The 263,919-nt window shown below is 43.8% G+C and overlaps 4 protein-coding genes across 10 annotated transcripts in view; 2 read left to right on the top strand and 2 right to left on the bottom strand.

Moving 5' to 3' along the window:
- Positions 1 to 14,342, bottom strand: part of LOC306924497 (receptor-type tyrosine-protein phosphatase U) — a 207,357-nt gene extending 193,015 nt beyond the window's left edge. For all 4 annotated transcript variants that reach the window (XM_079503017.1, XM_079503018.1, XM_079503019.1 and 1 more), the window contains exon 1: positions 13,810 to 14,342. In XM_079503017.1, the coding sequence (XP_079359143.1) occupies positions 13,810 to 13,879 (70 nt within the window). In that variant the 5' untranslated portion in view covers positions 13,880 to 14,342. The remainder of the gene's footprint in view (positions 1 to 13,809) is intronic.
- Positions 14,343 to 24,417: 10,075 nt separating this feature from the next.
- LOC306924495 (receptor-type tyrosine-protein phosphatase U-like) lies at positions 24,418 to 189,380 on the bottom strand. 4 transcript variants are annotated; one of them, XM_079503013.1, is made up of 31 exons: positions 189,062 to 189,380; positions 151,099 to 151,230; positions 118,497 to 118,768; positions 111,260 to 111,341; positions 107,032 to 107,147; positions 102,509 to 102,683; positions 91,272 to 91,565; positions 83,149 to 83,466; positions 80,786 to 80,895; positions 76,791 to 76,992; positions 74,063 to 74,165; positions 72,615 to 72,888; positions 67,619 to 67,655; positions 62,069 to 62,207; positions 60,764 to 60,793; positions 60,282 to 60,436; positions 59,433 to 59,620; positions 55,699 to 55,771; positions 54,593 to 54,669; positions 52,169 to 52,205; positions 49,452 to 49,549; positions 46,877 to 46,993; positions 43,542 to 43,696; positions 42,658 to 42,793; positions 41,209 to 41,358; positions 39,568 to 39,882; positions 37,541 to 37,666; positions 30,878 to 31,035; positions 27,031 to 27,166; positions 26,191 to 26,403; positions 24,418 to 25,483 (listed from the first exon to the last, which is right to left on the bottom strand). In XM_079503013.1, the coding sequence occupies exons 1-30, from the start codon at positions 189,132 to 189,134 to the stop codon at positions 26,341 to 26,343; spliced, it is 4,341 nt and encodes a 1,446-aa protein (XP_079359139.1). In that variant the 5' UTR covers positions 189,135 to 189,380; the 3' UTR covers positions 24,418 to 25,483; positions 26,191 to 26,340. The 4 variants fall into 4 exon arrangements, with proteins under 4 accessions (XP_079359139.1, XP_079359140.1, XP_079359141.1 ...); XM_079503014.1 differs by having other exon boundaries at positions 49,461 to 49,549; XM_079503015.1 differs by lacking the exon at positions 60,764 to 60,793.
- On the top strand, positions 166,171 to 168,676 carry LOC306924354 (uncharacterized protein; the record flags this gene model as incomplete). The annotated part of the gene is made up of 3 exons (XM_079502848.1): positions 166,171 to 166,362; positions 166,803 to 166,956; positions 168,141 to 168,676. The coding sequence occupies 3 exons, from the start codon at positions 166,171 to 166,173 to the stop codon at positions 168,674 to 168,676; spliced, it is 882 nt and encodes a 293-aa protein (XP_079358974.1).
- A 4,590-nt stretch (positions 189,381 to 193,970) lies between the features above and the next one.
- On the top strand, positions 193,971 to 195,116 carry LOC306924994 (proliferation-associated protein 2G4-like; the record flags this gene model as incomplete). The annotated part of the gene is made up of 1 exon (XM_079503674.1): positions 193,971 to 195,116. The coding sequence occupies one exon, from the start codon at positions 193,971 to 193,973 to the stop codon at positions 195,114 to 195,116; it is 1,146 nt and encodes a 381-aa protein (XP_079359800.1).
- Positions 195,117 to 263,919: the final 68,803 nt, after the last annotated feature.

The raw sequence follows: 263,919 nt of genomic DNA, 5'->3' as shown, positions 1-263,919 counted from the left end.
TTCTGTGTCTGGTCCAAAGCCGGAGCCACAGACAGGCTGATCTTAAATCCTTCAGCAGGAGCGTGTGGCGCCAGGCGACTCACTGGACTGGGATAAATCCTCAGTACTGTGGTCTCTCTGCTGAATGGGCCCTCGCACCATCCCCACCCCCAACTCCCAGAGAATGCATCTCCTAACGGTTAGGACCGTTAGGAGCCAATGCACGGCCAGTGGAGCGAGCAGCCGCCTCTCTGAAAGCTAAAAACCAAATACATGCATCTGCTGCGATGACAACTCTGAGCCAGAGGGCAGCTCCCCAAACCCACCAGCACCATGACCCGATCAAAGCAACTCCTCTCCCTCACTCTCTTCCTTTGCCTGTTCAGTATCAGCCGCCATCTTTCTGTTCTATTAATGAAAGTAGGGGAAAGAATTAAGAAGTAAAAAGTAAATGTCGGGCACGGTGGCACAGTTGGTAGTGCTGTCACCTCACAGCTAGAAGGTCCTGGGTTCGATTCCCGCTCGGGGCGCTGTGGGTGCTGGCGGCGTGTTTCCTCCTCCGCGTCATCAGTGCCCATACCCGAGGCGGGGTTGGCGAAAGGGCCTTTCTGTGTGGAGTTTACATGTTCTCCCCGTGTCCCCTAGGGTAGGTACCCTCACAAAAAACATACAGTAATCCTGGTCTCTAAACTGCCTCCCCCTGGCCAGCCGGGGCGCCTGATAGAGGGGAAAGGAACTGGTTGGAATAACGTGTTCCTTCCACACGCTACGTCCAACCAGGGAAACTCCCCCCTGTCAGGTGTAAAGGAGCAACTTGGACACTCAGGCATGAAGGAAGCACGAGTTCAAGTCCGTTGCTCTCCCCATGTCCCCCATATATGGGGACTAGGTTGGCGGAGGGTGTGTAGAGCCCAGAATCACATTAGATAATTGACACAGGGGTGAAAAATGGGTTACAAAATCGTGGGCTAAAAATGATAAAGTAAAAAAAAAAAAGTAAATGTCTGGAAGAGGGCGGCTGCATGTGGCTCGGCCAGTTGGTACACACTACACAGACCATGTATTCTTTGTGAACTACAAGGACCAACTCCCATTCTTGTCTCACATGTCTCTCCTCTCCGTCCTTGGCTTCCCGTCTCTCTAGTCCAACTCTCCTTTCTAAGAAATAAAGCATATAAATACCACAAAATAAACGTGCCTGGTAAAAAAATAAAATACCTGAAAGGAACATCTGTGCCCTGGCTTTTCCTAGTATTTCCTATGTAGACTGTCTGTAGTGGATAAAGTCCAGACAAACACATTCCTGTCTGCCTGCTGTTCTGGCAGAGTTGTTTCTGAGGTGAGGTGACTGAGTTAGCCTGCCGTGCTGTGCTCTCCCTCTGATGGGATTAGCTTCAGAAGGCTTGGCTGAGGAAAAGAACCCTTCATTACTTCTCCATAAGGTCAGACCAGCGCAAATATGGCTGTGTTACATCATGCTAAAATGGGTCAGTGTCAGTGACATTTAGCCTTCTCTAATTGTGGAGGGGTTTTTACACTGATATGAGGGATAAATATCACGGTTCGTTGAAAGACAGCGCAAATAAACAGTGTCTGATGTAACGTCTGTGTTTAGATGATGCCCTCTCTCTCCCCTATAGTCTTTGTGTAAGCCTTAGTATCTCGTGCCAAACCCATACTATCCATTTCATCAACATCATATTCCTGCAGCTTCGGAGAGCCTCCGTCGACAAGGCTCCCCAAGTGTATCTGCATTTCAGCTCGTTCACTCAGCTAATGAGAACAGTAATTAAATGCTTCCACACAAAAACACATCTACAAAATAGTATGCCTGCACACTTGCGGGTGAGAGACACGTGCACGTTTTTCCAGAGGTGATGGTGTAAGCAAACACTTCTAAAATGCCTCAGGGGGGAAATTCAGTGAGATGTTATACCATGCACTAATTAGGTGGAAACAAATTACGTAAGGTGGTGCAAGACGGTATAGACGGCATGCGGAACGCAAACAAATATATCTGGCAGCAGAGATTATCAGAGGCGTAGGACCCCAATGGAAACGAGCCAAAAGGCTTTCTTGGATTCATCCTTTTAGCATACCTTGAATTGTATAACATCCACTGCTCCTAATCGTTAGGATGGGTTAAATGCAGAGGACAAAGTTTGTGCAAATTAATGTACAAAACTACCTCCTCTCTCCTTTCCCCACACATCTCTGCATCAACAGGTTTCCATTGTCAGCTGTCTCTTGGTCACATGACGCCAGTGCTAAGCAGAGTAAAAGCCATATTAAACATCATTCAGCTGCTAATGCCTTTTTTCCTGTCCCCTGTGATCAGCCTACTTCCAGTCATAATCCCAGTCTAAGCTGGTTCATAATTAGCCCAGCTGACCCAACAGACAAAGCACAAGTCACAGACCTCAGAGCAGTCGGTCCCCGGCTGAAGATCTGTGTTCTACGGAGCCCTCTAGAGACAGAGGAGCTCCTGCATCCTACAGTAGGTCTGCTCCTGATCTCTGCAGTGCTATGTATTCATCAGCAGTAGGTCATAAGTGTGACCAACAAAAGCCAAAAGAAAAGCGACATAATTCACGTTGACGCAAAGGATTAAATAAATGGTAGAATGAGTTTTGTGAACATTTAGATAGTCAGGTGGGAGTAATGGGTGGGAGCACTATATAAATGGTGGGAGCGCTATACCGGTATAAATGCTCCATTACCATTTTATGCATGCGTCCATTCAGAATGCAAGCTACACAAATGCACGTCAAACTGGGGTTTCGCAGTAAGTTATGCTGCATTCACACTGGCAGATACAAAAGATACAAAGATACACTACATGTATTTAATATAGCTTTGTATCTTTAAGTAAATGAAAACACAAACGGGGTCTGTGGCTTCAGCCTGCTGTTGTACATGAAAGAAAGACCCATCAGGGCCTTGAGCTCCTCAAATGAGACGCTGTTGGCTGTTCCGGCATCCATCGTAAGACACCCATAATGTCTCCTAGAGTGATCACCTGCTCTCCTCTCCTGCCTTCCCATCCCCTCCCCACATCCTCTTTTCCCTCCCCTCTCCTCCCTTTCAGCTGGTTGGGCGGAGCCAGGCGGTGCAGCGAGGAACAAACAAAGTCTTTCAGACTGTTTGACGAGGCGTCTCTCAGGAACGCCAGGCAGCTGAGCAATCCTGCTGTCTGTCTGTCTGTCTGTCTGTCTGTCCATCTGTCTGTCTGTCTGTCAGGCCCGTTCATAGCCATACATGTGTCTTCTCACTTCTCAGTGAGAAGGATTTGGGTTCATTTAAAAGATCAATCTGCTGAAAAGTTAAAAACACCCTTTAAGTCAAGATGTGGCGGTGATGGATGTACTGTATGCGTCTGCCGTGGGCATGAATTACTGTAATAAGCAATATAAGGCTTTGGGTTGTACAGGTACCTGTTATTGAGGTGCACAATAACAGTGCAGCATTACCAATTGCAAGATAAATGACACTGTCTTCCTTCCTGAACAGTACTGCTACTTACTTTAATGCAAGAGGCAACATTGATAGCACCTCTTCAAAAACTTTAATACAAATCAATAAATAAAGGTTGTAACTGCAGCTGGCCGGTTAGGTTAGTGAGTTGAGACAATAACCACAATGTCACTGGTTTGATATATTCTGTGTTGAATGCTGTCGAAATAAAGTCAAACTGCTACAAATAATCAAATAAAGCCTGCTTTTTATGATGCATCAATTGTGTATGAGGGACAAAAAGGATGAGTGGATGTGGTGACAATGGGGTGAAAACAGTCAAGGCACGACAGATAACACTTTGTTTTCTCATTGTGATCACTAGTGAAACGGAGACGTTTCCAAGTGAAGGGAGTATGATCAGGTGGAAGTAGAACAATAATTCTGCTCTGACACGCCTCTCTGTGTTGGAGAAATCAATAGGCACTGCCTTTGTTCCATCTCACTTCAACACCTGAATCACAACCAAGTTCCTGAGGAGCTTCCAGCTGCCAGAATCTCTTCCAAAGTACAATACCAACATTATCACACAAAAGATCCTCATGTCAAACTATAGTCACTCATTCAGGTGACATCCTATACCACCGTTTCTCAACCAGTGGTCCACGGAGCACTAGTGGTCCATGAGATAATTACAGGTGGTCCATGGAAAGAGTATTAAAAAAATACCCCAAAATTAAATTAAATATCCTCTAACATTGAGAAGAATAATTCAACTCAAAACAAATACTTTAATTATCATAATAATCATAATTCATATTCAAAAATGTCACTTCAGGAACTGCCATTACCACATTAAACGAAAACAGAGTAACATTGCAATAAAGTCTAACTTCACGATGCGATAGCTCAAACTAAAAGCACACAGTGTCCTTGACAACATCCTTGATGACAAACACACTTTAATGTCCTCCTGATGATCAGAGAAACAGACACAGTTCTCACCAGAGGGATTGTGATGGCTGGAATGTACCCACAATGCACTGCACCATGCACTCTTCAAGTTGTCACACATACAAAATGTTACAGTCTCTCTCATTCATTGTTCTGATCTGGTGTCGTACAATAATGCACAGTGGATGAAAATGCCACCATGGTCTGTGGAACATCAATCCACTGTTTTCCAATCAGCGAGTTCAAGAGCTAGTGGTTTACTGCCAGCTGGCACCTGTGCCACCCCAGCTGTCACGACATGCTCCCATAACCCACCAGCAACAGCTGTCACAGCTGACTGTCACCCCTGCATGGCGCCACGGGCCATTCTGGGCAGCCAAAGATGAGAGCAAAAACAGGATGGGGCCTAGTATAGATCCCTGCGGGACTCCGATTAAGCAGTAGAGAAGACAAGGTTCACACTTGTGAGGGGATTTTGTTTGCTAGTACAAAGAACTCGAGTGGTCAGACCAGCTCTACCACCTCCCCTAAGTGATCCATCATCACACAAAGACAACTAAAGCCTGCATCCATTACACAAGCAGGGAGGAGGAAGAGAGGACCCGAGTGACCGTTTTGACTTTCCTGTGAATGTGTCGGTTTTGAGTTTCACTGGAGGTATCTCACACAATAGACACTATAAGGGCAGCTTCACAACCAACACTCTGAACCTGGGCACATGCTGTCCACAGCGCTCCGTCACGCGCAGCTGGGATCGCCCTAAAGAAGTGTGTTTAACCCATTTTGACCTGAGATCAGATTCTCGATTTTTCAAAAATAGCAGACCTACAAGCTCGTAGCGCGCCACTCGGTGGCGCGCTATGAGCTTGTAGATCTGCTATTTTTCAATAGCTAAAGCATAACATAATGCTAACACCAAAAGGGGTTCCCGCCCAAAATGGGTTAAAATTGTGTTGATGCCGACGGAGGGAACAGAAGTGAAACCTGGCCAACAGGGCGGCTAAATATAAAGTGCACAGGAGAGCCTTTCCTCTCCTCTGGGTAGAGGAACGAGGAGCAATGCTCCACACAGCATCAGTCTTCCAGACCCACTTTCTGCAGGCTGGAGGAGCTACAGAGACTGAAACGCCTGCATCTCTGTGTTCCCTTTGTTGGATCATACAGCTCTGTGTGTGTGTGTGTGTGTGTGTGTGTGTGTGTGTGTGTGTGTGTGTGTGTGTGTGTCTGCACGTGATTGCTGTTTAGACTAAAATGCAGCAGTTTCCCATTCGTCGCCTGCAGCCCTGGCTCTCGTCTGCGGCAGGCAATGAATTTCACATCAGTTATTCAGGTATATTTTTACGTTTGCATAATAACTATAATGGTGCTGTCATTTCAGGCCTGTCCATCAATGGAAAATTTAGTGAGCTGAATATAAACACAATTTATTGCAGCAGACAGAGCACCTAGCTAGCGCACACACACAAAGCCTTCTTATGGAAATCAGACTGTCAAGCTTAGACTTTGATGCTTCTCGGCAACCTGAACTTTCGTATTACTTTCACCTATGCAACAATTTATGAACTTGAAAAATATATAAATATGGACAGCCGGGATATATTATATATACACACATATATGTGTGTGTGTGTGTGTGTGTGTGTGTGTGTGTGTGTGTGTGTGTGTGTGTGTGGGGGGGAAGTGGTAGGCGAGGTCACTGTGTGTAAATGTGTCTCTTTCGTGAAGACTACATTTAACAAACAAGCTTGATTGACATTTGTAAATAGCTCGATACAAAAACTGCTACGAGGATAAAACCAGAAAAGCACTAAGGCTTCTCTACATCAGGTATAAAGTCAAACGAAAACGTGACAACCGCATGGAAAAAGGGGCAGAAGAACGCCGAGGCAGAGGCGCGGGGGGTGCGAGGCAGAGGCGCGGGGGGTGCGAGGCAGAGGCGCGGGGGGTGCGAGGCAGAGGCGCGGGGGGTGCGAGGCAGAGGCGCGGGGGGTGCGAGGCAGAGGCGCGGGGGGTGCAGTGCTAACAGGGTCATTGCGTCTCTTTCAGGGGACTGGTGGGAGTCACAGCGGCCATGCAGAGTCATAACAGCAGCCAAGGACCCTGTTAGCAGCAATGACAGGACTCAATCACTCACAACTACAGGAGAGGCCCCTGCAGGAGCCTTGTGCACCGTGAGATCATTATTCCTGTACTTACTCCTCATAAACAAGGATCAGTAATCACACACACACACACACACACACACACACACACACACACACACACACACACACACACACACACACACACACACACACACACACACACACACACACACACACACACACACACACACACACACACACACACACACACACACACACACACACACACACACACACACACACACACACACACACAATTGCTGACCAGATAGTGCAGCAACAACGTAAACCCGATTCCCTCTGGAGACCTGAGTTGCAATGTTGTTCCCGCTCTCTGAACCTCAGTGTCCTCTCTCTCTAGTCTACTGTTCTGTCTCTCTGAACCTCAGTGTCCTCTCTCTCTAGTCTACTGTTCTGTCTCTCTGAACCTCAGTGTCCTCTCTCTCTAGTCTACTGTTCTGTCCTCTCTCTCTAGTCTACTGTTCTGTCCTAATAAAGAACCTCTGAACCTCAGTGTCCTCTCTCTCTAGTCTACTGTTCTGTCCTAATAAAGTAAAAAACTGCTCCGGTGAATGTCAACGTGCTTATTCCCTACTTTGAATAATATTTCACTTAACTCTTTTCTAAGCAGGAGAATTAGTTATCTGATTCCCCACTTGTTGAACCATTCTAAGCAGGAACATTTGTTATCTGACTCCCCACGTGTTGGACCAATGGCAGGTCTTGATTCCTGACCCCTCGATAAAACACTTATAATGAAAGAGACCACGATAATGTGTGTCACATATAATTATCTCCCCTGGTCTGCCCAGCCCCCTCCCTCAGAATGGTTCCTTTCAGAGCTCTTTGTTAGCCTGTACAGAATCAGCCAGTGGACTCTGATATGATCAAAGACAGAGGGCCGACCTAAATGGCAGAGAAGACTCACAGATGAAACCTGTGCGCACGCACGCACGCACGCACGCACGCACGCACGCACGCACGCACGCACGCACGCACGCACGCACGCACGCACGCACACGCACCTTTCTGAAGAGCAAGTTGACCAGTCCCATCTCAAAATCCCTATACACTAAATCCCTATACAAATCCCTAGACGCCTACACATATTTAGCATCCCATGGTTTTGATAGAAAAGATGTGTATACACGTCCTTACCAAAAATTGTGTTAACATCTTGTAAAGTCACTATAGCAGGTTGTAATTTAAACATACGAGATTCAGAGTTGGAGACCTGAGAGAGAAATAACTCAAATTAAATTAGAATTGGAAAACATATCTCTGCATTAATTCTCGGGACCGATTGAAGTGTACTCGCGCGGATACGGATCGATGCAATGTGACAGCGTTGAATGAAGTGTATTCGGGTGCGGAAGAATAAAGGCCAAATGTGACAAATCACACCCGTGTGAAGTGAGTGGTGCAACTCTGTGTGGGGGTCCCCAGGGGGTCCCCGGAAGTTCCAGACCCACAGGACCACGACCCGAGTGCCGGCCCGTTTCGCCCCACGTCCGAAACGGTAGAGAAATGAGAGTTACCATGTGGGGGTGTCAGGGGACCCCGGGGAGTCCTCGGGGGGGTCTCCGGAACATCCAGACCCCCAGGAACGCGCCCAGGGGGGCGGGCCGAATCCGGCAAGCCGCCCCACGTCCGAAACGGTTGAGAAATGACAGAGTTATCGTGTGGGGGTCCCTCTACTGTACTGTACTGGCACACCCGAAATCATCATATATACAGTTAATATGTGCGTGTGCGTTTGTGTGTGTGTGTGTTTTAGGTTGCGCACAGGTGGTGAAAAACCGCCATGCTGTTTTCGTGCTCAGACCCACCCAGCCACCCACCCACATAACTAAGCGGGGACCAGGCAATCAAAACAGTTTGAATCTCCTCTAAGAAAATGTATTCTTCTCAGTTGCAATTTCTTGAGCTGCAAACCAAATGGAGATGTTCCACAGGAAAATAAAACTGGACAGACACAGTGGCCACAGACGTGCCCATTATAATGAGGAGCACAGATCATCAGGCTTGGCGTCCGACAGAATTCCTTAAACACACAGATGGATGTGTGTCATTTTCCAAGCTTGTGACATGTCTCAGCCAGCCAGGGAGGGGGGGGGGGGGGGGGGGGGGGGTGCTGGCTCTTCTCCACGTAGGCCCACATTACCATAGATCAGAGTGAGTGGAGAAAGTGAGGAGACAGACCACAGAGCAGGGAGCACTCCTCTCATAAGCTCCATGCTTAATCACACAAACGCAGGGTAGGAGAATGGACGGCGCCCACGAGCAAAGAAAAGTCCCGCCGTGACCTCGGCTGGAAACAAAACGTCCAGGCGATCCGTCTGGCTGAGTCGCTTTCTCTTTCTTCTCTCCCGGGTCCTCTTTCCCTCTGCGATCTTCCTCCATCCACAGTATTTCTCCTGTTTTCCATATTCTACCCAGGATCCCATCCCACATGTGAGTATTCAGGCCACAACCCCTCCTCATAACCGCAGCATAAATGTAAACTCCTCTGTGGCTTTGCGGCCGTCCACGGCCCACCAACAGCATTTAAACCTTAATTTTACATTTCACCATCATTTGCAAACGTGTCTCTGACGATTAAATATCTGGAATGCCTTCTTTCACCCACTCAGTTGAGCACTAATACAGTCAACACAAACAGTGCTAATGGAGTCTAGCCCTGTAACACCCAACGTGGCAATAATACAACATATTTTAATTAATTCATCAATTAATTAATTTTTTTCCTGTTCTTTTTTCACCTAAACATCATCATTGATGTTCATTGCAATGTCATTGGTCATGATATTTGCATATAAATATCCCCCCCAGAGGCTGAAATTCACACACATTAAAAATCTCTGGACTCTGGATTTTGAACCTATGACCTTTGACCCTGATAAAAGTAAGTAAAATAACTGTAATATATGTTTTTTTGTGATCATTAGAATGTCTAGAACATGTTTTATTTGTTATTGTGAAAGATATCCCCCAAATGTAAATTATTATTTATTATTATTATTTTAATAATGCATAAAGTAGTAGTAGGGTTGGAATATATCCGGGTGTTACAGGACTAGACAAGAACAAATGCATTGACTGCAAATAGGAGTGGACATTAATAATGTATTGTACAATCAGACTCTCAAATGAAACATTTGTTTGATGGCTACTCACATAGACACCCACTTAAATGGGTTCAAAAGGATTGTTTTAAACTAACTGCTTTCGATTATGATAACAATAGTTTGTGGGGTTTTTTTTTTTTTTTATCAAAAGTAACATAATTTGTCATGCTGCATTCTTCTTTTGATCTCCTGTGTTTCCGCCACTGGCTCTGTGCATGAATTAATGCATGATCCATGCATCTAAATGCTCTATACAAGCATTAATAGCTTTTACTGGGATATGGTTTCTTACATTTAAATGGAACTGGGAAATGAGATAGCCTTTGTGACACAGAAGGACAATTGGTCCATATCATAACTCGCTGACAACAGCATTCCACGGTAAGAGGCTAAGTGCGAGCAGCCGAGGACAGATGGTCAGCGACTATTCATCCTGTTCCTCTCAGACACAACAGGGCAGTGGAAGTTAAACCATGAAATATCACACAGAGATAGCAGATAGCCCACCCCAGGAAACAGTGGTCTTTCATGTCCTTGACACTTCAATGCTCGCTGCACAAATGGGATACTACCCCCCCACCCCATCAACCACACCGTGAGGTCACATCCAGGCAGTCAGCCGCACCACATATTTCATTTCCTCCATCAACTTTTATTTCCACAGAGCCAACAGGTCACCGCCAAGGCTGAAGCACATGAAACATAATCAGGAAAATATGGATTTGATGTGCAGAACTTGGGTACAGAAATGTCCCAGCTAGGCAGCTACCACCGTAGAGACACTGGGGTTCGAATCCTCCACGTCTCCTTGCCAAGGCCCAACGGGTGGGAAGCTAGCAGGCAAGGGTATTGAAAGGGTGACTGCACTAGCAACTACAAATGTCACAGGAAGCAGAACTGGGAGGAATAGTGTGGTTCCTGAATCCTAGTCTACACGTTACGTGTTACGTCCTCCTGGTGTCAGTCAGGTGAAAAGAAGAATCTGGTGACTTCACTACTCTACACCCTCCCCAAGATCAACCAGTAAGGGTCAGCTGTGACAAGGATTATACACATGGGAGGGAATTGGCATAATTAATTTGGGGGAAAACGGGGGACCATACATTGCAATGGATTAGGGCCAAAATACATTTCTGATCTTGTACTACTTGTACTGAGCCAACCAGAGCTCTCAGGTCATGTGGGACAGACAGGTCTACTTTCTGTCCCCAGCTTCAGAACTAGCGAAGAAGCAGAGTTCAGTTTTTATGCACCACATATCTGGAAAATTGCAGGTCTGCTACAACTCTCTGTTCTTTTAAATCAAAGATATTAAACAACCTTTCTGTTTGCACTTTGCAGCTGCCTTTTACTGAGCTTTTTAAAGCATTTCTCCTGTACTGTACTGTACTGCACTTATATTCATATTCTGGACTTTATTTGTTGCACCCTCTTCATTTTGTGCTGCGACTTGTTTTAATGTTTTATGTAAAGCACTTTGAATTGCCTTGTTGCTGAAATGTGCTTGCCTTCTTGCTATAAGTGATGTAAGCAGTGAGACACATGTAGAATCATGACATCACCAGAGCAGAGTACAGAGGAACCGCCACACTGAACAGAACAGGAACCACACACCAGCAAACAACTATTATTGGCTAATGGAAATGTAATAGGACAGACAGTGCAGATCGCAACACCCCAGTTAACAAACAAAATAGGCAACAGCATGTCAATTTATGTTGACGGTACCTGACAGATATGTGGTGAAGCGTTTCCGTGCCAATAAGCTCTTTTAATTACCTGTGTTCAATTGAATCCTTTCTACGTTTCAGTCCAATCCTCTTAATGATCTGCTTGGCTCACCTCTTGACAATACACTCACAGCTCCAATGACTTTGTTGTGTTTTTCACAATGTGTTGATGCATCACTGAACACTGAGTAAGCCTGTAGATGAGTACTAACAGCAAGAGATGCATGTGGAGATTTATAAACAAGAACGATTAAATACTGACACACATCAGCCTGGCCTTTGCTGCAGTATGATAAATGCTGCTTGTTATCAAATGCATGAGAGTTATAAATTACTGTACAGTATCATTGCCACAGTGTTATAAAATATTACAACAACTTTCACATTTACTGCCTTGGGACATACTCCATACAACAGCAGAGAGGTTTTTCTATTGGAAGTAGGCTGTACTTTTGATTCAAGTTTAGAAGAAGCTTTCCTTACTAAACAAGTAAAATATCAACCACATTAGTACAAGCCATTATACAACTTAGGCTATACTGTACACTGTACGTGTCAGGCTGTCAGCTCATTGTTTTATTATATTTGGCAGCTTGGGCCATGACCACAGGCTAGTGGTCAGAAGCTTGAGGATTATGGGGTTGTCCAAGTGTAAAGCAAAGCAGCTTGCAAAATACTGTTCAATCTCCTCCATTATAGGCAGTCGGTCTATTTGGAGGAGAAGGTGCTTTTTGTACCCATGATTTTTTCTTCTCCAATATGACTGACCAATGTTGGCTGTGAATAGGTTCATGTGCATGTGTTGCCTTATGTATCCAGTACATTTAGGGCTTGTTTGGACTCAAGCACACACTGAGACATGTGCCGAGTGTGTGGGATATCAGAAGCAACTGAAAAATACTTGTGCCCTTGATAATGTATTTTATAAATGTGGACTCTCAAATAAAGAAATTGTGTGTGTGTGTGTGTGTGTGTGTGTGTGTGTGTGTGTGTGTGTGTGTGTGTGTGTGTGTGTGTGTGTGTGTGTGTGTGTGTGTGTGTGTGTGTGTGTGTGTGTGTGTGTGTGTGTGTGTGAAACCGAGAGCCAAATACTGAATCACAAGGATTATCAACTAAATCTAGCTCAACGACACAGTGAAGACACATTATGCCTCTAAAAACAAAACCAATCTATTCCTGCTAAAGTCATCAGGGGTTAGGCCTACATGATATCTATGACACCTTTGGGAAATAGCTCAGTAAATATATATGTTCTAATTAAATCAATAATCAGTACAATCATTTTCTTGTTGGAAAGAAACTGAACTGAGCAGCAAAATGAGCAAGATATAAGCATCAAATCAAAATGTTGTCAACATAATATTTTACAAAAAAATGCCTAAAAGCAAATTGAAAGGTGGCCATATTCAATAGAATACCATGTCTGTTTTATACAGTTTTATCATGGGCACTCACCACTCACTGTACTCTCTCTACCCCCCCCCCCCTCTCCATCTCTCTCCATCTCTCTCCCTCTCAGCTTTCATTTCAAATTACAATTATAACTCATGAGACAAATCAATGAGACACAGGCATGCACCATAAAGAAAGAATGTTAATGATTCTATATTAATTCAAGTATATCTTCCACATCCTGCCCAAATCATCATGACTTTCCATTCAACTACTGTATATATACCTGACTTGTATATGGAAATATTATTTTTATATTTGGCCACATTATGTCTAGAAATATTAGACCTGATCGAGGCGCTCTCTCTCTCTCTCTCGAATATGAGAAGAAAATCCTGGTGCTTCGGACAGAATGCCTTTCTGCACAGCCGAGCCACGCTTATAAGTTCAATATTAAACACGCGATCCCAGTTCTCAAACATGATCTTAATTAGTGAACATACAAAATAGCCTATAGGTCTTTATCAATTTACAGTCATGGGGAGATCATATTATGCAGTTTTTCCTCATGTTTCCAATTAGGACTGGTCTGGACTGTCCACGGATATTGATTCGGGGATTAATTAATAGAGTGAAAAGTCAAATGGACGCTCCTTTCAGGGCGGGTTCACTATGAATGAAGCAGTTCATTTCTCTTTAAACAGGGCGGTTGAGCAACTTGAGGAAGAACTATAAAACGATGTGCAGTACCTCAGAGGAGTGGTGGAAGCTTAATATTAATACATAATACATACATGCAGGAAGAATATCTAAATAATATTACTGGACAATATTTGATTAAAGTTATTGTGGCCATGTGAATGTCACACACTATCCCAGTCTCCCATTATTCAACTGGAGTCATTCAAACAAAGTTACAATCCCCGTGACGCACAAAAAGAAAAAGAAAAGAACGCAAACTGCCTCTAATCAAGGCGCACAACTTCCCAGCTGCGCTCGTCATGGAGATAAACAGAGAAATGTTCTTACCTGTTGGTCCCTCGATCCCATCAGCGTAGATCTGAACGGTTAAAATCAACAGAAAGGCGCAGGTGTTCATTGTGCTGCTGTTGTTGTAATCCACGTTAAACGAGCAGAACAAATCATTTTCATAGACTCCCTCCAACGGCAAGGTATGACGCCGCGCACAAGTTACAGTCTAAAAAGTCCAGCGTGGTCCATGATATTCCTCCACATGTCTCACTGAATGTAGTTTGAGACAGAAACACTTTAAAGACACTATAGTACTGTATAGAGACAATGTAGAGAGACAGACAGAGCAGCGCTGCTCTGCTGCTGACTGACGTCAATGTAAACACTTCAGAGGAATTCTTTCCCGAGCTTTACTTTCCTTTCCCAACGGCACAGAGACACAATGTGAGACGGGCGCCCCCAAGTGGCCGTGACCAGAACAACAACGCTGACGTAGGTCAAAACCATATAGTCAAAACATAGTTTTGTAGACAATGTATTAGTCATTCTGCAATTAAATATGGAATATAAATCGGAATAAAGTGCAAGCTGAGCTGTGTTACATTGCAACTTAGAAGGAAGACTATCTTACTAGCTTCTCTCTCAGACTCCAGTGCAGCCCTAAGCACGCAGTCAAACTGCATAGTGGCTCAGCATGTACACAGGTTAGAGGTAGCAGCAGGAGTAGCCTATCAGTTCCACTGAAGAAAGAGGCATATCCAGACACACTCCAGTTCACATCCTCTATTACTGCATGCAAGGTAATCTCTTTAGTGTTCCACAGAGCTGGCACCCATCTATCTATCTGTCCATCAATAGAAGCAGCTTGGATCAGCTGTAGGCTACAATCTCCATGTCCTTGACACCCCCCCCCCCCCCCCAGCCTTTTTTTTTTCTTTATCTATTTTCCTATACGTTTTACCCCCTTTTTTCCTCCCAATTTAGTCATTATGCAATTTAATTTCTCCCCACTGTTGTTGCACACAACTGCTCACATGCCCATGAGGAGTGTGTCTGTTGGGGACAGAGTGTGTAACCGTGTCTGGCTGTCGATGACATCCACAGCGTGTCTTATTTACCAGGTTCCCCATGTTGACTTTGTGACAGCAACATGGATAACAACATTATGGTTATTTTGTCATGAATTGCTGGATACTAATCCATCACGTAGGCTGCTGTGAGGTGTCCTGTCATATTTGTCATGGCATGGAATGGGCCTATAGAGAGACTCATGATTCATGTTGAGACATGGTACTAAAGTGCTGCTGAGGTTGCTGCTGCTGCAGCATCTCTAACAGGGTGAGTCAAGGTAGTGTTGGGACATAGCTGGGCTGACATTAACAGCCATGGCTCCAGAAAGCACAATTGGATCAAGGTACCATTATGCAGACTGCACATCATTCATGTTGCTGTCCCACATGAACATTAAAGGTGCTGGATTCGATTAAAGTGGGAAGAAACAGACACAAGGTGCTGCAGGGAGACGCCCAATGCCTCCAACTGCAGCTTGCTTCCCAGTCCCTAATGTTGTTAGCTGACAATGACACATGATGAACCATGGATTATCCTGCAAATTATTGCATTTTGACCAAAGGAGCAAAGTGTCTGTCAGACTAGCACCTGTAATCACACCTGTTTGATGCATAAGACACATTTTGTGGGTGATAGTTGGGGGGCACACACTGGCAATTGATTTAATCTCGGTGTAATTTTATCTGAACTGATTCAACTGTGTGCTGCTATAGGTTACTTTGCTGGAAAGTTGACAAAACAAAAACCCTGCACAAGGCACGGGTGACGTCACGTGGTGACTGTCATGACTGGCTAATGGAAGATACTGTCCTCAATGGCGCTATGACATAGAGAAATATGTAATTATAGAAGTAAAGTGTAATCAAGGTGCATTAACAACATGAACCCTTAGCTTGCTAATGAGGATCCTGACTGATAATCATCTAAATTATAAGCTGTACCACAAATTGCCATTTACAATATTAGAACTGGACAATTTCATCCTGAAGTCAGCTTTTGTACTATTTGTACTTTTGACTATATTTTGGAAATTCTCACTGATACATACAGTAGGCTACATGCAGCTGTCTATCGGCTGCTTGTGTTCTCCTGCTGCTGCTGCTGCTGCTTTGCCTATTGGTCATACAAAAGTGTGAAAGCTACATTTGTTGAGTTTTTTGCCTGATGATGTGTGCTTGCTACCAATGCTAACGCTTTTTGTGGGACCAAGCCCGAAGTGACTTCTTGGTCCCTTATTGTATTTGTCTGTTTTTTTTCTCCTTCCGCCAAAAACAGCAGTTCTAGCTTAACCATGCAGTCGGTTATCGCAAAACTTGGCAATATGGTAGAGGGCTGTGCCAAACAGTGAGGATACGGAGCCCATGACCATTGGCCAAAGGGTGGCACTATAGCACTCAATTGAAAATGCAATCTTTGAACACGCATAGAAACCATCAGCAATACAACTTTGATACGTCTCCTCATGCCGAACAACTTTCGTGTTCTGACTTTTGACCTCTGACCTTTAGATCAGAAGATCACCCACTATTTTGAATTATAAATAATTTCTTCTGTCGGCACTCCAGGCCAAACCGTCGCTTAGACACAAAGCCCACAACCATGGTTGTGGTGCTACAGCGATCAATTGAAAATGCTAAATTTGAACATGCATATCTCATGAACCGTTTGACCGCGACCAATAAATACACATACAGTACACATACACATTCAATACACATATGCGTCTCCTCACAAGAAACAAATGTGGTATGGGGACCTATATGACCTGACTTTTAGATCTCCCACCATTTCGAATGATTTGAAAAACAGTTAAAATCTCTCTCCTCCAGGGATCTTTGATCAAAATGCACGAACATTTCCACACGTGAACTTTGGACCTAAACGGACAAAAATCGGGAGTACATTTTTTAAATGAAAAAATTAAGGTTTTATGAGCCAATGAAAATTGCACTTTTATGAAAATTCTTCTTCTGTCCCTAATACATATGCAGCATCACATTACGTTTATGAAACTTTACAGTATGCAGGATAATGAAACCAGTCTTACTCCAATTGGCCAAAGGGGGGCACTATAGCAATTAATTATATAGCAATTGTCACTTTGACCAGTAAGCTCCGCCCTCAAATTTTCCGCCATTTTGAGCAGTTTGAAAAATGCTTAAACCTGATTGTTCTTCACACAATGGCATTCTCTGAAATCCCAGTAGTATTTAAATGGGAGTGTTGGAAATAATATTTTACTCTAACTTTGAAATATTTATTTTAGCCCTTTGTCAGGATATCATTGTAAATAAAATAAATCTTGGTAATTGGTGCATTTGTAGCTTTACAATGTTCATTACATTCATCCATTCACATTACCAATGGCAGAGGAAACCATGCAAGGCACCAACCTGCTCATCGGGAACAGTTAGAGGTTCAGTGTTTTGCTCAAGGACACTTACTCACAGTAACAGAGGAGGAGGGGGAGGGGCGGGGTCGAACTGGGAACCTTTCGATTCCCACTGAGCCTGGCTCTTAATGACGTGCCTGGTTAAATAAAGGTTAAATAAAAATAAAAAACTTTGGAGGACTTTAAAAGTTGTCTTTGTCAAAGTCAATTAATGGCTACATGCAGAATCCCAGAGGCGATAGTATTTTTATTTATTTTTGTACCCTAGCTACCTGGTAGGTCGGTTGAAAAATATCTGTTTCATTGATGACCTGGATATAAAAGCAGATAAAACATTTCACGATTAAACCAAGTACACAACACAGTTCTGTTGTGTGGTTTTTTTCAGCAAATAATAGCAATAACAAAGAAATAACTAATAATAGCAACAATAATAAGTATAAGGTAAACTAAATAGTAATGTACATTAGTCATAGTGTGTGTTCACATTGATCAAAATAAAATTATACAAAATAAAATAAACCAGTAGACCAACTCCACAACAGAAAACATTGCCCACACTATCTATATATACAAGTGAGAAGTTGTACCCAACCCAGGAAAAGGGACCCAAAGTCACACACTGCATACATCACTGACACGTCACTGACACACTGCAACACACTACACTCACACGGCAGTCACGTCACACACTTACCCTCCGCGTCGTTCGGCCGCTATCTCCTCATATCGCGCCGAACGCCGCCCCTCAACACCAACCGCGGAACATCACTCATTGCACTGACACCAACGTTGCCTCCCTTCCACACCCACGCCGGCATTGTATCTCTTCACAACAAACAATATCTCCCCAAGCACCCACACCCCCGCACGCACACACTCACATGTTGCCAGGTCTATGAAAACAAGCCCAGAAAAAATGCCATTCAACACGCTACTTACAACTCGCTTACAATTTGCGGACCTGGCAACACTGCATCCCGTGATTCCCCTCTTTTCATTGGCTGCACCGCCAACATTGTTGCCACGTAGCGGTTGCCACGTCTATGTAAACAACACCGCAAACCCTGACTTCCTACAGCCTACAGCCTATACTTACACACACTACCACTCGCTTACAATACGTGGACCTGGCAACACTACATCACCCCTTCCCAATGGCTCACAACCCCACCACGTGACCCAGTGCCGGCCGGTCCATAGGGGGCGCTGGTGCGCCGCACCACCATGCACAACCCCTGAATAAAACGTGAATAAGAATGACGGAGAAACGAAATCTGCAGCCTGTAATTTATTTAAAATTAGCAATCCAGAAACGTCAATATTATATCATATAAGGAACCACTAACCAAAGGCAGTGATTCAAAGTTGTATTATGCTGCCACGTTGTATTATGCTGCCATGAAATGTCACATGTTGTTTACGTTGTGTGACGTTTCTGATTGGTTACTGAGTGTCACATGTTGCTGCGCGTTCATCTGGACTGGAGCCCTTGACTCTCAGCACTGAAGAGTAATGCATTGCTATGCGGTCCACATGTCTTCAATACAAACGATAGAAAGCCACTGGGTCGAAAAATGTGTGCGATCAATGTTATTCACACCACAAACCACTTGGGGGCAGCATAAACATCACAACACAGTTTGACATATAGTTTAACACACAGTCAACACAGACGCTAGAAAAACATGAATGATGAGCCACATGGAGCCAGGTAAAGATAATAATTAATTTTCATAATGGAACAACAACACAATGAAAAAATAGCCTCAATCTACATGGAAAATGCAGTGAAATTAGCCATGTTTGGCAATGCCATCTTTAATTTGTATTTTTAAAAGCCTTCCATTGAATGTGATGATACCTATAGTGCATGTTTTCTTGATATTTTCATAGCGCCCTCTCTAGGACAAAAGTCACCAGCCGCCACTGACGTGACCCACGTGTTTTTCGTGATACCTTTCACACTTCCGGAAACACTACCGGAAGTTACACAGTACACACACACACACGCGTGCACACACACACACACGCGTGCGCACACACACAGTGTACAGCCTGCCGGAAACCAAACGTAGAAGAAGAACAACAACACAGGTTCTACACTGATTCTAACTTGGACGGAGAGCACCGCGATTACATACACAGTTACAATAATGCAAACACGACTGTGTCGACACCTGACGTCGTACAATCAGGACGAACCGAGGCGCATATATGGATACGAACAACAACACTACACGCGCGCGCGCGCACGCGCTGCAGCACAAAACAGCTACATACAACGCGTGTCACTGTGGACTTCTGTATCTGTGGACTTCTGTATCGCAACGCGGGGCAACGCAACTCTGGGATGAGCGGGCCGAAGGCCCGCGAAATTCTAGTAGTATACATGATAAAAGGTACATAAGATTGTTGTAGAGCATCATTATTACTCTTAACCCTAGAACACTAAACACGATTAATTCTATTGTTGTAATTTTCATGTTGCTGATGTCTGAGGTGGATAGATCTTTCAGTACCTTCATGATGCTCAGTGACATCATAGAAGGTAGGTTTGTTTCCCTGCCCACATCCCTGTTTTTTTCTAAAGGCAGGTGTTCGATTTTTTTTTTCACTGGACCATTCTCACATGTCTTAGGAATGAGTGGACCAAAGGAGAAGTTCCCGACTTAATTTCTCTTTTTTTTTTTGAATATTTTAAAAATAATATGCACGCTTTTCACTGATTTTGCCCCCCCAAGATAGTCCCCTCCCCCCCATGAAATCTATATATTTTTTTGTGAAAAGTCATGATGAAATATTAAAGAAGAGTACCTCAAGGTGCCATGTATTTCTGTACTTCAATATATTTTGATGAGAAATATGTTTTATTTTTTTACATTGGGTAAAATATACCCGTGTTTAGTGGTGTAACAAAAATATGTTTAGTGTTCTAGGGTTAAGAAGGTTGGTATTTCAATAGGAAGTACAGTACTATATTATGACACATTTCAACCTTTAAAGACAGAGACGATAAAAGTCCATGTCTGTAGACTCTAGGATAGAAATTATAATCAAGAGGAAAGGCATCGATTTTGTTGCCAGGCAATCAATGCTTGCCATGGAACAAGACAACAAATTATAGCTTATTGTATTAGGTCCAATTAGGCTACATTGAAGATATTGAATTTTGTTTTATGTGTATGATAACAACATGTTATGTTATTGTAGGAGTTGCAACAGCAGTCATTGGATGTGGTACCAAGAAATGACCAAATTAACAGTGGTTCCACATGACCAGATTATAGTTGAACTGTTGAAGTTTAATAAGAACCAACACACTGTTTGATAATCATAAAATATACACTCATGTATGGTAAAGGTGATGATATTAACATTGAAATAGCATCTGAAAATATTTCCAGGCGACCTCTCTACTCACTATTAGAGGTGAAACTCAAAGCGCTACATCTGTCTCTCCCCTATGACTACTCCCACATTAACCCTTTATAGTCTTCTAGCCTCCTACAAATTACCCAAATATTCATTCTTAAAAAAATAGCCTAAATAAAAATAAAAATAAAATAAATTCCCAATCTAGTCCGACCTTATGTCAATTCCCCCATGCAGTCCCTGTAACTGGCAAACCCCTACTCATGCGGAGAACACGCTATCAGTCCCACTCACATCGCATCATGAAGAGACTTGACAAGTTGTTTCCCTGAGTGGAGGATTCAAACCCTAGTCTCCATGGTGATCGGAAGGAATATTACCCCTACGCCACCCAAACAGGGTGCATAGATCTCTGAGCTTGTGTGGAGCTTGCAAGCCCAAGATGAGAGAGGGCAGTGAGAAGAGCCAAGGCAATTGCATTATCAGTAAATCTGTTTTGATGATATGCAAATTGCCATGGGTTCAACCCGCTGGTGGGCAGCACTGAACAGATGAAGTACCTCAGCAACCTCTCAAAGCATTTGCTGACAATAAGCAAAGGGCAACAGGTCTCCTGTTGTTCAGAAATGCTACCTTGGAGTATTCTGGGACAGGCACAAAACTCGCGGACTCGTAGAAATGTGCAATTCTTGGGAATTGTAAGTGTGGTTGCACTTTCCCTCGATGATGATTATGTCTGATTGACCGACATGACGTCACAGAAAGTGTATACAGAATGTTTATCTTCTATCTAACTATAAATGCACCGAGTCTCTGTGTGTACGTCTGTACGTCTGTAATCCACGTAACTATGGAGAATCGTTAGCCCACCGACATCAAATTCGACACACGCGTTCCACCCCACCACAGGGAGTGCAGTGCCCGGTGTCGAGTCGGTCGGACCCACGGTTGTCCATAACCGCCCCAAAAAGGCCTCTGCCCGGGCTCTGGACCGGGCCCCTGACCAGGGTCCATATATGGAGCTGGCCTGTTCTGACCTCACAACACCATATTTAGGCATGTCTGACACAGAACTCCATACGCTGGCCTGTTCTGACATCCCAACACTCTGACATCATTCTGACATCGGGCATAAAAGGGACACAGACATCATATCTGGGTGGGGCATGCATTTCCACTCCGCCTCATTCCAAGTAGGCCAGTGCCCAACGGCACCGCCATAGAGGCCCCACGGGCACCTCTAGTCTAGAATAAAGTCAGGCAATAACTACAGTATAGTGTGCCTCTGGCAACCACACTAATTAGACATTATTAACTGCAACCATGACTACAGAGAACCACACAGGTCTGTAAACATGCAACATTTTTAACTTCTTCTAGCATAAGAAGGAACAGTGTTCAAGGTCAAGTATTTTGTTCTTCTTATCTCCAGATTTCAGAGGTTGTTGTGCCATCAAAGCCAACTCGCTGCTGTGAGAAGCACATTTTCTCTTTCTACTTTAATTCATTTTCCAGGCCTCCAAGACCCTGTATTGTATGTGTCAAAGATGAGCCTTATCTTTCCATTATCGCAAATAGATTAATTCTGAATGAATCGTGAAAGGTATTTTTGTGTGTGTGCGTGCCGCGTACACACGCGCGTGTGTGAATCCTTTCATTGGTGTGACAGAATACTGCATCCAAAGCAGAAGTGAGAGAAACATCTATAGAAAGCTGTCATTGTCAATGGCAATGAGTCTGGGGTTGTGTTTACCTGCCATGGGAGCCAGCTGACTGTCCTCCTGGAGGGTCAGCAGTCACAGATGAGGGGCTGGGTCCCCTGGGCAGCGCCCCCTGGAGGGAGACGGGAGCTGTTGATCAATAGCACAACAACAATGCTGCAACAGGTTTTGGTGGAAACAGTGTCATGCTGGTAGAAATCTATCAGTGCTTTAATCATCAGACACACACACACACACACACACACACACACACACACACACACACACACACACACACACACACACACGCAAGGGTGAAGAAGGAACATACTGAGCAAGTATAATGATTCACAGTTCTACCAAAGAACAAGTGCCAACATGAAAAGGCAGAGAGAGAGAGAGAGAGAGAGAGTCTCAGTGGTTTGCTAGCCTTATTAGCCTGCATGTTATTTGACCCTCCTGCCACAATGGCACTGCTTACTCACAGTCTCTGGAATGTTTTGGCAGGGTGTCCTTTACAGCTGTCACCCAGACGGTGATCAGTGTTGATAATGAGGTGTTTGTTTTATTTCTCTACCTGAGCATAACCCCTCCCAGAATGGATGGCCCTCTTCCAGTCCTTGATAGTGTCTTTCCCTGCCAGGTGAACAAACTGCTTGGGGCTGATAAGCTGCTCATTGAACTGTACTGTAGAGGAAGAATAGAGAAGCACATGGAGAAATAGTGCAACGCAGCAACTACACTCTGCTCCAGATAAACACCAACGCTTCTAACAGCTCTGGTGAATCCACACAGTCAACGGTGTGGAGATGAATGTGAATGACTTCAATGTAGGGATAATCACCTGGTTGGGTGAGAGAGGTTTATAGTTATGCTACAGAGACGTTATGAATGTGCAACTGGGTCTCTGAATAACTGGGTTTATTGCCAATGAATATATGAATGAATCCCCAATGAATATGGATATTAGGGCTGTCCTGGACTAAAGTAATTCTTGGACGTCCAATAGTCATTGGAATTTCTTGAATATATTTATATTTTGGTAGGTCTATATAATACCAAATGATGTATGTGTGCTCAGTAAAACAAATGTTTTACGGAGTGTACACATACAGCATTTGTCAACACTGTTGCGGATGTTCCTTTCTTCTCCTTGATGTTTGCTTTGATGCCTTGACATTCAGCACCTAAAGCGCCTAAATACAGGCAAAAGATGTGCACACAATCTTCTCTGTAAACAGAGAAGCAGTGATGCACTTGCAGCACCCAGGTCCACCGTCATACCTATATTACCTGTGCGAACTTGCGTTCAGATGGTAAGGGCACTTCCGGGTTGCATCATTGAAATCCACACCCCTCAGAGAGTGTGTGGGTGAAGTTTCAAGGCAATCCGACAAGCAGCAAGTAGAAAGGAAAACGATATGATTTGTAGATCAACCACAAAAAATGGGATCTAGACAGTCGATCCCATCCCCATAATTTGTAGGTCTAATTCCATCGACAGTCCCATCCCCATTAGGCCCATTTGTAGATCTAATTGCATTGACGGTCCCTTCCCCATGATTTGTAGGTCTAATTCCAACAACAGTCCCATGCCATTATCTGTAGATCTAAGTCCCATCCTGTTCACATTATTTGTAGATCACGTTGGTCTTTTCCACATGATTTGTAGATCAGATGGTAAATATGTATGACGCCTTATTCAGCGTTCTCAATAAGACATGAGACAATGCATCTGAGCCAGTCTTGCATCTTTTATTTTGGAGTGCCGCTTTTTCCACTTTGTTGGTTTATGAGTTAAGTTATATTTAAAGTTGAGCACCCACTGCCTTAAACAAGGGCAGTTTCCAGAGTTTCTTTCTTTACATGCATGACACCATGCCCTCTGTACATTTAATTTGGGTCCAAATGAAATATTTGTATAACATTTTTACATTTTTGGTCCTGCCCCAACATTCTTCAGGCGCGCAGGCTGAGAGGTGGCACATGTTTCTGAGGGGTCCTGCTCTGTTGGAGAAATGTGACGTCAGCCTAATTTAATTTTATATTAGAGGTTTTCCAACAAAGATTCATATTTTATTGTAATTATGTACCAAACCCATTTCAATAACACAACTACACTGATAACAATACATTTTATTTCTATGCATTTTTCAAAACACAAAGTTCTTCATACATAAGCAGACACACAGACACATTAGACCTTAAGTTTCATTTAAAAAGACACGCGCGCGCACGCGCGCGCGCACACACACACACACACACACACACACACACACACACACACACACACACGCACACGCACAATACTATATCTATATATGAATAAAAAAATTGTACGATAAAAAAAGAATATCTAAAAAAAATAAGTCTAACCTATAGCCTTCTGACCAGGTTAGATATAAATATACAGTAAATGTAGGCATACGTACCTGTACAATCTATCACCAATAATATGGGCATACATCTATCATGTACTGTATATATGTACAGAATATCAACAGTGAATAATAATGAAAGGCTGACATATGTAGTGTCAGCCAGCTACTGCTACACAGTGGGAATATGGTTAACTATGTACAGTGAATATAAGAAATATTCAATCCATCGACAGAGACATATTTACAACAGTTAAAGGACCACTTCACCCATTTTAAACCATATATTCATATAATTTTCCTCACTAATGCTGTACACAAATGACAAATGAGGCGCAGAGTGAGTACCTGAAATAGGATCTTATAATGAGCTTTAGGTCCAATTGTATCAAGACAAGCTTCAAAGTGTGTGAAGTGCTCCTTTAACATAAGCAGGCATCTAGTAGACACGTCAGTAGTTCATGAGCAAATGTGCCAGAATAAAGCAGGAGTCATTCATCCAAAACCAGAACACAGCGTAAGGGGGCTTGGTGGAGCTTCATGGCTAACGGCACAAAGGACTGACCAAGTCACTCAGTCTTGTGTCGATAAATGATGCATCATCATACAGGGGTGGGAGGGGTTCATCAGGGTAACTTGAAGTGAAAGAGGCCTTGCTGTGCCTTCTTCACCACAGGGCCTGTGTGCTCGTCCATGCAGGAGCTGTCCTCGGTGATGCGGGCGCAGAGGAACTTGAAGCTGCTGACTCAGCTGACCGGGTGATGTAGATGGAGTCCAGCTTCTCTCCTCTCTTCCTGCAGTCCATGGTTAGTGGACTACATCAAGAGAACAAAACAGAAATACCCATGTTTGAGCAACTGAGAAGCTCTTCTGGTAGTAAAATATATTTACATAGATTGTGTATTGCATTCATTCACCCGAGGAAACCATGCAAGGCACCTAACTGCTCATCGGGAGCAATTAGGGGTTCAGTGTCTTGCTCAAGGACACTTCAACACTAACTCTGGGGGAGCCCGGCCATGCGGCCACTCTACCCACTGCCATCCCTCTAATGAAAAAACATGATCAACTACATATACAGTTGCATGCTTCTCACCCTCAAACTGACGTGTGTCTGTGCACGGCATCACACACCCCTCTGAATCACTCCAGAGAACATGCAGACATCAGACATAATACATGACCCGACACCCCCCCCCCCCTAATTGTTTTTTAAAACAGTGTGTGTGTGTGTGTGTGTGTGTGTGTGTGTGTGTGTGTGTGTGTGTGTGTGTGTGTGTGTGTGTGTGTGTGTGTGTGTGTGTGTGCGCGTGCAGTATATACTTTATATGATGTCTGCTGTGTTATTTGATCTATGCTATGTTTTATGTTTCTTTCTGTTAAGTACTCTGTGACCCTGTTCATAAAAGGTGCTATACAAATAAAGCTTTATATATACAGTACGTAACACCAGGTCCTAATTGAACTCAGTAAGTAATGCAGTAAGTAGGCTAAAGTTAATTAACAAGTGTGGACTACTTACTGTTTTCTTTTATTTACAGTAGAGAATAATCCACTCATGGAGAGCTACCGAGAACAAGCTCCATGCTCCTGCAGTGCAGGCAGCATTCGCCTGAGAAGCATGGCCACTGAGAGTCCCAGACACAATCCACAGCCCACAGTAAACATGTTGCTAGCTCCCTTCAAAGCAGTCCAAGTACTCCAGGATGAAGTCGTAGCAAAATCGGTACTGGTCCTGAGGAAGAAAATCAAACAATAAAGATTGTACTATATAGTCGGAAAGCTGTGATTCAGGGTTTTCAAGCCAACACAGTCTGTTAGATGTTGAAATCTGTGAGGGGTCTAGACGTTTGGCAGTGTGCAATATCGTATTAAACATAATTAACAGGCTTTTTGCTCATTCATTTGTGGCCAAATCTGTGCCTGGCCAGACACATTTTCTTTGCATCCGTAACACCTCCTAGTGGTGTATTTCAGGGGTTCTCAACCCGTGGGTCGCGACCCCTCGGGGGGTCGCCAAATTATTTTAGGGGGTCCCCAAATTATTTAAAAAAAATAAAAAATTAAAATATTTTCACGATTTTTCAAAAATAGCAGATCTACAAGCTCGTAGCGCGCCACTCGGTGGCGTGCTATGAGCTTGTAGATCTGCTATTTTTCAATAGCTAAATTATAACAATGCTTAAAACACCAAAAGGGGTTCCCGCCCAAAATGGTTTAAGGTTATTGTAGCAGTCAATTTATATTGGGGGTCGGGAGGGGGCGGGGCGGGGGTCCCGAGACATTGCCAAAGCATTTCCGGGGGTCCCCGGCCAAAAACGTTGAGAACCCCTGGTGTATTTGAATGAAAGCCACCTCTTACCAGAGACTCCAGCATGTTGGGTTTGGAGTTGCGTAGCGTCTTGACAGCATAGAAGATGTCCACCATGTTCTGGTACTGGATCATCTCCAGCAGAATGGTGCAGGCACAGAAGGTCCCACTGCGGCCACTGCCGTTTCTGTGGGCAACAACACAATGGTCACAGGTCCGTTTGTCCATCCATGTTGACAATGCCATGGTGCACAATTATGCGGCGGTGCACATGTGGTTACATGAGCCACTTTCTTTCATCCTTAACCAAATTCAATTAATCTGAATCATATAAATGAGCTCTGATTTAAACATCTGATTTATGTCTTTACTCCACATCGAGTTGTTTCTGGCAACTTTATCAGGATAATAAATATAGGTCGATCCTACCCAGCGTCAGTTGGAACCAGTAAATTGCTGTGCCCAGCAATTTGTTGCTTAGAACCCTTTTCAAGGTGACAGTGACTACATTTTTTGAGCAGATAGCATATCATCTAACCGAAACACTCACAGGACAATCATGACGACATGAATTCTAACCATACCAACCACGAGAGAATGGAAAATATTTTTTCTTTCCCATGTCTATGACATACAGTATTCTGTTTATACAGGCTTTGAGAGATCAGCAAATGTTCACTTTGTGTTGAACTAGTCCTCTCTAGATGAACACAATCGCAGGTGTGAACGCTCAATAGGTACAATGTGCAACAACAATAATGCTAAACAACCATAACAATGGAAACTAGAAAAAGTGCCCTTCTGGGCACAGGTCTCCACCAGGAGGATAGGAGTGTGTGTGATGTTTGGCAAAATGTTTAGGAGTAATATAAACATGTTTTTTTGTTTCTTGCAACAATTTTCTTCATTTTGTTGAGGAAATGCAGAGCCAGATCACTCATAGCATCTCTGAGGATAGAATTCTGACAAAATCCAAATCCAACAGGCTCGTCTTGATCACATGACTACAGAGATCATGTGTACCGATTTGCGTGAGATTTGGATGAAATCTGTGCGACTAACATAAACAATGTGTTTTGCAGAAATCGGCCTCATGGTGGCGCTATAACCGGCAGATGTGGAGGGATGCAGGGAAAATGTTTTTCCATGGCCTCTAGGGAGTGCGTATACATAAGTTGTCGATGCAGTTATAGGTAAAAGCAGGAATTGGCCTGTTATAGCGCCACCCTGAGGCTGATTTGGGAAAGAAATAGTGGCATGTCGTCCTCGGCCTAGTGGAAATGTGCGTGTATAATTTGATAGAAATTGGACACTGTGTTTGTGATTTGTGGCATTTTGTTAGAAACGGACCAATCATGTGAGCTTTGGAAGCCAATCTTAGCCAATCAGGATGGAAGATGGGAAATTGTGCAGATCTGTGTTGATCACATGACTATGAAGATAGTGTATACCGAATTGTGTGATGTATGGATAAAATGTGAGTTATCTACAGAAATGTGTTTTGCCAAAATCGGCCTCATGGTGGCGCTATAACAGGCCGTTGAGGAATATTTGGGGCAGAGGTTCGTCGTTGGCATCCAGGGAGTGTGTGTGCACAATTTGGCATAAATCGGGCCAACGGTGCCGGAGATTAGCTGATAACGGACGGACGGAAGGACGGACGGACGGACGGAAGGAAGGACACACACACGGACGGAGTGCAAAACATACTCTCTCCCCATGCCTTCGGCCTGGTGGAGACAACAATAAGAGCTGTTTCATATCAGTAGGGGTGGCAGTAGGAGGTACAGTAGAGCCTGGTTCGAACCCCAGCTGTAATGTATACAGTAGAGTATGGATTTATCACAGATAAAACACAGTAACAACCGAGAATCACCCTCATGTTTTTTCACATGTTTCCAGGAATGAAATCAACACATTGTTGATCAAATATCCGTGCTTGTGTCTCCTACATCACTTGATACTGGTTCATATGGACACACTGTGTCTTCATAGAGAAATGGTCAAAGACGAAACGCTACAAGCAAGTGAAAAGTGAGAAACGGCCACATTATGCGACATCCTGCCAGAGGTATTGTCCAGGTTATCATAAATGAAAGGCCATAATCAATAAACCACTGCCACACTTCCTCTCTCCAGAGGTGAAGTCAGAGAAGGGCAGGGCAGACCCAGCAGCCAATAGCAGCAATATTAAGAACATCAATCGTCCTCAGTGCTTTGGCAGTGTAGGATTCACTGTGTCCAGAACCAAGGCTTTCTGTATGAAGACATCATTGATTTCATCTCCATAATCTCTGTCCCGGTTGTCGCGGCTAACGCCATGTGACAGTGCTGAGTGATGCTGGCAGACCAATTCTGCAGCATCTATTCATATTCATCAGGGGGCTCTGCTCCAACCAGGGGGCTTATGACAACAAGAGAGTAAAGTGGTAAGACACGCACGCAGGGTAACACAGGGGAAATCCTGGCCTGAATTACAGCAAATGTATGAATTAATCCTTACGTTATTATAAGATGAATGTTTATGGTTATTGTTGTAAAGCATTATGGCTACTTTATGAGTGCTTATAACTAAAATGAGTCCGTTATAAGCAGCTACTGTTGCATTATAAGAATGTTTATACTGCTTCATAGTGTTAGAACATGAATAAATATCTCAAGAACAGATTCCGTGCTGCGCTACCGAATCTGTCAGCAAGGCCATTCAGAATGTGTATAGACTGTTGATAGGGGGAATGAAAACACAGGCACACCACAGGAAGTGGAGGGCTGAGGCAGGGCCAAACGGGCCAACATCCTGTTATACACACTCTACTGGGTTCTGCCCCCAGAGGCAAATTCAAAGGCAAATTCAACAAACAGCAGAGGGTGCTGTTTTTTCTTTTTTTTGCCGATGGGTTCCCAGATTGGAACATGAATGAAGCATTCATCAGGTGTCTTACAGGAAGTGGACAGCTAGTTGAGCTTATAGGACTAGATAGTACAATCCCTTAGATAATCAGAACTTGGCATCGAGTGGGGAGGGGGTAAAAGCTTCACTGAGGTCATCAGGTGGGCACCCTCCTTCATAGGTGTTTCGTTGATAGGCCCACGACACCTCCAAAGGGCTCAATGGCGACACCTGGCGTCCCAGGTGTGCCCCCCTCAGCTTTTACCCCTCCATGTTCATTTTGCAGCCCAGTTGGGGTCCTTTCTCTTGATTCATAGCCAGCTGCTGCTTCGTTCGGCAGCCTCTGACAGCGACTTGACGGCTTTGCGGAACGCCTGTCCTCGCACTCCCATCCCCTTAAGAAGCTTGGTTGTGGAGGTGGCAACAAATCCTCTACACTCGACCTCAACCGGAAGTACCCTGGGCACGCCAGCCGCGTTGTTCTGCCTCGGCTGCTATTTCAGAGTACTTCAGTTGTTTGTGTTCGTATGCTTCACCAACCGCAGCTTCCCATGGTACAGTTAGTTCAACAATGAAAACAGACTTCTGGGCGGTTGACCACAAGACCAGGTCCGGCCTGAGGTTAGTTGTAATGATCTCAGGCGGGAAGACGAGTTACTTGTCTAGATCAACCAGCATCCTCCAGTCTCGGGCAGAGTCTAGGATGGTTGTTTCAACTCTTGCAGATGGCTTTGTTGGGGGTTGTCCTGCTCTTACAAAATGGGTGAGTGTCTGGGCATTGGTGGAGGGAGGGCATTGTTGGTAGCTCTCCTTCCTTCCAGGGTGATCGCCAGTTGTCTTAGTCATATACTTAATCAGTGTTATAAGTGGATTATAATGGATTGTAAGTATGTTTATAATGCATTATAATGTTTTGATACATTATAAGAACGTTATAATACATTATACAAATGTTTCTAATGCATTGTAAGAATGTTTCTAATGCATCACAGACACCAGGTGACTCACAGGCAGTGGACAACGGTGCGTCCCTCTCCACACTCCCTCTGCCACTTGTGCACTTGAGCCAGCAGGTTGAGGAAGGCCTTCTTGGAGTCGGGCACGTCACGGTACGCTGACCAGCGCTGGAACTGGAACTGGCACACGACCAGCTGGCCCTCCTGGAGCTGAGGAAGACAACACAGCTCATAAACAATAGCTGTGTGTGTGTGTGTGTGTGTGTGTGTGTGTGTGTGTGTGTGTGTGTGTGTGTGTGTGTGTGTGTGTGTGTGTGTGTGTGTGTGTACGCCTGGATGCCTGCACAATGCTGTTTGCATTCCACATTCCAGTGTCTCTGCATCCGTCAGCATACAGCTGCAAGTGCTTGCTGGGTGGACAAGTTTCTGTATGTGCCATTTAACACTTGTGTGTGTATGCGTGTGTGTGTGTGTGTGAGAGAGAGAGAGAGTGCGCAGAATAAAGCTACATCATCTTAGTGTGTGTGTCCGTGCGTGCGTGCGTGCGTGCGTGCGCGCGTGCGTGCGTGCGTGCGTGCGTGCGTGCGTGCACTGTCAGCAGTGTGACTCTTAGATTTATGGGTGTATTGCTGGGCAGGGGGCTGAGAGGTCCCGGTGTGCTCATACATAGCCACGCCCCCGGTGAACGTCAGCTCACACTTAAGGAGCAGTGGAACGTCGTTAGTCATGTATAAACTGGGCTGTAAAGACACCTGACGACACACAGAGGAATGTGAGCTACTATACAGGTGTGTATTTTACACCTCCATATAATGCTTACCATGCATTCCTCTTTTATTTGTATGACTTCATCACACACACAGGAAAACATGTGCTAGAGATAGAGAGCGAGATAGAGAGAGAGCGCAGAATAAAGCTACATCATCTTAGTTAGTGTGTGTGTGTGTGTGTGTGTGTGTGTGTGTGTGTGTGTGTGTGTGTGTGTGTGTGTGTGTGTGTGTGTGTGTGTGTGTGTGTGTGTGTGTGTGTGTGCCTGTGCCAGTGTAAGGAGAATGCCAAGGCCAGCTGGCAGGGGAGCTGAGGATGCCAGTCACAGTCAGCACAGGAGGGAGGGCTCTGTGGGCACCGCTGCCACCCTGCACTGGCATTCCTAAAGCACTCCACGGTGATCCCATCTGCGGGCGCTTCTTGTGTTCTTGTGCGAATTCATATTATATGCATGAGAAAAATCACTAAACCAACCTTTTTTAAGGCAAGAGGCAATGAGCACCTTTGAGGGTACATACCCCTCGCTACCGCATGCCACGCGCACACAAGTGTTTCTCCAACGAGAGGACAAACTGGACACTTCCATTTAGCGCTATTTTTCTTGCAGTGCCCCGTTTTGTTTTTGTTCATGATTTCTTACCAATTTTCCTCACGCCAGGTACTTCATTTAATTTAAATGTCCGTTATGGTTTTATGAACAAAAACAGCAGAGGCTCTGGGGAATAACTCCTCTGCTGAGAAATATGGCATGCATTCCAATCAAAGCCCCTCTTTAGTATGCCAACGGACGCATGAAAGGCAGGGAAGACGCCCATCGAAGGTAATGACAGGAGGAAATTGAAAAAAGGGAGTGAGACTGACCTTTACTGCATGCATGTCAATGTGCTTCTCTACTGTGTTTTCCCACCGTATGGGGAGTGGCTACGGTGTACATCTTCACCATTATAGGTGGCTTTATGGAAATCCCAGCAGTGCTGGTTCAATTTCCTGGCCTGGTGAATTCAAATATGTCCTTTGCAGCATGTATAATAGGGAGCTATGAATAAATTGTTTAATGTTCTGCCGACCTGCTCTTCAGGCTACAGTTTTGCAGTGTATTTATTTGACAACTTCCCTGACACTGCCACTGGCGGGACGCAACACGGGAGTGAGTAGTGCCGTGTGCATAAGAAAGTAGCTACAGTATAGAAGGACAGAGACAGAGGCACTGAGGCACGCTGTGTGTTGTAGCATGATAGCAAGTGAAGCCTACAGACAAAGAAGGCTCTTCGTTTGGAACTTGCTGGAGCGACCCAAATGCTGGCTGCTGTAAAGTCAGAAGCTCTTGAAGCGCGCATTTGTTACTCATCACCTGAGAGCACACAGCCCAGAAGTGCCTCCAGCCATCAAAAGTGCACAACAACACCGACTTGCAGGTTTCACATGAAAATGGTACACAGTACATTTGTCAACATTATGTTTAGAGTTATTCATCTGAAGGGTTCAAATGCTTAGCTACATTCAAGATTGCACAGCAACGTCCTGAATGTCAGTTTGACTCTGACACCTGCCCCACACAGATGTCTTCGGAATTCAGCTTTACAGAATACTGGTATACATAGAATCAAGGTTCAAGGTTCAACTTTATTGTCAACAATACCAGTTACAGGGTAAAAGGCACGTGAAATTCATTGTGCGTTAAAAGACCATACAACAGCTACAGTCTAGTGTCAAATAATCTGTATAAAGAACTAAGTGCAGGTTAAAACTAACATCTCTAAAGTACACAACTACTGAAAGTGCAAGATCACAGGTGCAAAAATGCAGAAAGCCTTAGACATATTGCCATATAGTCCGGGCCTTGTAGTGTTCAGTGTCTGTTCATGAGTCTGATGGCGGAGAAGAACGTGTTCCATAGTCTCTGTGTGCGGCTGGCGAGGCTGAGGAACCGGTTGCCTGGCCGTGGCCGCCTAGATGGCTCAAACAGGCTGTTGCTGGGATGATGCACATCTTCAACAATCCGTTTCGCCTTGGCCATGCATCGGCTTTCGTATATTCCCTGGAGGGAGGGAAGCTCACCTCCAATGATACGCTGGGCTGCTTTCACTACCCTCTGTAGTGCCTTCTGCTGGCGGACAGTGCAGCTCCCGTACCACACATTGGTTCCACCCGTTAGGATGCTCTCAATGGTGCAGTTATAGCACCTCAAGATACGGGGGCTGACCTTGAACTTTTTCAAGCATCGTAGGCAGTACAGGCGTTGTTGTGCCTTTTTTACCACATGAGTGGTGTGAGTAGCCCACTTAAGGTCCTCATCAATGTGTGTGCCAAGGAACTTGAACTCGCTGACGCGCTCCACTGCGACTCCATCTATATAGATTGGTGCGTGCTCGCTCCTCTGTCTCCTGAAGTCCACAATTAGCTCTTTCGTCTTTCCAGTGTTGAGAGCTAGGTTGTTTTCCCGACACCATAGTGCGAGTTTATTGACCTCGTCTCTGTAGGCCGTCTCGCTGGCATCTGTGATCATCCCCATGAGTGTGGTGTCATCGGCATACTTTATGATGGTGTTGCAGCCGTGCGTGGTGACACAGTCATGTGTGTATAAGTGTAAGAGTACAAGAGGGGGCTGAGCACACAGCCTTGGGGTGCACCAGTGTTGAGGGTCATTGGGTCGGATGTTATGTTCCCCATCCGCACCACTTGAGCACGGTTTGACAAGAAGTCCAGTATCCACCTGCACATGGTTGGGTGCAGGCCTAGGTCTCTGAGCTTCATGTCCAGTCTTGCAGGGACAATTGTGTTGAAGGCGGAGCTGAAGTCCACAAACAGCATTCGCACACATCTGTTGTTGCTCCCTCTCTTGTCCAAGTGAGTGAGGGCGGTGTGGAGAGCCATGGCCACTGCGTCATCCGTAGATCTGTTTTTCCGGTATGCAAACTGGCATGGATCCAGTGTAGCGGGCAGGACCGAGCAGATGTGATCTCTCACTAGCCTCTCAAAACACTTGCTGACAATTGGTGTTAAGGCAACAGGTCTCCAGTCATTGTAACATGATGTATTTGTACGCTTGGGTACCGGTACAATGGTGGACCTTTTGAAGCCAGCAGGAACCACAGCTTGGGAGAGGGAGAGATTGAATATGTCTGTGAACACACCAGCCAGCTGATGTGCACAGACTTTAAATAGTCTCTTCTCTGAGAGATGTGAGGCTCTTCAGTCCTTTTTGTCGATAAGGTTTCCAGCATAAGAGTAGTAGTGAGTGTGTATAAAACCTTTATCCGGTGTGACAGCAGATTTACTGAGAATGATTAATGGCATGAAATTCTCCTTTGAAAAGAGCTTTCTGCATTGTAATCTTCAGATAATTTAGCAATACGTAATGACATCTTTATCTTCTATTGAAGATAAACTACTGAAGAAATATATCATTGTCATTGACATCATCAACAATGTTTAGACCCATATCTAAATTAGCCTTTCTTGCCAAAGTACTAGAGAAAGTGCCTGTTATTTTCTTTCATGATTGTCCCCTGATTCTTTGAAAAGTTTCAGTCTAGTTTTCAAACTCATCACGGTTCAGAGACTGCACTTCTACACGTTTTGAATGGCATTGGTATGAATTCAGATGTGGGCTGTTGTTAGATCTCTCTGCTGCGTTTGATACAGCCGATTGAGTTCTCAAATTCTGCCCGAACCTGACCCTACCCGACCTGACATTTTCGGGCTGGACAGAGCCCGAAATGTATGCTAATTAATTAGTCGTGCCATGCCAGCCTCGGCTTCTGTGAAGAAAAAAATATATATATCTACTAGCGGCCTAATGGTAAGGCAGACGGAAATGGAAGTGGGTGTCTTGGATGCAGCTCAATGTGAACTTTACTAAGTTATCTAATTTGTCTAATTCCTAGCCCATGTTATTAAAGAAAAACAGGTGACAATGGCCAAAACTCAATCGAAAATCGGTGCTCGAAAATTAGCGAGTCAAAATGTTTTGGCCATTATTTTTGGAACGGAAAGTCCAATCTGCTCAATTAGCTCTTCGCTAAGTCCCACCCAAGCCCGTTGTTGGCCAATACCACGTTAGCGACGGTTACTAAGGTAGAAAACTGGTCACGCTTGCAATGCTGGTCAAAATGTTTAAGCAGTGTCAATAAATATATTTGCTGTACAGCATGTGTGGACCTCAGAAAGAGGGTTTGTTTTCTTACCTTGTTATGAGCAAACTAGTCCGTTCCATGAATTATTTCGCTCCGTTGTGCAGTTTAATAGTACATATTAGAAATAAAAATAGGCTCTCATTGACTTCCATTGTAACGGGGGAACAGCTCTCAAAGTCACTCTTTTAGAACACTAAGCTGATTCTGACCGTTTATGACATCAGGAAAACTCACTCACTTTTATTTTTAATAAAAAATGTCAACGTTGTCTTGTCTGTTTTTGTTTTGACTTCAGTGTTGCCACATTGTGTGAGAGAAATAAGCCAACCCACCTCCAAAAACGAGCCAACTCTTAAAGCCAAATCAAGAAAAACAAGCCAAAACAAACACAATAATATGACCATATATAATCATAATAAAAAGATTGTATGCATTTATCATTATAAATACTATGTAGGCCTATGTCTATGATAATTAATGTTTTGGTAATGTATTACATACACTAATTATTAGCCTTAAGCCAAAAGTAGCGGGAAATAAGCAGACCTGGCAACCCTGACAAGCTTGTGTGGAAAGAAGTTCCGGTTTGCCTACAAAACGATCTGATTGGTCCAAATCTGTACACACACTTCTGAAGTAGCCTCGGTCTCAGCCTTCCATCCAGGCCGTTGGATGTAAACAAATGTATTTGATCTCGTACACTTGTCGCAAACACCATACACAATTTTGGACGCGTTTGAGGGAGACACTTTAGGAGAAATGTCTGGGACTGCAGCTGGGTGCTCAAACAGCATGGAGACTTGTTTACAAACGAGAGTTGGGAACACCAGAACCGCTTCACTGTATATCTCCAACCAAAATAGTTACTTTATAAATCTATCAAAAGACGAAAAGTTTTCCTGATGTCATAAACTGTCAGAATCAGCTTTTGTTGTGTTCGCTTATGTGCTAACTGACTGACTTTGAGAGCCAGGTATTTGACCAGCATGCAAGCGTGACCAGTTTTCTACCTTAGTAACCGTCGCTAACGTGGTATTGGCCAACAACGGGCTTGGGTGGGACTTAGCGAAGAGTGAATTCAAAGCTTGTTGAATGCGTGACTTTGAGGACAGAAAGCGAATAATGACACCTCAGGTTTTGGGAGTTTTCAGGCCTAAAAGTATGGTAATTGTTCGGGCCGGGCCGAGCCTCGGACACGTCCAGTAGGGCCCAGTTAGGGCCGGGCCTTCATTTTCAGGCCCATTGAGAACTCTAACAGCTGATCATGACATATTAACACCTTGAGGGCTCGGGCCTATTTAATCCATTAATAAAATGTGCCCATCGTTTATAGCGCCCAGGCCACTTTTACCGGCGGACCGGAAGTTGTTGTGAATGTGTGTGTAGCAGCTAACAATAGCCACACCACTCTAGAGTCGATCGACAACAACGGGAGGTAAAAATAAATCAATCGCGACTAGCGACTGGACAGCGGAGGGCCGTCAAACACAGGATATTTTTTCATAATTAGACGGGAAGATTTTCGTTGTCGTCAGGTAAACAGGTGACTTGACGGTGATCTCCTCCAAGGTGTTAATTGATCGTGTAAAAAACGGTGTAGGTGAATGGGATCGTGCTAGACTGGTTTATGTCTTACCTGAGTGGCAGAACTTTCTCTGTATCAGTTGGGAATAATTATTCCAGCTATCGATTTAATTTGTGATTTAATTAAATTAAATTACGTTTTTGAATATTGAATCTTGGAGGTATGAAGTGCCACCGAATGTAATGGAAAGACTAAACCCTGAGCTGAAACATTTTGAACAACTCACCCTCGTGACATTCTTGACCCGAAACAGACGAGTGATGACATCCTCGTCCGCTGACATGGACAGAAACTCCACTTCCATGGGTCCATACTGCTGTAAGCCAGGCTCCGGCCAGTACTGGACACACGGCTGGAGAGAGAGAGAGATATGATACCAGAAGATAACACATACTGTATTGCCAGGAATTGCAGTAGACAAGCAGAAAAAGAAAATGTTGATATTCGGCCAACAGTTTCTTACAAGTCTCGTGTGGAGGAAGCTACATGTCCTACATCTTTAGGTCCCTTCATTTAAATTATTTGCTGGCCGGATCAGTTCTGTATGCATGAACGTGCATTAACGTCCATGTGCGTATTTTCCCAAACAGCTCTTACGCTTATCTCAAGAACACACGCAGATGATGTGTGTACGGTAAGTGTGTTTGTGTGTGTGAGTTATGAGTGGTTTTAGAATGATGCACACAGGTGCATTTTCTAAATGTGTGGCTGGTGAGCCAGTAGGATACAACAACACACAGAAGTGTGTGTGGGGAGGAATGAATTGGCATAACGATTAAACTGGGGAGAAAAGTGGTAAGAATCACAAAACAAAACACCAAGAGTGTCATCACAAGTGCACATGTCTTCTTTAAGTGTTTAAGCGAGGAAGCGAGGAGATGTGATAAGTGGTTGATTACACATTCTGCTGGTTTTAATGCTCAGTGCAAGGTTTTCTTTTGCATAGACGTACCCCGCATTTAGAAACTGGTGGTAATTACTGATACTGATGGGTGTTGAAAAGGAGGCAATTCATACCTAATCAAAACATAGGCTATTAATTCAGTCACCCAATAATTAGTCTCAGAAATCAAAGACAACCATGAACCTTCCACACCATGTTCCCACATGTGCCAGTTGCATAAGTAGTTACAGCCTTAGTAAACCAGACATGAATTCCATGCACCTTACCAGAGCACATCAATTCAGGCTATTTGTTTTAAGGAATATCAAGTTAAGCTCAGAGGGACAGACACAGACTGTATACTATAGCTTCCCAGGTGAGAAGGATTTGATGTTAGGCCAGAAAAGGCATGTAGGCTATAGCTCCAGAGGCCAGCATGTTCTGAGCCTTTGATGTATGTAAATCTGGCCCTGAGACGTTCCTAGAAACTCCAAACACTGACACCAGGGGAGAGATTTGCCAGGGGCACCCTAACAAATACAGAGAAACAAACATATCCATATTACGAGTTCACAACAGGATTTTGCAATACGTGACTAATTATGTGACTAACATGCATGAAGGTGGCATTTTGTTTCCCGTTAATTTCTGCTGCAGAGCCAATCAGATGAAGCTATGGTACACTGGTCAGCTTTGCCTTTGATGGAGTGTGTTCGTAATTTGTAATGTTTACAGTAACATGTCACTGCTTGTACCTGTAAACTGTATTTCAATATTATGCCCAATGGTGGACTTCAAAGTGTTTAAACCTGGATAATTTGATTTATCTTGATCGCTTCCAAAAAACAATAATTGATTAATACTTTGAAATATGTCTGTATCTAATGTCTGTCATCTTTTGGATTTGTTGTTTGTTTGTTTGTTTGTTGCTATTTTGTTGTTCTTGTAATCAGGGAGTCAGAGAGTTTGCACACGATGTTAAAGTCAACTAGGTGCAAATTCCCATTGACAGCCCATACATCCAAACAGAAAATGCCTATCTGATTGTATTAAATAACATCAAAGTCACCAACATTGCAGCTGTACGAAAAGCTTGAATTATCCTCGTTCTATCTGTAAAGTGTTTGCTTCATAAAAAAATACATGTAGACATGTTTATTTTTGTAAGTGTTGGAGCTTTGGAAGTGCTTATTGGATATCACTCACCACCTGTTTTGAATTTGCACATAATGCAGGAGGCAGCAGGACATTGCTTTACTGAAAACGAGCGCTTCCAAACTCTGATGGCAAGATGGCCGTGGTCTGCAAAAGGTCAATTATCCTTCCCTGACTAAATGAAGGTGAAATGTAATCACAACAAGAGAGCTCACCCAGGCTGAGTTGGACTGGTTGAGTTGGTTCAACATGACCACCGAGGTGCAGCCGTAGTCAAACACCAGCCTCCAGAAGTCGGACGTGGTGCCGGCGAGCGGGTGAGGCGTCACGATGAAGGCGGCGGGCCGGTGGAAGCTGTCGGTGAGCGCAGCGTTGATGTAGTTGTTGCTCTCGCCTTCGGTGGTGACCAGGAAGGCCAGCGCGCGGTCGGGAGGCAACACGTCCATGCTGCGGTTCTTCTCCCGGTTCCTGGGCAGCAGCGCGATGCTGCACTCTTCAACGTCCAGGTGAGGCGTCACCGAGTTCAGAGTCTGGGTTAAATGATGAGAGAAAAAAAGAACTAAAGTAAAAGTGGGTGAGGAGGAGGAGGAAGACAAGAGGAGAGAGGACGAGGAGAGAGGAGGGTGAGGACAACATCTGTAGGCTTTTAAATACGTAGGCCAGATAAACAACCCTAGTTAATTTTGTCACAACAGGATTCTGTAATAAGTGACTAGAATTATTAGTCCTATCTTTGAGATTTGGGGGGCGGCCATAGCTTAGTGGTTTGAGAAGCGCAGCAGAGATGCGTTCAGCAGCGCTAATGTCAGACGGGTGAATTTACAAAGACAAAATAAGCACACGTGACCTCTGTCTTTATGAAGAACAAACAGTCTGTAATCAGAGAAGCGTTTTTTCTCCTGAGACTGAGCAATAAATCAGGCATAATTCATATGGGGCATAAGATGAGAACATAATATGGAATTAAAATTCCACTGTTACTTTGAAATGCAAAACCCTGGATCAATGTGGCTGCTGTTGCCCTGTGGATCTAGTCTGGATGGAATAAAGTGTTGAGATTGCATTGCAGAGGGCAGACAGGGTAGGGGTAGAAGGTTTTGAGGTGATGCTAAGGTGCTGCTCTCTTTTTTGCACTAGGTATGTTGGCGTGTGTGTTATTTAGATAGTGTACGAGTCACTGTGCACCTCTATTGTCTTGTATTGTAATGTAATGTATTGTATTGTATTGATGAATGCTGCAGTGCGGCTCTTTTGTGTCCAAGACAAATTTCTCCCTCGGGAGACAAAATAAAGTGAACCTTGAATATATGAATATAATATTCTCCAAACGGCACATAATGAAGCATCATTATTGTATAAAGAAGGATGCCTCTGGTTGTGTGATGTCATCACCCCTCTATATTCCCTCTGTGCAAAACATTCAAAACATCTACATCCATACAGTACATCGATTCTACAGTATTCTTTATGATTTACTTCCACACAGTTTGCCGGTAATTGGCTTCAAATATGGATGTGTTTTTTTTTTACTTACAACAAAAAACACCATATATCACGAACGCAAAATCCAATCAACCCCAAATACATGTTGAGGGGACTCTAGTATAGAGTGTAACCCCAAAATATATTAGCTTTCACCCATTGGAGGCGCTACAAATGTGGAAAAGTTGCATTGTATGTCATTTTGGTGTGGTTGCATGGAGGTGTTGTTCTGACCTGGAACTCTTCTCATAACTAAGTTGAAATAATAATAATGTTTTAGTGTTATATGTTGTGTATGTTTTAGTGTTATAGATGAATTGTACATGTGTTAGTGTTACAGATATGTTGCATATATGTATTTAATGTGTTCTGACCTGGAACTCTTCTCGTAGCTGGGATGAGTTGCTCTGGGAGTCCACGCGCAGCATGTCCTTGTAGGTGAGGGCGAACTCGTTGACCAGGATGGACGTCTCTCCACACAGACAGGCCTCCAGGATGGCATCATGGATGAAGATGTACTGCTCCTGCAGGTCATCAACAACAGCACAGTTAACATGGAGAGGACATTAACTGAGTGTCTTACTCTGTGTACAGCCTGAGTTATACTCTGTAGTCCAACAGTATCGCTTCCACCACCTCTGTAAAACTGTGAGCACTGCAAACAGAATGGAAGACAGATACATAAAACAAGAGCAGAAGCAAAAAACTAGATACATAACAATGAATAATCAAAGTAAGGTGATGAATGGTGGAGAATGTTAATGCAACTTAATGTACTCAGAGATTTTCCCCAGAGGAATGTCTTTGCGTTGCTGAGTTATGACCCGTGGAAATTCGCCTGAGTTGGTGTATGAGGCAAGGTGAATTTTGCGCATTCACGATGCCCAGTTCGCCTAATTTATCTTTGCTTGTCTTTGCATTGACTTTGCATCTCGCTGCAGGGACAATATCATTGCCCCCTGTATGAACGCACCTTTAGATCCCCGAGAGTCAATACACAGTCAGTACGAGCAGCTGAATATACCTCTGTCTGGATCATGTTGATGGTGTGAATACTCTATAGCAGCTAAATGTACCTCTGTGTGGATCATGTTGATGTGAATAGACTCTATAGCAGCTGAATGTACCTCTGTGTGGATCATGTTGATGTGAATAGACTCTATAGCAGCTGAATGTACCTCTGTGTGGATCATGTTGATGTGAATAGACTCTATAGCAGCTGAATGTACCTCTGTCTGGATCATGTTGATGTGAATAGACTCTATAGCAGCTGAATGTACCTCTGTCTGGATCATGTTGATGTGAATAGACTCTATAGCAGCTGAATGTACCTCTGTGTGGATCATGTTGATGTGAATAGACTCTATAGCAGCTGAATGTACCTCTGTGTGGATCATGTTGATGTTGTGAATAGACTCTATAGCAGCTGAATGTACCACTGTGTGGATCATGTTGATGTGAATAGACTCTATAGCAGCTGAATGTACCTCTGTGTGGATCATGTTGATGTTGTGAATAGACTCTGAATGTACCTCTGTCTGGATCATGTTGATGTGAATAGACTCTATAGCAGCTGAATGTACCTCTGTCTGGATCATGTTGATGTTGTGAATAGACTCTATAGCAGCTGAATGTACCACTGTGTGGATCATGTTGATGTTGTGAATAGACTCTGAATGTACCTCTGTCTGGATCATGTTGATGTGAATAGACTCAGTTGAATATACCTCTGTCTGGATCATGTTGATGTGAATAGACTCTATAGCAGCTGAATGTACCTCTGTCTGGATCATGTTGATGTTGTGAATAGACTCTGAATGTACCTCTGTCTGGATCATGTTGATGCGTCGGGAGCACAGAGTTTTCACACAGTTGTAAATGTCCACCACGCCTTCACATTCAGCCATGTCCAACATGACGTCCAGCACGATGTAGCAACCGGTACGACCTGCCCCCACACTGACACACACACACACACACACACACACACACACACACACACACACACACACACAGACACAGACACACACACACACACACACACACACACACACACACACACACACACGTTTTGTTTTACTCATCAGAAATTTGTGACCTCGCTGTGTTAGTAACACAAGTAAGATGCGCGGACGTGGGAAGCGAAATCAGCTCGTACATTTCAATAACAACAATTAGAATAAATGACGTACTTTTTTTTAATGTTTTCTTTTTTTAAAGTTTTCTTTTGTGTGTGTGTGTGTGTGTGTGTGTGTGTGTTTGTGTGTTTTTCTATTAATCTTTGTAGGGCTATGGGTATGTGATGAACAAATTATAACCTCACACAATGGTGAATGCTTGGGTGATAATTTATATTAACGTATAGGTGATTTCCATACAATAATACAGGAGTGTGTATGTAATAATAATAATAATAATAATACAGCATATATCATTAGGTATGAATCAGTGATGCTCAAAAGTCTTTGAGAGAATTTACATCAGGCATGTCCTTGTGGGCCAAATAAAAAGTTTAATCTGAAAGAGGATGAGTCTGAAGTCAAGTCTGAGGTCACTGTGTGTGCGACTTATTTACGACCCGAGTCCCAAGTCTCAAACTCGAGTTCCCATCTCTGGTAAAGTTTGGGGCGGGCAGGAAGTGTAATGTCTGTTCTAACTGTTCTAACAGTGAACGTCCACAGGACAGTAAGTGTCATGAGCTGCTAACCTGCAGTGAACGACCACAGGACCAGCATCGGGAGGCGTAGAGGCTTTGACTCTCCGTATAAAGGCCAGCAGGCCTGTGGCGTGAAAGGGCACCCCGTGCTCTGGCCACGAGGTGAAGTGGAACTGACGCACTTCGTGCTTGGCTGAGTAGCCTCTCTGTCAAAACACACAAAGACAACAGGAATTAGCATTACATTGAGATTAGCCTCATAGCGTTTCCTCATGCCAGTTTACGTTCTCATTGAGTCATTTTGACAAAGCTTCTCATTATTTTGAGATTGTAACTCAGTATTTAAAATGAGTAAGTCATGCTTGAGAAAGTTTCTCAACATGATGTCTTAAGGTCCTTTCAGACGGGGAGCAAGTGACGCAGGTGTTGTCGCCTGGATCAACGACAGGTCTGCTCCAGGTCTGCTCATGCGGGATGCATATTGTAAAAAGAAAGCTCACCACAATCCAGGTCTAGTCGCCCGCGGGCGTGTGCACGAAACTAGCATGCAGTGCGACAATTTCACAGGACTGCCCCCATGAAAATACGCTTGCATAATCGGCCCTCAACTTCTCCGCACGTAACGAAAATAAATGCACGACCTCTCATTGAAAAATAATTACTAGGTGCGTCAGTCGCTCCCCGTCTGAAAAGGCCTTTAGAGGTGTTCTTGTTTGTTCATCACAATTGGTGGAAAGAGATGCTTTGGATGAAGGGGGAGGGCGCCCACACCCGGCCATGCACTACCAACGAACTCCGGGGAGCACTTCCAGGGGGACCTGCGCTCCGTGTATAGATGTTTGGTTTCCCAGGCAGCAGACCCAGCTTCAAATCCAGGTGTTTACACAGACTCACAGTCATTTACCACTCTGAGTGTAAATGAAATGTCAAAGTGGATGCAACGCAAAGATTTGAGGAAGAGAGAAATAAAAAACTAAAGTGAGGGAGAGGGGTGAAAACAAACTGTCAGCATCTGCCATATTTCTGCTGATTAGAATAACCAGCAGCATGCACCCAGTGAGAGCAGCTGTGATGGAATGATGATAATAGAGTGTTTGTGGCACTGTCACTACAGAGTGACTCTGAGCCATTTCAAAGAACAGCAGCATGAAGGAGCCCTTTGGGAGACTACAGGATGAGGACACTGGGAACAAACCAGTAGCGCTGGAGCATCTGCTCTCTCCAGCTATGTTGGAGAAGAGATGGAAGTGTTTTTAAGCAGCTACTCATGCTAATTCCTCTCAATGATGATTTATCCAGAGAGGCCCACGTTCTCATCGGTAATAAGTCCTGTCAGATTTTAAGCTGTTCTATAAATAGACCAAGTCACCCTGAGCTTCAAGGACGGAGTTCTCCGTTCAATCAATTAGTAACACCCAGCACTCAGGACGGAGATTGAGAAAAAGGACGGAGATTATTGATATCAAAACCGATCGCATCGCTCCACAGGGTGGGAGCGTATGTTGCGCAACATTCAATGTTATTTCCCCCCCCCCCCTTGATCTAAGTCCTCAACCTAAGTAACAGAGAAATATCACTTACTTTCAGGAATGGCAAAATGACAAAAGGAAATAAATAGATTTATAAGGGTTCAAACCTGAATGGCTGAAACTGTGCTTTATATTTTTAACTGTTTTTATTTTCTATTTCTATGCCAGTTCATTGCCTTTTTCTCCTTCTGTTGCTGTTTTGCAAATTCCTGTCAGATGGTACATGGTAGAGACGTGACATTTTCACCAGTGATTGGAAGTTATGGCATTCTAATTAAAGGTCAAAACTTTCACAAAGTCACAACTCCCACGCTGCGAGTCTAGTTTCTATGGAACCTGCCACAAGACATCCATATATCCTCACTCTACAATAACTACTAAAGTCTGACTCGATTCTCTACCACTCTCTCTGTCCTTGCTGCTGCAGTGCAGGTAAAGCTGCCAGACATCTTAATGGAGGCAGCAGGTAACCACCCGCTGTGTGTAAGTGGCTACCGTACTGCGAGGGCTCCACCTACGTCGTCTCATTATTGAGTGCCAGAGGCAGAGAATCAGAGACCTTGCAGGACATTTTAGTCAACTAAAGGACCAAGTGAAGTAAATTATTACTTCTTTATTGCAGTTGATGACAGCAATGATGTGATCAAAATTGTTAATTTTATGGAGCCATTGGACCAGTGCCAATGTAATGCTATTTTGTCTGGCACAGCCAACCTTGCCACACTGAAGTAGCTGTGCTCAAATGTTATTTCCAATTAGACTACGAGAAATTGGACAATTCATGAACAAGAAGGGAAGCCTGGGGCAGAGCTGACCCAGACAGTCTTGATAATCTTGAATTCTTGGACCATAACACTATGGACGCATGCACGGATTGCACACACATGCACAATCCATTGCGGACCCACAGCAAACACACACACACACACACGGTGACACACACTCCTTGAAGGAACGGAATAACAGTGCAATGTCTTCGCAAATAAAGAAAGGCAAAAAGCAACAGTGCACACAAACGTGCGCACGCACGCACGCACACACACACACACACACACACACACACACACACACACACACACACACACACACACACACACACACACACACACACACACACACACACACACACACACACACACACACACACACACACACACACACACACACACACACACACACACACACACACGCACACACACACACACACACTAAACATCCTTTTTGTCAAACCATCACTAAACATGGGTATATTTTACGCAATTCCATAAAACACACTTCTTATCACGAAGTGGTGAAAGCCAACCAGATTCGTCTGGAACCAGGCTATAACCAACCAGGGCCCAGTATTCAAATATGGGGCGGGACATTGCGAAAGAAAATCTAACACTGAGAGGGACAAGACTAATATCCACGCAGTGATAGTATCGCTACGCGAGGCTAGGGAAACAAACCTACCTTCTATGATGTCACTGAGCATCATGAAGGTAGGCCTACTGAAAGAGCCACCCACCTCAAACATCAGAAACATTATGAAAATTACAAATGCTATGCTCCAGCTACTGAGGAGAACCAAGCAAAACAGAGACATTTTGATGACCAGTTTTGGGGACAGAGGTTTGTCCATTTAAATGTAAGATTAGCTAAGTACTTATGTTGTGCTGATCTGTATTAATAATTGTATTTAGATAACCTGTAACCTCTAGTAACGTTTTTCAATTACATTCTCCTCCTCTGCGATACACACACTGCCCAGTTAGTCACGTAGTCTGTGCTCTCTATATGCATGAATACCAAACAGCTTAAGGATTTCACTCCAAATGTTCTATTGAATAGTTGGGGAGATTGGGGTTGACTTACCCTCTCCAAGGCAAAGGTACGGACTGTATATTCAGCCAGCGTCTCCGTCTTCAGTAGAGTAATCTGGATGTCACCGTACATCTCACTGTCATCTGGCCAGTATTTACAGCATTTCACCTGTTTAGACAAAGTATTACAGAACATTCTAACCATGCTGTAAATTACCCACTGTACAGTTAAAACACATTACAATTGGCTATGGCTAGCTTGTCATTTATGGCTTTGATGGACAGGGGGACAAAGGAGTGCTTCAGTTTGCACGGAATTCGTGAAAAAAGGTGTTGTAATTCTGATTTAAAAGGCAATTTCACAGAAGTAAACACATGAATGATTGTACAGAAAACAGCCTTTGAAAGTGCTTCATCTTCTGGTGGAAAGCACACGTCAGAACAGCTATAACAGATCTGAGAGCAGTGGAAAATGCTGTTGGAGGGGCAGCAAAACAACAAGCTGCCCTGCTGGTGATTTTTCATCCCAGAGGGCAAAGTAAAGCAAAGTACAACAGTCCCATAATGACATGGAGAACAGGAGCGCTGCAATGTGTTCCACTCACCTCACACACGAAGCACCTGGTGTTTTTCATTCAGGGGAAATGTTTTTTTATTAAAGTCCAGCTCCTATATGTTGTGTTTGTTCAGTAAGGTCGTGCCAATTGGATACAGAGCTGGTGTGTGCGTAAAATGGTGTCATTGATTTTAACCATCCACCTGGATAATGTGTTTCTATAGGGGGAAAGATGATGCGACTTTTACGTTTGAATGTTAGGCTTGTTTATGTGTGACAGATAATGACTGCTATAGTCAGGCTGTCTGTGGTCATTCTGTGCTAGTAATGCTCTGTGTCACTCCCTGTTTCTCTCCCCGTTTCTTCTCACATTTCACACTCTCCACTATACAATCCGAATAAAGACGGAAAAGCCCAAACAATATCTTTTAAAAATAAAAAGCTCTGTGTAGCTGCAGTGTAGCTGCTATTACAACCGTTGAAATCACAACATGATACGCAGCTTGCGGAGTTAGTTCAGTCAGATATACTCGAGGGGTTAATTCGCTGCATTACTACGTGGGTGTACTGTATACAGTGTTTGCAAGACCCACATGGGTGGGGTATTAAAGCTCGCCTAAGATTGCATTCTTCCTGCCTTCCTTCTGCATCTCTCCTTCTTCCTTCTCCTGGTTGTTCTTGTTGTTGTGGGATGTTTGCTCTCACCGCCACCCCAGCACCACCAGTGGGCTCTGCTATTGCTGTTCCCCATGGGGAGGGGTTGTTATTGTATATCTATCTCCCTGCTCTTAATGTTTAATGATGGCTGTATAATTGTGCCGAGCAGGGAGAAAATGTAGCAGAGCCGAACGCCAAGATAAAATATTATATGCGCACTTGTATTCTCATTATATAATAAATATTTGTTCAATCTATTTGTTCAATATATTTATGAAGATCTTCCAGTGCTTTTCAGTGCACCATGGCATAACAAGTGCTAGCTGTGTATTAAAGTCATGTATTATTTGTGACAATGATTACTACTTATCAAATACAGAATGCACTTACAATGATGTAACACTTCAAATGGAGCATAAACATAACACTAACCGTACTGCCCAGATAGCATCAGTGTGTGTTAAGGCATGCTGCTGAGTTGCTACAGTATATCTCACCCATCTCTGAAGTGATAATATGCCCTAATATACCATATAATACTTGTGGCTATGTGTGTTACTGCTGCCATTAGGAAATACATAGTGTTTGTGTACAAATTAGTTACTTAAACTCACTTGACCTGCATAGCAACAGTTGCTAAACTATTTGGATTGGCATTGGACAATCGCTTTTTGGGGTGGGATTTAGCAAAGGGCTAATTGCGCCTTTTGACGCCTATTTTCTTATGTACCTCCCCGCAGATGACGCCTTATCACACCTTTCTTAATATCAATTGATTACGGTGAACAATTGTGTCCTATGAGCTCATAACACCGGAGTGTTATGAGCTCATAGGACACAATTGTTCACCGGTGCGGTGAGAAAAAAACCCCCCAAAAATTAAAAATAAATAAAAATAACGGAAATGGAAAATCCGCTGGCTTATGCTGTCTATGGGGACTCCGATTTTAAAACGGTAATACCTCAGTATGCTTTGGGTGGATTAAATGACTCTCCACATCTAACCACATGTTACATAGCAGATTTTTACTTTCTGACTGGCAGTAGAAAGTAAAAAAAGCAGAATTGGCTTTCAAACTAAAGGTACTCACCGCTGAAAATGCATGTGCGGCGCTCTGAGCCCTCCACCAGATGCACGCTGCACTAAGGCCTCTGAGCCCTCCACCAGATGCACGCTGCACTAAGGCCACTGAGCCCTCCACCAGATGCACGCTGCACTAAGGCCTCTGAGCCCTCCACCAGATGCACGCTGCACTAAGGCCACTGAGCCCTCCACCAGATGCACGCTGCACTAAGGCCACTGAGCCCTCCACCAGATGCACGCTGCACTAAGGCCACTGCACGGTGACATTGGTGAATGAAGAATGTAAAGCTAACAGCAGCTCCGTCTAAAGGGAACAGTGATGTCACTCACCCTGCCTACCTCCACCAACTTGGTGATCATGACGATGCTGAAGCAGTTCTCCTGCCACACCATCCTCCAGAAATCCAACACCGTCTCCTGCTTGGGGCCTTGTGGAGGGAAGAAGAAACAGCCCCATCAGAGCTGCACTCTCAATGAAAACCACTTGTTGATGGTGCTGTTGTGTGTGGCCACCAGAGCATGACCGGCTATTATTACTTTTTGAGTGGTGTAAACCACTCCTACAACTGGCTTTGTTAGTCTGTCTGTCTGTCTGTCTGTCTGTCTGTCTGTCTGTCTGTCTGTCTGTCTGTGCGCAAAAAATGAGCATGGTTGCTACGGTCACCCAGTTCACCCGGGTGTGATTTCATTACGTCAGACATTACATCAGACCACAGCTGATCAGGCTATATAAGACCTTACACCACTCAGTTCACACGGGTGTGATTTTTTATTTACTTTTATTTTTTTAACGAAAAACAACCTGGTGTCACTATTTTTTGCTTGTCGTAGGCGAAAAAATAATAATCTACAAGCTCACAACTATGTTATTTTGCTTTCAAGTTGAATATACTCAAATATCAATTTTTTGTATAGCACATTTCACACAACCGAAAAGTGCTTCACAGTAGAAAAAGTAAACATGGTACATTTTTATCAAACAAATAAAGAAAAGAAAAACATAGCATGTATACAAGCAAGAGACATAAACAACAAGAATACATAACGATTAAGATCAGATAACATTAAATGTCAGAGAGAAATGTTGTGTTGAAATGTAAGAGTTTTAAGAAGGGACTTCAAAAAATGTATGGATTGAGCAGCTCTAATGTGGGGGAAGGCTATTCCATAGCTCTGGGGCCGCCACCCCAATAGAAACTTTAAAGGTATATTCAGTGATTTCACTTAATTCAAATCACTTCTTTTTTTGTTTTGTTGTGATAATCCTCCCTACTATAGAGTGTGCTGTGCTGACCATAAGGAGTTCCTCCCTGTCCCCAATTAACCCCTGGGGGTCAAAAAACCTTAGGTTTCGTTTTTGGATAGGTTGCTCAGCCTTCATCCAATCAGGATAGAGCGAGCGGGGTGTGTGTGCCTTGGTGTGTGCTGTTGGCCTGTCGCGTGTCCCCCCACTGTAGTACGTGCATGTGCACATCTTGTTACCGGGCCGAACCGGGAGGTTTTCCAAATCGCCCAAATCACTGAATGCTCCTTTAATAAAAAAATAAAAATTCTCCAAGAATGGGATCAGAGTCAGACACAAAAATGAGTCTGGCTCTATAGCATCATCATGACCCGAGTGACCTTGGTCAGATGACAAGACAGTGATCTGTGAAGATTGTACCATCAATGCACTGATTGGAGGATTCCAGGTAAGAGGCAGAGAAGGCGGTAAGGAGAGGATGGCCCCTACACACTGCAAGATATTTGCTCCGAATATGGTGTCGGGGAGCTTTTTTTGGCGCTCACCGACAAAATCCATCTGACGCAAGATCGGGCTTTGTTTGCAGACGTTTTGCTCGCACTGTGTGAAAGGCTCTGTGAGAAGATCTGGCGGCAATAAGATCGCTCGTCAATGCCTTCCTGAGCGTTTCAGAAATCTAGCAGGTTTGATATTTGGACATCATACAAGATGAACAGGGTTGCGACGGCACCCCGAGAAGGTATGTATTACAGCCAATGAGAGCGCAGGAAAGTCTGTCTGTCTGCATCTCACGGGACATCAAAACGAATTGGAATAAAAACAAATGTAGCCTATGTATCGGGTCTGGATCGCATCTCGGTGAACTCTTGCAGTGTGTGATCCTTTCTCTGTGAAAACCACAAAGATATAATGACAGCCGATTTCAAAAAGAGACTCCTGTATTGTGAAATAATATTAAATAATAGTTAATAATAAAAGATCTGATGACTCCCCGACGACTTTAAAAGTCCTACCATGTGTACGAGCCCTTAGGAAACAGTGGTTGCTGATGATGTGAATGAAGCCTCCATCAGTCAATTTCATGTGGAGATACCACTGGAACAATGAGCACCGAGGGAAACCATGCTCACAATTACACAACCACAGCTGAGCTCCTATAACTCAAATCTCTCTCTCTCTTTCTGTCTGTCTGTCTGTCTCTCTCCCTCCTAGCAGGTAGAGTTTATGAAAGATAATCGTTTGAGCAGCCCTTCAGCAACGTTTTGGCTGCAGACCCTGGCTTTGTGAGTTGCAGAGAGTGAACTGAAGACTTATTTTATTCCACGTCAAATTCCTGGACTCCTCACATCACAATGGTTTAGGAGTTATAATTAATGTGTTTAATTATTCATCTCTTCTTCATGATTAATTCAGTGACATCAATCACACAGCTGCCACTGGGCGGTGGTCACACATGCCATCACCTTTAGATTTGCAGGACGTGCGCTTTGGCTCAGGATGGAGAGCGAACAGATTTCTGATTTATTACTCACTTACAAAATCAAAAACTCTCACTCTCAAAGCATGAAAAATCAAAGACGCACTTAAAGACACGCACGCATGCGCACACGCACACACACGCGCACACACACACACACACACACACACACACACACACACACACACACACACACACACACACACACACACACACACACACACACACACACACACACACACACACACACACACACACACACACACACACACACACACACACACACACACACACACACACACACACACACCTTGCAGGGATACTCACCCTGAGTGGCGATGAAGTGGTTGGATCGATGGTAGCCCTGAAAAAGAGAAGAGGAATGAGGTGCTGAGTAAGACCATGTGATCGTGGCTCACAGCTGGAAGGGAGATCATGTCTGGACAGCCGTCCCGTCTCCTCTGGCTCCCCGTCCTCTAATGACCCACTACATACTTTAATGTCGTCTTTCTCCACAGCCACCATATTAACTTTACTCTGTATATGCAGTTAATTCCTCAGTATTCATATAATCAAAGGTAACCAAATGCCAATTAGAGCCAATATAAGCAGGTCATTAAGCAGGTAATTAATATGCCCACATGTTTATTTTAATAGAGTATGGATCTTTAGCTGCGTGTACATTATAATTCAAGATAGCGGGGAAAAAAGCATAACGTAAAAAGCAATTTCAGAAGCCCTATCTATTCGTAAAAAATGGCTGATTCTTCACAGAGCGTCAGTAACCAATAAAGAAATATACAATAGATACATCTTGAATGCACAGCGAAGCATTCTGAGATCTTTCATATATCAAAGGAGAGGACAGCCTTTGATATAGATGTCAGATCTGTCCTCATGATGAACACAGGATGTTCATGTGGAATGAGAGGGCACCACATGCAGCCTTGAGGGGAAAAAGGCAACAAGAGCACCTGAGGGAATGTGAGTCATGGGCAGTTTGTTTCACACTAAACCACAACTCCCAAGTCTTCCTCCTGAAAACAACACACTTCTTCTCTGACTTTGCAATATGAGCTCAACAGTCGTTCCAAAGATTTGGTACAATTGATTTGGAATCATTCCCAGGAGATTATTTTTGAGAGGACATTCAGGAATGCTAACATCATGAACCAGCTTCAGGCCAGGGAGGTCTCATCAAAGTGGGAGAAAAGGGCCTTATATTATGAGTGTCCTGGATTTCTGGAACTCTGTCAGAATAACCTCAGAAACAAAAACGCAACACACCAGATCTTAAAGCATGAACGATAATTGTTGCAACAATGAAGACAAGACTTACACTGTCAAAGCATAAGTGTGCACAAATGGACCCTCAATTAGCCCTTTGCCAAGTCCCTCCCCAACGCGTCCTTGTCCAATAGGCACGTTAGCAGCGAGGAGACGGCAAGCTGTCCTTCATTTCAGTAGCAAGAGCATCAAAGTGTCTTCTGAATCTAGTCAACAAGGCCTGCAGTAGGCTATGCACTGGACACATTTGCATGACATTATTTAAATAAACTAGAAATATGAGGATATGATAGAGGAGTTTACATGTTGCACGGTAAGACTACGGTCATTAGTATTATTGCCATCACCTGGGTGGGTCGTAACTTTCCCGACGAAAAGAAAACAAAACTATCAATAAAGGCAGAAAAAGCCAAAAAATATCTTTAAAAAAAAGTCATCCAGAAACATCCAGCTGATGATGATCCAGCATGCATGCATGCACGCACACTTGTCTTATATAAAGTTGCACCTCTGAATGGGACTTGGGCATGTACAAGGTTGCAGATGGTGGAATGGGGGACAGGAGACAAGGGACTAAAAGAAGGATGGAGGGGCAGGCAGAAAGAAGAGTGGTGAAGTACTTACTTCCCTGTTAATCCGAATCTACAGGGTCCAAGTGGAGGATGTGGACAGGGAGTTAAAAGAGAGACATACAGGCCAGTTAATGAGAGAGAGTAGATATAGACAGGTGGAGCGACAGGAGACTGTGTGTGTGTGTGTGTGCGTGCGTGCGTGCGTGCGTGCGTGCGTGCGTGCGTGCGTGCGTGCGTGCGTGCGTGTCGATGCCTGTGTGTGTGGGGTCAACCGTTATGTTCCCGAGTTTCTATGTTCCCTGGGTTCTATGAAATGTGTATATGACACACAGTCTGGCCAGTAGCCAAGTTGACATTGGAAAATATAAAATAGAGACCTTGAATGTCTTCACCTCTCCTTTGAACACCAAAACATTTCACAATGAAAAAAAAAAGAAAAACACTTTCCATTTAACGTCTGTTGAAAGAGTCACAAGCTGCTCAAAACATGCTCCTGGAGAGCAGGTTGGTGTCTCTGCCGTCGGTGTGTGATGGGTGTGTATCTGCCTCCCTATCTTCCAACTGCCCTTTTTTATTTTGGGGTGCTCAAACTGATGACTTAGAAGATCAGAGACAGATGCAGACTTAAAACAAATGATCAAATGTTGAACAATCTGCACTCAGAATAAAGTATTAGGGGATTTGAATGTGCTGCAGTAGTAGCGGTCATGAAACGGACGTGTTTCAGCCCCTCAGGCCTTTGACAGTTTCAACACATTAGACTCTGAACCTTATTTTGTGTGGATTGATTCGTTGATGCTTTGTAGCACCATGCCTGTCTGTGTCCATGCTGTAGAAGCACCTCAGTGGACTGTGACGATACAACTCTGATTGGTTGGTAGGTGAGACTTACGTCGATGTAGTTGGCGTTGATGTAGTCAGAGTTGGGGTCACCCAGGAGTGGGTGGAGCTTCACTCTGTGGCGGTCATCTGAGATGGTAGAAAAACAGCATAGGAATATTACAATAACAAAATCTAGACAAAAGGTTTAGTGTTACTGTAGCAGCATAAGAGGCCGTGTCCACAGAAAGGGCTTTGGATATCATGTCCAGAGGAATTATAAGGAGTGTTTTTTGAGTGTCAACACGTCTTCATAATTACACCCGTAGGAGGCCCAGGACATGTGGACACGTCTTTAGGTCCTTTTTAATTATATTAAACACTATTTTTTGACAGCGGCAGTTGCTAGGCAACGCCTTGCTCGTCCGTCCCGGAGCTGTTTTGCGTGCGCGCAGCCATTCACTTCCTTGTTTACGGCCGTCAAATCTTGCTATTATCTCTGAATCTACGGCGCTGTCCGTGGTTTTGATCAGAATGCCGATGTTCTGTCCTTATTTCTGACTTTCAGCATGCATCTCGTTTGGAATATTAATGCTTCTAAAGAGAGATCAGACTTATTAGCGTGAGGTAGTAATGCAACATTTCACCTCCCGGTTATGGGGGGAAATGGAAGGCGGGGCTTTATTTTGAAAATTTCCGGGGCATAAAAAGCGTTAACATGTGTCTTAACCGGCCACCCATGTCGGCGCCACGGGTGAGTCTTAACTGGCCACCCATGTCGGCGCCACGGGTGAGTCTTAACTGGCCACACATGTGTCTTGACCGCCAACGCATGTTGGACTGTTAGCACGTCGGACCAACGTATGCGCCCCAGCACAAACAGCCTAGCAGAAATAACAGTAAACATCGTGGTAATGATTCAAGGTCAGGTCATAAATGAGCTGGTTGTTAGACACAGCCAGGATGATCAAACATGATATTGAAGAGCGTTCCTCTCCAACAGTTTAACTATTTTCTACTTGAACCGCCCAGGGCGCTCTGCCACGTATCTATTTACCATAGAAATGCCAGAATGGAATAAATGTTTTTTTGGACACGGCCCCTTAGTCTTTCTAGTCGTTTATCTGTGAGATTTGACGTTTTACTTCACAAAGGGCAGAACATCTCCTGGTCACTTACATCCTGTCAAGGTATCATGTCTCTCTTTGGTTTTGTCTTTCTTCTTTGTGCTGTCCCAGCCATCAAAAAAGCTCTGTGGAAGACAATACACTCTTATGATGGAGATAGCGGCTTTGTGAACCTCCCCTAATGATTTAGACAACTTAGATAAGCCTCAGGCGCAGTGTGGCTTTTCAGCATTGTGTTTCTTTTGTTTAAGTGCGATAAGAAATATAGTTTTTTCACGGTTATCACACTGACATCCTATCAGCAAGTCATCTCTCAAGCACAGCCGGGGTTTACATCAACAGGGCAGTAGCGTTGTGAGAATGTTTTGAGATAAGGAGTGATTATGTGCTTTATGCATGTTAAGTATTTAAACAGGGAAAGTGTCACACAGATACAGCTAGACCTCCCACTGCTACTCCCCATTAGACTGTGTATTAATCTGCTAATAGTAAGTAGTTTGGAGAGAAGCTTATTGTCGGTATCAGCCAGTCTATTCCCGTTACAATGCACTCAAGCAAAACCCATGACCTTGGCTTGTGGTCGAAAGACGAGTGCTCTATGGACTGAGCTACCCGGACACAAATAATAGGTTGCTTAACTTGCTCCTATAAGAAGTTTGATTTCATTTTGATTGAAATGGCTCCGGAGAGCCATTTCAATCAAAATCTAATCAAAACTTTATTTGTATAGCACATTTCATACAGCAAGTGCAACCCAATGTGCTTCACAGATTACAAATAGAAGAGACATTAAAAGAAAAAGAAAACAAAGGAAAAAAGAAAACATTTGACATAAACATGGATTAATGATACTATGACCTAATTAAAAGCAATGCTAAAAAGGTATGTCTTAAGGTTTCTATTAAAAATGTCCGTAAAAATGTGCCTCAACCATTGGCCTCAGTCTGTCCACTATTCTGGTTTTCAATAATCTCCCAAATCATTTAGAGCTGCTGCGCACAAAGTTGTGTTCAGTCAGTGCATTCTCAAAAACGTTTGTCAGGTACATTTGGCATCTGAGGCTGATGTTGAGAACGCTCTTACATGTACCATGTTGACGAGCATATAGAATGATCAGTGATCATAATCACACTACTGACATGCAATTCAGACAGCACTGAGTTGGCAGAAGAGCCAAAGGCTTCAATGCACTCGGCTGGGCATTGGCTCGGCTAGCTCCTCAGGCTTTTCTCATTTAGAGTAGTTAATTTACTCGTTATGGCAATTAATTATCCAGTCTGCACTCGTGCGCACGCACATGGACGCGCACACACACACACGCACGCACGCACGCACGCACGCACGCACGCACGCACGCACGCACGCACGCACGCACGCACGCACGCACGCACGCACGCACGCACGCACGCACGCACGCACACACACACACACACACACACACACACACACACACACACACACACACACACACACACACACACACACACACACACACACACACACACACACACACACACACACACACACACACACACACACACACACACACACACACACACACACACACACACACACACACACACACACACACACACACACACACACACACACTTCTGCATTCCACAGGGAAATAACGAGCCGTACCTGGCAGGAGAGGGTAGACAGAGAGGAACACTAGAGTGTGCATACAGTAAATGGATTTGGGGGAGTGGGCTGGGAGTATGCTGTGCCCGTGAGGGAGTGCAGCCCAGACTAGAACTGTGAAATGTTTTCTCTTCTTCAGAAGTGTCAGAGGAGCATGGCTAACAGAGCAGGAGCTCTCCTGCTCTCACATACAGAATCATCCCAGCGGGAGGAGGCCGTATTCAGGGACACCACAGTGTCCCCTGTACTCACACAACTATGGATATGGAGGTTATTACACCAACAGCAGAACCAATGTTTTATCTATCTGTACACGTGTCTCTATTTATATATATATATATATATATATATAGTTTAGTGGAAAAGCTAAATCCACCTCTATATAAAGAGCAGGAGAGCGTAACCGGCCAAATGACTATCTGCCACGCAAAGGAAAGCCATACATTATGTGCCAGAGCTGTGAGCAGGTTGGGAACAATGTATTTTGATTCAGAATAATTCTCTCCATTATAAATGAAGCCAGCCACCGCTGTTGGGTGGAAACTGTTACTTTTCTGGAAATGAAAAAATAATAATAATTTTTTAAAAAGCCTGTGTTCCAATGGATGTAGTAATTATTTAGTCACAGGCTCTTGTTAATACGTTTTGGTACTGGTTCAATAATTATAAAAATCACACCCGTGTGAACTGAGTGGTGTAAGGTCTTATATAGACTGGTCAGCTGTGGTCTGACGTAATGTCTGACGTAATGAAATCACACCCGTGTGAACAGGGTGACCATAGCAACCATGCTCATTTTTTGGTACGAACAGACAGACAGACACGTAAACTAACAAAGCCAGTTGTAGGAGTGGTTTACACCACTCAAAAACAGACTTTTAAATACAAAAATAGTTAAAATAGCAGATCTACCGATCATACCGGCACAACTTGTAGGTAGTACTAATAGCTACAGTATGAGGTTTCTGCCGACAGCGTCGATATGCTCCTTGTGAGCACGAGTGTCTCCTCTCTCTGTACCCTTGGTTTCCTGTCTCTCTACACAGACCCTCCTGTATCTGAAATAAAGCATTCCACACACAAGGAGTGTTCTTCTCTCCACCAAGCTTTGTGCAGGAGAGCAGGACAAATAACCTCTGCTACCAAGAAGCAACGCGTTCTGACTTTGTGATACATTGAGAATCGTAAAGCCGCCTTCTCTCAGCTGTCAGTAGGGTGTGTGTATGTGACTGTGTGTGCGTACGTGCGTGCGTGCCTGCGTGCGTGCATATAAGTGTGTGTGTGTGTGTGTGTGTGTGTGTGTGTGTGTGTGTGTGTGTGTACTCATCAGGACTGCCATGGTGACAGAGGTCTAAGGCCAGATGAGGATGATTTATTCATAGTCTAGTGTCAGCATGGTGTTCTGATGTCTCTTAACTCCTGCTAATTAATTTCAGAGGCAATAAGGAGAGTCTATATGGAAGACCGCACCACCCACACCTAAAGAAAACACATGTTGTACCATATGCTTCACTTCTGATTTCAATATCTGAACTCTCATGACTTCAATATGCAGCTATATTGAAGTATATACGTATACTATATGTAAACTTTGGACATTGTATTTGTTGATGCCATGTATTATAGTGCAAATTGTATTCCCATGACTTTTTGTGATATTTTTTTTCACCCCAAGAAATACAAATGAAGCCTTGATTCATGGAGATATATATATATCCCCCCCCCCCGCATTCTTAATCTAATAATCTGATGACGAGCACCATGGCTTCATGTGGTGTAAAATTGATAGAAAATAAGTCATGTTTGGGTAAACTACTCCTTATGTCTTACTGTACCACATTTCTAACTAATAAATCAATAAATCAATCAATCAATAAATCAATCAATCAATCACTGTATCAATATATGAACATACATATTTTAACTATATGTTGTTTTCTCTGGGATTAGATTGACCCACTGCACTTTCACCGGGAGTGTCACTCCCCTACTCTCTCCCTGTTTCCTGTCAGTCTACACTGTATACTAAAAAAAGCCCCAAAAATAACTTGCATTGTCATCACCTTGCATTGTCATTGAATACTTGGTGAATTCGGCCATACTGTATACTGTATAGTGTCAGTGAATACTTCAGAATCTCACCTCATACTCCTGCTTGAAGCCGTAGCCCTCAGCGGTCTTCATCTGGTTAATGTGCTGGAGGAGGTCAGCTACGCGGACGGCAGGATGGAGCTGTCCTGTGTGGTACGGAGAGCCTTTACGTCCACACTGACGCCTCGGGGAGCCTCCCAGCAGACTGCTGGACTCGTTGACTGAACTGCGAGCCTCGCCTGCAAGGGGGAGGAGGGACCAGGACACAGGGCTTTTTAGAATGAGATCAACTCATTTTGCAGTTTTCTGCAGTCTAGTCGAATCAGTGGATACAGATGTAGCCTGTATGCTCCCAAAACTTATTCCCTCGGTAGTCCCTACCTATAAGGCTTACAGTACTTGACTTACGCTACTGGAGACACTAGGCTTCTAGGCATTCATTTGGGATAACGATAAAACAGTGGTGCCCAAACATACAGATATTAGTACGTACATTTGTGGCACACAGTTAAAAAAAATAGGCTTTCCGCGGTGTGGAGGCCTAGTGAGCCTAGTTAAACAAATAAAAAAAGAACATGAAGGGAAAGTCTGGGTGAAGGTACTTTGTCGGTACTTTGGTTGTTTCAACCATTCTATCAGAATGGTTCAGGTGTGAATGGTTCTCTGATAGACACCACACTATCAACGGCAGTACAAACTGATGGATGATCCATGCCAGCATCTGACACTGTATGAAGGTGTTGCACTTAAAAAATAAAAATGGCACACCTTGCGAATGAAAGTGTGTGTGTGTGTGTGTGTGTGTGTGTGTGTGTGTGTGTGTGTGTGTGTGTGTGTGTGTGTGTGTGTGTGTGTGTGTGTGTGTGTGTGTGTGTGTGTGTGTGTGTGTGTGCGTCTTACTGCGTGCCGAGCAGGTGTGTGCGTCCATGAAAGACAGTGCCATCCTCTCATCCTCCTGCAAGGTGCTCTGGTCTGTGAAACTGTGCTCCATAGAGCCCATATGGCTCTTCTCCTGGCGGTAGCTAATAGGTGTTTTATTCATGTTCACTGGTTTCCTATCAAATAAAGATGGAGAGAGAAGGAGGAGGGATGGAAGGACCAGAAGGAGAAAGAGAAGGAGAGAGAGATACTGACACAGAGTTTCAGAGAGAGTAGGAAAGGAGCCGTGGGAGACAGCATGACAAAAAGGAAAGGAGAGAAGGAGATAGTGGATGTCAGGGACGGAGTGAGTATAAGAGGGGAGGAAAGGAGACGATGAAGAATGCATTTCATAATAATTCGCAACCACCGACCCTAGCTGCAACTTTAGTGGATGATAGCCATTTGCACAAGCATGTATATGATGGAAAACTAAAAAAAAAAAAAAAAAAACGGTCACTTACGGATAGTAAGAGTAAGAGTAGATGTCCCTTCTGGAGAAGTGTGAGGATGGAGGAGGAGGAAGAGGAGGAAAAGGAAGAAGAGGAGAGGAGGAGGAGAGATAAGAAAATCAAGAGAAAGAAGAGAATGTAAGCTGCAAGCAATGCCAGCTGTGGGCTGAAGCAGGGATGCATTGATTTCAGTGGAGATGGGAACCATTTGGATGCATGTGACACATGCATATATACAGCATTATAGCAAGCAAGGCACTGACAGTCCCAATCACAGCCAAAGCAGAGAAACACGTCTCTCCTTTCTCCTTTAGCGCCGTCTCAACTCTCAACGTTAATGAACATACGTGGCTTCATGCCAGAAGCACATTTGGCGATCAATTGTCTGAGAACTAACTGGCAGCTTATTGGACAGCGGTCCAGACTAATGTGGGGACTATAGTGTCAACGCTAACGTCAACAGTATGCCGTGTGAGGTCAGCATGTTTGATAATGATTACCAGAGCCCTCAGCCATCTCTCACTTGGCATGTAGTGTCAGTTGGAATTTCACATGATCATTTAATTTGTGGTAGAACATCTTATTCTAGAATCTAGACTTTCCTCCTCAGGCTGGCACATGGTTACAGCTGACTAAGACGCAGAGCAAAGCAAATCTCTGTGATTATGTAGTTTAGCATGTTCCCAAAATGGCCATGCATACAGTATTTTTCTGTCATATTTTAGACGCTATGTCGTAATGCATCATTATAAGTTAAGCATCTGATGCAAAACAAGGATTTCACATTAAAAGCCTCCTCTTACCCCTAGCTCTGTTTGACTAATAGTTAGAAAGCTAGAGCTTTGGGATCACTGGCTAATAATCTCTAAAAGCACACCTTTTCCTACCAATTACCGTCTCATTTAAGGGTCAGACCGCGGCTTGGTGGGTGTAATTAACTGGCTAATTGAATTGAATCAGCCTTTAATTAAATACTTCACACTCAGATAAACTTGCTTGGTATCTCTGGTGCAGCATAACGGATTGGAAACAATACAGGCTAGCTGTGCTTCCAGTATCTAACAATGATATCCTTTCACAGAGTACAGCTAATAGAAGACAATAATTAGGGGACTGTTAAGAGAGATATTTCACAATAATACAAATAAAAGAGAGCAAGATGAAATGGCTGGTGTGCAACCATACTGCAGGTGGACGCCATTCAGGTGACTTGCAGAAGAGATAAAAATATACTTTGTAGTCCCTGGAAGAGCCTATTCCAACATATATGCATATGCAAATATATAACAGCATACAGACTAGCTGAGCGCCACTCACCCTTTCTTGATGATGATGATGACGGCTCCCAGCAGAAGAATGAGGACCACCAGCCCTCCGGCACACACCCCAAGGATCAGCCCCATCTCGTCAGAGTGTTGGGACACCTCCAGGGCCCTGCTGTGGTCCTTACAGGCCGCTAGCAGAGAGAGAGAGAGAGAGAGAGAGAGAGAGAGTTAATACACAACCTCGGGGCGTGTGGGATGCATATCTTTGGTCCGATGTACTAACAGCCGATACGTAATACTCCGCCACCCCCTTGACCCTACCCTAGCCCATACCCTAACCGCACGCTGAAGCCACAGATGAGTCTTAACACTAGAGTGTCTTTGAGGTCTTTCTGACCCATTTTGAGATTTTGAAATTGATTATAGGCTATTTGCCCATGAAGCTCTCAGAAGGTTCCCCTTCCATGACCTTTCCTAAATATTCAATTAAGTCATCTCTTTTTTTTCATCTGAAACATTTTCTAAATATGAATTTAGGCATTATATGCCACCATATACCATCTCTGTCTGTTCGTTTTTGGTCAAACTGGCCCCTGTCACCCGTTCTCCCCCACAGGAGTGGGGGACACCTCCAGACAGCCCATTGTTCAAGTCGTCGATATTTAAAAGACAATGGCTCTACCGCACTGGGGAGAAGGTGTCTGGAGATCCAAGGGGAGACAGTAGCCAATATATAGCAGGGAAAAAGGTGTTTTTGACCTGAAGTAAGCTGTGTGGTAACTGGCCTTACTACAGTGTGTTAACCGGCCTCGTATGTTAACACTGAGTCCAGAGATTTTGAAGTTGTGTAAATTTGTGCCTCTGTGGGGGGTATTTATATGCAAATATCATGACCAATGGCATTGCAAGACTAAACAATGAACATCAATGATGATGTTTAGGTGAAAAAAGAATAGGAAAAAAAAAGAAATTAAAATTAAAATGTTACCGAGAAGCATCGTTGGGTCTTACCGGGTTAACCAGCCACATGTTTTGGACAATATGCTCTCCAGATGTAAAAATGCAATTACTATCCAAAACGATATCAATAGTTGTGTTGTCATTATTTGTGATTATGAAAGCAGGGGTGGTGGCCTGGTGGGGGTGGGGTGTTATAATAGAGGATTCTGATTTAAAAACGTGTATGAAATTACTTTTACTTTGGATTGAAACAATGACAGTGGGTTGTAATCTTTGCTCACAATCCCACACAGCGCTACAGTCATCATGTCAAGGTGCCCTGCTGCCATTATAATAATGGTGGGTTATTCATTCCACTGGCATAAAGCTCCATATTTATGTTAATAGCACAACAAAGCTCTTTTCTGTGTCTGGCTACAGTAAGCCAGTCTAGTTTGTCCCGAGTGGTGTCAGTGTGTCCTTTAGTCCCTGACAGACCCGCAACGAGCCCCTCCTGAGCCCTGTTGGAAGAGACAAAACAATCTCCAGAGCAGCACAAAGTCACAGCAGGCCTGGGGCCAGTGATGGAGAGCGCTAGCAAGCTAGCTAGCAGCCTGTTGGGGCTGAAGCAGATCTGGGGCAGAAGAACGGGGAAACAGAGCCATGTTTTAGCCTTCTCTATCGGCAGCCAGGGGCATTAGATCGGCCTCAGCCCAAATAGCACTGAAAGTGGGACGATATGAAAATCTGGACCCTGGATGTCAGGACAATAAGTAAAATGTTTTCTCTCTAACACTAGTTTGAGGGTGTTGGATGTTGTAAGACAATGCTCTGTGATAGCATGTGATTTGCTGTGTGGTACAGCACATGGACCATGTCACATCTGAACACTGACTTCATGTCGGACATGCGACATGCACTGCTCCCGTGCTTGCAGTTATGGTTAGGTTAGGGTTTGAGGTACAGTAGGTTGTCGTTTGTCGGACCAATGACTAGTCTGAACTAAGTACTGCATCCCTTCTGTAGAGGTATTACACTATTTGACAAATACTCTACTGGTCAACAACTTTCTTGTACAGATCACTAAAATTATTGTCTCCACCAGGCCGAAGGCATGGGGAGAGAGTATGTTTTGCACTCCGTCCGTGTGTGTGTCCGTCCGTCCTTCAATCCTTCCTTCCTTCCGTCCGTCTGTTACCAGCTAATCTCCGCCACCGTTGGCCCGATCCAGGCCAAACTTCGCACACACACTCCCTGGACGCCAACGACGAACCTCTTCCCCAAATATTCTTCAACGGCCTGTTATAGCGCCACCATGAGGCCGATTTAGGCAAAACACATTTCTGTAGATTACTCGTACACATTTTATCCATACATCACACAATTCGGTATACATACACTATCTTCATAGTCATGTGATCAACACGGATCTGCACCATTTCCCATCTTCCATCCTGATTGGCTAATATTGGCTTCCAAAGCTCACATGATTGGTCCGTTTCGAACACAATGCCACAAATCACAAACACAGTGTGCAATTTCCGTGAAATTATACACGCACATTTCCACTAGGCCGAGGACGACATGTCACTCTTTTCCCAAATCAGCCTCATGGTGGCGCTATAACAGGCCAATTCCTGTTTTTAGCTATAACTGCATCAATCTGTATACAACTTATGTATGCGCACTCCCTAGAGGCCATGGAAAAACATTGTCCCTGCATCCCTCCACATCTGCCGGTTATAGCGCCACCATGAGGCCGATTTCTGCTAAATATGTAAATATGTCAATATACCAGTTAATGTAATCTAGAGTGAATGCACTAACCGTAGTTGTTATGCTTTAATGTATTTATTTTTCCTTTTCTTTTGTGATATATGTTGTTTTTATTTTTAAAAAAAATTGTATGTATATTATTCTGTGAGGACCCCAGGAAGAATAGCTGTTGCCAGGTGTAACAGCTAATGGGGATCTTAAATAAACTAAACTAAACTAAACACATTGCTTATGTTAGTAGCACAGATTTCATCCAAATCTCACGCAAATCGGTACACATGATCTCTGTAGTCATGTGATCAAGACGAGTGTTGGATTTCTCAGATTCTACACTGATTGGCTAACATTGCCTTCCAAAGTTTTCAGGAGTGGCCCGTTTCGTTCAAAATGCTGCACATGTCCTGCTCATCCAGAATTCTATCCTCAGAGATGCTCTGGGTGATCTGGCTCTGCATTTCCTCAACAAAATGAAGAAAATTGTTGCAAAAAACTAAAAACATGTTTATATTACTCCTAAACATCTCACAGTCCTATCCTCCTGGTGGAGACCTGTGCCCAGAAGGGCACTTTTTCTAGTTATTATTATTATTGTAGGCCATACATGGCCTACTTGTGTGCAAGGTGCAAGTTGGCATTTCTAGTTTAGAGCTATGTTGTGGCAACACTTTTGTTTGCATTTTGTAGTGCACTATAGTGCTTAGTTTCGTCTGCGGCGCCACTCGGGTTTTAATGAACCCCGAGACCCGAGACAAAACGGCACCATTTCCAACCCTTATTGAGTCACTTATTGAAAATGGACCGAAACGGGTATGCCCCAGTCGGACCATCGGGTATTTCGGGGTCAGGCTTATCCGACGACCTCTGCTCTGCACTATACATATGTGTTCATGCTTTTTCCAATTTTCCAATTAAGTCAAGTGAGTGTCTGCATAAACGCATATTTGTAAACTGTAAATCTGACGAGATTTCTTTCCACAGTGGCTCTATTGGTGAAGATCTGGACAGTCCCACTGTAGATCAAAGATGAAGGTTGATGGTTTGCCTTTGCACAGAGTGACAGTGAGCATCCCAAGGTGTCCTGGTATCTGTGACAGACTGCTGGCTGACTGAGAACAACAAAAGGCTCTGGTGTGACCGTGAGCTTCTTCATCCAGACAGAGTTAGAGGAGCGAGCTCACAGCCTGCTGTGCAACTGATTACTGGAACTTCATTTCAAATGACTTGAGTGATATAGGAGTACATTGCAGATGCTACAAACGTAGAAGGGGTTGAAATCAATTTAAGTTCTCTGACATTTTAGACAGATAAGACGGGCACTGCTGCATTTAGCCCCAGAATTTCTATTAAACCAAACACGAGCATGAAATAGATTTTCACATGAATCCATGCAACTGCCGGCTGCCTGCTGGTGGAAATTGGCACTTAAGAGTAGAAATGGAAGGTCTATTGTTGTGTCGGGCCTGCCAGAGGATCCTTAATTAAACTGTCACCTGGAAGTTGAAATGTAATCTTCAGCTTTGTTATCCGAGCCAAAATCATTTGCCTCCACTTTGCCTGTGATAGTAACGTCTCAGGACCCCCGTCATGCAGGGGGCATGTTAATCGTACAGAGACCACCAGATCCAAAGAAACTAAATACACTCTGACCTGTCATAGCTTCTAATTGAAAATCACTCTGCGCAGCTCTTTATTCATTCATTGACTGTGTGTGTGTGTGTGTGTGTGTGTGTGTGTGTGTGTGTGTGTGTGTGTGTGTGTGTGTTTGTGTTTGTGTGTGTGTGTGTGTGTGTGTGTGCACGTGTGTGTCAGATGGAGTGAAGCGTGGGGTTGAAGTCTTGTCTCTCAGCTTCACGCTCGAGTGGAGCTTTGTCTCTTCTGTTTTTCAGCCACAAAAACAGTAAAAGTCGAGTCCATTTACTGACAAGACTCTTACGCTTACTGTACAGTAGCACTGCTGTGAGAACTACTGTATGCATAGATGACTGTTATTCACACTGAGAGCTTTGAGTCCTGTCATCAGGACTAAGTAAATTTCCCTGTCTCTCTGAGTCTAGCCTCGGAAACCGCAGGCGTTTTGTTAAAAAAAAAAAAAAAAGCCTGGGCGAGCCAAGCAGGAAACATGGCATAGGAAGGGAGTGAACCTTGTATATGGCTAAACCAATAACGTCGCTCCAACTTTGGTGACGTCAGTGTTCTCTGCTGCGTTCTACTGGGGAGGGGAGGCGGTCTTTTAGGTTGGAGAACCAATAGGAAGTCGGCGGCGGCGGTTTCCAACGCTAGTATTTCCACCCCTCTATGCCCAGAAAAGTACAGGGCTCTTTCAGGCTACTCTGAGTCCTACAGGAAGGGTAGTCATAGCTGCAAGTCAGAACTTCAACTGCCTCTGTTTTGATCTTGAGGACCCTTCTAGATCAAGAAAAGGTCAGAGTTCTCAGACGTAGCCGTCTAACGTTCTGCCGGCAGGAACACAGGAACTGTCTTTGATATTGTGTGTCCCAGAATCTGACCCCAAGCCAGCGGGATGAAAGACTCTCTGCCTCATGCCCTTTTTCTCAAAATATCACTGTAAAAAAAGAACAGACGCTCAGATGAAAATAAATATAATAAAAAAAAATCTAAAACATTCCTCCTCTTTGTTTAGTTGGAACAAAGAGCCAGTAAAGAATTATTTCTATTTGCCGATAATAACTGATTTTCCAACTAAAAAAGCATCATCATGTCATGTGTTATTAACTGACATGACTAACTAAGATTAGGTCATGCCGGCAAGCGACATTATGGCACTACAGAGTATGAATTAAGTTTCAAGCTCTCTGATACTTTATTCTATGAAGAGACATTCCATTTAAGGTCACATTTTAGATGAACAATAAAGGAGTTGAATTACCTTTGCGAGCGATACGGATGCAGTTTATTCTGGTTTCCTGAAAGAGAAGGAGAGCATGGTGATCAGAGGGCTTGGTGACACTTTGCATTCTGCATAGGACTAGGAGACACACATGATAAAAGAGTCCAGCATTTAGAATGTTTCCCTTTTCTTACTTGAAAAGGACAAGGCAAATGTAGCAATAGTCACAAAAGAAAAGACTGCTAGACTGATATCTGTAAGGATTCCTTCATTACACTGTAGCGGCTTTCTCACACAGAGGCATCAGCTGGGATCATCAGTCTGAGGACAGAAACCAATACAGCTACTTTAAATGAGTGGAAATACAAACCGGAGTAGCTATTGTATTTGACTGAGAGAACAGAGAGACTTAAATAAATGATGAGAGCTGAAAGAAAGGGAGGCTTATTCAGACCAATGAAATGCCACTACAAAAGGGAATTAATTTGGTCTGCTGTATTTGGAAAGATGTCATCTCTAAAGGACGTTAGCAAAAGGACCTTAAACACTAACGGGATAAGAGACCATAATCTAATTCCATCACCGCCACCTCTAGGAGGAGACACATTATACAATTAAGATTTACAGATGCTAATTCAGGCATTATGGGACAATTATGCAAATCCACTCGCCCAGAAACGAGCAAAAGCACTTCTCCTCAAACTGTCGCTAAATTGTCATTTTTAATTGAAAATCCATTTTGGGCCCACGTCCTCTTAAACCATGTCTTAATCCAGTGATGGTGCAGGAACAGAAGATTTTTATAGAAAACAACAATCTCTCTAAAACAGATGGCTGTTTCTACCAACCTCAGATGTACAGTAAATGCACACTTGCATGCCGCAAAGATATAACACTTTTACATGAAAACACACTTTTACTCCTCTGCATTCCCAGAAGAACAGGCACAAAATGCTGCAGAAGTAATAGAAATAAGAGGCAAAAGGATTCCTCACTTTGCCATGAGAACCACATGATTCATAGAGTGACCATACATAGATATACTATGTCAATGTGTGGCCGTCTGTGCTGGTGTGATGGACGCAAAGTGGTGACATGAAGCTCCCACTGCAGCGACTCAGAGCTGACATCCTCCAGATCTGTCACTCAACTAAGTCAATAAATTATCAACGCTATTAATAACCATTAGAAGGGGTGGAGGAGAGAGGCGGAGCACATTCTATTTCCTGCAGATGAGGATAGATCAGCCAGGTGATGGATGGATTGGTGGCAGTACAGAACAGGCCTATCCCACTTGCTGTGCTCAAGTGGGAGTTTTGGGAGTTTTGAATTAATTATCTCATTAATTATGTATACCACCCCATGTGATAAATATGTACTGGGATGTCTTGTCTGTGTATTTTGTTTCCTCATTGTAAGCTGCATGCGTCAATGAGAAACGGGAACCTGGAAATATACAGTTAAGATAATGTGGAACTCCATGCAAGTATTGTCTTAGTTACTGCATAACTCTTGTTGTGAAGCCGTTTTTATCGACATGTGTTAATAAAGATTGTTATTTTCTACTTGGCAAAGGAGACAGACGGACAGGGAGAGAAGTGCTTTGATGAGACTGTCAAAGGGAGCAGGGTGGGGAATGCAAGTGGGTGGTGACAAATTCAAAGCCAGTATTTTAATGAGCTGTTTACATACTGTAAATACAGCTATTAACACTTACATGTACAGTTTTTGGAAGGAAAAGAATCAGGATTAATAATAATACACATTGGTTATTATCTCGGGGGGGAATAGGCCTGTGGCAACTTTGAAATGATCAAAGCAGACATCATAAACACAGCTCTGTGCTGCCCCCACTGGAGAGACTTGGTGTTGCCAGGGGGGTGTGGGGGAAGGGTGCAATTGCCCCCCCAAAAATCGCATATGGAAACGTAAACATGCAAGGTGTGTGCGTGCGTGCGTGCGTGCGTGCGTGCGTGCGTGCGTGCGTTGCACGATTAACGGAAGCCCATGCTGATGCCTTCAAAGTAACTGAATCCCCCAACCTTTCAAGAGTTTCATCAATCAAAGCAATTAAAAGTGTGAAGATAATTAGCACAGGAAAATGGCAAATATTATGTCTGTTCACACCATTTCTACTGTTTCTACTAATGTTTTTGAGGATGAGTTGTGATGTTGCCTCCACAAAGACATTTATAAACTAATGTTTTTGAGGATGAGTTGTGATGTTGCCTCCACAAAGACATTTATAAACTTAAATGACCTGAATTTAATGAGCTTACTATTCAGTTTAGTTTCATTATTTTACAACCAGCAGGGAAACATATACAGCATATTGATCAAAGTAAGAAGCTGTGTAACACAAGAAGGCATTTAGGAACATTCTGTGATCATCTAACTAATAATGTCTCCAGCTGTATGTGTGGTGGGAGCCACCAGCATCCATAGCAGCAGAGCTACTGTAGGTCAGGTGGGGGCTGGGATGTGCCACTGTGCCCCTATGTTCACTGTGGCTCATGGGCGCCAGCTAGCTGGCCCCCTGCCAGGCAAAACAAAACCTAATCCCATCCGCTGGTAAAGCCAGGTCTTCCCTTCATAATCCTACGCTCAGCGCTCTGCTTGTGTGAAGTGCTCACACTGCACTCCCACCGTGTGTTTGTCCACTGGGACGGAAACGCATTCCTGTGTTTGCAGACGAGCAGCCCTGCTGTGCTGTGATGTATGGATTTTCAATGAAAAATACGGAAAAAGAAACAGTACCGTTATCAGAAAGCAACCCGCTGTTGGCAGAGTTCATGGAAGTCAAGCGGCTGGGGGAAAAAAAACCTTGCATGCATTTATTCCCAACTGATAATCACAGAGACCAACGGAAACTCTGACCCAAATGTTTGAGGAACGGCTGAGCTCCATGCGCCGCAGGGTGTGAATATTAAAGCATCTATTTTCCAGGACTTTTTTTGTGTGATCCCTTTAGCCTTAATGTCAGACAGTACTATGTGCTGGTTACATTTCTGACTAATAAAGTATTCAATAAATCAAGAAATGGGATTGAAGGTGTAGGATTATAATCTGCCACCAATCTAGTTGGATCAAATCAGCCCAAAAAGACCCATCCACCCAAAGCTTTTCATGATGTTGATGCACCGTGGAGGAGTATTACGATCGGTGGCTCCTGGACCAATTCAATACTATTGGGCATTAATTATTCATAAAGTCTACAAGTAGATAATAGATTCTTTGGGAATGAAAAACATGAATAATTCATTATTACATTATATCAATATTTGACTGAGGTATCATCTCTCTCTAGCCAAGGGCTGCAGAGATTGCACACCATGCTTCTGGTTCCATTGTGAGTCAGACCCATGTGGATGCAGCCTCCTTTCCCTCTGCAGGGGAAGGTGTTCGTCACACTGTGTAATGAGCTCAGCTGAGTGGGAATAAGAGACAGGAAAACAAGTGAAAGAAAGCAAGTGAAGAAAAGAGAAGATGAGGTCCTGAAAGAACGGAACGAGGAGGGATAGAGGGGAAGAGATGAAGGAAATGAAAGAATGAAGGAAACGATGCTGTGATATGAAAAAAGGAGAGTGTGGCCACTACATTGTAATTCCAGCTCGCTTCCATTAATTCCAGGAGACTTACTAGCTGAAGTAATTCATGCCAGTAATTCCTTGTCCCAGACGTACTTTGTTTGCACAGAATTAAAGCACTGGGACACACATATATACACAATGTTACAAATTAGTTGCACTACCAGTAGAATAATAGTTTCATCACACAACCCCCAAGCATAAATAGTGCTTAAAGAATTACAAGGCAACTGGCCTTAAAACATCAAACAGAGCATTAATAAATACAGATATTCCCCTCATTACCAGCTCAGAATTATTTATATTTGCAGAATCAATGACATATTAATGTATATGACTGGTGGGAGTAATGTTTTTAATCCTGCTGCTGTGAGTGTGCTACTTAGAGCTCACACTACAGGCGTTTTAAATTCTAACGCATGTTGAAATCAGGGACATAAGATTATAAAGATACTCTTTTCCATAATATCAAATGTGCACACAAAATAACTGTGAATCACACATTACAGAATAATATTAAGCTGTAGGGGCACGGTGGCACAGTTGGTAGTGCTGTCGCCTCACAGCTAGAAGGTCCTGGGTTCGATTCCCGCTCGGGACGCTGTGGGTGCTGGCGGCGTGTTTCCTCCTCCGCGTCATCAGTGCCCATACCCGAGGCGAGGTTGGTGAAAGGGCCTTTCTGTGTGGAGTTTGCATGTTCTCCCCGTGTCCCCTAGGGTAGGTAGGTACCCTCACAAAAACATGCAGTAATCCTGGTCTCTAAACTGCCTCCCCCTGGCCGGCCGGGGCGCCTGATGGAGGGGAAAGGAACTGGTTGGAATAACGTGTTCCTTCCACGCGCTACGTCCAACCAGGGAAACTCCCCCCTGTCAGGTGTAAAGGAGCAACTTGGACCCCCCTGTCAGGTGTAAAGGAGCAACTTGGACACTCAGGCATGAAGGAAGCATGAGTTCAAGTCCGTTGCTCTACCCATTAAAATATTTAGAACCCATTGTAGTGTTGAGAGATAAGTTGCACGCTCTGCTCGTGCACAAGTAGGCCTACTTGGCCGAGGTCGCTTCTCGCACTCAGGCGTCCTACTAATAATAATATAAAACTATATTTGTATAGCACCTTTCATGACATGGAATGCAGCTCAAACTACTTTACAGAGGACCAAGAATTGAGCCCTGTGGAATACCAGAACCGATGTTGTGTTTGTCTGAATCAGTCAGCTATGTTGACAAAAGTTCTGCCTGTACCGGCCTTCCCGACGTTGTATTAAAATTGTATGATCAATTGTATCAAATGCAGCCATTAGATCAAGGAGTAGGAGAACAGATACATTTTTCTTGACACCCTAAGATAATTAGGGTTGAAAAATAAAAAATAGACGCACACTCAGGGTTGTATCACTATCTATCAGTTAACTCTTTAAAGCAGACAAATACAAACAAAGGCACACTCACCCCTCTGAAGTTGCTCATGGCCTGGAAGTAGACCAGGTAGCTCTTACGGGGGTCCAGCGGTGTGTTCCAGTAGCCGTTGTAGGTGTGGTTGTCTCCCACTGTGAAGGGGCTGGCCTCTGGCAGGCTGCTGGGGGGCAGCTCGGCCGTGTAGTAGTGTGGTGTCCCCCGCGCCAACGCCTCGCCGTGGGACATGGGCAACGGGAAGCATTCCTGAAGTCCCAGCTCCCTCTTCACCTTCCTGCTGCTCTCCTCCTCAACCACCACCTGGTACGTACTGGAGACATCACAATCAGACCAATCACAGCCTGTTTAGAGCACCAAAGTCTGACGTCAATATCGCTAGAGGGCGCTAAGTCCACGGGTTTGTGTACTTATTTATTTGAATTAAAATCCCCATCCCACATAGAAGAACTGTGTTTGAAAAATAAACAAATCATCCCGGCCGTTTCACTCAAATCAACTGAACAGTAACATTTTTGCTAGAAACAGACTGTATCAAGTTGACTGTCGTAAAAAATACAGAGACACCTCCCGACAAAATCGCAGACAGTTTGTTTATTTTTGGACCACAATTCTTATATGAGTTGATTTGAAGGGGGGGGGGGGGGGGGGGGTCATGTACCTCCATCTTTCTGTGTGTCTGGGTCATGTGATGACAATGTTTTGGGGTTCTGTGCGTGTATGAAGGGCACAGGACCAATGGAGAGAAAGGATAGAATAAAGTCCAGTAATTGCGTCACGGTGCAACCAGGGTAGACAGGCTATGAGACATATTCAACCAGGGTAGACAGGCTATGAGACATATTCACATTTCAATTATATTTCAAAGACAGTTTCCCTGGCGGATTACATCTTTGACTTTGAGCAGAGCTATAATTGGATGAGCAAGTACAAAATGTTTCTTCCTGATGTATTATTATGCTTCAAGTTGTTAAACACTGCATGTCTGGATGAAAGAAACAGTTGCCACTAAGTTCATACACAGATCTAACGTTCTCTTCTCTGAAATCACTGCTAAAATACGTCTCCTGCTCTACCCTACCTCTATCCTCTCTCTTCTCACAACAACTACGAATGATGGAGCACACTCCAACAAAAAAATCATCCACTTCTTTCTTCTGAAAAAAAATATTCTGAAAACAGGATTTTTATACAAGTAGTAGTAACCAGGATAATACAGTTACAGGTAATTTACTTTAACCAAATTAAGAAGATTAAGTAAACAGCACTGCTAATACAGTACATGAATAGTATTTTTTTTTTAAGTAAATTATTATTTTAGTGAGTATAAGTAATGAAAGTGATTTGTTGCTCGTAACACTGTTGAATACAAATGTAGACGTACAATGCAGTGATGCAGGTTGGTGGTGGTGGTGTGTGTGTGTGTGTGTGTGTGTGTGTGTGTGTGTGTGTGTGTGAGTGAGAGAGAGAGAAAATTGCATGCTCACCTTACAGGAGCTCCTCGACCCTGAGCAGGGCGAAGCAGGACGGTGATGGTGGTTTCTGTCTCACCCAGAGGAGAAGGCATGTCTCCATAGTCAAACGTAGGAGCTGCACACGCACACGCACACACACACACACACACACACACACACACACACACACACACACACACACACACACACACACACACACACACACACACACACACACACACACACACACACTCTCTTTCATTACTGCTCATTGGCCCCAGCAGTGTAGTGTGTATCAACACCTATAAAAGTGTCCCTGTTCCCTTATAAAGCTTCTACAGGCCTCTCAGGTCTCTCAGGTGACAGAGACAGTATCTGTAATGTCCCACAGAAACACATCCCAGTTGCTGCATAAAGGCCCGTGTCCACAACCAGCTCAGCCAGTGTCTTTCTGCCATGCATTTATATGGTAAAGACATGCTGATGTACTCCTTTTCCAGCACGTTTTAGCATTTTTGATGGAGTGCCATGGGGGCTTCAAGAAGAAAATCATTCAACTTTTTGGGGAAGAGGAGCGTCGCTTATCAATGTTATGTTTGACCCTACGGCCTGTGTGTGACAACCTAGTCATTTACAACTTGACTTGAATCATTACCCCATGTGAGAAGTCTAAATGAGAGAAATCTAACAGATATTTAACATTATGTCAACTAGGCTGTTTGTGCTAATAACACAGATGAAAGGTTGTTGGAGCACACATCACTCACATCCTCTCATACAGTGTCATCTTCCTCCTGGTTGTCATGGAAACCAACACAATTAAACATCACAGTCGTCTGGGACAAATTGAAGGAGATTTGGTCCAAGTCCTACTCCTCCCAGGAGATGCAAGCAGCACATTTATTCTCTTTGATATCACTACCAATTAGTGAGGAATGTGAACTATTGTGGTGGAATCAACCATGATGTTATTAAAACCACGGACTTCTAAACAGAAGAACAAGAAGGGATGACTTCACCAGAGCCATAGAGTAAGACAGAGTTACGACATTGAGGGGGCAGAAAACAGCCCGGTCACGTGGTTCATGTACTCCCGCAAGCCCATAGACAATGCATTCCATAAACTTCCGGTGTACCTATTCGCCAATAGAAGTCCATGTAGAAGACTGGCGCCATGAAGTGAACGGAGTTGTCGTAACTCTGTCTTACTCTATGGCTCTGGACTTCACTAAAGGTAAGACATTGTGTGTGTGTGTGTGTGTGTGTGTGTGTGTGTGCGTGCGTGTGTGCGTGCGTGCGTGCGTGCGTGCGTGCGTGCGTGCGTGCGTGTGGGTGCATGCGTGAGCTGGGTATTGCTTATGGTAGAAGCTGTAGAAGAGTTCAGTATGTGTTCTCCGTCAACATTGATTTGAGAGACGCTCAGTGTAAGTGAACATGAGCATGCATTGTGGGATATGTAGTGGCTTCAGGACTCCATCTGTGGTCTGGCATGGTGCCAGTTTCCTGTCTGAAACACAACCACTACAGAATGATTGAGCTGTGAATCTGTAATTAAAGAAGCCTGCATGTACACACCATGCAGAAAGAGAGAGAGAGAGAGAGAGAGAGAGAGAGAGAGGGGGGGGGGGGGGGGGGGGGGGGGGGGGGGAGAGAGAGGGCGAGAGAGAGGGCGAGAGCGAGAACGAGAGAGAGAGAGACCCCCATGGGAGACCGATTAGGTGACACTTCCATGGTGAGAGAGAGTTTATAAGTTAAAATGTTAATAAGGTAGAAAGGGAGAGTGAAAGTGATGGCCAGTGAGTGAGTGAGACAGGATAATGGTGTGTGTGTGTGTGTGTGTGACTGTGTGTGTGTGTGACTGTGTGTGACTGTGTGCGCGTGCGTGCGTGCGTGCGTGCGTGCGTGCGTGCGTGCGTGCGTGCGTGCGTGCGTGCGTCTCAGAGGTGTTGCATCCCCTCCCTCAACAATGGACCAACATACATCATTAACAGATCTCCATCAGCATGAATAAGCTCAGAGACTCTCTCTGTACACAACACCCTGGCTGTGTCCCCTCTGTGTCGTTATTCTGCTTCTTAAACACTTCGCTCCACTGTGAAATGACAGTGTGTCACTGCTCGGGAGAGGCAGAGGAAAACACTCCTTACACTGTGAGAGCAGTTTGCTTTTACCTCATAGAACAAAGAGTTGGAAAGAGAGAGAGATCTCTGTCCCTAATTATAGTTCACAATGAGAGAGATTATCGTCCTTCCATCGGTCTTCCATGACAGGCATTGATGGTGTGTAGCCTATGTAGAGTCTGACTTCTTTCAGGTTGCTTATTCTCTATCAAACAATTGCTTATTTTCTATAACTCTATTGCTGAAACGATTGTTATTTATTTGTTAGGATCGGTTAAATGTTTGGTCTCCCATGCAGGAAACCAGGGTTTGAATCTCGGGTAAGACTCACGTATTGCAGCGTTAAACCTTACGAATGTGTTGAGGGAATGTCCTGCATTTCAAGGGCTGTTAAAAACAACTGAGATTAAATACAGTAACATTAATCTAAATGAAAGAGCATTGAGTCCAAGTATTTAGCAGTTTGAGTAAAGGTACAGTTGCTGGAACAGTAAGTGGGTCATAAAAGCACAAAGCTGTTTTTCAGAGTGACTGTGTGCTACAGTCTCTACCAGAGATGTTGGTGGTGATTTCAGAGTGACTGTGTGCTACTCTACCAGAGATGTTGGTGGTGATTTCAGAGTGACTGTGTGCTACTCTACCAGAGATGTTGGTGGTGATTTCGGTCAGGGCGGTCTGGCCGAAGCCCTTGGCTGTGCGGGCTCGGACGGAGATCAGGTAGGTGGTCCCAGAGTGAAGGTTGGAGAACATGTGGTAGGTCTCGTTCCGCAGCTTGAACACCGTTCTCCTGGGACCCGGCACGTTGATGCCCGGGTCAGACGACTCGATGCTCTGGTAACTGATCTGAGAGATGAAGTAACGTCATTAAAACTTACTCCAAAGTAAGACATCCAAATTCATTCGATTGTTCTACCAAATGTATACACATTCAAGTTATATCTTATCTTCCCGTAAAAACATCATCAGTCAACAACAACCTTACATTTGGAGATGATCACAGTTTGATGTTCCGTTATCATCTTACATGTTATTATTATTATTATTCTACTGTTAATATCTACTACATGTACAAACAAGCAGCAACCCCACAACATCATCATAATACAACTTTCCACTGATCTTTGTGTATGATTCACTCCACTTACAATGTATTCATTGTTTTGCTTTGCTTAATCATTGGGTGGATTACTGGACTTGGTTTATTTATGGGTTTATTCTAAAGTCTAGTAATAGGGTTCCATTGACCTTGGCATGGTAAAGTGATATGGGTAACACAACCCAGAGCTATCCATAAAGCAATACAAGGCTAATGATTGTGTCCTGCTAATACATTCTAATTGATAGAGGACACTATTCCTGTTAAAGTGTCGTTTTGAAAGTGGCTCTTTGGTAAACGTTAGGTTTTTTTTCCCAGTGAGGTGCTTTGGTGCTTCCCGTTCACTTTTTCAAACAGTGTTAGGTGTAATGAGACAGCTTTATTGGAAGCAGCCAAGAGGGAGGAAGATATAGGAGTGTACATTAGTGGTGTGAGAGCAGCACCTCATTAAAGACATTGCACGCAGGTGTGAGCATGTGCTTATGTTTGATTAGGTCACTATATCTGCTGCTATTTTAGCTGATTCTTACATTGCCATTTCTTATAACCATGCACCTTATGTACGTATATTTTACGCTGGAATATCTGGCCTGTTTTCCCATTTCAACAAATCATGTGTGTGATGTGTGTTCATGAAATAGAAGTTTGTGTTTTCTTGCCTTGTACATGTGTTCCACGTGCATAATAGTGCATGAGTGCACACAGTTGCAGATCAACAACCGCCTTCAGTCTGTGTGACTAAATACACTAAATACACACAGACCACTGTGTCCCCACTGGAAAGACACACATCACATTAATGTGAGGATTACTGCAGCTCTACAAAGAGCCTTCAACCCGGGGAGCTCAACACGCTACAGAGAGAAAAACCTGTGCAGCCGCCACTTTATATGTCAAACTACAAATCCGATTTAATAATATCCTTGACGTGACATTGTGGAAAGGAGGGAATGGTAGGTAAGTGCCTGGTTTTTGTGGAGCTTTGACAAGTTAGAGGCACAAAGCAGCAAAATGAAAACAAAATCATTACCCTGTGAGTAATTAGACGAGTACAAAAAACGGTTTGCTTTCATGGGTACTTAAGTGCTAATGGCAATTAGCGGTTGCTATCTGTCAGCTGTTTTAGTGTTGTGACATGGTGCTAGGACCATAGCTGTGTTGCAGACAGGGTGGTGCCTCACTATACTAGCTGTTAATACCACGTCCAGACGACTGCAAACCCGACCATGATCCTACAGTTAAACATTTAATTCACAATCTTCTTATGAAAGATGTTGCAATTGGATTCCTGTAGTGAAGTCATGTCAGGCTGGGTAGTATACTGTGCCTTACTGGTGTTACACAGATAAGGATTTTTGAAGGCCAATACCATTGCACTGGTATTTTGTGCTGACAAAATGACCTTTGAAATCTACATTGTCCTTTAAAAATATACAAGGACTCAGATGTCCAACCAAATTATACTCTTAGGCCTCACTCACACTATTGCAACATGCATACATTTGTCTTGTGTCTTGTCCGTGTTTAATGGTTGATGGCTGAGGTACAGTATATACGTAGTAAGAGTGTGTGTTCTGTATGTATCTACCTATCAATTAGGGCTGACCATCGATCACGGTTTTGGAGACGCTTCGACAAAAAAAAACATCGATTTCCGACGCTTCGACACCCGACGGGGTTGCAGAGGATAGAGAGGAGCGCATATTGAAGCGCATATTGGATTGGTCTTTTATTTAACAATTAAACAGCGCCTGAAACAGGCATTACCTCTCCATCAAATAAAAAAATATACAATCCAAACTCCTCTGTCAATTGTAAACGAACGGTAACATGAATGAACTCTTCAAGCCTGACACAATAAAATCAACCACGGTTGATTTGATTGATCATAAAGTTAATGTGAGTGTGCGTATACAGGCATGGGAAAAAGCGATGCAATGCCGATGGAGAAATCCCACATAGTTAAGTTACCTCATAGTCATGCTGCATGCGCTGTTGGTCGATGAAGAATTAGAATCCAAGGTTTGTCAATCATATTATGGTTTATGGTTGAAAGTAAACCATAATTAGTCAACTTTAATTAGAGATCTGCCGTCATTGTGCGAGTGAGAGTCAGAGTGAGAGCAGCTCCGCTCTGCTATAATTGATCTGACATTTGGCAACTTGACTGGCATTACAGTAATTAGTTATTTGCCAGCACCTGCTCCAATATAGGCCTAAATCAAATCAAACTTTATTTATATAGCACATTTAAAACAATAGAAGCTGACCAAAGTGCTGTAGGCCTACAGGCTGAAACAAGTGGAGCATCACCATCGGCGCACAGACAAAAAGAACATCATACAAAAAAAAATCACACCCGTGTGAACTGAGTGGTGTAAGGTATTATATAGCCTGATCAGCTGTGGTCTGACGTAATGTCTGACGTAATGAAATCACACCCGGATGTGATTTCACAACTGGCTTTTTTTGTGCAGAAAAAATGAGCATGGTTGCTACGGTCATCCAGTTCACCCGGGTGTGATTTAATTACGTCAGAAATTATTTTGAACATAGCAACCATGCTCATTTTTTTCTGCACACAAAAGCCAGTTGTAGGAGTGGTTTACACCACTCAAAAAACACAGGCAAATAGCCAAATAGTAGGCTACATAATTAAAATAATACGATCAGGTGCAAAGGTATATTCAGTGATTTCACTTAATTCAAATATCACTTATTTTTTGGATAATCCTCCCTACTATAAAGTGTGCTGACCATATAAGGAGTTCCTCCCTGTCCCCAGTGAGCCCCTGGGGTCAAAAAACCCTAGTTTCGGTTTGGGCTTTGGGTGGCAAAGCTTTCATCCAATCAGGATGAGAGGGGCCTTCCTCCAATCATGATCGAGTGGGACGGGCCTTGGTGCATGTGCTGTTGGTCTGTTGTACTTCCCCCACTGTAGAGCGTGTGCATGTGCACATCTTGTTACCAGGGCGGACCAGGGTTTTTTCCAAATCACTGAATGCTCCTTTAAATGCCAAAGAGAAAAGGTGTGTTTTCAGTAGAGATTTGGTCTGGGTCTGTCGGAGCTGCTCTGCTGCATTCACAGTGATGATGTCACAGGTCAGTCTTCAGACAAGAAAAAAAAAGATATCGCTGACAATGGCAAAATCAGTTCTCCGCATCGCCAAAATACATCTATAGGCCTAGTTTCATTCGTGCCATTACCATTTACAAGTAAAGTAAAGTTTTTGTGCATAGTTCCCTTCGTGTATTTCTTTTCCAATGAAAGCAAGAAAGGGGAGAATCGATGGGGTGAGTAAGGAGATCAAGGCAAGAAAGAAAACTTGAGCGCTTTGAGTAAAGGGTTTCAGATCACGCAGTTGGGTTTCTCTTGGGGGATCTCGAGGCGTTCCAAGGCCAGCATGGAGGCATAATCCCCCCCTTCTGGTCCTTGGTCTGCCCCGTGGCTTCATCCCAGCTGGCCATGTTTAACATGAATGGTTTAATGAATGGTCAACATAATCAAAACAATGTAAGTCAAACAGTATAAGTGCTTACCTCGTATTGGGTGATGAGGCCATTGGGCTCCACTGGCTCCTCCCACTTCAGGAAGATCATGTTATCGAGCGGAGTGAAGGTCAGCGAATCAGCCGTGATGCCTCCGGGAACTGCCAGGAATCGCCAGAACAAACATTTGTGATGAAATTGAAGTGCTGATCCCAGAACAGTCAAAACATGTCAATAATCATACACACGTCAATGTCACAGTCATGGATCAGAACATATAGGGCATGAAAAACACCCAGAGTGCATATGGAACATAACAGTATTATACTAGAATCATAGCATACACAGTAGAACAGACTAGAATATTATAATTTCATACAAATCAAATCCTCATCTAAACATTAAACAGAGTGAGGCATATGTGAAGTAGTGTTGATCAAAGTGTCTAGAAAGTGTTATTTATGAAAGGGTGCAGCTACATACTGTAAGTGGGCAAATTCGAACGCACGCACACGCACACACACACACACACACACACACACACACACACACACACACACACACACACACTACATTTATTATTCTTTTCTGCTCTTAAAACCCGTATCTGTGCCTGTCTAGAGGTCTTTCGTTCTCTGACTCGCTTTTTCAACCTCCACCTCTTCCAATCTCGAGGAATTGTATTTGTTTTGTGTTTTTCACGGAATAATTGATTTTGCCTTCAGCCAGGTTTCTGCATGGAGACCATCTGCCACGCCACAAAGGAATAATACCAGATAAGTAATAAGTGCCAGAATCCTCTCCCACCTCACTGGAGGTTCACAGATAAAACCAGTTCTTTATTAATTTTCATTGAGAATGAAAAGGACATTTTGTATTGCTGATGCAGTATCACCATATGACCAGCTTCCTCTTTAATCTACATTATAGTTATAAATGCTCTTCTCAGAAGTACATGGAATACATTGGTTTCTAATATTGTCACTACTTACAGTACACAACATTATTTTAAAAACTAAGTGGCATAACACATTGTTCACAGTGAGTGAGTATTCCTATATGAAAAGCCTGATAAAAAAACAAGGCTTTTGTTTGATTTCAGCTTAGAAGTCACCGTCCTAAATAGTTCCTGTGCATCCAGTGTTCTCCTGGTGGTCAGGAGAACACAGTGGTGACAGAGTGGTGTACAGGCATGTGAGGCTGGAAGGCTGCCAAGTTACCTTGTTTAAAAGGCAGGTGGCTTGCCTTGCGCACATCCAGTTCCTGGCTGGTGCCGGACCAAGGCAAGTACAGTGGAAAGAAGAGAGTCCGCACACAGGATTGCTCCAATGGTGTTCTTTTATTGAAACACAATAGTTAAGACACGACGTTTCGACTGCAGGCGGCCTTCATCAGGTGATGACATAATGACATCACCTGATGAAGGCCGCCTGCAGTCTCTCTTCTTTTCACTGCCAAGTCACCTTGCCTTGGCTATACTACCAGGCTCAGCTGAAAGCCCTGAAACATTGTGCCGCCCGCATTTAGAAGACCTGACAAAGCATCCTGTGAACTCCAGCTGGGCTTCAGTGTACATCAAGAGCAGACTCCTGTGACATCAATCTTGTCCTCATCTAGCAGAAAAATACAATGCCTTCTACAGTGGCTAAATCAATGGTTATTGAAGTCTCCAGAACACAGTGAGGAACCAACCCTCATTTGCAGCAATGCTGAGCTCACATTATAAGGGAACAGATAATCAAATAGGTAAAAGAAGGCTGAAAAGAATGGAGGTGTGTACATGAAAGGAACGTTGACGAGGCGCCAACAGAGTGGTCTATCCATTTTCAAAGTGCTTTGTGATTTATTCCAAGTGTATAATTGGACAATTGTTGACTATAGTACTACAAACTGAAAAAGGTAAAAAGGGCTCAGTTGAGTAAGTACTGGATCAGACTGTATTTAATTCAACCACTGTTTTATTGAAGCAGGTTGATATGATTTGAAAATAAATACATTCCGTATTCACACTGAGGCACTGTCTACAGATCAAACTGAAGGATTTGTATTCACTTAATAGAGATCTAAGGGTCTGAGGTTTGAGGTCAGATGTAGAGTTGCTGGTCGGCTCCATATATGCAGATCTAGGTGATGATCCAGTCTTCTCCTTGTATGGTTATCCAGGGTTCAATGAGGTCAGTGTCGTGATCTTAATATTTGGAGATGGCCATATACGGTGGCCTATCGTGTCGAGGCGTGATGTCAAGAGGCGTGACCATATATGGAGGCGTGGTGCCACGAATCGTGACCATAATATGGAGGCATCATGTCATGAGGCGTGACCATATATGGAGGCGTGATGTCACGAGACGTGACCATATATGGTTGCGTGCCTAACAAAAGATGCAGGTTTTCATAGTAAATGCGTGACTTACTGTCCTCGTCTGTCTGAAAGGTGACCTCTCGGCCCTCCTTCTTGCCCTCGGGGTTGGCCAGGGACAGGCGGACATGGACACCATGGTAGGGCGGCAGGTCGCGCAGCGTGAAGCGCGAGGCGTTGTGCTCCACCGCCAGGCACTCGCGCACGGTGGTGTTGTGTCCGCCGCCGCCTCCCGCCGTGACGTAGCGGTAGCACAGGGACACAGAGTAGGTGTGGCAGCGCGTCAGGTTGAAGGCCAAGCTCTCCCACTGCAGGGACAGCTGACGGGACTGGATGTCTGTGGCCGTGAGGCCCCGCAGCGCACGCATGGGTTCTGGAGGGAGAGGAAGAGAAAGAAGACACCAAGACGGCCCTTCTTACAATAAAATCAGGCTGCAAAAACACTGTAGGCGACCGGGCATTTGCAATCCAGGCACCGTCACTCTGGAACACCCTGCCCCTGGAGATCAGGCTTGTCGAGTCTGTGTCCCGTTTTAAATCGCTCCTAAAGACTCAATTTTACAAAGCTGCGTGTAACCCCTTACCCATGTGATTTCCGACTTTTTTATTGTTATCTTCTGTTGTGGTTTATTGACTTTTTCATTGTTATCTTCTGTTGTGTTATATCGACAAATTTCTTCTATTGTATTCTATGCCTTTTTGATCCATGCTATGTTTTTATATATATTTTTCTGTTCAGCACTTTGTGACTTGCTCTTAAAAGGTGCTATATAAATAAAGCTTTATTATTATTATTATTATTATTATTATTATTATTATTATTATTATTATTATTATTATTAAGAAATACTGAGGTAGGACCAGAAGAAAGAACACGGGAGACCCTTCCTGAAACTGAAATGTCACAGGTTTGCTACAACAGCTAATTTAATCATCTCCATTCCTGATATCTAAAGAAATATATCAGTGAATTCAGAACGCTGCTGCTCAAAGTGGATCACCAGTTCTTACATTACATTACATTACATTACAGTCATTTAGCAGACGCTTTTATCCAAAGCGACTTACAATAAGTGTATTCAACATAGGTAGGGAACAAAAACTACTAATCACCAGAAGTCTTTAGTGCATTTTCTGCAAAAACAAGCAACCAAGAGTATACCTAGCGCTAAGGTAAAAGTGCAATATATCAGCTACCTATTTCCTTAACCGGATGAGACAAAATAGCTAAATCAAATGAGCATGAGCTAAAACAATTAAGTGTATCGACTAAACAAGATCCAATAAACAATACAACAATAGAAAACAAACGTTCGTACAACTAGTTAACAACAAGTAGGTCAGGCAGAGAGGAAGGGTAGTGTTTCCTGAAGAGGTGGGTTTTCAACCTGCGGCGAAATATGGGCAGTGACTCTGCTGTCCTAACATCAGTGGGGAGTTCATTCCACCACTGTGGGGCCAGAACAGAAAAGAGTCGTGACCGTGTGGATCGGCCAGAAGGACCCTTGAGTGACGAGGCAATCAGTCGCCCCGAGGTGGCAGACCGAAGTGGTCGGGCAGGGGTGTAGGCATCGACCATAGCCCGTAGATAGGAAGGAGCTGTTCCTTTCACTGCCCTATAGGCTAACACCAGGGTTTTGAACTGGATGCGGGCCGCTACGGGGAGCCAGTGTAGAGAACGGAGAAGGATGGTTGTGTGGGAGAACTTGGGGCGGTTGAACACCAGACGAGCCGCAGCTTTCTGAACAAGCTCCAGAGGTCTGATGGCAGATGCCGGAGCACCAGCAAGGAGAGAGTTGCAGTAGTCCAGGCGGGAGATGACGAGAGCCTGGATGAGCACCTGGGCTGCCTTCTCCGTGAGGAAGGGGCGAATCCTCCTGATGTTGTAGAGGAGGAATCTGCAGGACCTTGTCACTGATGCGATGTTTGCCGAGAACGTCAGTTGATCGTCCAGGGTCACACCCAGATTTTTCGCAGTCCGAGTTGAGGTCACCACAGCATTATCAATGGTGATGGCCATGTCTCGGTGCGGACAGCCCTTCTTAGATGTTTACACTGGCTCCCTGTCTGTTTTAAAAATAGTATTGTTATTTTAAAGCATTGAATATTTTCAGGGCCAATATACCTTCATGATATTGTACTACCGGTACTTCATGAACCATCCAAACGCCCAGAAAACTGCAGGTCTGCTACAACTTAATTCTAATAAAATCTGAGCTGAACCCCTGCACTTTAAATTCTGGAGAGAATTAATTTAACTCGACGCACGCACATACAAACGCACAAACACGCACACACGGTATGCGTGTCTCAAGTGTAAAATGTGAAGTAATCAATTACTAATTATATTTCTAATGTATAAAGACTCAGGAGAGTAAATAAACATATAATTGGCTATTTACTGTAATACTTTTAATGAGGTGACTCCTCATCAATAACAAATGGGTTACCCCACTCCCCATCGAGTTGTTTCCCTCCTGTATAATAACAGCATCAGTCCGCATGTTCACCCCACTGTCCCACCAGGACAGAGGTCAGGCGTCTCCTGTCAGCGCATCACGTCCACATCCCCACGGTCACACATGTCAGAAACTCACACCAATTACGTTAATTAAACAGACAGGCCCCCCATCCGCCTCTGAGTCGACAGGCAAACTGACTATTCTGTGGTTAGAGTTCTGTGTCTGGAGGCTGAACGTTCCTAAAACAAAAAGTAGAGAATAATAATGTCAGTGTGACGTGCAGAGTGAATATGTAGGGTCAAATTCCCTAGGGGCAGCTACGGCAAAGGATCGGTAACCTCTGTTTGTTGGTTTTCGCCTAATTCTAGACAAAACCAGAAGCAACTGCTCAGCCTGGGGTGTGAGTTCAGATAAATGGAGGATCCAACCTGTTAACTAACAGCTTAAAGTAAATTCTATGATGGACACATTGGACAGGGAGCCAGTGAAGAGAGGCCAGAACTGGGCTGATTTTTTTTTTCTGGGTCACATTTATCGCTGGGTCATACATTGCGATGGCCCTGCCTGATTATTTTTTAGAACTATCAGAGTTATTGCTGGTGCGGTCACTGCAGGGTTAAACCCTGTCCCTCCACCTCCAGACCCAACAGAAACAAGCAGCACTGTCTTTTGAGTTCCTCCCTCCATGGAAAGGCTGACTGAGATGTACAGAGAGCCTCTATCCACCGTCACACAGACCAGCCAGTGTTCACTAAGACATCCAAGCTGACGGCTGCTGGTGGGTGGGGGGTAGAGCCAAGGACATCCTCAGCACCACATCAATGAGGACATTTTGTCAATGATCATTATTAACACAATCTGAATACTTCTTTACATGATATTATGTCATTGCTTAGTTCTTTAAATAGGGCTGTTGGGTAATGTAATGGGGTTGAGGGAGGATGGGGGGTGACAGCAGAGATACAGGTGGCAGAGATGCACAGGTGTATGGAGAGATCAGCACACAGACTCTGAGGCATACAGAGAGATCAGCACAAAGACTCTGAGGCGTACAGAGAGATCAGCAGAGACTCTGAAGTTAACAAACTTGGGCTCCAGAAGCTCATAGGAAGTCTCACCACGATGTAGACCAAAGCTGGGAGCTCAAATCAGGCTGATAATGCATCCATGAGCAACAAAGAGGATAATCAAAGGAAATTCAAGTGAGAGGGTGGTCTCTCTCTCTCTCTCTCTCTCACACTCACACACACACACACACACACACACACACACACACACACACACACACACACACACACACACACACACACACACACACACACACACACACACACACACACACACACACTCGTGCTTATAAATGGACGTGCGCTCACATACATTCATGAGCAGCTAAACCTTATCAGACACAAACGTCTTATCTCTACTCTGGGCTCGTATACCATTCCCTGAGCTCTCAACCTCTTAAGTGAATTTCAAACAGCACCATGCAAGCAACAGTCCTCTGCAGTCACCCACATCTACCCTAATTGTAATTGTCTGTCTGTCTGCATGTCTGTCTGATTGATTGATTGATTGCAAATTGTATTAACAGTTTGTAGAATGGGTACAGTTCAACGGAAGTACTGGTCAATACAAAAGAGTATAAAACCAGAAAAAGCACTAAGACTTACATAAGGGTCCTCCATTTTCAATTCATCTGAACATTTAAGACAAATATACACTTCTACGCAAAAAAATAAATAAAAATAAAAATCATCATATACAGTTAGAAAAACAGGGAAAACGTGTACAGTATAGAAAGAAACAGTAACTTTCTTTTTTACAGGGTCCAGTTTCGAATTGCACCCGTCCGTAAGTGCTCTTTGAGAGCATCTCATTCTTGGCAGAAACATGAGCAGGGCATCGATCAGCGCCCGCTGCAGACCAAAGCCTTGGAGACGAATGGACGGGCAGGTAATCAGTATACTGGTAGGCAGAGCAGGAAATGTTCTAACAACTGTTTAGTGTGACTGGGGATTGTCTAAATGGTGCAATTGATAGTCGGTTCGAGAGCCGAACAGAGCCGGCCATTTAACCACAGAGCAGATGAAAGCACCGCCACAGAGGGCACAGTGTGCTCATTGTGGTTTTTCCTCCAACTGGACTTTTGTGCCATTCAGCCAGTTTGTCTACTAGTCTAGTGCAGAGCTGCAGCCGTCCCACTATACGGTCCAAAACCAAAACAAACATGAAGAAAATCTGGGGGGTCGTTTATTAGCCCTGCTCACACTGATACATGGGACAAGAGAGATTAGCTGGTAACAGACGGACGGACACACAGACGCACACACACACAGACGGAGTGCAAACATACCGGTACTCTCTCCATGCCTTCAGCCTGGTGGAGACAAAACACTTTAAACTTTCATGATCTTCTGGGGTTTCGAACCCACGTTCTCACCACTGAGCCAATAGAGCACACAAGCTTGCTCAGAGGAGAAATGTAACTTTGACCTTCAAGCAGCACCACTCAAATAGTAGTTGTCCTAGATGCGTCAATAGAAACCACTGAACGCACTAACCACTGAACGCACGCACGCACGTGCGCGCTCACACACACACACACACACACACACACACACACACACACACACACACACACACACACACACACACACACACACACACACACACACACACACACACACACACACACACACACACACACACACACAACTGTGCAACTGTGCATGAACAGAGAATGAGGGGAATGGGGGAATTCAAATTCAGGCAACGGGCCTTGACATGATGAACGACATGCGGTGCGGGAAGCGATGCACGTGTGTTGCTAATTTCATTGAAACTCCACTGCAGCTGGGAGGGGGTCTGGGGGGGTCTTTTCCAGAAGGCTCAGTGACCCAGCAGCATGCAGCAGCAGCAGGTGGAAGTCCATTAATGCAGTTTAAGACCACCTGCAGCAACCAGCTCTCATCTCCTCTCCTCTGTGACTCAAGCTGCGTTAACGTGGCCTGCGTTAATCACAGCGATGGCTCATCAAGCACACCTGGACGGCCATCACAGCCGGGCAGGCATGTTCACATTTACAGCCATTAGCTTTACAACATCTAGACACGCCTCCTCGACTCAAGACACATAGGAGGAGGAGGGGTGTGGGAGCAGAGAACATGGGACTCCAGACTATTAAACATCTTGGTCGCTCACAGCAGAGCATCTCACACTCTTCTGGAGCCTGTATTGTTTATGGGTGGGGGTTAGGCTCTACCTGGCTGCTTGTCAGTGAGCTACAGTAGCTGCTACAGTAGGTGAGTGAGTGGCCGTGCTGCACGCGTCGCCTGAGTTGGCACACTGTGGTGGACGGAGTCATTTATCTCTCCGTCTCAGCAAATCACAAGCCGAGTTCTCCCCAACATCCTATAGGGAAAAACAATATTCCTTCTGGAGAGGAGGCTCGCTTGTCTTCATCGACAGTGAGAGGGTCCAAGAATCCCTTCTGTTCACTGTGCTAATTACTGCCTGCCCAAGATCTCCACGGCAACCCGAGCAACTTCTTGCCAGTGTTTTAAAATTCATCCGAGTGGGGGTCAATGGAGAGGGGTGTACACCAGATGGTCAGGAGGGCAGGCAGGGTCACAGTGGCTCTGGGAGCCAGCTGGTGATTAGAGTCTCCTGGAGAGTGGAGAAGGTGAGACACAGCGGGTGGAGGAAGTTTGCAGTGTAAGAATATTACTGTGAAGAGCAGATAACAACACAGAGCTAAAGACCAGCAGCACTGACCAAACCAACCACACCAACTGTGTGATTGTTCACATTTATACCCTGACAAGAAAATCATTCTAAGGGACTTACTAAATTCCTGTTTCCTATTTCATTCTTTGCATAAAAAATACAATGTTAAGATAAATAATAATTAATTACACATGACTATATATCACTGACTCAAATCAGAATCAAATTATTTCCAAATAAACAACAATAATTGTACTTTATTCACTCAAACAAAGTTGCAACACAAAACAAGCTCAAATCACTTATCAGTTGCTCACACCTTTCATATCACCTAGGAAATAAAATATGCAAGAAACTCCTCTGTAGCGAGCTTGTATTGCATCAAAACTGACTGTGAAAGCCATTTCCCGTATATTTGTTTTTCCTCTGTCTGTCTCTCTCTCTTTCTCTTGAATAAAGAAATAGAAAGAGATGATGAATGAGTGCTGTGTGTAGCTGTAGGGAGAGGAGAGTATATTCAATATGTCACCAGAGAGGAGACTAGCTTTAATATGTCACCAGAGAGGACTGTAGAGGCTTAGGTGGAGCAGGGTTGGGAGGGATGTGAGGGATGGTGGTGGAGACCATCAGCCATACAAAGACTGATGACCATGGAAGACATACAAGAAACAGGCCTTTGGCTCATAGGAGACTTCTCCATTGTATTGGCCCTTGTGCGTGTGTGTGTGTGTGTGTGTGTGTGTGTGTGTGTGTGTGTGTGTGTGTGTGTGTGTGTGTGTGTGTGTGTGTGTGTGTGTGTGTGTGTGTGCGCGCCATACAGTGCTTTGTTCTCCCATGTTCTCCCACAGTTAGTAAGACAATTGATTTACTGATTGTTGCGAGAAATGAATTGAGGTTGAGGTTCGACTTGTGGAGCCCTGACTGATACAGGAACAGCAAAATAGAGAGCGAGTCATCTTATTCATGTATTTATGTGATGGACTGTCAATACATAAGTGTTATATGTCGTATTTGAAGTCTCAGTGTGATTGTTCTAGTTCATGTGTGTCAGTATGTACTGGGGACTCTGCGCCGGTGTTTTCTACTGTGAAATTAATCTCACAAAATAGGAGCACAGTCCGCTGTCCGCTGCCTGTTGCCTGCTGTTGCCTCGCAGCTAGAAGGTCAGGGTTCGATTCCCGCCCGGGATCGCTGTGGGTGTGTTCTTTCACCCATCAGTACCCATACCCTAGGTGGGGTTGGCGAAAGGGCCTTTCTGTGTGGAGTTTGCATGTTTTCCCTGTGTGCACTAGGGCATGGGCTCCCAAACCTTTCAGCCCACGATCCCAAAATAACCAGCCAGCTGTTATCTGTTAAATTAGCATCAAACCAATGTCGCCACCAACATTGGTGGCAAATCCCTTCCTCTCGTCTTCCTCCAGAGTTCACAAAGCACTGATAGTGAGTGTGTCTTTTTCCTTTGAGATAATTTTATGAGAAGAGGACTTGATCAGTTCAATGTGTGATTGAATGCGTTTGTTCCTGGCGGATCCTTGCTACAGATGCAGTGTTATAATGAAACTGTGACAGAAGCGAGAGTGTCTGGCTGTCAGGAAGGCAAGGGATTTTTTATTATAAAAACATCCTTTATGGGAGGATTTAGCCGAGCAGAATGAAGCTGTCCCTCGGGAACGTTCTTAATCTGTCAATAACTTAACTGAGAGTGACAACTAAAATAAATTGTGTAATAAATAAGATATAATGACATTAACATAACATTGTTCACACATTTGTATGGCTGCAAAAGTGTCACATCAGAAACTTTCCAAACACGCACATATAATATGTGGAAGTATCTGATACGACACATTTTCAGCCATCTTCATTTGTGAGTAATGGTGCGATCTAACATGGTTGGCAGTAAAATGCTGTGTCCTCGATACCTAATGACCCGTAGCAGAGTATCTCCCAGCTCAGGCGCAGAGCGTCTCAGGGTCTGCGACCTCACCTGCACATTTGGTCCTGCTAACGAGCGGTGGTCCGGGCGGTCCCGTGCCCCCCTCCCCGGGCCGGGTCAGCAGCACGCTGATGTGGTACTCCGTGTCCGGGTCCAGGTGCCAGAGCTTGTAGGTGACCATGTTGACGGCGTGCACCTCCGACCACGGGGACTGGTTGGCGCGGTACTCGATCTCCTTTCTGATAATGGGGCCGTCTCCCAGGATGGAGTTGGTGTTGAGCTGGATGATCAGGTAGGTGGAGCCGGCGCGCAGCAGCTGTGGTGGAGCTATGGGAGACGGGGGCACTGGGAGAGAGGAAACATGAGAGTCAAGGTCTTCATTTCACCATGTTGATACACAACTGGTACAGAGCAAAAAACACACGGATAACATAAAAGTCCATAGACTTGGCTGCCACATGTCACGGGAGGCACACAAAGCCACACGTTGGAGCAGCCAACGCCGCTCAAAAAGCCATTAACAGTAACACATACATCTTACAAAAAGAACAAGCGGAGGAAAAAAGAACAGGACATTTACAAACAACAGCGTTTGGTTAACCCGATCCACATGCATCACATAAGCACATCTGATGCTCCAAACGGCTTCAAACAGGAAGCCACTGTGATGAAAGAAGAGCTCCTGCGTTGCTGTGAGGATTCATTTCAGACCCACCAGCAGAATGTCTGTTAGCCGGAGACTGGAGCCACTGGACACAGACACAGACAGGAGACTGGAGCCACTGGACACAGACAGGAGACTGGAGCCACTGAACAACGACACAGACAGGAGAACTGGAGCCACTGAACAACGACACAGACAGGAGAACTGGAGCCACTGAACAACGACACAGACAGGAGACTGGAGCCACTGAACAACGACACAGACAGGAGAACTGGAGCCACTGAACAACGACACAGACAGGAGAACTGGAGCCACTGAACAACGACACAGACAGGAGAACTGGAGCCACTGAACAACGACACAGACAGGAGACTGGAGCCACTGAACAACGACACAGACAGGAGACTGGAGCCACTGAACAACGACACAGACAGGAGACTGGAGCCACAGAACAACGACACAGACAGGAGAACTGGAGCCACTGAACAACGACACAGACAGGAGACTGGAGCCACTGAACAACGACACAGACAGGAGACTGCAGCCACAGAACAACGACACAGACAGGAACCACTGAACAACGACACAGACAGGAGACTGGAGCCACTGAACACAGACAGGAGACTGGAGCCACTGAACACAGACAGGAGACTGGAGCCACTGAACACAGACAGGAGACTGGAGCCACTGAACAACGACAGAAGATGCAGGAGAAAACCAAGCAAAGAGCCAGTGGCGAATATATCGACGGTGCAACCAGTGCAATGCACCGGGGCCCAGCGCCCCCAAAGGGGCCCATGAAGGGGGAAGAAGAAGAGAAACACCAAGGATTCGTCAGTGATGTCACTGACTGACTGGTTTATAAACTTATTCAAATCCATACTACTTCAATACTTCCGTGTTGCATAACAGTGACATCACTGTCCACTCCTTGTTGTCTTTACCACCTTGTTTCAACATGTGTGTTACTGTGTTCATGCGCTGCCTGTCAGCAGCACAACAAGCTCATCTGTAGACTATTCTGTCACGTTCCGTTGCGCTAATGAAATACTAGATGGGATTATTAGGTCATGTCAGCACTATCAGAAGATGTAACCCAGGTAAAGTAATCTGTCACTCTGCAAGTTTAAGTAACGTTTTTTCCATCTGTCCATCATTTCTGATAGCCTGCAGGCTGCAGCCCTGCACTCCTACAGATAGAAAGTGAAACATGCAAATTGATCTTAACATACATACATACAGATTGATTGAATATTTTACTATCAGATCGCTTAGGTACAATGAAGCGTGACGCATCACATCACATCGCATCGCCAAATCCACACATCCCCCACAAAAACAGTTGAAAGAATCTATGACATTATGAATTGCATATACATAGCATCACAAATAACATTATGACAAATACTTGTCTGAACATTTATTAGTTACGCAGTGTAGTTATTAGAAAAGTGCACGTAACTGTTCTTCATAAGGAAACCATAATTGCTTGGCCGCAAGCAATGAACACAGTTAATGTAATATTTGTATTGACTCATTTCTTTCTTATTTAGAAAAGACATTCATGGAGATGGAGAACGACGTATTGTTTTTCCAATCCATTGAGGGGAAATGATGAGTAGGCTATAGGTAGGACCGTTTCAGTTAGTTTACTGAAAGTTCTTTACAAAAAAAAAGATTGAATAGTCAATCTACAATGTGTCCCATTGTGACGCTTGCACATTGGCTATTTTCTATGAGCTACAGTACATAGATACAATCTTCTTGAAATGATTTACCAACATATTAGAATATTGATTGATTGATTGATTGAAGAATTTATTAACAGTTTGCAGAATTACAGTACATTTCAAGCACAAACTCAATACAAAGGCTGTTAACTGTGAGTGGACGACCCAATTAAGCATTACACTTGTTTCCAATAGGGTCCACCATGTTCAAATCATCAAAACATTTAGAGACGTACAAATAGACACTTCTATAGACAGAACAGGAATTCATCATAAAGGAGGTAAAAAGGGAAAAGAAACATATACAGTGAGGGGAAAAAAGGGGTGGGCGGTGGGGGGGGAATAACCTATACAGACAGAGCGGAAGTCCATAGACTTAGCTGCCACATGACATCTGAAAGCCAGTCATAGACCCTTAAAAAAGGCCAACCTAAAAGTACTCGGTAGTCGGAACTCTACAGCCTAGAAATGAGCAAGAGTAAAAGTAAAATAATTTGTCTTGGAAATGCACTTGAGTAAGAGTATTGAAAAAATGTAATACTCGTAATACAAGTACTACAAGTAATACAAGTACAAATCCTCAGAATCTGTACTTAAGTACAGTACTTATATTTACTCAGTTACTGTCCACCTAGCTCTGGCTGTGACCGATCCCTCATTCCTGTAGACACACTGCTGTCTATTATGGCTGCCTGCACTGAAGGCCTTCCACAATACCACCAGAACCTCATCATCTTTCACTCTGCCTCACAAGGTGATTTAACAAGGTAAAGTAGTAAATCCCCCAAAATAAATAAATAAAAAGCCTTCAAAATGTGCTTAGGACGGAAAAGACGGAACAATAACAATATGGGAAGAAACAGTGCCAATATGTAATTCATGTGGAGCGAGAGTTGTGATTGGTTTGATGCTGTATTACAATCCAGAGTCTGACCGTATTAAAAATAAGTGGATCCGGCTAATTAAAAGGATGTTTAGCCTCTCTTTAGTGGGAGAGGGGAGGAGATTTATGAAAGTCTTCTTAAGGATTCTGCTTTGCATTGTATGAAACATAGTACAGAGCAGCAGATTGGCAGCACAGAGACTAATTAGACTAACAAAATAAATATTCCCTGCAACCGAAGTGAGGAAAACAACGGCCAGATAAAAAGCATACTGTAATACTGTATGTGTTAAACTGAGAGAGTGGTGAGGCTCTCTGTATGTCTTTACTTCTTAGGACGGATTTCATGGCCTTCTATCAATGCATTTACTGCCTGCTGCTGTACTGAGGGTTTAGCAAAAATCTGGCAGAAGACTGCTCTGTGCCTCTGTCACATACTGTAGTGGGATTATTAATACTCATAAACAGAGACTTTAAGAAATAATCGAGGTAGAGAGTGGACTGAAACAATGTACACGTTTATTACAAGGAGTGGTCTGTACCAGCCCAGGGAGGTGCACGGATGCAAGCCTCCAGACCTGTTCAAATGAGTCTCTCTTATACAAAATGAAGAAGCACAAATACATTGGAGGTGTGGTCAGTGGACAAGACTAAACATGGGTCTTGAGTAAGAATAGGTCATCTTGACAGACAATCAACAGGTGGAAGCCTTGCTCCAGGCAGTGTAGTATTTTCTGCCACTACATTCCACCATTTCAAATATGTAAATTAAATGTCTCATATTAATTTATACCAAGGAACATGAGATACTATACTGTCTGCAAATTTACTACAAAAAGATGACTTATATATGGACTATCTCCTAGAGTAAGAAAGGTTTACATTTAAGTGTATTCAATGTCCACCCACATGATAATTTTCTTTTTATTACACACAACTTCTGATGGCTGGTAGGGGCGAAAACCCTTTTCCTTCTTATTGGGAAATTCCAACCTACGACCCTCGATTTGTCTTGAGCGATCACTCATAAGCCAGCATCAGGTGTAGTCTTTTTTCGTGGTTTTCTCCTCCACGCAAATGTTCTCCTCTCCTTATGTTTCTGTCACAAGTTGTGGCATGGCATTTTAGTCTTTTTTCCCCATGGTGGGCCCAGTATTTCGTCTTTATCCGGCTCCCATCGCTGTCACTGGGGGGTGACTGCGGGGATGGAATGCGTGTGGGCCTTGTAGGGACGTCTGGAGTCTCTGGACGGACATGATGATGTGGCTTGGCTCTCATTGGTGTCACTGGCCCATGTGACATATTTATATGTCTGTCAGGTTTTCTTAGAGGGAGAACAACTTGCAGGTAATTTTGTTCACTTGAATTATTTCCACCGTGGTTAAAAAGGTGGTTATACAAAATTCATTTCAATATTATTATTATTATTATTATTATTTTACATTAATTGTCTTCAGCTTCAGCTTGTTATGTAGACAGCTCTAGAATTGCACTTTATGTAGTCATAGCACTTTATAGTACACATGTATAATATATTATATAGTATAGTATGTATAGTTTACATAGATACTCCAATGTTACGTTCTTAGTTTACGCATGATTCATGATAACTACTTTTTATACATGTGATGTATGCCATGCTTTTTGTTATTGCTTAATGTAAGTCGCTCTGGATTAAGAGCGTCTGCTAAATGCCTAAATTGTAATTCATATAACACTAGACTGACGTCACTGTATGTGTGTACATTTACCCATCATACAAACCCAAATCCTTTCAGTGCTTTCTCTGGTTGTCTTCATTTGTTTGTTTGTTTTTCCCTTGTTCAAACACATCTCCTGATATGTTTCTCTTAATTTATTGGATTTCAGAGCTGGAAAAAAAACAAAACAACACACTACCCCTATTCTAAAACATTTGTTCTATACTTTTCCCCAGATGATAATACATAATTAGGAATTTATTAAGATCTATCTTGATCACAGTTGATCACAATCTTTCACAGTCTGATTTATGGTTAACTCCCTCTCTTATGGTTATTAGCTACATTGACAGGTTACACATTATTGCATCTTTACACTGTATTTCATCACTACTAGTATCCTCCTGTCAATATAAATATTTCAATAATGTATGAGATCGTGTGGGAGTTCTTACCTTGTCGATGCAATGTCTATAGATACTCATTTTTCCCTTTGTCCTTCCTCCTGTAATTGCATTGTATCACAACACTCTTCCTAGACGAGTTATTCTAAGTTTTTAGTGAGTTAGTCAATATCGCCATATTAACCATGCCATGCACACTGGGAAAGGAAGATATTCATTAAATTGTCAACACATTTAGACCATCTCATTGATTCACCATCCAGTCCTGGAAAGTAGGAAAGAACAATTTTCATTAGAATTACTTCACCTAAAAATAACACTGTTGTACACAGTGATACCTTAAAACATTTTACTTACTTATAGGCCTACTCGATAAACATCACATTCCACACATACCCGGGCCATTCATTCTCCACACTTGCCACTGCGTAGGTCTTCATTCTACTTCGCTCCATATCACACCAAATCTGTGTAGTGGCCTAACCCATAGGTCGCCACTTGACCCCCGGCTGGGCCCCACCTGTCTGCGCTTTTAACAAGTCATTGAAAGCGGGGTTGTCTAGTGGCACACCACAGTGCTTCTGAAAGCAGTTCTCCAGTCTATTCCTGTAGGTGTCACAGGTTTCATCAGGCCATTGCTTAGTGCTGTGAATTTTTTTTCCAATCAGTGGGTACTGGAAATGCTGCTTTGATGCTGTCAAAAAAACCACCGTGATTCAGCAGCTGTCCAGTGACAATGTGATTTTGTGCTCCATTCACATCAAAATGTTCCCTGAGATGTAGCCATTTTAATCCAAAGACTTTGCGAAATACAGATTCGAGCATTCTTGCCGATGGCTCATACATCTCAATCAAGTCTAACACAGCTGCACACCAGCGCTCCACGTTGACTTTGTGGTCTGGAAGGTCCTTCATGATGTCTTTCAGTTCATCAGGTGTCCCGCGTCGCTGCACATGTACTGTTGAAGAATATGTGTCTATTTCTGAGTGCTGTGCCCCAGTCCCCCGATGAGGATGAGGTTCTGGATATGGAATGAATGGAAATAGCTTCCTTGGACAAAGTCTCTGTGACACCTGCTCCCCCCTGTCCTTGATTGTTTTGTGACACCTGCTCCCCCCTGTCCTTGATTGTTTTTGAGGGGTTCAGGTTGTTCATGGTTGTTGCTGTTGTCTGCGGGCTGTTCCTTGGGTGTAGTAACAGTCAGTTGTGTGTCTCCGCTGTGGTTTTGCAGTATTTTATAAATATTTAAATATAGTGTAGTACTTGAGTGAAAAAACTTCCCCATGTGTAGTCTAGTCTCCCCTGTACCTGTATCTGACTTACTGCTATTACTACTGGTTTGAGTGGAACCAACTCTTCACAAGCAGTACGTGTTCTGTTACTGTAAACAGCAAAATAGGCGACATGAGGCCAGGTCCTTTGAAATAACATTAATTTACTCATCAGATCTTTCAGACAAATGTGGGCCCGCAATTCTACTCGGTACATCTACAATTTGACATGCAATCTAAAATGCCGTAGAGGTTTTGTTTGTTTATTGTTTCAGCAGCCTACTGAATGTAGTTTTAGAGGTTTGACAATATGTCGCCATAGACTCAAGAATAAATTATGTTCCAATGCTTAAAATGAATTTGAATTAAATTATATGAATTTGAATTAAATTATGTTCAACTTAAACTATACTTCATAAACTATACACTTCTTAAACTATACATGTCCCCCCTCTGAGCACTTCTGTCGGATATAGATAGAATTTATCCATAGAATTGCTCATAATTGCTAGAACCATCGCTTTACTTTAAACATTTTTAATATTACCTAAGCTATTTAACAGCATCAACATCCTATTAACACTAAGCTATTTTACCCTATTCGTCACTTCCTCCTGCCAGTCTATCTATAATTGAAACAACGTGCTAGGTATGTTTTGTGCACGCAGATCTGCTATTTTTAAAAATCCTTTTCTATCTTTCGGTACATTTTTTTTTTCCTAACTTCAAATAAAATGATCTCACATCTATAAAGAAATAAACTAAGGATAAACACATCTAGGAATACATTTTGAAAAACACACACTAACAATAAACTTTCTCCGGTAAGTAGGAAAGCCGACTTGGTTAAATGGTTTTTAACTGTTAAATCTTGTTCATTGAAAATAGCTGATCCACGGGTTCACTCAACTGATTTCTTAAAATAAAATGCTAGTATTTACATGACTCGTAACTTAAAATAGTATGTACATAATGTTCTTTGTTAAAATAGTATTTACATGACTCTGCTGTATATGGTTTACACTATTTTTGATATATTTATTGATATATAAATAAACACCATGATCAACTAGACATTCAAATTGAACCTCATAGCTTATCATACAAATGTGTATGCGTCTTAATTAATTGACCAGTATGCTTGCTGCTTGATTGTTTGATGGAAAGTCCAGATAATAAAAATCCTTCCTTCTAAAGTCCTCCTCCGTCACATTATTGCATGGACAAGTCCCTGTCTGAAACAAGGATGCCGGCTGGAAGCGACAACTGTTTACTGAACCGTGGAGTATGCTGCACTTTGTAAAAATGGCAAAATATAACTCCTAACGTTGTTGAAGTGGGACACATATATCCCCCTGACTTATTTACAAAATCATTCCTGCATCCCAGGACTCATTTACTTTTAAAAATTACTCTTCTAAGAAATTAAAAAATGACTGGACACATCTAGAATCAATTAAACACATCTATAGTTAAATTAGAAGATAGTAAACACATCTAGTTAAATTCAGGAAGAAATTTTAGGAAGATAGTAGAGCATTGAGAATCTATTTACATCACTGCTTGGAATCAAAAAGTGAAATGCCTGACCCCGTTCTCTAGCTGATTAAAGCAGATAGGAGTACAGGCCTATTAGTTAAATGTTGACAACAAAAATGAGTCCACAGGGCATTTGCCATGAGTGTGAATTATCCAACTATTAGGGGACCTTCTCTTGCCCCCCCCCCCCCCAAACACTGATGCCTGTCAATCACACTGCTACTCTGAAGTGAGGGGTGCAAATGGACACCTGGTTGGCGTAAGTGACATGTCATGCTGTGAAACTCTCCTTAAATTAGAAAAACTAAACTGAACGGAAACTGAACAATATGAGCCCCCACTGTTATTTTAACAGCTGTGATCGGGCTATTTCTGCGGACAAGTTTCTAAATTGTTTTAGTTTCTTAAATACAGCCACAGCTAACACTAATTTACTATTAAGCCTACATTTGAATTCTGGACATTTACTTGCTACAGAGTATTCCTATATCGTGTATGTATAAGTAACATTACACTCACCAGACTTCCCAGCTCGACCCGTCCCAAGTGTGTCCACTCAGAGCAGCTGCTGTCAATGGTAGGGGAGAAGAACGGGGCTACTTTCTGAACTGCCTGTCCTGGAAAATGTCCCTTACTTGAATCTGATCTTAAGTTCCCTGAGGACCTCTCTAATCTTTCCACAAAAAATGCCATACCGATATATTCTGTATAGCGACAAAAACGAAAGGTTCCTAGGAAAAACAAAAACAGGGGTTCCTGTCTTGACTGGGAAAAAATGTGATGACAGTTACAAATATTGCCTATTGTAAGGAGTTACTTACTACCTATACATTTCATGCTTTGAGTATAATTTTGCCTATCTATTTAGTCCAAATATAGAGAGTGACAAAGCCCAATTACACTCAACTTGCCGTGACTCTGGGAAATTGTTATATTGTCATTATTTTATAATAAGACGTAATAAGATAATACATATGACCATGATGATCAGCTAACCACGTTACTGTTTGTTAATTACTTTAAATACAAGACAGCACTTACTGGGTAGACCTGCTATTTTGAGTCTGCCGCTGACAACTGCTAACTGCTGTCCTACTAACCATGGGTGGTGACACTTAACTAAAATACCAGGACTACATTCTTCATACTTACTTGTTCACAACGCCACATTTATACTAGGAAATCACCATTTGACTTGTCACAAAAATAGTATTTTCCGTTCATCCACACGTACGTCCCACACACTTCCATTCCATACTCAACATTCCACATTCCACATTCATACCTGCTGCTCGAGTCTTACGCGTTATACAAGTTGCTGTTTCACCATTCTCTTTTAATCTTCCCTGTGGGCTGTTTGGTCCCAACAGGAGAGAAAAGAAAGAAAATAACGGTGGACGCTGTCTGTATGATTTCCTATGCTATTCCCTATCCTACTGATATAGGCTATAGTTTTTCTATATAAATGTCTATGAAAGACTGTTACCACTCGGCAACGATGAAATACGATGAGGAGGGACTGTCACCACTCCTTTAAATACGATGAATACTATATAAATGTCTATAAAAGACTGTTACCACTCGGCAACGATGAAATACGATGAGGAGGGACTGTCACCACTCCTTTAAATACGATGAATACTATATAAATGTCTATAAAAGACTGTTACCACTCGGCAACGATGAAATACGATGAGGAGGGACTGTCACCACTCCTTTAAATACGATGAATACTATATAAATGTCTATAAAAGACTGTTACCACTCGGCAACGATGAAATACGATGAGGAGGGACTGTCACCACTCCTTTAAATACGATGAATACGATGAGGGACTGTTACCAGCTCTTTCAAATACGATGAATACGATGAACTAGTACTTTGTACGGCTGTATCTCTAACGATCACAGCCCCAAAATACAAAATGTTGTACATTGAGTCAAAACACTCTTACCCCAAAGTTCGTTTAGGTGTTGTCCCTGTCGGACCAGCATCTCAGATCCATATGCACAGCGCTATCATCTGAAAAAGAGAATGCTGACGGACAGTAGAAACACGCTGCTCACTGCGCCATAATTGTAGTGGGATTATTAATACTCATAAACAGAGACTTTAAGAAATAATCGAGGTAGAGAGTGGACTGAAACAATGTACACGTTTATTACAAGGAGTGGTCTGTACCAGCCCAGGGAGGTGCACGGATGCAAGCCTCCAGACCTGTTCAAATGAGTCTCTCTTATACAAAATGAAGAAGCACAAATACATTGGAGGTGTGGTCAGTGGACAAGACTAAACATGGGTCTTGAGTAAGAATAGGTCATCTTGACAGACAATCAACAGGTGGAAGCCTTGCTCCAGGCAGTGTAGTATTTTCTGCCACTACAATACCAAACTCTCTGTATCACTAGACCTTATCCATGCTGAAACGTCAATCCGTCCGTCCGCCCGCCCGCCCGCCCGCCCGCCCGCCTGCCTGCGAGTGGAGCAGTTGGACCAGACTGGTCATGGTGTGTCCTTATCTGTGTCATGGCAGGGCTGTCACAGCAGCACCGTCACTATGCAAGGTTAGAGTGAGTGGAGCAATGGGACAGAGCTCATCATGGTGATATGAAGGAGGGATGCAGGACTCCAGAGTCAAGCCAGTCAAAGTCTAACAACAAGCGTGCCTTGACAGTCACCTGCCACTCACACATGGATCCCTCTCACATCTGGAGGAGAACGCTGGAAGAGTTTAGAGCGAACACTGAGTCACCTCTTTTGTTCTTTTCTGTACAACAGCGTGCCGCACACTGAAGAACATGCTCTGGACCACTGTCTACATTTCACACCAAACTGTGTTTGTTTCATTCCAAATAAATTATGCTCCGTCTAAGGGGAATAGAAAACATATTATCAAACAGAATCTCATTTGTTGCTGTGAAAGATAAGGACAGGAGATTGACATGATGGAAAACAGACAGGAAATAAAATGATAAATGGAAAAATGGAGAGGGGAAGCAATACAATGGCACGGGAGGAAGATGAGGATGAGAGAAAGAGAGAGACTGAGTGTTTGGCTCATGTTGACAGAGATTTTTTTGTTATCAGTTTTCTAACCTTTGACGATGAGCTCAGCAAAGTTGGAGACCCCGGAGCCCCTGGAGGACTGGGTGACACAGCGGTAGAGGTCCTGATCTGCCCGCTGCACGCCGTCCAGCTGGAAGGACGCCACAAAGCGTCGGTGACTCAGGTGTTTGATCGACGCTGTGGATTCTACGTCCCCACTGTGACGCTGGAGAGACAGGACAAGACGGGTCAGAGAACCAGGACACGCACACATGCGCACACGCACACACACACACACACACACACGCACACGCACACACACACACACACACACACACACACACACACACACACACACACACACACACACACAGTGATACCAATCTATTCCCCGGAGCAGAGCAAAGTCAACCCGCTAACAATGTCACAACATAATGTATTTCAATTATCACTATGTGCACCGCTTCTTATTTGACTAGACTGATTACAAAGATTGACTGTCCAAGCGTGTGCCATTTAATTACAAAAGCAGGACCATCACTCCCCCATTTAATCACCCAAGATTACAATCAGGCATACTTTAATACAAACAAATGAAATCTTGTTAAGGTTGTAGTGATTATGAGGGGGGGATACATGACATGACATGAATGTCATTGCTTAGTGAAGCTCATCAACAATGTCTCATTAGGCACTCAGGTGGCACAGCGGTGAAGTGGTACCCACCACCACAGCATCTAGGGGTTCAAATCCATTATTAACAGAAAAGTGTCCCCTGCACTCACGTGCAAAAATGCACCATCAAACTTTCAGATGCTGTTTTTCTCCCAGTGTGGAGGAAGAATGCTTAGGATTTTTATTGTGATCTCTCGCCCCTTGAAATATATAATCCTTGGTTTCTGTTATGTGGAAACATTAATAGCAATTCACAGCAGTTGTCCTCAAAACCACACCTACAGTCGTTGTCACAATACCGGAGGCAGCGCTCTAGGATCACCAGAGCTGTTCGTGCTCGCGCAGCTGCAGCCCACAAGCCTAATTCATGCTCCGTCCTGCAAAGGTGTCGCGCACACAATCTGCGCATAGATCAAAGCAAAGTTCTTTGTTTACCCAGGGTGAATGGACTAAGCTCGAGATGCTTGTTTACAGCCAGACCCTGCTCATAGAACATTTCATGGTAGGGGTTCAATGCCTTGCTCAAGGGCACTTCAGCGGTGGTAATTTTAACGTGCCGTTCCGGGGATTCGAACTGGCGACCTTCCGATAACAAGACCGCTCCGCAAACCGTTCGGCCACCGCTGCCCCAAGAGAATACCAGACCGAGAATAGCAGACCTCTAGCGTACAGCGGCTGTATCAGCTATTCTCGGCGCACAGTACCGTGGAGCGATGAAGTTTATATGTCTCGCTAAGGTCCGCCTCACAAGCCAACACACAAGTGGATGTTGAAACCAGCAAACAATAGGTTTGTGGATCTGTTGGGAATTGAGGGAAGCCGGGCAAGAAGGTTGCTGCTGCTACTTCCTCCCAGTTGGGGATAGGGTTAAATTGGGAGAAAATGGGGAAATAATGTATCTTGAATGCATTTTAAAAAGTCTGTCTACATCAGTGTGTGAGGCTATAGAATAGGCAGCATCCTTCACATCTACAGTCTAAACAGCAAACCTTGAACCTAATATTTGTCTTGTGTTCAAGACAAAACAAAGACGGTTTTAAGATGTTGAAAGACTATTTCCTTAGTGGGAACACTCGCAGCCCCGAGGTTTTTGACCAAAATGTAAAATAATCCACCAGATGTAAAAGAAAAAATCACACCCGTGTGAACTGAGTGGTGTAAGGTCTTATATAGACTGATCAGCTGTGGTCTGACGTAATGTCTGACGTAATGAAATCACACCCGTGTGAACTGGGTGACCATAGCAACCATGCTCATTTTTTGGTACGAACAGACAGACAGACACGTAAACTAACAAAGCCAGTTGTAGGAGTGGTTTACACCACTCAAAAAGAAAAGAAAAAATAGTTAGCCCCCCTGCGCCCTCATCTACAGAACTTGTCAATAGAAACATTTCATTCACCAGATCTGTACGTAGGCTTTCAACTCCATAAAACTGTCTTTCTTTTGGTGCGAAAGTGAAAGTGTATATTTATTTTTTTACTAAAAACGAGAGGCCACTATCTGGCCACTATGCTACTGTGGGGGAAATAGCGATAAGGAGAACTCCTTCTAAAGCTATGTGGACCAGAGCTAGCCAGCCCTCGTAAACAAACTTGACACTGATTAGGGTGAAGAAGACGCCTGCACAAAAACACACTATAACCCTCAATCATCTCCAGGGCTTGGCCTGCAATGCGTCTCTCATAGGCTGTCTCCATTTATACCAGATTCCAATTGCAAAAGAAAACAGAGATGGTAGAAATCAAGGGTGAATAATAAGCATGGAGAGCGTGAGGTGTTAGGCTAACAATCTGGCACCTAATGGCAGCTAATTGGCAAGGCAACGACAAAACGATCTGTTAACTTGGCAGGAGCCCATGTGCTGAGATTGGACTGCAGCTGGCACTGCGGACATGATTGAACACAAAAAGATCACAACAAATAAGGGCAGCCGAGGCAGCTTGATCGGCAAGAACGGCCCCGACTCTTAAATGTGGGACACGGGCACAGGACATATAGCAACATGGAGAAAGATGAGAGGCAAGTCACGGCACAGTTGTATACTGTATAATAAGACACCTGCATGGCTACGACAGCTAATTACCAGAGGCATCTGTCTTTGTCACTGTGCCGTGACCAAACCAACGGTTTCACATCAACCTCCCTCTGATGCCAACATTCCTGAGGGTTTCATGGTAGGGCGTAATAAGGTACGCCATCCATTATGTGAATCACACATCATCCTGGTTTCATACAATACAGGAAACCGGCCCCAGGGCCTATAGCGTAATTATCACGCACTGTAGGTGGTCAAGAGTGCATGTGAGCCTTGAACGTGCACGTTGTGCAGCTACTCTATAATCGCAGCACCAGAACGGAACTAGAAATGATGACCCTGAACTACAATTCAACTTTCGTCAGGGCTGTTAGAAAAGAAACAATGTCAGACCACAGAGCAACGTTTCCACCGGGGAGAGAGAGACATCGTAGAGAGACCTTCCTGAGGAATATATATATATATCTTTCAGATGACAAGAGGTATATCTAAAACAGAGGCTCAATTTGAAAAGAACCATTGCAGAGAGAGAGAGAGAGAGAGAGAGAGAGAGAGAGAGAGAGAGAGAAAGAGAGAGAGAGAGAGAGAGAGAGAGAGAGAGAGAGAGAGAGAGAGAGAGAGCTCTATGATGATCTAGTAATAATTAATCCAGTGTTTCAAAGGTACTGGGGCTGAAGAAGCTCCCAGGCCTCTGTGGCCTTCAGTGCTTTTAGCTTTAAAACACTGTCTGGAATGCTTTATTTAAACACCGACACCTTCTGGGACGACTGCAAGTGCAAAGACAGAGAACGTTCATTTTTCGAAAACCACCGCTTGTGTTGCAAACACAGTCAATTTCAAGTGATTTTGTACCAAAATAAATGCTCTAAATGTAGGCTAAATAGGCCTTTACTTACAGTTCTTATTTTCTTAACCAGCGTTTTTAATAATCCTTTGAAAAATACCTGCTTTCAATGTGCTGTGTTTATTTATTTTTTGTTGAACTAAGTGATCTATATAATAGCAACAACAGGGACTCCACATTTCCACAGATCTTTAGTGAACTGAAAATACAATCAGGATAGAGAACTCATACAAGATACAGGATAAACAAGTGAAATTGGAAGTGATGAAACAGAATAATTAGCAAACAAACAAACACAAGATAAATTATCTTTTTGGGGTTCTCTCTCTTGATTGGAGGAAATGTTTAACCCACCTAACTAGATATGTTATGGTTACTAAAGAACTAGAGAGACCAAGAGAGATTAAATACACACTCTATAGCAATATCTTTAGTGATTTTTTCTCTTTTCTTTTTTGCAGTCTTTTGTGGTAATTTGCCTTTTTTTGGCCTATTCTTGGCCGCCTACATGTCCCGATACTGTATCGGTATCGGAAAAGTATCGGTATCGGCCCTTATTTGTCATATCAGGTCATATCGGTATCTGCGAATATGCCAGTCTAACCACCGATCCGACACAGGGGTAAGGGTATGGTAAATAAAATGTTGGGTCATGTGGAATTTGCTTTCGAGTTGCCAATACCAAAACTGCAAGTGTGTGCACTTGCAGTTTTGGTTTTGGCAACTCGAAAGCAAAGTGAGGAGTCTGAGGAGTGAGGAGTCTGCTATAAACACAACACAAGATATATAGCTAGATAGCTATAAACACGAGATCAACATTGGTATCGGTATTCGTTATCGGCTAACACAGAAATTGTGGTATCGGGATCGGATCGGGAACGAAAAAAGTGTATCGGGACATCCCTACTAAAAATCATACTGTGGTGGCTGAATAATGCAAACAGGGGAGACATTGCCTGCAGTGTATAGTTGTATAGTACAGTTTACTGTATGATGTATGATGTTTGCACCACTGACCTCCAGCAGAAACTTGTCAGCCTCAGCAGCACGGCCAGCAGCCACACACTGGAAGGTGGCATTCTGCCCTGAGTTGACCTCTTCATCTCCCAGCCTGGAGAAGTGAGGAGCCTTATCTAGAGAGACAGCAAGAGAATCACAGAGAGGCACAGGGGGGGAGAGAGAGAGAGAGAGAGAGAGAGAGAGAGAGAGAGAGAGAGAGAGAAAATGAGCATATGACTCAGCTGTTCACAAAGTCAGACAACAAGACAGTGATTTTATCTTTAAATATATCAACATAAATTCCATGTGGCAGAGGGCAGATTGCAGCATTAGCAGATGAGTTATATTATTGATGGATCTTTTAATGGTCCGATTCTTTTCCATTACTATCATGAATGTCATTACTCATGACATTGTTCACAAGGGCTCTAATGCATTCATAACTTAATAAAATGCATAAAAAGTCAGGACTTTTAAAAATTACCATTGATCCTCATAATCTCTGATATCCAAATAATCTCAGAAGTTTGATATCAGTCCAATAATGTCCCTGTATGACAACTGCTGGATGGAAATAACTAGTTATTACAAAAATGATTTAGGGTCTGCTGGTTCCCCTACATACACAGTGACAAGTGATATATGTTGAAATAATACTTGACTCAAACTTATTTAATTAATGTATGTGTAAATTGATAAAATAATATTATTGTTACATTATTATAAAAGTGAGTTATTAGTTATTAATACTGTAAACACACTGGTTTCACTTTAGCAAACAAAGAGCTAAAGTATTCATATACTGTACATGGAATAGCCCTCAGTGTGTACATACTGTGTGTGTGTGTGTGTGTGTGTGTGTGTGTGTGTGTATATATATATATATATATATATAGCCCCGATATATAAAATGTGAGGACATGGTGATTAAACTATGATGAACAACATCACAGTGAGAGTCACAGTCCTGCAGGTTGACACACAGCTCTGAAAACACAACCTGTCAGTCCAGATGATTGACAGGGAGACATGTCACCTGACACTTAAACAAGGTTTAAGCAAACAGGGAGAAGCAGATGTGTGAGGTCTGTGCGTGCGTGCGTGCGTGCGTGCGTGCGTGCGTGCGTGCGTGCGTGCGTGCGTGCGTGCGTGTGGTTAAAATGTGTACGCCACAGGTGTCCATGTTTCCTTCCAGTGAAGCTTTCTCCCTGAAGGTTAATTAATAATTCATGCCTAACGACAAGGCAGCACAAACAAACAGGGAAATGAGTGTGAACCAGACCCTACAGTTGGCATCATCTGCAGTGTTACACAGCTAAATGTGTCAAATCTTATCCCCGGGACTCTTTAGGCTGATAAATATTTCATTCCACTGAGACGCCGAGTTGAAAGTCTTACCGTCTCGGGAGAGGAGAACAGAAATGTCAAACGTACTGTGGTGTTTTAGCCCCGATTCAGATGGAGGAGGAGAAATGTGCATGTTTCTCTTTCTGTCTGCTGTTCTTTTGTAATCTCTTTCATTCCTTTGAATCGTCCTCCCTGCAGTTTCCTCCCTCCCTCCTCCCCTATACGTGCCCGCTGCTTGCCAAGCGATGCGGGGCTGGCCGTGTACCACGCATCCGACATCGTGCCCAGGTCTTGATGAGAGTCTTAATTATTTAATGGTCATGGTGGGAGGATGTGGAAGATGCCATCTGCCCTTGTCTGGGAGAGATGGGGGGGGGGGGGGGGGGGGGGGGGTAGCTGGGTGGTCTGCACATACAGGAGAGGCAATTATCCCTGCCGGCGTTCCTCTAACCACATCGCCGGTGGTATCCTCTTGTTATCCTCTTGTTATCCGACGCCAAGAAAGGCTCCATTCATCCATTGTGGATGATCCACGTGTCCAAAACCCTCTCCTGACAACAACAGTGGGAATATGTAAATATTAATAAGATGATGTGCTAACTCCCTAGCTGTGTGGAGGACAGTGGGAACAATACCCTTCAAGCTCGTGTCAGTTATACGAGTCACCTCAAAGCAGAGCAGCAGTGTTAACTGCTTCTAAGAGTAAGTGTGTGTGTGTGTGTGGGGGGGGTGGGGTCATACTGAGCTCCAGTCCTTGAAGTTTACACTAACGACACGGGGAAAGAAGAAAACTCTTCGACAGAACCACCGACTCATCTCAGAGGTTATGCTTCATGAAGCCACGAAGCTTCACACTCTCCGATGGCAAAACAATGTTTGTTTAAAGTGCTCTAAACAAACATTAATAGATTAATAGTGCATAGACGTGGCTGCTACTCTATGTTTGTTTAAATTGCTCTAAACAAACATTAAAACTCCATAGACTTGGCTGTCATAGGACGTAATTCCAAACGCCAGATGTTGATATTGGACCCAGCACAGTGAAACCCTCCACATTTATTGTCTCCAACGAAGGCATGGGGAGAGAGAGTATGTTTTGCACTCCGTCCGTGTGTGAGTCCGTGTGTGTGAGAGTCCGTCCGTCTGTTACCAGCTAATCTCTGGCACCGTTAACCCGGTCGATGCCAGATTTTGCACTCACACTCCCTGGATGCCAACGATGAACCTCTGCCCCAAATTTTCCAGAACGGCCTGTTATAGCGCCACCAGGAGGCTGACTTTTGTAAAACACATTTTTTGATATTACTCCTCCAGATTCCAAATCGTTACACAGTATCTCTATAGTCATGTGTTCAAGATGGATCTGTCTGATATTTCATATTCCATCCTAATTAGCCAACATTGGCTTTCAAAGTTTGCAGGATTGGCCCGTTTTGAACAAAAAGCCTCAAATCATGAATGCAGTGTGCAATTTACGTGAAATCTTTCACAGACTTTCCTACTAGGCTGAGGAATATATCCCACTCTTTTCACATTGGCCTGTTATAGCGCCACCAACAGGTGGATTTTTGCAAAACACATTTTTGGAACAAAATGCCTCAAATCATCCAATTCCATCCAAGGCAAGAAGAAATGCCACCCTTTTCACATTGGCCTATTATAGCGCCACCAGGAGGCCACAACCTGACCTGCCCTGGTGGAGACCTGTGCCCCGAGGGGCACTTTATCTAGTTGAACTCTGAGACAGGCCCGGCTCCAGGATGAAACTAGAAAAAGTGCCCGTCTGGGCACAGGTCTCCACCAGGAGGATAGGACTGTGTGAGATGTTTGGCAAAATGTTTAGGATTAATATAAACATGTTTTTAAGGCATTTTGTTCCAAAAATGTGTTTTGCAAAAATCAACCTGTTGGTGGCGCTATAACAGGCCAATGTGAAAAGGGTGGGATATATTTGAGGCTTTTGTTCAAAACGGGGCAATCTTGCAAACTGTGAAAGCTAATTATAGCTAATTAGGATGGAATATGAAATATCGGACAGATCCGACTTGAGCACATGACCATAGAGATAGTGTGTAACGATTTGTGAGATTTTTGGACAGAATCTGGAGGAGTAATATAAAAAAATGTGTTTTACAAAAGTCGGCCTCCTGGTGGCGCTATAAAAGGCAGATGCGGAAAATGCAGGTCAACGGTTTGTCCATGGCCTCTAGGGAGTGTGCAGGCAACGTTTCACGCAGATCGGTGCAGTTTTAGGTAAAAAATGTGAAAAGCTGCCTCATGGTGGCGCTATAACAGGCCGTTCTGGAAAATGTGGGGCAGAGGTTCATCGTTGGCATCCAGGGAGTGTGTGTGCAAAGTTTGGCATCGACCGGAGATTAGCTGGTAACAGACGGACGGAAGGACGGACGGACACACGGACACACACACGGACGGAGTGCAAAACATACTCTCTCCCCATGCCTTCGGCCTGGTGGAGACAATGACTGAGGGGTTTGGAGGCTCTGTATCGTAGTCAGTCACTCATATTTGATACAGTGTTTGTGGCAAAAATGTAACCAATTCGTGATTTTTCACTGTCAGTTGATTCTTCCCATATGACTTTTTTCTTATTTCTTATTTGACGCAATATAAAACTAGGTCGTCTACATTTCATGAGCTTTCATTAGTCAGGTTTCACCTGACAAAAAGTCTATGGAAATACAGAATGGGGGAAAAACACGACCCAGCTAGGATGGGTAAATTATGTTTGACTTCGGTGCTCTATAAGAGCCCTTTTGCTGTGAGACACCTCAGGGCAACCTTCCATTCATTTCCTCCTCGTTGGCCCAACTCTTCTAGGCCTAGTCAGCCTCTTGTAATAGTTCCTTGTCCTTCAAACGGTGTGTGAAGTGACACTTACAGCAGGGGTAGTTGAGCAGCATGATGTCGTCTATGGCCATGTAGCCTCGCCGCTCCCTGGAAACAGCCGCCTCAATCAGGACCTGTGAGAGTGGGAATTAGTCGGTCTCATTAAAAACATCAATAATTAGACAAGCATAAAATAAATTCCCAGCTCACTGATTCTAGTGATTGTTTTGTCACTGTTTTTTTTATTCAGTCATGGAAAACATGAGCTGAAGGACGCCATCACATCTGGCCTCACAGCGCTTCAAACTGAGACAAACACTAAACTGCAATATTCAAATGGAACCGCCGAGAGGCAGAGCAGACTTTATTGCACTTGTCCCCTTTCAGTGACAGAAACATTAATTACAAAACAACACTATCTCCACACCATTGAACAGCTAGTGACCCGAAAGAGGGAGAGAAGAAGGGACATGAATGTAGGCGGAGGCAAAGGAACAGAGAGATGTACAGTATAATATCTTGTTTTGATCCTCCGGGGCGGCCGTGAGAAAATGATGACTCCATCAGGAGGGCTGATGTGTTGTTTGGACCCTCATTCCGCATTCTGGACGCAGGCTGCTGTGGAGCCATAACAGAGGATACTACAGCTGGCACAGAGATCATGGGACTCAGCGGAGGTCAACACTCCATTGTTCTGTTGTGGAACAATAAGGTCGAGAACCCATGGCCTACCGCCAAACCTAATCAATATCAAATCACTGGCCGCAGTAATGGTGAGACGGTTATGAGACACCGGGGTGATGTTTGTTTTCCCAGCACCGAGGAAGGCCTTCCGTCCACACATTTGATGGAAGGGAAGCTTTGAATTATTGTTTCTCATATTCTTCTGACCTAGAGGTGGATAACAGCTACAGCTGATGCAACTTAACACTTTGACTTCCCAAAAGATCAGGAAGCAAAATCACCTATAACGAATCTGTCTAACAAACTTTTTAAAGTCTTCAGAAGCATTAATATTGTTTCAGCAAATACACAGAGTAGAGTGTTGCCTATCGATGGGAAACACTGCTTTACGGTAGATATTAGCAAGACCATTCTGAATCAATAAAAAACTATAATTCACGTCATTCACGTCAACGGCAGGATTCAACATTGGGAAAATCCACGTAACCGTCTGCCCGCCACAAACGAGGAACACGAGGGTGTAAATTAGTAGTACCCTAGCTCGCCAAACCCGAGATTCTCGGGTTTAAGCGCTTGTATTCTTTAATCCATTTTTTGATACGATCGTATCGTTAGCTGATGTTGCTACCCGCATCAACATGCGCGCGCATCCACTTCCAGTCTAAGCCCACCATTCACAGCTCTGTATCTCAGAAACAACATTGAGGGGTCAGTTTCTGGTGAATACAAGGGTTTTCAACGGGCTGTAGCAGGCGGGCTGACACTCGCGGTCGCCTTTTTCAACCACCGACCACCGACCAACACAACAACATCCGGGCAACATCCACACACAGCAGTTTGTCATTGTAATATTCGGTTACGGATATTTGGCTCTTCAAAGTAAGTGTTACACGCGATAAAACCTTGGCAGTACGCTATCGAGGGATTAATTAATGCTGGCGGTAAATGTATTAAATACAGTTGCATATCATAGGTGATATGCCTTACCTCAAGGGTGTTGAGGTCATACAGATTGGGGGGCTTATTGTCTTTACTCAGTCATAAATCAAGATGTGTTCTAATACCTTGTGGCCAATTTGTTTTTTCTGCACCGCATGGCGATGATACAGAGATTATCTCCCCCAGACCAGAATGTGCAGCGAACACACCAAATCACACGAGCACAACAACATCTTCTGGGACCTCTGCCCCAAATTCCAGCTTTCCACCGTCAGCAGAACAGATAGTGATCCTCCAGAGACCTGGGAGGGAGAGCTCTCATTACAGCAACAATTGCCGTGACGAAGCCCCGAGCCATACGTGACCTTAGGGCAAATTAAATCCCTTACACACACACCTGGTTGGGATGTGAAGAGATTAGGTTCAGCAAAATAAAATGTAAAAAACGAGAGGCAGACAGTCAAGTATGTCGGGTAAAAAAGAAGGGGGGCTTAGAGAGGGGAGTGGGGTGACAGAGGTGAAGTACAACAGGAGCTGGGTGAACTGGGTGAACATGTTCATTTCTCTGGGCACCACAGACAATCTGCTGTTTCTTTTCCTGGACGACCTGAACCTAAAGAGGCGTTTCAGGAGGAGGATTACATTAGCATTTGCCGTTTCCATCTTTTTGTAATTTTCTAAGCCTCCATTATTTTCCACCTGGTTAGTGCAGCATTCTCCCCTTTCGTTTCTGTCTCTCTCTCTTACTCTCTCACACGTCCTCTCTCCCTGACGGAGCCATTGACGGTCACATTATTATTGCGTCATCAATATCTGTGAAAATAATCTGGATATCGATATGGCATTTTTATGGCACATATGGCCGATTTCGATATGCTACCGATTATATCGTGCATCACTAATTAGCACCATGTTTAATTCAAAGCTCAGGCAGTGGGCTGGATTTAATGGCAGACAGAAAGACAGAGACTACAAAACATACATTGGAAGTCTAATTGAAGGAGCAATTATTCTCTGCCAAGCTAAAACACTCAATGAGGGATTGATTGCAGACTAATCTTTAATTGTTTGAGCCATTAGGACATCAGGTTATTAAGAAGGAGACTTTTGGATCATTTGTTTTAATAAACAAACTTTCTCCTCAGACTTTTATTGAAAGCCACTTTCCTGGTGGAACATATCCATTTCATATGCCAATAGTTTATTCTAATGACTGGTTAGTCACTTTCAGAAGAAGAGAACACACTGGACAGGAAAGAATAATCTGGCAGCCAGTGATTTACAGCTAAAAATGAAATGGCCATTACGAGAGCCTATTAAATTACTGGGTAATGTTAAGACTATTAGAAGGGCTTGCTATGTATACAAATCCAGAGACATTTTATTTGTCCCTGTAAAATATTTTGGTCACATGGACATAATGAAATGGTAATGCCCGTGTGCTCCCTGTTAAGAGACAGAGGGGAGGAGGGATAGTTCCTCAAACAGCTAGAAAAATGGCAAGGGGGGGAGGGGGGGGAGAATATGGAATATGGACTTTTTAATGTTTGCTTTAAGCATGCCCCCCCCCCCCACCATTACATTAACACAATCTTCAAAAGACACGTATTGGAGGGGCTTGCATGCACCCCTCAAAAATAGTTGACAGGCTCATGTTTACCACCTTCCTTCAAAAGAGATGTCAGCAAGGTGAAAGAATCACACCCGTGTTTAGTGAGGGGCGCTCTTATCATCGTACATCATCATACATGATCTTATTCCGGCCAATCATAATTTGCGTCCTCAACCTTCGTCTTCAATATTTGTGTTACGCAATGTTTGTGTTTACACAAACACTCAAAATTGTCCATTGATTGTCAATGACATTTAATGTTTGTGTTAGAACAAAGTTTGTGTTTACACACACACTAAAAGCTGGACATAGGAATGCTCAAAAATAGCAGGTATGGAAGCTAAGTGATAAGCTCCTTGACAAACTCTATTCTATCGGTATTCAACGACATGCTCTTCTCTGGTTCAATGCTTACCATCACAACAGGCGTCAATGTGTTGCGTTACAAGGTTCCCAGTCAGACTTTTTAACAGTTGAGAATGGCGTCCCCCAGGGTTCCATATTGGGGCCACTTCTATTCACTATATTTATTAATGACTTACCGGATGTCTGTTCCCACTGTCAAGTCCAGCTCTATGCTGATGATACCGTTATTTATGCCTCCGAAAAAAACATTCACCAAATTCAACACCTTTTACAGTCTGACTTCAACCTGGTCCAAAAATGGTTACAAAATAATAAACTGTTACTGAATATGAGGAAGTCCAAAGCTCCTCCGATTTATTGATCAATTTTGAGGACGGTTCTAACCTTGAAAAGGTGGACTCATTAAATAAATACCTCGGTGTCACGATGGACCCAGAACTTTCTTTTAAACATCATATTGATCATACAGTTAAAAAAACCTATGGCAGCCTGTGCTCACTCTACCCATCCATCAACTGTTTCTCTTTCGAAGTGAGGAAAATAATCATTTCTCAAATATTACTCCCCATTGTAGACTATGCCGACATTGTATACCAAAACGCCACTGATACTCACCTCAAGCCACTTAATGTATTATGTAACTCCTTGTGCAGATTTGTCCTTTGATGCCCATACAGAACCCACCATTGCCAATTGTACAGCTCACTTGACTGGCTAGAAGGCAACACCACTGGTACCTATTCCTTTTCAAATGCATCCACTTCAACTGCCCTTCATACCTGAAACAGTCCCTGAAACCATTCACATACCCATACCCACTTAGACACACACAACATCCCTATCTCATGGTTCCCAACAGAATATTTTCGGTATCTGGACGCAGGTCATTTCACTACAAAGCTCCATCTGACTGGAACAACCTTCCACTTTCACTCAGATCAACTACCTCTCTAGCTTCAGGGACTTCCCTATTTTCACATCTCCAAACAACCTGTTCATGCTTCTAATACTACTTATTCACATGTTTACTTCTTCGACACAGGTTATAGTACTGTTTTTCTCTATTTCCATATATAAACGAGTTGGGGGTCAGGGGTGGGGTGGGAGAAGGGGAGCAAGCTAACTGTATGTCATGTTGTGTCTTTAGTACTGTGTACTTGCACTGCTGTAACGTTGTATTTTGTATGTATAGGACCCCCTCGAAAACGAGATGCCACATCTCAAGGGGCCATCCTCTCAATAAAGTTCAAAGTTCAAATAAAGGTGTATAAAAGGAGGACAGTAAACATGGTACACATGTGAGGTGGAGGGAAAGATGGAAGTGGCCTTCGAGACGCTGTTGGAAAGAAAACAATGGGGGAGGATCTTGGTGGGCCCAGATAACATCTTTAATATTTGATAACAAGGTCCCCCAGCTATCACAGACGGCACTACCAGAGAGAGAGAGAGAGAGAGAGAGAGAGAGAGAGAGAGAGAGAGAGAGAGAGAGAGAGAGAGAGAGAGAGAGAGAGAAACCACAGATCTCATTGATCAGATTGCATTATGCTCACTGCAGGGCCAACAGTAAACCACGATTTTGAAAAACGTATTAAAATTGTTCAACTAGCCAATGTATCAACACGTTGTGAGCTTGTAGAATGGCTATTTGAATTATTCAAAAATGCTTTTCAAAATAGTAAAAAAGGCAAAGAAGATTAGGGAAAAGGGGTTTAGCACTGATGGAAATAGGGCCCAAAGTCTCCTCTCATTCGTCAGGTAACAGGTTGCTGTAATTGTTGATTTGAGATGACTTCTCAGAGCTACTGTAGGAAAAGGGGCTGTATTGCTGTAAGGTGCAAGGAGTAAAGAAATGAGCGTCGTTTTGTCAAGAAACTAAGTTTAGTTGTTGGTGGCCGACCACTGGACCTCCTCAGCTCCACTCATCCATTGACTCACTCACTTCAATCTCAGACTGCTCTATTTAAACTGGATGTTGCACTGCACATTCCTGCTTGCTTTTGCTGCTGCTGCCACTCTCATCCCTGCTGTCTTGCTCAAACACTCACCCTCCACCACCCCAGCTAACTCATGTCGCTTTGCATCTGCAGTTTATGTATGGGGAATAAAAAGCAGTCAAATCATAATAAGTATATTGCTCATTTTATATTCAATAAAAATAACTTATCCTTCATTCAAGTTGTCCTTTATCCATTCAGGAGTTGTCCTGGCATAACTGAATATGGGAATTAAAGTGCAAGGAGGCAGGTAGATTAAACTGCAATATCTCTATATAGAGGGACCTCAAACATTAGCAATTTACCACCCCATAAACACAAAGAGTATAAAGATGAAAGCTAGCCTAAAACTAACCCATTAGTCATTTTAAGTAGTTCTATAATGGCAGTTAAAGCAGTTTCTCTCTCATCTCCAGCTCCCTCCTTCCTGTACTCTTTGTCTGAAGCCTCTGATTGGCAGTATCAGCACCATGTGACTCACCTGCTATGTAATTGACAACAGCATTGATCGGCAGAGATTGTAATCGTTGTGTCGTGACAAATGTACTGAGATGAGTCTCCAAGCAAATTTAAAACTGAGAGAAAGAGCAAGCTCATCTGTGCTCTGCAAGCATCAGTCATTATCGATGTCCTTTTCCTTGGTTTAAGGTCAACATTTCCTGCACCGCTGCTGTGCGAGCGTGTGAGAAAAACGTGTGTGTGTGTGTGTGTGTGTGTGTGTGTTTATTCCTGTCAACTTTAAATATCCCTCACTGTCAGATTGCACTCTGTTGGTTGGACAGTGTCACCCTACCTTGAGTCCATGTTTGTACAAAGAGTGACTACTATTTACACAGCGAAGGTCAGATCTCGTGGAACCGAATGGAAGTTAATTAAGTCAGAGGGATTGACAGTTCTCGATAAAATGCACACTACTCAACTTAATTGCTTTCTGACAGCTCTGCAGAGTTAGCAGAAAATATAAATTGGATTTATGGACTGGGATCTCTTGTGTCTAAGTGCTGGTGGCTTATGCAGAACTACTTAATCAGACCCATTCCCTTGAAAAGAAGGTCAATAAATATATTGTTTAAAAAATAAAAAATAAATCACGTATCATAGTTAATCACTGACACAGTCTCCAAGGGTCGTACAATCCTTACATTTAACCAATAAAACTAAACAGCACCTCCTTTCCATAGACTAGGGCTGTGAAACTCATTTTAGGCCACTGGGCTGATTGGGGAAGATTTTAACTTAATGCTCATTCACACGTGAAGGAATTGTGCACTCAGGATGATCACAAAAGAGGGGTCAAATAGGTACAAAGTGAGAAATGTCCAGTTGCCCACATAAATAAATAAAAAAAATTACTACATGCCTGGTGATTGTTTACAATGTGATACGAATTTAGCTCATTTTATCCTCACACTGGACAACACTAGATAGGTCAAAGCTAAATGAGATGGAATGTACATACATGTCTCACCTGGCACTCATTATGTACATGAAGAATGAAGAATGAAGATGAACTGTCTGTCTGTCTGTCTGTCTGTCTGTGTCACGCTGTAACACCACCCGCCCGCCACCAGAGGGCAACTGAAATTGGAACGATACAAAGGTGTGTGTGTGTGTGTGTGTGTGTGTGTGTGTGTCAGACTGCCACAACATCTTTGTTCGCTTCCCACGTTTACGCGTCTTACTTGTACTCTCACCTGGTACTCGTTAGGCCAGAAGGTGCTGACAGCCAGCTCCACCTGGTGCCACTGTTTGCCATGGGAACCTGACGTGTTCCACACGGGGCTGCCCAGCGGGCCCCCGTTGACTCGCACGTACGCCCGCAGGGCCCCCGGACTGTGACCGTCACGGCTGTACAGGAAGTAGCTGAACTGGACGCAGTGCGTGTCGTTTTCACTCAGTGTCTGGAGCAGCAGCTGGGCGCGTTGTCCGACGGCATGCTGGGAGGAGTTCACCAGCATATAGGACCCTGGAGGGAGCAGAGAGAGAGAGAGAGAGAGAGAGAGAGAGAGAGAGAGAGAGAGAGAGAGAGAGAGAGAGAGAGAGAGAGAGAGAGAGAATGTCAGGCAGGGTGATGGGCCAGTGCAGGAATGTATTGATGGCATTCAAACTTCTGACTTTATAGGGCAGCGCCATACGTTCTGTTTTTCTGTTTCTGTGTTTGCCATATTCAGCTGTATGCCACTGCAAGTGACAACAAAACAATGCCTGAATGACTTCATTCAGGAATGTCTTCCTACCGGGGGGACCTAGAAATGTCAAGGTTTTTACAACTGAAATATGTTGGCAATACACTGCACTCCTTTAAATAAGTGTGAAGCATCAAGAACTATTGCCTATATATATATAGCCTGACTAGACTATATAGCCTGTGAAGCTTTGTATTTGAGCAAGACCCCTGCATGAACCAACCGAGACAATGACCCTAACATGAAAAAGATCCAGTCCATAAAATGGAAATGATTCTCCAACAAGCCACTTGGGTTCCTCTGGAGGTGGAAGGTAATGGCAGAAGCAATGTACAAAGACATACAAACTCCAAAGTGTCCAAGTCATATTGAATTGTCTGTCTGTCTGTCTGTCTGTCTGTCTGTCTGTCTGTGTGCGTGTCTGTGTGTCTGTGTGCGTGCGTGCGTGCGTGCGTGCGTGCGTGCGTGGCACAAGACTAATACACAACCACAAATACAATCACAGACTTACAGTCGTGGTTGTACATGGTACAAAAGGAGATTATAGTGAAAGAGTGATGGGAGTGAGAGAGAGTGATATCTAGAGAGCAAGACTTAGAGAGGTATAATGTATTCTACATAGATTGAGGGAGACAGAGGGAGGTCTGCTAGCTCCTAGAGAGGAGAGATTCACAATACAGTACCTCCACAAGGACCCTTCTAATCAGGATAATATAACCCTATTGCCCCTCGCCCAGCATCTGTCCTGCCTAGCGTCCATGTCGGCTAATGTGATTAGCACAACAACGACCTTCAGGCGTACCGACATAATCAGGCCTGTTGTCTTTGCACTCCCAAGGTCTTTATGTTCCTGAACACAGGAGACCATGGACAGGACAGCTACATGTCAAAGTGACCCTGAGCAAGACACTTCATAAAAATGTTGTTATACAAAACAATTCATACAAATATCAATATTATCCCCTTATGACAGAATAAAAATGTGAATGTCCACCACTTTGGGCTGCATTATTGTCTGTGCCTACAAACCAAGGAGAATTCCAAGTAGTAATATAAAAGCAGTTCACCGTAGCATGTCAATGTCTGACGAACAACCTTGAAGTGGTGAAACAGAATCCTGTGTGTGTGTGTGTGTGTGTGTGTGTGTGTGCGTGCGTGCGTGCGTGCGTGCGTGCGTGCGTGCGTGCGTGCGTGCGTGCGTGCGTGCGTGCGTGCGTTTTGTGTATTCTTTGGAGTTGTAAATCTCATCGATTGTCCTAATGAGACTATTCCAAGCCCATGAAGCCATGTTGAATATAATCCCGCTGATTGATGAGGCTGCAGTGGTCCTGTTCTGTCCACTTACACCCTGGATATGTTCTTTTAGCTTTAATATACAATACATGCTATTAGCGTGTTTCACTTAACTCAACAGCCAAAATAATGCAGGGAAACGGTTAAGAACAGCCCCACTCACTCTATCGCCCTTTACGCTCCATTAACACTCCAAATCAATGCGAGGTGCAGTTATTATATGTGAGAGCCGAGTGGAAACCATGTGTGAAAGAAAGAAACATGCATGCCCCGGGGACACATACCGTGCAGTCATTCTTTAAATGAATAAATCGCTCAAAATCTGCAAGCCATTTTAGGCACAATCTAATTTCATATAGGCTATGGAATACGTGCTTCTCAAAGTGGTGTCTGGGGAACCACAGGGGTCTGCGAGTGGGTTTCAAGGGGTCCCCAGAAAAATGATTCAGATTATAGGTTTCATTCACTCCACTGTTATCTCCCACCTATAGCTATAGACAGTTGTAGAATGATGAACTAAATCTAATCTAACAATCTGGCACAAATCTGTCTCAACTGGGGGTCATGCGTCCAATATGTATACATTTGGGGGTCCTGCACCTGAAACTATTTGAAACTATTAACACATGGCATACTACGCCATGAGACAGAGAGCACGCCATAAGGAGAGTTGGAGGACGACAGTAGAAAGAGATGCTACGGTACAGATTGGATGATTCCATTCTGTGCCCCATGTGACAGCGGTGAGATTATTTTGGGACACAGTGGGCGAGGAGAGGAGTGGATCTCTCTGCGATGGCGGTCTGCCCAGTCCTTGCCTCAACTGTGCCCATCTGTTTCAGGAGGACTTGAGAGTGAAGGCACAGTGGGTCATCAGGGCCACGACCAAGGATGAGAGTGGCAGAAAGTCAGGAAGAAAAAGATAAATATAATCATAGTGAGAGCCACACGCCATGACATGTTGGGAGCAAACATGACATCCACATTCTGGGACAAAAAGACAATCCTATAAAAAAATAAGAAGAGGTTTTGAAGACCTTGTAGAGGTCCACGGAGTGTTCAACCGTAATGTTACTGTGATTGGTCCACAACTCCAAAGGGTTATAACACTGAAGTGATGGCTTAATAAAAGTGCAACCTTGAGCTCAATCATTGAGCCTTTCACTGGATGCCCATTGCCCGGTCAATACAGAGCCTTTCACTGGATGCCCATTGCCCAGTCAATACAGAATAACTTATTTTGAAAACATCAGAGAGCCAAGCAGCCTGTTTACCTAAATGTACACTCATTATGGAGAAGTGAAGAGTCACTTTTAAGTATCTCAGTAGGAACTGTACTGTGATGCTATATATTATCATCAGGTCTGTGATTATACAGTACACCGAGCTCTTACCTTCAATGTGGTGATAGCATTTGAGAAGTGTTATTCACTACAGCCTTGTCAAGTCAGTGTTCTGGATAAAGCTATTCTCTTTTATTTTTCAACTAAATTCAGAATCTCCCTTTTGAGACTGTTTAGGTTGAATTATTTTCTTTAAAAAAGGCGAACCGCGGGGAAAAAAGGCACACATCAAATAGTGTAGTTGTTATGACAGACAACAGACTAACTAAATGGTGTGATGAGGTAAACTTGTGCAAGCAACTCTGACATTCATTCATACTCAGTTGTTTTGTCCCTGTAGACTCAAGAGTGAATATGCAAATGATGAGCTGTCACTGGATATACTGTAAACAAAGACTTGCACCAACAAACTGCAATAACCATAACATCTTTAGCTGAGTATTGTTGGGTATTTCACCTGTTTGTAAGACAATCTCAGTGACCAAAATTAACTCCCATGTGGGATGAGTGATGCATTTCTTAATACATATTGAACAGTTACATACACTTACAGTATATCCTCTTCTCAACACAAAGCAACATTACTTTTAAATCAGCAAAACCTTAAGCCAGTTCAATAGAGTTCAATAGACGTCATGTACGTATCTCTCCTATACTAGGACCATGGACATAGGAGTAAGGCTTTTGTATGTGTATCACCTTGTCTTTTAGATATACCATATCTTATCTAAAGATCCACACAGCAAAAGGAGTCTCGATGGCCACATTTTACTGGAATTCTAGCAGCCACTATTTGAATTAAGACATCATCACATCTTGAGGCATGTACACACCTCACATACAGTACACACGCCACTACATTATGACCTTTCATGAATTATGCTTCAAAGCACAGTGAAATCTGATAAAGCTCCATCCATTCCTCTGTGCTCCTCTCAAGGGTACGGGAACATCCATAACAAGATTAGGACTGATCCAGCACATCATGATTCACATGGAGCGGTGGTGGACCCGACCCTGGTCACAGGCTGTGGGCGACACTATCTGTGTCAAGCCACGATGGAAAAACGAGAGACTGTTAGAGGAAAAAGGTTGAGATTAGAGTCAAGAGTGATCGTGGACCCGAATAATAGATAGGAATCATCAGTGAGCCGGAGAGAGGAGGGACTTCAGAGAATTAAAAAAGAGGGGTGAAGGTAAAGGAGAGGCAGAGATGGAAGACCCTGACAGGAAGTAGTGTAGACTGTAGAGGAGCTACACCTTTTCACTCTCTTGTATGTCCTCTTCCCACGTGCTGTACCGACACCTACCACCCCACCCACTCTCCTCTGCATCAAGGTCAGAGCACGAGTACTCTCAACATAACAACAAGAAATTCACACTTGTGTTAAGTGGCCTCACAGTTCTGGTAATATTAAACTAACATTAGAATGTCCATAGACTTGGCTGCGTACTCTATGCATGTTTGAAGTGCTCAAAAACAAACATTAAAAGTCCATAGACTTGCCTGTGCTCTAAATAAACATTAAAAGTCCATAGACTTGGAGGCCATATGAAAGAATTTCAAAAGCCAGACATTGGAGGGGAGCTTCACATGTGTGTGAAGTGAGGGGCGCCTCACTCCTTTAAATAAACATTGTACTCTAAACAAACATTAAAAGTCCATAAACTTGGCTGCCATTCTGTTAAGTGCTCTAAACAAACACCAGTGTGAAGTGAGGGGCACAGCGAGGGCAGTACCTGTATTTGTATCAGCCAGATGACGTCTTATGTTGTCATTTACTACCCCAAACAAACATTAAAGTCCATAGACTGTAACGTTTGTTTGCCACAAAAATGGCAGTCCAGTATCCTTCTACCCTAATAGACAGGGGGTACACAAGCACATGGCCGTTTATCCGTGCTCCTTCTCCTACCAAACCACACTGTTAGCACACATCTCTCCATGCAAAAACAAATCTTCACGCTCCCAGAATCCAACTGCACTACATTGCATCCACGCAACTGTCATATTTACTGTACAAATATTACTTTTGTCACACACAGTTATTGCGCAACATTTCGCTGTGATGCAAATTACATCACAACTTTCTCATTCCCCGGCACCTCCCCTTTTCACTGCACACACACACACGCACGTTCGCACACATACACAATTACACAGGGCACCGCAGCACAGTACAGCACAGTATGCTACAGTACAGTACAGTATGGTAAGGCACAGCACAGTATGGAACAGTACAGTAGCGTACAGTACGGTACAGTACGGGACAGTATTGTACAGTACAGTCTTGTTGCTTTAATCGAGAGCATGACCAAAACATATGTGTATATTTGCTGTAGATGTGTGGCATCTATCACACATCAACACTGGCATACATTCTAGCTAGTTTGGCTTTGCAGTAATGGATCAGACTCAGTCTGGCACATGAGGCACTGTACATTTACTTGAGCCAGGGCTTGACTCCAGAATCTGATTCTATCAAGAGAAGTGGTCCTTAAATTGGAAATAATATTATAAATGTAGGACAGTGTTACACATACTCCATATACACACATACAGTACTGTAGATCTTGTTTCATATGCATACACACATTCTATAGATCATGTTTCCTATCTTTCGTACATCAGGTGGAAGACCACTCCCCCCCACCCCCTCATTTGAACATTGACATTCTGTTCTGTAGAACAATTTGGCCCTCAAGGCATTGATATTTCCCAATGACAAGAGGTTTATGGTCTGACAGACATTTAATAGTCTCTCTGAGGCTTCCAGCTTCAAGTCTCTCCATCTGTCTGTCTCTCTCTTCTCTTTTAGCATGTCTGTCAGTCTGCCTTTCATATAGTTGTTATTTTAGTTTAACCTTTGTTTTATTTAATTCTATGCTATTTGCACTGCTTATTTGCTATTTGCTTTATTGTGTTTATTCAATGAATGCTATGACATTTACTGGATTCATATTTCTGTCCACACTGTTTATAAGAATATTACTGCCTGCAATGTTATCTCAACCTATTTTAAGATCATTATAAATTGCATTATGTATTTTTGCCTTGAACGTTAGTGTTCTTTTCTAGTCTTGCTTATTGTCTCCACCAAGGCCGAAGGCATGGGGAGAGTATGTTTTGCACTCCTTCTGTCCTTGTGTCCGTGTTTCCGTCCGTCCATCTAATCTCCGGCACCGTTAACCCGGTCGATGCCAAACTTTGCTTGCACACTCCCTGGATGCCAACGACGAACCTCTGTCCCAAATTTTCCAGAACGGCCTGTTCTGCCACCATTAGGCAGATTTTCAAATGTTTACCTATAACTGCACTGATCTGCGTGAAACGTTGCATCTCCCTAGAGGCCAAGGAAAAACCTTTGACCTGCATTTTTCACACATCTGCGCCACCAGGAGGCCGACTTTTGTAAAACACATTGTTAGATATTACTCCTCCAGATTCTGTCCAAATATCCCACAAATCGTTACACAGTACTCTAGTCATGTGCTCAAGACTGATCTGTCCGATATTTCATATTCCATCATAATTGGCTAACATTAGCTTCCAAAGTTTGCAGGATTGGCCCGTTTTGAACAAAAAGCCTCAAATCATGAACGCAGCTTGCTATTTACGTGACATTTTTCACACACTTTCCTACTAAGCTGAGGAATAAATCCCACCCTTTTCACATTGGCCTGTTATAGCGCCACCAACAGGGGGATTTTTGCAAAACACATTTTTGAAACAAAATGCCTCAAATCATACAATTGCCATCAAAGGCGTAAGAACAAATGCACCCTTTTCACATTGGCCTATTATAGCGCCACCAGGAGGCCATAATAACCTGACCTGGCCTGGTGGAGATCTGTGCCCCGAGGGGGACACTATCCAGGGAGTTGACCTATATACATTTCAGATTTCACTATGTTGAAAATGTATCACAACACTACGAGGTGTGTGTGTGAGAGATTGAATTGAATGAGACACAAACCTTTCTTTTTTACTAGTTTGTCTCTCTCTTTGTGTATCTGCTATTCTTTGATCTTGAATTGTCTGTCTTTCTTGGAATGTTGCTTATTCATGTCTTTGTTTCTATTCAAAATATGCAGCAACAAGAAGGGAAAAGGGGGTTGAGGGGGTCAATCACTTTATCAACTTCATCCCTCAGAGAACAATCCGTCCAGTCCAGGGTGTTTTAAAACATGCATTAAGACACACACAACACACCCTGAGCCGTCATCTCCAGGGCCGCACTGCTGCAGCTCTGAAAGATGCCTCCACTCCACTACAATGCAATAACAGGCCACAAGGTGACAGGATGAAAACTATTGAATTGGGCTGCACAGAGCCACAGGCCATCCTTAGCCTGCTTCTGTTTCCACTCCTCCACCTCTCTGACACCTCATCTTCACACAATGTCTACCTCCACCCCCCCCATCCACCTCTCCACCTCTCATTCAAAGCAGATTCTGCTGGGAAGGGACTGGCCCGTCTCTCTCTCTCTCCAGGTCTTTATCACAGAGGTGAGGGGCCGGTAGACAATTACCCCAGGCCCTGGGGACGGCCGCGGTACACGCAAAAGTAGGTTTCAGACAGGATAATGAATGGAATACAAGTGTGGCTATTGTAGGAGTAGACTGTGCCTCGCAGCAACTTGAGGAAGGTAAGGCTACATCAGCTGCTGTAACCTCGCCAGGGAGAGGAAGTTTGGCGGTGTTGACCTCTGGAATTGTCCTCCGGGCTGCAGTCAGAATCAACTGGCAGGTTGACTCCAGAGAGGAGAGGATGAGCGAACAGAGTCTCCTATCTTTACACCACAGCTCTTGACACTGGCTGTCATATCATCCATTCTGCAGCATGTCTCAAGCATCCGTCTGCCCTGGCCAGGAATAATAGGCTTATAAAACCCAAAAGACCCAGACCCCAGACAACTCCCTGCCCATCCCTGACTGCTGCTTGTCTGGGGTCAAGAACAGCCTGCGTGTTGAACAATGCACCTTCAAGTACCTTAAGAAAATGGCTTTACTCTAATGTAAATATACTGTACACAATATATTACAATATAATACATTGATACATCAGTGTGAAAGGCTCCAAACACTCCCTCAGTAGTTCCTGTGAGAGGAAGGCAACCAAACAGACATGAAGCCTGGGAGCTCCTGCTGCTGTGCGGTACGGCTTCACCTCGCACCGCCGTTGCATATGTATATAAATAACCCAGCAGTAAATCTTCATCATCACAGCTCAATAGAACACAGGCCTGGGCCCCAGCGCTGCATGCTGCCTCAGTCTGGCCTGTGTAATGCACTGGTTCTTGTTTGTCCCCCAAACTACGCCTATTAGTTCAAACTTGATGGACTTGTTAAATACTATTATTATTTAAACATATTTTTCATACATTTAACAAAATATTTTTGTAAACATAAAAACACACTTGTGTGACGTGAGGGGCACCGCACTCCTTAAAACAAACATTTTAAAAGTCCATAGACTTGGCTACCATTAGGGATGGCAATTATCGATAAATTCATTATCCTCAATGTCTAACATCAAAATCAAACTTTTGCTGATATACAGAAAGAATACAAAAGGCATATTTTATTCCTTAATCAAATATTTATTTGACCATTTGGCATTTTTGTATGAGGAATAACATAACAGCGCACTGTCTTGTCTGTCACATCACATGCAAAAGCAGAGACGTTTCTGTGGAGAAACAAACTATTAACATCCCCAGCTGCCATATGACATCATTTCCAAAAGCCAGAAATTGGAGGGGCTGGCGCCCCACAAAAATATTCCATGGACCACATACTGTACATTACAACAGTGTTTGTCGTAATGTGTACAGTATGTGGGGCATTGGAGCTGCTCTGTAAAGACTCTCCCTGGGGCTTCACTGCAGTACCTGGTGCCTCAGGCCTTCATCCCAGTTAGTGGCTCTCCAGAGCCCCCGTCTCTGACAAGGACCGAGAGCTGTCTCCAAAACATACCGTATCTTCCCATCCTCAGAGTGACGGTGTACAGATAAAATACTGCCTATATACCCAGTACAAAGTAACTGTATACACTGTACTTTTTTGTATTTGTAACTGATGTTCTGATCCAACATGAACCGACCCCTGTATGAACCTCTCTGCTACGGAACTAAATGAAAAACTGCCTTTACTGGAATCTTCTGTGTCATCTCCTGCCTCTATGCAGCCCTGAAGGAAGCAGAGGCAATGGTACAAAATATTCCCTGTATCCCCTTTCTAATTCCAGAGACAAATTTAAAACAAATGGTGATATCATTTCCCTCTTGTACTGTAGCTGTTAATGTCTGTCTCTCTAAGGTACAGCAGAGATTGTGAAAAAGTGTGACAGACAGACAGACAGACAGACAGACAGACAGACAGACAGACAGACAGACAGACAGACAGACAGACAGACAGAGTATCATATGTGTGAGACACTCAGTGGGGTGGGGCGGGGTGATTCCTGGGGCGGGGTTGGGGGGTGTTGAGTTGTGTGATTAGATTTTCATTAGCAGCTTGTTATCAGTGCCTGATCCCATTAACATGTCAGCATGGTGACATGGTCCTGTGGTAAACAGAGATCCTGGCGGGGACACCAAGGGCAAGCACACATATTAACGCTGCAGGAACGTGCAGAGAATGTTAGAGAGGCAGTGGGGCGAACTCCCTAAAAGGGCACTTTTGGCCAAAAAAACAGAAGCAGCGAGTGCATTCTCCGGCAACGGCAATGTGACGCGACGATGCCGGGGGGAGGGCCGGCATCTGCCGGGGGATTATGTCACTCCACCGCCGCTCCATCTCGGTCCGTTCGGCACTGCTGGTAAGCTGCCGGTAACTGCTGGCAACAGCCGCGGCGCTACCGGGAGAAGAGGCGGTATCTGCCGGGGGATTATGTCACTCCACTGCCGCTCCATCTCGGTCTGTTCGGGACTGCCGGTAAACTGCCGGTAAACTGCCGGTAACAGCCGCGGCGCAGCCGGGAGAAGGGGCGGCATCTGCCGGGGAAACTGGGGGGATTATGACACTCGACTGCCGCTTGCTTTCGCAGTTGATCCGACATGTGTTGCATCGTGCTTGCGGTTAGGGTTAGGTTTAGGGTTTGGGGTAGAGTGTTGGACTGATGCCGCCGAGAAACACTACTGCTTGCCACAGGTTAAAAAAAATGCTAAAATAGTGGATTTCTACACGTAAAATGCTACGTTTCAGAGTTCGGAAAAAGGCAATTCTCCTGAATGCTCCCTTTGGGTATGGCATGTAAAGAGGGTGATTTGCATTTATTTAACCATTGTAAATGCTGCATTCATGAGAGGGCAGTTTTTGATTGGCGCTAGCCTCTCCAACGTCTGGCTTTTGAAATGACGTCCTATAGGACTTGGCTGCCATATCTATGGACTTTTTGGAATGTTTAGAGCTCGAGCCCCCTTTGATGTCTATGTGTGTACGTGCCTGTAACGCTGGGACGGGCCTCCGCTCGGCCATCTATCGGTACAGACCACTAATGAGCTGGTCACGAAATGCAGTCGCCAAGCGTAGACATCCCTTTTACCAATCATTTTACCCCAAATTATTTATTCCTGGTATCTGAACAATGTGTAATTGTCACGCTACTGTACATGCACTTTAAATATATGGTTATCTCCATGGGTCCTTTCAAACTCAACGTCTTACAGATTTAATTGCATGGCCTCAGGCAGATAACTTGACGTCTTAGAATCGATGGTGATAAATCATTATAATAAGCCACTCAACCGAAACAACCCTATGCAATTTGCGCTCTCTCTCTCTCTCTCTCTCTCTCTCTCTCTCTCTCACTTGCGCACGCTCTCTCTCTCTCTCTCTACATTAAACATATACACATAATCATTGGTAATTATCTCACTTGTTTGTTCAAATCTTCAGCAGTGCAATCAGCTAAGTTGTCCACAGTATATATAACATACACACCATTTTAACACCACAAACACCCAGGGGTATTTAGGACCAATAAATCAGAGCGCCCAGCGATTTGCAGCAACGGAGCACATTTAGCGATGCACCAGACGCCATCTTGGATGTAGCTGAAGTAGCTAGATGTAGCCAAAACACCCCCGAGGCGATCGACAACAACGGGAGGTATGATTAATTCTAACGCGACTAGCGACGGGACCGCGATGGGCCGTCAAAAACATAATCTTTGATTAGAATTGGACGGATTGATTTTTGATCAAGAGTTATTCACGTTTTTTCGGTCTCATCCACTAAAATGGTGGGGAACATTTTGGATGACGTCCCAACCGGAAATGACATCAAATTTTGCCCAACAGGCGCTCCCTTGCCTGTGGAGCGATGCACTCTGTTATGATATTAATAAAGTTCCGTCTTTTATTAATCTCCGTCCTGAGCGTCGAGCGTTACTATTTGATAGGACGGAGACCTCCGTTTATGCCATTCAGGGTGTTAACCAGTACTCCAAAGTACCAACAATCTGTGCCTGTGTTTCTCCCTGGAGGATGGAGATGCACGTGCTTACAGTCATAACACATAAAGCACTCCTCAGCTCCATCTGCATATTTACATTGGAGAGGGTGTATATACAGTATAGGTGAGGACCACCCTTATCGATGGTCCATTTTTACACCGCCGCGTCACAGAAGGACTTTGGGGGAGGCTGACAGATGGACGGTTGCCAAACCCGGGGCTGAGACGAGGCCACAGCCCCGGTCCAGATGACATAAATCTGAGACGGATATTGATAGGGAGCAGAGTCATCACAATGACAGGCCGGAGGCTGGGGGGGGCAGTTTGCCCATTCCCAGAGGTGTAATGTGTTTGTGGTTAAGTGTCAATCTCCGTTTGGAGCGCCGGGCTCTGTCTCAATTAGACACACTCATCACGCTGTCGTCTAACACCTGACCTTGGCCTCTTGGCTGGTTCACTGCACTTCTCCTTTCAGGAATTTTAAAGCACATTGCAGAACAATTACAGACACACTAATCACTTGTTTGTTTTATGACTAATTACTTGTTTGTTTCAGGGATCAAACCTGTGACCATTCAGCTACTGTAACTGTACAGAGCAGCCACTCTAACAACCTGCATTACGGATTGAGAATCAAAATGAATGGAGCCTTGCCAATAAAACATATATGAAACGTAGGTACACGATACACACTGTTTGTTGCAGCACACAGAGAGATATGCAATATTCACTGAACCCCTTAATGTTTCATGAACATCCACCAATATGGCGGATGGATACGGTGCCATAAACACTTTTAAATGGCTTTGGCTGTCGTTTGATCACAAGCACCTGCTGTGGGATAACGAACACCTGATGTTTGTCTGGATGGCTGTTTGGGAACATAAAGGACCACCAGGAATGTACTGCCACTAGAATTAAATGAGAAAATGGCTTTCCAAATTCAGAGCCACAGGCACATAAACAACCGCAGACCACAACACTTTGCTGCATTAAACTGTAGCTTGTTACACGGACGAGGATGTTAGAGATCGTTATCTTTTTAGTGGCCACCACTTTCCTCCATGGTGGGTAAAAAACAAAAAACAAAACAAACGCACCCCATACATCTGAAGTATTGTGAAGACAGACAAACACTTTGCAGCATTAATTTCTTCCCAGACCATGACAATGTTTGTGTTATACAAAAAAAAATTCTGCCAATATTGTTTTTTGTTTTCATTGTTTTTTTAACCTCCTATATCGATCGTTACCTTGGCCAGCCCCGAGTCCAGTGAATCATTTCTAGCCTATTCTCCACAGCGCCTCTCTGTGTGCCAGCCTTGTATTGGAGGCGTGGCCCCTGAGGACACAACTCTTCCAGTAAAAACATTGGAAGGTAATTAGAAGAAGAAGAGGGAAGAAAACGTATTCGACGACTCACTCACATTCTCTCATTTCTCCTTCTCCTCCCTTGTTCTCACCCAGTCTCTTTTTTTATGAATAAACTAATACATAAATCCCCCCTCAGTCCAGCTCTCTTCTCTCTATGTGACTCATATTGCCTTTCGCTCCCCCCCTTGTGAGCATTGAGGGAATTAATTAGAGACGCTGACAGTCGAGGGACTAGGCATCGTCTACTTGGGGACGTATGTCCTCTGGCAGGGTGCTGGGCTGCTACAACAGTGATGATATGATGACTGATGTTGTGAGGGCTGTGAGGAGCCCTGTAGAATACGGCTATAGATTTTACACACAATGGTGCAAGATGTACATTGGTTCATCTGCACTGCAGTGTGCATCACACGCACCCCGTTAGAATAGGCGCTAATGAAGAGATCAGAAAGCAATGGGTTGGATCGACAAAAGAGTAATTATGTAAGTGTTGGCTTTCTATTTTACCATGTGTTCTGTAAATACTTACTACACTTATACTATACTCAGTGGTGGAAAAACTACTCACATTTTTTCCTCAAGTAAAAGTATCAATACTGAAATGTAGAGCTATACTTTGTTACAAGTAAAAGTCAGAAATTCAATATTTACTTGAGTAAGTACAAAAGTATTGGTATAAAAAAAAAAAAACTTTAAGGACCAAAAGTAGAAAGTACTCATTATGCAGAATGTCCTATTTCAAGTTTTCAAATGTAGAAACATCTTTTGAAAATAGCAGATCTACAAGCTCAGAATTTCAAATGGTCAACACCGCCTAATGTTATGAGCTAACTGGAGAGCAGGAAAAAAGAAAAAAGGGGAACAGATGCACAACAGAGACAGTGCTTATTTCACCTGACAAATATGACATCATATGACGTCATAATAATCAAAATCTACAAAGTAACTAGTAACTAAAGTTTTCAAATAAATGTAGTGGAGTAAAAGTACAATATTTGCTTCTGAGATGTAGTGGAGTAGAAGTAAAAGTATTGGAAATTGGAAATACTCAAGTAAAGTACAAATACCTCAAAATTGTACCTCTAGGCAGGAACCCCTTTTGATGTTTTACCCCTTCAGAACAGGAACCCCTTTTAGGGTTCTTGTTGCTATGTAATGTATATTAGCAGCATACCATTTTTGTACATTTTTAATTAATATTTCAAAATTTTCAGTTACAGTATTTAGAAGGTGTTTTCAAAATCGGTCTCAGTCCTAAATGGGTTAAGTACAGTAAGCTACTTAAGTAAATGTACTTAGTTACTTTCCACCACTGACTATACTACAGTACACTACATGCTACCAGCGAGCCGTGATGGAAGCTTTTTACAAAGTGATGAATCTACACCCGCACACTTTCCAGATAGCTCACTTGAACATAATCAATAAATCACAAAGCACAAACCACTCCACTTTTTCCTTTTTTTCCCCTCCCAAACTACGCTGCTTTTAGCAGCACAGTAGACAACCCACACTCCACATTTAGCTCTTGAAATGTGCTCTTCAAGCTTGCTCTTTGTCTGTAAGTACTTTTATCTGCGCCTTGTGCTCATAAAAGGATCAGCACTGTCAACTGTCAAACACTGAATAACAGCAGCATGGCCATTAAGCAGCAGAGAGAGAGAGAGAGAGAGAGAGAGAGAGAGAGAGAGAGAGAGAGAGAGAGAGAGAGAGAGAGAGAGAGAGAGAGAGAGAGAGCACTTTCAGAGAGCTTGACAGTGAGCACTTCTAAAAAGCTCTGCCAAGCTCCAGCCTAAAGGAGCTCCTGCTCGCTGGAGACTCCCTCCCTGCCTCTACATGCAGGCTGAAGTTCATCAGCCAGGCTGGTAGCAATCAACAATGGAGCCAGATGGACACAGACACAATAAGGGGGCCAGAGAGTCAACCGACTGGCCGCCAGGTAAGGAGCCATGAGGAATGCTGTTCTGAAATTATTTTTTATGAAGGTAAGGAACCATTTCAATTTTGTTCAAAGCTTTAATCGCTTGGGGAAGCTGCATATTGGAACAGATAAAAACATTGTAAGAGGGGTGAATGAGCAGTGTGGCGGTACTCCAGGTCATGCTAACCTTTAGTTTACTTTTTAAGCCTTTCCTCATTCTGGAAAGCTTCACAGTTATTCAGTTAAGTCCATTCATACCACATAACCACAATCACTTAGGCTACTTCCACTTTTAGCCAATGAGCAGCTCTGCATGTATAGCAATATGGGGCTATTACTGCCTTGATCCCACCTCTAGCTGCCGCTGATTGGCCAGGCCGTTTTGTGGCCGGGCATCAAGTCTGCCTGAGAGTTCCCAGATGGGAGCAGGAGGGGGGAACCCAGTGTACTCTCTGCTGCCCCATCTGGCGGAGTCAGGTTACGGATCCGGCCCGCGGGCCGTATGTTTGACATGGCTGCTTTACACCATTATATTTTCAATCCCATAGTTGCGGTGGGACGTTGCCATAGGAACCGGACCAATGTTAAACGCTGCAGTGGGACTCAACCATTATATAGATGGAGTATACGTTGGGGTAAGTATATATACGGATATACGGATATGACGCCCCCTAGCGTCGGGGTACGTATATACGGACATGGGAAAGAAATAATTAAATTAAAATAAAACCACCTTGTGGCTTTATTGTGCATTGCACCTACACCATGTGTTTATGTCAAAACAGCCTTTGTATCGATTCACATATCGTCATATATATCGATATTCAGCCATATAGATCAATTTAACCCACCACTAGATGGCGCTCTTCACTAACCTATGAGTCACCGCTTGACCCATCCACTTTCACGTTAGAGGATTTTCTCCCATGCGTTTCTGGGCTCCTCTTCCTGGTCCACCATTATGGGATTTTCAACAGAGCATAAAAAACCAAAAACAACTTGTCATACGGCCGATGTGTTCGTTACACATCGGCCGTTTGACAATGTTTTTTTGTTTTGTTTATGCCCAGTGAACAGCACTGTGATTATCAACGATCGGGGGATTGATCGTAGTGGACAAAATGTGTCTTTCAGTTTATAGCACATAATCTATTGTGTAATTATGGATTCTCTTTGCCTAGTATTTATTGGTCTTGGTCATCACTATTGTCTATAACATTTAGTTTCTGCTTGTTGCCATTATTATGTTAACATTGAAATTTTTGCCCTAAATAGAACATGATGAATGTGTGAGCGTTGCTATTCTGTTTGTTTTGCAAGATGGCACAAAACCTCTGCCCAGCTCTGTGCGCCAACTCATCCTGTTGGCTACAGGGAGATACAGTAGCTAGGCCAACATTGTTTGCAATGAATTTCATTCGACAGCAGTCTGGAGAACATGCCCTGGGAAATGTCCTGCACATAAGTAAGTACACGCACGCACACGCACACACACACACACACACACACACACACACACACACACACACACACACACACACACACACACACACACACACACACACACACACACACACACACACACACACACACACACACTATATGTTCTCTTGCTGTCTCTTTTGTCTCATCACATGTTCAGTTTGCAACATTCTTCCTTTCCTTCCAGTGGTATAAACTTGGTGAACACCGCAGTTCTGTTCTTTCAGCTCACAGTCTCAACACAACAGTGAGCTGCAGTGGGGATTCTTTCAGCTCACAGTCTCAACACAACAGTGAGCTGCAGTGGGGATTCTTTCAGCTCACAGTCTCAACACAACAGTGAGCTGCAGTGGGGATCAACCCTCACAGTCTCAACACAACAGTGAGCTGCAGTGGGGATCAACCCTCACAGTCTCAACACAACAGTGAGCTGCAGTGGGGATCAACCCTGACTGTCTGACTGCATTCATCAACTCTTCTCACAGTCTCAACACTACAGTGAGCTGCAGTGGGGATCAACCCTGACTGTCTGACTGCATTCATCAACTCTTCTCAGCAAGGTTACAAGGCTGGGAAGAGAGTTTCATTTGGCATTATAATGTAATAATGCTTTACTTCATAAAGCGCGCACGCACGCACGCACGCACGCACGCACGCACGCACGCACGCACGCACGCACGCACGCACGCACGCACGCACGCACACACGCACACACGCACACACGCACACACACAGTATGCTTAAGAATAGAATATGCTGACAGAATAGTGTAGTTTAGAATATTTAAGTGCCCGCTAATGCACCGGCTCTATTGTCTCTAACGTTGGAGCCAATCCGGGGAGAAGAGTGTACTTCAGGGTTCTTCAAGTGCTAGTGAGCAACATTCATTGAAATGAACCTCTGGGGGAGGGGCGGTCCGTTCTCTAGAGTAGATATATTATAACTATATGGTTAAACACTGAAACCAACAGGAACTGTGTTGTCTCCAGCCTATACTCGTGCAACGTGTGCACACGCATGCGTGCATGTGCACGCGCACACGCACACGCACACACACACACACACACACACACACACACACACACACACACTTGAAGTGTTCCTCTAGTGATCTCGGTGCTGTAAGGAGAGTTAGAGACCCGTTAAGGCCGTGAAAACAGGATTAGTCTGCTGGCCTCGCGCTCCCTAATTAATTGTCAGGGTGTTTGGGCTAATATATCTTTGTTATCTGGCCCTCTAATCGGTGCAGGAGATCGCACGGCTCCAATCCAGTAGCAGGAATGTTAAACAGGCCATGCTTTTCTGGAATCAAGCTTCCAGAGATGTGGAAGGAACAGCTGCTTTACTTTTTTTATTTTTATTATTTAATCAAAAATCACACCCGTGTGAACTGAGTGGTGCAACTACACATTTATTGTTATAGTTACTGTACATTAGAACCAGGAAAGCATCTGTGTCATAAGTACTCTGCGCATGAATTCAGTCTCAACAGTGTCATTTGAAGGTAGGTCACTACCACCTCACTCTGACGTGATATCTGTGATGTCAGTGACGTCACATACTAACCATAGCAACCATGCTCGTTTTTTTGGTTGCTAACCATAGCAACCATGCTCGTTTTTTTGGTACGAACAAACACGGGTACACAGGTACAAAGCCAGTTGTTGGAGTGGTTTGCACCACTCAAAAAGATAGGCCGGCACGTTTGATATGTGGAAAGAGTCAAACAGTGTTTAAGATTAGTTGCCTAATTGACAAGCCCTATTCTGCTGCAAGCTATTGGGACTTTTAAAATAACTCTGTCTTTATTGTTTAATATATGCTGGCTGGAGAACAGAATGTCAGGAAAGGTCAGGAAGGATTGAGATGAGTCGTCTCGCTGCAGAGGTTCAGCTGAGTGGCTACATATCGTGTAGCTTCGTTGTCGTGGTGACGGTCAGACATTTAAGTCAGACAAGAGGCTCTCCAGACAGGGGCAGACATGTCTGCAGCTATGAGCATAGAGCAAAATAGGCTGCAGTTATCTCCAGCACACTTTGGACAATTGGACGTTTAAATTCATGATTTGAGGCATTTTGTTCCAAAAATGTATTTTGCAAAATTTCACCTGCCGGTGGTGCTATAGCAGGCCAATGTGAAAGTGGTGGGCTTTATTCCTCTGCTTATATGTGCATGCAAGATTTCAAGAATTGCACTGTGCGTTCATGACTTGAGGCATTTTGTTCAAAACAGGCCAATCCTGCAAACATTGGAAGCCAATGTTAGCCAAGTAGGATGGAATATGAAATACAGGACAGATCCATCTTGATCACATGACTATAGATGGAATATGAAATACAGGACAGATCCATCTTGATCACATGACATCACCGGGGGGTCCCCGGAAGTTCCAGACCCACAGGACCACGGCCAGGGTGCCGGCCCGGTTCCGGCATGCCGCCCCACGTCCGAAACAGTAGAGAAATGAGAGAGTTACCATGTGGGATGTCTGTGGAGTCCTTGGGGGGGGTCCCCGGAAAATCCAGACCCCCAGGAACGCGCCAAGGGGGCCGGGCCGAATCCGGCGAGCCGCCCCACGTCCGAAACGGTTGAGAAATGACAGAGTTACCGTGTGGGGGTCCCTCTACTGTACCCTCTACTGTACTGTACTGTGCTGTCACTGTACTGTACTGGCACACCCGAAATCATCATATATACAGTTAATATGTGCGTGTTTGTGTGTGTGTTAGATTGGGTGTTAGGTTGTGTTATGTGGTGAAAAACAGCCATGCTGTTTTCGTGCTCAGACCCACCCAGCCAGCCACCCAGCCACACATAGCTCCGTAAGGGAGTGGTTGCACCACTCAAAAATGTGTTTTACAAAAGTCGGCCTCCTGATGGTGCTATAACAAGCCGTTCTGGAAACATTGGGGCAGTGGTTTGGAATTGGCACCCAGGGAGTGTGTGGTCACCGTTTCGTAGCGACCAGGCCAACGGTGTCAGAGATTAGCTGGTAAAAGACGGAAGGACAGACCGATGGACACACACGCGGAAGGACAGACGGACGGGGGCGAGAAGATATTCCCACAAAAATCAGGGAGTGACACGTAGCAAATCTGCCGCTGGGCTTGAGAATTGGGCATGCTGTCAGACATCAAAGCCTATGAGGTACGCTGCTTAACACTTGCCCATCAGCCTTTTAGAATGTAATCATTCCCACTAGTTGGACTTTCCAAATTCCCAATTTTCACAGTGATGAAAAACATCATAATCACCAGAGTATAAAAGGATATGAGTTTTCTCTGAAGTTATGATTATGTCTTTTTTCAGTTGCTCCCCGCAGAGCCCATTGGCTCTCAGCAAGGTGACAGGGAAGACGTCCCACACTGTGGTGGGAGCTGGAACTTCATAATTATACTGTCATCATAAACTTGATGCAGGGTTTCCATATTTCAGTAAGCCGCTTTCAAAAGTGCCATAAAGTGACACGAAATGAACAAAAGGAATTGTCACAGCATGACTCCTTCACTCAATTTCCCTACATAAAACACTTTTACATTATACAACAAACGTGTATGAGTGCATTGGTGTTCAATGTTCATGCGTGCGCACGTGCAAAGTTAATTTGCGTTTCCTGAGCGGTGGCTGTGTCGTTCCCATCCTTCACATTATGAACAACACTTATGGTGGAGCAAATGACTTCAGACTAGAGGTCTTCGGGTAGGTCCGAGATCCGAAAATACCCGGAGCCGGTTCCGGTTCCAATCACAAGAAGTGACTCCTGGGTACGTACGGAGCGGCTCCCGTATGTCTCGGACCTCTGGTAATGACCAAACCCGAATGGACCCGGCGATTGGCTGCCACAGCTGTCAATAACCCCCGCTCCCCCCTTTTTTCTCTCCTCCGGCCAGTGGGAGGCGAGCCTTGCGTCACGTGACTTAAGTAAGGAAGAGAGGCGAGCGTAGTAACAACATCATGACAACAAGAAAGAATCATAATAGTTCCGTATTAGTGTGTGTGTTATAATAATTGACAATGCTGGGATATAAGGTTGGCGCTGCAAAATACAAGGAATGTGACTCTTTCTTAAAGTATGACAACTTGAGTTGATATGCAAAATGAAATGAAATGAAATGAAATGAAATGAAATGAAATGAAATGATTACTATATTTACCCAGGGTATAGCCTTAATTATAATGAAGGTGAGTTTCCATTTTGTTTCAATATCCTATAAATGCAGTGAGTAATTGTGTACGTATTATAAGGACAGTGGATGGACATACTGTAATTAAAAACAGCTGATGGTAAGATCCTGTAAAATCCCACAGCCACCATATTGTGACACAATGCTAAATTAATCTATATTGTTTCCAGGTTGCACTCACTACATTTCAGAATGATCTGTTCATTCTTGACATTTATGGAGTTCTAGCTTTAGCACTAGAAAGTTAGCGAGGCTCCTTGGCTCATCCCACATACAACCACCTCCTCAGAGCCCTTCCTGTACTCTGCTCACCGCTGACAGCTGGAGGTTTGTTTCCCATGCCAAGCCCATCACCTCCCATCCAACTGTTCTGCTCTGTCATAGGAGGAGAGGAAGAGGAGTGTGTCTGAGGCTGAGCCTTCGTCTGAATTACACATTTTTAAAACGCAGCACAGGGAAATGAGGACGTGGGGGGTGAGGACGGGTGGCTGCCATTATTATCCTCACACAGGACAACTTTTCTCTTATGTTTGTCGATGACTGGGAGATCCAATTATCCCTCATGCTATTCCATCAACCAATCCTCTATCATTCCTCTCTTTGTGAATTAGTTTTTCCACACTGTAATAAAAATCTACATTCAAGCTATTCAAGCTGCACTCCTTAAGAATACACCAGTTAAAGCAGGCAAATTGCCCAGGGTTAATAACCATCCAGCTCTCAAACCAAACTCAGCTCTATTCAAAAAACCCACTTGTCATTGCAATTCATGACGCTGAGTGCAAAAGCTTGACCTGTAATTTCTGCAAAAGGAAAACTTCTAATAGGAAGTGACCTTTCTATTCTAGTCTAATCTAGTCTGTCTGGGCCAGCAGATTCTCAGCCAAGCTCCCGTACAATGCTACTTGGAACACAGAGGAGTTTTTGAGCTAAGGCGAGTCAGTGACTAATTGTGTCCCTTTTCATCTTTGTTTTCAGCTAACTTCACTGTAAGCCATTCATAAGAATGTCATTTAAAAGGCAACGGGCTTATCATATGTATTAATAGGAGAATAATAATGTAAAGATTGGCAGAGGTTGAGAAGCTAATTAATCCCACTCTGGTTAAAAGCATGGACATGCACAGAATACTAATAATATTGGCACATATGGAGCAGCCAATTTGTTACTCTGTCACAGTCATCTCTTAAATCATCCCTGTGTGAAAATGTAGTGTAAAAATAGACCACCTCCCATCACTTCACGTATCACACTGTTCTATATATTCACACTCATAAAACTCATTACCACTTCTTTCTATTCCTAGCTCATCAGCTCACAGAGTGAGTAATGTCATAAGGAGCCACTGAGGAGCGATGGACGGGAGAACAGCCAAGGCATTAGACGCTAGTAAAGAGCTGGCAGATGTACAGAGTGCAATATAGCCAGGCACACTCCAGCCACAGACTCCAGGGAAAATAAACACCGACCAGCACAGGATCGCTGAGACCTGATAATATATTGCTTATTGTGTATAATTCAAACACCCATCCATCTCTGGCCAGCCGTTCTGCTTGCATCAGGCCTTTTCCCATTCATTATAATATCAGTTAACACAATTATATGCAAATGGCTCCACCCAGAAGCCATGCGCAATGCCTACTCTTATCAATTACCTTGACGGTGCGTGCCGACAAGAGTTATGGTAATACCAGAGAATTTGATTTTACCTGAGATGAGCTGAGCAAATGAGGATAGCACTGCAGGAGGGAAATAGATCGAGAAAGACCTTACACTGGAAGAAAAAACACGCATGTACGCACACACACTCTCTCCCTCTCTTGGAATGTCTCTGATTTCACCCTAGTAGGCTCGGAGTCTCAGACAGACACACGGATAAATAACTTGATCCTCATGGGGGATCACTGTTATTGTAACAAATTAATTGTAAATTATCCTCTACTCACACCCCTGCTGTCTAATGAATGGCGGCTCCATTACCTCGCCAGTGAAAATGTGGTGATTTGCAAGCCTTGCAGAAAGATGGATGAAGGTATCTGACGAATGGCATATGATTGCCAGGACAGGGCAACATCTTGGTCCCCCATGTAACTGCACTCACCTCTGAAGCCTCATAAAAAAAGCCAAGCGAGTATAAATTAGGCTTTGATGTAGCATGCCAACATAATTATGGGGGAATGTAAATTCAAGGACTTCTGTGTATACAAGTGGTTATTTGGGCTGCTTGGTAGACACTGTGCAGCGCATGCACAGTTATTTTGTGATTGCCTCAAGGCACGTCCACCGTTTCCCAGATCGTCCCTCTCAAGTGTGAGCCCAGGAGACACGTGGCATCACATTAACAAACAGATGGTAGTAGCTTCACGATCCCGAGAGACCCCCCCCCCCCCAAGCTAAGTGTTCAACCTTTCAATGAAAGCCAAGTGTTCACTAGAGAGCTGAGCTTTCCAAGCAGTAAGTCAGCCAGTAGGTGGTAATGATATAACATGCCAAAATATGACCTGTAAGAACAAATATCATATGTTCACCCTAGTAAAATGTAGAAATTCAATGAACGAGCACAACTCTGAACTTTAATTCGCTTGAGTTTAGTTTTAGTAGAGACACTTTGCCACTGATTATCATATCTGGGCACATGCAGAGAGATTTCCCACATGACATGGTGGCACATTTATATAAATGAATTACAAATGACTGAATCAGGTCTAATGAAGGTCCATATGTCCCTGTGGCCGATATGTTGATAAAGCAGAGAAAAGTGGAGAAAAGTATGTGCGGGAGTATGCATTAAATTTTTTCTGAATGTTCTTTCTAAATGGATTTACTCCCAGCCCCACAAACATTTGGAGTGTGGATGATGATCTCTCCTTGCATAGTTTCGTTAGCAGCTATGAGGAATGTGCAAAGAAGACATACCGTATGCAAAGCTGCACACCTGCACGCCTGGTGGAGATAATCACCTCAAACATAAATTCTTTGAAGGTGTGATTGAGGAGAAAAGTTTTTACTTCATTTAAAATCAGGCTGCTAACTCTCCTGCTCCATATGCTAATGTGTGTAAAGAAACATAAACCTGTACTCATTATTCTGGGTTTGTCAGACTCCATGCCTATGTTAACGAGAGCACAGAAACAACTCATCTCATATGGTCTGATTACAGCAAAAAAACTAATTTTGACGCACTGGAAAAAGGAGGAGGCTCCTGCATTTAAGCATTGGCTAAATTAAATGACTAGTACACTTCATCTTGAGAGAATAAGGTATTTCCTGAGAGACAGGGAGAAACAATTTGATAAGGTTGGCTGCCCCTTGTCCATTACTTGAGTAGAAACAATTAATAGACAGGATACCACTGATATGGTTGACTGTACGCCATTTTCTTTTCAGATGTTATCCATGAGCATTTCATCATCTTACTATTTTATTCTATTGTATGCAGTGTCACTGAGCAGTATGGGTGGGAGGGTTGAGGGTTTTCTTTTTTGTCTTTTTTTCTTTCCTTTGTTTATCTATAAAAGAAAAATGTATTTCATATCATAATGTTTGTGTAACAATTTATAATCTGTTCTCAATAAAAACCTATTTGACACACACACACACACACACACACACACACACACACACACACACACACACACACACACACACACACACACACACACACACACACACACACACACACACACACACACACACACACACACACACACACACACACACACACACACACACACCTTCAAATTAGCTGTCTAGACTAAACACATCAGTAACTGATAGTCACCCTGATCTAGGAATAGGTTCATGGTCACCACCAGAGTAACTAGTCTACACACGCTGTTATCTTATCTCTAATTTGCTTGGGTGCTTTTAGCCTTGCAGCACAGACCACGCTTTTCACATAAAGCTGATGTGTTGTTGGGTTATTATATTAAGGTGTACTCTGATGAGACTGAGTTCAAGCTCCATCTATTTGCCTGCTTCCCTCAGGTCTCGACACACACCCTCAAAATCTCCATACAGGAGCAGTCCTTCTTTTTTAAAACATGTCGGCCCAAGACAAACAGTGTGCAATTGGCCTGTTATTTCATAATTTCTGGGATGATGAAACATTATTATTAATAATTATTAATAATTATTATTATTAACATTATGATGCACATTATTTCCAAACATGTGAGGAGGGTTTAGGCTTTCTAATATACAGGTTGGTTAACTATAGAGCACCGAAGTCCTGACGTCACTGTCAGTAGAGGGCGCCAGTCCACAGGTTTGTGTACTTTTTATTTGCATTGAAATCCCCATAGGGGGATTTTAGATCTCTTCATATAAGAACTGCGTTTGAAAAATAAACCGATCATCCCGGGCTTTTCACTCATATGGATATGAAGCATCGACTGAAGGTGGAAATGTACAAATATACCCAAAGAGTAACACAATAAGCGCTAGAAACGAGTCAAACAACCCAGAGACTACATTTCCGGGTAGGCGGGGTGGCTGCAGCTGCCCGTCAGAAACAGAAACTGGAATGTTAATTAATTATTTTTTTATATATTTAATGTTTCGTGGTTACTACGAGTCGAGTCACTGCCAGCTGAGCTTACGTCAACGAGGAATCTCAGGAACGCAATGTGTTGACAGCTGGGCGTGACTTATATTAGCAGCGACATTGCTTTCATACCCTTGTAGTTCCAAGGCTTTTGCGGCCACATTAATTCCATTTTCTCCAGAAACTGGCTGTATCAAATATGAATAGTATAAGTAGCCTTGCCGAGCCATGAGGCCCATAGGGCAGGAGCCTATCTCCTGTTTCTGTAGCGTGAGGCAGCTTGATGTACAAGTACACCCCCTGGACATGACGCTAGTATGTCGCATGGACTTACCCCCAATCCAACCCTTGATGCTGAGTGTCAAGCAGGGAGGCACTGGGTCCCATTTTTAGAGTCTTTGGTATGACCCGGCCGGGGATCGAACCCGGACCTCCCAGTCTCAGGGCGGACACTCTAACCACAAGGCCACTGAGCTGTATGAATGGACATCATTAACAACGCATGCACCCCCCTGACAGAAAGGCCGGGATGATCGGTTTATTTTTCACAGTTCTTATATGAAGCGACCTAAAATCCCCCTGTGGGGATTTCAATGCAAATAAAAAAATCACACACGTGTGAACTGAGTGGTGCAACTACACATCTGACGTGATGTCGGTGATGTCAGTGACGTCACATACTAACCATAGCAACCATGCTCGTTTTTTTGGTTGCTAACCATAGCAACCATGCTCGTTTTTTTGGTACGAACAAACACGGGTAGACGGGTACAAAGCCAGTTGTTGGAGTGGTTTGCACCACTCAAAAATACATGAACCTGTGTACTGGCGCCCTCTACTGAAAGTGACGTCAGACTTCGGTGCTCTATAGGCAGCCATTAACTCTATTTACACATCATTCTTCCAAAGGATTGGGGAAAAAAAGAAAAAGTTCTAGAGTTGTTTGTTTACCAGGCCTCTCTACAAATCATTCCACTTTCTTGAAAGTAGTTTCATTTATTTCCATAACATCATCACAAAGGCACTGATCTGCATGGCACCATGACTGCAAAGCAATTCCACAGTTTGAGCGAGAGCCTGTACTTTTTGGATGATATGCAAATGCTTTCACTAAAATGACCCGTTAACTTTTTTAGAAAAACATATATAGCTTTTGCATTTGTCTGAAGATTTCAGATGTACTGCATGTAGACACACACACACACACAGATTTTTCTGCGGAAGCCAAAAGCGCTAGCCCCTCCTGTGTACAGCTATGTGTGTCTGTCTGTATGAGCAGCATTGAGCACAGAATGTGCTCAGCTGATTGGCTGAGCACAGCATGTGATGTATGATGATGTTATTGATATATGATGATAAGAGCGGCCCTCACTTCACACGAGTGTGATTTTTAAATGGGAGCTGATGCATATATGTTGAATGATGGCTGCCAAGGCAGTGACGCAAAGTTGGCGATGTAATAGATAGAGTATACTATAAAACAACATATAAAGAGTGTGTGTGTGTGTGTGTGTGTGTGTGTGTGTGTGTGTGTGTGTGTGTGTTATACAAATTATTTTGGCCTTCAATTTGCAAGTTGCAAGTAATTGAATTTTACACCCTGAAATGTAGCCTAAGAGTAGGTTAGCCTTTTATAAATAATACTATTGGTATTTCACACAGGTGTTGCCAAATAACTAATTATCTTGCCAGTCAGTTGCATAGGACATATCTAGGACGGTTATATCAATTTAATCAGCAGATCAGTGCTGCTTCTCACTCTGCACACACTGACTGACCAGCTAAAGTTTATGCCTACTTTAATCCATAATATGACAAACCTTGGATTAATTCTTCTGAAAGCGAGCAGCAGCAAGGTAAGTGATTCACACATTCAGGCGGGCATTGGGTGTTATTGGATGCACTGCGAACGACAGCAGTGTGTGTAGCTGACCACTGCGCTAAACATTATGACAGACGTGTGGCATATGAGAGAGAGAGAAGCCGTTCCCACTTCAGAGAAGAGAGAATTGACAAATATAAAAAGCACTCGGATGTTACTCAAAAGCAGCAGCTTTCCTTGCAGCAAATTGCAATAATGTCCAAAACATATACATTTTGTAAACGGGGATCATATCGTTTAGAGAAATGAGGTGCAAATCAATCCGAGATCCGAGATACCGGTATTACGATTCTAACAACTGCGTCCCCATAGACAGCATAAGACAGCGGAATTTGCTGTTGGTTTTTTCCTTTTTTTCGCACCCGAACCGGAGTGATATGAGTGCGTAGAGAACAAAGTTGTGAACCGTAATCAATTCATATTTAAATACGCGTCAAAAGGCGATCTCGGCGTGGAGGGCGTTTGGACCAGGAGGCGTCAAAAGGCGATCTCAGCTGATAAAGAGTTAATCCAAGTTCTAAAACCATCATCGGCACAATACAGTATTGCTTCCTCAACTCACATCATTTGTAACCTTTTGATAAAAAAAACAATACAAAAAAAGAAAGAAAAAAGTCAGGTAAGGGATCGGATTCTGCAAATAACTGAGTAAATATGGCAAAATGCTACAGAAAACATTCTTCCTCAGACTTGTATTTATTATCACCCTTTCTTCCCCTCAGCAGACCCCAAACTTTATTGGCCACGCACCCCCTGTTACCTCCTAACGTAGCTGACGCAACCCCCAGCGCTATGTCTCATTGTATTTGGCCGAAAATGATAGATTTGTTAATATGATTATGGCAAATAATCACAGAATGTCACTGCACTGAGAGACATGCAGCTTCTGTATACTCCCACAGCTGCTCTATAAGACTATACATCTCCTCACAACAGTGGTTTACCGGATTTTGCCGTTTGTGCTGCTAAATAACACCATACAACCGCCATTACCCTTTTCATGTCACGCACGCCCTAGAAGGCGTTCGCGCACCACAGTTTGGGAACCCCTGCGGCCTAGATAGTAGTAGGCACGTTGGTGAAATGCACTTCAAATATTGTCAAGGTCCAAAAATACCCATAACACCTGCTGCTACTATTGCAATATTTGGGATCCAGAATACTGAAAATATAATCACTTACAGTTGGGTGCCACCGATATTGTCCCTTATCATTTGACCCATTTAGGCCTGACCTCAAAATTTTCAAAAATCCTTCTAAATCCTCCAGTTTTCTGAAATAAATATTTTCACGATTTTTCAAAAATAGCAGACCTACAAGCTCGTAGGTTGCCGATTTTTACAGAATCGGCAACCTTTTATGATGTGCGTACTCTGTACAAATAAAATAAAATAAATAGGAGCAAGTTTGATTAAAAAATACATCAAGCCTCTTGTTTTATTTTGGTCACAAAACACTTTTCCCATGCATGAGAAATGTAGTGTATAATTTCTCCTGGGAGCTCCATGCGCTGCTGCTATCTCAGCTGTGTTTACTAATCCTCCCTGGATACCAATTTCAGCAATTCTGAAATTCTCAGCAACAGAAAGTTAATAGTGATCCACTGTAAATAGACTTATCTCATGTCCCCGCGCACCTTGGCTGCCAAGATGGTGGATAGAGACACTCCCAGCGTGATGGCCAGGCCAGATTCAGCAGGATTAGGAGAAAAACAAGCATAGATGCAGAATTCTGATGCAGACATACCAAGACATCCAACTAAAGTAGCTCAGTAAAACCTGCCACGGTGTAAAGTCAACAGGAGTCACTACTGTATATATAGTACAGTATATTATATAGTATATTATTATGTTATGACACGACACATGGTCAGCTCCATATATGGAGATCTAAGGGTGGCAGCGGGGACAGTGTCTTGAGTGTTTGATGAGGGCCCAGGTAGGGCTGGGCCTTAATTCTCGGGCCTGTTGAGAACTTTAATTTTCGCCGGCTGCCGGGCGCAGCTGCACTAATAACTTCGGGGCAGGCCCGTCTAGAGTTTAAATGGACAGGTACAGTATAAGTCAAAAGGGAGACATCGAAAAGGAAGGATAGAAGGGGGAGGATCAACTGGAATGTCAGAACAGGTCAGCTCCATATATGGAGATCTAAGCGTGGCAGCGGGGGAAGTGTCTTGAGTGTACAGGGTTTGATGAGGGCCCAGGTAGGGCCGGGCCTTAATTTTCGAGCCTGTTGAGAACTCTAGTTTTCACCGGCTGCAGGGCGCGGCTGCACTGATAACTTTGGGGCGGGCCCGTCTAGAGTTTAAATGGACAGGTATCAGTCAAAAAGGAGACATCAAAGAGGAATGATGGATGGGGAAGGATCAACATAATGTGTTGTCAGAAGAGGTCAGCTCCATATATGGAGATCTAAGGGTTTGAGGTCTGAGGTGAGATACGCTTACATGGGACCAAAGTCATTAGACTAACTTATTCTAGAGTAATAGACTACTAAGTTTGGAAGATTCCTTTACATCCAAAATATGGGTGCAGCTAAACAGCTTAGTGAAACGGGCCTTTTGTCTCAATGTGTTTTCACTGGTTAAATCAGGTTAAATAAAAAATACAAAATAAACCCCTAACAGCTTCCCCCTGAGCGCTCATCACGGCCATCTGCATGAACAGCATCAGCAAACTGAATTTTCCCCATGGAATTAACAAATGTCTCACCACTCCTTCGAACCTGAAGGACAGTCAGGTAAGACGTTCCACACAACACCTTGCTCTCACAAACGGTTCACTGTGACCTCATCATGTTCAGAAAATACTGTAGCATCTTATTTCCACCTGTTCCATTCTGATGAAGGTCCCAGAATGCTGTAAAGGTCGTCTGACGAGGCAGTAAGCTGTAATTAAACCTGAGGGGAAATTTATTAATTATCCTGTCGTGTGCTTGGTGGCTGTGAGCAGATTCTGTCTGGAATGCTGATGATGCAGAGGTGAGAGAGGTGCAGTCCAACTGTTTCAGGATTATCATCATTTATCAAGCCAGGTAGGAGCACAGAGCCTGGGGTGGGTCATGATAGAACTGTCCTACATATACCAATCAGAATCACACGCATGTGCGTTTAAAAATAGCATGGCACACCTCCACATAGCCACGGTGTTCCTCAGGGAAGCTCCATGATCCCTCGTTAAATTGTTTATTTAATGAACCGCTCTTGATTCATGTGTACCTTGTTACCTTCATGTTTGTCCTCCTCATCACCTCTATTTGTCTTTTTTCATTTATTTTTGGCATCACAGTCATTTGTTCTGCCACGTTAAGTTGCCACATCAGTTACCACATTATCTGTACTACTTATATACGATAAATTGTTGAGTATTGATGATCCCAGCATTGTCTTGCCAAGGTCACTTTCACAGTTCATTGGCTAACTGACTGGCTAGTTACGCAGGAATAATCACTCTCCTGGACAGTTGGCATGTGTGCAGGGGTGAGGCCACCACAGCGCCTCCACAACCACACATATCTCTGTCAAGGAGCTTTTTGTCAATTTCCCCTGGTAGGGTGTTTGCAAATACGGAGCGAAGCAGAGGAGCTCCTCATAAACTATGCATGCCATCTCCCAGTGTCAATACATTGTGTGTTTCCATTAGCCAGGACGAGTGCCTGGTTAACATCAAAGTGATGCTCGGGGGTTAGCAGGAAGCAGACACCACCATGGTTGCTGCCTGCTTGATTAATGCTGATGAATTAAAAATGGGCGCTGGTCATCTAAGGTTGATTTGAGCGCTGTCACAATCTCTTAGCCACACCACAGCCAAATTAATGCATTCAGCTGCTAAATGCAGTGTCTGCTAAATGCCTACATTGTAAATTGTACACTGAGGCACATTGGTGGATGTCTTAGAGTTTCCACTAACATGGTGGGCGTTGCCGTGAACCCCCGACACCCACTGCTATGGATCTAGTCTAGACTCTAGAGCAGGGATGGGCAACTTTGACGATGGAGAGGGCCACTATATTTCCACACTCACTCCCTAGGGCCATATATTACTGTCGTAGCAAAAATAGCCGATCTACAAGCTCAAAACGCGTCGCAGCGCGACGCGTTTTGAGCTTGTAGATCGGCTATTTTTGCTATTTTTGCTATATTCGAATTGAAATCTTGAATTTTTGCTATTTTTGAATTGGAATCCTGAAAATTTACATTTTTATGTAATTTCAAATGCCTTTAATTATACTTGTGTTGCACAATGAGCTACTAATTTAGACTGAAGTAATTAAAGCGGTGTCATGTTCGCATGTTGTGGAATTGTAACAGCTGAAACCAATATTATATCAGTATTCTGACATTAACTTGAGGGCCACATTAAGTGAAGGTGGGGGCCGCATGTGGCCCCCGGGCCGCCAGTTGCCCACCCCTGCTCTAGAGGATACAATGTAGAAAATCACACCCGTGTGAAGTGAGTTTCATCATGCATCACAAGTAAGACGCGCGAACGCGGGAAGCGAACGCAGCTCGTAAATTGCAAAAACAACAATTAGAATAAATTACGTAATTTTTTAAGGTTTTTTTTAAGTTCTCTTTTTTTGGTGTTTTTTTTAAGTTAAGTTTTTTTAAGTTAAGTTTTTTTAAAGTTTTTCCTTTTAAAGTTTTTCCTTTTTAAGTTTTTTTTTAAGTTAAGTTTTTTTTAAGTTTTTCCTTTTAAAGTTTTTCCTTTTTAAGTTTTTTTTTTAAGTTAAGTTTTTTTTTATTTTTTGAAGTTAAGTTTTTTTTAAGTTTTTCCTTTTAAAGTTTTTCCTTTTTAAGTTTTTTTTTAGTTACGTTTTTTTTAAGTTACGTTTTGTGTGTGTGTGTGTGTGTGTGTGTGTGTGCGTGCGTGCGTGCGTGCGTGTGTGCATGTGTGTGTGTGTGTGTGTTTTTGTGTGTGATACAGCTGCGCCCTCTGGTGGTGGGCGGGTGGTGTTACAGCGTGACACACACACACAGACACACAGACAGACATGATCTGCTGGGTCTCATAGTAAATGCTCACTGCGTTCGCAATAATACATCATCTCATTCTGGCCAATCACAATTAACGTCCTCACCTTCGTCTTCAATGTTTGTGTTTGTGAAATGTTTGTGCTTACACAAACACTCAAAACTGGCCATTCATTGTCAATGGCATTCAATGTTTTTGTTTGTGCAAACACAAACATTGAATGCCATTGACAATGAATGGCCAGCTTTGAATGTTTGTGCAAAGCTCAAAGCTGGCCATTCATTATCAATGGCATTCAATGGCGTTTGTGTTAGGACGATGTTTGTGTTTACACAAACCCTCAAAGATGGACATGGGGGTGCTAGCGCCCCTCAAAAATAGCCAAATAAACAAATGTCAGAATACTCACCACAGCGAAAAACAAAAAGACTCTGGTAACCTGGAATGTACAATCATGTTAAGAATGTGGTGTACTCGTTTGTCTTGTTTTTTGTTTTCTTTGTCTGGGTAATGTAATGTCCGTATTGTGGTATTTGTTGTTTTTCTATGTTGTGTTAAAAAGAACGGGTGGTTCTATATATATTGTATTGCGATCGAACAGCTGTGAAATTTCAGAGCCTCAATAAAAAAAAAAGAAGAAAAGAATACTCACCACGCAAGAGATCAGCGCTGGCATGAGGTGTGTTGTGCGCCCGGAACAGCTGCCAGTCAAAGTCGTCCTCCTCCCCCTGAGTGAAGTCACACAGATTGGGGTCTGAATCCTCATCGAAGGTACAGCCAGCCGCTGAGATGACACAGAGAAACAATAGTGGTTAGTGCACCAGACACATTGTATTGGTCTGTGCTGAAATCATCTTTATTAGACAGAGAGCATTACTAATTGGTAGTCCTCCGAGTCCTGGACCACTACCCAATTACTACAAGCTCCAGGAGTTGAGGTCATGCAATCTAATTGGCCAACCCCCCCATAATCCCCCTGACCTTAACCACATTAAAACCCATACAACCTATAGACACATGACACTGATTTAAACCTGCTGCTATTTTTATGAACTTTGTGTTCATTCATTTATTATTATTCTCTCTTTGCTATTCTTCCTTTTTACTCAGTGTTTAGTGAGAGCTGCACAAACAAGGACTTCATCCACTTTTACCTGTGACTGTGGTGTGAAACTAAAGTTGAATTTATTGACTGACTGATGCCTACAAACATTTTAACATTATAGGTGAAGTTAGGTCAGCTCTGCTCAGCTCTGGCTGTTTAAATTATACTGTGGGTATAATACTGCTTGTTAAATAAAATAAAATTAATTGAATCAAATCATCATGCAAGTGATAACACAGTCGTTGCAATAGCTGCCACTGAGGACACCCAGGTCAAGTCCTTTTTACAAATTTTCAGACAATTTGGGGGTGCTAGCGAACCTAAAACAGATTTCTTTTTTTTTTAAATAAATACACATATTTTTTTTCAATTGATTTCCCCATATTATATGTTTTGCTCTATGTGTGCGTGTGTACAGAATTCAAACTGTAGGATTGATTATTGTCACGGACGGACAGAAGTCATTCTTCCCCTTTGCATACTAATATAGCCTGGCTAATAAGCCAGACTAATATCACATGACACAACACAATTTTTTTTGCCAACAGCTGATTCGGTCTGGCTTATTAGCCAGGCTAATACTAATAGGCGAGCGCACTCGCCTATTTGCATTGCATTCAGAACGTGCCCTTAATTAACAACCTACTGCAGCTGTGTGTGGCTCTCAGGGCGGTCAGTGTCCCACCGAAGTTGAACTGCATCATGCGCTGTGTCAGAGAAGTAACAGATAGAAGCGCATAAACTTTATCCATAAACTATATCCCCCCCCCACCTCCGTGCTGGAAATAAAACGTCTGGGTTTCCGAGGCTACATGCCTACATCCGTGCTGACGCAATGACCTGTTTCTGGTTTAGCTTTACGCGCGGGACACATGAATCTCTCCGTATCCCTCTCTTGCACACACTCCCTGGATGCCAACGATGAACCTCTGCCCCACACTTTCCAGAACGGCCTGTTATAGCGCCACCATGAGGCAGCTTTTCACAGTTTTTACCTAAAACTGCACCGATCTGAGTGAAACGTTGCATGCACACTCCCTAGAGGCCAAACCTTTGACCTGCATTTTCCACATCTGCCTTTTATAGCGCCACCAGTACAGGAGGCCGACTTTTGTAAAACACATTTTTTGATATTACTCCTCCAGATTCTGTCCAAAAATCTCACAAATCGTTACACAGTATCTCTATGGTGATGTGCTCAAGTTGGATCTGTCCGATATTTCATATTCCATCCTAATTGGCTATAATTGGCTTTCAAAGTTTGCAAGATTGCCCCGTTTTGAACAAAAGCCTCAAATCATGAACGCAGCATGAAATTTACGTGAAATCTTTCACACATTTTCTTACTAGGCTGAGGAATGTATCCCACCCTTTTCACATTGGCCTGTTATAGCGCCACCAACAGGTTGATCTTTGCAAAACACATTTTTGGAACAAAATGCCTCAAATCATCCAATTGCCATCAAAGGCGTATGAAGAAATGGCACCCTTTTCACATTGGCCTATTATAGCGCCACCAGGAGGCCACAACCTGACCTGGCTTGGTGGAGACCTGTGCCCCGAGGGGCCCTTTTTCTAGTTGTGGATATATTTCTGCCTGTGTGTGAGTGTATGATTGTAGTTCATCCAGGCTGCATTCCACCATGATCTCACCTCTGATCCCCTTCCCTTTTAGTAAAGGTGGGACAGATGCCAGACAATAAACCCACATGCATTTCCCACTCCACCTTTCACCCAGACACCCATTAATAACCAGCCACCTAACAACAATATATAGTGACATGGCACGCTCTCACCAAAAGCAATGTTGTGGACATACAGCACACTCACCACTCACTAAACAATAAATCAAACTATGGGCTGTAATTACCCCTAAATCAAGTTCTGGTAAAATGAAAGTATCCCACCCAATAAACATACAAACAAGACCACACACAGCTCATGCATGTGGGCCCACATACAATAATACTGTTCACAGAGGGCTGGGACCCATAGGAATATGATGATTATTGTAATACATCAGAAGCTGCCATATTCCATGCACCGAAAAACTAATTCTTTCAAATTGTGTTTAATAGCTGCGTTTTTCATGGCCCCCGAGGCACTGAATAATGTGCAGTTGTCTCTGCTGCCTGAATCTGTTGCCCGATCTCACATTAGCACAGTGGTGTGAAAATGACACACTAACATTGGGCAGCATGAAAAAATCCCTCGCTCACGTGACGAGGAGCTCATGCCAACGCTGTCGAGGGACGCAACATGATAACGACCCAAATGACCATAAGCCCATCCTGAAGGTGACCTCCACCATGCGCTGTGGCTTTATTACAACTCATGGCCGGCAGGCACCAGAGAATGTGCGAGTGACACACGCAAGCCCCACATCCGCATACACGCACATCTAGATCCAATCCAATTTTAAAGCCTGCGCATGTGGGGCTCGCGTATCCGCATGCCTGGTGTAGCCAGTATCATTTATATCAATTGGATCTTTCCAAACGTGCTGTAAGGGCGCAGTAAATTGCACTCTTTGAAAAGCCTGGTGTAGATCAGGCGTCATTCTTCTGACAAATCTGCTAGGAAACAAATGCAAGCATGGCTGGTTCACTGTGCTTACGATTCACAATGTGTGTTCTATGTACTGAGCTACTGCTGGAGGAAAACAGAGGTGACTTCTTGTCACTATTGGCATGTGCATTACATGTGTATGCAGCAGGATTAGGTCAGGGTCATTACATGTGTATGCAGCAGGATTAGGTCAGGGTCATTACATGTGTATGCAGCAGGATTAGGTCAGGGTCAAATCTTTTTTCATACAGCAGCAGCACCCCATTTTATGTGGGAAATGTTTTGGGGACACTTGATTTATAGTCCAATTTCAAAGATGAAATAAAGCAGTGGTACTCAAATAGCTGAACCTGTGGGCCAGACAATATTTAAGGGATATTTCACTTTCCAAAAACACTGTCATTTTATCGTCTAGCCTATTCAGGCTTATGTGAATACCTTCCCCTTCCTATACAAACTTCAAACTACATTTTAAACATGATAGATTCATTGAAAACACCCGCCCATGGTTCTGGTGACCGATACTGATACGACCGATTCTAAGACGTGAGGGTGCTGTGTTTTTTCTATTAATTTTGTTTTGTTTGTTTTTGGAAAATGAAAAGAATAACGAGGAGGAGAATAAGAAAAAAATAATTGAATAACAGCAATTGTAATGGCCGTTTTCAAGATGTATTAAAGGAATAAGGCAGAACCCTAATGACGCAAAAGATAGTACATAAAGGAAATGCATTCACATGCTATGCTTTTCCAGAACAAATAATACATACTGTATTTAATGGGACGGATTCCCATTTCAGTTGTCAATGTGCGACCCTACAGCCTCCACAGTGGGATCCGCGACCCACAGTATGAGCACCTCTGATAAGCCAGGTGAGGAGTGGACACAGTGGAGAATGGAACACTGGTTTTCTACTGATTTCATGTAATGCAGTTGTTGGGGAGAGAGCATCATCTTCTTTTCCATGCAGTTACTGCAGGCTCCTAATCTCCATCTTTTTCCTCCTCACCCTCTTCTTCCTCACATGCAGAAAATGATTGGGTTCTCAAAGTGCATTTCATGCTGATACAGTATGATCAAGTAAGTGCAAAGTTAATTGACCTGAATATGACGCGAGAAGTGCAATATCACATATACACGGAGACCCAGAACTATGAGAACTATTTCAACACCACCATTGAACCCAGACATTTATTACCAAAACCAATTTACAGCGAGTTGATTTGGAATCTGTTCCTGTGTGCTCAGAGATAGTAAGATAACGATTGCTGCTTAAAGTACGTTCACGATCTCACTCCCATAATCCCCTCATTACCCCCCCCCCCCCCCCCCCCCCCCCCCTCTCTCTCTCTCTCTCTCTCTCTCCTCTCTCTCTCCTCTCTCTCCTCTCTCTCCTCTCTCTCTCTCTCTCTCTCTCTCTCCCTCCCTCCCACCGGTCTGGAATTACGGAATATGGAGTGTCTGGAGCATAAAATGCCCAGGCAGAAAAGGCAAAAAATAAAAATAAATAAAATAAAAGAGAGAGCCGAACCGCACCCTGGAGCAAACAGACCCTGATCTACCTCTTACTGAAGGTTGGCTGAGTCTCAGTTGAAGGGTCCGTGCCCCTTCCAGAGCGGGCACTGGGTAAACGGAGCATGGAAGGGCGGGGGGTTTGAACATGGCTGCTTAAGTCGGCACCTCCATTAATCACACTTTGTGTGCCCTGTGGCCAGCAGAGCGTCCAGACAGTGACAGTGCTGAGAATGATTAATACTTAATGCAGCGTTTAAGAGAAAGATTTATGCCATCTGTTAGCCAATGACACACTGCAGAAGTTAGCTCCGCCGCTCACACACGCAAGGATTCAGGGGGTGATTCATAACTTCATCTGGAGAGCAGCACTTGGGACAAATCTAAAATTAGGCTGACTTTAGACCATGAACATGGAGGGGTGGTGGGAGAGAGAGAGGGGTCAGGGTGGATGGGGATATAGATAGAGCAGACTTTAGACCATGAACATGGAGGGGTGGTGGGAGAGAGGGCTCAGGGTGGATGGGGATATAGAGGGTGGATGTGCTTGCATAACCGCAGTGTTCTCTTAAGTTGCTTTGGGACACTGGCAGTCTACAGCCTTGTGAACTGATCACCCAGGAAGAGGTGAGGCAGTTAGCTGCTGAGAAACATCCCTGTTCAGTTACGACTCAGATTGGCACTACATTGCCGTCTCCGCCAGGCCATAGGCATGGGGAGACTGTGTTTTGCACCCTGTCCCCGTCCGTGTTTCTGTGTTACCGTCCGTCTGTCTGTGCAGCGGTTCTTGTATTCTTTATTTTGTTTTACTGAGAATAAGGTTAGAAATAAATGTAGGGTTAGGCATAGTTTTACTGGGGTTAAGTTTAAGAATAGGATAGGATAGAATAGCAGTACCAGGCTGAGCAGTTCCGTCGGCTGTACGCCCGATGCGAGTTGGTAAAAGGGCGACTTCGTTGGTATTCATCTCCGCCACCGTTGGCCTGGTCTCTGCCAAACTGTCATAGCCCATGAGGCAAATTTTTTTAGCTAAAAACACATTTTTAGCTAAAGATTACTCCTACAGATTTTGTCCAAAACTCACGCATATCTGTACAGAGCATCTCTATAATCATGTGATCAACACGGATCTGTCCGATTTTCCATATTTCATCCTGATTGCCTAACACTGCCTTCCAAAGTTTGCAGGAACGGTTCGTTTTGAACAAAATGCCTCAAATCATCATCACAGCCTGTTATACTGCCACGCTGAAGTGGAAAATATCAAGTGGCGTTTTTAAGAAATTGCACGCACTTGATATTTTCCACTTCAGCGTGGCAGTATAACAGGCTGATTTGTGTATTTACCTATAACTGCACTGATCAGAATCAGAATCAGAATCAGAATCAGAATCACTTTATTTGTCATTTTCCTATGTACTTGCATACAAAAGAACATGAAATACCGTTTCCCCTCAGTTATTGGCAGTGCAACATAAAACATAGAGCCTATTTAAAAAACACAAGCTAAAAACTAAAACATTTAAAAAGAGCCCCAGTATGTATGATGACATGCAATTCATATGGAAAAGTTAAGAATTACCAACACCACGCACAACCTATAAATAAATAAAGTGGCATGGTGCTATCCTTAAAAACAAACCGTTCCCAGCACCGTTTTTTAAAGTGCTGTTGTGCATCAAAAGTGCATTTTTTGTCCAGTTCAGTCCAACGCTTCATTCAGTTTTGCCGGGGGAGGGGGGGGAGGGAGGGGGCGCAGTTCGTTTATGAGCCTCACTGCGGGGGGGGAGGGGGGGGGAGGGGGCGCAGTTCGTTTATGAGCCTCACTGCACTTGGGAAAAAACTGTTTTTCATCCTAGTTGTCCTTGCCCTAATACTCCTGTACCTTTTCCCTGAGGGTAGGAGCGTAAACAGGCCGTGGGAGGGATGATGGGGGTCCCCAATGATGCTGGTGGCTCTTCTGGCACAGCGCTCTTTATAGAGCACCAACAAGGGGGGAACAGAGGCACCAATGATCCTCCCAGCTGTCTTCACCACCCGATTCAGCTGGTATTGTTCCTGTGCCTTGAGGCTGCCGAACCAAGATGTGAAGCTGTAGGTCAGGATTGACTCAATGGTGCCCCTGTAGAAGGTGGTGAGGAGGGGAGTAGGAAGGCCCGCCTTCTTTAGCCTCCGGAGGGATAGGAATAGGATAGGATAGAATAGCAGTACCAGGCTGAGCAGTTCCGTCGGCTGTACGCCCGATGCGAGTTGGTAAAAGGGCGACTTCGTTGGTATTCATCTCCGCCACCGTTGGCCTGGTCTCTGCCAAACTGTCATAGCCCATGAGGCAAATTTTTTTAGCTAAAAACACATTTTTAGCTAAAGATTACTCCTACAGATTTTGTCCAAAACTCACGCATATCTGTACAGAGCATCTCTATAATCATGTGATCAACACGGATCTGTCCGATTTTCCATATTTCATCCTGATTGCCTAACACTGCCTTCCAAAGTTTGCAGGAACGGTTCGTTTTGAACAAAATGCCTCAAATCATCATCACAGCCTGTTATACTGCCACGCTGAAGTGGAAAATATCAAGTGGCGTTTTTAAGAAATTGCACGCACTTGATATTTTCCACTTCAGCGTGGCAGTATAACAGGCTGATTTGTGTATTTACCTATAACTGCACTGATCTATGTGAAACTTTGCATGCACACTCCCTAGAGGCCAAGGAAAAACCTCTGCCCTGCATTTTTCACATCTGCTTTTTATAGTTCCACCAGGAGGCTGAATTTTGCAAAACACATTTCTTTATAGAAATGTGTAAAAACACGCACATCGGTAAACAGCATCTCTGATAGTCATGTGATCAGGAAGGATCTGTCAGATATTTCATATCCGTTCCGAATTGGCTAAAATTTGCTTCCAAATTTTGCAGGATTGGTCTGTTTTGAACAAAATGCCTCACAATTCATGAACGCAGCGTGCAATTTCTGTGAAAGCATTAAGAACACATACCAGCCTTTTCACATTGGCCTATTATATAGTGCCACCAGGAAGCCACACACACACACACACACACACACACACACACACACACACACACACACACACACACACACACACACACACACACACACACACACACACACACACACACACACACACACACACACACACACACACACACACACAAAGATGTTTTTCTTTTTTTTTTCTCATTCAGTGCAGCTGGTGTCTTTGAACTTCAATAAGTTACCAGTTTACCAGAAGCAGCCTCAGCTCACTGTAAACACAAGCCCTGGGTGGCCCTCGTACACAGCAGAGAGAACACAGCACATTGTCCACCAGAACTGTTGTTTGACACTTGTCACTCCTGACTGGGTTGCATTCATCTCTCCATTAGCGATGGTAATTACTTTGGCGCTGTGTCTGGGACCTGCCAGCCAGCACACAGAGACATCATGGAAGCAAAATACCCTTGAAATTACACTCTGCCATGAATGCATCCCACCAATTCCAGCTCAGGAATCACTGTCCACTGATTGTACACATGATAACAAGCATGCAAAGTGAACAAAGTGATTGTTGGCACCATTATTTCAGTATAATGAATCTAATCTAGACTAGAGGATTAAGCTTTAAGAGGGATCCGCAACTAGTCATTAACATTTTGTGACAAGTTACCAACATTCAAGTAGTAAACAAAATGCGTAGTTCTAAGGTGATTTTTCGACATGGCATCACGTGACATTATACTGTATAATATTCAGAAGAATGTCTGCCTTTACTGTGCGTTGACACATTATCTGCTGTCACTCACCATGCCACTTTTATGTATGATCTGGAAGGAGTCAGGACAGAGCATTTAAACAATAAAGTGGAAAAAGATGGAATGAGGGAGAGAGAGAAAAGGAAGGAGATGGTGAAAAAGAGAGATGGAATGGGGCTTTGTGAATGCCATGTCAGCTCTCACAGGTCAATAGGAGACAAACGCATGACCAATAAGCCAATGATGAAGCCTGGAATACATTGGCCGTCCCGCGAAAGCTTGACTCTTACAAATGTGTTATTGACTCTACTCTGATTAAACCAGCTGGACTCAGAAATACACAAACTACACAGCTGCTGTCCTTTGAAGTTAAGAAGCACATTGAGACACCGAGAGTTGAGAGACACAGACGGACAGAGATGTGAATTGTTTATCATCAAGTCTTGTTTAAGCTAATTACTGACAAAATGCACAAAGCAGAATGACAGTTTGAGGACAAACCAACAACTAAACTATTTCATTGGATAATTTCAAAGCTTGACTAAATAGAAATGCGTGCTACCAAATAACAGACATGCTCTGACGTTACTCGAAACAGAAAACCCATCAAGAGAAGATGATCACGGCACGGTGGCACAGTTGGTAGTGCTGTCGCCTCACAGCTAGAAGGTCCTGGGTTCGATTCCCGCTGGGGACGCTGTGGGTGCTGGCGGCGTGTTCTCTCCTCCGTGTCATCAGTGCCCATACCCGAGGCGGGGTTGGCGAAAGGGCCTTTCTGTGTGGAGTTTGCATGTTCTGCCCGTGTCCCCTAGGGTAGGTACCCTCACAAAAAACATGCAGTAATCCTGTTCTCTAAACTGCCTCCCCCTGGCCAGCCGGGGCGCCTGATGGAGGGGAAAGCCAAGATTGTCTCTCCCCCCTCGTTCACTTGCATTGGGCTCAATTTCCCAGAAGCCCTAGCAGCCCAGAGGTTGACTTCATTTCCGGTTTCGTCATCATAACCCGACGGCCTCGTCACAAGGTCCCGGATAAATCCGCTGTTTCTTTTTAATTATTTTAAAACGGCGAATTAAACGCATTAAACAAATGTCGGGTATAGCGTGTGAAAACGTGTACGTCACCAAGAGGAGGGCGGCGTCTGAAAAGCTAGGGACGGCCCTCTCGTGGGCATTAAATTCTAGCCCACATCACTCAGAATAGAGTGACAGTGGTATGTTTTTGTAAATATTGAGCTTGTTCTTGGCGATAACATAGTGAACAAACACCAGGATGGATAGAAAGAACATCGGGCCCAAATACATTACAAGGACAAGGAAAATGTTGTGAACAAACACGGCTGTGCTTAGATACTTTGTTGAACATTATGTCTCTGCGCCTGTGCGCCGATCCAAGCCATTCTACGTCTTTTTGTAAACTCATCAATCTGGGTTCCTTGATGCTGTCTCCATGCTGGAAAGCTGAACATCTAATTCCGTTTTCTGGCTCATTTCCTCGACGTGACCTGCTGTGGCACTTATTTACTGAGCAAGTCTGCACCATTGTGAGGTCAGTTTAAAAAAAGAACGTATACAAGCACACGGATAGTCGCTCAATGTAAACAAACCAGACAAGCCAGCAAGTATGGCGGCCGCTACCACGTGACACATATGTTGACGCCCCCTCCAGGAGATTTTGGTACACCCTATAGCGTATTAAGCAGAGTCGATTGTTTGATTAAACAATTTAAAGCCCTCAACTTAAGTCCAGGGCAGGAGGCTTTAGACTGTAGAGTGATTATATTTCAAATCTGCATTGTGATTAAAAGGGCATTCTTATAAGGTTGTAGAAAATAAAGCTGCTGTTTTGGAATGGCTCACGGATGGTTTTATTAACGTCACACCTAAAAAACATTGTACAGCATGTAGTGCGATAGCAGTCAAACGGTTTCTAAGAGATTTATCATGAAGCACATTAAATCTAAAAAATCTACAGTTATTAATCATACTAATGCAGTATATGAACTATAGTGCTGTGTGGTTGGGACATTACTTATGGGGCTTTGGGGGCTGACTAATACAGACATACATCCCTGTGACTCAGAGCACAGTGTTAGCCTGGATCCAGCCCAAAGACCCCGCCCACTCTCTGAGTGGACTCCGTCTCTTGGTCTGGTGTTGCACTGTGAACCTATAATTTCTTTGGTACAAAAATGTATTATCCAATGAGAATCGGTGGTGGGGGTGGGTCTAACGAACAACCAATCAGCGCCGAGTCCCGTTTTCAGCATCATCGCGCAGCGCAACACACAGAGGAAGGAGGGAAAAACAACACCAATGGCTACTGGTTGAGGGAAATTCTAATCCCCTCCCCCTTGAAATCGCTCAGACAGGAGACAATGTCAGACTGAAGCTTCAAGAAAGCTACAGTCTGATAATCAGGCTAGCACAGTGTACCCTAGACTGCTCCTTGATTTATCTATGGTTATATTTTGGTAGATGCTCATGCATGTAGGTCTGCCAGCATCAGACCTGTTGAAAGAGAGAGTTACGACACATTTTGTTCTTACTGCAATGCGATGTGTGTGTTCACATGGTTCATTTGTCGCGCATACATTATGAAGTTTCAATGTTTATAACTATTATTACCATTCTCTGTTTACAGCCAAAGTCTATAGCGTAGCTGTCGGAAGGAAACAACAACTCCATATTTGAGGTGAGATTTTTTTCTATATTTTTTTTTTTGCATAGAACAGTGCTATTGGACACCATTTACATCTGTGTGTCGGTTAAAAAAAATATTGAACCTTGGACAAAATATTGGAATATTGGACAAAACCTCCATTGGGCCCTCAAACTGTCTGCTAAAGCAGCTAACTCCACCACCAGCTCCCCCTCTCATGCAAATAAGTGGCAATATATAAAGTAACAATACCAACTTTGATGAGGCAGTATTTGTATGTATTACAAATATATGGTTTTCTTAATTTCCTGACAAATTAAGATTTTTCATTTCCTGAAAATTGTATAATTTGGAGTTAGGTGGTTTCTTCCCGACAGCAGAGATAAGAGTGTTGTAGCTCTCTCTCTCTCTCTCTCTCAGTAGCTCTGGGTCTGCACTCTGCAAGCATGCATGCATGAAATTCTACATTGTTGTTCTGCTGCTGTTGTGTGTATGTGTGTCTCTGAGTGCACAACAACAGCAGAGCATGCTTCCACACAGCATGTGCATGTGTGGTTCCAGGCAGGGGACTGGGTGATAAATGTGTCACAGGGTGCTGACAGAGCAGGCTGTGGAGACCCCTGTGGTCCCACCAGAGAGCTGTGGGCTGCATGGGGGCTAATCACAACTGTCTCAGGAGAGCCTCACCCCAAGACAAATTACACTGTACACACCTTTCAGCGCACGCATGCACACACACACACACACACACACACACACACACACACACACACACACACACACACACACACACACACACACACACACACACACACACACACACACACACACACACACACACACACACACACAGTGTCAAGAGTCAAGACAACACGTATTTATAGAACAATATAGAAACACTCAAAAGTCAATCCCGGATCCACTTGGTGTCCTTGAGAAACACTTTAGCTCTTACTGCTCCTGATGAGGTTGCATCCACCATCAATGTGTGAATGAGTGACTGTAATGCCCATTGAAAAGCACTTTGTATAAACGTGCTACAGTACGCACCATTTAACCTTTAATTTCTCAATAGTAAAGGCCTTTGCAGACAGAGATCGTTGATTCTTTTTTGTTTGCCGCATGATTAATACAGTCTATAACTGGATGTGCCATGTTGAATAATAACTAATGATCCACTCACCCTTGTGTTTACAACTGGTATTTTATAGTTTGTGTCTGCATTGTGATCCGATCTCAAACTGCCAAAGCACACCAGTAGGTGAGATGGTGATGAGTCAGACAGCTGTCAACAAACGTGTCAGGTGTAGTGATGTCATCCATGATACTGTGCTACCTGTACTTATGTTTTCTCCGCAGAGGAAATGGTTGTCTTCTACAGTTATTTATCAGCAGGCAACAGAAACGAGGACAAGGATAATTGTGTTCTTGTGATAATAAGTGCCTGCAGGCAGTGTAAGTCTACAGTGAAGCAGTCACTATTTGTGAGAGAACACAGTGATGACTGATAGGAGTGGATCATGTTGGGGCCGTCGTTCGATGAAGATGATTGGATGGTAAACTTCAGTCACATTATGCTTGACATCATCTGCTTAAAGTTAATGATGGAATCGGCCTGTGTGCAGTTACACACAACCTAATGTGAGCATGTACTGATGGCATTTACACCTGTATGACTCACATTTAAATTCAAGGCCTTGCATCATGAACTCTGCTGTTCATGAATTAACTCTTATTTAAAAACAAAAGAAAGGATTCAGAAGATAGGCGAAGCTCCACAACTCCAGAACTGTAGTTCAGGTACGTACTCCCTAATGTGAGCATACACTGATTGCATTTAATCCTGTATGATTCTCCCTGAGATACTGTATGATCCCATCACTATCCCCTATCCAGATTAGATATGAACATATATCATATTTTAATTCAAAAAAATATCTCAAAATAAAAATTGAATACAGCCCCAAGCTTATCAGAGTGACAGCTCCACGCCCCCAGAAGTGTAGTCCCCCTCAATGCTTCAGCACATTATAAGCAGCTTGTTACCTTCACTTTAAAGAGTTGCTAGATCCAATGTGATCATTAATACGAGCTCTGTTTGGATAATTTGGGAGTGATGGGCCTAAGTAAGTTGGATCACGGTCAACTATGAGATATGATATCTATACTCATTCCATCCTGACAAATGTTTGCATGTGTGATCACTGATCAGTGTTGACAGTGTGTGCACACAAAACAGTGAAAAACTAACACTCATTATGGAAATATCTGCCTCCCCTTTCATTAACTCTCTCCGAGAGAGACAGAGCATGACCTCTATTTTCCAGGCCATTTAAAAGCTGATGCAGGAGAAGAGAGAGAGAGAGAGAGAGAGAGAAAACTGGGGGAGGAATTTAACCTCATTTGTACTTCATCGCATGGCTTAACTGAAATGAGCATCATGACTCAATGGAGAGAGATAGAGAAAGAAAAAGAGTTGGGGCAAAGACAGAGAAAGAGGGAGAGAAAGAGAAGGGATTTAAGGAGTAAAGCCGCCTGTGAGTGCTAGCTAGCAACACATAGCACATGGAAGAAATGGAGAATCTAGTAGCTAAATCTGTGGTCGTATGAAACTCACTTTGAAGCATGGCATACTTTTTGGCAAAGTCTGAAATAGTATTCACTCCTACTCAACTCCAGTGAAAACAGAAAGTGCATGCTGCCAAATACTTTGCGCACACACACACACACACACACACACACACACACACACACACACACACACACACACACACACACACACACACACACACACACACACACACACACACACACACACACACACACACACACACACACACACACACACAGTCGATATTTCTTCTGTGGGTTTTGACATCAACATGTGTTCATGATCCTCTCTCCTGTCTGACACCTGAAGTCAGGTGTCCTCAATATCTCTACAAATCTCCTCTCTCGCTGCAGAGCTGAGCCCCCACAAGCCCCTGCAGCACCAAAGGTCAATGTGCAACACTCTGGACCCCCAGTCCACGCTCTACTAACGACCTCTATTTTCCAGGCTGAGGCAGGATCATGTGACTGTTCCCTGCCATTATTTACAGAGCATTCTCCAGAGAACACTTGTTTTCACAGACATTTTATTTTATTCATTATATTTATCAGAGGCCATGGGAGGGAGAAAGGGCTTCATTTCACTACACACAGCCAGCTGGTATCTGCCCTAAACCAGTGGGCTTGTTAAAGATAATATAAGATGATAAGATAATAATAATAATAACAAGAGTAAACCTGGGACAGGAAAAGCTCCTCCCTACCTACTGTACAGCTGCCAGCCAGTACAGTGTCAGAGAGGAGATAATAACAATAATAAAACCTTTTCATATTTATACAACCACTAATGGTGTGTGTGTGTGTATGCATGAGTGTGCGCGTGCGTGCATGCATGTGTGTGGCTGGCTTTGTCTGCATGCTGCCAGGTGGCTGCGCTGCCCACACACACTGACGGGATAATGAACAACAATGGAGGGAACGCAAAAGCACCAATTTACCCCAAATGTATAACCCCGTTCCTGTAAACACATAGGCTTCTTTCCCCCTGTGCACTAATTTAACTCATCACATTGAAAACAGATTAAGGCTGTCTTCCTCTGTGAGACTGCTGATGAATTTCAATGCCAGTGATATTGGTCACTGGGAGAAGTCAAGCACTCTTCAAACAAATGGTTGCCGAGGTAACCTCATTTTCATAAGTCGATCGAGTGTGGCCTATTGTGTGTTTAAAGCCAGAGATAAGAGCTGTGCCCCAGTCGGTTCATCTTCATTTCCTCAACACGTTTGATCCATGATCCATTCCACACGTTAATCAGCCCTGGCCCCAGGCCCACAATAACAGTCTGGGCTCTCTATGGGCTCTATCTTGAGTCTCTAAACCAGTTATTTGGGGATTTAGCATTGCGTTCACCTGCAAAAGTTGCAGTCTTGGACACCTGCCTTTATCCCTAAAACACGTTATATTATGCATAGGTGTGGTTTGGGCGTTACGTCTCTTAAACCAATCAGCCAGGTGCCATTGCCTTTAAGAGCAGGCTGCGCTATGCCAACTCCCCAAACCGAAATCCATGAACATGGAGAGAGGACGTTCACGCCGCTTTTCCGAGAATGAAGTGAAGGTGCTGGTGCATGAGGTCAAGGCCAGACAGGGGAGGATCTACGGGACCTCCTCCAGGCCTCCCAGGAGGGATGATGCAAGGCTGGCGTGGGTCGAGATAGCGGTGGCCGTTTCTGCGTTCTCTGGCATTCAAAGAACCGTTGATCAAGTCAAAAAACGATTTGATTCAACGAAGAGAATGGGGAAAAAAAAGGTAGGCTATATGTGTGTAATTTGGAAAATAATGGAAATAGGCTAAAGCCTTAATTTGTGCTGGCAATAAAGTAACTATAAGTAATAATATCCCAAAAAAATCAGAAAGCATTAAACACTCCCCAAAAAGTTTATTTGACACCTCTATGGGCTGCAGTCTGCATTCAAAGATTTAGATTTCCCTAGAAGATTCATCATTGGTCAAAAAATTCTCGACGGCAAATACCCAATCAGGAAGTGGACAGTCAAATTCATGCATTCTTCCTCATCTTTAAAGGCAGAGAGCATTTTGAATACAAAAAACAACAAAAGAATTCTCTGACACTTTAATCCATTGGGATTTTCCCTTTATTTTATCATACTGCTGTATAAAATAGTCCTTCAATCCCTCCCAAGGCCGCCACTAACAGACGGGAATGGCTGGCCCCAGGAGGAGGGCAAGCTACAGTGCAGGTTCTCACTCAAGCGGAGGATCTCGCCGCCTCCACTCTCTTCCCAGAGAGTATCCATGGCATCGGGGGACCAGTGGCGGTTGGCGGGGCCGAAGGAGGTAATTAAATATGGGAGTAAGGCCATGCTTAATGTGCAGGCATGGGTGGTCAGAAACAATAAACTTGTCTGTCAATGTCATAACACATTAATAAGAGATAACTATTACCGTCATGTGTAGGTGTGGAGGTATTTCAAACATTAACACCGTGAAGCATGAACCATGAGGGCCAGGTGTGTAGACAGTATGCAATTCAAACAAAAAGAAAAATAACTAAGGCAGCACATTCGTAATCCACATTTGTAATCCAAAGGGCCATTTTAAATCCGGTCAAAATGGGCATCTAACCAAGTCAGGTTCAAGCTACACCTGCACTAAGTTAACACTTGAATTGAACTATTTAATCCATTACATTCATGCGCCCAGTCGATTTATAAACACGGACGCCTTTTCCGGACGGACCGGCCGGAAGTTCATGATGTTGTGTAGCAGCTAACAATAGCCACAGCACTATAGAGTCGATCGACAACAACGGGAGACAAGAATAAATCTATCGAGACTAGCTACAGGACCGCGGAGCGCCGTCTAACACAGGATCTTTTTTCAGAAAAAGACGGGATGATTTAGATCGCGATTTATGAACGTTTTAAGATTTTCGTTTTCATCAGCTAAACAGGGGAGGGAGTTTTTCGATGACGCCTCACTCTTGCGCGTCACCGAGGACAGCCCAGGAGGCGCGCCTGGGCTATACAGCCATGCGATCTGTTCTCGTATCAATAAACTTCGTCTTTTGGACAATACTTCGTCCTGGGCGACGGGCGTTACTAATAGAAAGGACAAAGAACTTCGTCCTGGGCGTTCGGAGTGTTAACTCCCAAAATAATGTGTGATCCAAGTGAATTCATTCTACATGTCAACACGGAAAATATGACCTGATCAAAAAGATCAAAACGTTGTCATAAAGTTCAATAAAGTAAGTCTTTTGTACCTATATGGTGTGCGGGCTCCATCCATCATCTACTGAAGTCTCTTTAGCCCAGCCTGTCGATGTGCGTAATTGCGTATTCTACGTTTGCTCTAACATGGAAAATATCACCATAGGAAATCCCATCAGATCAACATGACTAGATTAAACAAGGAGGCATAGGCCTCTTTCATGAATTATTGATTTATTCAAAAACAACAACAGAGGAATAGACTTAATACGTAATTATAATAATGATAATTGTCAATCATTCCCACAGATGAACCATTCGACCAGGGTGGCCTGGTTGTAGCTTTTCCTGGCGATGAGGAGGAGACAGGCCAGGATGGAACGGGGCGAGAGCGAAGCGAAGAGGCTCGTGGTGAAGGGACATCGGATGTAGCAGCAGAAGGCGGGCAGAGACCCCGCCGATTCAGGAACATGGTCCGACCTGAGGACCACCCAATTTTGGAGATCCAGCAGGCGGGGTTCCGCATGCTGGAACGGGAATTGGGTGGCCTTCGGCGGGGTCTCTGCAGCATCAACCATGCCATGAGGCAAAGCCTAGCTGCGATGAGCCGGCATGAGCGACTCCTGGGTCAAGGCGTCGCGGCGCTTCAGAGAAGTGCTGCGGCACTTGAGCGCCTGGCTTGCCTGGAGCCAGGTGTTCAAGTGCTGCAGCCGCCGGGAACAGCCACGCTTCAGGTGCACCATCTCTCCCTCCTTCCAACACTGGAGCGGGCCGCCAGCTTCCCACTTCTCCTCGTCGTCCCTCCCATGGACAGCTGTCCCGTCGTGGCCCAGGCCTGCAAGTGAGGGGAGGACGAAACATGCCATGACCATGACGAGCATCTTCAGCTATTTTCGTTTTGTCAAAATATTTGAAGGCCTGTTTTTGTTAAGTTAATCATGAATTGTATTCATCATTCATTTTAGAAAATACCAACAGCCAAATAAACGCCTACTGTACATTGACTGCAACTATTTACACCTTTTTCTTTTAAAAGCGCTATATAAAATTATATGTGTGCATTATCATCATTAGTAGGCTACTAATTGCACAAATTACTTACCAGAAATGGCTGCAGACTAGCGGTGCCGCAGCTCCGCTGACAGCTGATCCCTCATTGTCCCTGCTACTGTTGGCACTATTAGCATTTGGAGTCGGTACCTGCACTTCAGCTTGCCGCCTTCTATATTCCGGTAATAATCTGTCCTCAAACTCCAGCACCATTCCATCACTAATCACCCTAACCCAATATTATATTATAATACATAATACCAAAGAGACGCCCTGGGGGAGAGAAGCGACCTCGCCCCTGGAACGCATCCGCCTGGGTGACGGCAGACGGCTGGGCGAGCGCTGGCGCGGGGTCTGTACGCTTTTGTCATTGGTCCGACATGCGGAAAACGACCGTATTAAAGTTGGCGAACATGCGTTAAGGTTGGCGACCAGATTAAGGTTGCAAACATGCGTTAAGGTTGGTGAACATGCACTGCTCTGTGCTTGCCATTATGGTTAGGTTAGGGTTTGAGGTAGGTTGTCGTTGTCGGACCATTGTCGGAACTTGGTGGGGGGTCAGATCAACATATGACATGAATTCTGTACTGGCCATATATGGATCGTGTCTTGAGTGTACAGGGTTTGATGAGGTCAGATCAACATATGGACTGTCAGAACAGGTCAGCTCCATATATGGAGATCTAAGGGTGGCAGTGGGGGCAGTGTCTTGAGTGTACAGGGTTTGATGAGGTCTGGCCATATATGGAGCGTGTCTTGAGTGTACAAGGTTTGTCAGATCAACATATGGAATGTCAGAACAGGTCAGCTCCATATATGGAGATCTAAGGGTGGCAGCGGGGTCAGTATCTTGAGTGTACAGGGTTTGATGAGGGCCCAGGAAGGGCCAGGCCTTAATTTTCAGGCCTTTGGGGCAGGCCCGTCTAGAGTTTGAATGGACAGGTATCAGTCAAAAGGGAGAAATCGAGAGGAAGGACACCTCATAGCTGTCAATGTTATTTTGCATGGCTGTGTTGTTGAACATTTACACCGTACACGGCGCTTAACGTCGGGAAAGTTACACGACTGACTCACCCAGGTGATGGCAATAACACTAATGACCGTAGTCTTACCGCGCAACATGAAAACTCCTGTCGGGCGGTCGTTAAAAGTTGATTTCTCCCTCTCCCCCTTTCCTCGTATTTCTAGTTTATTTAAATAATGTCATGCACATTTGCCCAGTGCAAAGCCTACTGCAGGCCTGGCTGACTAGATTTAGACAATTTGAAGGATTTGCTTCTGAAATTATCCATTATTTATATGGAGAAATGGGTGAGAAGGACAGCTTGACCTGTCTCTTTCTTCGCTGCTAACGTGCCTATTGGACAAGGACGGGTTGGGGAGGGACTTAGCGAAGGGCTAATTAATATGCATTATAGATCATTATTATACATCTCTGCTGTCTGGAAGAAACCACCTACTGTAACTCCAAAATGTTCATTTTTCAGGTAATGAAAAAACATCCAGCTAAAGTAGAGTTAGGAGGTTTTTGTCAAAGCGGTTTTTAATACTTTTCATTGGTTCAATATTTTTGAGGGGCGCTAGCCTCTCCTATGCCCAGATTTCCGGGTTTGGCTTGTGATTGGCTGATCACCCCATATCATTGGCTGAGCAAAGAAGATACAAGTATTGAAGATATAAGTAAGGGCAGAAAAGTGAAGACGGACAAGTGAGGACTCTAATTGTGATTGGCCAGAATGAGATGATGTATGATGATGAGAGCGCCCCTCACTTCATTTTTTTAAACAAACACACAGACATAAAGGGTGTTTTGTTCAATAGCATTGATTTATGAAACAAAAACAAATCTCACACACACACACACACACACACACACACACACACACACACACACACACACACACACACACACACACACACACACACACACACACACACACACACACACACACACACACACACACACACACACACACACACACACACACACACAGAGTAGACCTGAGGAGGTTTTCTTGGATCAATTCAGGTTAAAAGAGGTTAATGTGTTTCCCTGTGGCTCCATACAGCACTCCAGAGTGCTATGTGCAAACACATGCATTGTTTGTGGACCTGTGCAGTGTGCACGTGTTATGTAAAGAAATGTGACACGTAGCTGGATATTGAGGATTGACATGCACAACGTAAAGTGAAGAATAGAGTATTGCTTGTTGCTACAGTTACTTGTTTTTATCACAAAATCGAACCTGGCAACCCTGGAAGCACACAGGGCTTTCGGCTTGTTTTCATAGACCCAAGTTGCTTGTTTCACTCACAAATGCTAACCTTAGTGGCAACCCGGGCTTTGCACTTGATCGTGTTGTTAAAAAGCTAATAAACAGTGTACAATTAATTGGTGAAGTGAAAAACGGGCTTTGGTATATGCCAATGGTCAATGCCCATGTGCAAATTCACATCAATTGCTCCAGATACTGAGGAGAATGGGGAAATCTTGTTATGAGGATACACCATATCTAAAATTAGTAGTTAGATTATTACTATTCTCATTCATTATAAGATAATTGTAATGTTGCACTCAATGTGACTCTGTGTCCTAATTAGGCTTCACAGCCAGCTAAACTCATCTCCTCCAAAGAACAGGCAGATGTTGTACATGGACTGGATTTATTATAAGAAAGTGTGAAACTGAAAGAAAATACAGAAAAGCATATAATAAATAACATGATACAAACAGCTTGTAACATGGATGGATGGATGGACAACTTGTAACAGGCAGGAAAAACAAGGTTAAGTATTATCAGTTAAGTATTGTAAACAGCATTCGAAAATAATACAAGTTAGGCCCAAAGCCTGAACTTCCATCACTGCCAACCGTGGAAATAAAGTATACAGATAGGTAGAAGAAAATGTGTCACAATACATCTGAAATTACAATGTCACAATAGAAGATTATAAGTCCACTTACTAATTTTGCCACTCAAAGGGCTAGAAACAAACAGATGGCTTAGGATGAAACTGCATCAAACACTCAAACATGCTGCTTGTGGACGCCTACTTGGGCTCTGGGGTGTGTGTATCTCCAGAGTATGCCACATGGAGGCTCTGGCGTGTGTGTATCTCCAGAGTATGCCACATGGAGGCTCTGGCGTGTGTGTATCTCCAGAGTATGCCACATGGAGGCTCTGGCGTGTGTGTATCTCCAGAGTATGCCACATGGAGGCAAGCTTTTGTGGAACCATAGCAGGAAGCATAGCGGAAGCTTGCCAAGGAATGTAATGGTGCGTCACGGAAGAGGACATTCGGTAGGCCAATCAGAGGCAATGTAAACGTTTGAAATTGATAAGTCCCGGAAATGACACGCTGTGATTGGCCAGTAGTCACTTAGGTGGCAGTGACGCAGCGTGCCTTCCGCACTTCTGCTTGACTTCCTCCTTCCGCTGGAGATACACGTCTCCAACAAACTGCAGAGGCCAATGAGACATCTATTTTTGAGAGGCGCCAGCCCCTCCTATAAACGGCTACAGTGTAGATTCTGTCTGAACACAAACATTAAATGCCATTGACAATGAATGGAGAATTTACGTCATATGTGTCTGAGCAAATCGGCTGGGTAAGTCGGTGGCCACCCTTGGAAATGGTGAGAGAACTGCACTGAACGCTCCTTAGAAAGCAGTGTGAATGTGAATGGAAGCTGTAGTCAAAATAAAGGTAGATCACCAAATCGGATCTAATGCCTGTTAGTCCCCGGTTCGATTCCCAGGCCATCATTTGCTGTATGTAACTGTTACTCCTCTACCCTGTCTCTTGTATCTCTCCACTATATTATCAATAAAGACAGAAAAGCCCAAACAATAACTAAAAAACTAAGTGAGATCATAATGATTTAGGATTGCAAAACCTTGGGAATAAAGGTCAGTTGCAAAAAGGAAATCTGCACACCAAAAATAAATAACATAACGGAAGCAACCAGATAATATATTAAAGTAAAGACTCCATGCAACACCGTAATGGAATCACCATTGATTTATTAGTTGAGCTTTCAGTACAAGACCTTCTTCAGTACATATATTATACCATATTCGAACTTTCGAAGTGGAAACTTTCCATGGGAATTAACAGAAATAGTCAGAATATTATACAAAATAAAGTGGCAATATACGGTAGACTCTATATTCCTCTATATTATAGATATCAGATTTGGGGACCTGTACATGTGATAAAAGAATATACAGCAAAATGAACTAGTATATTGTGTGTGTGTGTGCGTGCGTGCGTGCGTGCGTGCGTGCGTGCGTGCGTGCGTGCGTGCGTGCGTGCGTGCGTGCGCGTGTGTGTCAGCTGTGTGACCTCCTTCAACCTTAACAGAATGATAGAAGGGAGTTTCTACTAGAGTGATACCTACTCATTATCTAAAGATCAACACCCTCAGATTATCCAGGTGTGTCGCACGCACGCATGCGCATGTGTGCGCACGCACGCACGCACGCACGCACGCACGCACGCACGCAGTATTAATACTTGTGAGGAATTATTATTACACAGCAAGGAGTCGTGAACTTGTGGATCTGCTATTTTAGGTGTGCGACACAAGCGCACAACTAAATACAGATTACGCATAACTACAACCCTGCGCCATAGGCCTATACCTAACCTGTAAAAGCCTAAAACATTTTCATCATTGTAAGGCTAACTCCTCAAATCCCAAAACAACTTCTCTGCTCTAAAACTTCTCCAAAACAAAGTCTCTATTGGGAGATTCCCCCTGTCGCCAGGCAGACTTAGTTAGTATAATCAAGTTAATATGAAGCTGGAGGTTGTAATGATGTTATCTTCTCTCATCACCCCAGGCTGGGACAAGGACACACACGACTAAATTATGTCTGCAAGGCCTTTTAATCTCAACTAGCGTGCGTGTGTGCGTGTGCGTCCTCCCTGCAGCCTACGGAAGCACACACCTTCACTCTCGGCTTAATGAGTGCCTAGGGAAGTAGACACTGAAGTAGACACTGCAGTCTGGTTTGAGCTCACAAGCGCGCCTCCCAGAGTGAGGAGCTCTTCACCAGAATCACTCGAGTGTAACCTCTTTAGCAACATTAAGACTGACAGGACAGAGAGAGAGAGAGAGAGAGAGAGAGAGAAAGAGAGAGAGAGAGACAGACACAGAGAGAGACAGAGAGAGACAGACAGACAGACAGACAGACAGACAGACAGACAGACAGACAGACAGACAGACAGACAGACAGACAGACAGACAGACAGACAGACAGACAAGGAAACAGACATAAGGGAGAGGGGAGTGGCAGTGACTAAAGAGGTTCAATCCCCAGATCACCCTGGGTTAGTGTTGAAGTGTCCTTGAGCAAGACACTAAATCCCATGAGCAGGTTGGTGCCTTGCATGGCTGCCTCAGCCATCTGTGTTTTAATGTGAGTAAATGGGTGAATATAAAGTAAGGCACACTGTAAAGTGTAAAGAACTTTAGATAAGGGCGCTGTAAATGTCCACTATTTAAAATGTACATTTAGGTACATTTATGATCATTTAGGGAGGATTGAGAGAGAGACGAATAAAAACTTGCATGAGTAATCAAAAGAAAGGGAGAATATCACTATTATACAGCATACGTTTAACAAATTAACTGCTTCTGACGGAACGTTCCGTCAGAAGGAATCCAACCAGCAACTGCTTCTGGCGTAATGTTCCGTCTGATAAGCTTTATTATTGATATCAAACCAGATAGCTGATTCTTTTTTTGGCTTGGCCATTCCTTCTTTAGCGATCCTAGACCGGATTACGCAACCGTGCTGCCGTTCACCTCTCTTTATACAGGCTGACTAAAAAGCTGAATAACTCGAAATCTACGGAGCTCTCCATGGTTTGGATAAAACGCGCGACGTTTGGAGGTCTTGGCTGATTATACGGTGGTCTGGAAACATTGGCGCTTTCTAGAGCAAGGATGGCTTCATTTTAGCTCGCTAGCATTGACCGTCTATTTATTTAGCATCAAAGATGGACGCCCAAACAGGATGTGAGTCCAGCGTGTGCTACATTGAAAATTGCTCGGCAGTCTGCAGTTGGCTCTGCGTCCAGCAGGAGGCAGCATATGGGTTAAATGTTGCAATGTGAGGGGCACTCTTATCATCACCAAGTATACCAAGTATACATTACACACATACATACATATTCATCTGCTGCGATGACAACTCTGAGCCAGAGGGCAGATCCCCAAACCCACCAGCACCATCGCCATGACCCGATCAAAGCAACTCCTCTCCCTCACTCTCTTCCTTTGCCTGTTCAGTATCAGCCGACATCGGTCTGTTCTATCAATGAAAGTAGGGGAAATAATTAAGAAGTAAGAAATGAGTGGTGCAACTCTGTGTGGGGGTCCCCGGGGGGGGTCCCCGGAAGTTCCAGACCCCCAGGAACGGGCCCAGGGGGCCGGGCCGATTCCGGCGAGCCGCCCCACGACCAAAACGGTTGAGAAATGACAGAGTTACCATGTGGGGGTCCCTCTACTGTACCCTCTACTGTACTATACTGTCTCTGTACTGTACTGGCACGCCCAAAATCATCATATATACAGTTAATATGTGCGTGTGTGTTTGTGTGTGTGTTAGGTTGCGCACAGGTGGTGAAAAAAACCCATGCTATTTTCGTGCTCAGACGCAGGCAGCCACGCAGCCAGCCACCCAGCCACACACATAGCTCCGTAAGGGAGTGGTTGCACCACTTTAAAAAATAAATGTCTGGAAGAGTGCATGTGGCTCGGCCAGTTAGTACACAGACCATGTGCTCCTTGTGAACTAAAAGGACCCGAGTTTGAATCAAACTCCCGTTCTTGTCTCACATGTCTCTCCTCCCTGTCCTTGGCTTCCCGTCTCTCTAGTTTAAACTCTCCTATCTAAGAAATGAAGCATACAAATGCCACAGAAAAATAAACGTGCCTGGTAAAAAAATACCTGAAAGGAACACTGTGCCCTCTTCTGACTATTTCCTATGTAGCCTGTGTGTAAATGGTAAATGGTGCATTTATATATAGCACCTTTATCCAAGCCGCTTTACATAGATTGTGCATTACATTCACCCATTCACACACACATTCATACAGTACCGATGACAGAGGAAACCATGCAAGGCACCAACCTGCACATCGCAAGTAATTAGGGGTTCAGTGTCTTGCTCAAGGACACTTCAACACCAACTCTGGGGGAGCCCGGGGTCGAACTGGCAACCTTGCGGTTCCCATCCAGGGGAGCGTACCTATGTTCCCCAGGTTCTATGTTCCCCACCATGCAAAAAAGGTTCTTTATTCCCCACTTAGAATAAACCTAAACCTAAACCAGAAACCTAACCTAGTAATTTTAGTAAGACTAAAAGTATTTTAGCAACTTAGTCTTGTGTGTTACTTTTAGTAGCAAATTCTGATTTAAGCTCAGTCTTTGAACAATCCATTGAACTTTAGGCCTGCCTAGGCTAATTAAAGGCGTAGTAAAACATTTTTTTTAATTACTTCCTGAAAAAGAAAACGTGCTGCGTGATGACGTGTAGAGATACACATCAATAAAAGCCAATACAAATGAAGCTCACCAGTTTGTTTCCCATGCTTCATTTGACCTCCTCCACAGCTTATTCTCATTCAAGATGACATCCAGACAGTGTAGCCTATTACTTGTTTTAAACTTAATCATCACGCTAAAATATGTATAGGTTGTGTACAGGTTAGAAATAATCCGCTGGCTTTTCCCAATGTCTCCATGTCAGTTTGTTTACAAATGAAATTCACATGCAGGAAGTCACAGACTTTGAGACCCCATAGCCTGGAGGGATGCGACGCTCTGATTGGTTCAGAAACTTCCCAGCCAACGTTTCCAGCTAAAACTTCAAAATAAAATGCCCACCATTTTTTATTAAACTATCTAGTCTTGGCCAACAAAAAATGTACACTGGCATAGAATAAACTAAAACATAATTGCTCAGACTCTTCAACAAAGATGGCAAAAACAAACATTCTTTGTTTTGTACTTATACATACAACTGTATAGTACAAAACACTGAAGTCCTTAAACCAGAAACCTTAACGCTAACCCTAAACCCTAAGGTAAGTGGGGAACATAGAACCTGGGGAACATAGAACCTGGGGAACATAGGGATGACCCCCCATCGGGTCACTCTATCCCTGAGCCACCGCCTCTAAACCCTTGTCTGTAGTGGATAAAGTCCAGACAAACACATTCCTGTCTGAGTACTGTTCTGGCAGAGTTGTTTCTGAGGTGACTGAGTTAGCCTGCCATGCTGTGCTCTCCCTCTGATGGGCTTCAGAAGGCTTGGCTGAGGAAAACAATCCTTCATTACTTCTCCATAAGGTCAGACCAGCGCAAATGGTCTGTTACATCATGCTTAAATGAGTCAGTGATAATTAAGCTTCTCTAATTGTTTACGCTGATGTGAGGGATAAATGTCATGGTTCATTGAAAGACAGAGTGAATGCACAGTATTTGATGTAACCTCTCTGTGTTTAGATGTCGCCCTCTCTCTTCTAGGATCTTTAGGATCCTTCTCTAAAAGGCAGGGAATGGCTTCACTTAGAGATTTGTTGCAAAGAGTCAAAGACTCCAGGGATTGTGTTACCTCACTGAGTCAATCTGAATAAAACAAATCACACTCGTGTGAAGTGAGGGGCACCCACTGTGGCTGCCACATGATGTCACAGGGGGCTTGCTGAATCTTGGGGGAGCATGATTAAGAGTAAGAAAAACATTAAAAGTCCATAGACTTGGCTGCCACATGACGTCATGTCTGAAAGCCAGACGTTGGAGGGCCTGCGCACCTAAACAAAATAAAGAATGAAACTAGAAAAAGTGCACAGGTCTCCACCAGGAGGATAGGAGTGTGTGTGTGTGTGATGTTTGGCAAAATGTTTAGGAGCAATATAAACGTGTGTGTGTGTGTGTCGCGGCTTGGCCTGTTGTAGCGCCACCATGAGGCTGATTTGAAAACGGTCAAGTGGCATTTCTTCCAAAGCCTAGTGGGAATATGCATGCACAGTTTCACCACAATCGGACGCTGCGTTGAGTAGTTGTGGCGATTTGTACAAAACGGGTACAAAGCGGGCTACTCCTGAAAAGTTTAGAAGCCAATCGTAGCCAATGAGGGTGGATTATGAGAAAACTTGATCACATGACTATGGAGAGCATGTGTACCGATTTGCGTGAAATTTGGATGAAATCTGAAGGAGTAATATTAGAAAATGTGTTTTACATATGTCGGCCTCCTGGTGGCGCTATAAAGAGCAGATGTGAAAAATTCCACGCAAAGGTTTTTCCTTGGTCCACAGATCCACAGATCCGTGCAGTTAGAGGTAAAAACACTTTTCGGCCAGTTATAGCGCCACCATGAGGCCGAGTTGAAAATGTTCATGTGGCATTTCTTCCTCGGCCTAGTGGGAATGTGCGTGCACAATTTCACGGAAATCACACGATGTGTTCATGATTTGCAGCATTTTGTTTGAAACTGAGCACTCCTGCAAACTTTGGAAGCCAATCTTAGCCAATCAGGATGGAGTCTGAGAAATCTGAAAGACCTGTTTCGTTGAATGGCTCTAGAGAGACTGTGTACCAATTTGCATGATGTTTGGACAAAATCTGTAGGTGTACTGTCCAAAAACTTGTTTTGCACAAAGCGGCCTCCTGGTGGCGCTATAACAGGCTGTTCTGGAAAATCTTGGGGCAGAGGTTCATCGTTGGCATCCAGGGAGTGTGTGTGCAAAATGTGGCATCGACCGGGTTAACGGTGCCGGAGATTAGCTGTTCACAGACGGACGGACACACGGACGGACACACGGACGGACACACGGACGGACGGAGTGCAAAACATACTCTCTCCCTATGCCTTCGGCCTGGTGGAGACAAAAAGCTAAAGAGTAAAAAAATGATTGTCCCAATACTATTTGTATCTCGTGCCAAACCCAGACAATACATTTCAGTAGCAGTAGCGGAGGTCCTCTCTCGACAATGTTCCCCAAGGGTATCTGCATTTCAGTTTTGCCTTTCAGCTCGTTCACTCAGCTAATGAGAACATTAATTACATTCCACCAAAACACATCTAAAAAAATAGTGTGCCCACAAACTTGCCGGTGAGAGACGCGTGCACGACGTGCACGTTGTTCAAGATTTGATGGTGTAAGGCAAACTATTCTAAAATGCCTCAGGGACAAAGTACAGTTGAGATATTACCATGCACTAATTAGGTTGAAACAAATTATGTAAGATGGTGCAAGACGGTAGACGGCATGCAGCATGCCACGCAAACAAATCTGGCATCAGGCTTTTAATCAAGAATTGAACAATGTCACCATGGGCCCCATACTGTAAACTGTACAAAACAAAAATAAAATGAACAAACTGTACAAAAAAAATAACTTTCAAAAGGGCACATTGCTGTCCAAATGGCAAGTGCTTTAGCACCAGTGTGTATCTGCGCATGCTCCTGGGTGTAGCTGAATGAGGAGAGAGGCCGTCTGGGAATCAGAAGGTCCCCGGTTCACCTCCGTCACCGGTCTGTGTCGAAGTGTCCCTGAGCAAGACACTTAACCCTAACTGCTCCCCGGGTGCTGTACTAATAACACACACGATTCCAGGAATTACATGTTGGGCAGACAAGATGTGGTGTTGTCGTCGTCTCCACCCCAGCACACACCCTGCGCACAATCAGGAGCACTACAGGTTTTCAAAGAGATATACCTGCCAGACGAGTAGGCTACAAAGGCTGAAAGGCATGCATTTGCATTCCAATATGGGTGATTGAGGGTCACTTTTTTCTCCGTGTATGGATTTTGGCCAGGCAGAAATGGATTTGGACAGGTGGCTGCCTGTCCTCGTCTTATTGTAGATACGCCATTGGTACTGTGACAAGACTACCTCCTCTCTCCTTTCCCCACACATCTCTGCATCAACAGGTTTCCATTGTCAGCTGTCTCTTGGTCACATGACGCCAGTGCTAAGTAGAGTAAAAGCCATATCAAACATCATTCAGCTGCTACTGCCTTTTTTCCTGTCCCCTGTTATCAGCCTACTTCCAGTCATAATCTCAGTCTAAGCTGGTTCATAATTAGCCCAGCTGACCCAACAGACAAAGGACAAGTCACAGACCTCAGAGCAGTCGGTCCCCGGCTGAAGATCTGTGTTCTACGGAGCCCTCTAGAGACAGAGGAGCTCCTGCATCCTACTGTAGGTCTGCTCCTGATCTCTGCAGTGCTATGTATTCATCAGCAAAGACACACATATATGTATGACCTACTGTAACGTATGATATACGTTTCTAGATTCTATTTTTATTTATGTCTTGCAGGGTGGAAAACAACACCAACAAAAGCCATAATTCACATTGCACTACATGGATGGCAGAATAAATATTTACATACGGTGGGAGTAATCACATAAGCTTGCATGTGACACACACACACACACACACACACACACACACACACACACACACACACACACACACACACACACACACACACACACACACACACACACACACACACACACACACACACACACACACACACACACACACACACACACACACACACACACACACACACACACAGGTTTTGCACTAAGTATGCCTCTGTTTGAACTTCTGAATTCAGCTTTTCGTCAACAGTAGTCTCCATGGGCGAGCATGGTGACATTCTTTATGGTTTAAGTTAATGAAAACACAAACGGGGTCTGTGGCCTCAGCCTGCTGTTGTACAGAGGATGACATGAACGAAAGACCCATCAGGGCCTTGAGCTCCTCAAATGAGACGCTGTTGGCCATTCCAGCGTCCATCGTAAGACACCCATAATGTCTCCTAGAGTGATCACCTGCTCTCCTCTCCTGCCTTCACATCCCCTCCCCACCTCCTCTTCCCCATCCCCTCTCCTCCCTTTCAGCTGGTAGAGGCATCTCTCAGAAACGCCAGGCAGCTGAGCAATCCTGCTGTCTGTCTGTCTGTCTGTCTGTCTGTCTGTCAGGGGCCTGTTTATACACAGACTCTTCTCAGACGAGCAGGTTTTAAAACATCTGCTGAAAACTTGTTTTGTAAATTGTATTATTTTTGTAAGGGTTTCTGACCTCAATTGCACCCAAAAACATGAACTTTGAACATTGTGTAGATCTTCTGTAGTCTGGGGTTTCTGATTAATTTAAAGTGCTCTGATTTGCCTGTGGACGGTGATGTAACAGTCCACAAATCCTGCCCCTCTCCTCGCCGCCCCTCCCCTATGCTTCAGCCCCTGGGGAGCGGTGCAGGGGAGATGATTGACAGGCAAAGTTAAAATTAGGCGTTTTACCATTGAATCTTTAGGAGCTTTAGACCCAGAGAGAAAAACACCTGGCATGGCATACTGGAGTGGATTTTTCTGTTAAAATCTTTTAATACACTTTTGAAGGACCATGGCAAAGACTTTAAATGTTGTTAAAAATATGTTTGCCGTGGGCATGAATTACTGAGCAATATAAGAGCATTATGAGGCTTTGGGTTGTACCTGTTATTGAGGTGCACAAAAAGTGTTTATACACTATTACCGATCGCAAGATAAACTAGAAATGCACTCCGTTGAGGTGCCAACTTGAGAACGCGCAAGTACTGCTCCTAACTAACGTCTATTATTACAACTGCTGTTCTAAATCCTTTAGACCCGTTATTGACCTTATACCAACCTTGAAACGTACCTTAGTTACGTCACCATCAACAGTCAATAAGGGACCACCATTCTTACCACGACATACAAACATCCTATACATACTATACATACCAAGCCGATCACCAAACGTACCTTAGTTACGTCGACCATCAAGCATGGTGGTCCCTTATTGGCCGGTGGACAACACCGTCATACGGTGGACAACACCGACATACCCAGCCGATCGCAGTACTTGCGCAAGTAATGACCCAGACTTTTGTATAATTTGTATATTTGTATAAATAAATAAAGGCTGTAACGGCAGGTTAGCGAGTCATGCCAGTAACCACAATGTCACTTGGTTTGATAGATTCTGGCTGGAGATCTGTGTTGAACGCATGCCATGATCTATTCTCACTGCCGTTGCTTTATTTTCCCTCTTCACTATCCTGTCACACTCGTGTGAAGTGAGGGGCGCTCTTATCATCATAAATCATCATACATCACATTCCGTGCTCAGCCAATCAAATCATCACATTCCGTGCTACAAACCCATTCCGTGCTCAAACGGACATACACACAAGCTGTGTGTATGTCCGTGCATAAAAAATGCTAAAAATAATCCAAATAATAACAATAATAAAACAAAGCCCGCTTTTTATGATGCGTGTATGAGAGTGTATATGGTGACAGTGGGATGAAGACATGATGACACCACATTCTGATGACACGTACGTCCCTGCACGTGCCTTTGTTTCCTTTCTCACTAGTGAAACGGAGGAGTGAAGGGACTGCTCTGACACGCCTCTCTGTGTTGGAGAAATCAATAGGCCGTAGCCATTGTTCCATCTCACTTCAACACCTGAATCACAACTAAGCTGCCGAGGAGCTTCCAGCTGCCCAAATCTCTACCAACATTATCACACAAAAGATCCTCATGTCAAACAATAGTCACTCATTCAGGAGACATCCTATACCATTACACAAGCAGGGAGGGGGAAGAGAGGACCGGAGTGACTGTTTTGACTTCCCTGTGAATGCATCGGTTTCAGGTTTCACTGGAGGTATCTCACAATATAGACACTATAAGGGCAGCTTCACAAGTCACAACCGCTCTGAACCTGGGCACTTCCTGTCCATAGCGCTCCGTTGTGTTTAGCTGGGATCGCCCTAAAGAAGCGTGGTTAAAATTGTGTTGATGCCGACGGAGGGAAAAGAAGTGAACCCTGGCGAACAGGGCGGCTAAATGTAAAGTGCACAGGAGAGCCTTTCCTCTCCTCTGGTCTTCCAGAACCACTTTCTGCAGCCTGGAGGAGCTACAGAGACTGAAACGCCTGCATCTCTCTGTTTCCTTTGTTGGATCATACAGCTCTGTGTGTCCATGCGTGCGTGTGTGTATTTGCTGTTTAGACTAAAACGCAGTAGTTTCTCTCATCTCATTCATCGCCTGCAGCCCTGGCTCTCGTCTGCGGCAGGCGATACATTTCACATCAGTTCATCATCATCATCATTTTTCGACCGTGGTCGAGATCATGGATTCCACAATGCTATGCCAGACTTCCCGGTCCTTTCATTGCCACCCCCAGTTCCTGCCTACTGAAGCACCGGTCCTTCATTGCCATCCCCAGTTCCTGCCTACTGAAGCATGTGTCCCTATAGCGATGACATCAGGGAACAACAGCTTTCTACCTCTGGTCCGCCCTGAGGCAGGACTCCAGAGAAGAAGGCAAGATATAACCTCATTGTCAGCTCTGTAGCAGTGGCCGGCAAACTGCGCTCTTCTGGATTGGACCAGTGAAGAAACACGGGGAAGGTTGCCGTATATTAGATTAGTCGATAGGTGGCTCTTCCAAGACAGATTTTGCGCTCTCATTAGAAGGCGGGTGTAAGTGCCATCCAACCGATTCTCTTGTTTCTTTGAAAGTGTCCATGTCTCGAAGCCATAGAGTAGAATCGGCTCAACGGTCGTCCTAAATATTTTTACTTTTAACATCTTACTAAGCTGGGATGACCAGATCTTATGCATGTCATTGCAGGCTGACCAGGCCATACCCTTCCTAGTTTGAAAGTCCTTTTGGGAAGAAGATATATATGAACCCAAATACTTCAGTCATCAACCCGTTTCAGAGGAGTGTTGTTAAGTGTTTTTAAAATGTGGGTTTTGTTGGATTTGCATATGTTTACGTATTCAGTTTTCGTCTCGTTGAGATAAAGACCAACACAGTTGGAGGCCTGCTCAAGAGACTGAAGGAGAGCTATAACATCAGTTATTCAGGTATAACAGATGCTTTACGCCGCATAATAATAACTATAATGATGCTGTCATTTCAGACCTGTCCTAAGGTCTCAGAGGCACTTGCCCGTAGGACAAATACAGGTCATTTTCTAGTTCTAGGTCATGTCCACTTGCTGGAAAAGTACATTTACAGTTCATACTTTACCTGCGAATTCTGGGGCGACTTATTTCGAAATCCACAGACATCTTGTGCTGTAGTTGTAGCGAACTAAAGACAGTTGCTTCTCCACTCAAACGCACTTGCCCGACGGGCAACCTCAAAGCTAACTCCACCTGCCCGAACATTTTATGTACTTGCCACAGGCAGTCGGGCAGTTAGTGTCAACCCCTGCAGTGAATATGAACACACTTTACAGTGCACACACACACACACACACACACACACACACACACACACACACACACACACACACACACACACACACACACACACACACACACACACACACACACACACACACACACACACACACACACACACACACACACACACACACACACACCTCTGTTGACTGTTTTTGACACTCCTACGACTGGCTTTGTTAGTTTACGTGTCTGTCTGTCTGTCTGTTCGTACCAAAAAATGAGCACGGTTGCTATGGTCACCCAGTTCACACGGGTGTGATTTCATTACGTCAGACATTACGTCAGACCACAGCTGATCAGTCTATATAAGACCTTACACCACTCAGTTCACACGGGTGTGATTTTTACATTTATGTCTAATAAACTATTCAATCAATCAATCAATCAAAGTATGTTGATTAAAAGCTGTAGTTGGGCGTGCTCCATTGGCTGACCAGCAACAGCGTAATCAAAATGTACCCGGCTCGATTCCCTCTGGTGACCTGAGTTGCAATGTTGTTCCATCTCTGAACCTCAGTGTCCTCTCTCTCTACTGTCCTGTCCCAATAAAGTAAAAATTGCTCTGGTGAATCTCACCATGCTCATCCCCCACTTTGAATAATATTTCACACTCACTTAACTCTTTTCTTATCTGGTCCAACAAGACAAGTGGGGAGTCCCCCACTTGTCTTGTTGGACCAATGGCAGGTCTTGATTCCTGACCCCTCGATAAAGCACTTACAATGAAGAGACCTTACCAAGATAAATATGTGTCACATATAATTATCTCCCCTGGTCTGCCCAGCTCCCTCCCTCAGAATGGTTCCTTTCAGAGCTCTTTGTTAGCCTGTACAGAATCAGCCAGTGGACTCTGATAGGACTGAGCACAGATCCCTGCATAGTTGGCAAATGGTCCCTGTTTTAGGATATTGTATGCACACACACACGCATACACACCCACACCCACTCACACTTCAGAGCCGGAGACCTGCTCTCTTTGCAAACACTTTCCTTTCCTTTTCTGAACAGTAAGCACACCTCTGCAAGGCTCTGATATATTGTACACCTTATAAAGGCATGTAGTAGTGAGTTGGAGAAACACAGGCTCTGTGCATAACAGGCCATACCCATGTCCTGTTCCAGTTCATTTCCCTAAGTATCAACGATTCTACAGACAATTATAACTGTGGTATGTCAAGTAGTCGATTGGCACCGCGACACCGCAACTATAGGGCAGCGATCTGTGCTTCTGTGGATTTGTCTATAGCTTCACTAAATTGGCTGAGTAGCAGTTTTGAACTGGAAACACATGCGTAGGTATAGGAAGGAACACTGGAGCATCACAGACAGTTCAAGCCCTTTTCAATTTACAGGGTGCAGGTAAAAAATGACAACGTTTCGAATTTCGATGTATCGGTCACATCTTCGGCAGGTCTGACGAAGATGTGACCGATACATCGAAACGTTGTCATTTTTTTCCCATATTCTACCCAGGATGATGGATCTCACATACGTGATTATTCAGGCCATAACCCCTCCTCATTTACCGCAGCAGACTGCCAGACAGTGCTAACCCATCCATACACGCATGCTTTCATTTTAGGAAAGGAGATAGCCTTTGTGACACAGAAGGACAATTCGTCCAGATCACACCATGCTGACAACAGCATTCCACGTTAAGAGCGAAGAGCTGAGGACAGATGGTCAGCGACTATTCATCCTGTTCCTCTCAGACACAACAGAGCAGTGGAAGTTAAACCATGAAATCTCACACAGAGATAGCAGATAGGCCACCCCAGGAAACAGTGGTCTTTCATGTCCTTGACACTTCAACACTCGCTCATTAACCCATTCAGGCCTGACGTCGAAATTTAAAAAAAAAGTTTTCTAAATCATGACAATTTTCGGAAAGATTTGAGGCACATTTTAACGATTTTTCAAAAATAGCAGACCTACAAGTTCATAGCGCGCCACTCGGTGGCGCGCTATGAGCTTGTAGATCTGCTATTTTTCAATAGCTAAATTATAACAATGTTTAAAACACCAAAACTGGTTCCCGCCCCAAAATGGGTTAATGGTTAATGTGGTTAAACGTTAACGTGACATGGATGCGTTCCAGGTCTCAATGGGTTAACAGCACCGTAAGACCCCACCACATCTTTTATTTCCATTTTCATCCATCAACCCCACCACATATTTTATTTCCATTTTCATCCATCAACTTGTATTTCTAACGGGCCAATAGGTCACCACCAAGGCTGAAGTACATGAACGAAACATATGGAAAAATATGGATTTTATGTGCAGATCTCAGGTACAGAAAATGCACCCAGGGTGTCTGTTCAGCAGGAAGTAGAACTGTCTGGGAGGAATAGTGTGGTTCCTCTACATCTTACGTGCTGCTCCTGATTATTCACCTTTGCCCGTAGCACTTGCCCTAGCCTTGATGACCTTGCAAGCGTACACAGAGGCTAAAATTATGTAATTTAGATAGCATATTATGTAGACATACTAGCATTGATAGTGTATACTTAATATGTATAGATATTCTACTGTTTGACGGATGCTAGGTTCTTAGCTTACTTATGATCCTTGATGACTATTTCTATGTATTTGAAGTATTACCATGTGTTGTTCTTGCTTACTGTAAATCACTCTGGATTAAGTACATTGTGATGTAATAAATCGGAAGTCCTCTTGCTATAATAAATGATGTGAAAAGTAATATTGCTATCAATCACTCCAGTTCTTACATCTTTACAATGGCTCCATGTCTGTCAAATACATTATCTCAAAATACTACTGTTGGTTTATAAAGCATGTTTGGGGCCAAAGTACAGAAAATGTCTAATCTGGTACTACTACATCATGAACTACCCAGAGCTCTCAGGTCACTGGGGTCACGTCTACTTTCTGTCCCCAGATTCAGAACTAAATGGGGGAGGAGGAGCGTTCACTTTTTATGCACCAAAGATAAAGACCTTAACTTTTGCAACTGCCTTATTGTGCCTGAGTATTTAATTAATTAATTTATTATCATTTATTTTGCACTTGTAATTTTCTTCTGCACTGTAATCGTATTTGTATGCTTTTGTTGCACCATCTAAACTTTGTGATGTTTTAATGTTTTATGCAAAGCACTTTGAATTGATTGTCTTGTTGCTGAAATGTGCTATACAAACTTGTCTTGCTATAAGTGGTGTAAGTGAACAGCAAACTATTATTGGCTAATGGTGGGAATTATAATTTAGCGCAGGCGGTGCAGATCGCAACACCCCAGTTAGCAAACAAAATAGGCATGGCAATTCATGTTGACGGTGCCTGACAGATATGTGGTGAGGCGTTGCCATGCCAATGAGCGCTTATAATTATCTGTGTGCGATTTAATTATAACTTTCTACGTTTCAGTCCATTCCTCTTAATGATCTGCTTGGCTCACCTCTTGACAATACACTCACATCTCCAATGACTTTGTGTTGATGCTTCACTGAACTCTGTGTAAGCCTGTACATGAGAACTAAAAGCCAAGAGATGCGTGTGGAGATTTATAAACAAGAACAAACACACATCAGCCTGGCTTTTGCTGCAGTGTGATACATGCTGCTTGTTCTCATCAAAGAGCATCCGAGTTATACATGTATATGATTGCCACATTGTTTATTACAACAACTTTCACATGTACACACTACAAACTGAATTCAATGTCGCCTGCGTCGCCTGCGTGTGTGTGTGTGTGTGTGTGTGTGTGTGTGTGTGTGTGTGTGTGTGTGTGTGTGTGTGTGTGTGTGTGTGTGTGTGTGTGTGCAGGCGTGCGTGCAATACCAAAACATAAGCCAATACCAAAACATAAGCATTATTGCATTATCAAAATCTAGCTTCAAAGACAATGGTGAAGACTGAAGACACACCTCAGTCAGTCTAGAAATACCTCAAATCAATCCCATCATTGTCATCAGAGGTTAGTGGTTACATAATATCTTTGACACCAGGTGGCAAAAATAACATTACATTGTTTTTGTAATCATTATCAATGGATCCTTCCTTTGCTGGAAAACATATTTTACAGTGTTCCCAAAAGTTAAATTGTAGTGTTGCAAATTGTCACTGTAGGCTACTCTCTCATTCTCTCCATAACTCCATATATGATTTGATATTAAGTATTAGTTTTAAGTATTCAAATAATTAGGCATACATTTGAAATCCCTACAATCTGGAAACACATGCAAATAATTGAAATTGAAATAATTTCAATCATTCTCAAATAATCATGATGTTCACACTGAATGCCAGTATCATTGTATCAAGTATTTTACAGACATCCCATCAAATCCCCAAGACTGTCCATTTGCTTGAATGAAAAAAGTTAAATGCGCGCGCACACACACACACGCACGCACGCGCACACACACACACACACACACACACACACACACACACACAGGATCATCTGTTTGTATGGATTCCAGGGGGTAAGCTAAATAAGGAACAGTTAAACAGTTAAAGTATCCATTTTGGGCCCTTAATGAAAATGTTTGAGAACCAATTCACTTTGACCTGACATTAACAGTCAGGTCAGGAAGCGTCAAGGATAGAGCGCGCGATGTCACTGAAGGAGAGGCAATTGAGAAATATCACTTTTACTGTAAAGAGTTAGCAATTAAAATCATTGCGACAGAAGCTCTTCCCATTGGCTTCTTTTGTTATTGTCTCATTTCCAACTATTAAGTTAATAGTCATACAAAGTTAAAATATCGTCCACTCCGTGACGCACAAAATCCAGACCAAAGCAAACTGTCTCCAAATCAAGGCGCACAACTTCCCAGCTGCGCTCGTCATGAAGAGAACACAGAATTAAATGTTCTTACCTGTTGGTCCCTCCTCAATACCATCAGCGTAGATCTGAACGGTTAAAATCAACAGAAAGGCGCAGGTGTTCATTGTGCTGCTGTTGTTGTAATCCACCTTAAACGAGCGGAACAAATCATTTGCATAGATGATGGTGCGCAAGTAAGTTACAGTCTAAAGTCCGCCACCATCATTGTCCTCCATATTCCTCCATGTCTCACTGAATGTATTAGACACTCACTATAGACACTTTGTAGTTTGTAGAGACAATATACTATTAATTGATTTGATAGTAGCCTGTGTAGAAACACTGTACTAGCAGAGAGACTGGCTGCTCCTGCTGAGGTCTGACGTCAACTATAGCAGTTCTTTCCCAGCGGCGCAGAGACACACAATGGGAGACGGGCGCCTCCAAGCGGCCGTTACCAGAACAACAACTTAAAGTCACTACTTTGTTTTCACAAACGCAGATTGATAGGCCCATTATGAAACATATAGAATAGATGCACCACGATCACACACGCACCTCGCACCATAATCACAAGGTGGGGAAATTGGGGTAGCCTATATTTTCCTTTTAAAACGAATATTTCTATATTCAAGCACAATGGACAGTCATGTCATCAGGATTTCATGTGATGATGTCTGTAAAATACTCCCCCCCCCCCCCCCCCAACAAAAGAGAGCACAGTGACAACACTAAAACTGTATCTTTATAAGCCATAGGCCTAAATAAAATAGATAAAATAGAAACGTCTCAGACTGTCTGCAGCCCTCTAGCATGCAGTCAAACGGCAGAGTAGCTCAGCAGGTAGCCTACAGCAGGAGTATTAGTTCCACTACAATGGCCAGACTCCGTAGAAATGAGGCATTATCCAGACAGACTCCATCCAGTTTATATCATCTACTACTGCATGCAGGATAATCTCTTTAGTGGTCCACAATTTAGGCATTTAGCAGACACTCTTAATCCAGAGCGATTTACAGTAAGCAAGAAGAAAAAACATGGTATTGGTAATACATCACATAAAAAAGTCATCATGAATCATACGTAAGCTAAGAACCTAACATGCAATATCTATATAATTAAACTGTAGGCCTATATGTCTACATAAAATGCTATCTAAGTTACATACATTGAGCCCATGCTGTTAGGTCGTCGGGGCAATCTATCTGTCTGTCTGTCCATGAAAAGAAGCAGGTTGGATTATTATATAACCTCTATGGACGACTTCACCCATTTCCAACCTACTGTATCTTCATATAATTGGTCCTCACTAATGGTCATGATACATTTTTTTTTTAAATCTACTCTGTCTTCAGAAACGCAGTGACATCATTTTTATTTATTTTTTCAAAGAAGATTAATATATATATATTTAGATTTGTATTCATGCAAGAACAATGGCTTCCATTAATTATAATAGCTTGGATTCCCCATCAATGATGTCACTGGTAGGTGGGTTTTTGAACTGTCTAGAGTAGGCCTAGACATAAATGGCAGCATGCTATAATGAGCATTAGTAAGGACCAATTATATGAAGATAAAAAATGGGTGAAGTCATCCTTAAATAGCAGGCAACTAGTGCATCTCGATGTCGTCCATTAAGTATTTCTTCTTCTTCTTCTTCTTCTCAATTTCAATGTAGCCACCCTTTTCTCCCAGTTTAGTTGTTATACGCACCAGTAGGCTCTGTGCAGTGTGCCAAATTAGGTGGCATACACAATTGTCCTCCTAATCTGGTTCATTTTCCCATAGCTTTGATTGGCTTTGCTGCAGATTTGAACCATAAACACGTGAAGATGCCATGTGTGTTTCCAATGCCGCCCGCTGGCTGCTGACAGTGACAGTGCAGTCCAGTGACAAATATGAATTTCCCCCATGGTCAATTGTGTTCGTAGACGCTTGGCCAAACTCAGATGCGCACCGTGGTGGATTCTAGCCTCCACACCCTGTCCAGGGCACCACCTGATGCTCTGGACTTAAGTCTCGGATTTAAAATTAGGACTCATTTGCTTAAAGTCTGGAAAAAGGTTGTAAGTGTTTATTTTAATACCTAATGAACCCATTTATACCTGAGGCCGATTCTAAAACCTAACCTAAGGTATCTGAAAACCTTCAAATTCTCATACAAAAATTTTAAAAGAATAATTTTGTTGGACACAGAGGTAGCTCCCGGATTGAAAGGTATAACAACGTATAGGTTGCTGCACGCACGCACGCACGCACGCACGCACACACGCACGCACGCACGCACGCACGCACGCACGCACGCACGCACGCACGCACGCACGCACACACACACACACACACACACACACACACACACACACACACACACACACACACACACACACACACACACACACACACACACACACACACACACACACACACACACACACACACACACGCATATTATTTTTATATTTAGGCAACAGTATTCCATTTAATATATAGGATTAATTAGAAAAACAACACTTCATGTAATACATAAGATGGTAAACAAACTAAATGTCACAGTACATTTGTAGAACAACAAGCATATAATAATATCCACAAATGATAGTGATGCACAAAGTACGTGTCTTATTTCCCCATTTTGTGACAGCAACATGGATAACAACATTAGGGTTATTTTGTCATGAATTGCTGGATATACTAACTGATCCATCACGTATAGGCTGATGTGAGGTGTCCTATCATATTTGTCATGGCATGGAATGGGCCTAGACTAGAGAGACTCATGATTCATGTTGAGACATGGTACTAAAGTGCTGCTGAGGTTGTTGCAGCATCTCTGTGCAGGAGGTCTTAATAGTGGTGTCAGCCCACGGCAGAAACATCTAAAAAGATTAGTCTTAAAAAGACAAAAGAGTGGCCGCACACACTGCCAAAGTTCTGATTATTTATTAGGACGCAGAGTGAGAAACCAACGTTTCGGCAGATGCAACTGCCTTCTTCATGCAGCCTGCAGGGTCTGTAGCAGCATCTCTAACAGGGTGAGTCAAGGTAGTGTTGGGACATAGCTGGGCTGACATTAACAGCCATGGCTCCAGAAAGCACAATTGGATCAAGGTACCATTATGCAGACTGCACATCATTCATGTTGCTGTCCCACATGAACATTAAAGGTGCTGGATTAGATTAAAGTGGGAAGAAACAGACGCAAGGTGCTGCAGGGAGACATCCGAGGCCTCCAACTGCAGCTTTATGTTGTTAACTCACAATGACATGTCATTGTGAACCATGGATTAGCCTGCAAAATATTACATTTGACCAAAGGAGCAAAGCATCTGTCAGACTACCGTAGCATCTGTAATCACACCTGTTTGATGCATAACACACATGTGGGTGATAGTTGGCGAGGAGAGCAGACTATACTATAGTAACTGATGTAATCTGAACTGATTCAACTGTATGCTGCTAGTTTACTTTGCTGGAAAGGTGACAAGACAAAAAAAACCTGTACCAGGAGTGTGCATGCGTATGCACGCACACACGCATATCTCCTCACGTGCATGCACACGCATGCACGCACGCACGTCGCACGCACATACACACACGTATCTCCTCAACATAAATGATAAAACAGTATAAAAACATGTTATCAATTTATCAATATGGCCATGTTTCATTTTCTCGTTTGGAATAATCTGCTGAGTGTTCAGTCTATATGTAAACTATGTCGAAGGCAATTTTAAATGATGGATATGTCATGCTGTCATTTAAATGCTGCACAGTTCCGTTTTTTATGTATTTCAAAAGGATTGCACTGATAGTGCAGAAAATAGATTTACTGTTCTGTGATCTTTGCCAACTTGCCAAGTGGTGTCAAAGATATCATGTAACCTCTGATGACTTTAGCAGGAATAGATGGGATTGATTTTAGACCTTGGTTCTAAAGGCATAATGTGTCTTCACTGTGTCTTTGAAGCTAGATTTAGTTGCTAATCTCTGCATTTCAGTAATTGATTCTCTCTCTCATACACACGCACGCACGCATGCACACGCACGCACGCACGCACGCACGCACGCACGCACGCACGCACGCACGCACGCACGCACGCACACACGTACACACACGTACACACATACTGGCTCAAGGCAGATGGAAATACACAAACAGGTCTCGATCCTTGTTGAAACGTTAAGTATTTCATTGTTGTTGTTGTTGTTTATAAATCTCCACATGCATATCTGTTATTTCTGATGTACAGGCTTACTCAGTGTTCAGTGATGCATCAACACATTGTGAAAAACACAACAAAGTCATTGGAGCTGTGAGTGTATTGTCAAGAGGTGAGCCAAGCAGATCATTAAGAGAAATGGACTGTAACGCAGAAAGGATTAAATCACAAACAGGTAATTATAGCTTATTGGCGTGGCAACGCTTCACCACATATGTGTCAGGTACCGTCAACATAAATTGACATGCTGTTGCCTATTTTGTTTGTTTACTGGGGTGTTGCGATCTGCACTGTCTGTCCTATTACATTTCCCATTAGCCAATAATAGTTGTGTTTGCTGGTGTGTGGTTCCTGTTCTGTTCAGTGTGGCTGATCCTCTGTACCCTGGTGATGTCATGATTCTACATGTGTCCCTCTGCTTACATGTATTATAGCAAGGCGAGATTGTCTAGAACATTTCATCAACAAGGCAATTCAAAGTGTGTTACATAAAAAATGAAGCATTATGACATCACAGAATTAAGAGTCATTATTCACAGTGAGTGTCACTGCTTACGTCATTGATTATAGCAAAAGGACGTATTACATCAATATCTATAAATAGACGGATTCTCTGTGTGTCTGTCACATTGAACCATCGTTGTGTACTTCACTTAGTGGCTCAGTCAGGCTGCCGGGAAGGAGAAACAGGAGAGTAAAAAGTTACTTTTAAGTGGAAACGAAGAGGCAATTGCAACCATGTCTGATTATTCATCAGACGATGAATCCCAAGACCAAACCATCGCTGATGACCTCGTGGTCTCCAAGTACAAGCTTGGGGCTGAGATCGCAAACAAGGCCCTCAAGACCGTGGTGGAGGCAGCAACAGCAGGTTTCTCGGTAATCAGCCTCTGTGAAAAGGGAGATGCCTTTATCTTGACAGAAATCGTGAACGTCCTTAAAAGAAGGAAGGACATGAAGAAAGGCATTGCCTTCCCTACCAGTGTGTCTGTTAACAACTGTGTCTGCCACTTCTCTCCTCTGAGGAGTGACACAGACGTTGTACTAAGGGATGGGGACCTTGTCAAAATTGAGCTGGGCGTGCACGTCGATGGCTTCATCTCGAACGCGGCCCACAGCTTTGTTGTCGGAGTGACCAAGGATGCCCCGCTGACCGGGAGGAAGGCTGATGTTCTCATAGCCGCGCACCTCTGCGCCGAGGCCGCCCTGCGCCTCATCAAACCCGGAAACAAGAACACGCAGTTGACAGACATCTGGAACAAGATCGCCAAGTCATTCAAGTGTTCCCCCATGGAGGGCATTCTGTCCCATCAGTTGAAACAACACATCATTGATGGAGAGAAGTCCATCATTCAAAACCCCACGGACCAGCAGAGGAAGGAACACGAGGAGGAGGAGTTTGAGGTGCACGAGGTGTATGCAGTGGATGTGCTGATCAGCAGTGGAGAGGGGAAGGCCAAGGACGGCGGACAGAAGGCCACCATTTATAAGCGAGACCCCGACAAAGTGTACGGCCTGAAGTTGAAGACATCTCGGATGTTCTTCACTGATGTGGATAAACGCTTTGGCGTCATGCCCTTCACTCTTAGAGCATTTCAGGACGAGGTAAAGGCAAAGATGGGCATGGGGGAGTGTGTCCAGCATGGACTGTTGAGGCCCTTCAATGTGCTGCATGAGAAAGAGGGCGAGTTTGTAGCCCAGTTCAAGTTCACCGTGTTGCTAATGGCGAATGGACCGCAGCGAATCACAAACAGCTTGTATGAGCCAGAGCTCTACAAGTCTGAATATGAAGTAGAGGACAAAGAAGTCAAGGCTTTGATTCAAAGCTCTCTTCCCGGCCACAAGAAGAAAAAGAAGGCCTCAAAGAGCAAAGCTGCAGAATAGATCTTTGTCTCAGCTTTTTTTGTTTTTGTTTCCAAGAAATTCTGACAGGCATCTGATAACCAGTGGTGGGCAAAGTATATAGGCCTACTTAAGGGAAACTTCACCCTTTTTGCAAAAAGATATATGTTAATGACGTTTAGAAGCTTTAGAACACTTTATGTGTGTAATATGTGGTTTTAGATATTTTAGATTTTAGCAGTGAGCCCAGTGTCTCTGATGTCATGGCTCACTTACTTCCTGGACTACATGCTGTCTCAGTAAAACAGCCCTCCCCCAATCCACAAGGAGCAGTTCACCACAGTATTATGGGAATAGTAGTCCAGGAAGGAAGTGAGCCCTGCAGTGTCAATGACATCATAGACACTGGGCTGGGCTCACTGCTAAAATCTAAAATATCGAAAACCACATATTACACACATAAAGACCCCCAGGAAAGTGTTCTAAAGCTTCTAAACGTCATTAACATGTATTTTTTTGCAAACAGGGTGAAGTGTCTCTTTAAGTAATAATCAATTATTACAAACTGGCCAATAATACCGGCCGACTATGCTAGTCATAGTTTCGGGGGTAATGTGATGATTCATAGTGACATGCCTATATATGGTCATATTGGGTTTGTTTATAGTTATGTCTGAGCCCAAGTGACGTGGCTGTGGTCCACTGGCGGGCCTTCCCAGTAGCCATTTCTAATATATAGGATACATATTACAAAAAACATTTCCTTTTAAAATCAATGCATTGCTGTATTCGGAAATGTAAACAAATAGTGGAAATAGCTGATCTACAAGCTCACAACACATTGTGGTGCAGCATATACAGTATACTGCACTGTGAGCTTGTAGATCACTATTTGAAATAAGTGATTCATTGATAATATGTTGTTGTAATATCGTAATATATTGTATAAAGTTCAGTCAAAAGTACAATATTTATTTTTGAAATGTAGCAGAGTGAAATGTGCTTGCAAACAATTATTATAATAAACAAAAAAAGTTAATGTACTTAGTTATTTATTCTCCTCGACACAAATAACAGACGTTAAGAATCTTTTCAATCCCAGGCCAGCTGATGAGGCAATTAACCCTGGAACACTAACACTGGGTGATATTAACCCGGACAATTATGTTTTTGATTTTCATAATGTTGATGTATGAGGTGGGCGTGTCCTTGGGTACCTTCAGAATGCTCAGTGACATAGAAGGTAGGTTTGTTTCCCTGCCCAAATCCCTGTTTTTATTTGTATTTTTTACAGGCAGGTGTTTGGGCGAATTTCACCCAGCGTTAGTGATAGAGGGTACAAAAAGAATCCCATACTCATTCTCACATGTCCCAGGAATGGGTGGACCCGGTGGACTAAAGGAGAAGTTCCCAGCTCTTTTTTCCCCCTTTTTTATAAATGAATATTTGTGGTACACTAGTTTTAAATCAATACCCACATTTTTCACCAATTCCCCCCCCTTGGATATCAGTTTTTTTCTTTTTTTGTGAAATGGACAAGAGAAAATGACAACTTTATTAGAAAAATAAGTAAAATAAGAATAAAACCAATAAAAACAGTACATATTTTAGGGTTCAAGTGTTCTAGTGTTCTAAAGACCTTACCCGTTACGTCAAAATCTAACTGATGTCAGACTGGGATGTTGCTGCTACAAAGTTCTGTTGCATGACCACCCATGTCCTTCTTACTGTCTTTGAAATACTGTAGATACACAGAAAAATAATCACGATGGCATTTGTGGCATTTTCTCCGTTGTTTGAGTTGAAGACTTTATTATTCAACATCCAACTTTAAGCCTCCCACCCCCCAATTGTAATGAAAGTTATAATAAATCAAATTAGTTTGACAGCATCCTGCACGGGCATGTGACTGCAGCCATGTGCCAGGTTAACTGTGTGACATAAAGATATAACTTGTTTCAGTTGTTTGAGGTTGCGAAGCTGAAGCCATGCTTTTCTAACCTTTTGAAGTCAGAAATTACATTTATAAAAAGCATGACATGAGTCATTATGACTATGGCTATCTATCTATCTATCTATCTATCTATCTATCTATCTATCTATCTATCTATCTATCTATCTATCTATCTATCTATCTATCTATCTATCTATCTATCGTATAAATCATAACAGGAGGGGCATGCACTCACAATAGGCATCTTTTCCAGTGCGCCTTGGCCTTGTATAAATTCAAAAATCACACCTGTGTGAAGTGAGGGGCGCTAATATATTAAAGTCTAACTCATGTTGATGTAATGGTGATGTAAAACAAACAGTGCCAACACAAACATTAAATGCTATTAACAACAAAGAGACAATATGACGTAATGAGGGACAATGTGACGTAAACTCTCCCTTCATTGTCAATGGCGTTTTTAAAACAAACATTAAACCTGTATATATAGGAGGGGCTATAGCGCCCCTCAGAGCTGTGTTGGAGCACCCGGCCAGGCTGGAGGAGGAATGGAACCCCAGTCTGCATGGTGGTACAGTAGCTGCCAGGATGTCATGAACTGTACTTCAACGTTGGCGGTGACCTGTTGGCTCTGTGGAAATAAAAGTTGATGGAGGAAATGAAATATGTGGTGCGGCTGACTGCCTGGATGTGACCTCTACGGTGTGGTTGATGGGGTGGGGGGGTAGTATCCCATTTGTGCAGCGAGTGTTGAAGTGTCAAGGACATGAAAGACCACTGTTTCCTGGGGTGGGCTATCTGCTGTCTCTGTGTGATATTTCATGGTTTAACTTCCACTGCCCTGTTGTGTCTGAGAGGAACAGGATGAATAGTCACTGACCATCTGTCCTCGGTCTCACCGTGGAACGCTGTTGTCAGCGTGGTGTGATCTGGACCAGTAAACTAATGCCACAGAGCGTTTATATTGTATACCCTTCGGAAGTAACATGGGAAAATGAAATCATGCACGCACGCACGCACGCACGCACGCACGCACGCACGCACGCACGCACGCACGCACGCACGCACGGTAAACATAGCAGCTAAAGCAGACATAATTATGCAACATTAAATAATTACAGATAAACACGTGATCCATGCATGTTTGCATGGATCATGAATAGTAACAGAGAGAAAGAACACCCAGTAGATCAAAAGGAGAACGCAGCGGAAATGACCAATATGCAACAATAAAAAGAGGATAAATCTATTGCTCAAACTAAAACATAATTGTTATCATCATCAATAAAAAGCAGTTTGTTCAAAAGAATCCTCTTGAACCCATTTAAATGTCCTCTCAGTACTAGCGATCGAACAAATGTTTCATTTGAGAGTCTCATTGTACAATACATTATTAATGTGCATTTGCTCTTCTCGAGAGGCCATTAGCGCTGTTATTGTGTATTAGAGCTCAACTGAGTGGGTGAAAGAGGGAGTTAATCGTTAAACACGGTGAAATGTAAAGTGTCATGTTTAAATATAAATAGCTCTATATTCGTTCTGATAGTAATCATTGTTGTATATAGTGTAGTGTTTGTTCAGACAGTAACAGGGGTCTCCCTGTTTTTTCAGCTCTTTCGTAAACAGAAGTAAAAAATCGGTCAAGATAACAAAATGGCATCCAATGAGGAGAGAGAACATGTATCCAACCCTTCAGCGCTCAGCTTGGGCCGCCGCTGCACTTCCGGTTGCCAGCTGACTCATTGATAGTGGACATACAAAGTATTTCTGATATTTTAGACCATGTATTTTGGTTGGCCCACATCATGATTTAAAAACTGCCTTCCATCAGATGCTAACTACATAACTGCGTTTGCACCCTGCACGTTTTTACACCAGAGCGTACGTGTGCGTTTGTGTGAGTGAGAGAAAGAGAGAGGTGGCTATACTGTATATGATAATGTAGTTATTTCGCACGCCCCGCACGTGAGAGACAGCGAGCAGTGTAACAACTGGAATTAGAGACGCCGTTTTTAAAAGGAGATTGTTTGAAGAAGTTTTTAACTCATGTCATCACGTCAACGTTGCCACACAAATAATACACGGAAAGGTTGGATGCATATATTGTAGATGCTGTAATCCTGTAAGTATCATACAGGATAAACACGTGACATTGGTAGTGGTGAAAATGAGCAGACACATTTGGAATTGGAACAATATAAAATTGAGCCTGATAAATGGGTTCTTTTACTTGATTGGAAGAAAATGGTGACCCACCTGAAAATGTATTTTCTGTTCATTAAAGAGCTATACTGTAGATAGAGGCAACTTTAACAATTATACCAGCAGTGTGCGTGCCAGCAGTCCGCTGTGGTTACGAGAAGGGGTGTGGCCTGAATCCTCTCACATTTTCACCCTTGTGGGATCCTGGGTATAGAGTTATGGAAAACCAGGAGAAATACTGTGGATGGAGCGAGATCGCAGAGTAAATGAGGGAAAGAGGAACAGAGAGAGAAGAAAGAGAAAGCCAGACGGATCGCCTGGACGTTTTGTTTCCAGTCACGTTGGGACTTTGTTTGCTCGTGGGCGCCGTCCATTCTCCTTCCCAGCGTTTGTGTGATTAAGCATGGAGCTTATGAGAGGAGTGCTCCATGCTCTGTGGCCTGTCTCCACTCACTCTGATCTATGGTAATGTGGGCCTACGTGGAGAAGAGCCAGCACCCCCCCCCCCCCCTCTGACTGGCTTAGATATCTCACAGGCTTGGACAATGAAACATATCCATATGTGTGTTTAAGGAATACTGTCGGACCCCAAGGCCTGTGGCCAGAGAGGGGCTTCTTCTGCTGTGTCTGTGTGTCCAGTTTTATTTCCCTGTGGAACATCTCCATTTGTTTTGTGGCTCAAGAAATCTCACTAGATTGAGAAGTTAACACATGTTCTTAAGCTGCACAGAAACTAACACCATACCTGCAAATGTGGCTGTCTATATTAACGCCTGCCGGGTCATACCAAAGACTCTGAAAAATGGGACCCAATGCCTCCTTGCTTGGCACTCAGCATCAAGGGTTGGATTGGGGGTAAGTTCCTGCGACATACTAGGGTCAGGTCCAGGGGGTGTACTTGCATCAAGCTGCCTCACACTACAGAAACAGGAGATAGGCTCCTGCCCTATGGGCCTCATGGCTCGGCAAGGCTGGCTTACTTACTTACTTACTTACTTACTTACTTACTTACTTACTTACTTACAGTATATTAACGCAGGGGGATATTTCACAGTTGGCTTTTTTCTTATAGGCTAACACAGAGGTGTGCTTACTGTTCAGAAAAGGAAAGGAAAGTGTTTGCAAAGAGAGCAGGTCTCCGGCTCTGAAGTGTGAGTGGGTGTGGGTGTGTGTGCGTGTGCATGCAATATCCTAAAACAGGGATCATTTGCCAACACTGCAGGGATCTGTGCTCAGTCATATCAGAGTCCACTGGCTGATTCTGTACAGGCTAACAAAGAGCTCTGAAACTAACCATTCTGAGGGAGGGAGCTGCAGGGCAGACCAGGGGAGATAATTATATGTGACACATATTATCTTGGTAAGGTCTCTTCATTGCTTTATCGAGGGGTCAGGAATCAAGACCTGCTGATTTCTGTTTAGAAAAGAGTTAAGCGAGCTTGAAATATTATTCAAGGTGGGGAATAACTTAAGCATGGTGACATTCACCAGAGCAGTTTTTACTTTATTAGGACAGAACAGTAGACTAGAGAGAGAGGACACTGAGGTTCAGAGGTTCTTTATTAGGACAGAACAGTAGACTAGAGAGAGAGGACACTGAGGTTCAGAGAGCGGGAACAACATTGCAACTCAGGTTTCGAGAGGGATTCGACCAAGCATCGAACCGTACAGGGATGATGTTGCATCTGGTCAGCCGATGGAGCAACAACCTTTAACAGCTTTTTGTGCTCAGGATTAATCATTCATTCACTTGCATCGGCTATAAGTACTTGCACCTTAGTTTGTCCTCATTCAATAGTTACTCATCCTTGTTTATGGGTGTCTATAGGTGGAGTAAGTAGAGGAATTCACAAGGCTCCTGCAGGGGCCTCTCCTGTAGTTGTGAGTGATTGAGTCCTGACATTGATGCTAACAGGGTCCTTGGCTGCTGTTATGACTCTGCATGGCTGCTGTGACTCCCACCAGTCCCTGAAACACACTGAAAGAGACACATTTACACACAATGACTTGACCTCACCTGTCACTTCCTCCTACTTTACAGCAGCAGCAAGAGGACCTAACACACGTCCGCCCGCCCGCACGGACACACGGACACACACACGCACACACAGAGTTCAGAGAAATGTAGAAGGCCTTTTAAAAAATCAATCTCTAAGCTTCCAAGCTGTCTCATTTCCATAAGCAGGCTGTGTGCGTGCGTGCGACATGCATGCGTGCTTGCGTGAGTGCATATGTTTGTTCATAGTCAGCTCACTAAATATACCGTTGATGGACAGGTCTGAAATGACAGCACCATTAATATTATGCAACGTAAGAGCATCTGTTATACCTGAATAACTGATGTGAAATTCATCGCAGACGAGAGTCAGGGTTTGCAGGTGACGAATGAGACGAGAGAAACTACTGCATTTTAGCCTAAACTACACGCACGCACGCACGCACGCACACACGCACACACACAGCTGTATTGGTCCAACAAAGGAAACACAGAGATGCAGGCGTTTCAGTCTCTGTAGCTCCTTCAGCCTGCAGAAAGTGGGTCTGGAAGACTGATGCCGTAGATTATAGAGCTCACCCAGGGACGTCAGAGTGTTGCTTGTGAAGCTGCCCTTATTGTCTATATTGTGAGATACCTCCAGTGAAACTCGAAACCGATGCATTCCCAGGAAAGTCAAAACAGTCACTCGGGTCCTCTCTTCCTCCCTGCTTGTGTAATGGATGCAGGCTTTAGTTGTCTTTGTGTGATGATGGATCACTTAGGGGAGGTGGTAGAGCTGGTCTGACCACTCGAGTTCTTTGTACTAGAAAACAAAATCCTCTCCAAAGATGTGAACCCTGTCTTCTCTATACTGCTTAATCGGAGTCCCTCGAGGCTCTGTACTAGGCGGCTTCCTGGTTTAGCTATACACTAAAAATGAAAAATGAAAATAACACAATCTACAAGCTCACAATCTTTCAACCGGTAACACTGGACTGTTATTGTGCAACTCGGTAATATTATTAATAGATACAACCCAAAGCCTCATAATGCTTTTATATCACGGATTAGTACAGTAATTCATGCCCACGACAGATGTATACATCCATGACCACTATGTACAGTATGTACTTTAAGAATCTTTATAACTGGTATAAATGGTCATAAATGGATGTTTTCAAAGAACCTGCTAAATTTCCACGTGAGAAGACACAAGTATATGAGGCATATACAGGTATATGAACGGCCCTACCGACAGACAGACAGACAGACAGACAGGCAGGCAGGCAGGCAGGCAGGCAGACAGACAGACAGACAGACAGACGATTGCTCAGCTGCCTGGCGTCAAACAGTCTGAAAGACTGTGTTACAGCCACAGCCTAGGGGAACTGGGCTGCAACATGAATGCGATGGACCCCTCTTAAAACCTCTCGAATGAACCACCAGCAAACAGGAGCACAGTCTTTCCATGGGTTTTATTTCGTCTTTAGGAGGGGGGAAGTCTGAGCAGCAAAAACAACACAAAACCAACACTAACTATTCTAACCCTAACTGAACTGTCCGGAATGAACAAAGGAAAATACAATTACTACCCTAACTCCTACTCAACAAAACATCAGAAAACGGGGCCCCAAAATAAAGACCCCCCCCCCCACCCTTAGCAATACCCGACTGGTTAGATCATGGTGATTGTTCTCATCATAAGGTGATACACAGTGGCACTAGGGGAATACATTATAGAGCACAGAGTGAGTAGTGCATTTGCTGGCAGTCCACATGAGAGTGAAGAGAGGACGCCTGGCACTGAACAGAGGTGGCCTTTTATCCTCCTCCACCACCCGCCGAAGACCAATCACCGCCTCCAGGCTCCAAGTCGCCACCTACTTTCCAAAGCAGTCACTTAACTCTCTCACTCTCTGCCCACCTCCACAGACACACCTGGCACACATCCCTCTCTCATCAAGCCACCACATACCAGGGAAAAGAAGGTTATATTGGAGTAAGGAATATTGATATTCCAACCTCCCATACTCATATAGACCCGGGGTCGTAACACCTCCCCCCTCAAGATTGAGCATTTCTGCCCCAACAGAAAGGCCCAATCCTTTACAATCTACACATCATAACACCTCGAAAGTGCATTTTCCACCCCTTTTTTATGATGGATCTCGATATTAAAATCCTGCAACTCCAAAGACCAGCGCATCAGGCGCTGGTTGTGGTTACGCATCTGTGCCAGAAATACTAGCGGGTTATGATCCGTGTTGTACTGGCACTGACGCAGAACCGACATATACCTCAAAATGTCGCAGAGCCATAACCAATGCCAACGCTTCCTTCTCAATAGTACTATAATTAACTTGGTGCTTCGAATTTCTTAGAAAAAAAACACACAGGGTGGTCAACGCCTCCAGCATCCTCCTGCAGCAACACAGCCCCCGCAACCCAACAAGATCTACCCACTGAAAGTGTACCATTGCTGAAAATAGTTTAAATATATAATGTACCTGGGGGGTCATTGGAATAGGGAGAAAATATGACAGGCAGTTTGCTGTCATATTTCCTCCCCGTATTTAACTTAAACGCCCAATGCATTCATTGGGCGTTTAAGACCTTCTAGCCGCTATAAGGTCCAGGGAAAGGCCTACATACTCTCCAAGAGTTGGGAAAGAACATATCAAGAGAGTGGAGTGGTAGGCCCTTGGATTGACCAGTGGATGCAATGTACCCCACTTTGAGGTGTCCGTTTTAGGCCTAGATTTAGGGTAGGATTGAACCAGTCGCACTGTAGCCATACAAAGGCCTAGGGTTCCCAGATTGTAAAATGTTGTTCCTCCATCTTGGGAGAGTATGTAGGCCTTTCACTGGACCTCCTAGCCACTAAGATGACCACAGGCCCACCACTTAAAGACCACATGTTAGGGTGCCAAAATTACACATGTTAGGTGGTCAAATTACCTGAAACTGAAGCAATTCAGTAAAGGTCAACGCTTCCTCATGGGGTCATTTTAGGGCCTAGGACCTCCAGTAAAGGGTAAAATACTCTTCGCGGTTGTGGGAACAACATATCCAATGATTAGGACCCCAGGCCCAAAGATGTCCCCCTGGCAACTGTTTCAACTTTGGGTCAGCCTACATGTAAAAGTGCCCAAAGTTGAAAGAAGGTTGTCAAATGAACTGAAACTGAAGCAATGGTGTAATTATGCCCAAATCTGAAGTTAGGTGGTCAAATGAACGGAAACTGAAGCAATTCAGTAAATGTCAACGCTTCCTCATGGGGTCATTTTAGGGCCTAGGACCTCCAGTAAAGGGTAAAATACTCTTCTTGGTTGTGGGAACAACATATCCAACAATGAGGACCCCATGCCCAAAGATGTCCCCCTTGCAACTGTTTCAACTTTGGGTCAGCCTACATGTAAAAGTGCCCAAAGTTGAAGGGCAGAGCTTCAACTTCAGCTACCCAGTACCCAAGGTTGAAGCCCTTCAACTTTGGGCAGATCTACAAGCTCGTAGTGCGGCACCGAGTGCCACGCTACGAGCTTGTAGATCTGCTATCTTTCAGTGGGGTACATTTAATCACTGGTCCTGGGTCAATCCAAGGGCCTACCACTCCACTCTCTTGATATGTTGTTCCCCAACTCTTGGAGAGTATTTAGGCCTTTTACTGGAGGTCCCAGCCCCTAAAATGACCCAGGAGGAAGTGTTGACCTTTACTGAATTGCTTCAGTTTGAGTTAATTTGAGCACCTAAATTCAGATTTGGGCACCGTAGCATGTGGTTTTTAAGTGGTGGGCCTCAGGTCATCCTAGGGGCTAGAACAGGGGTGCCCACACTTTTATGACGTGAGATCTACTTTCAAAATGACCAGGTCAACAAGATCTACCCACTGAAAACATAAGTGTACCATTGCTGAAAATAGTTTCAATATATAATGTACCTGGGGGGGGCAGAAAATATGACAGGCAGTTTGCTGTCATATTTCCTCCCCGTATTTAACTTAAAGGCCCAATGCATTCTCAATGGCAATAGCACAAACTTTGGCATGCTGCTAGTCCTACATACTTACACCTAGAAACCCCATTCAAACCTATTTAGGTTCATCTTACGGTGGACATGTTTGCCTGAAATGGATGGGTCCGGGGGGGGGGGGGCGTTCTTATTATTATCATCTTTACTGTGCTATTTAAGAGGCGGATTTGATTTTGATATCACACAACGGCCAGCCTAACAATGAGCTGCAGACAGTGCACGAGCAGGCTGGACACACACACACACACACACACACACACACACACACACACACACACACACACACACACACACACACACACACACACACACACACACACACACACACACACACACACCAGTGTGAGCTCCCTGTGCCCCATGCCTATATCCTACTGATTGAGAAACCAATGCCATTGCTATATTAATATTTGCGCTAATAACTTCATTCACAGCACGGCACATGATAGATAATTTTGAGTTAGTTTGGTGGATGGAATTGTCTAAATGTCCCTTTGGCCCAGACCGTGTTCCTTATAGGTCATATTTTGTCATCTTGCCCCTTTATCATCAGTACTCATAGCCTACTGCCTGTTTACTCCGGGTTGTTCTCCTTATCCTATTTATGTCATGTCACCATCCACGTGCCTAATCATCTCAGCCCTATATTATCCTTTATATTATTTTATCATACTTATATTATGGATTTCCTGACGCCACATTCAGATTTAATATCTTATTCAGTCTCCATACTGTCTGCCTGTAGCCACAAAAGTCACCATACTGTAGTGTGCTGTTTTGATTTTAGTTTACATGCAGCTGCTTCGATATCAGTGTGGCCTTGGGGCCTAGTGAGAAGGAGCATTTCTCTCTGTCGAAAGTTTACAGCTAACAGGGAAAGAATGTTATCTTCAGGTTGCCATAGCAACGCCAGCCTCTGTGCTTTCCCGGTTTAGGGCCCTCCATGACGGAACCAAGGGAGCTGTCACAATACCAGTCTCATCATCCAGGTGCTGGTCCAATGAGCACTTGACAACCAGTACCAGCGTAGCCTAGTGCGGAAATTAACTGTCTATTCAGCCAATGAATGTGTATCAACAACTGACGTAATCTACAGTATTAATGCCTGGCACATGTCCGTGTCCGGCAGAGAGAGAACCCTGTGCAGTTTGTCGCACAGGGTGAGTTTTTGTAATTTGGCTGTATGTGGGTGTCTGTTCTATCTCTCTGATCTGAAAATGAATCGACATTAATCATATTCTGCTCGGACTGGACAATCCTTCTTCCTGGTGGTCTCATCTTTTTATTGGGTACTTAAGGTATTTTTCTAAAAGAGTATTTCCTGCTCAGATCAACATTTGGATGTTGATCTTTCTGCTTAAAGTAATCCTGTTAAAGCTAATTGTTAACGTGGTCATCTAAAAGATTTGGTAACCATTTTTGACCATTGTCAGAGGCTCTCTGCCTAGTGTTGTGGTGCTGAGTATTTATCAGTACTTTTGGGTTTCTTTCTTAAAAGTATTTTTATAGTTTTAGCTCTGTGCAGCTCAGTAATTCAGTTATACAGTCCTTTTTATCATTGGTGAATCATTAATTGCCTTCCCTTATCTGTTATCTACATTATTTATGTATCAGCACATACAGCACATCGGCCTAAATCGATGCCAGCTGCCAGTGCCACACAATCAACCTCGTAACAGCAGTTACGGTATACAAAGAAAGATCAAGTCAAGAATGGAGAGACAGCGAGCTCCACTTGCGACCGCGACGGGTCGCTTCGACGGCTGTCTGAGTCGTCGCAACGAGTGCACATCGTCGCGGGTGCCTGACTCGTCCCGACGGGTCGCCACAGGTGCCCATCGTCTCGACGGGCGCCTGTTTTTGTCGGCGTTTCTGAGTCGTCGCGACGATTGCCCATCGTCTCGACGGGGGCCTGTTTTGTCGCGACGATTGCCCATCGTCTCGACGGGGGCCTGTTTTTGTCGGCGTTTCACCCGTGCGTCGGAGAACGGGCGCTCGTGCTCGCATCTGCCTCTCTCCCTCCTTCCCTCCATCCATCCTATGTGTGTGCTTCCCCCCCCCCCCCCCCCACCCGACCGCCTCCCCCTTTGGGGGGGGGGGGGGGGGGGTCCGGGTCCCCTTGGGAATCCCTTTACGCATGCCTTCATTTGTCCCCGTGAATTGCTTCCATTATTTTAATCCAATAACCATATGTTGCATCACATTTTATCGATTGATATAACTTCAATAACCTCCGGAAATAAGGATTTTTTTTTTATTCGATTTGAACGTTTAATGGCCTATTGAAAAGACAAGTGTTCCTTTTTTTTTTTCCTTTTACGCACGAGAGAGAGAGAGAGAGAGAGAGAGAGAGAGAGGGGGGGGGGGGGGGGAGAGAGAGAGCCCTCTATTAATTTCATAATTCCACAGGACCACAAACAAGTTTTTGCACCATTGTATAAAGTATACCACTATAGGCCTACCATACAAACTGTACAAACTGACACTCAATCCATCAAAGGACAGGAAATTAAAAGAAAATGATCTGACCATGTCACGCGCCGGAGCGACGACCACCACCTGCAGTCTCTTTTTTTACATCCATATACCATTATATTTGTGCGTGATTCTTTATATTGTCTATAGCCTACCATTAAACTATATAAATCATTTTCCCAAGCTTACAAAACGGTGAACGCTGCTCTGCACCGCTACAGCAATGGCAAGCTGACTTACCGTATAAAATGCAGCTTGGCCATTTATTTATTTAAGTTCGGGACCAAGGCAGCAAGCTAGCCTATACTTGGCAATTATATTATAAAGCCTTTTCTTTTCTATTGAACAATTGCTCACTCACACCTTTGCAGAGGTAAAACATATATCCGATATTTTTTATCAGAGCTGCATTGATTCATGCGGGGAATAGATTAATATCATCTCACTGTCATCTGTCTGAATGCCATGTGGAGAATGGATTTGTTCTGATCATGGACACGTAGGCATAGGCCTATAGCTATTTAAATTTTCAACCACGGCGGGTAGCCTCCTCTTTGTCAGATCTAAGTGCAGGTTCATTTCATGATGTCGTCATATTAAAATGATTCACGGGACATTTGGCACCAAACTTGATTGATCTCATGATGAGATCAATGTAGTAGCCTACAGCCTAGCTATAAGTTCCCCATATTATAATTAATTAAGGTGCACTGGCTTAAAACTATGACTGGCCGAATTGCACGCGCTGATGCAATAATGTGGACTTCTATATTTGTATAGGGCTAATTAGCCCTCGTGACTGCTGTCTGTCTGTCAGACCGGCATGTCTGTGAACCATAGAAATAATCTGTTCTGTCCGGGCCAGGCTCGCCGTTATATTCATTTTCCAATGTGAATTTCACCCAGATTGGACTGTCCACACACACACACCGACAGTGTGACTCAAAGGAGCTCCGTAACAAAACAATTTCAATAGGCCTACTGCAGGCATTACTACACTAAACAACGTTGGATTCGTACAGTGCAGAATGCAGATAAGTGTATGTTCTTATAATAATTGTGAGTTTGTTTTTTAACATGCAGCGCGAGTCCGCGAGAGCCGATCTACAAGCTCACAACGCGTTGCACTGCGAGTAGAAAGCTGTCAAGTGAGCAGCGCAATCGCGCATGCTAGAAATATCCTAATAAATAAATAAAAAGGTGTCGGGCTTGCAGGGGCAGTTTCTGTATGGGACTCTAGGCTAACCTGCCTCTAGAATGCTTGCATTTAGGCATACAAGTGATACTTGGCTTTTATATAAGCTATCATTTTTTTTATGTGCTGACCAATGTTGACACATGCCTACATATTTTATCTGAGGTTTGGGGACTTTTAATTGAGTCAGCATGAAGACTAAAGCCTTCTGAATAAATCTACGCAAGCAGTACACGACCCTCTGAGCTGGCGCAGCTTATAGCGGAGTTTCCGACCAAACAACGTCACCGTCAAGTTCACGTTCAACTTCATGAATTCCCACGTAATGTGGGAATCCACGTAAATGCCTGTCCGCTCACGTTACGTAACGTTATGAGCGTAAACACCGTTGTGAATGAGGACCTATAGGCCTACATAGAAAGCAGTAAATTGAATGAAAGAATGAATGAATGAATGAATGCATTAATGAATGGATGAGTAATTTATTTCGGTGCTGAATAGTTCAATGGAAAACTTAAACATGTCTGTCTGTCAGCGTGCGCTGACAGACAGACAGACAGACAGACAGACAGACAGACAGACAGACAGACAGAATACGTCGCAAAGAAGCAGATATGAGCTCGTAGATCGGCTGAATGTAAATGCATTGTGATTTCTGTGTTATCTATTGCGTTGGGGGGGTCTCCCGGGGACCCCCCAGAAGGACGAGCGTGAACACATTCCGTCTGCGTGCGTGCGCTCTCTCTTTCTCTCTCTCCCCCCCCCCCCCTCTCTCTCTCTCTCTCTCTCTCTCTCTCGTGCGTAAAAGGAAAAAAAAAAGGAACACTTGTCTTTTCAATAGGCCATTAAACAAATAATTAATAATAATTAATAATTAAATATTAAATTAAATTAAATAACCATCTGCATACCATTAAATAAATTACTCATCCATTCATTAATGCATTCATTCATTCATTCATTCTTTCATTCAATTTACTGCTTTCTATGTAGGCCTATAGGTCCTCATTCACAACGGCGTTTACGCTCATAACGTTACGTAACGTGAGCGGACAGGCATTTACGTGGATTCCCACATTACGTGGGAATTCATGAAGTTGAACGTGAACTTGACGGTGACGTTGTTTGGTCGGAAACTCCGCTATAAGCTGCGCCAGCTCAGAGGGTCGTGTACTGCTTGCGTAGATTTATTCAGAAGGCTTTAGTCTTCATGCTGACTCAATTAAAAGTCCCCAAACCTCAGATAAAATATGTAGGCATGTGTCAACATTGGTCAGCACATAAAAAAAATGATAGCTTATATAAAAGCCAAGTATCACTTGTATGCCTAAATGCAAGCATTCTAGAGGCAGGTTAGCCTAGAGTCCCATACAGAAACTGCCCCTGCAAGCCCGACACCTTTTTATTTATTTATTAGGATATTTCTAGCATGCGCGATTGCGCTGCTCACTTGACAGCTTTCTACTAGCAGTGCAACGCGTTGTGAGCTTGTAGATCGGCTCTCGCGGACTCGCGCTGCATGTTAAAAAACAAACTCACAATTATTATAAGAACATACACTTATCTGCATTCTGCACTGTACGAATCCAACGTTGTTTAGTGTAGTAATGCCTGCAGTAGGCCTATTGAAATTGTTTTGTTACGGAGCTCCTTTGAGTCACACTGTCGGTGTGTGTGTGTGGACAGTCCAATCTGGGTGAAATTCACATTGGAAAATGAATATAACGGCGAGCCTGGCCCGGACAGAACAGATTATTTCTATGGTTCACAGACATGCCGGTCTGACAGACAGACAGCAGTCACGAGGGCTAATTAGCCCTATACAAATATAGAAGTCCACATTATTGCATCAGCGCGTGCAATTCGGCCAGTCATAGTTTTAAGCCAGTGCACCTTAATTAATTATAATATGGGGAACTTATAGCTAGGCTGTAGGCTACTACATTGATCTCATCATGAGATCAATCAAGTTTGGTGCCAAATGTCCCGTGAATCATTTTAATATGACGACATCATGAAATGAACCTGCACTTCTGACAAAGAGGAGGCTACCCGCCGTGGTTGAAAATTTAAATAGCTATAGGCCTATGCCTACGTGTCCATGATCAGAACAAATCCATTCTCCACATGGCATTCAGACAGATGACAGTGAGATGATATTAATCTATTCCCCGCATGAATCAATGCAGCTCTGATAAAAAATATCGGATATATGTTTTACCTCTGCAAAGGTGTGAGTGAGCAATTGTTCAATAGAAAAGAAAAGGCTTTATAATATAATTGCCAAGTATAGGCTAGCTTGCTGCCTTGGTCCCGAACTTAAATAAATAAATGGCCAAGCTGCATTTTATACGGTAAGTCAGCTTGCCATTGCTGTAGCGGTGCAGAGCAGCGTTCACCGTTTTGTAAGCTTGGGAAAATGATTTATATAGTTTAATGGTAGGCTATAGACAATATAAAGAATCACGCACAAATATAATGGTATATGGATGTAAAAAAAGAGACTGCAGGTGGTGGTCGTCGCTCCGGCGCGTGACATGGTCAGATCATTTTCTTTTAATTTCCTGTCCTTTGATGGATTGAGTGTCAGTTTGTACAGTTTGTATGGTAGGCCTATAGTGGTATACTTTATACAATGGTGCAAAAACTTGTTTGTGGTCCTGTGGAATTATGAAATTAATAGAGGGCTCTCTCTCTCCCCCCCCCCCCTCTCTCTCTCTCTCTCTCTCTCTCTCTCTCTCTCTCGTGCGTAAAAGGAAAAAAAAAAGGAACACTTGTCTTTTCAATAGGCCATTAAACGTTCAAATCGAATAAAAAAAAAATCCTTATTTCCGGAGGTTATTGAAGTTATATCAATCGATAAAATGTGATGCAACATATGGTTATTGGATTAAAATAATGGAAGCAATTCACGGGGACAAATGAAGGCATGCGTAAAGGGATTCCCAAGGGGACCCGGACCCCCCCCCCCCCCCAAAGGTCCGCAGGGACCCCCACCCGACCCCCTACCCCACAGGGGGAGGCGGTCGGGTGGGGGGGGGGGGGGAAGCACACACATAGGATGGATGGAGGGAAGGAGGGAGAGAGGCAGATGCGAGCACGAGCGCCCGTTCTCCGACGCACGGGTGAAACGCCGACAAAAACAGGCCCCCGTCGAGACGATGGGCAATCGTCGCGACAAAACAGGCCCCCGTCGAGACGATGGGCAATCGTCGCGACGACTCAGAAACGCCGACAAAAACAGGCGCCCGTCGAGACGATGGGCACCTGTGGCGACCCGTCGGGACGAGTCAGGCACCCGCGACGATGTGCACTCGTTGCGACGACTCAGACAGCCGTCGAAGCGACCCGTCGCGGTCGCAAGTGGAGTTCGCCCCTCCTGGAGAAATGACCAAATTAAATGCACAGCAGCCCAGCCAATATTTCAAGACAGACATATATTTGTGTGGAAATAAAATGCGCAGCGGCAGATCTATCAATATAAATTAATTAGTTTCACTCACCATTTTGGTAGTTCACCTGAAGACAAAATCCATCCTCCTGTCCTTTTGGGTGAACTTTTCAATGGCCCGGTCATAAAGCTGATCAGTCCTTTTCAGTTCCAGGAGAATTTGTTTTTCAATTGCCATAGAGGATAATGCAGAGAGTCGGGATTGTCCGGTTGTATTCCTTGAATATGTTTTAATTCGCTTGAGGCCAGGGCAGAAAATGTCCTTTCCACGGATGAAGTGGTGACAGGGATATAGTTACAACTAAACACGTCAGTTTATATAGCTGCTTCATGCTTTCACTGAGTTTTTTTCGTTGGAGAAATAGAAGAAGGTCAGATGCTCTGTCGCAGCTAGCCAGTTCCGGCGCTGGAGGCGGTACAATGGGATGTCAATAAGGAAGTCAAGGAAGGAAAGAAGAGCGAATTTCAGAGCTGCCAAAACGGTCAAGCAAAGATTAAAAATACTTAACGGCTTCTGCGCCAAAGGAAAATTCGTTGAGATTTCCAAACAGCGCAGCAAGGACGCTTGCGAGGGTAAGTCCGTCTGTATCCCATATAGCTTGGGACCGATTGCAAGGGACCCTACGGGTGAACGATGAAAAGAGCTCAACCGGGGGTCCGAGAGGGGCTAATCAAAACGCGGCCTGTAGCTGTCAGTCAGGCTTGTGAAAGCAGTTTCAGGGAACGTCTTCTTATAGATGGTGAACTGCGTGGGGTGACGGGTCCAGAAGGGAAAGGAATGAAAGCTTTTCATGATCTTTAAAACAAGTTTGCATTTGATTTAGAATATTGTCAATAATGCCATCGTGCACCTTCTTGTAGTATGGTGGATCTCTGCATGCTCTGAAGTCTGCGCCCAGTTGGCACACTGTGTTCACTGTCTCGTCATAGAGTTGATCAAAACGTGGCCTCTGCTCCTCAATGCGAATGCAAAACTCGTCCACCCTATAGCCATACAAAACTGCATGTCAAATGACTTGCTCTGCAAAATGTCGAAAAGAACATCTGCATGGGAAAACATTTCGTAAAATGTTGAAAGAAAAAAGCTAAATTCAAAGCTGCTCAAGTATGATATAGGCTATGACCATCAGCACTGTCTGTAGCAGCATCGTCATGTTGGACACCGTTTAGTCCCGAGGCCATAACGGGTGCACCATCGTAACACTGCGCTACAAGTTTATCTGTGCATGCATATTCCTCCAAGAAATTAAGAGACAGGGTTGCAACCTCTTCTGCTGTTTTGCCCCCCGACACATCCACATATTTAATGAACCTCTCTTTTCCGTCTGTTACATAACGAAGAACAATCGACAGCTGTGCAGCATTGATCAAATCTGACGTTTCATCCAGCATTAGAGCTACACATGACGCGTTCCTTATTATTTCTTCTTTAATTTCGTCATTCATCACATCAGCAACAGCACTTATCAAATCGTTCTGTATTTGACTTGAGGTTCCAATAAATACCTTGGAAGTGGTCAGATGGTAGTGCAAATCTGGATCATATTCTGCTAAAAATGACAAAAGCTCCAGGTAATTCCCCCGGTTCAAAGAGGTTCCACTCTCATCATGGCCCCTGAAAGGCATCTCCTGTTTCCCTAGGAAAACTACACATGTATGAGCCGTTTTAAAATCTGCCGATTTTTCGTTGTGCATTGTTGTTTCTCTCCGTCTCTGTTCATCCAGCTGCAAATCAATCCTTGCGTCTCCAAATGTTTTCAGACTAATTGTTGCCTTGAGGTGACTTGCGGAGCCTTCATGCTTTTGTGCAGACTTTGTTAAACAGCTAAGGTTATCGAAGCCTCTAAAGTTCCACGCACCCTCGTCGGTCCCAACAACAAACATTCCCAGCAGAAAAGCTTCTTCCGTGAAACCGAGCCAGTAATCCAGGGGTGCCGTTCCCAATTGCTAGCCTGGAAATGTCGCTCGTAACCGGCCTTTGATGCCTGGCTGATTTCCAGTCCTTCTGGGGTTGGGCGGCCTATTTTGACAATGTCCATCTTTTCATTGAATGTTCTTCTTGAAAAGGGAACTGTAGCCTAGTAGCCAAAAAGTGAACCCGGACATGTTGAGTACACCAACGTTTTATGTTAGAAATGTTTAGTATGGGTCCCCAGCATGTAGAAACTGCCGGATGCTAACTTGCACATGTTGAGCAATTTCCATAATTGGCATAATATGTGACCATACCAATAACAACCTATAGAAGGCAACAACCTATAGAAGGCAAAATATTCAAAATTTCATCATGCTTTATCTAGCATGTGATGTGTCAAACTAGGGGGTTTTCATGATGCTGAATCCATTCCAAGCATAGTTTAGCAAAAAAACACTCATTGGGCTTAAAAAGGCCATGCCCACTTGCCCAAATGTGCTGACATCTGTTGGAAATATTTAAGATAAGGGAAGACTCGAAGACCAATTTGTTACATATAAAATGCAGAAGGGACAATTAATGATTTACTAATGATAAAAAGGACTGTATAATACTGTATTACTGAGCTGCAACAGAGCTGAAACTATAAAACTGTAAAAATACTTTACTAAAGTAATCAGAGTACAAATAAATACTCTGCACCACAAATCTAGAGCCTCTAACAATTGGGAAAAATGGTTATTATAAACCATTTCAGATGACAAAGTTAACAATTAGCTTTAACAGGAATACTTTTAAGAGAAAGCTCAATATCTTTAGAAAAATACCTTTAAATACCCAATAGGAAAAATGAGTCCACCAGAAAGAATGATTGTCCAGTCAGAGCATATGGTTTTGTCGATTCATTTTCAGTTCGGAGAGCTCAGGACAGATCCCACATACAGCCAAATTACAAAATGTCTCTCCCTCCCGTGCCCCAAAATGGACACGGTATATATGTCATTTTAATCAAGATTTGAGAAGGCACAGAGAGCAACGTGTCAAATAACCAAAGGATGATTCACTGTCACTTCCTGTCCAAACCAAGGACTGTCTAAAGAGGACGGGACGCGAAGACCGTACGGGCGACGCCATGTGGTGCTCCATGGAAGGAAAGAAACATGCGCAGTTGAGACCAAGGAAGCTGAACACGGAAGTGTTGGCTACATATAGCCCATTGCGCATGTTTCTTTCCTTCCATGGAGCAACATTAGCCTGGTTAATAAACCAGACCGAATCAGCCGTTGGCAAAAACGGTCTGGCGAGGCTCAGTAGCACGCCTCTTTCCTACAACCGAGAACAGGTCGGACCAATCGGGACACGGTATGCAATATGGGCGGGCTTTGGTACAGTGACGTTCAATGCTTGAGACTTTTGACTGACAGTAGCTCTGACCAATTGCGTCAAAGAGAAAATGTTTGAACCCGCCCCCCGGGAAATGAAATCCAAGTGGAGCCAGCCCAGACTGATATACCGCGACAGTGTTGTGTGATATTAGTCTGGCTTATTAGCCAGGCTAGAGCAACATGGCGTCGCCCGTACGACGCCATGTTGTCTTCGCGTCTCGTCCTTCTTAGACAGTCCTTGGTCCAAACCAGGAAGCATAATGTATGGGATATGTAGTTAATCATCTAAATGTAGTTCATAATTCAAAGTTGATGCCGACCAGCTAACGTAACTAGGAGACAACTTGTCTGCTCTGGCAAAGCACCAAGGCCGAATAACATGCTGTTTTCCACAGAAAGGCAGACACTCGGGAAACAACAATTCCCTATCTTATACTTGCTGACTGGGGGAGAATTAATACTTATCTGCAGGCTGGGCAGAAATGAGATGTAACTTAGTGGGATACAGGGCATGAGATATGAAAAATACAGGACATTGGGAACATGGAAACTTCCATCCACAAAATAACAGATCTACAATAACTCAAAATTATCCATCAACATCATCAATTTGTGATGACGGCATTGGCCGTTTTTAGCCAAATTTTAGCCAATTTTATTATCCGGTTTTTACTATTTTGAAAAACATTTTTGAATAGTTCAACTAGCCAATCTACATTGACACGTTGTGAGCTTGTTGACTGGCCATTTGAACTATTCAAAAATGTTTTGCAAAATAGTAAAAAAAGACAAAGAAGTTTAGGGATAAGGGGTTTAGCGGTGACGAAAATGGAGCCCTCTAGTCTAGAGTGTCCGAGGGTATGTTTGTGGAAAGTGACCAGGTGGGGGAGAGAGAGGCCAAGGCATTGTTCTTGATTGTGCAAGAATCTCTTGCTGTAGCCTCGCCTTCTGAGGACTGTGAAGAGTGTGTGTGGCCTGATTAAAATGTTCCCTATTTGCTGAAATTCTGAAAAACCGAATGATTTGTGATTTGGTGATCCCTGCAAAGGTGTGCTTTGGGTGGTAGCTGTGTTTATGGAGTAGTGCGTGTGTGTCTGTGTCCTTAAAATATATTTTTGTCAGTAGTCGTTTATGTGTATGGTCCGCCATAGACCATACACATAAACGACTACTCCAGGAAGTTGACCTCTGTTGAATGAATGATGTGTTTGATGGTTATGGAAGCATGGTGTGTGTTCAAAATGTGTAGAAATGTGTCAAACTGTTGTAAGGAACCGTTATCACTCTAGGAGACGTGGACAGGTGTCTTGCGATGGACACCGTGACGCCAGAACGCCCAACAGTGTCTCATTTGAGGAGCTCAATGCCCTGATGGGTCTTTCTTTCATGTCAGCCTCTGTACAACAACAGTCTGAGGCCACAGACCCTGTTTGTGTTTTCATTAACACAAACTCGGGGTCCGATCTCCGATTATTTGCAGGGTCGACTCATAATCTGCCGATACCGATTCTGACCGATTCCGATATTATACAGAGGACCACAATAAAAACAAGCTAGGCCCTATAGAGGCTTGGCCCAAAGCCTGTTAATAAAGTACTAAATCAATCAATAAATAGCCTAGATACTCTTTTCCAAGTGTCTGTTTTCACAACTGAAACGTTGTCAACAGCTATCTAACTGTAAATGCAAATGCAAAGTCTCAGTAGTCTCTCCAACGCATACAATCTGGGTAGGCCAGTGCCCAACGCTGTAGAGGCCCCTGCATGCGGGCACCGCTCTAGTAGTGTTTAATGTTTGTGTTGTCTGAACAAACATTAAAAATGCCATTGACAATGAATGGAGAATTTATGTCATATGTGTCTGAACAAATCGGCTAGGTATGTAATTGGGAATCCTTGGCCAATAGGGGACCACCATTCTTGATGATGATGTACGATGATTAGAACGCCCCTCACTTCACACGGGTGTGATTTTTATGGCCGATATATGGTCATTTCCAATTATGCTACCGATTATATTGTGCATCCCTAACACAAGCCATAAAGAATGTCACCATGCTCGCCCAGGGAGACCACTGGCTACTGTTGACAAAGAGCTGAATTCAGAAGTTCAAACAGAGACATAACTTACTACAAAACCACTGTTTTGTGTGTGTGTGTGTGTGTGTGTGTGTGTGTGTGTGTGTGTGTGTGTGTGTGTGTGTGTGTGTGTGCGTTTGTGCGCGCGTACCATTTTATTCACAATGAATTCACCTTTTTTGGTGCTCACTGTTACAGTACGTGCCTGACTGTCTGTGAAAGAAAACATCTCTTCAAAATGACAGTGCTTGGTTTATAGCCTCTATTATTATTCTATTGCTCTGTGTTCACTCTGCTTGCAACAAGGAACTGAGCACATTCCACATTAAGTTCACATTAACCATTGTAAAAACTATCCAGTTGATTCAGCAAGCGTTATTATAGAGAGCCGTGAGGCATTCTGGTCTTTGTAAAAGCACTGAACAGATCACTGTTACAAGCAGAACCACACAAAAAAGGGACTTGTGTGTGTGTGCGTGCGTACGTACGTGCGCATGTGAGAGAGAAAAAGTTACTTATTAAGTCATTCAATGTGTTATAAGTATTCTTCTGTTACAACATTTGAGAAATGTAATGTGCAATTGACATTTTTTAAGTGTCGATATTTTGATATCTTCCCCAATTTATAGTATGTCTTTGTAGTGTCTAAAAATATTTCAACCACCTGCAGTATTTGAGATTGCAAAAAAGAAAAGCAAAACCCAAACAATCCAATTGAAGTATTAACATGAACTGTGTGACTGTCATTTGATAAAGCAGCTCTGAAGTCGTGTTTGAAAATGTTAGACATGTTTAAAAGAGCATACATGACAGCTTGTCCAATGGGTTTCTGCATTTTTATTAATTCATTAACCTTTCCTGCTCTGCGTTCTGGTCTCCTGAGCTAAGGAAACAGCGAAAGCAGCGCTCCACACTGCTTCTGGGCAAGCAGCACTCACCCCTGACTGACAAACATTCATTTCCCTTCCCCTGAGCGGGTCGATCCAAGGATAGCAACTCCTGAGGCCATGTTTACTCTGCCTCTGTCTAAAACTCTATTATGTGCATCCGTTTTGATCTTGATCATGAAACATTCTAACGCTAATGTCAATGTGAAGGAAGAAAGAGAACAGTCCAACTTTGTAGGCTGAATGAACAGCTAGCGTTTGTTTTTAAACATGCAAACTGATGGGTAACACACTTAGGTTATTTTGTGGCTCTGAGACATTGTTTGAATATTGACTATTGTACTATTATTGTACTATTATTGTACTATTGGAAGGAGGGAGTTATTGGAAACTCCCTCCTTACTGGCCTATACCGGCATGCCCACTTAAACCTCTCCAATTGATCCAAAATGCTGCAGCTCGCTTGTTCTCAACCAGTCAAAATTCTCACGTCTCCCCCCTTCTCCGCTCCCTCCATTGTCGCTGCCCGCACCGAGTACAAAACACTGATGCTGGCCTTCAAAGCAACCAAAGGTATGGCACCCCCAAATCTTGCAAGTCTGATTGGACCCTACAAACCCTCCCGCGCACTCAGATCAGCCAACGCAGGGAAGCTGGAAGTACTTCCACTAAAAACGTTGGGACAACGCTCCACACGTCCAAAACTCTTGACTTGACTATTTCCGATCCGATCCGATTCCGATCATTTGATTTTGAGACATGCCGATCCGATCTTTATATTTTTATACAACACTTATGCCATTATGAGAAACTATATGACTACTTTTATTAGAACTAGAAGGACTATCATTGTGCGCAACGAGACACTTTAGTCGAAACGTTTGAGTCTCTTCTACAAGTGGGAACTGGCCAAGAGGCAGAAATATAACTGAAGAGCGGATGAAGAGCGTCTGCTAAATGCAAATGCCTAAATTGTAGGTATAGACAGAGGGAACGTTGGCAACCAATTTACAATTTAGCCATTGAGCAGATGGTCTTATCCAGAACAATACAAGTGCTAAATCAGACTAAGCAGAGAAAACATGAGCTCAAGTAACAAGGAAAATAGAAGTAGAATGCAGAGAGAACAATGTAGTGCCAATCAATAGTTGGAGTCTGGTCTGAACAGTGGAATGTTTGTCGGTGACAATAATGTTTACGTTCCCAGCAGCTAACTGCTACACCTCTTCATGGGTGATCAGTTCATACGGCTACTGCCAGTGTCCGAGAGAAACTCAGTTAAGAGAACACTGAGGTTATGCAAGCACAACCACCCTATATCCCCCCCCCCCCCCCCTACTCCATGTTCATGGTTTAAAGTCAGCCTAATGTTAGAGGTGACCCACTGCTCTCCAGATGAAGTTAAGAATCACCCGCCTTGTGTGAGCGGTCTTCTGCAGTGTGTCATTGGCTAACAGATGGCATAAACCATTCTCTTAAACGCTGCATTAAGTATTAATCATTCTCAGCACTGTCACTGTCTGGACGCTCTGCTGGCCACAGGGCACGCAAAGTGTGATTAATGGAGCTGCCGATTTAAGCAGCCATGTCCGAACCCCCCGCTCATTCCTGACGCGTTTACCCAGTGCCCGCTCTGGAAGGGGCACGGACCCTTCATCTAAGACTCAACCGCTCTGGAAGGGGCACGGACCCTTCAACTAAGACTCAGCCAACCTACAGTAAGAGAGGATGCTACATAGCAGGGTCTGTTGGCTCTCTGCTGTCTTTTTGTATAAAGTGATGGGCATATATGGTCAGCCTGGCCGATGGCCATACCTGTTCACCACTGTCAGTCACTACACCTGAACTATTTCCTAGAGACAATATTTCAATAACAGTAATGGGACTGTCATCATCTGACAGGATGGATTATTAAGTTAGGTCGTATAGCTGTCTTCTTTTGAGGATGTACCCAGCATATGCTGGTGGTGGTTCAGAACACAAGATTCGATCAGGAGGAAATTATATTTCAGAGATACATCTAAATCCAATTACCAGGAATCAATAGGCATTTGGACGCATTGAATTAATGAATGAGCAGAGCTTTGTCACTTCAGATGTCTTTTCACTCTTTCCCTACAATAAAAGCTGCATGTTCAGGTTCAGGTTTATTTGTCAGAGTACCACAGACGAAAAACAGTCTAAGTCCAAATTTCATTTTGACCCCTCCACGAAAAGGCCTCGTTGTCCTGACCCCTTATCTATCATTTATACATTATGGATAAATAGTGTGGACTTGGACTGTTTTTCGTCTGTGGCATTATTATGTACAAATACAAAATACAATGTATAAATACAATGACATTCATTGTGCTCTGAGCACTCTCAGTCTTAAAGACAACATTCAATACGGTCACAAGACCATATCGGTGTGGAGTCGACCTACATGGCTATGTCTGTGGCCACAAGGGATATACACTAACACTAGTGTAGACAAAAACACAAAGAACGACAGTACAAAAGAAAAACAAACAAAAGAAAAAACAAAATGCGTAGTAGAGGAAAGTGCATTACAGTGCAAGGTCAGCTGTTCAGCAGCCTGACTACCTGGGACGGGTGGTGCGTGATTTGATAGTGTTTTTTGGAAGGGAGTAGTTGGAACAGGGTATGGGTGGGAAACAGCCACAACCATGTTAATTTGCTGCTCTGAGGGCAGCCTTTGAATGCTGTTCTCAGGGCAGCTTAAATGCTATACATGCTATATACATACAACAAATGTTAATTTGCTGCTCTGAGGGCATCTTAAATGGTATACATACCTGTACAACCATGTTAATTTACTGCTCTGAGGGCAGCTTTTGAATGACTGCTCTCAGGCAGCTTAAATGTTATACATACAACCAATGTTTTTTGTTGGTTTTCATCCCATGATTTTGCAACCCAGTTTTTTCACCCAGTGCCAATTATCTAATGTAATCCTGGGCGCTACACTTCCTCTGCCAACCTGGGGGGGCAGCGGACTGACCTCATGCCAACAACCAATGTTAATGTGCTGCTCTGATGGCAGCTTTTGAATGCTGCTCTGAGGGCAGCGTAATGCTATGCATACAACCATGTTCATATACTGCTCTGAGGGCAGCGTAATGCTATGCATACAACCATGTTCATATACTGCTCTGAGGGCAGCGTAATGCTATGCATACAACCATGTTCATATACTGCTCTGAGGGCAGCTTTTGAATGCTGCTCTGAGGGCAGCGTAATGCTATGCATACAACCATGTTCATATACTGCTCTGAGGGCAGCTTTTGAATGCTGCTCTGAGGGCAGCTTAATGCTATGCATACAACCATGTTCATATACTGCTCTGAGGGCAGCTTTTAAATGTTGCTCTCAGGGCATCTTAAATGCTATACATACAACCATATTAATTTGCTGTAAACCGCCTCCCATTCTTGCTGATTGGACCAAGTCCCCAGTGAAGCTCTCCAATGTTGAAGCACTCGGCCCTAGTGGTTAGAGCGTGAATTGCAGGCGGACCAGTGGATTTATGACGAGGAAACCCCGTGCAGCTTGGGTTCACAATTTAGGCATTTAGCAGACGCTCTTAATCCAGAGCGATTTACATTAAGCAATAACAAAAAGCATGGCATACATCACATATATAAAAAGTAGTTATCATGAAACATATGCGTAAGCTAAGAAAGTAACAGTGGAGTATCTATATCATGAAACTATATATGTAAACTATACATACTATACTATATTATATATTATACATGTGTACTATAAAGTGCTATGACTACATAAAATGCAATTCTAGTGCTGTCTACTTAACATGCTATAAGTCTGTTTAAAATGCTATCTAAGTCTACATAAAGTGCTATCTAAGGGGCTAGGGCAAGTGCTACTGGCCATGGTGGAGTCTCAAAAGGTGGGTTTTCAGACTATGGCGGAAGATTGGGAGTGAGGCTGCAGTTCTGATTGTGATGGGAAGTGCATTCCATAGTTTTGGAGCCAGAAGGGAGAAGAGTTTGGGACGTGTGGAGCGTTGTCCCGGCATTTTTAGTGAAGGTACTTCCAGCTTCCCTGCGTTGGCTGATCTGAGTGCGCGGGAGGGTTTCGCTCCGGTTCGGCCTCCATCCTTTCATTACTCCATGGATTGGGCGGACGTGAGGGCCAATGAAATTGAATGCTGCCCTCAGAACGCATTCCAAGGCATATCTGCGTAGATTTCCGTCCTACACAAACATTAAATTCCCATTGACAATGAATGGGGAATTTTACGTCATAGTGGCTGAGCAAATCGTCTTAGTGTCTATTTGTATGCCTACACAAACATTAAATTCCCATTGACACTGTGGCGGTGGTGGATCAGGGGTAGAGTGGCTGGATGGTAACCGGAAGGTTGCCAGTACGAACCCGGGCTCCCCCAGAGTTAGTGTGGAAGTGTCCTTGAGCAAGACACTGAACCCCTAATTGCTCCTGATGTGCTGGTTGGTGCCTTGTTGGCGCACTTCACAGGACTGTGATGTTTGAGGGGCACCAGCCACTCCTATATCCAGCTTTTAGTGTATGTTCACAAACTTTGTCCTACACAAACATTAAATTCCCATTGACAATGAATGGACAATTTCAGACCCAAACAAAGCGTGCTGTGGGCAGCCCACATCTATGGTTCAGATGTGAGGGGCACCCACCACACGGTAATATAAGAAATATAACGTGAAAATGTATGTGACCAGAAATTACCCAAATCCATACAAAAACACACTTGTGTGAAGTGAGGGGGGCTCTTATCATCACATTCTGTGCTCACTATATAGTGACAGTGCAGATTCACTGCCACTATACGTTGTGTGTGTGTTATTGCTGGCATTGAAGGGCTAGCGCACCTCATAAATAAATGATGCAAATTGGCTTCTTAATATTTCTAACTACTGTATGGTGAAGAATATATATATATACTAAGTTGAAGTATAAGTCTGTGAAGGTCTTTTTGACAGGATAGGGGATGACTTTTAAGAGAAAGTAAGACCCCCCTTTAACAAAGCCTCTCAGGTCCTATAGCTACATAATTCCATGATTTGCATATAGGCTACGTACATTCCTTTATACCGGTTTCTCTAGTCCCTCCAGGGGCTCTCTCACTTATAACTCATAAAGGAATTCATACGAGATAAGAAACACAAATAAAAAAGGAACAGGTGCTTAGGAGCGCATTGGGAGACACCCACTTCCTCCTGCCAATTAAAAAGATGTGTTTTATGGCCCTTGAGATTCTCTTTTGCAGTCAGGACTTTCATTGCAATGTGTCCTCAAATAGGAGATGGATGTCATGGCTGGACCGGACTACGGGAGTCAGCATAGCAATTAAAACCTTCTTAACAGAGGCATGGTCTGGAAATAGATCTAAATGAAAGAGCTAGGGGAGAAAGTCCATCCTTGTCAGCAGCATCAACTGAGTTTTCGTCCACCCCAAAACCCAAGTCCACGGGAACCAAGAAGTGGAATCACTGAAGCATGGTAACAAAGAACATTCAAACAGGAGACAGGCTCAATGTGTGTTTTCCCTCTTGTTCCAAAATACTAAGAACTTCTTCTATTCTTAATTTTCTACCTTAGTCTGTAGCTCTGTACATATCCTGTGTTTCACGGACTTTCTGCACATGAATCTTGTTTTTCCTTTCCGAATAGATTTGGGATAGACAGAGATGCTGGAGAAACAACATTATGCTCTTTTGTTAGTGGCCTACTGTTAGTACTTAAGATCTCTTGCTCTTCAGACACATTTATGATAAATGTGACACACAGTGATATGGATTATGGACCAGGCCACTGCAGGGGCCAGTGATGAGGTGCCGTTTCAAGATGGACCGGCCATCTAATGGTGTAAAGCAGAGGTTCCCAACCCCCTCTGGTGGTACTCAGAGGAGTCGCCCAAAAAAGAAGAAAAAAGACAAAAGTAAATATTTATATTAATACAGGTAGTTCTTCTGACCAAGCAATTGGTTGAAATAGACTCTCCAGCCATGCTGAAATGAGCATGACAGCACACCTAGCCGTTAATAGAAGATTTGAGAACGGCTTCATCACATTAGAAATATTATCAGTTGTGCTGATTAGACAAGAGTTTCATTAGAGCAGCAGCACAATTAGCTTAGGAATGGAACAAAACAATTCAAATGAATACATTACATTTTCCTCCTGGGTTAATAGCTGAATAGGATGGGGCAGGTCTACGCTATTGTATAACATCAGTCATTATGGTGGTACTTGGAAGGCCAGATATTTTCTGTGGTGGTACTTGGTATAAAGAGGTTGAACAGCCCTGGTGCAAAAAGTCTGCCAGTCTGTAAAGGTTATGGAAGATGTGCTGCGGTCAAATATCTCTGTGTCATTCTGTATAATTTCAATCTGGTCTATCGGCCCAAGATTGGGGTCCCAGAGGATAACAAATGGGTGTCTGCATAATGCACTGGTTCTCAACATTGGGTCCAATGACCACCAAGGGGTCCAACTTGACAGGTCTGTAATTGGGGTCCCGGAGATACCATTAAAAATGGTATCAAATGGGGTTCTGTTGGCTAAAGCATATCAGATTGGGGGTTCCTTGGAATTAAAAAAAGGGTTGTGAATCAGTACTTCAGTCCAGCGTTCTTTATTATTTCTATCAGCTCTTGTTTCTCCCTCTCCAGTTGTTCTATCTGCTGCTTCAGAGCCTCGTTCTCCCGTCTGTAGATGTCCACATTCTCCCAGGACGCAACTCGCTGCGTGTTGGGTCCGGGCCCACACCTCCCCCTCGGGCTGTGGGTTGACTCAGTGCTCGTCAGCATCGAATGCTGCTGCTCCGGGTCGACGCTGGAAGACCTAACATTAACATATCCAGTAATCGGTAGTCGGTTCCTAGCCCCGTACACTCGACGCTGCCGTTGAAATTTATCCCAGTTTATCATGTCGGTTATGCGTTGTATGTCATTTTTCCTCTGTGCCTGTGCGTCCTTGCTGTGGTCAGCCATGACTAACACGGTTCGTTTAGACTCTTCTTCTTTTATGTAAGATTGATGTATTGTGGCGTTGGCGCTCCGTCTTATATGAAGAGCTGCAGACTATGGCAGTACTCGGTGACGTCAGCGCCCAAATTAGTACAATGCCCCGCCCACGGCAGCACCGATTGGCCGCCGCCTCAGACAAACCACCTTGGTTTATGAGGTCTGGACCTCAACATCGGGGTCTGTGGACCACCAGGGGGTATAAATGTACCCTTGCGGGTCTGTGACTCTGAGTGTGAAAAAGTGGAACCAAATGGACCCGCATACGAGTCCATTTGGTTACATTTATACGCACTTTACTTAAGCCCAAATCACCCCAACTCCTTGCAACTGCCATTGGAGAGAATGGTTGCAAGTAGTTGCAATACTAGTAGTTGCATGTTGCAAGGAGTTGCGTGGTGAATCATTGGTGCGGTTTGGGCTTTAGAGTTATATGAACATTAAGGATTTTACAGTGTAAATTAAGGTCCCAGAGATACAAGATGGTGTAAAATGTAGGTCTGTGGTCTAATGCAGTTTCTCAACCCTTTCTGGATCATGCCCCACTTGAAGGCATTCACTTGAGTGGTCAGATGGGTGGATTTTCATAAGTTCTATTGCATATCATACTACAGGTCCTTTAATTTAAAAAGGTTGAGAACCACTGGTCTAATGCATATATCTTACTATGGGCACTTTAATTTAAAAAGGTTCAGAATCACTGGTCTGGATGATGGAGGGTGATCGAAGTGCATTCAAGAGCGTTTTTTTTGTCACAGGGGGACAATGTCATAACCCTAACCCTTTGTCATATAAACTCGATTTCCAGGCCTTCAAATCCAGCCCTATATTGCGCTGATCAGAGCAATGGTCACCTAGTTGAAAGCTGTTATAGCAGGCAAAAGTCCAGATTTCGTCTGATTAGAAAGTGTTGATACAGTATGTCATACAAATACTGGAATGTAAGGTGTGTTGATCAAATCCCGATTTATGTCCCAGTAGCTACCCTCGATCAGTCCATCAGGGAATGAGCAAGGCCACACAATCCGTTGCTCCGGAACTACTCTGCCGGGACTGGGAGAACCAAATTCTGGCGCTTGGAAGGACTAGGCTCTGTGGGTTGACTCCTGTCCGTGCCCCCTCCTATGTCTCACCAGGTCCACTCCTGCTCTCACCAGGCCCAGGACCTGTGCGTTGCACCAGACTCCCAGCACCAGGCACTCCATTCAGGAGTGGTGGATTATAATGGCCCTCCTAAAGGCCTCACAAGGTTTGTTGGGATTCCTCCTCACGGAGGACACAGGCTGGGGCGCTAACCCATACTGCTCACTTCTATAATGTCAAATCTGGGAATACATTTCACTGAATCCATTCCAAGTATTAGTTTTGCACGGAAAACACTCCTTGGGCTAAAAATGGCCATAGCCATCATCACAAATGTGACCGAGTCTGGCAAATAGGCCCTCATCTCGACAAGAGTCATTTTTCAGTTTTTTACAGATTATTAAAGTACAGAATGTAAGCTTTCATTTGAAGGAGATATGAGCATTTTAAAGTGATTGTACCATTTCCCCCAAAGCTGAGAAAAGCTGAGGAAAAACAAAAATCTAGTTTATTTAGCGATTTTCTGCCTTTTCATTATTGGCGAGATGAGGACCATTTTGCCAGGCTCGGTCACAAATGTGATGAGGTCAACACATTTTGGCATATTTGGGCAATTGGCTATGGCTAGGGGGTCTATGGCCAAACTAGGGGGCAAACTAGGGTTTTGGCTTTTTCTGCCTTTATTGTTAGGATGAAAGTAGACTGACAGGATATGGGGAGAGAAATGGGGGGAAGACACGCGGCAAAGGCCGTTGGGATCGGGAGTCGAACCCGTGGCACGCCGTCAGGCTGGCTCAGCAGCCTAGGTGCCCAGACGGTTGAGATAAACGTCCGGGCCAAACTAGGGGGTTGTCATGATTCTGAACCCATTCAAGCATTCATTTTGCACGAAAAGCACTCCTTGGGCTAAATTCGACCATAGCCACTTGCCCAAATGTGACCATAATGAGCCAAAATGTGCTGACCTCATCACATTTATGATGACAGCCTTTTAAAGCCCAAGGAGTGTTTTTTGTGCAAAACTAATGCTTGGAATGGATTCAGAATCATGAAAACCTCCTAGTTTGACCCCTAGTTTGGCCATATAGACCCCCTAGTTTGGCCATAGCCACTTGCCCAAATATGCCCAAATGTGCTGACCTCATCACATTTGTGATGACGGATAAGGCCATTTTTAGCCCAAGGAGTGTTTTTCATGAAAAACGAATCCTTGGAATGGATTCAGAGTCATGCAAACACTCTAGTTTGACACGTCACATGCTACTTAAAGCATAATGAAATTTAGAAAATTTTGCCTTATAATGGTTAAAGGTATATTCCGTGATTTCACTTAATTCAAATATCACTTATTTTTTCTTATTTTTTGATAATCCTCCCTTGTGCTGACCATATAAGAAGTTCCTCCCTGTCCCCAGTGAGCCCCTGGGGTCAAAAAACCCTAGTTTCGGTTTGGGCTTTGGGTGGCAAAGCCTTCATCCAATCAGGATCGAGCGGGGCGGGCCTTGGTGCGCGTGCTGTTGGCCTGTCGCGTGTCTCCCCACTGTAGTGCGTGCATGTGAACATCTTGTTACCGGGGCGGACCGGGTTTTTTTCCAAATCACTGAATGCTCCTTTAACTTTCAGCAGCTCTCAAAAATCGGGTGGTTGAATAGAAACCAGTGTGGGATATGTTAGTAGACACCTTTACAAACACATTGGTGAAGACAATTCTTGGTAAGAAATGTATTCCCAGAATACATTTATTTTAATAGCAGGGGATGTATTTTATTAACATCCCCTGCTATTTGGGGTTTCTGTGAATTTCCCCTCTTAAAAAAACAAAAGAGCAGTATTTGACTACAAGAAGATCTTGTACTGCTGTTTTTGCTTGTAAAAGTAGTTAGTTTACTCATACATGTATGTCAATTTAGATCATGAAATGTAGCATATTTGTTAAAGAAAGCGCTTCAACTTAACCTGTTAAGCCCCAGCGGGGTCCAGGGGGAAAACGCGGGGTAACACGTTGCGTGAAACCCAGCGTCCTCGAGAACATGATCAAAATCCACGCAATGTTTATAAGTTTCAGCGATATCTTTACTATCGCCATCCAGACAAAGCCACTGTTTGACGACGAACCTGTGTAAGTCTCCCACCTTGTCTGGGTAAAATTCTGTACTGTCAAAGTGCATAGCATCGTTTGGAATCTTTGGATTCCTTTAACGCACTTTTTTTCTTTGTTTTGGTTTCTTTTGCTCCTCTTCGCTGCTCGAAGTAGTGGTCGCCAAAAAAATATAGAATAGAATATAACCATCAACACAAATATACAGTATATAGAATAGAAGAATACAAAAATATTATTAGCGAATAATACAATTTTCATTTACAGTGTCGAATAGCGCTTTGATAGTCGAATATTCGACTACGGTATTCTATTAATGCCCTATTTGGTATATTTCATCAGCCCGTGTCCTCTCTCTACTTGACCACTATCTCCATCTTTTTCATTTTACTAATCCCATTCCTGGCCCCTCCATCTCCCATGTGTGTGACTAGGACCCCTTAGTGGCCACCAGGGGTGAATTATTAGTGCCCAAGGAGGCAGAGAAATGATTTCATTGCGTATTCAGGTGCAGGGATGGATGGCTTTCGAAGACAGTCGAGGGAGTGCTGGGGTGGAGAGCCTCTGTTGAGAATAAATATACCTGTCTCCTGCTGATGCATGGGGCTCGCGTGCATCGCAATGCAAATCAACCAGGTTCTTCCAGGCGAAAGTGGCTTCCAGCATTACTCACCCGTTCCCAGCTGGATCCAGCCTACAGACGTACCAGATTTAGATGAGGCTGTCTGTGTGGAGCAATGCACTCAACAGTGTCTTCCATACAGAAGCACGAAGCAGTGAGTTTGGGTTCCTGGGCGTTGATAATGTGAGACAGCAGCAGCTCGCCTCGCTGGATTTCCCAGGTGACTCCTGCATGCCGCTGTTCATTACCCCGCCTGACTGCCACATAAGTAGGACTGAGGATGCATATTGAGGCGGGCAGGGTAGGGGAAAAAAGGAAGACGAGACGAGGGCTGTAAAATGATTAGTATTATAATTTTCATAATATAATACACTATTGAAACATAATTAATTAAGTTGATTGATCATATTTAAATATAAATATTATTAATTAATTTCATTCATACATTTATCAATCTAAGCCTACTAAGCATTTGAATGCATTTCAGTGTGTTTGAGTGTACATTTAGTCAGCTCTTTGACTTCAGTATCACCACTTTGTCACGTTCAAAGAAGAAATCAGCAAAGTGGAAAGTAGTTTAACTGTAAACTGGCTTTAAATTACTGTGTTTATGTACATAAATAAAGAGAATGGGCTGAGACCCAGTAACACTAGACCGTGCTGAGCAAACAAACTGAGGTAACAAACATAAATTGATTTCACGCAGGTGCCTACACTATAAAACCGATCGAACGAGGTGGCGGCAACCTAGAGTGGGCTAGCTCCTAAACAAATTACCATGCACCTCCTCCTGCATCGTTATTCAATTTCAATTCTTCAGTCGGAGCCTCGTAACTATATAACTATGTTTATTTGTAGCCTACCTTCTGGGGAAAGGACTGGCAGGTTTCTGACATGATTTCAGATGCGGTTAAGTCTGCAGGGAATTATCTGGTATAGTGGTAGTTTGTTTTTTAATATATATAATATATTTAATAATAAGATGGGTGAGAGACCTGATGTGTCAGCCTTCAGAGATGTTGAAGAGGTTGTTGATGTGACAAGCATGGCATTCTAATCTGCGGTCTAGTATTAGTCATATCAATCTCTAATATTGCTAAACTAGGAACAGTAAAGGCAGTGTTGATGTACACTACAGTAACTCTCTCTGAGTGCCTCTGTGTTACATTATATTCACATGGTCTTGTTTTTACATTTTAGTCTACATACACTCACACGCACACACACACAACCATTTTCTAGCAGTCTTCAGCCATGTGAAAAGATTTTACATGGCAACATCTCAACCATGATTGTTGGACATGGCATCACATTATTATAGGCTACTGTATATAATATTCTGAAGAATGTCTGCCTTCACTATCACTGTGCGTTACACATTGATTCCAGGGGAGGTGGAGATTGGTGCAGCGAGTGCTCCTGTCTTTGTCCTGACAGATGAGCCATGTCTATCCAGAAGGCTCTCTGGAGATGACGTTCCTGGTAAGCCCTGGCCTGGGCTCCCATTCAGCGCTCAGCTCTCATTTCCTGCTCCTGGGTGATGAGTCTTTGTAGGCCAGAGTATGCAGGCTTCATTGACAGAAGCAGCTGCAGGGAATAATATAGTATAGTATAGACTATTTGGATGTCTCACAGAAGAGGACATGACCAATTGTGTGTGAGATTAGGGAAATCTTCCAATTGAGATTTCTGAAAATATTTATATAAATTATTTTAAGCCTTGAACCATTGAAGCCATCCAGGTTCCTGCCTCCTGGTAAATCATGACAATAAAATATTTGATTCTGTGTAAAATAATAATAATTAAATATTCAAATATTCTTTTGACAGAATAAAATGTTCTATTGTCATGATTCACCAGGAGCTTTATTTCAGATTTGAAATTGGACTATAAAGTCTGAGATCGGTCTCCAAAACATAATCCTAACCTAATCCTGCTGTATACACAACACAATGAACACATGCATATGTACACATGGCAATGATGACAAGAAGATGTCACCTCTAGGCCTACGTTTTCTCCAGCAGTAGCAGTAAAATAAATGAAGGTTGCGAATCGTAAGCACACTTTGTATAATGGCAGATTAGCCAGAAGAATGAGCTGTAATAAAGCCACAGCGCATGGTGGAGGTCACCTTCAGGATGGACTTATGGTCATTTGGGTCATTATCACGTTGCGTCCCTCGACAGCGTTGGCATGAGCTCCTCGTCACGTGAGCGAGGGATATTTTCACACCACTGTGCTAATGTGAGATCAGGCAACAGATTCAGGCAGCAGAGACAACGGTGCATTATTCAGCGCCTCGGGGCCATGAAAAACGCAGCTATTAAACACAATTTGAAAGAATTTGTTTTTCGGTGCATGGAATATGGCAGCTTCTGATGTATTACAATAATCACTACATTCCCTATGGATCACAGCTCTCTGTGAGTGGTATTTGTATGTAGGCCGCATGCATGAGCTTTGTGTGGTCTTGTTTGTATGTTTTATTGTGTAGTACTAGTAATGATACTTTTTGATTTAACCAGAAGATTACCTCTGACTCAAGTCAGAGGTAATTACAGCCCATACATGTAGTTTGATTGGCGCATGCTGTCCATGTGTTGAGTATAGTCAGGACTGTAGACATTCCCAGAGGATGCTCCATGAGAAAATAAATTATAAGATGCTGGAAAACATGGACAAACATAGCTCACAAACATAGCAGTTTGTTTAGTGGAAACACAGATACTGAGTTTAAGGCCACGTTTAGACGGCAACGATCAGAACAGAAAATGACAAAGTGCCGTTGCGTTCTCACTTTTCATTCACAGAGCTGCATTGAAAAGCTGTAGTGTGCATGCCAGGGACCACCAAGACCCCTGGCACGCACTGCCAGATAGACCCGTCACACATGCGTAGAAGCACTTCTGTTCTACTTCCTATCACCTGGCTGTCTGTTTACATTAATGCAGCGTGGTTTCGAGGCTCTCTAAATTTGTATTCCTAGGATGAGCGGGGTGAGGGAGCGCTTGCCCCTCCAATAGGAACTCAAATATCGCCCACGACTTTGCACCATGTAATATTAATAAACATAGTGAGCTGACGTGAGTCATGACATCCCATTTTGCGGATTCCCCGTGTTGCCCATTTACATGGAGACGTGAGGCATAGCGTTTTCAAAGATTTCCACTCTGAAAGGGGTTTTCACTTTGTTACATTTTCAACCTCCGATAACGCCGTCTAAACAGGAGGCCTATCTGATATTTTATTTTGTCGTTTTCTCTACAGACCGTTGCCTTAAGCCCAAACCACACCAGGGTCGGGTCGGGACAAAACTGTTTTTAAGGTCAACCACACCAATGCAACTCATTGCAACTCAATGAGTTGCTTCGGTGTGGTTTACCTGTACCTTAAAAAACGTTTTGTCCCGACGTGACCCTTTGGTGTGGTTTGGGCCACCAATGTTCCTCAGTGTACAATTTACAATGTAGGCATTTAGCAGACACTCAGTGTGACAGATGAATGCATTAATTTGGCTGTGGTGTGACTGAAAGATTGTGACAGAGTTTAAATCAACCTTGAGATGACCAGCGTCCATTTTTAATTAATCAGCATTAACGAAGCAGGCAGTGGTGTCTGCTTCCTGCTAACCCCCGAGCATCACTTTGATGTTAACTAGGCTCTCGTCCTGGATAATGGAAACACACAATTTACTGACACTGGGAGATGGCATGCATAGTTTATGAGGAGCTCCTCTGATTCGCTCCGTATTTGCAAACACCCTACCAGGAGAAATTGACAAAAAGCTCCTTGAGAGAGATATGTGTGGTTGTGGAGGCGCTGTGGTGGCCCCACCCCATGGCAACTGTCCAGGAGAGTGATTAAGATGCTTAACTTTAACTTCTTACATAACCAACCAGTCAGTTAGCCAACTAACTGTGAAAGAGACCTTAGTTGGCACCACAATACTGGGATAATCAATGATTCATCATACCTAAGACACAGTGAGACAAATAAAGAGAATATATATATATATATATGTATGCATGTATGCATGTATGCATGTATGTGTATGTGTATGTGTATGTGTATGTGTATGTGTATGTGTATGTGTATGTGTATGTGTATGTGTATGTGTATGTGTATGTGTATGTGTATGTGTATGTGTGTGTGTGTGTGTGTGTGTGTATATATATATAGTATCAAAACAAGAGGTAGAAAGTAGAACAGGTAATTTTGTAACTGAACACAGATGTGGCAACTTAACGTGGCAGAACTGATATTCAGTCTGATATTATTAAAAAAAAGTCAATGTTGATACTGAATTAACAGGAGATCCCTGAGGAACACTTCGACCATCTGGGTACAATTGACACAAATTAGCTCTGAAGGGGAGAAATTATGCTATTTTAAAGGCACATTGCTTGTGATTCTGTTCCATCATGCCCCTCCCGCAGGCAGTGTGATGATAATCCTGAAACAGTTGGACTGCACCTCTCTCATCTCTGCGTCATCAGCATTCCAGACAGATCCTTGCCCACAGACACCAAGCATTTCAGTGCAGACAACGGGATAATAATACTTTTCCAGGTTTAACTAAAGCTTAGCTGCCTCGTCAGACGAGCTTCATCAGAATGGAAGAACAGCTGTAAATAAGATGCTAGAGTATTTTTTATACTCAGATGGTCACGATGAGCACTCAGGGGGAAGCTGTTAGGGGTTACGTGCATTAAGGGGTAGGCCTAATTCCACACGTTTTGATTGATTGATTGAAGAATTTATTAACAGTTTGCAGAATTACAGTACATTTCAAGCACAAACTCAATACAAAGGCTGTTAACTGTGAGTGGACGACCCAATTAAGCATTACACTTGTTTCCAATAGGGTCCACCATGTTCAAATCATCAAAACATTTAGAGACGTACAAATAGACACTTCTATAGACAGAACAGGAATTCATCATAAAGGAGGTAAAAAGGGAAAAGAAATATATACAGTGAGGGGAAAAAGGGGGGGGGGCGGTGGGGGGGGGATTCAGATTTTACGGGGGCCAGTTTCGAATTGCAGCCATCCGTAGGTGCCCTTTGAGAGCGGTTTTGAAGGAGTCAAGGGATTCGCATGTCTTAATGACAGTTGGTAGGGTGTTCCACATTTTGGTGGCATAGGAGCGAAAAGAATTTAGTCCCTTGTTTGTGCCGAATCTGGGTTGTACATGGTTCGTTGCACTCCCTCTGGTGTTGTGGGTGTGGACTTCGTTAACATTAAGGAAGTATCTAGACAGGTACATGGGTATCTTGGTGGTGTATCGAATCTTGTGGACCAGACCCATTGCAAGATGCTGTACTCTGTCGTCGACCCTAAGCCATTCCAGCCTGTCGAAGTGGGCAGGGGTGAGGTGGGTTCGGGGGGCTAGATCAAGTAGGAGCCTGACCAGTTTGTTTTGGGAAGTCTGGAGCCTGGTTTTAAGGGCCTTTGAGGTGCTGTGGTACCAGGAGGTGCATGCATAGTCAAAGAAACCCTGTACAAGGGCTCCTGTTAAGGTCTTCAAGGTGTTTTTGTTGACCAGTGAGGAGATCCTGTAGAGGAATCTTGTTCTATGGTTGACTTTTTTGATTACGTTGGTGGCCATTTTATCACCGGAAAGATTAGCCTCCAGGATGGAACCTAGGTAGGTAATTTCATCTTTACGTGTGATAACATTGTCACCCACTCTAACCAAGAAGCCATTTGCCTTGCTGAGATTACTAATAGAGCCAAAGAGAATGGATTCAGTTTTTCCCAGGTGTAAAGATAGTTTGTTATCAGCGAGCCAGGTGCAGATTCTACCGAGTTCAGAGCTGAGGGCATTTTCAACCTGCAGTTTGTCCCTGTCCGAGACCAGCAGTGCTGAGTCATCTGCGAACAGGAACAAGTTGCAGTCACAAGCTGAAGTCATGTCGTTTACATATATTAGGAACAGTAGAGGCCCTAGTATGCTTCCTTGTGGAACGCCACAGCTCACTGGGAGGGGGGGGGACAGTGTTCCGTTCACTTCCACCATCTGTTCTCTCCCCTCCAGGTAGGATTGCATCCAGCTCACTGATGTGCTATCGAAACCAATTGCTTTTAGCTTGTTAACCAGTATGGAGTGGTTCACGGTGTCAAAAGCCTTTTGGAGGTCCAGCATGACCATGCCGCAGTATTTGCCAGCGTCCACCTCTTGTTTGATGTGGTCGCTCAAATAGAGAAGGCATGTGTCAGTGGAGTGGGATGTTCTGAAGCCAGATTGGAACTCGTACAATAATTTATTAGTGGCAAGATACTTTTCAACCTGTTCATAGACTATTTTTTCCATCACTTTCGAGATGGAACTAAGAATAGAAATAGGGCGGTAGTTGCCGGGGTCTAATTTACTCCCTTTCTTGTGCAAGGGGGTTACTTTGGCCAGTTTGAAATCTTGGGGGACCTGTCCCTGTTTGATGGAGAGGTTTACTATGTGGGTGATGATTGGAGCTATAGAGATGGCTGAGTCTCTGAGAAATTTGGAGGGAATGTTGTCATGGCCTGTGGCCTTGTGGGGTTGGAGGGCACTCAGTTTCTTAATTACCTCATCAGTTGTTACCATAACTAGTTTAAAATCGTCTTTACAAACACCTAGGTTTCTGTAGAAGGTTGTAATGTGCTCTACACCAAAGAGCCCAGAGTGGGAGGGCAGTTTGTTAACCAGAGTTGTTGCTATGTTTGTAAAGAAGATATTCAAGTAGTTGGCCACATCAAGGTTGTCAGTGATGAGAGTGTTGTCCGATTTGATGTTTATGTTTGAAAATCTGGTTTTTAGTTTCTGACCATAGCCTAGTTGATTGTTTAGTAGCTTCCAGAGCTCATGAGGATTGTTTTTGTTTTCCTGAGCTTTATCATTAATGAAGTTACTTTTAGCTGATTTGGTCATGGCAGTTACATTGTTTCTTAGCTTGATTCGTTGGGTATTTAGGTTGTTCAAACGAGCTTGGCGAACACTGTCGAAGCGCTTGGCTTGCTTTGACTTGCATTTTAGAAATTCAGAGCATTTTTTGTCTCTGGCTTTCATTGCAGCCAGTATGTCCGAATTCATCCATGGTTCCGAGCGGGTTTTGCCCCTGGTGGTTCTCAAAGGAGCCATGTTGTTCAGTACTGATGTAAATTTGGTTTTGAAGCCAAGCCAAGCTTCTTCGACAAGTGTGCTATTAAGCTCATCGGACCAATCCAGACTCTCCAATACTTGGTTAAAAACCTCACTAGAGTAGGTTTTGAGGTCCCTTGATATGACTGTTTTGTGGCAGCCGGTCTTAAGTTTTTGTATTTTGCGGGTACAGAATATCATAAAATGATCACTAAGCCCACATACAATAACCTCTTTCTTGGAGATTCTGGATTTGTCCGAGGACAGAATGAGATCAATGACAGTTTGAGTAGAATTACACACGTAAACATGGACAGGCCGGGAAGGTGTGGTCTCGTAAAATATAGTCCATAGCCAATATTTGCTATATTCTGCCAATAACTACACTATACATTTAGGTCACTGTTTATCTGGGTCTCTGTGTTAATTTGGTACTACAGGTTGAGTGGAGCCACACTGTCTGGTCAGAATAGTTCGGTCTCTTGAGAAGCAAACACACAGAAGTTCTCATGAAGTACCCTGGGGTTAAGCCTTTTGTTCTATACCGTCTGAAGCTTGGTCACAGGTGTGAATCAAAACACACAGCTGTCTGCTAACCAAATGGCTATGTAAATCTTCACTCCACCCTTCCTGTATTCTAAGTGTATATTTGGTCTCATGTTTTCAGTGTAAAGTTCATCAGTGTTAGCTGGCTACGGTCAGTACTATAGGGGCCCTGAGCTCCAGGCTCAGGGTCTAAAGGCGAAGCTATTCTCTCTGTACTTGTACTCCTGCAATAAATACTACTTCGATGGATCTCCAGTTCACCTCTCTGCCTGCCTGCGTTTCTCCGATCCGATGCTTTTTGACGAGGTTTTTCACTACTCTACACAGTTTGTTTTAGATAGAGTTCAGTTTTCTCTACTTTAGTGAGTTTTAGGGGTTAATTGGGTGTGAAAATACACCACAAAGGGAACCGGTGACCTTCTGATAACCCTACGGCCAGTCGGCCACCCATTTAAGCATATAGTGAATCTGTTAGTCATGTTATTGTTCTGATAATTTGCTGTTGCACGTATCATAACATATTAGTATATATATAGTGACTCCTGGTGACTGAACACCATAGCAGATTTCATTGAGTTACTTTCGTTGGATCTCTTCATTGTTCATTATTTTATTTTTTTTCTCCTAATACTGCTGTGTTGAATCCGGCCTGCATTTTATGCTGAGAGGGTCTCTATCCACCATCTTGGCAGCCAAGGTGCGAGGGGACAGCTCCTGTTCATGAGATAAGTCTATTTACAGTGGACCACTATTAACTTTCTGTTGCTGAAAAATTGGTATCCAGGGAAGATTAATAGTAAACACAGCTGAGATAGCAACAGAGCTGGATCTCCCAGGAGAAATTATACACTACATTTCTCATGCATGGGAAAAGTGTTAATTTTTTTTTAATAATAACTAGAAAAAGTGCCCTTCTGGGCACAGGTCTCCACCAGGAGGATAGGACTGTGTGAGATGTTTGGCAAAATGTTTAGGAGTATAATATAAACATGTTTTAGTTTTTTGCAACAATTTTCTTCATTTTGTTGAGGAAATGCAGAGCCAGATCACTCATAGCATCTTTGAGGATAGAATTCTGGATGAGCATGACATGTGCAGCATTTTGAACGAAACGGGCCACTCCTGAAAACTTTGGAAGGCAATCTTAGCCAATCAGTGTAGAATCGGAGAAATCCAACAGACTCGTCTTGATCACATGACTACAGAGATCATGTGGACCGATTTGCGTGAGATTTGGATGAAATCTGTGCGACTAACATAAGCAATGTGTTTTGCAGAAATTGGCCTCATGGTGGCGCTATGACCGGCAGATGTGGAGCGATGCAGGGACAATGTTTTTCCATGGCCTCTAGGGAGTGCGCATACATAAGTTGTATACAGATCGATGCAGTTATAGCTAAAACAGGAATTGGCCTGTTATAGCGCCACCGTGAGGCTGATTTGGGGAAAAGAATTGTGGCATGTCGTCCTCGGCCTAGTGGAAATGTGCGTGTATAATTTCACGGAAATTGCACACTGTGTTTGTGATTTGTGGCATTTTGTTCGAAACGGACCAATCGTGTGAGCTTTGGAAGCCAATCTTAGCCAATCAGGATGGAAGATGGGAAATGGTGCCGCTCCGTGTTGATCACATGACTATGGAGATAGTGTATAACGAATTGTGTGATGTATGGATAAAATGTGTACGAGTAATCTACATAAATGTTTTTTGCCTAAATCGGCCTCATGGTGGCGCTATAACAGGCCGTTGAGGAATATTTGGGGCAGAGGTTCGTCGTTGGCATCCAGGGAGTGTGTGTGCAAAGTTTGGCACATGGATCGGGCCAACGGTGCCAGAGATTAGCTGATAACGGACGGACGGAAGGACGGACGGACGGACGGACGGAAGGAAGGACACACACACGGACGGAGTGCAAAACATACTCTCTCCCCATGCCTTCGGCCTGGTGGAGACAATAATTGAATTAAATATTTAGTTAATTAGGGCTCTTCAGCTCAGATTTACCATTAACCATTTATTGCAAAGCTATTGTTGCATTTAGTATGGCGGTGTGACTCTGCTCATGTGATATCCCAGATTCTGTGCACCGAGACACAGCTCTGATATCATATCACATTTGATATCTCAGATTATCTGTTGACCGAGACACAGCTCTGATATCAACAACAAACCCCATGCAGAGCATAACATAAAGACATTACATCAACAACATAACTTTCAATGCATCCATATACCACATAGATACTGAACATATCACAATCACATGATCATAATACAATCCATAAATCACATTTATAATCACAGAATCACCCATTAAAGAACTAATGCCACAGGGAGGAGGCCGGGGAGGTGGAGGGAATTTGAACGCTGACATCTGAACAACCACAGAGTCAGCTAGCATGTAGACTGAACACAGAGTAGTAGTGACTGCTTAAAAGGAGCACCTGATTGAATGTGGGTGTGAGTGAGTTAGCTGGCAGCGAATCAGTGTTTCCACACTTGAGCAGACAGGCGCGGCCGTTTCCCGCTGTCTGCTGGCGTCTTTTCCGGGTTTTTAGACAGCTGGTGGATGGAAAAGAAGCTCCACCCACGTGGCTGAATGCCCCAACGGCCAGATTCCCGGAAACGCTTGCCCCAGTGGCATTCTGCCGTGTGGGTGGAGCTTCTTTTCCATCCACCAGCTGTCTAAAAGACGCCGCAAAACGGCCACGCTTGTCTGCCAAGGTCTGGCAACAGCTATAGAGAGTGAAGGGAGTTTAGATGGGGAGAGACAGCTGATTTAAAGGAGCAGAATGAATTACTGAAAGAGTATGAAAGGGGGATTATATAATAAACTTCTCGACTTCCGTGTCTCAATGAACTATCGCTGCGCTGGATATTGCGACGGTAGGTCAAAGATTACCATACAAACCTACAAAACCTGTCGCTCCGTCAGTCACGCCACCACATATGGCCATCAGTCCATCACGCCTCGTGACATCACGCCTCGTGACACGTACGTCATGCCATCATATATGGCCGTCAGTCCATCACGCCTCGTGACACGCTCCAAATATGTCCGTATCCATCATAGAGCTATAATAGATCTAGAGACTGGATTGAGGAGCAATAGCCCCACCCCCGCTATTCACTTCAATGGAAGTTGCTCAGTGGCGTTTTGAAGCCACGACGAAATGACAAAGTCTTCCCGGTAGTACCCCTCGAGCGTTGATATGATTGGTTGGCTCCTATCGTAGTACCCCTCGTGCTGTTCTTGTGGTACGTCATGTCCTACGTCACGATTCATTCATAAATGAGACCTGGACCTGCAGTACCAGCTTTTGACCAGTAGGCACGGCGGCTTCAACATTGCCGAGCCATTCTGTAGGCTTGGTATCCATATATGAAGATCATGACACTGACCTCATCAAACCCTGGATAGCCATACATGGAGAAGACTGAATCATCACCTAGATCTGCATATAGCCGACCAGCAACTCTACATCTGACCTCAAACCTCAAACCCTTAGATCTCTATATGGAGCTGACCTGTTCTGACCTGTTCTTTTCTGTTGATCCTACCCCACCCGTCCTTCCTCTTCGATGTCTCCCTTTTGACTGATACATGTCCATTCAAACTCTAATATTTTTTGGCCAACAATCAACACCTTCCCTCTCCACCTTGGGCAGTAGTAGCCTAATATTCACTCCTCAGTTAAAAGCCTGGGCATAATATTATATATCATATTATATTTGATTTGATTTTAAGTTTGATAAGCAGATTTGCTCGGTGGTCAAGACTAGTTTTTTCCAATAGAGGGTATGCACATGCTTAAAGTGAATGGCACATCGAGTGGCAAATCGAGTGGCAAAGCAACATGCAAAGTGAGTTTAACATGTTTAACGTTGTCAGATATGACTTTTCTGTTTGGATGTATGGGCTGTCAAGGCACTCAGTAGGCGTTCCTGCATAACTTCCTGGTTTGATGACACGCATACCCTCTATTTAGACTGCTGGCCAGGATTAAGGGCTATCTCTCCCAACCCGATCTTGAGAGGGTAATTCATGCCTTTATTTCATCGAGGCTTGATTACTGCAATTCACTGTACATAGGCATTGACCAGTCTGCCCTCAGACTGATTTGATTATGGATTTCAATTTTGGTTTGTTTGATATATTACAACTGTGTAATTTGATGCTCTTTTTTGCTTGTGTTGTTATACCATGCTATTTTATTCTTCTTTTATCTGATCTTGTACAGCACTTTGGTTGACCTTTGGTCTTTGTAAATGTGCTTTATAAATAAAGTTTGATTTGATTTGATTTGAAGTAGGCCATACATGTCCTATTTGTGTGCAAGGTGCATGTTGGCATCTCGAGAGAGTGCATTTCTAGTTATTATTATTATATTATTATTATTATTAGAATTACCTTTTGCAAGGAGGTTAGATCATTTATGCAGTAATCTTATCAGCAGTCTGTACCAGTGGGCCATGGAGGACAATGACATTTATTAGTAGTGTGTTCTTTCTAACCCCTGCCTGGCCTCCACTCTGCAGCATGGCCCATGGCTGTGGAAGCATCCATCCACTCAGAATCAAGGTTGCATTGTACAAAGAGCAAGCAGTGAAATGTTGTTGGGACTTGGGAACGGTTGGTTCCACAAACTGTGCTAACATTCTAAGGTATATTAATAATAATGTTGATATCAGACATCACCAGCACGCACAGACGCATGTGCTCACGCACACAGGCATGCATGCTCAATCACTGGTTTAATATAATACTCTATTACTTGGCCCACTTCCCTCACTGCCATGGCAGCCATCAATCACCATATGGCCATATGGGGATGCATCATCTCCCATTTAAATAACATCCCCAATTAGATATTCACAACGACTACTACTGTCACAGCATAAACTGTTTTGGTTGTTTGTGGTTTTAGTTTTTCATAACAGATGATGGAGGATGTATTTTTCTTGGTGGTTATTTCGTGATTCACAGAGTATGCATATTTGCAATAAAGTAACTGTAAGCAGTTTTGTAACACCTGACCTGATCATTAATGTTTGAGGCCAGGGATCAAAAATACCCATTTTTAGGTATTTCAGTTGCCAAGTAAAAAACACCACAAACCATCCATCTACAATCTTCTTCAGACAAATACAAAAAAACAAAAAAAGGTTTACAGATCAACCCCTCATTTTAGGGAAAACATTTGCATATCATCAAAAAAGTACAGGCTCTGTGGAATTGCTTTGCGGTCATGGTGCCATGCATGTCAGTGCCTTTGTGATGCTATAGAAATAAATGATATGTTATCATCAAACTTCACCTTTTTCTTTTTTCCCCATCCTTTGGAAGAATGATGTGTAAATCATCCTTCATTGGCTGCCTTTAATAGTTGGCCAACCTGTATATTAGAAAGCTTAAGCCCTCCTCACCTGTTTGGAAATAATGTGCTTTCTCCCTGAAATGACGAAATAACAGGCTAATTGCACGCTGTTTGTCTTGGGGGGACATGTTTTAGAAAAGAAGGACTGCTCCTGTGTGGAGATTTGAGGGTGTGTGTCGAGACCTGAGGGAAGCAGGCAAATAGATGGAGCTTGAACTCAAGTCTCATCAGAGTAAACCTTAATATAATGACCCAACAACACATCAGCTTTATGTGAAAAGCGTGGTCTGCAAGGCTAAAAGCATCCATTGATAAAGTGGATTAGAGATAAGATAACAGGGTGTTTAGTTACTCTAGCTGGTGGTGGCCATGCACCTATTCCTAGAGGGATTATAAACCAGCTTTATGTCTTGTTGCCTGAGAGGAATTTCTGTCTAGCTTTGGGGGGATTCATTAGCCCCTGGCAAATAAGAAGATATTTAGTATTTGGCCCTGTGTAAAAGTGTGAAAGAAAGTTTAGTTTTTTTTCAAGGTTCATGTTTTAGGTTATTATTAGATAAAGTAAAAGATCAGTGTTCATTTATTTTCATTTGCTGCCTTCTTTCGTTTTAGCGATTGTAGCTATTTTTGACAGGGGGCATTCGAAATTCTGGGCTAAATATGTATTTGTTGTCTCCACCAGGCCGAAGGCATGGGGAGAGAGTATGTTTTGCACTCCGTCCGTCCGTCCGTGTGTGTGTGTGTGTGTGTGTGTGTCCGTCCGTCCGTCCTTCCGTCTGTGACCAGCTAATCTCCGGCACCGTTAACCCGGTCGATGCCAAATATTGCACACACACTCCCTGGATGCCAACGATGAACCTCTGCCCCAAAATTTCCAGAACGGCCTGTTATAGCGCCACCAGGAGGCCGCTTTGTGCAAAACAAGTTTTTGGACAGTACACCTACAGATTTTGTCCAAACATCACGCAAATTGGTACACAGTCTCTCTAGAGCCATTCAACGAAACGGGTCTTTCAGATTTCTCAGACTCCATCCTGATTGGCTAAGATTGGCTTCCAAAGTTCGCAGGAGTGCTCAGTTTCAAACAAAATGCTGCAAATCATGAACACATCGTGTGATTTCCGTGCAATTGTGCACGCACATTCCCACTAGGCCGAGGAAGAAATGCCACATGAACATTTTCAACTCAGCCTCATGGTGGCGCTATAACTGGCCGAAAAGTGTTTTGACCTCTAACTGCACGGATCTGTGGATAACTTTGTATGCCAACTCCCTAGAGGCCATCGAAAAACCTTTGCCTGGAATTTTTCACATCTGCTCTTTATAGCGCCACCAGGAGGCCGACATATGTAAAACACATTTTCTAATATTACTCCTTCAGAATTTATCCAAATTTCACGCAAGTCGGTACACATCTTCTTCATAGTCATGTAATCAAGACGGGTTTGTTTGATTTCTCATCATCCACCCTCATTGGCTACGATTGGCTTCTAAACTTTTCAGGAGTAGCCCGCTTTGTACCCGTTTTGTACAAATCGCCACAACTACTCAACGCAGCGTCCGATTGTGGTGAAACTGTGCATGCATATTCCCACTAAGCTTTGGAAAAAATGCCACTTGACAGTTTTCAAATCAGCCTCATGGTGGCGCTACAACAGGCCAAGCCGTGTCACACACACACACACACACACACACACACACACACACACGTTTATATTGCTCCTAAACATTTTGCCAAACATCACACACACACTCCTATCCTCCTGGTGGAGACCTGTGCCCAGAAGGGCACTTTTTCTAGTTTTTACATAATTTTATAGCGATTTCTTTTTTTTAATTATTTACTATAGTCCTACTAGACCCCAGGAAATTACATCACAAAAGATCACAGGATCTAGATCTCCGATCTACTGAATGTGAAGGGGGAGGTGTCAAACTGACATATTGAGCCTATGACAGTACGACACACAATATGGCAACCCCCACAGTACTCTTCACCCTTCACATTCAGTAGGTCCTGTGATCTTTTGTGACCAGATGTAATTTCCTGGGGTCTAATAGGACTATAGTAAATTAATAATAAAGAAATCGCCGTAAAACGAAAGCAGCAAATGAAAAGAAATTAACACTCATCTTTTACTTTCTCTAATAACAACCTAAAACATGAACCTTGGTTGAAAAAACCCAAAGTTGTCCTTTAAACTCTTGTTCACTTCACCAATCCCTTCAAAATGTTAATTTGTTAGGGTAACAAAACCATAATAACCAGAAGTGAACATAATGTGAGTTACGGCAGGCAAGCAAGTCAGTGAGTGGTTTCCAGAGCAGGGTGACTATCAGTTACTGATGTGTTTAGTCTACTCTAGAGTCTAGACAGTCTCTTTTGTTTTAAGCAACACGTGTGTATGTATGTGTGTGTGTGTGTGTGTGTGTGCGTGCGTGCGTGCGTGCGTGCGTGCGTGCGTGCGTGCGTGCGTGCGTGCGTGCGTGCGTGTGTGCGTGCGTTGCCACCCTAGATGGTAATACAGCCCCTCCTGGCTGCAGTGAGTTTCTATTAGTGTCTTCCTATAGGTTTTAAAGTTTTGTTTGATGTTTGATTTGATGTTGATTGATGTTTGATGTCTGAAGATTCAGAATGGGTTTTGACCCTACAACCTTTGTGGGTGCTATGCTATCAATCACAGGCAAGAATGTAGATTTAAAACAAGACCAGGCCTTCTTGGCCGATGTGCAATTTAGAACATTGGACCAGTCCATTTTCTTCAGAGCTGTTGTTAGTGCTTCACTAGAGCAGTGTTTCATGAATTTTACGAGAGCAGAACGAGAGCAGAGAGCAGTCAAAGTGTCTCTTGACTGAAGTTAGAGTTGTGCTCGCTCATTGACTTTCTACATTTAAACTAGGGGCTGGTGGTGAACATAATGATATTTGTCTTAGTTAGTTTAGTATTCACTTGATCAATGTTTGCGACCGTCATGTCGGCTTATTGTCATTTATTGTCATTGTTTATGTAAACTGTAAAAAGTGTCGATATGGGCTGGGCTTCTTCGGAAGCATGACACTTAACACACTTAAAAATGAGTGAATGAGTCAATCAATCAATCAATCAATCAATCAATCAATCAATCAATCAATCAATCATATATCTGATTTGGTGGCTTGATGATGGCTGACATGTTGGCTGACTTGCTGCTTGGAATGCTCAGCACTCTAGTGAACACATGCAGTGTTGCCAACTCTTGTGAGAGAATTAGCCAACCCACCTCCAAAAACAAGCCCAAAAAAAGGTTGGAAGCTGTGGATGTTGTGGTTGCTGGAGGTGGAGGACGGGGAGTGATGACGGACGAAGGAGGTATAGAATGCTGGTTCCGTGGACGACGGTACGTAAATAAATAACAAAGGATTAAATGTTAATCGATCGACGAGAACCCTGTAGGAAGGCGGCTAGTGTGCTAGAGAGCGGCCGAAACGTGGAGGATTCTGGGTGGTACTGGGCAGGTATAAATAGGGACAGGTAGATTGGCGTAGAGGGCGGAGAGGGGCATGATGGGCAGAGTCAATGTGTGTTTCTCCACCTCCTGAACATCTGTTGTTCCAACTCCATATAATACTAATAAATACAAATTTCATGCATTTATCATTATGAATAATATGTATGTCTGAATGTTTTCGTCATTTATTATAATATTTCACACTTAGTAGAGACACCAGGCCGATTCTGTCACTCAATGTGATTCACACTCCCCCAAACCTATGGGTATTTATAGTATATACATCAAAGATATGTTGGCTTGTTTATATTCAAAACAAGACACAGACTTTTAAAACAAGCCCAAAAAACAGCAACCCGCGACTCAACCCGCAGTTGAACACTTACATCGGGGTGGGGGAGGTGGGGGTCTCTCCTTTGGGAGCGTGAAGCTACTACCATCTGTTTGTTAATGTGATGCCACGTGTCTCCTGGGCTCACACTTGAGAGGGACGATCTGGGAAACGGTGGACGTGCCTTGAGGCGCTCACAAAATAATTGTGCACACGCTGCACGGTTGGTCTACCAAGCAGCCCAAATAACCACTTGAACACACAGAAGTACTTGAATTTCATTACCCAGATACTGTAAGTTGCTGTGCTACATCAAAGCCTGATTTACTCCTATACACTACTCGCCAAGAACAACTGGTTGTCCAGCTAACAATAATGTGTTGCATTGCGGTGCGTTGTTAAAGATGGAGTGCCATGATTTTTTTCCAGTTATATAATTTATAATTTGTTATATAATTTATAACAATAATATTATATTTAGTTATATATTTGTTTTCAAAGTGTACAGTATTTGTTAAAATGTTGTTTTTATGTGGGCACGCCCACCAGTTCATATTAAGTATGCCTGGTTTGCCTGGTGTGTGGTGATGGGTGGTGATCCACCTGAACTGAAGCCACACCCACAGCTGCTGTTGTATGATAAGGGGGAGGGGTTAGGGGAGGGGCTGATAGTGTGATATCACTATATTACTGTTTTTTTCATTGGCACGTTTGACTGTCAAGGTTTCAGCCTCCAGGAAGAAACCCTAAATACAAAGGGAAGACATCATTGCACATAACAACCACACCAAGGGGTCTAATGAAGTACTGTCACCTCTTAAACACATGAAAAATTGGAAGAAGTACTAAAATCACGGCACTCCATCCTTAACTTGAGTATAAATTAAATACAACTTCAGATACGTGTGCAGTTACACGGGGCCAAAGATGTTTACCCTGTCCTGGCATTCTGGCAATCACATCCCGTCAGAAATGTTCATCCATTCTGCTACGATGCTTACAAATGGGTTCACCTTTTCACTGGCGAGGTAATGGAGCAGGCATTCATTAGACAGCAAGGGTGTGAGTAGAGGATCATTTAAAATCCATTTGTTACAATAACAGTGACCACCCTTGAGGATCAATACAGGTTTATTTATCTGTCTGTCTGTCTGTCTGTCTGTCTGTCTGAGACTCAGAGCGAGAGAGAGAGAGAGTGTGTGTGTGTGTGTGTGTGTGTGTGTGTGTGTGTGTGTGTGTGTGTGTGTGTGTGTGTGTGTGTGTGTGTGTGTGTGTGTGTGTGTTTTCTTCCAGTGTAGTCTTTCTCTATCTATTTCCCTCCTGCAGTGCTATCCTCATTTGCTCAGCTCATCTCAGGTAAAATCTAATTCTCTGGTATTACCATAATAACTCTTGTCACAACACACCGTCAGGGTAATTGATAAGTAGGCATGGCTTCTGGGTGGAACCATTTGCATATAATTGTGTTAACTGATATTATAATGAATGGGAAAAGGCCTGATGCAAGCAGAACGGCTGGCCGGAGATGGATGGGTGTTTGAATTATACACAATAAGCAATATATTATCAGGTCTCAGCGGTCCACAATGCTCCATCCTGTGCTGGTCGGTGTTTATTTTCCCTGGAGCACTGTGACTGGAGTGTGCCTGGCTATAAAGCACTTTGTACATCTGCCAGCTCTTTACTAGCGTCTAATGCCTTGGCTGTTCTCCCGTCCATCGCTCCTCAGTGGCTCCTTATGACGTTACCCACTCTGTGAGCTGATGAGCTAGGAAATAGGAAGAAGTGGTAATGGGTTTTATGAGTGTGAATAAATAGAACATGCAGTGTAGTACGTGAAGTGATGGGAGGTTTATTTTTACGCTGCATTTTCACAGGGATGATTTAAGAGATAACGGTGACAGAGTAATAAAATGGCTGCTCCATACGTGCCAATATATTCTGTGCATGTCCATGATTTTTTAATGTCTGTCAATCTTTATTATTCTCCTATGAATGCATATGAAAAGCCCATTGCCTTTTAAATTTGATTCTTAAGAATGGCTTACAGTGAAGTTAGCTGAAAACAAAGATAAAGAAAAGGAGTGCAATTAGTCACTGACTCGCCTCAGCTCAATAACTCCTCTGTGTTCCAAGTAGCGTGTACGGGAGCTTAGAACCTGCTGGCACAGAAAGACTATAGATTAGACTAGAATAGAAAGGTCACTTCCTATTAGAAGTTTTCCTTTAGCAGGAATTACAGGTCAAGATTTTGCACTCGGCATCATGAATGCAATGACGAGTGGGTTTTTTAAATAGAGCTGAGATGTTTTGAGGGCTGGATTGTTATTATTAACCCTTGGCAATTTGCCTGCTTTAACTGATGTATTCTTAAAGAGTGTATTCTATCAGCGCTGCAGCTTGAATGTAGATTTAATACTGTGTGTAAATTTGTAAAAACGAATTCACAAAGAGAGGAATGATAGAGGACTGTGTTGATGGAATAGCATGAGGGATAACTGGATCTCCCGGTCGTTGACAATCATAAGAGAAAAGTTGTCCTGTGTGAGGATAATAATGGCAGCCCCCCGTCCTCACCCCCCACGTCCTCATGTCCCTGTGCTGCGTTTTAACAATGTGTAATTCAGACGAAGGCTCAGACACACTCCTCTTCCTCTCCTCCTATGACAGAGCAGAGCAGTTGGATGGGAGGTGATGGGCTTGGCATGGGAATCAATCCAGCTGTCAGTGGTGAGCAGAGGACAGGAAGGGCTCTGAGGAAGTTGTATGTGGGGAATCTTCCCCACATGGGGAGCCTCGCTAAGTTCATGCTAGAAGTTCATAAAGCTACGTATACACGCAATACGCACTGCGAGTAGGGCAACATGTCGAGGGGGGCAACAAAATGTGCCAAAAAGTGCCAAGCCGACCCTCATAATAACAAATTTCTCTGCGGCTCTGCTGCATAATAACGAGCTGCTGTGTGTGCGTCCTCGCAAACGGCGAAAATGGCCGATCTGAATGAGGAAATGCAGCGCTCTCGTCGGGAGGGGGGGCAGCACAAATTATAGTAGTAGGGCAACCACGTCCCTGTTTTTAACCCATTAAAGCCGGGTGAGTTTCACGCAGACAAAATGAAAGCCTGGGTATCGAGGCTAAGTTTCACCTGGACAATTATGATGTGATTTTCATGATGTTGCTGATGTCTGAGGTGGGTGGCTCCTTGGGTAGCTTCATGATGCTCAGTGATCATAGAAGGTAGGTTAGTTTCCTTGCCCACATCCCTAGTTTATTTTCTACAGGCAGGTGTTCGAGTGAATTTCACCCGGTCGGGTTTAGAGATCAAGGGTAAAAAAAAAAAGTCCCTACCATTCTCACATGTCCCAGGAATGGTTGGACCAAATGAGAAGTTCCCAGCTCCAATTTTGTAGGAATATTTTTTTTTAAATAATACCCACATTTTTCACCCGCTAGTTTAGTGTTCTAGGGTTAAATGTAGTTAAGTTAGTCTGTAAAACGATTATATATTACAGGATTTATTATTTTGACACTCTATTCTGACCATTGCTGTTTTTAATTATGTCCATCCACTGTCCTTGCGGGTACCGCTTAGAGCCATCAGATTTGCTACGTGTCACATAGGCTACTCTACTGTGTCAACAAAAAAACCTGTTGATTTGTGGGTGGATATTTTTCATAACACACACGGTCACACATGGTCACACATGGTCACACATGGTCGCACGCACGCATGCACGCACGCACGCACGCACGCACGCACGCACGCACACACACACACACACACACACACACACACACACACACACACACACACACACACACACACACATACTGACATACACACACGCACACACACGCACACACACACACACACACACACACACACACACACACACACACACACACACACACACACACACACACACACACACACACACACACACACAGGCATTAGGCAAGCAGTCTGTAGAATGTGTAGAAAAACAGACAGACTTAACTATTAAATCTACATCTACAGTGTAGATGATGCCGCTCATGTGCTGTTTGAGGGGCGCTATCCTGCTATATTCAGCTATTAGTGTATAGCTTTTCATCTTACACAAACATTAAATTCCCATTGACAATGAATGGGAAATGTTACCATAGTGTCTGAGCAAATTGGCTTATAGTTTGGCTTATATCTTACTCACGCACGCACGCACACACACGTTATGTTATGTTGGGCTGAGCATTACATTGGGCTTATGCTGCCCCCTACTGTTTTTTTTATGTCTTCCTGGATAACAGTGAGTGGTATGGATCTGTCACCAAGCTGAGAAGTAGCCATCTGTCTGTGTGTGCTCATTAATGTTCCTAGTTCTACCATTACAAGTATACAACACATGCACACACATGCACGTTCTGTGTCAGTGGGCTCATGCTGTAGAAGTGCACATTTGCAGCTGTATACCGTCTCTGTCCTCCGCCTCCACTGTTTACATCTGACTGTGTCCCTCATGTCACCTCATCCTGTCACCACAATGTGTCTTCATTTCTCTCTCCTGACAATTCGTTCCTTCCTCTCTTTACAAATACTGTATGCGGCCTTGTTCACCTCTTTCAGTGGTGGTAGCGTCATATCCACAATACATTGATGTGGAAGCGCTCTCTCTCTCTCTCTCTCTCTCTCTCTCTCGCTCTCACGCATGCACGCATAATTTTAAAAAGTCCCATAGCTTGGGAATAGGGTTTGTGCATTAGACACTAACCTTAAAAAATGTTCAACGTTTCTGCATATCAAAACATTAGAGGCAAAAGTAAAGCAGATATTCCCATCACATCTCTGGAAGCTTGATTCCAGAAAAGCATGGCCTGTTTAACATTCCTGCTGCTGGGTTGGAGCCATACTATGCGATATCCTGTTATTATTATTGAAATTCTATATTGGGAATAACCTCGTTTTCAAGGGGGTTCTGATTAGAGGGCCATATAACCAAGATTTATTAGCCCTGACAATTATTAATTAGGGAGCGAGGCCAGCAGACTAATCCTGTTTCCCCGGCCTTAACATATCTCTAACCCTCCTTAAAGCACCGAGATCTAGAGGAACACTTCAAAGCAGCAGCTATGCTTAAACCACTTCACACATTTAGAAACAAGTGTATGTGTAAAGTGGTTTGTGTGTGTGTGTGTGTGACTGTGCGTGTGTACGTGCGTGCGTGCGTGCATGTGTGCGTGCCTGCGTGCATGCCTGCGTGCGTGCATGCGTGCCTGCCTGCCTGCCTGCGTGCGTGTGTGCGTGTCTGTTTTCACTGGGTTCTACCTGACTCGTACACTGTATACGTTTCTGAGAACATACCAACTGCTTGATCTCAGTAAGGCCCAAACCACACCACTGCAACTCCTTGCAACAAAACAAACCACACCACTGCAACTCCTTGCAACAAATCAAACCACACCTCTGCAACTCCTTGCAACAAAACAAACCACACCAATGCAACTCCTTGCAACAAACCACACCACTGCAACTCCTTGCAACAAACCACACCACTGCAACTCCTTGCAACAAAACAAACCACACCACTGCAACTCCTTGCAACAAATCAAACCACACCTCTGCAACTCCTTGCAACAAAACAAACCACACCAATGCAACTCCTTGCAACATGCCATTGGGAATAATGGTTGCAATAGTCGCAAGGAGTTGCATGTTGCAAAGAGTTGCATGGCGACCCTCTGGTGTGGTTAGGACTTTAAGAGCTATACTATGTTATTGATATAGAACATCATATCACCAGTCAATGCACGGAGGTACTGTACCTTGTAATGTTGTCAGCAAAAACAAACAACACTGAACTGGTATCAAACTGGAATGAAAGCATGCTTGCCTTCCTGCTGCAGATCACACCGTCGTTCATACAAGATCAAAAAAATGATGCAGTTGATGAGGATATAGTCACCTTTACAGTAAAAGCCAGAATGCAGGTCCTTCCAACCAGACTCAATCTTTCTCTGTGGTATCCTAATACATTTCCTCCTCATTGGGGTGCTCATTGTCTGTCTGCAACGTGACCACAATTCAGTTACAGAAACTCTGTCACATATTCTGAATGGCTGCTTTATATACTGTAAAGGAATGTACAATTGGCTATATAGGCTATTTTGTGCTATCTTTCACCATGTATTTGCCTTCAGGAGACGCCATGGGGTCACAAATATCAGTAAGGGTCATCCTTCAGGAAGCATGAATGTGCTCCGCAAATGTCATAGCAAATCCCCCATCTGATTTTGAGATAATATCTGTATTGTGTGAAAATGGAAAGGTTTCCATGATGATGGAACTACTATAGGGGAAAGACTACTGGGTTAATGGGGGATGTCCTACTATAGGGGAAAGACTACTGGGTTAATGGGGGATGTCCTCCATGGATCATGAAGACTACTGGGTTAATGGGGGATGTCCTCCATGGATCATGGAACTACTATAGGGGAAAGACTACTGGGTTAATGGGGGATGTCCTCCATGGATCATGGAACTACTATAGGGGAAAGACTACTGGGTTAATGGGGGATGTCCTCCATGGATCATGAAGACTACTGGGTTAATGGGGGATGTCCTCCATGGATCATGAAGACTACTGGGTTAATGGGGGATGTCCTCCATGGATCATGAAGACTACTGGGTTAATGGGGGATGTCCTCCATGGATCATGAAGACTACTGGGTTAATGGGGGATGTCCTCCATGGATCATGAAGACTACTGGGTTAATGGGGGATGTCCTCCATGGATCATGAAGACTACTGGGTTAATGGGGGATGTCCTCCATGGATCATGAAGACTACTGGGTTAATGGGGGATGTCCTCCATGGATCATGAAGACTACTGGGTTAATGGGGGATGTCCTCCATGGATCATGAAGACTACTGGGTTAATGGGGGATGTCCTCCATGGATCATGAAGCTGCACAACACGTTATATGGCAATCCAGCTGATTGATGGTCTATTGACCCAAACAACAGCTTGAGGTTTTGTAAGAAGATGGTCTGTGGGAGTGTAGCCTGCCCCAGCCTGTGTGATTTCTGGTCTAGAGGGGCAGATGACAGTCAAAAACACACAGTGGATCGTGGATCCTATTGATTCACCGCCTGCCCCCGCCCCCCCTCCTCCCCTCCCCTCCCTGGTAGAAAACAGCAGAGAACACTGACTGGTTAGCAAAATACAAGTTGACTCCCACGTCCTGTGCAAGATTTTCCAATGGGTTTCCCCAGGCTTCTTTTTGAGCCAAATGGGAACGAAAATAAAAGCCTGGGTACAGAGGCTAGTGGGAGTGTGATGCTGTGAATTCCCACCTTCCACGACAAGCCCTTAAACAAGGCACATAGCACCAAGTTGCTCCATGCAGAGCTGCTCACTGGCTAAAAGTTGAAGTGTATTGTGAGGGGTATTGCTCTGAGGTAAGAATGAGTTTAACTGTACAACAGTATACTGTAGGCTCTAATGCAGCCTGATAGAGAGTTGTGGGTTTTGATTGAGTCTGACGGCCTTTGCTGTTTGTCACTCCATCTCTCTCTCTCCCTGTTTGATGTCACATTCTACTACTACTATCTGAGTAAAGGCAGAAAATCCCCCAAAATAGCATGACCTGGAGTACCACCATACTTTTTCTATTCAACCATCTTTTAGTTTTTCTATCTGCACCAATATGCAGCTTCCCCAAGCGATTAAAGCTTTGAACAAAATTGAAATGGTTCCTCACCTTCATAAAAAATAACTTCAGAACAGCATTCCTCATGGCTCCTTACCTGGCGGCCAGTCGGTTGACTCTCTGGCCCCCTTTCTGTGTCTGTGTCCATCTGGCTCCATTGTTGATTGCTAGGCAGGGAGGGAGTCTCCAGCGAGCAGGAGCTCCCTTTAGGCTGGAGCTTGGCAGAGCTTTTTAGAAGTGCTCACTGTCAAGCTCTCTGAAAGTGCTCTCTCTCTCTCTCTCTCTCTCTCTCTCTCTCTCTCTCTCTCTCGCTCTCTCTCTCTCTCTCTCTCTCTCTCTCTCTCTCTCTCTCTCTCTCTGCTGCTTAATGGCCATACTGCTGTTATTCAGTGTTTGACAGTTGACAGTTCTGATCCTTTTATGAGCACAAGGCGCAGATAAAAGTACTGACAGACAAAGAGCAAGTGGGAAAGAAAAATATGTGTGTGGATTTGTTTGCCATGATTTATTGATTATGTTCAAGTGAGCTTTCTGGAAAGTGCGGGTTATTTGTATTATTTTTTGAAGACAACTAGAGTAACATTGACATGTGAGAATAATCACTTTGTAAAAATCTGCAGTGCAGATGAAGCCAATGACATCTTGCACCATTGTGTGTAAAATGTATAGCCATATTCTACAGGGCTCCTCACAGCCCTCACAACATCAGTCATCGTATCATCACTGTTGTAGCAGCCAGCACCCTGCCAGAGGACAGACGTCCCCATAGCAGCCAGCACCCTGCCAGAGGACAGATGTCCCCATAGCAGCCAGCACCCTGCCAGAGGACAGACGTCCCCATAGTAGCCAGCACCCTGCCAGAGGACAGACGTCCCCATAGCAGCCAGCACCCTGCCAGAGGACAGACGTCCCCATAGTAGCCAGCACCCTGCCAGAGGACAGACGTCCCCATAGCAGCCAGCACCCTGCCAGAGGACAGACGTCCCCATAGCAGCCCAGCACCCTGCCAGAGGACAGACGTCCCCATAGCAGCCAGCACCCTGCCAGAGGACAGACGTCCCCATAGCAGCCCAGCACCCTGCCAGAGGACAGACGTCCCCATAGCAGCCAGCACCCTGCCAGAGGACAGACGTCCCCATAGTAGCCAGCACCCTGCCAGAGGACAGACGTCCCCATAGTAGCCAGCACCCTGCCAGAGGACAGACGTCCCCATAGTAGACGATGCCTAGTCCCTCGACTGTGAGCGTCTCTAAGGCCCCATTTACACTGGCAGCCACATCCAGCCTGAATCAGATCTGAGCCACATCCAGATTGGAATCTGATTTGTCTAAATGAGTCATGTGACCATTTAAACCAATCGGATTTCAATCTTGATGTGGCACAGATCTGATTCAGGCTACTGTAGATTTGTCTGCCAGTGTAAATGGGGCCTAATTAATTCCCTCAAGGCTCACAGGGGGCGGGGATGAGTCACATAGAGAGAAGAGAGATGGGCTGAAGGGGGAATTATTATTGAAAGAGAGGGATGTAGAAAGAGACTGAGTGAGAAAGCAATGGACTAAACGCAGAAAAGAATGGTGGAGGAGGAGGAATGAGAAAGTGAGAGTCCTTTTGTAATTTCCTTCCACTGTTTTTACGCGTCACTGGAAGAGCTGTGTCCTCAGGGGCCACGCCTCCAATACAAAAACACACAGGCTGTCTGGCTAATTAGTTGCCTGACTGGCTTACTGGATTCGGTACTACCCCCCCACAATCAGGGAGAGGATGTCACACCACAGAGAGGCACTGTGGAGAATAGGCTAGAAATTATTCACTGAGCTCGCGGCTGGCCAAGGTAACAATCGATATGAGGTTAACAATTACACAGGCAGAAAAAAAAAGTTAAACAAACATTTTCATGATCTGTAAAGGGGGGAAAATCCTCTGTCCTCACAATAATTCAGCTGTATGGGGTTATAAAATAGCTCAAGGCTGTATTGCTGATTACTTAGCTTAGGACCCCCGCAGTGGTGTCCGGTTAGAACTTAAACCAGGATGCTTTGACTTCTGCCTTCTCCCTGAAGCCGACCCTCTATATATTCTCCGACCAGGCTTGTCACGATGACTAAGCCAGTTAGATCTATCCATATATGGTTCTATCCATATATGGTTCTACCATATCTATCGATATCAGCACTAGGTCGGCTCGGGCCCAAATATAGGGATTGTCATACTAAACATGTCATATATCATATAGCCCAACGTCCTAGTCAGAGTCTTTGTTACAGCCACCCCAGATTTCACGTTGAAATCTATACCGCATCCAGAAGACTCAGACAATTGTCCTTTCTTTCAGGCCAGGCCTGGTAGTTATCAAGCAAGGGAGGCTCTCGAAGATGTTAATCTCTCTCCATTAGTCTGCTGACGATCTGTGTATGCTCACAATCCAAGCTATTTGGCGATCAATGCTCCCTCAATATTATTGACTTGGTTTGGCTGTACGGCAGGAGATACCTCGGAAGATACAGCCACCCCGTGCAAAACTTGAAGATCTCTCATGATTCTGATACGCAACTCTTCAGGTTGACCCCTCAATCCGACCTGCTTGGCAACTGTGTGTAGCAAAATGGTTCGCCCCGAACCATCATCCAGAACTGCATATACTTCCATTACTTTGCCACAATTGCAAATTAGAACTTTGCACACCTTTAACATGACATTTCTCCCTTTAGGCGGTGGATAGCCCACATGCAAGGACTCTCCTGCTATAGTCAAGATTGCTGACTGCGGTAATTCCTCTTGTAAATCCTGTCCCGTCTCGATCTTAGGTGTCCTAAGGTTCCGCAAAGGTTCATCTGCTCTACGGTTCAACCGGGTCCGGCTCCTATTAATACTGTGAAGAGCCAGCTTCATCTGTCATATCAAATCTCGTTTCGCCATTAAACTCAGTCGTTTGAACCTGCCGCATACCCCAAGATGGTGTGTGCCGCTATTACAGTACTGACATACGGCTTCTTGCCGTCTTGCTGGTTACTTGGTGTACGATCGGCAGAATTGGGTGCTACTACCGTACCATGCATGATGACTGTTCGTCTCCGGTTATGCTCATGGTCATTTCTGCAAGAGTGACCGTCCAGCCTCCTTGCTGGACTACTTCGGTCCCTATGAACCTGGATTTCTGGTCTGTCAGCTTGCACTTTCATCTCGATATCCTATCGGTGAACGAAGCCTCTGCCGTCCTCCGACTGCTCCAACATCTATGGGAGGGTTGATATAGCTCCGATGCCCTTGCATCATCATGCTGTCCAGACAATGCTCTCATGATATCCACTAGAAGCTCTAGGTGAAAGCCTTCGTTACACAATGACACATGAAGCTCTAGGTGAAAGCCTTCGTTAAGCTCTAGGTGAAAGCCTTCGTTACTCTCTGCCACCCCCAGATTTCCCATGGAAATCTGTACCATATCTAGAAGGCTTGAACAGTAGACCCCTCAGGCCACCCCAATACAAGCATACGGAGGCTTGAACCTCAAGCGTCAGCCATTCAGACCACCCCATTGAGGGCGTCCAGGCGTCCCGCTTTCTTCCTTTGATGTTACTTACGGTGGGTCATACAAACCTCAAGATCAAATCACATGCCACCCATTAAGGGCGTTCCCTGTCAATGGGTCAGAGACAGCCAATCCATGCAGTTCCAGTTGGAAGTAACGCCCTCTTGACCGTATCAAAGGTGGTCCACAGCTTCGGACCCAGGCTTCTACAACACCACGCCACCACTTCGACCCTGGCGTCTACAACACGACGCCATCACTTCGACCCTGGCGTCTACAACACGACGCCATCACTTCAACCCTGGCGTCTACAAGACCACGCCACCACTTCGACCCTGGCGTCTACAACACCACGCCACCACTTCGACCCTGGCGTCTACAACACGACGCCATCACTTAAATCCTGGCTACTTTCAGGGAGGTGATCATATCCAGTGCTCTCTCTCTCTCTCTCTCTCCTGCACCTCACCAGTACTCTGCACATCACCAGTGCTCTCTCTCCTGCACCTCACCAGTTCTCTCTCCTGCACATCACCAGTGCTCTCTATCCTGCACATCACCAGTGCTCTGCACATCACCAGTGCTCTCTCTTTCCTGCACATCACCAGTGCTCTCTGACTCTAAGGGCCGGGGAGGTCTCACGGCTCCGAGATTCTGGCATCCAGATTCTGGTAACAGGGTGGGTCTCACAGCTTCGAGACGCTGCTGCTCACCTAGGGAGCAGCCAGGACCGCCAGAGCGTTCATGCTCTGGCGGCAACAGAGTGAGTCTCACAGCTTCGAGACACTGCTGCTCACCTAAGGAGCAGCCAGGACCGCCAGAGCGTTCATGCTCTGGCGGCAACAGAGTGGATCTCACAGCTTTGAGACGCTGCTGCTCACCTAAGGAGCAGCCAGGACCGCCAGAGCGTTCATGCTCTGGCGGCAACAGAGTGGATCTCACAACTTCGAGATACTGCTGCTCACCTGCGGAGCAGCCAGGACTGCCAGAGTGTTCAGACTCTGGCAGCAACTGGGTTACCATCTGGTTAGAATCTTGCCACTGAGTCCCAAAAGTAATAGAAGCTATTCAAGGTATATGGGTTGTAAAGCCAGATACCTTGGTTCGTATGTGTCAGGAAGACTTCAGCATCCCGTTACTGCGGTAAGCCCTAATCCGTACTCAAGAAGGACCATATAAAATAGCTCAAGGCTGTATTGCTGATTACTTAGCTTAGGACCCCCGCAGTGGTGTCCGGTTAGAACTTAAACCAGGATGCTTCGACTTCTGCCTTCTCCCTGAAGCCGACCCTCTATATATTCTCCGACCAGGCTTGTCACGATGACTAAGCCAGTTAGATCTATCCATATATGGTTCTATCCATATATGGTTCTACCATATCTATCGATATCAGCACTAGGTCGGCTCGGGCCCAAATATAGGGATTGTCATACTAAACATGTCATATATCATATAGCCCAACGTCCTAGTCAGAGTCTTTGTTACAGGGGTGTTTGTTGTTTTGTTATTTTTTACCCACCATGGATAGATAATAATTATCTAACAAGCTGGAGAGGCGTCTACCTTTATGTCTATGCACTTAACAGTGCATAGACAGTGTATCAGTGTATCATGTCCTGGAACAAACAATGTGTATTGTGTGCCTTGCTGCCTAATTTTTCATTTATGTTTTATTGGCAAGGCAACATTTTTTTTCTGTTAATGCTGTGTCCGGGTGCTTAGCTCCATACAGTAGCTGAATAGTCACAGGTTTGAGGCGGTTGACTCGGTTCCTTTTCACTTGATGCCTGAAACAAGCAAGCCATTAGACATCAAACTAACAAGTAATTAGAGTCTGAAATTGTTCTGCAATGTGCTTTAAAATTCCTGAAAAGAGAAGTGCAGTGAACCAGCCAGGAGGCCAAGGTCAGGTGTTAGACGACAGCGTGATGAGTGTGTCTAATTGAGACAGAGCCCGGCGCTCCAAGCGGAGATTGACACTTAATCACAAACACATTACACCTCTGGGAATGGGCAAACTGCCCCCCCCCCCCCCAGCCTCCGGCCTGTCATTGTGATGACTCGGCACCCTATCAATATCCGTCTCAGATTTATGTCATCTGTGACAGGGCTGTGGCCTCGTCTCAGCCCCGGGTTTGGCATCCGTCCATCTGTCAGCTTCCCCCAAAGTCCTTCTGTGACGCGGTGGGCAGCAGCCTTTCACTGGAAAATCATCAGTCGTCATGTATACCCTGATGTTACAACTTACAACCCCTCAATGCCCCCAATGTAAATATGCAGATGGAGCTGAGGAGTGAGTCAGGACTGTAAGCATGTGCGCCTCCATCCACCAGGGAAAAACACAGGCAGTCTGTTGGTACTTTGGAGTGGTGGGACACATGGTGTGTGTGGACAGCTTAGCTGATTTAGCACTGCTGAAGATTTGAAGAAAAAAGTGAGATAATTACCAAAAACGTGACTTTGCGGCTGCGGGCTCCAGGCTCTGGAACATGCTGCCAATCCTCATTAGATCTGCCCAGTTGATTGGGGCTTTTAAAACCTTACTTAAAACCCATGTTCTCTCTTGCTTTTAACTGCATATTGTCTGCGGGTGTTAATGCATATTTGTGTTGCCCGTGTTTATTTTGTATCAATGCTTTGAAATGAATTGTTTTGTTTTGTTTGTACGTTGGTCAGCTTTGGCTGAACTAGTGAGGCTGTTGACACCTGTCCTGACAGACCAGACACTTATTGTATAGAGTATACAGTATGCATGTTTGGGTGTAATGCATTTGTGTAGGGAGAGAGAGAGAGAGAAAGAGAGAGAGAGAGAGAGACGGAGAGAAAGAGATTTCATTCATTTTAGGGTTATTTTGAGTGTCTTAGTCAGAGTGTCTTATTATACTGATTTATCACCGTCGATTCTTTAGACCAGGGGTTCTCAACGTTTTTGGCCGGGGACCCCCGAAAATGCTTTGGCAACGTCTCGGGACGCCCGCCCCGCCCCCTCCCGACCCCCAATATAAATTGACTGCTACAATAACCTTAAACCATTTTGGGCGGAAACCCCTTTTGGTGTTTTAAGCATTGTTATAATTTAGCTATTTAAAAATAGCAGATCTACAAGCTCATAGCGCGCCACCGAGTGGCGCGCTACGAGCTTGTAGGTCTGCTATTTTTGAAAAATCGTGAAAAATAAATAAAAAAAATAAATCTTTTTTTTTTTTTTTTTTTTTTTTTGGAAAATAATTTGGGGACCCCCTAAAATAATTTGGCGACCCCCCGAGGGGTCGCGACCCACGGGTTGAGAACCCCTGCTTTAGACGTCAAGTTATCTGCCTGAGGCCATGCAATTCAATACAGTATGTAAGACGATGAATTTAAATGGACCCACGGAGACAACAAATATATTTAAAGTGCATGTGAACGTGTGACATTTATACAGAATTGTGTAGCTACTCAGAATAAATCATTTCTATTTCCTATTCAAGCAGGTGGCGTGGATGTCTGAATTTGGCTGTATGCTTTCCTCTCATTGGCGGTCTGTACTATACTGTAGATGTCCAAGTGGCGGCTCGTCCCGGCGTTAATATGTGTCTGTTGTTTACCACAGGACCATGTCACCATGTACAGCAGAGAAATGCTAACACCATCTGTTTGTCTCTTTCTCTGGAATTAGAAAGGGGATACAGGGAATAGTTTGTACCATTTCCTCTGCTTCCTTCAGAGCTGCATAGAGGCAGGAGATGAGACAGGAGATACCAGCAAATGCAGAAAGGGTTCATACAGGGGTCGTTTCATGTTGGATCAGAACATCACTCATACAACAATGTATGAGTGAAGAAAACATGTATATGCAGTTACTTTGTACTGCAGTATTTTATCTGTACACCGTCACTCTGAGGATGGGGAAGATACGGTATGTTATGGAGACAGCTCTCGGTCCTTGTCAGAGACGGGGGCTCTGGAGAGCCACTAACTGGGATGAAGGCCTGAGGCACCAGGTACTGCAGTGATGCTCCAGGGAGTCTTTACAGAGCAGCTCAAATGCCCCACATATACATTACAACACTGTTTCTCAACCAGTGGTCCTTGGTATAATTATAGGTGGTCCTTGGGGACATGTTAATCCTCTTTACCCCATCGAGATGCATAGGGCATCCACCATGAGCTCTCCATATCACTCTCATGAGCCTGGGCTTTTGCTTCCTGCCAGCTCATTCCAATGTTCTTTAGGTCTTCGGCCTACCCTGTTTCCTCTTCCCCTATGTGGGTTGTAGTCCAGAGCCTGTCTCATGGTGTTATCTGTGTCCTTTCTAAGGCTGTGGAATATCCAGTTCCACTTTCTCCTTTTGATGGCAATAGCTGCTCTACCGAGCAATCTTTGTTCCTACTCTCAAGTGTGGGTCATGACCGAAAGAATAAGGTCACGAATACAAGCAGTAGGAGTCTGCGGAGAGACCATGACAACATCTATCTGTTCAACTGAGTCAACTTGCGAGTTTATTCCATTCTCCTCTCCCTGGTCAGGTTACAGCAGTGTTCGCTGATGTAGCCTTATCTTCTTCAAGTGCTGCAATGCACAGTCTACTCCCACAATAGCCACACTTGTATTCCATTCATTATCCGGTCTGAAAGCAGATCTCGGCTCGCCTCTCTCTGACCACTCGTACCTACTTTTGCGTGTACCGGGGTCGTCCCCAGGGCCTGGGGTAATATTGTCTACCGGCCCCTCACCTCTGTGATAAAGACCTGGAGAGAGAGAGAGAGACGGGCCAGTCTCTTCCCAGCAGAACCTGCTTTGAATGAGAGGTGGGGGTGATGGGGAGTGGAGGTACTGGTAGACATTTCAGATTAAGATGAGGTGTCAGAGCATTGACAGAGAGGTGGAGGAGTGGAAACAGAAGCAGGCTAAGGATGGCCTGTGGCTCTGTGCAGCCCAATTCAACTGTGGGTGTAGTGTAGTACTATAAACACAGACACCTCATTGTAAGAGGCCGCTGTAACGTATGCCGATCCAACCCACAACCCACAATCCAACCACTTCCCACTCGTCCCATCACTCCCTCGGGCCTTCTGCGATACGCACGCCGATTAGATTGTTCTTGAGATATGCAGGGGAGACACTCACTCACTCACTCACTCACTCACTCACTCACTCACTCACTCACTCACTCACTCACACACACGGACAGAGATTTCTTGAATTTCTAGAAGGATGCTGAGAGTGCTCGTGCGTTGGCCTTGATGCAGAGAATAATAAAGCTGGTACGAGATCAGATGCAGAGAAGATTGGGGAGCGTAGTGGGTGGAGGAGGACAGAAGAGGAAGAAGTGAAAACTCCTCCACTCTACTTCAGTGTGCTGTCAGAGTCTTCCATCTGTGCCTCTCATTTACTATCCCCCTTCCTTTTGTCTCTGCCAGGCGATAGTGTGGCGGAGAATTATGTTTTGGCCCCTGTCCGTCCGTCCATCCGTCCGTCAGTCAGTCCATCCATCCATCCGTCCATCCGTCCGTCCGTCCGTCCGTCCGTCCGTCCATCCATCCATCCATCCATCCATCCATCCATCCATCCATCCATCCATCCATCCATGTGTGTGTGACGTGTCCTTTCGTCTGTTACCAGCTAATCTCCAGCACACAAACGGTGCACACAAATTGTCCAGAAAGGCCACCATGAGGCTGATTTTGTGAAAAAACACGTTTTATTTTCACTCCTACAAGTTTTATCCATGCATCACACAAATTGGTAAACACAATCTCTATAGTCATGATGTGATCAACACGGATCCGATTTTCCATATTCCATCCCTTTTGGCTAAGATCGGCTTCCAAAGTTTGCAGGATTGGTCCGTTTTGAACGAAATGCCTCAAATAATGAACTACTAGGCCGAGGACTAAATGCCACATGAATATTTTCAAATCAGCGGTGGGTATATAACAACAGGTCGATTTGCATTTTTTACCTATAACTGCACTGATCTGCGTGAAACTTTGTATGCACTCCCTAGAAGCCAAGGAAAAACCTTTGACCTGCATTTTTCACATCTGCCATTTATAGCGCCACCAGGAGGCAGACTATTGTAAAACACATCTTTTTATATTACTCCTTCAGATTCTGCCCAAAAATTCCACAAATCGCTACACAGAATCTCTATAGTCATGTGATCAAGACGGATCTGTCCGATCACATGAACACAGCGTGCAATTTACGTAACATTTTGCACGCACATTCCTACTAGGCCAAGGAATAAATCCCACCCTTTTCACATGGGTCTGTTATAGCACCACCAGCAGTTGTAATTTATCTGACCTGGCGGAGACCTGTGCTCTGAGGAGCACTTTTTCTAGATTATTCTCTCCCTCCTCTTCCTGGCTCATTGCTGATTGCAATTTAATTT

The sequence above is a fragment of the Electrona antarctica genome (assembly GCF_951216825.1).
Source record: "Electrona antarctica genome assembly, chromosome: 6".
Lineage (NCBI taxonomy): Eukaryota > Metazoa > Chordata > Actinopteri > Myctophiformes > Myctophidae > Electrona > Electrona antarctica.
This window is presented reverse-complemented; position numbering and strand designations above follow the sequence as displayed.

What these genes read in the sequence shown, in the direction of transcription:
- LOC306924495 (XM_079503013.1), bottom strand. Translation starts at nt 189,134, where the DNA reads ATGAACACCTGCGCCTTTCTGTTGATTTTAACCGTTCAGATCTACGCT. An exon ending in GCTGCTCAACTACCCCTGCT is followed by an intron (nt 107,148 to 111,259) that starts GTAAGTGTCACT and finishes CTGTCTCTCTAG; the next exon opens with ATAAGGCTCCTCACTTCTCC. An exon ending in AGCTACGAGAAGAGTTCCAG is followed by an intron (nt 39,883 to 41,208) that starts GTCAGAACACAT and finishes CATTTAACCCAG; the next exon opens with ACTCTGAACTCGGTGACGCC.